The 288358-nt window shown below is 39.3% G+C and overlaps 12 protein-coding genes and 2 long non-coding RNA genes across 18 annotated transcripts in view; 6 read left to right on the plus strand and 8 right to left on the minus strand.

The window, feature by feature from the left end:
- LOC101166360 (breast cancer anti-estrogen resistance protein 3) overlaps positions 1-16678 on the plus strand; it is an 18402-nt gene extending 1724 nt beyond the window's left edge. Inside the window, exons 5-19 of one of the 2 annotated variants that reach the window (XM_004066047.4) lie at positions 1890-2029; positions 5949-5988; positions 7150-7266; positions 7723-7866; positions 8084-8373; positions 9292-9377; positions 10433-10552; positions 10630-10787; positions 10919-11119; positions 13411-13572; positions 13930-14045; positions 14132-14303; positions 14389-14500; positions 15482-15667; positions 16063-16678. In XM_004066047.4, the coding sequence (XP_004066095.1) occupies positions 1890-2029; positions 5949-5988; positions 7150-7266; positions 7723-7866; positions 8084-8373; positions 9292-9377; positions 10433-10552; positions 10630-10787; positions 10919-11119; positions 13411-13572; positions 13930-14045; positions 14132-14303; positions 14389-14500; positions 15482-15667; positions 16063-16250 (2232 nt within the window). In that variant the 3' untranslated portion in view covers positions 16251-16678. Of the gene's footprint in view, positions 1-1889; positions 2030-2945; positions 4300-5948; positions 5989-7149; positions 7267-7722; positions 7867-8083; positions 8374-9291; positions 9378-10432; positions 10553-10629; positions 10788-10918; positions 11120-13410; positions 13573-13929; positions 14046-14131; positions 14304-14388; positions 14501-15481; positions 15668-16062 lie in introns of those variants that run through there. The other variant, XM_011477498.3, reaches the window with a different exon arrangement.
- On the minus strand, positions 16675-42663 carry LOC101166606 (cdc42-interacting protein 4 homolog). Its single transcript, XM_011477482.3, has 14 exons — positions 42392-42663; positions 33418-33533; positions 33254-33307; positions 29222-29369; positions 29053-29115; positions 28556-28660; positions 28223-28351; positions 27979-28125; positions 26069-26230; positions 21277-21383; positions 20771-20903; positions 20626-20693; positions 18830-18927; positions 16675-18734 (listed from the first exon to the last, which is right to left on the minus strand). Exons 1-14 carry the CDS (start codon positions 42413-42415, stop codon positions 18589-18591), a joined length of 1500 nt encoding a protein of 499 aa, XP_011475784.1. The 5' UTR covers positions 42416-42663; the 3' UTR covers positions 16675-18588.
- A 4910-nt stretch (positions 42664-47573) lies between these two features.
- Positions 47574-51225, minus strand: LOC101169418 (microfibril-associated glycoprotein 4). The gene is made up of 5 exons (XM_004065980.4): positions 51147-51225; positions 50044-50241; positions 49465-49561; positions 49116-49283; positions 47574-48073 (listed from the first exon to the last, which is right to left on the minus strand). The coding sequence occupies exons 1-5, from the start codon at positions 51213-51215 to the stop codon at positions 47802-47804; spliced, it is 804 nt and encodes a 267-aa protein (XP_004066028.3). The 5' UTR covers positions 51216-51225; the 3' UTR covers positions 47574-47801.
- A 25140-nt stretch (positions 51226-76365) lies between these two features.
- LOC101169664 (noelin-2) lies at positions 76366-122691 on the minus strand. Its single transcript, XM_004065981.4, has 8 exons — positions 122147-122691; positions 114806-114955; positions 109897-110052; positions 101553-101772; positions 91501-91607; positions 80045-80221; positions 79368-79541; positions 76366-77162 (listed from the first exon to the last, which is right to left on the minus strand). Exons 1-8 carry the CDS (start codon positions 122288-122290, stop codon positions 76842-76844), a joined length of 1449 nt encoding a protein of 482 aa, XP_004066029.1. The 5' UTR covers positions 122291-122691; the 3' UTR covers positions 76366-76841.
- Positions 122692-129488: 6797 nt separating this feature from the next.
- Positions 129489-175350, minus strand: LOC101166851 (collagen alpha-1(XI) chain). 2 transcript variants are annotated; one of them, XM_020704480.2, is made up of 66 exons: positions 174868-175350; positions 163059-163226; positions 162865-162956; positions 161931-162052; positions 159795-159957; positions 155518-155640; positions 154707-154820; positions 154499-154621; positions 154373-154420; positions 154254-154295; positions 154043-154105; positions 153891-153965; positions 153422-153505; positions 153267-153323; positions 151749-151802; positions 151583-151636; positions 151412-151465; positions 151261-151314; positions 151129-151182; positions 150988-151032; positions 150517-150570; positions 148818-148862; positions 148680-148733; positions 148550-148594; positions 148419-148472; positions 148238-148282; positions 148106-148159; positions 147912-147956; positions 147640-147801; positions 147494-147547; positions 147354-147407; positions 147229-147273; positions 146321-146374; positions 146173-146217; positions 146036-146089; positions 145613-145666; positions 142447-142500; positions 142264-142371; positions 142099-142188; positions 141964-142017; positions 141704-141811; positions 141471-141578; positions 141335-141388; positions 141168-141221; positions 139930-140037; positions 139810-139863; positions 139674-139727; positions 139545-139598; positions 139411-139464; positions 139224-139331; positions 138915-138968; positions 136529-136582; positions 136354-136407; positions 136208-136261; positions 136010-136117; positions 135870-135923; positions 135285-135338; positions 135095-135202; positions 133249-133302; positions 133119-133154; positions 132989-133042; positions 132580-132898; positions 132358-132470; positions 132189-132257; positions 130524-130757; positions 129489-130424 (listed from the first exon to the last, which is right to left on the minus strand). In XM_020704480.2, the coding sequence occupies exons 1-66, from the start codon at positions 174944-174946 to the stop codon at positions 130278-130280; spliced, it is 5214 nt and encodes a 1737-aa protein (XP_020560139.1). In that variant the 5' UTR covers positions 174947-175350; the 3' UTR covers positions 129489-130277. The 2 variants fall into 2 exon arrangements, with proteins under 2 accessions (XP_020560139.1, XP_020560142.1); XM_020704483.2 differs by lacking the exons at positions 159795-159957; positions 161931-162052; positions 162865-162956; positions 163059-163226; positions 174868-175350 and adding an exon at positions 155734-156683.
- On the plus strand, positions 156800-161825 carry LOC105354433. Its single transcript, XR_909058.3, has 2 exons — positions 156800-157344; positions 159293-161825. It is a non-coding gene; the product is annotated as an uncharacterized LOC105354433 (long non-coding RNA).
- A 1024-nt stretch (positions 175351-176374) lies between the features above and the next one.
- Positions 176375-182272, plus strand: LOC101169911 (retinol dehydrogenase 8-like). The gene is made up of 6 exons (XM_004065982.4): positions 176375-176648; positions 178845-179006; positions 179090-179269; positions 179423-179516; positions 181186-181369; positions 181464-182272. The coding sequence occupies exons 1-6, from the start codon at positions 176543-176545 to the stop codon at positions 181689-181691; spliced, it is 954 nt and encodes a 317-aa protein (XP_004066030.1). The 5' UTR covers positions 176375-176542; the 3' UTR covers positions 181692-182272.
- A 991-nt stretch (positions 182273-183263) lies between these two features.
- On the plus strand, positions 183264-190912 carry palb2 (partner and localizer of BRCA2). The gene is made up of 12 exons (XM_011477533.3): positions 183264-183674; positions 183744-183803; positions 183891-184077; positions 184905-186236; positions 186763-188027; positions 188119-188271; positions 188722-188804; positions 189173-189322; positions 189397-189513; positions 189598-189685; positions 189769-189959; positions 190038-190912. The coding sequence occupies exons 1-12, from the start codon at positions 183597-183599 to the stop codon at positions 190267-190269; spliced, it is 3936 nt and encodes a 1311-aa protein (XP_011475835.2). The 5' UTR covers positions 183264-183596; the 3' UTR covers positions 190270-190912.
- A 1155-nt stretch (positions 190913-192067) lies between these two features.
- plk1 (polo like kinase 1) lies at positions 192068-196340 on the minus strand. The gene is made up of 11 exons (XM_004065983.4): positions 195576-196340; positions 195062-195230; positions 194732-194876; positions 194550-194643; positions 194234-194459; positions 194085-194127; positions 193912-194009; positions 193746-193823; positions 193504-193658; positions 192997-193179; positions 192068-192898 (listed from the first exon to the last, which is right to left on the minus strand). The coding sequence occupies exons 1-11, from the start codon at positions 195936-195938 to the stop codon at positions 192704-192706; spliced, it is 1749 nt and encodes a 582-aa protein (XP_004066031.1). The 5' UTR covers positions 195939-196340; the 3' UTR covers positions 192068-192703.
- Positions 196341-198989: 2649 nt separating this feature from the next.
- LOC101170402 (fascin) lies at positions 198990-207513 on the minus strand. The gene is made up of 5 exons (XM_004065984.4): positions 206514-207513; positions 201588-201744; positions 201376-201497; positions 201072-201242; positions 198990-200175 (listed from the first exon to the last, which is right to left on the minus strand). Exons 1-5 carry the CDS (start codon positions 207334-207336, stop codon positions 199970-199972), a joined length of 1479 nt encoding a protein of 492 aa, XP_004066032.1. The 5' UTR covers positions 207337-207513; the 3' UTR covers positions 198990-199969.
- A 6303-nt stretch (positions 207514-213816) lies between these two features.
- On the plus strand, positions 213817-225459 carry iqce (IQ motif containing E). 3 transcript variants are annotated; one of them, XM_011477564.3, is made up of 20 exons: positions 213817-214130; positions 214203-214281; positions 214477-214518; positions 214629-214674; positions 214760-214909; positions 215215-215285; positions 219171-219284; positions 219356-219406; positions 219488-219558; positions 219640-219712; positions 220371-220411; positions 220614-220762; positions 221014-221069; positions 221148-221377; positions 221480-221587; positions 222236-222521; positions 222593-222676; positions 223066-223187; positions 223278-223348; positions 224323-225459. In XM_011477564.3, exons 2-20 carry the CDS (start codon positions 214228-214230, stop codon positions 224445-224447), a joined length of 1944 nt encoding a protein of 647 aa, XP_011475866.1. In that variant the 5' UTR covers positions 213817-214130; positions 214203-214227; the 3' UTR covers positions 224448-225459. The 3 variants fall into 3 exon arrangements, with proteins under 3 accessions (XP_011475866.1, XP_004066099.1, XP_011475876.1); XM_004066051.4 differs by having other exon boundaries at positions 214206-214281; XM_011477574.3 differs by having other exon boundaries at positions 213817-214281; positions 222236-222512.
- A 13913-nt stretch (positions 225460-239372) lies between these two features.
- Positions 239373-271310, plus strand: LOC101174727 (protein tweety homolog 3). Its single transcript, XM_004066078.4, has 15 exons — positions 239373-239906; positions 241082-241273; positions 251579-251775; positions 257248-257359; positions 257449-257669; positions 259148-259243; positions 259403-259475; positions 259580-259655; positions 260696-260751; positions 261545-261637; positions 261720-261812; positions 261902-262038; positions 264983-265153; positions 267058-267133; positions 268792-271310. The coding sequence occupies exons 2-15, from the start codon at positions 241148-241150 to the stop codon at positions 268924-268926; spliced, it is 1662 nt and encodes a 553-aa protein (XP_004066126.2). The 5' UTR covers positions 239373-239906; positions 241082-241147; the 3' UTR covers positions 268927-271310.
- Positions 271311-275858: 4548 nt separating this feature from the next.
- On the minus strand, positions 275859-283742 carry LOC101174979 (beta-1,3-N-acetylglucosaminyltransferase lunatic fringe). Its single transcript, XM_023958557.1, has 8 exons — positions 283261-283742; positions 279974-280022; positions 278724-278826; positions 278504-278657; positions 278207-278292; positions 277283-277442; positions 277111-277196; positions 275859-276240 (listed from the first exon to the last, which is right to left on the minus strand). The coding sequence occupies exons 1-8, from the start codon at positions 283621-283623 to the stop codon at positions 276138-276140; spliced, it is 1104 nt and encodes a 367-aa protein (XP_023814325.1). The 5' UTR covers positions 283624-283742; the 3' UTR covers positions 275859-276137.
- Positions 283743-287315: 3573 nt separating this feature from the next.
- Positions 287316-288358, minus strand: part of LOC111947907 — a 2078-nt gene continuing 1035 nt past the window's right edge. Inside the window, exons 1-2 of the long non-coding RNA XR_002873865.1 lie at positions 287668-288358; positions 287316-287591 (exon numbers count right to left, since the gene is read on the minus strand). The exon at positions 287668-288358 is cut by the window's right edge and continues 1035 nt beyond it. This is a non-coding gene — a long non-coding RNA (uncharacterized LOC111947907). The remainder of the gene's footprint in view (positions 287592-287667) is intronic.

Here is a 288358-nt window from a genome sequence, read left to right on the forward strand (position 1 = left end):
ATCAGAAAAAAAGGGGCGGGGTCTAAATACTCACCAGCTAAATATTTCACATGACACGTGTTTCTGCAACACCACGTCAGTGCTGTTTGCTGCGTACATCAATGGGTGCCAAAGTCATCCGGGAACAAAATTCATGCAGCAGTTTCTTCTTTAAGAAATCTATCAACGGATGCTATTTTGAGGCGTTCTGACATCATTTCTGAAATGTTTAGGCTTTTGACCTTCAACAGCTACAGCAGAAATACAAATCCCTGTCATGGGATCAGTCAATGACTGTTTAGACCCCACCCACTTCAACTGACTAACATACAGTTATTCTGCTTAAAATAAGTCATTACACAATTATTCAATCATTGTGAAAATCTCCATTGTGCAATAAAAAGGTATCCTTGGGAAATACTGGTTTCAAAGTCAGCTTCTAGAAAAAAACACCCAACAAATAATACTATTTAACGACTTTTAAGCGGCTGGATGGCTCAGTTGGCTGGGTGTAGGACTGGTGCATGGTAAACCAGGGTTTGATTCCCAGGGTATATAGAGAGCTTGATCCAGTGTGCAGTGTGGGTTCTTAGGGAAGACCCTTCACGCTCCTGCCTATCTATGCAGCCATTAGGGGGCCTAAGTCTGGGTCCTCGTCTGCCGGACCCCAGCCCGGGTAAAACACAGGATTGTGTTAGGGAGGACCTCCCACATAAAAAAACCTATGAAAGTCAGTGAAAACCGATTTGCTGTGGGAACTCCTGAAGGGATATGCCAAAGGTGAACAACAACAACAATTTAAGTTTTTTTTTAATTTTTAAAGGGCACTTTAGAATAACTAACTGAAAATGACATTCCATAACATTTAGATTAATTTTAAGAAAGAAATATTCCTTCACAATAGAAACTAAGTCCCATTAAATTCAAGCTTTTTTTTTAGGAGTCTTTGCTTGACTATATTACCAACAGAACATTTGTGTCTAAAAAAATGTTCAAAATTGCAGATATAGCTTTAAACCATGACAGAGTCTTTTTTTGTCAGAGTTTCAGTGAAACTTAGATACAAAAACATCTATTTTTACTGTAGTGTAACAACTAAAAAAATTAATAATAACTATTGAAATACTTGGCTTATTGGAACCAGTGTGAGTCTAAGATATAAAGAATTAAATTAATATACGGTGTAAACCACAAGGAAATGTAGATTGCAGTGCAATTTCTGTTTTAAAGGTAAAAATAAAGTATAAAGTATCAATTTAATAATACTAATATCTGTTTGCCATCAGCCTCATATGTGCAGACAGGTATGGTTATCTTTGTAGGTGTGAGAAGTACGGTGGCCTTGAAGTGCAAACTACACTAACCAATCACTTGACGCAAATACATATTAAAAATCGCGACGGCTATTGAAAAAGCAAAACACATACTAAAAAAACATTATATTTTAGAAAACAAAACTAAATTCCAGAAACCAAAATGTAAAAAACAAAAAGGAAGAAAACAGTTCAGAAAAAAATAATTTTCAGACAACAAAAAGAAATGTCCGAAAAATGAAACACAACAAGGAACCGGAAAAGTTAGGTACTATGGGACGTTGCTGATTGGATGATGCTATCCAGTCATGTCAAATAACTTTCAGTTGAAATGATGGACAAACGTCATCATCCAATCAGCAAAAATAAAAAACAGAAACACTAAAAACAAAATGGGATTGCACAGGTCATGGCTGCTGCTCCAGATTTTTATCTTTTATCTTGAGCCAAAACTAATTGCAGATAACTGTTAAATTTAAGTACACTTTTATATTTATTTTATTACGCAGAGAAAGTTGTTTTCCATGAGCATGTGAAACAGAAACTCAAGTTTTGAGCCGACTCATGCCCCTTTAAACTTTTTTTTTGTGTGTGTAGGAGAGTCCAAAAGATTTGTTTCGTCAGAGTATCCTTCCCCGCCTCCAGCGTATGGACAAAAAACACCGCTTGTCTGTTTCCTGCTCTCAGCTTCGCCCTCTGAGTGAAGAGGAGACCATTGTACAGGAATGTAAACTCAGGTAGGAGGACCTCCAGTGTTGATCACGTGTGTGTGACCATTGATTGGAGCCCATGGAAGGTGGTGGACTTTCACTTTGCACTTTTTGCAGGTCTGGTTTAAACATTAACTTGGACCTGACAAAAGTTAGGTGTGACTTTGAGAAGGAAACACCTGGGAATATATCAGTCATCTATAAAAAGATAAACATTTAAAAAAAAGGTAGTATACAGCAGGGAAAAAAGCTACTTGTCAGTTACAGATTCTGGAAGTTGTTTTACTTAAAGATGGGAGGTCTGTAATGTTGTAATGTTTCATGGTTACATTTGAACTGTGAGAGACAGAGTATTAAAAAAAATCTAGGATTTTGGAAACATGCAAGCAGTGGAGGAACTAGAACATTTTATTAATGGTAGAGGAGGGGGGCAGAAGACTGTGGAAGGGTGGCAAATGAGAACAGCAGAGTGGATAGCCATTACAAATTAGGGATCAAAAACATATTTCAAACAGTATTTATTGTTGTTACTGCAACTAATATTAAAACTGCACTTCTTTTAGCTGAGCTGCTATTAATATACATTGTTTTTGTTATTTTTTGTCATTTTTGCAACGCTTAAAGAAGCGAGTATAGATCATTTCTCAATCTTTGTCAATAATAATGCTAATCTTGAACTACCTTAATACTTGGTGGCATAGATTCAACAAGGTACTGGAAACATTCCTCAGAGAGTTTCATCCATATAAACATGACAATATCACACAGTTGCTGTAGATTTGTCGGTTGCACATCCATGATGTCAATCTCATGTTCCCCTACATCTCAAAGATGCTCTTTTGGGTCTAGATCTGGTGACTGTGGAGGCCATTTGAGTCCAGTAAACTCATTGTCATGTTCAAGAAGCTAGTCTGAGATGATTCCAGCTTTATGACATGGTGCTTTATCCTGCTGGAAGTAACCATCAGAAGATGGTACACTGGGGTCATAAAGGGATGGACATGGTCAACAATAATATTCAGGTCAGCTGTGGCGTTGTAACCATGTCCAAGTGGTACTAAGGGGCCCAAAGTTTACCAAGAAAATATCCCCCACATCATGACACTACCACCACCAGCCTGAACTGTTGATTTAAGGCAGGATGGATCCATGCTACAGGAGGGTCACCCGGTGTGGTCTGCCTTAAGGTTGGATGTGTTGTGTGTTCAGAGATGCTCTTCTGCTGCAGACCTCGATTGTAACAAGTGGCTTTTTGAATTACTATTGGCTTTCTATCAGCTGGAAACAATCTGACCTCTGGCATCAACAAGGCATTTCTGCCATTTTGCTCAGTTGAGTTGCTGCCATATGATTGGCTGATTAGAAATTTATGTGAACAGGCAGTTGAAAATGTGTGACTAATAAAGTGGTCAGTGAGTGTAGAATGGCTGATACCTCTTTATTTCTCAATAGAAGTTTGTGGGATTTTGGCTTCCTGGCTAGAGGGGAGGGGTCATTCAGTCCAGTTCCCATCTACATTCTATGCTCCCTCTCTAAATCAATAATACAAAATACTACGTATGTGAAAAACTATTTTACTACACCATTTCTTTTCCTTTTGGAGGTTCTTCCCAGTATTTCCCAGTTTTGTTCTTGAATAAAATAATTCAACAGAAAGCCATTTTCTGGTTTTGTAAAAACCAGAATTCATCTCTGAAAGCCTTTTAACCAAGGATGCCATTTAAAAAAAAGTGACAAATGTTTGTTCTGATAAGTTTTCTCATTAAATGTTGGCTATCCTTTCTGTGTCTGGCTGCACTACAGGGCATAAATAAAAGAGTGACCTCCGTATGCATTTCATATCCCACAGTAGAGTATTTAATTGCAAAATTAAAATGTAAATAACTCACTTTTTTGGCGTGTGAGCATAGAACGACAAATAGTTGTTGGTCATCACTAAATGGAGCTAATCTCATGACATCGCGCGGGTCTTACACACCGACGTACCTGCGGTCAGGTGTTGTCAGGTCGGCCTCGCTCGTGCAGCTCCACTAGGGCTGACAGACAGGAATGGAGTTTCAGGACGGGGGCTTGGGGCGGGGAAGGAGGACAGCTCAGGAGAAACTTGTGAGAACTCGCCCGAGTCTGTCCAGGAAGACGAGGAAGACGGGGATAAGTGGGCAGGGAGGACTTGCGGCGGAACAAGAGTAAAATAAAAAGACGGGGCATTGCTATCTCGCCGTTTTTTAGCGGAGTTTGTTTGTGCCACAAACCGTGAGCAATGCCCGGCACGAGGAAGCTGTGAGTCGGACTAACTGGTAAGGCGGAACGTTTGTTGCTGTTTTCGGCCGAACGGAGCTTCATGTACGCGGAGGGATATGAGTCCAGACGTTTTAGATGCGCCCTTGATTTTAAGGAGTTTGAGCTTTCGACTAGTTATTTATATTAAAATAGACTTATATGTCGACTCAAAAGTATAGACAGACTATTGGTTTGACTTTTACCTGTAGGTTTGCCAACACACATTGTACCTGTTGTTAAAACAAGAGTAACTTTTGAGCGCTAAACTATGTATATAACGATTTATTTTTTATTTTTTTATTTAAATACTTTTCAAGGATTGTTAGAGAGGCGATGGTTAAAGCGTGGGTAAACCAAAAACAGTCTGTGATGTCAGACCGCATTGCACAATCCTGGACTCCAGTGTTGCACAGGTGGTGGTGAACTGTTGTTCCACCGCCCTTCAAACAGGATGCTGAACTCATCACTTAACAAAATCCATAATTGTTTGACTTTTTGTTTGTGTATAATTTGCATCAAAATCTGGAAAAAGTAATTTCAGTGAATGTTACATTTTCTGGGAAAATTGTACATTCTTTTTTTTAAATTCCTTTTAGGATTTTAATTGTGATAGCTGACAAACATCACACAATCTCTAGGATTTTAAATGTATTTTTATGCCAGTGTGATTTTCAAAATACTTGATTTTTTTCTATTTTTGTATTTATTATTTCCCACTCCAATCATCTTTTATCTATTTTAAAAGCGTTCCTAGTGGTCTTTTAATGATTATCATATATTAAAAACACATGTTGTTTTCTAGGACATGGAAAAGCAGAGCAGCAGTTTATTAAAAATGCATATCTGAGTTGTGGGCAGAACCATGAGAGCTCTCTGTTCACACACTCTCCTGCTAGCTCACACCCCCAACCTAACATTACTGGTGGAACAAAAATGGCGAGCAATATTGGAGCTATTCAGCTGTACAGTTTTGAGCCAGACACCAGGGAGCCTGTGGCCCTCCCACTGTATTTTCCACGTAACAATAGGCTACAATCTATTTCAAACATTTTTTCCTCTGTCTGATTCCCAGTAAAATTGAAGAAAGAAATAATCAGATATGGAATTTTGAGCTTAATTTTATTTTTTATGCCCTCCATTATCAAAAAACCTCACAGGAACATATGAAAACTTCCCGAAAACACACTTTACACCAGAGTGGGTCTTTAAGTTGTTCTTTTGGGTACAAAGAAAGTCTGTTCTACCAAACCCAACTGTTGGTCCTGCATGAAGCAGCATTAAAAAGTCGCTGAAGTATTTAGACACTGCCTTTTATTAACCTCTGCATCCCATGACCCTGAAGTGGATTCATCATACAAAAAGTCTGACTTAATGCTTGATTTCATGACAGAAATCGTTAGTTGTTTATATTATAATAGTTAATTTGTTCAATACTGTTGTAAATTCGGAAGCTCCTCATGTGTCAGCCTTGCTCTTCTACAGTCAGGAAGTTGGAAACTCAGTGAGGAAGGAAGGAAAAAAAAAGGCAGGCTATTAAAAGTCTCTTCTTTTTGTGTGCGTGTGTTAATGTCCTTGTACTGTTTGTGTTAAGAGAGAGACTGAACACTATCATGTATGGCTCCTTTGTATAATAGCCCCAGATCAACTCATTGCTCTTGTTTTTCAGTAAAAGGAGAAGTATCTCAGCATACTTCACTCAGCTGAAGGTAAGACTTCAACCTAAATCTTTTCGCCGTGCAAACCTCACTTTAACTAACTAATCCCTCTAAATTATATTCCCAGAGTCCGCCCATTTCTCTCACTTGCCAGCACAGAGGTGCTAATGCATGATTTTATTTCCATTAGATTATTGCAATGTCCTGCTCTCTGGTCTTCCCAGAAGAAGGATATCAAACCTTCAACTGCTGCAAAATTCAGCCGCATGCGTGCTGGCGAGGACCATGGGGCGGGAACACATTACACCGATTTTGAAATTACTGCATTGGCTTCCTGTGCAATTCAGAATTGATTTTAAAGTTCTTTAGGGGTCTATAAATGTTTTTATGGTCTTGGGCCTTCTTTTTTATCTGATATGATTTTAAAATATGAGCCCTTGCGGCCCCTGAGGTCTTCTGATACAGCCATACGGCGAGGCCTCATGCAGGTATTATGGACCTCGCCTGTGGAACAGCCTCCCAGTGAGCCTCAGGGCCGCAGAGACTGTTCATGTTTTTAAAGAAAGGCTCAAAACCTACCTTTTTAATCTAGCTTTTAGTTGAAATTTAAGAACTTATACAATATTTCAATTATTTATGTTCTCTTTTTACCAGTTTGATATAGATGTATAGACATTTATTTAATTATTTTAAATTTTTTTTATTCACATTTACCATTTTATATCTGTCTATAAAGGTTTATTTATGTACTTATTTGGTAGTACAAAGCCAGATTTCTAGTACATTGCATCATTTTGTCACTCTTTTTTATGATGGTGTGTGTAAATGTGTGTGTGTGCGTGTGTGTGGGGGGGGTTGTTGGTATTGTGGTTGTGCTAAACAAATGATTTCTTTGTCTTGTCCTTTCGTTTTAAATTTCATTATGGTTTTATGTAAAGCACTTTAAGTGACCTGAGTTGTAAAAGTACTATACAAATAAAGTTTGATTTGATTTAAATTTACATTTTGCTAAAATTAAAGCTGAAAGTTGTATGTAAACATATAGTAAGTAAGTATATGTAGAGTAAGAAACAAAGTAAACATCATCCGGATGGGCCACATGTTCATAGATCGGTTAAGTTACCATTTATATTTTTTTCATCATGTCAACCATCAAATATTTCAAATTGCACTAAAGTTTGGCGTCTCTTTTCCTGCTTCCTTGCATCAAAGGGATTGGTTGGTCGGCGAGAGATGGATTCACTAAAGAAAGAGCTGGAAGAGGAGCTGAAGCTCAACACCGAGGATCTGAGGAGCCACGCCTGGTACCACGGACAGCTGACCCGGGAGGTGCACATATAACAATTCTTGCTGGGTTTACACTCAATGGAAATACACACACAAATATATCAGCAGAGAACTCTATCTTTTCTGTCATAAATATATATGCTGATTTACAGAAAACCCTTCCATCACAATGAATTATATGAAAAAATAGCTTTAAAGGCAGATCAGTTTGAGGCTGCAGTGTAATGAGGGGAGATTGAAAATATAAGCCTTTTTGAATGCAACAATATTTTAGTAGTCAGTGCTTCAAAGAGTCAAGAGTTGAGCAGTTAAAACCTCGACATAAGGTTAAAAAATTGCTGTTTTTTCAAAAGCATCAATATAAGTTGAGTGTATATGTCAAATTTTAGTTCATTCACTGTTTTCTTAGCTGTCCCTTTGTCGGCTCAAGCTACATTCTGTCAGATTTTTATCTTGACTGTGAACATGCATCCAGCTGACCAGCTGACTTGTCTCCAGGCTGCAGAGTCACTGTTGCATAGAGATGGGGACTTCCTTGTTCGGGACTCTAGTTCTGAGCCGGGGAACTACGCTTTGAGCTGCTTTTGGAGGAGCTCTCGGCTGCACTTTAAGGTCATTCGAGTCGTTCTTCGTCCTAAAAAGGTATGGGTGTGAACTACATGCTATATGCAGGAAATTAAATTTTGAGAATCACTCATTAGTGGAAAATTACACACATTTGTTTGACATGTATTGCTGTCAGTTTAATGTCTGTAAATAAAAATAATACTGATTCTGTGATGGTTTGGGTTTTGTAAAGCCATTTTTAAATTATTTTATATTAGTTTATACCACCGGTGTTTTTCTATTTGTGCCTCAGGGCCACTCACGGGAGCTGTTTCAGTTTGAGGAAGACCGCTTCGAAAACGTTCCGTCACTCATCCGGTTTTATGTGGGTGGGCGTCGCCCTATCTCCAAAGCTTCGGGCGCCATCATCTTTCAGCCAATCACACGGACCCTTCCTCTGCGTGCCATCGCCGAGCGACAAATAGAGCTCAGGAGCAGCGGCGTCAGAAGTGCGGAGAGGGAAAAACTGTTCACGCACAGTAAACGACGCAGCTTCAGCTCCACACACAACGACACACTCCAAGTCATCAATCCCTTGCTCAGGTTTGAACACGTTCAGTCAGGTGTTCATGCACAGAAAAAGCTGCTACTCTTCTTGTGTCAGCATAATTAAAATCATCTGTACTGGGTCCTAACTTTAGACAAATGAATATATCCTTTTACCTACAGATTTCCTTCCTGCTGCTATTTTTTCTAGCTCCTTTACGTCAAAAGAATATTGGCCAAAACATGATTTTTTTTAACTAACTAATTTGTATTAAATAAATGAAACAATGAATTATACTGAACAGATTATAACACAAATGTTTAAAAAGCTAAGCAAAACAAACGGGCACTGCGACGTATTCCAGGCTTTCAGTAGCTTGCACATTCAGTTGCAGAGTTCTGCTGAACCTCATTAGTCTCCGACATGTTTAAACCAACCTATCTTCTTGTGGGCCAATCGGATTTGCACTTAACCCTTTCATGTCTGACTTAATTTCCAATAATATAAAAAATATTCTTCAATATTTCAATGTTAAATTAAGTGGACTCCTAGATTTAATGGTATGTTGCAAATTAACAACATAGCACATGAAGGGGTTTAAGAGTCAAGTCAATGGTTTCAGCAGGTGCTGTGGCATTAAAACAAGCCCAAATCCTTACCCTCCATCTGTTTAGCATAGATGACAGCATACTTGCTCACGATCAGTTCAAGACTTGACGATTTGCATGAAATTGTAGCAAAACAATCTTCAAACTCTTACAAAAGCATAGTTAGCATTGCCCATGTCCTTCTTGCATTTGTGTTGAATCCTCTATGATCCCATCAGGTTCTTTGTGGTTATGTTTGTGAATGAAAACATACAATGTAAGAGGAGGCAATAACCTCTGCCATGACTGCACATGTGCAGAAACTTATGATTTAAAAAAAAAATCAACAGAGAGATTTATGACAGAACTTTATTGTATTTGTGGCAGGAGTGGAAGCCAACCTGCTAACATGGAGAATGTTGGACGGAGGCCTTCTCTTCAGTCTGCACAGTCGGACAGCAACCTTAGAACTGGTATGTGAGTATCCTTTGTCCTTAGCATCGTTTTGTCTGCTATAATTAATGATGTCTAAGGGGTGCAGATGTGTATCATTACTATATAACTTATTTTTAAGGTAGCTAAAGAAATCCATTTTTTGTAGATTACCCTGGGTGTTTTTGTAACTTTTAAACTGTATTTTACAATTTTCTCTACTATTTCATCTTTAAAACAGTGTTTTGTGGCTATGCTTGATTTCCATCTTTTTAGTACATTTATTTTTTAGTGGTATTTATTTGCGGTATTACACAATAATTTCACAACGAACTGAAAGTGTTCAAAAAAACTTTACTCTGAGTAGTAAATTTATTCATTTTTTACTTCAAAAGTCACTCAAATTGTTTTTTGGTGTTTGTTTTGTTTGTTATGAAAAAATAAAACTTATCAAAACAAAATTAAATTGTATAAATCCAAAAGAAAAGCAAAAACAAGGTCAAAATATTGTAAAAAATATCTAAAAACAAAACAGGCGAAGCTCCACTAAACTATTTTCAAAGGATTTATTCCAATTATGCGTTATAACTGTAGTTATGTTTGTTTTAAACCAAAATATGTCAAAGCTAAAAACAGTTTTAATGCTTTCACAATAAATTTTGAATGAAAACTGTAATAATGGGGGGGTCGATGTCATTCCTGCATTGTAAACTGCAGACATGATTGGCAAAGGGACTGTGAGTTCAGAGGCTGCTTAGGGTTAAAGAAAGTAAATGTGCAGTAAAGTTTCTTGAAGGGCTACCTTATCAAAGGTGTGTATTTCTGAAGATTTATAATTTCAGTTGTCCGATTGTCTGGTTTAAATTAATACTTTAGATTTCATGAAAAAGTGCTGTTTTAAAAGGCATTCGTAGTATTCTTGTGAGCTATATTGGTTGTGGTATTTTCTTTGAATAAAAAGAGAGTTGTGCACAAAATCCCAAATACGCTGTGGTGTAAATGCATTTTTTATGAGCATAAATCCATTTTGCATCCCGTTCTATTATCAGTAAAGCTGTTATTTAAGTGAAATCTCACTTGTAGTGTTTCTGTCCAGGTGTTCCAGAGAGCAGCCAGTCAGAGGACACTGGCCCTGATCCCGTCTCTCCAGTGTTTCGCACAGGCAGTGAGCCTCTGCTGAGCCCACGACCGCGTCATACACGGCCCTCCCTCCTAGGTTCACATAAGACATGCATTGTTTTTCTTTGAGATAGAAGAATAAGTCAGACTCTTGAACTTTGCACATGTCTGCAGGTGGTGGCGCGACCTTGCGAGGTTCGGACGGGCAGCTGCACTCCAGAGCTCCCCCCAAACCCCTCAGAGTGTCTGTTGTTTTCCCCAACGCAATACCTCCTCCACCCACTGACGCAGATGAAGACCCTTCCTCTTTCTATGATGAACTGGTGATCCAGGTAAAAATGTTTCATCTTTTAAAAAAAATAAAGAGTGAAGTCAATTTGGGAATACAACCACTGACTGTAAATTGAATGTATACAAGATACCCTTAGTAGAGAACCTTTTATGTACTTTCTGCTGTGCCCAGATGCCTCAGAGCAGACGGAAGGGCCATGTGGACCGGCTGCGTGTAGAGGAGAAGTGGCAAAGTCGCGCACGCATCACAGAGACTTCCTTTGGACTACTGGACGCTCAGGAAAACGAAACATCACCACAGCCGCTATTTGATAAAGATTTCCCGAGGAAAGCGTCAGAGAAAGTAGAAGACTGGCATTTTGAACGGCCAAAGGTTTGTATAATGTTAACTCTACATGTTATAGTAGACCATCTTGTTTTTTGCTGCCATATTTTGTGGCTGCACAGTGGAACAGTGGTTAGCGCTCTCACCTCACTGGCCCTGGTTCAAATTCTAGCTGGTTCCTTTCTGTGTGAAGTTTGCCTGTTCTCTTTGTGGATGTGTGGGTTTTCCCCGGGCACTCCGGCTTCCTCCCTCAGTCCACAAACATGTTGTATGGGTTAACTGATATTTCTAAAAAAAATATGTCCCACAGGTGTACATGCCTCTGCAACAGGCCTCAGAATTCACTCTGTCTTCACCTAACAGTAGGTGAAGACAGCGTAAACCCAACCCTGTAACCTTTCAAGGTCAGAGCTCAGAGATTGAGTCGTTTTACTTCCGGATAGGAAAAAATGAGCTGGGAAAGTATCTCATATATACATGGATATAGTTTACTATGAAAGGCTTAGGAAAAGCATGACATAGGCCCTTTAATTCTGCTTTGGCCGCTTGACTTTGTGTGTAGGGGCCAGTTAACCAAATATTAGCTTGGGTCTTAAGAATTCAAAGTATCTTAAAGATGTGAAATAATGCAACAGAAAGAAGGTTATATTTAAAAACAAAAATGTCTCTTGAAGAAGTTTTCTAACTTTAAAGCACGGAGGTGATCTAATCATACTTAGGGCAGGTGTTGTGCCTCATACTGTTGTAAATTTTAGCTTAGTGAATGGAGGAAAGCCAAGAAAAATGCAAAAAAAATAAAAATCATCACACCCACAAGAAAACAATGAGTGCAGGCCCTTTTTTTAAGTGATGAGCTTAAAAATATATGATCTTTAAAATATCTCAAATTACCATGTTGTCGATGAAAATTACTTAAGTAAGAGCACCACTGATGCCATTTTTGCTTTGAGAATGTTGATGGAAAAGTACAGAGAAGGTCAGAAGGAGCTGCATTGTGTGTTCGTAGATTTAGAGAAGGCGTATGACAGGGTGCCGAGGGAGGAGCTGTGGTACTGTATGAGGTCGTCTGGAGTGGCAGAGAAGTATGTCAGAGTAGTTCAGGACATGTATGAGAGAAGTATGACGGTGGTGAGATGTGCTGTAGGTCAGACAGAGGAGTTCAAGGTGGAGGTGGGACTACACCAAGGATCAGCTTTGAGTCCTTTTTTGTTTGCTATGCTGATGGACAGGCTGACAGACGAGGTAAGACAGGAATCTCCCTGGACAATGATGTTTGCGGATGACATTGTAATTTGCAGTGAGAGTAGAGAGCAGGTGGAGGAACAGCTAGAGAGGTGGAGGTTTGCTCTGGAAAGAAGAGGCATGAAGGTCAGTCGTAGTAAGACAGAATACATGTGTCTGAACGAGAGGGATCAAGGTAGAAGCGTTAGGTTACAGGGGACTGAGGTGAAGAAGGTGCAGGAGTTTAAGTACTTGGGGTCAACAGTTCAGTGTGATGGGGAGTGTGGAAAAGAGGTGAAGAGGCGAGTGCAGGCAGGTTGGAGCGGGTGGAGGAAAGTGTCAGGAGTGTTGTGTGACAGAAGAGTGTCAGCAAGACTCAAAGGAAAGGTGTACAAGACAGTGGTGAGACCAGCTCTGCTCTATGGGTTAGAGACGGTAGCAGTGAGACAGAGACAAGAGGCTGAGATGGAGGTAGCGGAGATGAAGATGTTGAGGTTCTCCTTAGGAGTGACCAGGTTAGACAGGATAAGGAACGAGTACATCAGAGGGACGGCTCATGTTGCCTGTGTTAGCGACAAAGTCAGAGAAGCCAGACTGAGATGGTTTGGACATGTTCAGAGGAGGGATAGTGGATATATTGGTAGAAGGATGTTGGAGATGGAGCTGCCTGGCAGGAGGGCAAGAGGACGGCCAAAGAGGAGATATATGGATGTCTTAACAGAGGACATGAAGTTGGCTAATGTTAGGGTAGAAGATGTTCATGATAGAGTGAGGTGGAAAAGGATGATTCGCTGTGGCGACCCCTGATGGGAAAGGCCGAAAGAGAAAGAAGAAGACCATGTTGTCGATGAAAATTACTTAAAGATATTTGCCATGGCCTTTGCAGTAACAACCCCCCTCAACAAATGGTTAAAAATTATTAGCTGTGCAAAGATATCTGAGGAATCCTAAAACTAAAGGTTTTTGTGTGGAGGAATAAAAGACAAAATAAAGGAGGGTTTTTATATAGAACTGATAAAAAATTGTAGAAAAAATGATAAAAATGCACATTTTTTGAAAGAATCACAAGTGTCAGAGTTAAATAAATTAGAGTTTTGACTTTTGTATTCTGCATGCAGATGGAGACAACCTCATGTTTCCAGCTGGAGCTTTTTGAATCACTGCTTTTGCCAGAAAACAACCGACCTTTGGAGCCCAGCGTCCTGCTCATACTCAAAGAGCACTTCAACCGCTCCGATCCAAGCATAACCGCTCTGCACATGCTCAGTGTTGACTGTCAGGTAAACCCAGGACACGCTCTGCTGCTGAATTCCATGACCACAGGAATGCTTTCCTGCCCTCATCACAAAGTAGTAAAAGTAAACCACATGAAGGATTGTTGTTTAACAAACAACTGTTTTGCACTTGCAAACACATATCTACACAAATGCATTTCTCTTTCAAATTTAGACCTAAAAAACATATAGTCTTACCTAAACCAATTTTTTACATTACTTGACAAAAGAATGCATAGTATTTTTGACTTTAACTTTCATCATATTCACATAAATAATTTATTTGAAAAAAATCACCTAAAATAATTTCATTAAGTGCCAATTTTATTGAGAGGGCTTAAACAACCTGACCAAAACTTGCAGGTTGCTAGGATTGTTGGGGTGACCAATGAGCAGAAAAGGACCATGGGAGTAGATTCAGGACTGGAGCTTGTGACTCTACCACATGGACGCCAACTACGACAGGATTTGCTAGAAAGGTACCACACTTTGGACTGACATCTGTTTGAGTGGACACCAACCACTAACAGTTTTTGTTTGTTGGTTTTTGTTCTTTTCCTTATAGACATCATCTAATAGCACTAGGAGTGGCAATAGACATCCTGGGCTGCACAGGAACTGTGAGTCAGAGAGCAACTGTTTTGCACAAAATAATCTTGTTGGCTCATGCCCTGAAAGAGCAGGTCCACAACCTTTATTCCTTCTCAGCTGTGATGAAAGCTCTGGAGATGCCTCAGGTACCCAACCTTTGCTATAGATTTGCAATAAAGTTGAGACTTGTCGTTTATTCATATGTTTGGTTTTGGATTGACGTATGTATAGATTGTGCGCCTGGAGATGACATGGAGAGCACTGAGAAGGAACCATACAGAGAGTGCAATATTATATGAAAAAAAGCTCAAACCCTTCATGAAGTTACTGAATGAGGGAGATGGTAAGTGAATTTAAATTCTACATTTCTCCAAAGGTCCCTCTGCTTAAACCAGCACATGTCCAGGCCCTTCTAAAGTTCGTCAGAGACCATCTGAAAGATCCAGAGAAGGACTGGGAGAATGTCATGTGGTCAGATGAAACCAAAATAAAACTCTTTAGCATAAATGCCACTTGCTATATTTGGGGAATGCTGACTTAATCCCACGACACTATTCCCAATACGAGACATGGGAGTGGGCACATCATGCTTTGGGGAGGTTTTTCTGACAACTGATCCATATTGAGGAAAGGATGAATGAGAAATGTATGTTCTTAAAGATCTGCATGGAAGAATGCAGCAGTTACTGTTCGGGCAAACTTGCTCAGGAGCTACAGGAAATATTCAACCTCAATCATTACCAACCAGTTGCAATACAAAGCATTTGGAGGAGGTTCTGTTTTTGACCAAATACATATTTTCTACATTGCTTTACAAATAAAACAATGTTTTTGTGACCAATGAGCAGAAAAGAGATTCAGGACTGTGACTCTACCACATTTGAAGTGTACCTTTTTCTTTTCTTTTTCTAATCCGTTTGATCCCTTTCGGGGTCGCGGGGCTGCTGGAGCCTATCCAGCCCACTTGCAGGCGAAGGCAGGGGACACCCTGGACAGTTCGCTAGTCTGTAGTAGTCTGTTAAAGTGTACCAATGAGAAACATTACAGACCTCTCTCATTTTTTTAGAGGGACATTTGCAGAATCTGTGACTGCTAAACATTTATTTTCAACACTGTTTATTTAAAACATTTGGACTGTCATCGATTAAAAACATATTAAGCAAGAACTCCATGAAAATGTAACTTTTTAAATATAGGGACTAATTAATGGCAAGATACTACAAACTAATCTGGATTCATAATGTTTAAAAAATGCTACCTGATGTTGATTGGGCCTTATATTTAAGGTGCTGACTGGATTTCATTTGGTTTGGGTTTCCAATAGGCTCTTCATTTGACAATACTGTAGCCATCCCACACCTAATTCCTCTGCTAATGGTCATGGAGGGAGAGGATCCTCTGGAGAACAGCGATCAGGGCTGCCAGCTGCTTTACAATGTCCTTCAGTCAGCTCGGAGTATTGCCCTGCACGCTGGGGACTATCAGGAGTTTGCAAAATCCCTGCTCTCAGGTACAGAGCACTATAAAGTTCACTCACATGATGTAACTGTCAGTTAAACACTTTTTTTTCTTTCAAATTAGAGTTAGGTCATATTGAGATTGGGTTAGATGACAAAAATTGTCTGCAACACTCTTTTTACATTGTGTCGTAAAATGCCAAAACTTTCCCCTCATTTTGTCAGGAATCAGACATGAGGTGGTTCTTATTTTCACCATTGACGTTTACAAGCTGGAAAAAAATTAAACAATTATATAAATAAATAAAAGTCAGATTTCTTTTAGATTGTCTTCTTTTTAACTCTTGCACAACATTAACAACAAACCTGAATTGAAAAATTCAGTAAAAAGAGAAAACAGGTAAAGTGCTAAAATGTTCTTCATGAGACTGTTCCTGTCCCTCCACAGGGGGCTGGGAGCCGGTGCCCGAGCTGCTGGAGGCCTTCCGGACCGAGTTCGCCCTGCGGCTGTTTTGGGGTCAGCAGGGTGCAACTGCAGGCAGAAAAGAGAGATATGAGAAATTTGACAAGATTCTTCATGTCCTCTCTGATAAACTGGAGCCTGTGGAAGTCGTCCCACAACAAGCAGACTCTTGACTTTGAGCTGTTTACCGATCAGATGGAAGCTGACAGCAGCACTTTCTTCATTGGAGGAAACAAAAAAAAAAACAAGCCAAAAATGAAACAAAACTGCTAACTGAGCCCCTTGTGTTTAGTAAAAGAGATCTTATGGGATCAGGCAGAGGAAAAAGAAATGTCTTTATTTACTTAAATGTGAGCAATTTGTCTTTGTTTGCTAGATTTTGTGGGCAAATCATCACTGTGAAGAGATCTGGGGGTTTTTTTCACAGGAAAAGTGGAACTATTGAGTTTCCACAGTTTACAAAATGTACATTTCTAATAACAAACCAGTGTTCAATTATTCCAAACCCCAGCCTGTACATGTCTGATTTCAAAGCAAAAGCATGATTTGAATGAATGGACGCCACTGTTTGAACTACAATAAAAACAGACTTTGTGAAGTCCATGGATGCGTTTTATTTCAACATCAACGGAAATGTAATTATTATTTTATAATACACGTAAATACAATGAAACAAAGATAAAAAAAAAACACATCACACAGGTAAATCCTCTCAAATGGTGACAAAACATTTGCTAGTTTGAGTAGCAGGAAAACAGATGAGTAAACTCTTTGTAGCTTGTTTAAGAGAAGAAACAAAAAATATTCAGGTGCAGTTATTCCAGCTCACATTTGCCATTTTAGCTTAATAATTAACATTAAGTGTTGAAGAACAAACAAAGCCCCAGTTATCCAGATATCCAAAGCCTAAAAGGACAGTAGCGGTTTTGTGTTGTATTAAACATTTACGTTTTTTAAAAAAGGAATCCAGAAATTCCTGTAATCCTTTTAAAAGTACTCCTTAGCAATATTTGGAAGGATTCCTTTTAAGGACCATCTTCATAACTTTTTCAGAAGATTGTTTATCGGTGAAATCGCTTAGCCATGGCACAAAGGATTCAAGATTTGACCTACAAACACTACTTTTAAAGTAGTCATGTTGACATTTTAAATGTGTTCTTCATGCTCATTGCAAAAACAAAGTTAAGTCATCCCTCCGAATTGGTTTTTCAATGCTAAAATAGATTGTAGGTCAGTGTTAGAAAAAAAGAAAAAGAAAAAGTGGGTGAATTTATAAAATTAAGAGGAATGGAAAAGTGGCCAGTCATTGGACAGACTTAAGTTACATTGAAGGGTTTCTAATCCAATCCCCCCCAGCAAAATAATTCCTTCTAAAACAGCTTTTCTATGCACAAAATCTTCAAAATTATTTATAAATTCACATTTTTGCTATACTTAGGCATAAATTAAATACCATAAAATGCATTTTGAATAGCAGTATTTAAATATCTTATATAAAAATTAAAAACAGCCTTTCAACAAAATTTGTATAATAGAGGATTTGCACCAAGATTTAATCTGTTTTTAAGTATTTTTTGTTTCCCTAGTCTCTCCAAAATTCACAAGAGATCACACAGAAGCTAAAATGTAATGTTACCATTGTGGAACGTTTTTACTGTACTAAAAGTACCCCAATTAACCCTAAAAGCTGTTGTAATCATTTTCTTTCTCAATAGAAATGGAATAAAAACACTTCAACAGTGTTAGCTTTAATTCTTCATTTTTTTTTATTGTATTGGTAAATGGCGTATACTTATATAGCCCTTTTTCTACCTTACGTATTGACTCAAGCGGTTTCTTTGTTATGCTCCAGCTTTGCTGCAGATGACATGATGGAAAATCTCTTCTTTGAGTGAAACCTGCGGTAATCTTTAAGTTCACGAGGAGCACTTTTTTAAAAAGTCCTGGAATCATCATGGGAAGGAATGCTTCAACTCACAAAACATAAACATATTTTAAGAAAAGAAGAAAATTTTATATTTGCTTAAGATATTTTGCACACTCCCAACTGTGTAGTGGTTTTCATTCAATTATTAACACAAAATAACTATGATTAATACCTCACATTATTTTTAGGACAGTGGTTTAAGTGAAAAGCTAGAGAAAAAAAGCATCAGCAGGTTGAAAGAACTGACAGAAAAAAAAGTCAAGTTGAGCAATAAAATATTCATAAAATATTGGAATAAAATAAATGTACAATGAAGCGGGAGTTACAGGAATTGTCGTAACTACATTCAAAATTTGTCGCTTTTATAAATTCTATAGGAATAATGCAGGACTGATATTTAGCTTTTTATGGCTCAGTCTCACTTCCCAGAGGGGGGTCAGAGATGGGGGAGCATTCTGGAGTCCACGCCCATAACAGCTCCCATTCACCCCAATGTGGCTGACATCAAAGATTTGAACAACAACTCCAGTTGTTTTGAATGGCTTTGTATTCCACGCTGGCTTTTAACCTCTCAGTAATGGAAGTTAGGCTGTTTGCTTGACGTAGGATGAAGGTATGTAGCCCTCCTCCCCATTGCCTTTCAGGACTCGCATCCATCCATCTCCTTTGTCATTCTCCATTATGGTTAACAGCTCCCCCTCCAAAATGGAAACAGTGCCTTCGCTGTTGCCTGCACATTATTAAAGAGAAATAAGAACGATAGGTACATAGATTAAAAGGAGGTTTATGCATGTATGAGATAAAAGTGAGCCATAAAAAATATACCCTGAAAGGTGTACAAAGCTTCGCAGTGGCCGATGGGCGATGGTATGTCATCAAAATCCTCCTCAAAACTTGTGTAGATGTTTTGAGAATTGTCATTCCTAGACCCAAAAAAATTATCAATAAATCAACAAAATTTTAAATCCAAAACAAAAGCTTTAAAAATATATACATTCTTGCTTACTCTCTGAAATATTACTGAAGTTAATATCTTAAAAATTGTAATAAACAAAATGTCGGGTTAACAAATTAACAGTTTGCATCCAGATTAAGATTTAATACATATTCAGAATTAATTTTCAGTTTTCAGAAAAAAAACTAGCCATAAGAGACCTCTAACAGAGTAAAATTATCTTCCTGATCATGTGTGTTTTTAAAGTGCCCCCTTGTGGACAAATATTTGTATGATTTTTTTTTGTCTGAATTGTTAAGAACTAAGCATACAGGAGGAGATGCACTCTGTTGAACCTGGGCTGGAGGCTGGAGACATTCTGTCATGTAAATCTGACATTTCCACTTTCACATGCTTGTCCTTATGTGATCCATATATGAATTCGCGTTTTTTTTGTTTATTTTTTGAATGTACATGTAGTATTAAGATTCACTCAAAATGTGTCTTTCCAAGGTAAACAAAGGTTAGACATGGAAAGCAGAATCAATGGCGATAGAAATTGATGTGGAGGTCAGCCGCTCATTATTTTTCTGAAGACCCACTAAATTATTAACATGGGAAAAACAAGTTAGGTGACACTGACAGATCTGTTTAGATGACAGCTGAGAGCTTCCAAAATCTAATTACTAACATTTTTTTTCCCATTAGGAAAAACTATCGTTAAGCAAGAAAATATTTCTGAAAAAAACCAGAAAACTTTTTTGGCCATCCCAGGTACCAACAACTAATCTTTTAAAACTACCTGTTATAAAATAAATATAAAAGGAATCAAATGTTAAGTAAATATTTATACCTTTAAAATGTTACCAGTACACTGCAAAAACTAAATCTTAAGAAGGTAAATAGACTGTTAAAAGAAAAAATCTTATTCTGTTGTGTCAGGCAGATGTTTTAGCTTATTTAAAGAAAATCGGCCATTAAGGTAAGAATGATTGACTTTCTTCTAAGGGGCCTGTTTTTGCAGTGTATGACCACAAATTGACTGTAACCCATTTAAGTAGAGGTGAGACCCGGACAATCTAGTTGTAAACAAAACCCACATGAGTTCTAATAATTTAAGTTGAAAAATAATGAACTGTAAAGAAATGTGTAGGGTTTAATAGTGGTGCACTGCAAAACCAGGACCCTAGAAATAAGTCAAAAACTCTTTTTTTCTTTAAATAAGTCAAAACATTTCTTATCAAGAATTCTTATTTTAAGAAAAAAATTCCAGTCACCACGACATGTTTTCTTAAACAAAGATTATTTTCCTTTCTGAAAAACTTTCTAGATAAGATTATTTTTCTTGCATGACAGAAAATAAGACACATTTTCCCGTAAAGGTCTTTTCACTTCCTTTAGATTCCATTTTTGCGATGTTTTCCACCAAATGGTTGGTGTCAGCCAGCAGACACAGATATCAGCTCTGAGGTCGCCTGAACTGAGCTCATGAAGCAGTCTGGTTCGATACTAACACATAAGCTCCCAGGCTCGGCCACGTGTTGGTCAGTCAGGCCTTATAGGACACTGGCTGCCTCCATTGCACATGCTCAGTTAGAACATGTGTAAAGGTAGAGGTCCATATTGTCATGTGACCATTAAACTGTTTTTTCCCCGTGATATTTCTTTAAGTGGATGCAGGCCTTACCCGTGTTGACTGTTGTTGTTGATGGTGCTGGGCGATTCCTCTCCTCCTACTATGTCTGAAAGCCATGTCTGACACGAAAAAGGTATTTTTTATAAGGTCTAAAACGATTGTTTGTGATTTGTATGCATGCGGGCGTGTGCAGTACCTCATATTTATTCAGCTCCCCCTTCAAGCGGCTTATTTTCTGGGAAGTTTCTAAGATCTGTGGTTCCAGACTGGCAGGGTCTCCCATCTGTGGAGTCTGCTCATACACGCCCTTCATCTTATCCAGTGCTTCACTGAGGTCAGACAAAATTGTGTTGCTTAGAGAATATATGCACTGCTTAAGCAGAGAGTGAATAAGTAGAAATTAGCATTAAAAGGACACAATAATGCTAGTTTTCTCTTGAAAAAAACCTCTCCTTTAAGTGGGAATTAAGCTTTCAAATGAAAAGTTTATATCTACATGTAGCTATGATGGCTATTTATAATATGTGCAAACATCTCAGGAACACTGTTTAATTCAAAAATGTAAAAATCAATTTTTGATAATTTTCTAAATAGGAGGAGAATCGTTTTGGAGTTGTATCAAGATAACCTCTGAACATTTCTGGAAGCTGCACATTTTTAGTATACATGCTGTACAACTAACTTCACAGTTGACCTCTTCACCTTTGGTCCTGAGTCTTCTGCAGATCTTTGCTGATTTCCTCAATCTTGGCTTGCAGCTTCTTCTTCCTCTGCTCTGGAGGAAGGTGAGAGAAGTCCTCTGATTGTGCCTACACACAAACACAGACACACAAGGCAATAACACACATAACACACCGTCAACAGGCTGATCTTCATAAACAGGAGTAGACACTCAATACCTTGTTGTCGCTGCTAAAGAGATGTGGACAAAAACAGACAGGTTAGTGCTGCAAATTCAGCTTCCAATCAATGAACACAGGAGAGACACAGAATTACTTTCTGTGAGACATGTTATGTTATTTGTAATGGATGACATTCATTTATGAAATCCCCTTTCAAATCTGTGCCTTTATAGCTCTCTTAAGGGGTTTTAGTTCACTCCTTCAGCAAAGAACCCACACTGAGGATTTGCTCAGGTTCTACAATACCATAAATTGATAAAGGTGATTAAACTTTTAGAATTCTGGCTTGCTTTGAGTCACAAACCGAACCTTCAGACCTGGGCTTGCATTCAAGTCAGTGGAAGGTTTCTCTTTGGTCAGTTATGGAATAAGGGAGCAAAGAAAAGTTGAAGATTTTTCCCCCCCATAATGTGATTTATTTGGCGTATGAGTCCATATGATGAATGTTGACAGAGGGATCAATTTAAAATAGAGGACCACGAATTAGCATGTGAAGAGTCTATTTTGGTTAATAAAACCACAAAGACCGAAAGAACAAATATAACTTTCATCTGTGATGCCATAAAAATTCAAATGTAAAAAAGGTTTTAAAAGAGTAAAGTGTCATGGTGCATTCAAGAATTGGCTGTTTGAGCAATTGATTTAACTGAATTCTAACTTATCTTAAATCAAAGTATTGATTTTTTGAAGGGCATATAACATGCTATTCTTAAACCTTTATTAGTAAACACGTATATAATAATATATTACCTCACGCACACAAAAGAACAAATTTTTGATTAAATATTAGTTATCTTCATTTCCAATCTGGAAGTAAGACGACTCGATCTCTGAGGCACCGCCTTTCTCTCCTTGTGGGTACCGCCCATTTCATGACGTCAGCCTAGACCTCACCAGCCTGACTGCGTTTCTCCCACAAAAACAGATAACATCAGAATTTTCCAAAGATGGATGTGCATAGGAAAGGAAAGCGTTTAGCCAATTGCCTTTAGCTCTGCAGAGAAAGTGTGTGTGTGTGTTAGTCTGGGAGCGGTGCTGGCAGTGCACTCTTCCTGAAAGGGGCGGTTCCTCACTGGTCTATGTCACAATGTGAGAACTGAGAGCAGGGTTTTAGATGAATACTCAGAAATACATGAAGTGATCAAAATACTGCGTTGGGGTTTCTTTTCATGAGGGATGAACATTACTTAAAAGCTAAAAATAATAGATTTTGCATTGTGTAGGCCCTTTAAACCCTAAATATATTTTATAGGTCATGTGTTGAATTTCTTCAGGCTAAAAAACGGTTAATTTGTTTTAGAAAAAAGAATTCCCATTTCATTTAAAAAAATAATTCAAATAGTGAAAGTATTTCCTGTAAAACTAGATTCAGTATTTTGTCTAGCCCTACTAACACTTTGATTGAAAGTCTTAAAAATACCTCAACAATGTTTGCAAATAATATTGAAGTATTTTTTCTACATGACATCTTATCTTTGTTACATTTTTTTAATATTGGTTTAAATCAAAACAATTTGTGTAGTCACTTTAAAAATATACTCAGTTTCTGATCTCATACAGAATAACTACATTCACAAAAAATGTGGATTACTTTTGTTGACTTAAGTAAGAGATTTTATTAGAATAAGATCTGTTGTTCAAACTGTGACAGTGAGATCAGTGCATGGCTGTGTTTGTTTCCTGTGAAAAAACCTAAAAGTAAAAGATTTTTACTTCTTGCTTCATTTGCTTCAAATGATCGACTATTTTAGAGGAACATATTTCCATGACAACTGCTCAAACTACTTTTCTGTTTTTTAAGTTTAGTTTTAAAGCTAATTTGGACACAATGTAATTTCCCCTTTGTGGGATCAAAAAAGTTTTTTAATCTATCTATGTTTCTTAAAATATTTTTTAAACACAAATATTAATATGTGCTTAAAGTCAACTAATTTTTTAAACTTTACAGTCATAAAAATAACAGATATTTCTGAAATGCTGTGTAGAACCTTACATCTGTGTCTGATTTGGTTATTAACATTAAACAAGTCATTTTGTTGTGACATCCCAGAGGAAAGCTTTGGATAATTTTCCATTAAAGTTCACATTTCACAGTTTTCAGTTTTCAAAAAAAGCAGCATCTTATACCAAAGATTTATACACTTTAGTAGATTTATTAAAGAGTAACTCCACTTTGTTGTGAACCCTTTCTGACTCATTCAGACCGTCAGCAGCGAAGCTAAGTTGCAGTCATTTGGAAATTAAAATAAATGTAAAACAATAACTTTGATAGATATGCTTACATCACTCATGTCGTGCTTTTTTATTGACTGAGTGTAAAATTTAGCCATTAGAGATTTAAAAGTGATCAAAACGGTTTGCATTCAAATGTAAACGAGAAAAACTTTGAAAGACTCTAACTCTAAATATTTTTTAAGATGAAAAATTCTGGCTAATGCAGTGGTCATGATTGCTTATATTAGCAATAAACACCAAAACAGTTGATGGAAAAAGCTTTAATTATTTTTGTTTTGGTAGCATCTGGGCGTACTAAAATGTCTGCAGAGAAACTACAACAAGCCTCTAGTGGCAAATTAGGGAACTGCAGATATTCGAACTCTTACTACTTTTTTTTGTGTGTTTTGAATGTGGACTGCATGCAGCTCTTTGAAAGATGCTTTTTACCCAGAAGTCCTTGCAGAACATCTAATATGGAGTTACTCTTTGAACTGTTTCAGAGTGACAGAGGTTTGACACCAGATCCCTTTATCCCTGCACACTTCCCATAGATCCTGTGTGCAACAAGAACATGTTTTACCGTATGCTTATTTCCATGTGACGTCTAGACAAAAAAATAAAATAAAAATAAGAATAACATTCAGTGAGACAGAGGTGCAAACACCCTTCAGCAGATACTAATGTGCCACTAGCATCAATGAGATATTTTACAAGCAAGAACACTCAGGACAGACCACAAGAAAAAAACAAAAATGTTACAACCTAAAGCCTCACTGGCTTTATTAAACTCCTTCAGACTGAGATAAAGAGGGGTGCACTGCTCCATCCAAATATGAGGATGAAGGAGAAAAGGTGTAAACTGAAGATGGGAGTGAAGGAAGGAAGGAAGAGGAGGGCAGATGCATCGATGTGAGGGGAAAAAAAGAGGAAACAGACAAAGAGCTGCAGAGATTTTGCAATAATGCAGATACAGAGTAACAGAGACTCCGAGCTGTTTTGGGGCATGTCTGTGCAGCTGCCTGGAATTAGAATCAGCCCCTGAGGGATACAGGTCACTGGATGAGATATGAAAGGAATGTCAGTTTAGAGTCATATGTATGTGTGTGTGTGTGTGAGAGAGATGACAGTTTTGCAATTTTAAAAAAGCCAGCGGGAAGGGGGGTTCTTGATTAAGCATTTAACTTGGAATTGTTCAGAAAAAAAAACAAAACCTTTAAGCATTATTTGAACTTTGTTTTTCCTTAATACTGTCTCCAATCAGAAACTCATGTTGTAGCACGCACAGCTTACATGAAAAATGTTCCTGACATGCATTTGATAATTAATTGTCTCTTAAATGTGTATTAATAGGAGCAAAACTAAGCCTTTAGGGAATAGGAAAATTCAGGGAGCTTTATTGAAACAAAAGGAATTGACAGTTTTTGACTCCTTTCACATGTTCAAAGATCCGATGAAAATTGTGTTTTGATGTTTTTAACATGTTCTTGTCAAATTTTTCTGGTGAAGTAGGACATATATTAAGATTAAAATTGCATTTCTGAGTATTTCTTTATTCAAAGGGTTAGGGTTAGGGTTGCTGTGAATCAGGAGCAGATGAAAAAATATTGTTTAAAAAAAAAAGTATTCATGATATAGAAATGACGCTGGGTGGGCCATAAGCTCCCTTCTCTGCTCTGCAAAAATGGAAATGGGGGGCGGGGTTGCTCCGGACCAACAGTTCTGCTCACAACTAAGAGGCAAATTTCGAATAAACTACCGCCGCTCTGCAGAAACTAAGTCCTAGAAAAAGACACAGATATTTTAATTTTTTACCAAAAAACAGCATAATCATAATTAAAAGCCCACTTTGGGGATTTTTTAAGAAAATATTAGGTCAGCATAGTTTTTACTTTCATTATGAACACTCAGATTATCTATTTAACCATTATGATGTGTTTTTTACTTTCTATTAACACGATACTAAAGGGGATTAAAACAAAATGCAGGTTTTAAAGTTGACTTTCCAAGTAGTTAAAAAAATAGAATGAAAACACTGAGCATCAATACAGGCAGTGAAGTTGTGCAGTGAGAGTTGTAACACACCATCCTGGCTGAAATCAATTTACTCCATTTACTTAACAAATCCATGGAAACTAAGTGATTGAGGGTTGAGGCATTGTTTTAATTGATTTATCTCATGCTGTTTTAGTACTCACTCATTTATGTGGCCATTTTACCTTTTGAGAAATGATTGATTTTTTTCCTGTAATTCAATCCCATTTAGTGGCTTTAATGTTTAGAATTTGCCGTTGCTTTGCGTTTTCCAAATTAAAAAGGTAGAAGCAAAGGTGGGTGAGGCTGTGTGAAGCATTAGTGTGCACATCGTGGAAGTTCACCTTGTGCTTCTTTCCGAACAGCCGAAGCTTGCCGCGCACTTTTGGTGGGTTGAGGCTGGATTCAGAAATAGCTTTTTTAACTCCCTGGGTGTAGTCTTCAAATTCCACATCCCCGGGTCGTTCAAACCCAGACTTATGTTGTTCTATCAAAAGTTTGGAGTCCTGCAGAGAGAAAAGACAAATGTACTTGGACACCACGCCTGCACAATATATTGCAAAGTTATCGTTATCGTAAGCTGTGCAATACGCATATCACAAAAGTTGGCAAAAATTGCCATAAATGGTCATCTTAAATGTGAAAAAACAATCCAATGGCAGCTTGAATTATTTAACACATCTAATAAATCCCTTTATGCATTTGACAAATTGGATGGAACCCTTTTATGTTAGATGTTCACCTCCTATGTGGACAAGGGTAATTTGGAGTGTAATTTAAGTTATGTTGACTCTAATTTTCTGTAAATAGCTTTTTAAATAGCTTTTTAAATTATACTACTACTTTGATGTTTGCATTTATGCTACATTTTCTTTGTTCTTGTTTTTTTTATTTCATTCTAAGTCTTTTTTTCCCTCTGCTGTCAGTTGCTATGGTGACAAACAAATTTCCCACGTGTGGGATCAATAAAGTATTTCTGATTCTGATTTAAATTACATTGTTGCAGTGAAATGGAAATTATGTATTTGGTTGTTTTGCTGTTTGGTCATGAATCGCAAGTTATTTCGTTATCGCGATATTGATCACTAATATCACAAATCGCAGGTTTTCCTCATATCGTGCGGCCGTGTTAGACACACAAAGATTTACAAATTAAATCAGTAAAGATACCAAGATAATCTGTCTGTGGTGATTCACATTTGTGCCAATAATGGAAAAAATTAATACATTAAAGGGAAATTGATCTACAGACAAACTGAATTGATCAAACTAATAGATTTTCTTTTAGTTTTAAAGCAAAAAGTTCAAATTGTTTCAGTTTAACCATACTAAACATATTTTGCAATAAGGAGTTATAAAAATTATTCCTCTGAGCTTTTTTTGTGTTTTGTTTTTTACAAACCGAACACCATAACTTCTGTACAAACTTCAAATTAGTAAATTTTCCAGCTTTCAACTGATTCTAAAACAGATTTCATAAAAACCTAGTGGGTAATAAAATAATGTTTACAATATTTTGTTGTTAGTCACTGTACAGAAGAATTCAAGAAAATAGATAATACAAATACATAATTAATAATTAATTAATTAGTAATTTTGTGGTGTTTCTTTTCCTTCTTTGAAATGTAAAACCAGTTCCAGCCCAGAAACAAATACCTTTACATTCCATCAAACTAAAACACAAGGAATCCTTTTCACATTCAGGTGAATTAAAGCCTTGCACAAAGTCTAACTGCAAAGCTCTGTTGGTTATTTGCATCATTGGACTATGTTTACTCATCCTAGAAAGTGAACTGCACGCATGCACTTTGCAAAAGCAATAAACACTCAAGAGGGTTGTAATCAGCTTTGCAGGGGCTGGAGCTCTAATCTATTGAAGCCTTGTCAAACTGGAATCTGCACCCTTTTTGGAATGTCACTGAACAAAAATGGCAACAGCTCAAAACAATTAGTTAATAATCAGTTGGGTGACTCCGTGAACTTTAACCTCCATCAAATATTAAAAATAAAAAGTATTTAAATTTTGTATTTTGTGATTTTCAACAAAAATCAAAAACATGTACATTTCCCCCAACAGTAAAAATAATTTTTTATCTACACAATATAAGACTGAAAGTGTGTTTCTGTCCAACTAGATTATTTGAAACAACAAGAAATCCCATCATTCCTCTGCAGTCTGCTGTCAGTCAGATCATCGACATCTCAAATGCAATATCAGACAGAAACGGCAGGAGAAACGTCGATACAAACGTACCTTTTTCTCATCAATTTGTTTTCCCGCTGCAGTAATTCCATCGAGACACTTTGTGATTATGGACAGAACGTTCTTTTCAATTTCTGAAAAGCGACAATATTTCTCCGCCAGGATCCTGATCCTCCGTTCATCCATGTCCTGCAGTTTCTGTTCAGGAGATATTCAGCATCTTTGTTTAGATACATCGTTGTTGACCACCTCACATGCTTGGTTAACCTATGAGTTTAGGGTCATTTAATCTCACATTAAGGATCTGTGGTATCTCAGAGTAATAGTGGGACTTCTGTTCCTTGTTGTATTTCTGCAGCTCTGCAGCATAGTCCGTCCTGCACTCGTCTGCTATGTGTGTCCGCACGTTTGCATGCTGTTTAGCCTTTAGAGAAAAAGATAAATGGATGTAATGAGGTGGAGAAAATTGTAGATGCCCCAAGCAGTGAAGAAAAACCAGGAAAGGATGCAGGAGACAGACGATTACAAGAAGGAAACAGAGACAGGCAATTACATTTTCAAAGAAGAAATTGAAGTATACGAAAAACGAAAACAATGTCATATCAAATCAGGTTTGATTTCTGTTTACTTTGTCGACATCCGGCTTGGTAGAGTTGGTATCACTTTCAATTTTCTCTGCTTGTAGTGTTGCTTTCTCAGCCTCTGCCCACTCCTTGGCAGAACGTTTTTTTATCTATCGAAATAAAAACACACAAACAAATGTAGTACAACTTAAGGAATAAAACCTTATAATACAACGGTGAGGACATTATGTATTTCTAAGTTATTGATCACTGATTCAAAAGGTTGTTGTCATAAGAACTCAACAGAGTCAGAAGTATTCTCATCTGCCTATGCGATAATAAATATTATTAACTGTTCATGACTTTCAATATTTAATTAGTTTCACAAAAATAACCACCTAATGAATCAGTTATAGAAAAGTACCTTGGATTTTCTACCAAAATGTATCCAATCATGTTAAATAAAGCATCGGCTAAATCCATCACAGGATAAAAGTATCTTTCATTCAACAATTAGATGATCTAAATTTCATCTGAGTAAAAACAAAATTGAGTGACTCACGGTTTCTAGGTGTTTAAAAGCAGTGTCTAAATTCTGCTGGGCCTTCTTGACATCTAACAGGTGCTGGGAAGAGAAGAGGTGTCATTAAATGAGTGGCAGGTTAAGATGGCACCAAAGCAATCCATCAAAGTTAATCAGCCCTCCTTCCTTTCTTTTTTTTCCCCCTCACATTTTTGCGCTCCACTTTAAGGTCCTGTAAATGCTTAATGAGTTCGGTACAAATGGTGGTGGTCATGCTTTCGGCAATGACCTCCCGTTGTCCCGCGTAGTCGTTCAGCTCTTTCAGGATTTCCTGGAACGCAGCATGATTGCTGTATCTGCAATAGAGAGACAGAGATTTCCATGCTAGTTAGATTGTCTCTTTCTAGTAAAGATTTTACATAGTTTTTACTTTTCCACATTTTTATTTCATTATATAAATCCTATTAACAATTAAATCAATTTATTTTGATTGTACTGGTGGGATGTGTATGTGTTAGGTTTTTTATGTTTGTTTTATTTTTAACTTTAATATTATTAGTTGTACGGTTTTTACTATGTTTACTATTTTAACTACTATTTTTATCTTACTAATATCTATTTTATTATAGGAAGCACTTTGAGATGCTCTGTAGCAGGATAAGTGCTATACAAATAAAGTTAAATCTAACTGAGTTGAGTTGATCTCTTCTTCAAAAAATACCCCCTGACAATCAGTGGCGGTTTTTGATATGGGCGATGTGGGCGGTCGCCCAGGGCGGCACTTCATAGGGGGCGCCATTTGCCGTGCCTGAGGCGTTACACCTAATGTGCTACATACTATATTCAAAGAGGAAGCTTGGAGCTTTTAATTTGAAATTGCTTTAGCAGCCGACACTTAATGCTTTTTGTTTGACACATCAGACTCTTAAGAATGTCTTCCTCCTATTTGCTCTTCACACTTATGGTGCAAAAAAAAAAAAAAAAAAAAAAAAAGAATACCTCAGAGTGAAACAACGTAAAACAGGCACATGAAAAGGAATTAGGCAGAACAAACACCCGTGCTCAACCCAATTTCGAAAAAAGCAGGCAATGGAGATTATTTCCCACAATTCTTTGCTCCGACACAGCAGACCCGATGCGCACGTGACCACCGCCCTCTGCTGCAAGACGCTTGCGGCCACACCTCTTTGCGGTAGTCTTTGGAACATAAGTCAAAAAACTCGAGAGGGGAGCGCAACTCGCCGGTGGCTGGCTGAATCACACTAACAGGTGATTGGGAGTCTTTTTCTATCTGACAACCAACTCTGGGCCGCAGCTGCGCCTCCCGTCATAGAGACGGAGCCGCGTGTGTCAGAGGGAAGGGGAGGGGGAGGGGGAGGGGGGATGAGATCAGACCATTTTTTTAGGATTGAGTTTTTTGGAGGATTTCTGCTGTTGGTGTTGCACAAATTTAGGGAAATGCCAAATATTTTTGGAGTAATCCCACTGATGAGTTCTAAGATTTAGTCTTTAATGTTTTATAAGACCTAAACATATTAATCACAATAAGTTTTATTTTTTAGATCTAATCCCTCTGATATGTTTCACAAAGACACACGCAGGACGTCACACATTAAGAAATTATTGCTAAAAATGAAGCAGGAGTCCAGCTCTAAAAAAAAATTCTCTAAAAAATGATGAAAGAGCAAAAAAAATGGAATTATTTGATATAATTTCTTATTAATATTTCCAGGCTTTCTTTGCTTTTTGTCCTGCAGCAAGTTCATATTTGTATAATTTTGACAGAATATATTTATATGGAGAACAAAATATTACAACTTCTTTAAGGTTTAACTTGTGTTCCTGTTTTTATTCATATTTATGTTCAAAAAGTTCAGTTTAAAAGGTTTAAAAGTTTAGGTTTAGTGTGTTCAGTAAACATTTATCTTCTTCGGCCCAAAACCTTAAGCGTGTTTTTAACTTAGGCCCCTGTGTGACTGAGTTTGACCCCCCTGTAATACGAGTCTAGAAAATTCATGCATTTTTTGTGTAAAATGGCTAAATAGAAGATAGGGAACACAACAGGATGTTGTCAAATTTTGTATGTGTGTGTGTGTGTGGGGGGGGGGGGGGGGGGCGCTGGTGGGGTTACTCGCCCAGGGAGTAAGTTAGTGTAGAACCGCCACTGCTGACAATTGTTAATGCGTTAGTCTCAACTGCACTTACAGGTAGATGAGGGAAAAAATTAGAAAAACCTGTAGGTGGTCCACACAAAAGGTTAAGATCGTCGAGCAAACATTTTTTATACAATGATGCTGCCGGGGACAGGTTGTAGGAACTACTTAACCCTTGTGCTATCTTAGATGACCCCACCCTTGCATTGATGTGTTCTCCCTACCATGGCAAAGGTGGATAAAGGTGGAAAGATTTCATGTAATCCATGGACACCAGTGAAGATCACAAATCATTGAAGAAAAAAGGTTCAGTGCACTGTCTAGTGGGTCTAGATGACCCAACTCCCAATGTTAAAGTGCCTAGGATAGCACAAAAGTTACGTCTTGTGCGTCTTGTGTAGGATTACACAAGACGTAAGGGGACGTAAAGGTGGAGAGACGGAGGTGTTATATAAAATTTGTCATTTTTTCAACTTCTCTTTTTTAATGCTTAAAGGCTTTTTTTGCCGAACAATTAGTGGTGTTCAAGTGATATGTGCCCGCTCCTTGAGCACCTGTTGTGTGTTCTTTGCGTGCACCCTGGCTGATAGAAATGAGAAAATTAGACAGTCAGAGTGTAGTTTATGTGACGTCCTACAGGTTTAAGGGTGCAGGACAACAGCACTACCCATATGCTGTGAGTGGACGGCAATTGTAATATTAACGTATGCATGAGCCTTAAGGGAACTGCAAGACAACTCCTCCCCTTAAAAAGCCGCCGCTCCTTTCTGCGACCCTCTACGGGCCCAGAAAACCCAAAAGCCCACAGGACCTGTACGGGGGTTAACCCCCTGTGAGGTTATATGTGTATGTTTGTATGCTGTTCTTGTCATTTTGCTGACTGTTAAAGTCCCACTCCAATCATCTTTTGTTTATGGTAAAAGCATCTTTGTAAAAGCTTAATTTTCCTAATATATGTCTTCCATCATGAGAAAAATGCTCGAAGAATATTTTAAAAACACCAAAAACCTGTTTTTCACCAGAGTGGGTCTTTAAGGCTTTCCTTTTTCTGTGACAAATGAGAGGCACTATCATGTGGATCGTCATTTCAGCAGCACAAAGCTAAGTTCTCACACAAGCTAGCTTCATGGCACATTTAAAATGAAAGAAAGAGAACAGCAAAGGCTGCAGGCGTGGACTCACAACAGCCTTTCAAGTTTTAAAAGTCACACAGTAGCATCAAGCTAACCAGCTTGTCTAACTAGTTTAGCCACCCAGTAGACTTGAGCCTTGATTTACTCTGATCTCTTGAAAAATATGAGCAAACACAAATGGATTGCAGTTTCTTGACTGCTGGGTGACTAATTGAGAATAACTGGTGAAAATAGTGATATTTGAATATAATATTAAGGTGTTAGTGAAAAAAGCAAAAAAAAGTAAAAGGAATATTATTCCATTCTGTATTTGTCAAATGCCCTACATGGAAGGCGTCTATTATTTGATCACAATTCCTGGTGCGTTGGTAAATCAAATGTAAGGGGCTTTAGTGGGTGCCATTACTTTATGTTTGCAAATGCTTACACCCACAAACTCTGAGTAGGCCGGGCCTTGGTGTTCTAATCCAGGCCATGAGCCCACTGAGCTGATTTCTGTCAAAAAACTACTGTTAAACACATTTAGTGTGGCACAACCAGCATCAAGTGAAACAGCTTCAAAGTTGGTGAGAAACATGTTTGAGTTTGCTGATGCTCCTCTATTACGGTATATCATCATGTTTTGCTGAAGCAGTTTCCCCTCACTGCAGGATCTTTACCAGAATTAGCTGCTTACCAGTTTAAAAAGAAAATTTACACATCCAGATTTAGCAATGAATATGTATTTTTGATACCTTATAATAGGTGACTAAAAATAAATATCTTACATTTTTGGAATAATTTAGTGGTTTCTCTACAAAGAAAGAGGTTCATTAAAAAAAAACATGGGGGAAAAAAGCAAGAAACTATGATGCTCTTAGTATTTTTTTTGGCTTTCTTAAAATAACAGTTAGCAAAATGACATGTACTTTCATGGCACATTTCCTTCTTAAGCGCTCATAACCGGTTTCTTACTTGCAGTCCTGGTCATCTTTATTTCCTCTTTTGTTGTACTTCTTTGTCAGATTCCTGTTACCGAGTAAAAAACCAAAGTACTTAAGTCAGTGTTGACAAAAAAATAGTTGCACAATTCAGGTGCAGGTTACTGTAAATGTCTATAGATGCCCGTGTAGAAGCACCTGAGCTGCTTGGCGTAGTTTTGCTCAATGTCTGTGCGCTCCTTCACAAACTTGATGTAACGGTCCATCAGGTCCAGGCCAGACTGAGTGTGCTTGTCGATGACATCATACTGGTCCTGTGAGAGCAGCAGCACAGAGACACATGTTTACACAGATATGGTGAGAAACAGCTGGGCCTGACTGATGTGAAACAAGGTGAAGGCCTTCCAAACAAAACAGACGATGCATTTGACTTTCCGCAAAAAAAAAGACTTCATTCCAGCTAAATCTTTTAGTACAACTTTATTCTGATCCATTTAAACTGTGATCCTTAAACTTGATGTGTTCACAGTATGTAAAAAGTATGTTTATGTTAAGTGTTCTGTTATCCAAAAAAGGGCATGAGAACACCAAGAGATTCTCAAACTGGCCAGACACTTGAAATTCTTTGTCGTGCCAGCTCCCTAAAGTTTCTGACAATCTCTGACTGAGGCAGTGTGTGCAATGATAAGAGAGCCTGCAGACTGATAACAGCAGCAGCTTCATACTCCAACTCTGCTTTCTGTCTTTTCTTGCATGAAATGTTCCCTTTATACACGGATATTTAGTTTACGCAGATCAATCCACGTGAAGTGTGTGGTAGTCTGAAACAGACTCTATTATGTTAATCAGTGTGAGCTGCTTCTGCTTTTTTTTTGTGAATGGTCAAATAATTCACACAAGGACTTTGACACCAACCGTTCTTCTTAGGGAAACATTGGATTGTGGTCATACTGGGATTTTAACCTGTCCAGGATATGACTATGTTTTTAACTGTCTGAACACTACTGTACTTTCTTAGGTCTTTGGATCTAGTGCTCATGGAAATGGACATGTTTCTACTTGTGGGCAGGGCTCGACATAGCCATTTGTCCGCTGGCCCGGTCCTGTTTTTCGAGCAGTGCGGACCACAAGACTTTACTTTTCACTTGTCCGCTCGGGCCACTAAAATATCTAACGGTTTATATATTCTTCACCTTTTTCAATAAAGTAAATTTTGCGAAAACGTGTAGATTTACCTCGTCTTCATAATTTAGTTTTTCTGCTAGTCCTGTGTTCAGACTTCAAGGGTTTCTATGGGAAACCTTTGATCACTTCTCCTTCTCTCCCGCCTGCTCTCGCGCGGCTTTCACTGCCGAGCACCACGCGGCACGCGCTCACTACTTTTTTTTTTTCAAACTTTATTGAATGTAACAATTCAATACAAAACAATGTTAAACAGCAACAACGAAGGCACAAGCCAGTGGGTTATTATTACATTTGATTATAAATCCGACACCGTCACTGAAGAGAGACTGAAGCATGTCAGAGATGTGGAAGACATGGCAGGAATAGATAGGAATATGTTGGATGGAGTAGTGGGTATAATTAGTAGTATGGACAGCAAGATATTTAATGAATGCATTGAAGATGAAACTGTATGCACTAAGCTTTAAGCTGAATGTCAAAGAATCAAAGGCAACTCCAAATACCTGAATCTCAGACTCAAATGCAGTAGAATGTTAAACTACTTAATTTTGTTTTTCTTTACAACACTGTAAGCAGTAAGTATTTCTAGTTAGCTGAATGATCTCAGTTAGACCTGCACAATATGAGGAAAACTCGCGATATGCGATATCAGAGATTAAAATTGAGATAACGATATAATTTGCGGTATATAAACAAACAGCAAAATAACCAAATAACCATTCCCAGTTTAAAAATTATACTCCAAATGACCCACGTTGACATAGGTTACAAACATCTAACATAATAGGGCTCCATCTGATTGGTCAACAATGTGAAGGCGTCCATCCGATTGGTCAAATGCATTAAGGGATTTATTTGATTCGTTAAATGGTTCAAGCTGCCATTAGATTGTTTTAACACATTTAAGGTTTATGATTTATTGCGATATTTGCCGTTAGAAGCAGCATGAAAACTTCTTAACTAGTGTTTCCTACTTCACTGCAGCGCTCTCTTCAAAACATCTGAAACAGACTAGAGCAGATTTAAGTTTGATATGGTCTATTTTCAGTCATTGAAAAGTGTAGAAATAAGTGATGTCACCAGAATGCACCAAATTGCACCATATTAAAAGTTTCCGGGGGGGCAGGCCCCCGGACCCCCCTAAAGTTGCCAGCACCTGCGGAGCGGCGGGTCCCGCTACTTGCGGTGTCGGGCCAGTAACTTTCAGGCAGGGCCAGTAAGTTTCAAAAACTACTGGCCCTGTGGGCCAGTGCAAATTTCTGGGCTATGTCAACCCCTGGTGGGGGTCACTAAAACCTTAACAAATAATGAGACCTCTCGGGCTGTTATGTATTTATTTATTTTTAACTCCCAAAGGTCCATAAACCAACACTTGTCAGCCTTGGGACTAAATTTGACCTGGGTAAAAAAAAGACAAAAAAACTTTCCTGAGACCAAAAAAATAGTAAATGGTGTATACTTATATAGCACTTTCTACCCTCTTTCAAAGGCCCAAAGTGCTTTACAGTCACAGACCCATTCAGCCATGCACACACACATTCACACACTGATGGTGGCTCCGCTGCCGAACACTGGCACCAACGTCCCACCACAGGCAAGGTGGGGTTCAGTGTCTTGCCCAAGGACACTTCAACAGATGGGCATGCAAGGCGGGAATCGAACCTGCAATCTTACAATCACAAAGACCCATTCTGTTTATCTTGTGATTTATTGTAAAAGTGTTCCAAGTGGACACTTTTCATTAGGATTTTGACATTTTTTGTCAAAATCAAAAAACCTGTCTTGTTTCTAGGATATAGTCTCTGCAGAGCGAAAGTAGTTCATGAGAAATTCGCCTGTGAGTTGTGGGCAGAACTGTTGGCATAGAGTAACCCCCCCCCCACCCCCACCCACCCACACACACACACACACATACACCCCTTAATTAATGGGAGATCTCTGTTTACACTCTGGCCAGTGTGCTCACAGCCCATCACCCCCCCCCCCCCCCCAGCCTAACATTACCACTGCAATAAAGATGACGAGCAATATTGGAGCTATCCAGCCGTATCCAGCTCAGATGAGGAAAACGAAGATGTTCAAGGATTTATTTGTCTACAAGTGGATGCATCAGAATGGAGGGAAGCAGGGAGCCTGTGGCCCGTCCAGTGTATTTTCTACGTCACAAAGAGGTTTATTTTCCAACAGCATTTTTTTGTTTGCTCCTGATTTACAACAATTTGAATAAAGAAACAGTCAGAATTGCTATATTAATCCTAGTTTTCTTTATATATGTCCTCCATCATGACAAAAATACCACAAGAACATGTTAGAATTACCAAAAACACGATTTTCATCTGAGTGGGTCTGTAAACCCCATCAATATTCCAAAACACATTTGCATTTCACAGGCAAAAGGATGATCTACACTTGCTACAAGACTACAAGAAACTGCATACATAAGACATTAAAGCTGTGTTTTCTCACTAATATCCATTTGTAGTCAAGCTGCCAGTTGGCTGGGGCTTGTAGATAGCTTACCTGCTTATGTACACAGTTACACACCCAAGTACAAAGGTATAGTAACGCGACAAAGGAAACACCTGCTTCCATCCATAGCCCTGACCTTTACAACCATTCTGCATTTGTTCTGCTAACATGAGTTATCGTGCTTGTAAGACATGTTGCTGTAGACAAATATCACTTTATGGGGACTGTAATTATCCACCATATGTGGAACATCAAATAATAGAGGAATACACATACATTTTCACTATGTTTAAATGAAGGCATTAGTATCTAGAAAAAGGCCAACAAATCCCTGGTTTGTGGTCTACAAACTGACAAATACTGTAACTGCCACCGCATTCGGTTTTTGGAGGTGAAAGTAACAGGTCTATCTCAAGAATTTGGACAAGACTTTTAAGACTAACTCAGAGGAAGACTTGTTTTTGTTTTTTAACATGGCTTTTTTTCTCATGATGGAGGACATGTATAAAGAAAATTAAGCTAAAAATAGCATTTCTGACAAAAAAAAATACTGTTGAAAAAAGCTTGTAGTTGTGATGTAGAATCTGCAATCAGCAGGCAACAGTCTCCCTGCTCCACTTCTTTCTGATGCATTCACTTGTGGACAAATAGACCCATCTATGTCTTCGTTTTACCCGTCCAAGCTGGCATCTGGGTCCAAACTGTACAGCTGGATAGCTCCAATATTGCTCGCCAATTCTGTTGTACCTGTAATTTCAAGGTTTTTAAGGGGCTGTAAGCTGGCAGGAGAGAGTGGAAATAGATGGATAACAGGACATGGGGGTGGGCTTACTCCACCACAACAACAGTTCTGCCCGCAGCTCGGACATGAATTTCTACCGAACTACTGCCACTCTGCAAGAAGTATTTCCAAAACAACAACATAATTTTCAAAATTTTGGATAAAAAGATGATCAGACTAGGACTTTTTAGTAAAAAAAGAGATCAAACAGAAGTGACCTCTGCCTCTGCTGCAAAATCAAAACCGAACAGCAAAATAACCATTGTAAACTCACTTGTCACTTCTCATGTTGCAATTTGCCTTGTCTAAAAGATGTATTACTCATTATTTAACACACCTTTGAGCGGCTGTGTGTAGGACCAGTGCACGGGAAATTAGGATTTGCTCACAGGGCACGATGAGCTTCATCCCCAAGTCTGGGTCTCCCTTGTGCCGGTCCCCAGTCCCAATAAAACACGACCTTGTGTCAAGTTGTGTAAAACACTCTGCCAAACAACCAAAGTGAATAAGTGAGAGCTGATACACCGTGGCGACTCCATGAACGCCTGTGCCGAAAGGTGAACAAAATTTAGCACACTTTTGGAAATTATTAAAGTATTCTAAAATGGCACGTCTGTGTGACTAAATGAAACTAAAACTACAACTTGTTGACCAAACAATACAAACTTCTAATTAATTTATTACAGAAAAACATTTTAAAACTTGCTGCTACATTTAAACTACCTGATAATAATTATAAAAACCATTTTTTTGCAGCTTTGTTGTTGCCCCTTTAACGTGATTAACTTATACTTTCACTTTTTCTCAAAAAGGAAGTGCAAGTTTTGCCCCTTAGATGGCCATCAAAAACATTTATTAAACTTTACTATAACCTTCAGAAAATCTGAGGCCCATTTGAACACCCTACCAAACGGAGTTGCACGTTTCCAAGGAAACAAGATGCAACTCTAGTTTTAATGGATAAATGGAGGGATGGAAAGATTCAATGCTTCAGTGCACAAACACACACCCTCATACAAAGGTGTATTAGGAGTAGGGGAACAACACTTTCAATAGTATTCTTCCAGAATTTCTTTGTCTCTTAACACATGTCCAAGTATTTGAAACTCACACACCCACGGACAGACACACACACACAGAAGCCTTTTGGACAGGTAACAGTTGTGCTCAGTCTTGGACTTTTGTCTACAAAACATGACGTACAGTACAAGAGTCTCCGGGGACAATGAATCTGAACAGTCTGCATCTGGAGTGTCTGCATCTGGACACACTCTGCCTCGGGGTGTTCTTGTTTATTCTTTTGCGCAACTCTAATAAAGGGCGCACATTTGATGTGTTTTATGGCTAAAAGCTTTAGTGGTAGAAGAAACACATACTTAGTCCACCAAAGACAGAGAAGCTAAAATTGAGATCATACAGTAATAGTTCTTGACGTCTGGGCTGGGAGGAGGCAGCAGAAGGGGACAATGGGGCGACAAAGATTGTACCAGGAAAGAGCACTACAGGGAGGTGACGGGCGGTGTCAAGAGGAGATTCAGTAAAACATGTTTTCAGATACATTCTTGAGCGGCTCACTTTTGCCGCTACGCCCAATTACTTTGGTGAATTCCATCTGCATGTATGTCTGACAGCAGGAAATACAGACAGTGAGACAGAAAGAGTTGTGGAATGAGATTATCATTCTTAGCTCAGTGTACCTCCGCCCTGTGGCTAACTCCCAGAGGCCCGAAACCAGCTGAACAAGTCTGTACTCGCTCTAGTATAAAGAAAAAAAACTGGCAGCCACCTTGGTGTTTTCTGATCCAAGATGACCTCAGGTTAAATTCTTACTCATCTCCATCACAAAGTAAAACTGCCAAGCAAAAGCCCTGACTGCATTAAGTGGTTGTTTGTCAGGTTTGGCATAATAGTCCGCTTGGGTTGAAAGAGTATTAACTAAAGTAAGTGTAACCAAAAAAACTTATAAAAGACATGGAAATAATTTTTGTTGACACTTGGCATCTGGTCTTTCCAAAAAAAAAAAAAAGGCAAACTGAAAATCCAACTGAGTTCAACTGAATGAGGAACTGTATGTATATTGAAAATAAAATAATGAGTCAAATAAAAGAGCAGACTCCTCATCCTTGTAAATACTATTCTGTGAGGAAGTGTGCCGAAAGTTTCCAGTTTCTATTTAATGCAGCGCGGCCTCTGAAGCAGGCCTTGGCTTGGTTGCCGGTGGTGAGACTTGTAAGTATGTGAGCTTTATGAGAGGTCCCCACCTCCACAGCCACTTCAACCAAAACCACCACCCCCCATGGAGAAGGAATGCAGCTGTAGCTGCGAGAAAGAGGAAGTTCCTGATAAAATGTCAGTCTTGATGTTCAATTATTGGGTTTAAAGAGGCTGAGGTTTCATTTTCATAGCTACTTTTATAAGCTCTGACTTTTGCTGGTCCAAAAAAACGTACGTCATGGATTGGTCAGACGCTTTTCAGTCCTCTGTTGGCGGCTTTCATGTCTGCATGACTCTTGTATGGCTTTCGTGTAACACGCCTGACCTCAGGCAGACACAACTGTGCACCTTATGATGCAAGTTTTACACTGCTACAGTCACGCTGAGGATTTTTATCAGGATTCTGATCAATCCAACAGATCTAAGCCACACTCGCAAAACATCGGATTACTCACAAAACAAAAGCGGTTTGTTAAATCTGTGGGATTATCTGGAACTGAATCTGAGACTGGCATCTCACCCAGAAATCAGGAAACCGTTTGCTGTTTAAACCAGACACATTCTTTAGACAGGGGTCCAATAAAATGTGCTATAGTTTCCCTAAAATGACCACTTTGACTATCATCTTTTCATCAAAACTATTGTTTTAATTATATTTAAAAAACTGAAAAATGATTAGTTAACTTCCGTTTAAAAACTGACGGCTGGAATAATTGAAAGCCTCAATAAAAGGAGCTCCATTTCAAATATGATTCTGTTAACAGTATAATGATTTGGTGAAACATGATCTTTGTTTTTTTTTCCAAGTCTTACTATTGACTGTAAATGAAAAATCAATACAAAATAGTTTATTTTCAGCTCCAACGAAATTACGTTAATTCAGTAGCCAATTTTCTTGGTGATATGGATGTCGCCATGTTGGAACCAGAGATCGTCAGTAACCAGTGATTGGCCCTGGGTCGGTCTGAATCTTTGTTTCTATGGTAACCGTTTTCGCCAATCGGGAGTAAGCCTGTTGGAACATCCCTACCACTTGAAAGTAGGCTACAAGTTTGGAACGTTTAACCGAGGGGTGCCCAAATTCAGTCCTTGAGGGCCTCCTGCTAGTTTTCCAGAATCCCTGCCTTGTCTGCTGTTGATTACCTTGATCAAGTGTGTTTAGCCAACAGGAACTTCAATGGCAGGATGGTTGGAAAACATGTAGGACAACAGCCCTTGAGGCCTGGATTTGGGCACCCCTGGTTTAACACATTGGCGTGATGTCACCCATAGAAAATGGTTTACTTTTGGCTCCAACGAAACGAAGTCAATTCAGTCACCATTTTTTTCACAATGCTACCATATTGGAGCCAGATGACATACGGTAAGTAAGCAGTGATTGGTCCAAGTCATTGTTTCTTGGCAACCACTCTTGCCGTCATGTGAGGCTTATTGAAAGTCCTCACCCCTACCACTTGAAAACGGGTTTGGGATAAGCTGTCAATCAAATATTTCAAATGTTTGACGTGAGACCGCATTCTTTCACTCAGGCATCTAGTTTGCCAGCTTATAACTTAAATAACTTGCACTTCCGCAAAAATGTCATGAAAAAAATAGGATTAGCAAGAACATAGTAAATAAAAAAAAGGTAGCAGAGCGAGAATGGTTGTTCTGACATAACTGAGTAATAGCTGTTTATTTTCTAATAGAACTATATGGGATTTTTGCCTTTTTGGGACCAGAGGGTCCAAAAAATGCCAGGGGGGAGTGGTCACTCAGTTCAGTTCTTATAAACAGGGAATGGGTCTTATGCAGAAATTCACAAGAGTAACGAAACAAAAGTTTATCAACTCTGAAGTGTCCTATGGAAACAGTCCAGGGTGTTGATGAACCCACTGGACAGAGGACAACAGATCAAAGGTCCAACTATCAAAGCTGAATTCAAAGCTGAAATCATCAGCAAAGCTGAAATCATCAGCAAACCATAAGGTACCACATGGGTTCTGGATGAGCTGACTCTCACCACCCCTGTGAGTTCTGCCCTGAAATAAGTTCTTGGTGGGTTGACTGAGCCAGGAAGAGGAGAAGCCATGAGCATTTATCTGGCTGCAGCTTCTGTAAAGGAAGGATTTCCTGACTTTCTGTGTGTGGCATGCTGTGTTTGACATCGGGACCAGCAGGTCATGCAAAACAAGCAAAGTGATGACAGCATTTTCAGACCTTTCTTTTCTTCCTTCCTAGCAGAGCCATGTGTCAGACCAGATCAGATCCTGATGTCCTGCAGGACATGCATTCTTATGCAAATCTTTTTTAAAGCACAGCCTTGAAATAATTGACTTTTTATGTTTTGTATTTTTTTTTTTTTACAGTCAGTACAGAGCTGAGTGAGTCAGTGCAGAGCCTCCAAACCAGACAAACTTGTTTACAGCCTCCTTGGTTGAGGTTTGCGGCAGCAGCTTTAAACTCCTCCGCTGCGGGCTGTCCACTGTTGGTTTTCTTCATTTTGTTTTTTAAAGATCTCCCTCCCGTTTATTGTCAGCTTACCCAAAGGTCCGTTCCCCAGTCCATGTCAGCTGGAGGAGAGCTGTGCCGCTAAGAGGAGAAAGACGGAGCTTCGGTCGGGTCGAGAAGGTCCTCCTCGCTCCCTCAGTGCTGGAGACTAAAGCGGAGATGGCGGAGGAAATGTTACGAGGAAGTCTACGCCTTCTCCTTGGCACGGACTCGCCCGTCCTGTTTCTTACAGCCAGCTACAGAAAGAAGGGGGGGAAACCCGCCCAGCAGGCGCTTTTTTTTCCCTTCCTGAAGCAAGTTCAGGTCCTGTGGGGAAGGAGGGTGTTTGTTATCCGCGTCCCTCTGCACCTCAGAGGGCACTTTAAACTCCATAATGTGCATGAAAAGACAGCCCTGGGATTGGAACTTCTCAGAAAACTACACTATCCCCCAGTCAAACAGAAAACCCTTAGTGAAAACAGTACACTAAAAGTTTATGTCATTAAGTATGCTTAAGTATAAATATAGCAAGAGCAGAGGTCTGCAACCTTTTACACCGAAAGAGACCATTTCTTCCTGACAGCAATTCAGCGGAGCCATTGAGTCTTATCCTCACCCTTTTGAAAATCAAGACTTGTATTTATGTGGTTGTTACTATTATGATGAATATATATTTGGTTTTTGGGGTATAAATAAAGCAGACATTTTTTTCTAAATATGAAATAGTTTATAATTGACAGTGGCTCACATGACTCTTTCAAAATAAAAGACACTCTCTGCCAATCTCAATGTATTGGTGGTATAGGTGTCATGAATCATTGTAACAACGATTTGATTCATTTCACAATGTGCGTTTACCGATTCTATCATTTTAAACTATCTGATTTGATCTGATTCACAGACCTAATGGATCCAGGATATCTTTAGTGAAAAAAAATCAATCAGTGTGACTCAGAGATAAATACCTGGGTACTGAACAGTGCAGGTGATGTTTTCCAGATTCCTTGAACTTCTTGCAAGATAATCAAGTGTAAATTAAATATGTGTACCATCAAACAAGTAAACAAGAAATAATTGCAAATCCATTCACATTTTAGTTTCATAAAGTTCAACCCAGTGTTGTTTTTCCACATCAAAATAATCCAAAGGAAACATTATTAGAGCATTCTTCCACACTGTCTGCTCACATGTCTTTGCAAAATTAAAATGTTTCCAAACATTGGACTATAATGATGACTTGGTCATTTTTTGCTGCCATCACATGTCTGTTGTCTGCTGTGATACACTTGGTAGTTTTTACATTACAGTAAAATGAATCTACCATGCCTCAAACCAAATGGTATTTTCCAATATCGATGTAATCTATTTTATTTAAAACAATTTTATAATGGTTTTGGTTGATTCGATTGGATTTGATTTGATTTGATTAACAACTTGGCTAAGACAAACCAATTAGGTTGGATCCTGGAAATGTAAATCATCTAAACTACTGTCATGGTTTGGGTTTCTTTGCCTTAGTTTTTGCTTCCATTTTGTTTCCTGTTGTTTTTATTTTGAAGGTTTCCTGTATGTATTAGGTTTCAGTTTTACTTTACTGGTCCCAATCTCTCCTGATAGATTTCATCTGTGTCTCGTCAGTCCTGTTTGTGTATATGTTATGTCTCTGCCTTCCTCTTGTGCTGGTCCTTGCCGTCAATTCCCTGATTGTCTTCTCCCATGTCTGCCTGGTCCTCGGTGTTTGGTTTTGTTTGTTTCCCTGCTTAGCAATGGCTTTTGTTTGAGAATAAACACCTTTTGCCTTGGAACCTTGTGCCAGCCCATCTCTGCATTTTGGGTCCTTCATCAAGCCTCGTACCTGACAACTACCAGTTGCTGGACTATTGAAGCATTGTGGGTACTGTAGTCAAATCGACTTGGAGAGAGATACATAGGCTATGTCCGAATTCCCACCCTAACCCTTAACTACTGGCCAACGATATAGTGCGGGACTATGTAGTGCCCCAGATTTTAAAAGCAATTCGGACACGATGCTCACAATTTTTTCTTTTTTTTAATGACGTCATCAATTTCACAAAGGGAAAATCGAATTGATACGAGGATTTTGCGACGATCATTTATGAGTCCACTATCTTCTAAAGAGAAAAATGTTAATGCTTTATTAAAAATTTTATTTAAATAAATGTTCTTTGATAAAAATTGTTCCTATGCAATGCATTATGGTCCATCTTCGCCAATCTAGTGAGCATCGATGCACACTGGTTTTTTTGCTGAGACTTCTGGGAAATTTCTAGGGCTCTCAATTTTGGAATTGTAGATTCGAACACCAATACAAAATGGCGAATGCACTATATAGTGAGTAGTGAAGGAATTCGGATGCAACCGTACTGTCTTTTAACTGCTTGTGAATGAGTTGAATAAAGTTTAAGTTAGTTTAGTTCACTTTTTTTCTAAACTACTGGCTTACCCTTATACTTTACAATAACTCTTTCAAATTAAAAATCTTTTTTTTTTCTTTAACCAGAGAGCACCCCCAGATAGCAGAGGGTTTTATTAGCTCAGCTAAAAGTCCACACAGCTCAGGCGAGATCCAAGCCAGAGTCGGGGCAGGCAGTAGGCAAATGGAGTCAGAAACAGGATCAGGAAACAGAAGATCAGATCCAGATACAACGCTCAGTAATGAAGACAGAGTAGCACAAACAATACTTAATACTCAATACTCAATAAGTATTGAGTGAATGGGAGTCAGGTGTGTGGTATCCAGGAAGTGTGCGCTGGGGTTGCTGGGAGATGTTGTGGTTAAAACTCTGGAGATGGTTCCTACTGGTGGCCAGAGGGAGCTTCTGAGATATGTAATCCAAAAGTGGCCCACTAGGTAACCCTTGTGCTATCCTAGGCACTTTAACATTTGGAGTTGGTTCATCTAGACCCACTAGACAGTGCACTGAACCTTTTTTCTTCAATGATTTGTGATCTTCACTGGTGTCCATGGATTACATGATAGCTTTCCACCTTTATCCACCTTTGTCATGGTAGGGAGAATACCTCAATGTCAGGGTGGGGTCATCTAAGATAGCACAAGGGTTAAAATAAGAGTGTTTGCTACAACTTCACAAAGTGAAGGCGAAAGGGCCAACAAGTGCTAAGTATCTCTGGGAACTCCTTCAAGACTGTTCGAAGACCATTTCAGGTGACTACCTCTAGAAGCTCATCAAGAGAATGCCAAGAGTGTGCAAAGCAGTAATCAAATCAAAAGTTGGCTACTATGAAGAACCTAGAATATGACATATTTTCAGTTGTTTCACACTTTTTTGTTATGTGTATAATTCCAAATGTGTTAATTCACAGTTTTGATGCCTTCAGGGTGAATCAACAATTTTCATAATCATAAAAATAAAGAAAACTCTTTGAAAGAGAAGGTGTGTCCAAACTTTTGGTCTGTACTGTATATATGCATATATATATACATATTTGTGTGTGTGTGTGTTTGCAAACAATCAAGAATTCTGTCCCTCTCTGACCTGTTACTTTTTGTTTTAGAAGCTATTCTCTCCTCCACTCGTTACCTGCATTAATGTCACCTGTTTGAACGTTTAAAAAAAATCTATTAATCTTTTTAGTCTATTGCTGTGTTTACTATTTTTATTGTTTTAAATGTGTCTGTGTGTTTTATTAGTGTGAACAGATGGCCATTTTAAAATTTCCTTAGGGATTAATAAAGACATATTCTATTCTATTCTATTCTATTCTATTCTATTGGTTACTTGTATAAAATATGCCTGTCCACACTCCTCTTAAACATTCAGACTGTAGCTTCTCTACAATGGTCAAGACCTCTGAGCTGTCTGAGGACAACAGGGATGAGATTGTACATGGGATGAAATAGTCAATTACTATTGATAGCTGAGACCACACTAACAAAGGTTAATAAGGTAACACAGTACATCATCATGGATTTTAATCCTACAAAGCGCCAAAGGTCCCCCCTTTTAAACCAACACATATCCAGGCCTGTCTAAAGTTCCCCAGAAACCACCTAGATTATCCAAAGAGGGCTTGGCAGAATGTCGTGTAGCCAGATGAGACCAAAATTGAACTCTTTGGCATAAACGCCTCTCGCTGTTCACGAAGGAGGAAGAATCCCAAGGACCAATCCCAGTGTGAGGCATAGAGGTGAACAAACTATGTTGTGGGGCTGCTTTTCTGTAAAGGTAACAGGCTGACTGATCTGAATGATTAAGAAAAGAAGGAATGGGGATTTTTTAAATATATTTTTCATGATAGTTAATAGAGACCTTTTGTTTTTAAGTGGGACAACTTACAGAATCTGTGACTGACAATTACTTTTTTGCTCCTCTGTAAGTGTGATGCAGCTGGAAGGCTACAGGGAACACCCATGAAAATAACTATTCCTCCCAAATGAAGTCATTTCATGCTGTGGATCAGCTTAATTATATTTCTTAAATTACATATCCACAAAATGTCCCTCTTTAGTCCACTCTTCTAGGGTTCATCTCAGTGATTTAGTTCACACGCCCCACTGACCTGTGCCCTACAGCATTTAGGCTCAACTGGTTTGTAAAAGAGATTTTAAAGAGTGACACACATGTTTTTCTAATTTATAGAAAGCAAAACACCTTGAGGTGTTACTAGACTGAGTTTCTGGAGTTGTTGAGTTGTTGCACAGAAGGAGCTGGACAACTAACCCTACTTGTTACCACAAACATAGAGGACAGAGTTGTGATGTACTCAGCTGAAAAGTACTGGTATATTCATTTAGTTTTTCTTTTCTTTTTTTCTCCTTAAGGGGCTGAGGGGCTGATCTACAGCCCCTCACTCTGCTTAAAAGAATGAATTGAGGCTATTAGTTGGAACCACATCTGCATACAGATGTAAGATGACTAAATCCTCTTCAAAACATAATCTGAAAGGTTTGGGGATTCCAAAATCTGGAATGGCCACAAGCTCAATGATGTTCTTCAGCACAACAGTGACCCCATGTGTCAGAGAGACCTGCTGTCACTCACAGCTTCCACCTTGAATGTTTGTAATAGAGATCTTTCTGACTAATGATGCCACAAACGTGTTCCTAAAGATTTTATATGATCTCTCATGAAGTGCATTGAGTAAAAAATGGAAACAAATTTATGTTTTAATTTATTCTGCTCATGCGTTTCTTAGTTTTTTATCAGTGTCTTCTTGACTTTTATTTCCTTCTTTTAAAAACACTGGGCAAATATAAATTTCTCATTCGTTCATTTTATTTAACAATTAGATGACACACTGTTCAATTTTTCTCAAAAATGTGTAAAATATCACATTTGCCAATTTAAAAACAGTAACTTCCAGCAGGTTTTAAAATTTATCAGACAAACAGTGACACGACTCCATGTTATCTAAGAAACTCATTGGTCAAACAATAAAAAGTTTCTGTGTTTATGAAAAAGATTCTCTCCTGCTAACGGTGCTAATGTGAGCATGGACACTTAGAGACCGATCTTATCTTCATAGCCATGGTCTTCAGGCCGCAGCTTGAGCCCTTCCATGCATGCCAAGTCACATGAACATTGTCGAATGGGATGACACCAACGGGTGCATACATGCCAGTGGGGTTGGCAGTGTGGCAGGCATTGTACCAGAATCCACCCAGGAACTGCTGTGCACAGTTTTTTTCCCACATGTCCTGGTCTTTGTCAAATGTGGTGAACTTCATGGAGTTGTGTCCTACTAAGCTGTCACCTTAGAAAAAAACAATATAAAGTTAATGTAAACTCAATGTGCAGAAGGTCAAAAGTTGTTGAACATAATTAAAAAATGCTGTTTTCAAATTTAAAATTATGCAGTTTAAAGGCTCAATCCAAGTTTAAAATGAAAAACACAGAACTGATTTGTAATTCCTTGTAATTAAAAATGTAGTTATATATCTGTGGGGGCCCCCAGGGTTGTCCAGCTACCGTTAGGGACAATTTGGAGTAACCAATCAACCTATGAAGCATGTTTTTGGACTGTGGGAGCAAGCTGGAGAAGCTAGAGAAAACCCACATAAACTCAAAAAAGGGACCCAGCTGGGATTTGAACCAGGGCCTTCTTGCTGTAAGGCAAGGGTGCCAACCAGTATCCCTTTAGCTTGCAGAATGAACTTCTGACCACATATAGAGTGTATGTTACAGAGCTAATGTGAAAGGTCTTTTGGTTTGGAAATCTTTGTTAACTTAATCAAATTTGGATCAAACAGTCAAATGTTGTTCATGTGTGTTAGCTGATGTACCACAAACATGTCTGGTTCCCCTGAAAATGCCAATTTATCTGTAGAATTCTGAAATATGAACTATACAATTACTTTTGGAAAACTTATCTTTATTGTTACTTTCAGGAAGTTCATCCTCATTCTTTGAACAATTTGATTGATGTAGTCATTTGACCAGAACAACAGGTTTTTCCACAACACCTAAATTTAATGCCTTTACATATCCTGGTACTGTATAAAAATATCTGCTTGTTTTGGTACATAGATAAAAAGTAATTTTGTTTTCATTGGTACTTTAAAAGTGGCCGGGATAGGCTCCGGCAGCCCTGGGTCCCAGAAAGGGGGATAAAGGGATTAGGAGATGAATGAATGAATGAATGAATGAATGAATGAATGAATGAATGAATGAATGAATGAATGAATGAATGAATGAATACATTCTTTTTGTAACTGGTAGCCCACATTATTGTATCTCTAGTCTTGAAACAAAACAAAAAACAAAACAAAAGTGTAAATCTTCCTAAAGCCTTTTACCTGCACTTCCACCAGTGAAGCTGCCCAAGTGAACCTTATAGCCATTGTGCTCCGAGTCAATTGAGAAGGCTGAGTACTGAGCAGAAGCCTGGAGTCCATCCCAGTCCTCCATGTCCACCCTCAGCTCATTTTCCTTCCTCACAGTCAACATGAAGATATTATCCAGACCTGAAAATACACAGATTTAACACATTCTCTACTATTAATCCAAACTTTATAAATGTCCTCCATCATCAGAAAAATGCCACAAGAACATGATAAAAACACCACAAACTCCATTTTCATCAGAGTGGGTCTTTTAATAAAAAAATTGTTTTCTTTTATTTCAGATGTTTTGACTCAAACTCACCTAGCCAGTATTCTCCAGCTACATTACCAAACCCAGCCTTGTAGTGCTTCCAGGGCCTGAAGAAGCTTTCTGATCCGTCAATTCTGCGGACGAAAACCTTAGAAGAGCAAAACGAGGAAAAATCATTTTCATCAATTTTTGCTGTCCTGAAACGTAAGGGGAATAGCAATATCAGGGAAAAAAAATATACATCTAGTTTCAGGTAACAAGACAGATTGAACCAAGACAATCAAAAACCAATAAATGACTCAAATGAAAAGGTAAAATGAATTGAATCTAATCTGGCCACTTGTTTTAGAAGGCATTGGTATGCAAGCACATGCAAGCTGTTTCATATGTTTATTGTGCAACACCGCTGAATGCTTGACAGATGAAATGGGAAGGTCTCATTTTTATTCTGCTGCTTGTTTGAAGAAACCGTCATCTAGAAAATCCTTTTAGAGGAGAACATTAAGTAAATAATGTGTGTTCTGCTACATCAACACAACTGCCTTGAACCTTTTGCAAGCATACCATACATTTCTTTCCACTTTGCATTCACTTCATTCATTACTTGAACCTGTCGGATTATAAACCCACCGTCCATCGCCCTCCATCCGTCTGCATGTCACAGTAGGCGTGCAGCGGTGTGGTGGCACCTCCTGGGTAGATTGTGTACACTCCGCTGGAGCTTGTGTTGTCATGGCGATAGATGTCATCGCAATCAATGGGCAGGTACAATTTGGAGTTTGACTTCAGTGAGGCTGTGAGACCAAGTAGAACTACAAATAATGCCAGCTGTGTAAATGAAACGACCAAAACAGAACAAGAAAAAAAAAATCAAATTCAAATACAAATATAAAAACGTTCTGGTTTTTAGACAGATTGACCTGATCGTGCATCGTTAAATTACTTATTTCAAGGTGACAATAAATTGTTAGTATGTCACAACTTAAAGCAAAATATAATACAATGAAAACAAACAAAAATTGCATTAATGCCAGATTAGACATTATCTGCTTAAATCTTTTTTTATGTTGCAACACTTTTCACAGTCTTTCTTGCAGTTACAAAGATGATAATTGTAATTTAAAGTGTAAAGACACCTCATGTTCATCAAAAGTTACACATATTTATAGCATAAAGTGTAACTGCAAGATATATGCAAATGCTGGTTTAGTGTGAGTCTGAAGTCTGACGCCTCTGGAACCAAGGTTTCACACAAACTCATTAAGTTAAAATTCAGTGTTTCTACACAGTAACTGTGTATGTGTCACTAAAATCCCTCAACTTGTTTTATAGGTCCAAAGTCTAGAGGCAGACATTCCAAACCCCCTGTAAAGGTTAATAAGTAACTGATTGCTTCTACTGACAGCCAAAAACACTTCAAATGATCAAAATGTTTGTCAAAATTACAAAGTTGCTCTAAAAAGGCTTACTAATTCAGATCAGTTACTGATAAGACATTAACATTACCCCCCAGTTTACGAAGTTTTGATAGAAAACAGAAAATGTATTTAAACACAATTAAACACAATTGTGGTGCAGATTTCTCATTGTATCACAAAGATCTTGAATTGGATCATTAATCACATCACTTCTGAAATATAGGCAAACACTGTGTGAAGTTTTATCATTTCTGTCAGAAGTGTAGATTGTTGTAAGTAAAAGAAAATCCAGATGAGTGAATATTTCAATTTTACCTGAATCATGTTGCTGTTTGAAGCAGGACAGTCCAAAAAACAGGGCCTGCAGGATGTGTCTGGAAGCATTTATGGCTTTTTTCAAAAGTTTCCCATATTATGAAATCTCGTAGTTCTCCCTTTTGCTTTGGGCTTGTTGTAAACCAAATTTATTTGGGATGAGGTGGTTTAATGACTCTCTTGAATCTTTTGTGGAACAAACTAAAACATATTTACATCCTATTATATTTCATATTACTAGTATGAATGTGTGACCCAGTTGACGTAATCTTTTGCTTTTGTATTTTATCTATTTGGCGAGTTTCAACATTGATTCAAGTCTGATCATTTTTACATCATTTTCGTGTCTCTGTAATGTCTTTCTAACTTAGATTTTGCTTTTTGTTTTCAGTGTGTTTCTTTAATTTTTATATTATGTTTTTGGTCAACTGTGCTCAGGTCTCCTGCATAAGAAACTTCCACCAACAACACAAACATAATTCAGGTTAAAACTGAATTAAAACTTAACTTTAGACAAGATACAGTACCAGAGATTGTGATATTTATGAATTTTAATAACTGGAATAGGACTTATGACGCTGGAAGTAGGTGCTTCTCTAAAATTAAACAGCATAAACACTACAAAGTTAATAATTCACAGCACACTTTGCTGTGGGGAAGGTTTAGAGGCTGCCAGTTTGGTGGCAGCTATTCACTTCCAAACCAAACATTATACTATAAAATAGTAAAACTGCCATTTGGAAAAAGCAGGAATCGGGGTTGGTTTCCCAGGGGTGCAATGAGCTAAAATCCAGTGTGGGCCCTTAAGCAAGACCCTTCGTCCTGCTGTGTCAGGAAGGAACCCTTTCTGTGGTATTCAGGAGAACTTTTGGAACCTACATCCTTTTTGTATTTCAGGATGAGGTCACACCTACAGCAGCTTGATGTACTTTGCAGAAAGCCACATTTAGTACAGAATAGTAAGAAAAAGCACAGTTCTTTAGTCCTCTGAGAACTCCTCCACAGGTAGAATTCACATGTTTATCCAAACAAATACTCACTCCAGAACAAACGCATTATTGCCAAGATATTTCAGTCTTGATAAACATGAGTCATAGCAGCACTCTACATTCAGCATGCCATAAAAGCCTTTTTGATGAAAAATGAACAATTTATGATCACAACAAGCTGAAGTCTGTCTACAATGCATTCAAATTGTATTCATATTGTATTCATGTAAAACTAAACTATCCAACTTACTGTTTTTTCCCACTGCTCCCTCAAGTCAGGGGTCTGCAACCTGATGATTTGGAGCCAGATGTTGCTCTTTGACCTTTCCTTTGTGGCTCTCTGTTAGAAGAATAAAACAATGTTTTCGGTTTTTTTAAATTGCAGATTTTTCAGACTACACAGCTCATCAAGTGAAACAAAACAGTCAGATAAGTCAAATTTTATTCGTGTTACTCATTTCACTCCTGACCACAGTACCCATAATGCTCCAACAATACATCTAGCAGTGTGGCTTTGTTGTTTACCAAAGTCGAACAATTTGACAGATTTCTGAACACAGAAAAATCAATGTTAGGTCAGTAAGCGCAACCAGAATTCCTAAATACAGGATTCTAATAATTTGTCTATCATCATTGATGTCAGTTGTCAGTAATTGCACTAAAAGGGACTGCTTGATGATGAACACTTTAGTTTATTTTTTTCAGTTTTTCTCCTTTTGACCATCAATTCTTAGCTTTTTCTCATTTTTCTACATGCACCATGTCATTGTATGCTCCTGGAGTGTTTTTGTGTTCGTCATGGGAGCTGCAGCCTAACCACACATTTGAGAAAATTTGTTTTCTTTCGGTTTGAAATGGCTTGAGCTTCTTTTGCTTTATTATTGTTGTTAATAATTAATGACAACATGGTTTGATGCTGGATTCAGATGCAGTGACTAATGTCAGGATGAATCACTCTTTGAACCTGATTGACATTGTGGTGTTTCTATGCCACGTTTGATGAAGCACATTTTGGAGCATGTAGCTTAGTAGGACACAACTCCATGAAGTTCACCACATTTGACAAAGACCAGGAAGTCAAGCCAGTGCCAGAGGCACGATGATCCTTTGAGCAATTAAAATGATGTTCTGTGCACTTCATGCCCCAATGTAAGATGTGTGAGGACCTCTGTTACTAGACAGGAGCTTGTGCTGATTTCATTTATTTATTATTTTATTTTTTGACCTCTTCTTCCCAGATTTTTCTTCTCCGAAGGAGTCAGCTTGACATTAACAAGACACCAATTAAGTGTCTATCTTGAATACAAATAGGAAATCACACACAGGTCTGTGAATCATAAATGAGGAAAAGGTCAAAATATACATTTTTTTCACATCATTTTGCTTCCGTGGAAGTTTCTTTTTGGCTCACACTTGTAATTTAAGTGTCCATCCAAGTTGCCCTTGGAAAAAAACTGATTTGAGGTTGATTAAGTACATGTTTGGTTAGAAAACGTATAGACAACTGGATCTAACAATGGCTTACAATGTAAAGAGGTAGGTAAAAAAAAAAGGGTCATTTTGACTTGAGTTTCGTTTTAACCATTTTCTAAACATCATTCTCGAAAAAAAAGAAATGGAAAAAGGCTGGGCATCGACCTCATCTGCTCATATTGTGGCTTTTCAACTTTTTAATTAACAAATTTGCTTAAGAAACACCTTTTTTCCCATTTAATACATTAGACTACATATTTATATATATATATATATATATATATATATATATATATATATATATATATATATATATATATAAACTTCATATAAGAAGCAGGGGTAAAAAATATCTATGCCCTTCATTTTGTCTCCTTTTTTGAAATGAAATTGCATCTACAGAATTTAACTTTTTCTTCATAAAAACCAAAACACTGACTCTCTCGTGCAGCTACAACATAAATTTAAAGTAACCTGTTGTTATTTATTATTCAACCAATAACTGCTGTGTTACTCTCAAACATGCAATTACCTGCTCTAATTTTAAGTTCACATTTGATGGAAAGGGATTGCTATGCCACTCTAAACCACTAGATGGCCCTGGCACTCCTCCATCTACACTTAATTGTTCTTTCTTTTACAGTCTGCCTTTTTTTGTCATCCCTAGCTGGCGTCTTCATCTTGCGTAGGTGGAAGATTAAAATCGGCAGAGAGCACAGCCAGGATTAGCGGATCAATATCGGAGTCACAATTTTTCTCCAGCTCCTCTGTGTGGTAGTTCCTACTCTGCTCTTGTCCTGACGCTCACTTACTGGCTGTTTGATGTCTACTCTCACCTTTTGCCCTTCAAGTCACTTGCTGCTTGTGGGTGAAAGAAAATGAGGGTTGTGTGTTTATGTTTAGGCTAAAATAAGGGTCAGCGAGTGCATTCCCCATGCAAAAGGAAAGACGTACACACACAAAAAGCTGAGACAGAAACAAGCAAAAAGTGATATTCAAATTCTGTTGAGTCCACAAATGGTATTGATTCCCTTTGATCATCATACAAAAAAATATTAATATGCAGCTGTTTTTATTTATTAGAAATTGTCCAGAAGTCTAAAGAAAGACCCACTCTGATGAAATTTTGGTGTTTTTAACATGTTTTTGTGGCATTTTACTGATGATAGAGGACATACATAAAGAAAATCCATCTTAAAATTGATTTTCTGAGTATTTCTTTATTCAAATTGTTGTGAATGAAGAACAAAAGGAAAAAAAAATGCTGTGGGGAAAAGATTATAGGTGTGACCAAAAATCTACAACAGCAAGCCACAGTCTCCCTGCTCCTCTTCATGCTGGCATCTGGCTGGCATCTGTACAGCTGCAATATTGCTCACCATTTTTGTTGCACCAGTAATTTTAGGTTGTTGGGTGTGAGGAGCTGTAAGCTAGTGGGAGAGAGAAACAAATTGATGATGGCAAAAAACGGGCGAGCTTACGTAGAGTAAGACACAATCTTCCATACCAGTAATCGTAATTAAAAGACCACTGGGAACAATTTTACATTTTAAAAGATGGTCGGAGTGGGACTTTAAGTAGACTATGTAACCTGTTTCAAACACAACAAATGCTGACTGGAGATGAAAGTAAAATAAAAAACTGCTATATGATAAAGTGGCCTTGAGAGGAGAAGAGGTGGTACACACACAAATGCACAGGTCGTCAAGTTTTAAACCACAAGTTGAACCTTAGTAACCTTTTTTCCCTCATTTGGTAGATACACAGGGGCAGCAACTGAAAATGTATTAAAGGAGGATTATCAATAAACTCAGGTAAGCTCTTCCAGGTACAGCACCGTGTCTATCTGTGTGAGTATGAGATAGAGGAGGGTGAGGAGCTCATCTTTTATGGATGAGGGTTTGTTTAGCTGCACTTGCAGCTGTGCCTGAGTTACCTTCCTCTCAGTCATAACATTTATTAATAAAACCTCTCACCATGTCTCAAAGTGCTTATAAACAGTATTTACTGTGCTGACGTCCTCGCAATGCTGACAGACACATAAAGCTGCATTTGGTGGGGATGTGCAAGTCTAAGTGACTCTCAGATTACTGTTGTTTGCGCTCACAGGTATTCAAATGGAGGGTCTGGTCTCTGTGTGCATGTATCGTCATTCTTATTTTATGGTTGTGGTTAGTGCATTTGTATGTGTGTGTTAACAAGATTGCGCGTCAGAGTGTTTGTGCGGCCAGCTTGTATCTCAGTTGGACACAGGAAATAGGTGTTTGTTTGAGAACACATGATTGCAAGGTACAATGCTCACTGCAGAACTGAGTCAGCAGGTGGTTGGAACACACACTCTCATCACACACACACACCCACACACACCCACACACACACACACACACACACACACACACACACACACACACACACTCATGCCTTTTTCTTGCATAATCAACCCAAAAATAGGAGCCATAATTAAATCTGCAGATCTCATATTTCCTAATATGGAAATACAACTGCTAGGTTCACACAGTCATTTTTCAAAACTACAATTGGACTTCCCCCCAATTTTTGATGAGTAATGATGTATAATGACAATAAAATAAATGGAAAATCTACATGATTTACCAAATTATAGACAATTTCAAAGCCTGCACTTCTAATACCAAATGCATACATATGTTCTTCAAAATCTGCATGGGAGTCCACTAAAAGTGTTGATGGGCATGTTATTATAATTCTGCTTTACATTACAGGTTTAAGTAAAAGGGCTCAAAGTCCCTCAAACACACCTATTGTTGCATTGTCCACACACATTTTAAGTGTGTCTAAGAGGATATCTTGTTTTTGCTTGCACCTATTTAATTAAAAAGAAATTAAAGACACACCTGTTTCACTCAGCTTTTTATTAGATTTCATATCATATCTTTTCCAAGATAGAATTTTTTTTTCATTTTTTACTCTTATTTTTTATGATGTTTTATCACATAAATTATCATTTGTTTAATCTTGAATTTTTACTCTTATATTTTACGATATTTTAACATGTATTTACTTGTTTAATGTCTGTTAGCCAAGTTAGACTGTTTACGAGTGTTTTCTCACCCTTAGCTGGGGTGTTTGTGTCAAGAGGACAGGGCAGAAGGCCTTCTGTGTTCTCTCTTCTTTAGCTTATTTTTATTAATTGTATTTGTTTTTGTGTACTTTACTGTGCGGGGCTGATTTAATTATTTTATTTCATGAATAGGCATTGGTGTTTTCTGCATTCTTGTTTGTTTTTATGTACAGCACCTTCAACTGTTTTTTTTTTTTTTACATGAAAGGTGCTATATAAATCAAATTAATTTGAATTTGAATTTAATGTTAAAGCCCTGTTAGCTGTCACGCATCTAGGTGTGTGACATTCATTCTCCGCAGTTGTCCCATCCCCTGGTGGAGCGATGAGCTGCAGACACAGCTGCACTTGGGGACCGTAATCATAACCTTAACCTTCCTCCAGGTCCGTGTAGCCAAGAAAAAAGTTCAGCACTGGCTGCATGTATTTAGAAAATTACGTGCAAATAGGCACTTTCTAAAAAAAAGTAAAGTAAGGAACTCCTTAATGTGTATGGGGAGGGGGCTGTTAGGTTTCCTGCTCTAAATGTTTCACTGCATAAAATCAGGTAAAATCAAGTTCACGCCCCCAAGAGTCATAAACCCCACCGTGATTGGCTGGTTTGTCAGTTCCACACACAACACTGTAAAAGTGTAATTCATACAAAACTAGCGGGACACACTAACATTAAACTTTCATATTAAGTTGGGGGCCGCAAAACATTGTCTTGGGGGCCTCAAATGGCCCGCGGGCCGAAGGTTTGAGACCCCTGCTTTAGCGTAACAAATAAACCTATGAAGCACGTTTTTGGACTGGATTGTCTGGAGAAAACCCATGAAGGAGAGAACATGCAAACTCCACACAGAATGGTCCTAGCCGGGATTTGAACCAGGGCGTTCTCATTGTGAGGAGGCAGTGCTAACCACTGGGAAAATGTGCAACCCCTCAAACCAGTTTTCAGGAATAATAATAAAAATAAAAAAAACTATGTTTTTGCTTTCAAGTAGTGGCTTGATGCATATTTGCATCAATGGCATCAAGGAGTTAAGCCTCTAGAAGTTGTAAATAGCAGACTTAATGTTCTTACAATGTCAATGAGCTCTTAGTTGGTCCTCACGAGTGTACTTTTACACAACCAGACACACTTTTAAATAATAATGATATTATAATGGCATACATTTGTTTGTAAGAGGTAGTGATTTAAAAAGTCAATTTGTGATTAAAAAGAAAGTCTATTTTAGGTGTTTTAGGACTTAGTTTAGTCAATCTAGATAACAAATTAAACACATGGAAATTGTGCTAGGAAAAGAGACTGAATGAATAGAATTTAAACAAACTAAGCCTCACTTCCTTCAATTTCTAACAGTAAAACAGGGACAGAATCATTTAATTGATGAAAAAAAAGATTTTAATAACAACAAAGGCAGCTGGCACTTTGCAATCTAAATTTTCTTGATAAAATAAACTACAAAACGCAGCATAGAGGACACCTTAGGCTTTCTACGTTCTCAATCTCCCAGCGTCACATTAAATGGCAGAGTTGCTGGCAGTGTGTACTTTTCTACAGGGCCTTGAAAATGGGAAGTTTCCAGCTTTAATCTAGTCAGTGCACACCTGAGATTAGTCAGGTGCACGCTAAATATGCTTGCAGCAATACTGAATTTTCTCATCTACATATTTTGAGCGAGAACATTTCCTGGAAACACTCTTGTTTAATTATCTTACTTGTTTCTTTTTTTTTAGATGAACCATATTAAAAAAGCAGGCTTATGGAACTCAATGAGCTTATGTGAAATATTCAACAATTTATTCAGTTTTTTTTTTATCAAAAAAGACACATGACTAATTCTGTATTTCCTGACAGTTCCATGGTAATCATCAGTTCAGTTGAACTGACTCCTCTTTTTGTGCTGAAAGTTGTAAATGATCAACTGCTGAAGGTATCCTCATCCGAATATGTTCAGAAGTGAGTAAACTACTATAAGATAAGAATAATATTTAATCATTGCTGTTAGATTTGTGGCTCTGGTATTTAGTTTTCACACATACATCCTGGATGCATGTAGGAAAAACTCAGTCAAAACCGTTTTTGCGATCAAATAAAGTGTGTCAAAAAGTTCCCGTCAGGCTGAGTGCAGAGCAACAAGCATGCATGATAAAACACAGAGATGTGTTTATGTGTGGGAATCTCAATAATATCTGTTACTAAAAGCTTGTTATTGGTTCCTACAAGCTTGTTTGAACCTAATTATGAAGGGTAATGAGATAAAAGGAGAAGCAGGGCGGCAATACTCTGATGGATGTGGGGAAGATGGCAGCATCTCAATGAAGGGAGTCTCCAAGAGAGTGGGAGAGATCAAATTAGAGGATGAAAGGGGAACAAGAGGAAAGGTAGATAGGGTGAACTCATGCCATGAATCAATAATGCGAGGCAGATTGTAACCTCTCTCGGTTTCTGCTAACTCACACTACTATCATATGCATAATTACCTTATGGTTTTACCTTTAAGTCTTCTCCGTGGATCTTCCTGCAGTAGGTTTTCTTTTAGATTTGAACACTGTAACTAATAGGAAGACACTCAGTCTGTCTGAACAGGTTGTCATCCAAAAATGGCATCCAAAAATCATCATTACAAGGGCATAGATTTGAATAAGTGGTGTCCCGAAACACATTTTCATTTCGACTAGGAACTCATTTGAAAGCGAAACTGAAATCCGCTGCAAGCAATCTGTGAAGCTGATGTTATGAAAATGTCAAAAATTGTTTTACAAAAGTTGTAGCATAAATGTCTGTGAGGACTTGCAGGTACTAACAAAAGAAATGCAACAACCGTCAATCGATAACACAGTGACTGAGAAATGGTCAAAAATACGTATTAAAGTAAAATAAAATCTGTGACCAACTTTTGTCTTTAAGGAGCAAAAACAGGCAGATAGATTTTTGTTCTTTTTCTTTAAAAAAAACACAAAATGTTTAGAAGAAATCTTTTTGTAGAAGAAAATATTGGTTGAATTTATTTATTTTTTTAGTTTAATGAGCAGAAAACATTAATTACCTTAATTTGGTGAAATGTTAGTGTGTAAAAGGCCAAGCTACACAACCAATCCCTCGGCTTTAAAAAAAAATCCCACTCTGAGGAAAATTGTGTTTTAGGTGTTTTTAACATATTCTTGTGGCATTTTTCTTATGATGGAGGACACACTTAAAAAAAATCTAAGTTTAAAAATGTATTTCTGGGTAGTTCATCTTTCAAATCGTTTTGATTCAGGAGCAGTCGAAAAGATGCCATTTGATAAGGATCATATGGGTGGGCTACAGGCTCCCTGTTCCTCTTTATTCTGATGCATCCACTTGCAGATCACTAGATCCATACATGTTCGTTTTTCTTGTCCAAGCTGGCACCTGGCTAAAAATTGTATGATTGCGTAGCTCCAAAATTGCTCACCGCTTTTGTTGCACCAGTAATGTCAAGTTGGGGGTGTGAGGGGCTGTGATCTAGTGGGAGTGAGTGTAAAAGAGAGAGCTCTCATTATCAGGAAATCATCCCAGGGTGTACACCACTTTGTCCCGCCCACAACTCAAAGGTGAATTTCCAATCAACTACTGTTGCTTTGCAGAAACTACGTCCTAGAAAATGACACAGGTTCTTTTGATTTAGGGTAAAACTGGCTTAATCATAATTAAAAGACCACTGGGAACGCTTCAAATTAGATTTAAAGATGACCAAAGTTGGTCTTTCAACAGTTGGGTTGGAGGATTACTCTGAGAGACCACAAATAAGCTACATTGCTGAGTAGAACTCCAATTATTATTCTTGCTGGGTGTCTTGCTCCATTAACCCACTCTAGGCATGTTCAAGAAACACAGCAGTTCTGAAGGATCTACTGTATATTCTGCAAACCCAAGATATTGGTGTTTTATTTTGAAAATCAAGGGCAGTCTTTTGCAGTTTGAACCTTCCTTTCTTCCTGGACTATTTTCTGTTATCTTAATGATACCATTGATAAATTTATATGATTAAACTACAGCCTATGACACAGTAGACCTGTCAAATGTCCATGTTTGCATGCAAACTGTGAAAAGGATGTTCAAATTCAGTTTACTAAAAGGAAAATGTCTGGTGATTCCTTATCCAGGTGATGTCTTGAGGTTGAGTCATGGAATCTGGATTTAAATCTTGTATCTTCTTTCTTGAATCATTTAACCACTTGGATCAGCGGTGAAATGAAAGTCTGGATTCCATGACTCAACTTTAAGACCCCTTTAGCAGAGGATACACATTTAGAAGTATAGAGGATAAAATAGAGCTCTTTGTGGTCACAGCACATCAAAGTATAAACAGATTGTTCACAATTAAAGCCAAGAAGCATTTTAGAATCAAAAGCTCCAACCTTTTAATACCTTTATATACTGTTTTATGGATACATTTTGTACCCTTTTATGGATACATAAATATATATAAATGAATATAAACATAAAGACGTTGACATGATGAGTGGATGCATGATAGACAGCTGTCAGTCCGTACCTGTTCCTAATATAAATTTCTTGTAAAAACTTGGACTTTGCTGGAAAAAAAATTCAAGAGAGAGAAAAGTACACTTCAAGCTATTTGATCCCTGCAAAGATGTACAACCTTGTTTTTAGAGATTCCAGTTATTTGACCAGGTTTTAAGTTGTTTTAACGTCTTCTTTGCTCTGTGCCTTTCCAAACTTTTCTCAAAATCAGCGTAGTGGATAATTTTGTGTCTCATTAAGAGCTGGGATCTAGAAATAAGGAAATTATTATTGAAATGAGTCAAAATCATTTTACTCCAAACTCCACAATAAAAAAACTTGATTTAAGACTAAACAAGTTCAAACTGCTAGATTGGGATTTTTGATTGAATTTTTTGGATGTTATTTTAAAGTTCAATAAATCTTGATAAATTAGACTACCATACATTGTCATTTTTTGGAAACAACAGTTTAGATTTATGTTCTACTTTTTAGATATTTTGAGGATGTAATAAGATGAGCTATCTTGTACTAAGTTTATATTTTCATTTTGGTCTAAAAGGAGTCATTTGCACTTATCTACACTAGTTTTGTCACTGTTACATGTCACTGGTACATGAAAAAATAGAAAAACAAACCATTTGCTCAGAATTTGCAAAAACATACTTACATTTGATCTGATGAACACTTGTATGGAACTCCTTGTTTCTAGATTTGTATCTATCTAATTATAAAACTTCTTGTTCAGTAAAATTATTTGCTGCAAGGGCAGATCAATTTACTACTTTCTAGTAATGTTTTTCTTAAGATCAGTGTTCTTTTCCTATTTTTAGGCTATTTTTTGCAGTGAAATTTGTTAAGTCTTACTGCGATTGTGAAAAAGATCTAACTATTTAAAATAAACAACACCATGACAAAAATGTTTTGTTTGTTTTTGTGATTCAAATTTTCCACACTGTCATACTACTTGCTGATTTTGTGTACATACACTGCAGCAGTCAGGATATCTGCAGGCCACAAATCCTTCCTAAACAATAGCAACAGACCTAAAAAAAAAAAAAATCCATTTTGAAATTCTCAAGTTAAGAAATGTGGATTTAGCTCATGCCGAACACCAAAAAGGCTAATGAAATATTTATTAGTAAATGAGGTGGTAAAACTCTCCGAGAAGTCTCAGAGAACATCATCAGGGTGACCAAGGCTGTAAACAACATGTCTGACAACTCTGCAGAGGTATGTAAGTGTGAAGAGGGGTTTGCCGTTGTTTTTAGAGGGCCATGCTAATTGGTTGGTTTCTTCTCCCCAATGCGCTCCTTCTAATAATAGAGCAGCAGACGAGCCCCAGTGGATTCTGATGACTTCATTTTCCCCTTCTAGTCTCTCCTTTCCTTTCTGTCGTGCTTTCACAGCTAAAGAAAGAAACTAAAACTCATCTCTTGACCTTCTCCTCCCACAAACTTCTGTTGAAGCACACGCCTTTGGAAGGAACCTGATCCTCCACCCTTCTTTCAAAAGCAAATCTCTCCATCACTAATCCCATTAATTACAGTCAATCTGTCTCTCTGTGTGCTTGGCTCTACATCAACATCCCATCCAAAGTTTCCCTCTGTCTTTTCTGGTCTTTTCTTTTTCCTTCCTCGTGATACCTCTGCTTCCTTCCTTTCTTGCTACGACTCCCTCAGGTGGTCTCTTTTAACATCACTAAATAATTCACTGGGATGATTTCAGCCCGGGAGACAAAAACCAGTAGACTGTTGAACGGAGAGGAATGAATAAATAAAAAGGTAAAAATGATCCGCCTTGCTATTCATTCCAAAAAAGTGTCAGTTTGTTCCTGCATTTACCCTGCTGATAATTGCTGTGTGGACTCTTGGAAAAAAAAGCCAAAGAACATATTAAAGTGAAAAAGACAGCAGGGAGGTGGAGAGAAAAAGGCAGGGAGGGAAAAAAAACACAACAAATGCACCAGAGGACAGATGGATGGAGAGAAATCAAAGTAGACTGTCATCAAGTGTTTTCTCCCTTCTAACACTGTTATCTGAATCCAACAATATGCTCACTTGTGTCACAAAGCAAGCGGAAATCTGTGTCAGCGGGTTATGTAATGTGTCTGCATGGATAGCGTCACAACCTGCAACTCTACAAGCACTTTAATCTACAGACCCCAACAGGCTGCAGAATCTCAAAAATCTCATTCTAATGATGTAAAAATTCACATTTAGTTTAGATTTTGAAATGAAAAAGGGCTGCACTGAGCTCTGTAGGTTAGTATCTGTTTTACGGACTTTCCCATGTTCTGTATTTTTAAGAGTACAAGTTGTGGTTTTTTGCGACTTATGCTCAGGTGCAACTTATGTGCGATTTCCCAAAAATCAATTTGGCAACCACCAGAGGGCACTGTAGGTGTGTGTGTATCAGTATTTGCTGCTGACACCAACGCAGAAGAAGAAAATTAGCTCAGTCTTATGTTACGTTCTCACACACATATATGCACATTTCATCTCTGCTTCTAATAGAAACTGGTGTCATAAGTAACAAACACCTGTTAGACCCGGAATTTAGCAGAGAAAGCACAAAATTGGAAGATAAACGGTATTGTGCATTTAAAATGAAAGCGTTTCGCCGATCACCGTTAGCTTCAAGTGAAAATGGATGTGTGTTAGCCTGGGAGCGGTGCTGGCAGTGCAGACTTTTCCTGGAAGGGGCTGTTCTCACTGGTGTACATCAGCTCGTGAGAACCCATTTGTTTTCATGGATTGGGAGGGGTTTGTGCTCAGAGTGCAGATTTTTAAGAGGAATGCTCAGAAATGCATGAAGGAATCAAAATACTGCTTTTGAGTTGTTTATAGTGAGAAAGGAACATTATAATACACTTAAAAGCTCAAAAAGTTGATTTTGCATATTATTGTTGGGTCATATCTGTTTAAATAAATACAGTGACCAGGCCCTGACTTTTTCAGATACGACGTCTGGCTAGAATTAAGTCTTTTGTATCAAAAACAAAGCTCAAAATTGTCAACCATGCCTTGGTGTTGTCCAGACTAAATATTGGAGCTCTGGGTTTCCCAAGGCTTTAATAGCCAGGCTGCAGCTGGTTGAAAATGCAGGCAGATTTATATACAAATGTTTATATACATAACACTAATCTTGGCCTCTTTTGTTAGTGCAAAACTTGATTTCAAGCTTTAGCCTCCTTATAAATGCTGGTTTTAATCTCTGTTTTAAATTAGTTTTTATGCCTTTTATTCTTTTGTGTTTTTTGAGTGTATAATCTTGTGTGCTTGTTTTTCCCCTGTGTACAGTACTTTGGGCCTATTTGGCTGGTGGTCGATGGTGCTTTATAAATAAAAAAATGAAATGCAAGTTGTACGTGCGTAAATTGTATTTTACATTTGTATGTTTTTGAGTGTATATGGGAATACACAATTGCAAAATGTGTATAAAGTCAGGAATACACAATTGCAAGATGAGCATAAAGTGAGGAATACACAATTGCAAGATGAGCATAAAGTGAGGAATACACAATTGCAAGATGAGTATAAAGTGAGGAATACACAATTGCAAGATGAGTATAAAGTGAGGAATACACAATTGCAAGATGAGCATAAAGTGAGGAATACGCAATTGCAAGATGAGTATAAAGTGAGGAATACACAATTGCAAGATGAGTATAAAGTCAGGAATACGCAATTGCAATATGAGTATAAAGTCAGGAATACGCAATTGCAAGAGAAGTATAAAGTCAGGAATACACAATTGCAATATGAGTATAAAGTCAGGAATACACAATTGCAATATGAGTATAAAGTCAGGAATACACAATTGCAATATGAGTATAAAGTCAGGAATACACAATTGCAAGACTCAAGGGTTTCGGGTCTTTGCATGATTTTGGGTTTGAGCTTTTCAAATTTTTAGGTTGGTTGAGAATTACTCATAACTGGTGCAATCTAAGGCTGCACGGTGGCGCAGTGGTTAGCGCTCTTGGCTCACAGCAAGAAGGCCCCTGGTTCAAGTCCAGGCTGGGGGACCTGAAACAGAACATCAATGGGGGACCTTTCTGTGTGGAGTTTGCATGTTCTCCCATGCATGTGTGGGTTCTCTCCAGGGTCTCTGGCTTCCTCCCACCATCCAAAAACATGCTTCATGGGTTAATTGGTTAATCTAAATTATGTGAGAGTGAATGGGTGTGTGATTGAGGACATTCTACCCTGCAACAGACTGGTGAACTGTTCAGGGTGTCCCCTGCCTTTGGCCACAAGTGGCCGGGATAGGCTCCGGCAGCCCTGTGACCCGAAAGGGAAAAACGGAAAAGAAAATCAATGAATGGTGCAATCTTTAATGAAAAAGCATTGCGATGTCCTGCAGTGAGTGCTGACGCAATGTGATTTCTGCTCAGTGTCTGAATGTCAAAATGAAAAATTCAAGAAAAGCGCTTGTTTATGTGTCCTTTATATGGTTTATTTGTACTTCTTCTGTGGTTTTAACGTGGTTCATTTGTGATACATCTGTGAAAATTTCACGTAAAACCCATAACTTTTCTCACTTTTTCTATTGATATTCATGAATGACCAGTTTTTATCTGTGCAATATATGCAAAATGTACATAGTGGCCTTTACACTGCTTCAAAATTTTGCACCAAGCGTCTTCCAACTGTAAGTGGCAGACATGTGCTAGTAAACAGTAGAAAAAGTAACAAAGAGAATGCCTCCCCTTGATTCCTCAGTCAGTACATCATGGGCTATACCTGCATAAAAAAAAACACGTTTAGCGTGTTCTTGAATACATGTTAAGTGCCCACCGTTGTGTACAGTACAGACCAAAAGTTTTGACGCACCCTCTCATTCAAACGAATGGGAAGGTTTGTCTAAACTTTTGGTCTGTACTGTATATAGCTTTAGGTGTGAACATGTGAGTGTGTGTGTCTGTGTGGCCCTGCATTGGACTAGCGAACCAGCAGTAGCTGGAATGGACTCATGGACTCCTGTTAACCCCAAAAGGCATTAAGGGGGCTTGGAAAATGGATGGATGGATGGAGCAGCTCCAACTTTTTTATTAGAACTTGGCAAAACCAAGAAGTCACGAAACCCCTCTTAAATCCTGGATATCTCCGGAGGTAAGAGCGCATTTTTTCGGAGTGAGCCACCTTACTGTAATACTGTCTTTCTGTTCAGGTGAAAGACAGAAAATTTGTTATGGGAACTGGGTCGTGAAAAGACATTCATTTGGAGGTTAAGGTCAGAAAAGTGAACAAAAAAAATAAACCAGCACCAGGGTAATGAACAGAAATACAGAAAAATAATTATAGTGATTAACTCTGTCAATAAAAAAAATCCTGTATTCATTAACTGAATAAACAAAACAATTACAAAATCACATTAAAAAAGGTGTACATCTGCTCACATTTATGTAGCTTTGATGTATGGCACTGACCTCTTGGAATAAATCTCATGTCTAAATTTCAACTGTATACAACTCAGAATTCAATAAGAAACTGCTAAAGTTTATATCCTATTGAATGCACGAGGGTGCTGTGTCCTTAGTGAAAGACTTATCCAACTTCAGGAGAAATCAGACGTTGTCAAAAATACATCCAAATAAAGATGATGCTCTCTTTTAGCCAGAGGCACAGCCTACCTCAGGGTAACAACTCTTCAGAGGGGAGGATTTGTGTGAGGCTTTAGGGAGGTTGCCAGATAGCTGAGGTGACTGGGTTCTTGAGCTGTAAACCGTAACACAGGGAGTACCCAACTTTTGGGTCATGTGTCCCCCACCTTATTGGCCAGCAGCACTGTGACCCTGAAAGGGATACAGTGGATTCTGAAGACGGAACACACTTTATCCTCTGAAGAAAGAAGGAAACTGCCCTCTTGTTACAAACAAGGAAGCATGGAAATGGATTTGTGACGGTAGAAAACACGTTACCTGTTCATATTTGATATCTCTCTAACGAGTTCAAAGTTAAAAAACTACTATCTATGTGACATACATTTGGTAGAAAGGAGAACCAGCAGTGTCTCTCAAAACATTCCTGAAGATAAAGGAGGTTACAAAAATAAAAACTTCAAACTCAGAGTAAAACTAAGAGGATGCAGTTTACCCTAAAGGTCATGCAAAATGCGAAAGGAGATCAAACCTGACCTTAAAGATCTGCATCTCAAATAGACAAATTTGAGACATTTAAAGTGTGTGTGAGAATGAAACGTGCGGAAAAAATTCTGAAGCACTGCCATAGGGAGTTGAAAGCTGTCGCCTGGTAATGCCCCACGGCTGATTTGCTTTCACTGACACTGGAAACCTGGTGTGAAAGGAAGATCTATTCTACAAAGGATCAGGAAGTCAAGAAGAAAATGCCATGGCATCTGGGAAAATCTATGGACGGCTGTGCTGATGTCTGGGGACATTGTAGATATACATCTCAGTAGCCCAGTTTGAACCCCTTGAGAATTTCATGTAGGGTTAGGAGCAAGCAAACCCTCAAATATTTATGAGCTAATGGTCATGAGGAGTGGAGAAGACAGAGGCTTTTCGGAACTCAGCAGCTCAGGAACTAACTTTAGATTTATAACCCTGACATTTAGTCTTAAAAAGATTTAAGTTCTCCACTTGTTAATTGGTACAATATTTGTTGGTAGCTTTACCAACTATCCCTTTGAACTAGTGCTGCACGTGTTGTTTTGCCAAATTGTTTTTGCACAATTTTTTCTCATCATTATTACTTTTTTCATGAAGCATGGAATAAACTTCTTTCTTTTATTTCAAAAGATTGTAACCCATCCATCCATCCATCCATCCATCCATCCATCCATCCATCCATCTTTCCATCCATCCATCCATCCATCCATCCATCCATCCATCCATCCATCCATCCATCCATCCATCCATCCATCCATCCATCCATCCATCCATCCATCCATCCATCCATCCATCCATCCATCCATCCAATCCTATCGAAACTGCAAAAACTAAATCTTAAAACAATATAAAAGAAAAATTGTTTGAACAATTTTTTTTAAAGCAAAATGATCTAAGTTTGAGAAAAATATGGCATGGTGTCTAGAAATGTTCTCTTATGATGGAAATTCTTGATTAGACTATTTTTCTTACATCGCTGGCAGTTTTTTTATGCCTATTTAAAGAAAATCTGCCAATGGGGTAAGACGTTTTGAGTTATTTATAAGGTGCCTGTTTCTGCATTGAATTCATAATCCATCTATTCATTTTGTTTACATTTTAAAGCATCAGATTTTAATTGATAAATATGATTATTCTTCTTAATTATTTTTTGAACAAAAAAAAAGACCATCATTGAGTCATTTTTATTGTGCCCCTTTGAGACAAATTGTTATTCTAAACTTCTAAAAACCCAGCTTAACTGGAATGTGGTAGATCTTCCTTATTGAAATTACGCCAAAGCTTCACTATTTTCCAACAGCATTTTTATAGTCAAATTCATATCCAAATTTGATTCCTTTAAATGCTACTTATTTGATCTCTTAACTGTTTTGCTGATTCATAAAGTACCAAGGCTGTCTGAAAGACCCATGCAAACATGCAAGTAAAACATCAAAATCAAGGGGAAAGCGTAGTTTTTTAAATGTTCTTTTTAGTCCATCACAATCAAAATTCATTTAGAGAGCCTTATCATCAAAACTGTATTTTAATTGTGCACTATAGAAGTAACCAACAGGAGTTTTCTGTGTAATCCCCTGAGCTGAACGAGCATTTGGGCAACTGCAGAGAGGAAAACTCCCCTAACAGCAGAAACCTGCTGCAGAACCGTGACCATCTGCTATGACAGGTTGAGAGGAGACAGACACAAAAGCCAACACCCCCTTTGCCTAAACACTCTCTTTTTGCAATGTAAATGCACTGCAATCTTGTTTTTGTGAGTTGCATCATTTTCTGTGCAATGTTTTTTGAAACATTGCGTTTCGCATAGATTACCATGAATTGTCAGGTGTCACTGGATTGTGTAAATGTTCTTTGTGCATGTCTGCAGAAACATCTCATGGGGTGATAATTGTGGATAAATGAGCAGTGTAACAGCTTTTGGAGTCTCGGTTTTCGTTCTCGCTATTTTCTTTTCAACCTGGTGCTCAACATCTAAAGTGAACTGTGTGAACCTGGCTGAGAGCTCATTTTGTGCATCCTAAGGCGTTTAGTAACTGTGTGGCAAATGCACAAACCTGTAATCTCTTCTCTCATTTCTTGTGACGTAAAAAATGGAAATAATTACAATGCAGTGCTTGTTGTTGCTTGTTTGTAAGCCCTTTCACCTCTCGTTACTGTCTTCTCTCTCATTTTCCTTCCATTTATTCTTGTCCTGGATCCTCTTGCCTTGTCTCTGCTTCTTGTATCCTTCCAGAACAGAGAGAAGTGACCTGGTTTCTCACTCTGCACCTGAAAAAATGTATTTTTTAAAATTTGTATTTCATTATTAGAGCAAACTGTTAGGTCAAAAAATAAGTGGTTTGTGCTGGAAACAATAAAAGGGATTTGATGCCAGAAGGATTAAAGTCAAGTGTCTCTAGAAAATCTCCAAAAAGCTTTTTAAAGTCAGAAGTAATTAAAACAGGCTACAAAAAGTTGACAGTCATGTTGGCATGAATGGAAATAAGTAAAGAACGAAAGGAAATTAAACTGAACAAGAAATAGGAAAGAAACATTATTGTATGGAAATGAATGGGAACTAGAGAGACAAATGGGAGTAATGTGAATAAAAAACGTTTGTTTAAAGCACAGTGTGGAATATGATCAGACTTGTGAAAGTGAAAGGAGGGAGCAGGTGGTACAGAGCTGGATGAAAGTGGGACATTGTCATTAGAATTTAGGAAAGCATCAGACCAAGAAGTTTCAATATTGACAGGCAGAGGAAACCATCAATTGTGCATAGTTGGAAATATATTATTTAAAGTCCCACTACAATCATCTTTCTATCTATTTTAATAATGTTCCCAGTGGTCATTTTTTGTTTACTACTGATTCACAATAAAGAATAAAGAAATACTCTGAAGTACATTTTTTAAGTAATTTTCTTTATACATATGTGCTCCCTCATGAGTAAAATGCAACATTTTAAATGTATTTAAAAAAAAGGTAAAAAGAAAATGGTCACAGTTAAGTTCTTAAAAGATGTTGGATGAAGTCTTCATTTCAAAAATGTAACGGTGCATCAACAGTGATGGAAACCCCTTCAAATCAACTAAACTTAAATCACCAAATTTTTTTCAGTGTGTAAGAACAGGAGTAAAACATCAAACAGAACAACAACCTAAATCCCAAATAAACAGTTTTAATGTTGAAAGATTGTTTTAATAAGCAACTAACAACTTCAATAAATAATTTTTTTCCAACTTTAGCTTTAATAGAAAACTAAAAAGAACACACAGCAGAAACAACAAAGCATTCTGGAATGGAATTCTTTTTCTTTCCTGCGCAAAAAGATGATCCAGTGTTGCATCTAGCATTGGTTTATTGTTATTATACCATGGTCCGGTTGAATACTCGATTCTGATTGGCTGCTGGGTATGCGTTAAAACCTGATAACCGCACGGTGAAAAAAGAAGTTCCGGTCGGCTAGCTTAAATGATTTGTATCACTGCGCCGGCTTCTGTAAAACAACCTTTTGCTTCATCATCTGGGCAAAAACAAGCGGTAAGCGATTAACTTTCCCTCCGAATTGATGCTTTATTCAACCCATCGGGACCATCAGCATATATATATCGCCGAATCTTGACTGCAGCGGTGGTGCTGCGCGACGCGGACTATATGTTACGTGATGCGGCGCATCGCGCCGCATCACGTAACATATAGTACGCTGTTTATGAGAAAAGCGATCCAAATCGCTGAATCGAGTATTCAACCGGACCATGGTATAATAACAATAAACCAATGCTAGATGCAACACTGGATCATCTTTTTGCGCAGGAAAGAAAAAGAATTCCATTCCAGAATGCTTCGCTTCTGACGGTTCAGGCTTCCACGGCGTGCGTTAAAAAGTAGTAACCGCACACTTCGTCGGCCATTAACCCTTACTTATTCTTCTCTGAACAACAACTTGTTTTTCATTTGATCAGTTTCATAAATGAGTTTGGTGACAGCAACAAATATGTCTGCAAACAGCTAATCCAGATTATTAACTATGTAAATATGAAGTGAATTTTCAATCGACTTGAAGGAGTGATGATCTTTTCGTCCTGTCTTACTTTAAAACAATGATGCATCTTTTAACAGGAGCATGAACAGACCAAAACTGACAGGAAATTAATCACAAATAAACTGATTTATAAAGCGGTTAATCATGCATTACTATCACTGTATTAATGATTTTATTTGTGATGTTTGATTGCTTCTGGTTACATCTAAAGTATTTTTCAGTGTTGGGTCTAAAACCATTTTTTACCAAAAAGCAAAATGTTTCAATGCAGGCAAATGCTGACTCTGCTCTGATCACGGTAGATCAACACATCTGCTTACTGGAATCAAGCTTGCCAACCATGCCATCAGAGAATGAATTTGATTAGTTGTCTATCAAAGAATTTCATTCTGAGAAAACCAAACCCCATAGCAGAGTCTAAGCACTGTCTACGAGAATCCAGGAGGAGATGCTTTGAGGATTGATTAGGTGCAGACTCTAGCTGATTGAAAGTTAGGGATCACTGCCATTTCTGACCTCATTTTTCACCTGACAGGTCTGGAAAGTTTCAGTAGAGACAGCTGAGACTCCTGCATGCACTGCTGCTGCTCCCAGATGGACTCTCTCTCAATGCCATGTATTTAGAAACAGTTGAAGCTGCACATTTGTACAATACTGTTGACAGCTCTTATGTTAATGCAGAGTTTGTCTTTTGACTCATCAATATAGCTCATTTGCGCTGGTCTGAGGTGTTCAAACCTAAAGTCAAAGAATCTCAGTTAGTATCTCTGTGACCCCATTTGAAAGTTGTGTCAACTGCACTGCAAAGCGATGTGGTCTGCTTTCCACCTCGTTATACCTCCATGCTAGATAGCAACAAAAGACAAAAGGGGAGCTGTGGGACAACATGAGCCGAGATGACCCATGGGGTATCTGCAAATCAACGCATTTCACGACTCCAGTTTTGTGTCCAAGCAGAAATCTAGTGAAAGAGGAAATTACTAAAGGAGAGCAGCAGCAAATGCAAGCAGAACAGAGTACTATCCAGTTCCTTATCGTGCTAATCTCAAGCAAGGTGAATGCAGAGACTTGTGTCAGGAAGGGAACCTGACATTCACCAAAAATGGGAATTAAGGATGTTTCACAGTGGTGGCCCTTTATGGGAGCAGCCAAAAGGCGAAGAAGACAAAAACAGAGCAGCAGGGGTTTAATGAGCATGTTTGTTTTCAGTCATATCATCTCACACTGATTTGACAAAGGCTTCATGCCAGATTCCCTTTCTGATGCAGCCAGACTGTGCCTGTAAATAAGCTTGTATCTTCAGTCGGCTGGTTGGGAGCCCAGTTCATTGCACAACTGCCACACAGCCTAGGGAGGGGCTCCTAAAATAGTGTGACCCCTATAAAAAAACTGGCAGTTTCTCAAGGCTGAAATCCCAGTTATCATGAGAGAGCTAAAGACATGGACTCATGCCAAAACACAGACCAAATGCAGGATGATGAAAACTGAAATATTCAATTTAAAACAGTGAAGCATGACTCAGAGGAATTGAACAGAACCATAAGAAAGAAACCCAAACGTGCAGATTTTCCTAAAAATGAGATGGACACCATGGGGTTGAATACAGTGATTCACTTCTAGAGAAACAGCTGTGGTAAACTACTGACTCAAAAGAAAACCCAAAACACTAAACAAAAATGAGCAATCTAACCAAGTAACCTTTAGAAGTTTCTGCACTTACTAGTGCACTGGCCAATAACATTGCTCCTTCACAATGATGTAGTAATGACACAGTCACACCAATGGTAAAGTTGTCATTCCAAATTTAAAATGGTTTCAAAAAAAAAGTTGACATTTTTTATCTAGAACAAAAACAACAAAAGAGTTCTGACACACAGCTGTGATATTACTTGGAATAAATCCTTGGAAGTATTTAAATAGTTTAGTGGAGTTTCACATGTTTTTTTTAAAGTTATTTTGCCCTTGGATTTATACATTTTCTTACGTCTCTACACTTTTGATAATTGTCATTGTCATGCCGACGATACGCAGTTATATTTATCCATGAAACCTGACCAGAATGACAATATAGAGAAACTGAATGCCTGCATCAGGGACATCAAACCTGGATCACAATTAATTACCTCCTCTTGAACCCAGAAAAAACTGAGGTCATTATACTAGGTCCTAAAACCCTCAGAGATGCTCTGTCTGATCAGATAGTCCCCCTGGTTGGCATAAGTATAGCCCCCAATTCCACAGTTAGAAACCTTGGGGTTCTATTTGACCAGGATTTATCATTTAAGGCTCACATATCTCAGGCTTGTAGAACTGCCTTTTTTCACCTGCGGAATATTGCTAAGATCAGAAATATCCTCTCTAAGAGTGATGCTGAAAAACTCATCCATGCATTTGTTACGTCTAGACTGGATTACTGTAACTCTTTGTTAGCAGCGTGTCCTAAGAGTTCCTTAAGAAGTCTCCAGCTTGTTCAGAACGCAGCAGCTAGATTGTTAGCTGGAACCAGCAGAAGAGATCACATCACTCCTGTGTTAGTTTCGCTCCACTGGCTCCCAGTTGATTATAGAATCAAGTTCAAGATCCTCCTGTTAACCTATAAGGCCTTACATGGAATGGCCCCGTCCTATATTAAGGACCTCATAGTCCCTTACCATCCAATAAGAACACTTCGTTCGCAAAATGCAGGACTGCTTGTGGTTCCTAGAATTAGTAAAAGTACAGTTGGAGGTAGAGCGTTTAGCCACCAAGCCCCTGTCTTATGGAATAAACTCCCAGCTCATGTAAGAGAGGCCGACTCAGTTTCTACATTCAAAGTTAGACTGAAAACATTCCTCTTTGGACAGGCGTATTATCAGACTATTTAGTATTCAGAGATTATTGAACTTAATGTTAATGTGTTTAAATTAAAATGAATAACAATAACAATTTGTTTTTAGTAGGCTGCTAGAAGTTGGTAGAAGTAACTACGGTGCACTGGGGTTCTGTCCTCTTTTCTCATCTACTTCTACCCTTCCTCTCTTTTCTATTCTTGATCATTATTCATCATTTAGTTCTCCATGCCTCTGTTTGGTGCAGTGCGATTCATGTATTGTCCCTCTTTCCCTCTCCCCTCCTGGGGAGTGGGAGTGCTTCCAGATTCAAGTTGGCTCATCCGTGCTCCTGTTCCTGACCGTGTACCTCGTCTTTGCTCCTGCTCCCACACCTGGCTGTGGATCCTGCCTCTGGCTCGTCTCTGACTTGTCTCTGCTCTGTACCTGACCGTGTACCTCGTCTTTGCTCCTGCTCTGACACCTGGCTGTGGTTCCTCGACTCGCGCCCCTGACTGTCCCCCCAACTCCGGCTGGATGAAGCTCATCTGATGGACTTTAAATATGTAGTTGTAGAGTTGTATAAGTTAATTCTTCTCTATGAGTTTTGGTAAATCGCCTGTCCGTCCTCGGGGAGGATCACTCCTTCATGTGGGCACCCCTGAGGTTTCTTCGTTTTTACGGAATCTGTTTTTTTGGGAGTTTTTCCTTACCGCAAAGGGGTATAAGGGCAGGGATGCCAGTATAGCTTAGTCAGTTTGTTAGTTCATTTTAGTATTTTCCTATTGAACTCTATGTATTCATGATACTTTTGAGTTCATGTTTCACTTTTTCAATTACTGATACGAAGCCCATCGAGACGACTTGTGAATTTGGGCAATACAAATAAAAATGGAATTGAATTGAATTGAATTTGTTATAAAAAGATGAAACAGTTTGATCTCAATTTTTGTGAGAAAAAATACAACATTTATTACTCTCAATTTCCTTTCTTTTACAGTTTATTTTGGAATTATTATGTAATATAATGAAAAATTGGATGGATGAGGAAAGAAGTTATCGTTAAAAAAAGATGCTGGGGTTGTACTACAAAGATGGATATGAAACATTGCTGGAGAGGTCATGGAACAGAGGTAGAGCGGTTGCCCTCTGATCAGATGATTACAGGTTTGGTTAACGCCCTGCCCGCCCATGTGCCAAAGTATTGGCCAAGACACCGATCCCCGCATTGCTCCTGATGGTCATAGGTTGGTACCAGCATTCAGCAGTGTAGCAGCCATCAAGTCAGGGTAAATGGTAATGTGACTGTAAAGCGCTTGTAGGAAGGTGGTAAAACACTATATAAGTATACACCATTTACCATAAACTGTTTTAAGGATAGATTATTAGAGCAAATTGGCAAGTTGTAAAAATGAATCACAACGGCCCTGACTACTATGGGTTAAACAACTTCAAGGACAAAAAAAGCAGAATCAAAGGCACAGCAGATTTTAAAAGACTTAGTTAAATAAAAACTTGTAAAAAACAATTGTGAACACCTATCTGGAAGAGCTGCTCCAGCCTCCATAAATCTCACACTACACAGCTATAGAGACATGATTACAGACATTAGTATTAAAAGTGATTCTATAAAAAAATAGATTTGACAGGCAATGACATAGTGTTATACATGCAATTTTACTCCGTTATTATCAAAGTTGACCTGCCATCATCTTGAGCATCAGGAGTCCAGATGCTCAAGAAGTTGGGAATAAAATAAAAGTGCAACATGTCCTTCTAAAGAAAAAAAAATCATGATTATATAGGTAAGACACTTACAGGCTCAAAAAAAGGACAGCAGACACTTCACTCAGGCAGGAAATTACCACTGTGCCAAATTGTCATCAGTACATTTGTGCGAAACATTTTACACTCCAGGACTGAGGTTTAACTAAGAACAGAGCATCAGAAAACAGTGGGATCGTTCTTTTGCTTTTACTGGGTTTCAGTAAAAAAACACCTTCTTCTCTCCCATCCAAACCTTCATGCATAATAGAGTATTTGATCCAGGCTGCATGTCTGATTAGTACAGAGAGGGCTGTCTCTCCCAGCGTGGGTTTGGATGTTCATTTTGTTAAGTTTGATCTCAACTTCCGCTTCATTTATGGAGACGTGCCGAGAGAAGAAAACCTGACATCACTCCTGCACGAACACCAAATATATAAACACACAGGCAAAATTCGACAGTAACGTTTATTGAATGAACAATCATGCTGACTAAACAAGCCCACGATCACGTCACAAACCCATGAAATCTTCAACAAGGCCATTATCACAGCTCAACTTCTAAAGCGAGGTGGAAATCAGTTTACAATCTGACTATTTTTTTCTCCAAAATGTTTTTATCATCCTCTGCTTCAAAAAGTCACTTTGTGACACATAAGATTATTGAAGCAAAGAGCTGAAAGTGACTGACTTCTGCCTTTGGTCCAGAACTCAGGTTGGGTAGTCTGTTTGATGGTCATGTATTTCATCTTGTCAGCTCGCAGTGCACTTGTAGTCTGGAAATCATTCAAATTCAAACAATGATTCAACTAAATTTCTTTTTGACAGCAGATCTCATGATTTATGTGAGTATCCGTTGGTTTGTGTGCATTAAAATATTCAGTTTTCTTTAAAAAATGACAACAATTTTTCTTGTTCTCTGTCACTACCCATCACTGCGGATGACATGAAACAGTGTGACATTGTAGAGCACCTGGTGACCGTTGTTCCAGGTGTACAGGGCTCTCTCCCGGGGGTTGTAGTCCATCATGCTAATATGAGAGTACTGGTTGTGAAAGGGGATGTCAGTGTACTCATAGGTGGAGGTATTGGTGTGGTAGGCAAAGTGAACCTTCGCTCCAGCAAGGTGGGAGTTTGTGACATACAGGGTGCCGCATATCATGAAAGCTTCCCCTGCACTCCGTTTGGGAAACCCCGTGTCCCAGCTCTGGAGGACATCCAGTGAACGAGGGTCCAGACGGCTCACCTAGAGACAGGAGGAGTGGATTAGCATGTCCCTTTTCAAATTTTTCATAGCCATCAAAAAGTGGTGAGTTGCTATGGTGATGTTTCTGCATTTTCACTGAATTGGAGCAGAAACCTTTTGCCTTCACCCACGCTACTTGCTCTGTATTTTCCAGTGTAAAACGTTGGCTCACAGTGAAAAATGTGTATTCCAAACAATAAATGCAATGATGTCTAGTTTTTGTGTCACTTATTTTATATGATTTAGCTTTAATTTGTTAGGTTTTATTTAGTTTCATTAGCTAATGTTCAGCTGTTTTACCAACAACATGAGGTAAGACTAAAAAACGTGTATTCGGCCGTCTTGTATGGAGTGGCGCATCCCTCCTGGTTGAACAAGAGCATGCATTTGTTGCATCAGGTCATAACAGATCAAAGATTAATGCAGACCCTGCACGCAAAACATCAGAGCACAAACAAGCCTGAAGAACAAAGTCTTCATCATACGGCTCACAAGATCGCATGTACCGTCAAATAGAAAGAGTAAAGGATAGAAAGAAAATCCAATTTTCTGGAATAGATGCCAAATGTTGCAGGTGAAAATCCTAATAAAGTGATGGAGCCAAAGGTGAAATGGTCTGTAAAATGAAAAGAACAGTGCGGGATGTGAAAGATGAGCGAACCGAGGCGTGCTGCAGGGTAATGGTCTTCCAAAGTGTTCTGGTCTGAAGATGACACCACTGATCCTCTAAAGGAAACCAACCCAGGCTTCTTTTACCAAATTGGCCCAGAAATTGATCTTTATAAAATAGGAGTTTTTGCCCAACAAGATGTTTTTTTTATCGTATTTTTGTCATCTCTTCTTTTTGCCAAGTGTTTTATGGCAAATAAAAATGCATTAAGGAGTACACCTGAACATTTGTCAAGCAGTTTGTTTTAATCCACTGCTATTTTTTTAATCAAAAAAGCTTTTAAAATGGAGATGTGCTGTCAAAATATTGAAAAAATAATATGATGAAATATTTTCTCCTTGGTAAACTCTTGGCAGGAAGCTCTTCGCAATCTCTGCCAGTTCTTTTCATTTAGAGTAAAAGGAACCAAATAAAGTGTTTTTTTCAAACCGCTTTTTTTTATTAGTGATCCAGCATCCATGCATGGTAGCTACTGTGCCACAGATCGACAGGGGTGTGAAATAAAATCTGTTGAAAGATGTAATTCCTTTAACAGATTATTGAATGGAATTCAATAATGTCCTGGACACAGTGAGAAAGTAATCAACACTTTAAGTAATAAATTACCAGCGCAAGCTGATTTATGATTCTAAACACATTATGATCACTGTCTGGAATGATGATCTAAGAAAACAGGAATGTGGACTTGCCTTATCAAGGTAATCCAGCCAGAGTAAACATAAATCCACTATTTTAACGCTTTAATCACTTGAAAAATAAAGCTATTGCAATTACAAAAATTGTGTCAGAAAACTGACAAAAACACACTGGTCGGATGACTTGAAAGTTCTCATAAAAATCAAAATCAACAAGGTGATAATTGGGGGATGAAATACCTAAAGTCACTGAACTACGGTGACCCTGAAGTACAAATCCCACCCAAAAAATCACTTAATGCAAAAACGTATTACAGAACAAAACAATAATAAAAAAAGTAAAACTATTAATAAAAGAAAAAACAACAATTGAGGAATCAAAACAAAATTCCAGAAACCATAGCACAATTTCAAATAAATGAAATGAAATAAAAATGAAATTTTTCGGAAAACAAAAGTAAAAATGAAAGTGAGATGTAAAACATAGTATGATTTGTCCATCATTTCAACCAAAAATAATTTGGCATAAGGCAGATATCATCATCCAGTCAGTGATGCCCCAAAGTCCCTATCTTTTTACCGGTTTCTTGCTGTGGTTTGTTTTGTAACATTTCATTTCGATTTTTGGGAATTATTTTAGTTTTCCAAAACATATAATTTTAATTTTGTTTTATATTTTGTGTTTCGGTTTCTGGAACTTTGATTTTGCGTTGATGGATTTGTTAGTGTGATATAGACTTCAGGGCCACCGTACCATACAAACGGTGATCTTGTTATGTGGTCTGAAGGCGGTTTTCTTATTTTTTAGAAAAAACAGCTTTATGTGTACTTCTCAAAATATATATTCAAAAAAATAAGGATTCAGATAGGTATGCAAGAACTAATAAAAGGAGGCTGTACCATGATGTTTCCAGCATTTGGGATGGAGGTGTAAACAGCCCAGAGTCCTATCTCATCAACCATGAGGTCGATGTCAGAGGATCCTCCCCAGCTGTAAGGGAAAGTGTTGTTGTATCCGGCACCGCTCAGGCTGCGCTGGAGCAGCACACTGCGAGAGTGAAAACTGTACTGAACCTGCAAGGACAAGTACATAAAGCACACGTGTCTCCGCTGGATCCTTGGATCATCTGGTGTTGCGCCCCCTGTCAGACAGACGTTGATGTCCACTGATGTGATAATGCCAGATTGTGTCTGAATGAGCTTCCTGGCATTTTACACGCTAATTTTTTTAATTACCAAGTTCAGCCCAGAAACAAGACTGTTAACACAAAACACTTCCCACAAGTCCTAACTGCTGGAGGCAGGCCGATAAAGACACACACAGGAGATTAAACATAATCATTTCCTGGTTTTTTGTTGTTGTCTTTTTTTGGGAGGAAAACCAAATTACTTTGTTAAATCCATTGTCTCTTATGAAAGTTGTAACAACTGAAGGAAATAAAAAATGTTGTTTGTCTGGATTTTGAATATAATGCTAAATACTGACATAAACACCTTGATTTGGCAAGTGATTCACCTCTCCTTTGCTTTACTGCCATTTCTGAGAATACCCTCAGAGGATTCATACAGTTACTCACCAGGATGTTGCTCTGGTGCTTGTTGTAATACAGCGAGCCGTTGTAAACCACATGGCCAGTTCCTGCCCAGGGGTGGGGCAACAAATGCTGAACAAAGTTCTGTCCCTTTGTGAAGTCGCCCATGGTTCTGTATTCTAGCACACGTCTGCCTTTGTAATAGCCATCCATGGACCAAACCTAATAGAAAACAAAGAGTGAAGAAAAGGGTTTATGCGTGATCGCAACATTGTTACTCCTCTGCGTTATTTCAAAAGAACAAGTCCTGGTTGCTTCTGCACAACAGCAGCTTTATTAAGTGATTCCAGTATGTACTCAGACTCTGTTACATGTAGCAAAAATAGCATCAACTCAAAGGCAAACAGACGCAGAATTGAAAGTGTCTTTGTAGTTAATGTCTTAGTCTTTACTGTTACAGCTTAAATTTTTGATGACATTTAAACTTGCTTTATTCATGATGTTCAGCTTTCATTTACTCATATAAAACTTAATTAAGGAGCACTTTATTAAAGTCTGTTACAATGCAACTACACTCACCAGGTAGTTTATTAGGTACACCTGTCCAGCTGCTCGTTAACGCAAATTTCTAACCAGCCAATCACATGGCAGCAACTTAATCCCTTTATGCATCTAGACATGGTCAAGATGATCTGCTGCAGTTCAAACCGAGCATCAGAATGGAGAAGAAAGGTGATTGAAGTGACTTTGAATGTGGCAATGTGTTGGTACTGGTCTGGGTATTTCATAAACTACTGGGATTTTCACCTACAACCATCTCTAGGGCTTACAGAGAATGGTCTGAAAAGAGAACATATCCAGTGAGCCACAGCAGCAGAAGACCACACCGGATGACACTCCTGTCAGCTAAGTACAGGAAACTGAGGCCACAATTCACACAGACTCACCAATCCTAACAAGAAAAGATTGGAAAAATGTTGCCCGGTAGGGTCAGAATTTGCCGTCAACATCATGAAAGAATGGATCCATCCTGCCTTCTATGAACGGTTCAGGCTGCTGCTGGTGGTGCAATGGTGTTGGGGGTAATGTTGGGTCTGACCATGTCCATCCCTTTATGACCCCAGTGTACCATCTTCTGATGGTTACTTCCATCAGGATAAGGCACCATGTCATGAAGCTGGAATCATCTCAGACTGGTTTCTTGAACATGACGATGAGTTCACTGGACTCAAATGGCCTCCACAGTCACCAGATCTCAACCCAACAGAGCACCTTTGGGATGTGGTGGAACAAGAGATTGGCAACATGGATGTACAGCTGACAAATCTGCAGCAACTGTGTGATGCTGTCATGTCATATGGACCAAACTATCTGATGAATGTTTCCAGTACCTTGTTGAATCTATACCACCAAGGATCAAGGTAGTTCTAAAGACAGAAGGTGGTCCAACCCGGTACTAGCAAGATGTATCTAATAAAGTGGCTGGCGAGTTTATATCAATAATATAAAATGACTACTTTTCCTCGCTTATAACAAACAAATGCCACATATTTTCTGTGTTGCTCTGAAATATCTAACAAGGCTCCCAGTTTTTCTGATTTTGCTCTTCAGCTTCTTGATGTCAAAGAAATATACTACATATAACGCTTATGTACTTACATTTCTTTGACATCATAAAAAGTGAAATTAAATAGTGACAGCAATAATTATCCTAAGTTTGACCCTCCTTTTCTAATATCACTAAATGCTCTGATCTAAACTTAAATCCAAGGTAATGACAGACAGACAATGTAATCAATCTATGTGCTGAATGAGGAAGGAGAGTGTGGGCAAAGGAGATTAGAGGACAAACAGACAGAGAGACATCATGAGAGTGAAGAGGATAAAGAAACAATGGGGGAATTCCAAATGAGCTTCGACAACACAGAGCATTAATTACCCAGAAAGAGACAGGAGATGAAGAAGAAAGAAGGGACAAAATTGCTAACTGAAAGTTGTTGCAGGGGTACTATCTCTGGAACCGGTAACACATTGGAAGGAGAGCAAAAGAGCACTGGAGAACCCTCTTATTATACCCTCTCCAACTAACAACAGAAAATGTGATTTTTGCCAAAAAAACATTGAAGATATGAGTTCAACAGAACATTCTGGACAATCCCAGATGTTACTGTCTCTTTATGATTGAAGCCTTTCCAATTCCAGCTGTTTGACAGATGGTCAGATAAATGTACCCGATCATTATTATTCTGAAAGCCCACAACATCAGAGTTTGACTCAGATAGATCTTGATTTAAAAAACAGAAACCAACTTTTTTAAATTTTATCTCCAGTATTTTTGGCTTGTTTTTTTATTCTCTCTGAACACTAACGAAGCTTATGTATTGTGTTTCCCTTTTCTGGCGAGTGTTAAAGTAATTGAGCTTCCTTTGTTTTCTGGCAGCTGTAGTCCTTTGCAGCATTAGTTTCACATGAACAAGCTCAAGACTCAAATTTACACTGACTGTTTTTCAAAATGAGCCCTGTTGGTGGAATTTGCTGTGAGGCTCTATTCCTTTTTTCTACTTTGACATAAAAGACAAAATGAAACCAGCTCTTTTTATTACAGCTTTACTGCTAATAATGGACCAGGGCTCCATAAGACCTACAGTAATTTCTCAATTGTGGGACCAAGAAAAATCTAAGGTCACACCAGTGTGCCCAGCTATTCATGGTATGAAAATAAAACTATTTCTAAGATTCTGAAAGTAACACCCTGGTTCAAAAACAGACACACATTAAATCAGTACCATGGATTAGATCAGAGACTGTGAAATGTGCAAGTCCACCATTCCTGTGAGTTTGTGGGCTCCATTTGCAAACGCTATGTTCAGAAAGAGGTAAAAAGCAAAATGATTTTAGCCTCAGATGATGAGTGCAGAATAAAATAATTTCTTTGTTAAGAAATTTCAGGCCTATTCCATATGCAAATTATAAAAATTAGGTCCCATTGAACAGATTTTTACTCTCTTTTTCTTTTAACTTGTCCTGTCCAACTGTTGAGCAGACTGATAGGAGCTGAAGGCTTCTTGTGTTGCACATATTTTACTGTTACAATCGGGGGTTATGGATCTTCTGACATACAAGGTGTATATTTGTATAAACCCCTTTTGTAATTTAGGCTAAACTTTAGTTATATTGATTACATTTGTATCTTTTTATAATTATTTTGTACGACTAGATGGAAAAGAAGAAGAGGAAAGAAGGAGCGATGTTGGAGACAGGGGGTAAGGGTACAGAAGAAAGGGGGACAACGGGAGTTAAAGAAATCTGGAGGATGACAACAGAAGTGGTGGGGGGTACAATCATTAAGCAACAAGATGCTGGAGGATTATCATCATTACTGTCTGGTGTAAATGTTAATCAAAAGGGGCGGGGCCTGTCCACACACAAACTCAAGTGTTACAAACATACCTCTTGGCTCCAAAAACCTTCAAATACAGTCACAAGTCAAGTCAACATGTACTCCGCACAACCACAGTTCACACACATTTATACATACAAACCAACACATGTAACGCATTTCATTCTGTCACACATACTATCTGTGCAAATCCACAATTAATTGTGGTTCTATTTTATGTTGTTGAGTTGTAAGACAGACTGACTCACAACATTGGTGATTATTGCAAGATCCCAAACATAGGTTGGACAAAACAAAATAAAACTGACATTACTGAAGTACACGCAGCAACAAGAAAGTGCTGCTTCACAAGTAGACAGCTTTTTACACATGAGGACAATATGAGTACTTTTATTCTGTAAATGTGGTTATTTCCTTTGAGCATTTATAACACAGAGGGACTATTTATTACACACAAAACAGTTTTCAGTGTAAGCTTGGTGACAGTTTAACAGAACTCCATTTATTTTAAATGGATTCAAAAAATTTCAGAACAAACCTGCTTTTTCCTCCCTCAAATATTCTTTTGCTTTTTACACAAACAAACAAGGTCATCTGAGAAAGGGGCAGCTTATAACTATTTAACAACCAGTGCATAGTACTGTAATTTTCAATTTGGTGACATTTCTGTTTTTTAAAGCATAAACAGGACATTAAAAATGATGAGTGAAGAGAATTAAGCGGCAGAGAGCTTCTGATGTGGTAAATGTTGTATTTTGACATGTTTAAATGCAAATAGAAACGGTTTGTTTTAATGTGAATTTTGGTGCAAAAAGAGAGGTAAAAAGATAGTAACAGAAAAAAAAGAGAAACTGTATGAGCAAACAGAAAAATCATGGTGACGGTGCTGATAAAACCAAATTCCAAATTTTTGGTGATAAGTTAGTAAACGTAAAACCATTATGTGTTTCAGGGGTGAAATTATAAAGCCCTCTGTGGATATTAAAGTGAGCGGCTTGACCAGTGTCCTGGCTCAGGTACAGTGAAATCCATAATTTGATGCACTGTTTTTGTTTATTTGTTTTGAGACTTTTGGGAGACACTAGACGGTGGATGGGAATGACTGGTTCTCATATACTTATAGAAAAAAATGGAAACATGAAACACATTTCCTGCTGCGATAAATGCATGGCCTGAATGTCCCCTGTCCTTTTAAGGCAGCAGGAAATGGGAAGACATTTGATTGATTTGGTTTGACTTATTGATTTATTTCAAGCATTGTAGTCAAAGCAATAAAGAATTAAAACATATTTATCAAACTCATTCAAGTAATAATTAAATGCATAGATTAAAAAGACAGAAAATAAAACAAAACAAAAAAGTCACTTAATACACATTTGCTTAATTAAATATAGTGATCATTTACTAAAGTCAAGTAGAGCTTGATTTATTGCTTGAAAAGGATTGGGAAGAAGCAAGCTTATATAATCCCACCCCTCCTGTATTAATTCATTTTATAGTTTTACAGTTTTGTAATTAGGTTCTGATCCGATATATTCTTTTCAAGTAACAAAATCCAGTGCCTAGTAATGATAGATTTTCTTCAGAAAACTTTCATTCATGATTTCAGTCAACAGCAACAGAAACCATTATGTAATAATCATTGATTATTAAAACACATTATCACAATAAACCAGTAATTATTGCTACACATTGCAGATCAAGTAAAGAAAATCAATAGCTTATTGATTGTAATTGAAACATTTCAGAAATCATTATTGCGCATTACACAATGTAATACTCATTGAATGCAATTAACAAGCTTTGATTATTTCACCACAATCAAGTTTACACATGTATTTGGAACTATTCAAACACCTATTGATCCTTAACTCAATTGAGGAACAAAAAGTGACCCTGTAAAACTGTGCAGTTAAATGCCATTCAGTTGAAAATGTGGGTGCACTAAATGTTATGCTGGTGCAACTAAGAAAAAATCAAGCACACAGGTACAACTATGCCAAAAGCTTATCTTAGCGCCCTGTGCAATAAATATGTATTCATAAAAATAAAGACAGTTAGAACGCCTGTTTGTCACTGATTGAAATAAAGTCTGACATACCCAGTTTTGTGGGGGAGAGAATCTGAATTCTTACCAAAAGTGATCATAAAGTATATGCAAGTATGGTATTCTTTCTAGTTGCAGAAGCTCATCTTGTCATCTTTTGGAATTGAGACAGTTTCCAATGATCACAAACTTGGTTTTTAAAGTGAAGGAAGGGAACATTGGCCCATACCATCAGACTGCCTCAATCAAAATATAGTTTTCTATCAGTGCAGCAACCAGTGTTCAATCAGTGTTGTTCATAACATCTCCACACTTCTTTCCACTGGGCAAAAAGTACCCAGTCTTTTCACTGTGCAAACCTTTTTAACAATTTTGTGAAGGACAACGTACTGTACCTAAGCGCCCACTGGGTGAAAAAGGGTTTTCTTGAAGTGCCTTGTTAGAATGATCATTTAGTAACCTATCTCGGACAAACCCCCTGGCTTTCAGCTTAGAGATGGTACTCATTTCATACAATGAAGGAGATTTCGTTTTGTAGAATAAAAGCATGAACTTGTCCTTTCCCATTGATCCCATCTGGATTAATTAACCATTGCATTATAATTCTACGAGCAAACACCTCCTGACCGCTGTAGAAGAGCTAATGCTCATAGCCCCTTTCACAGGGGCTAGTGAAGGTCTGTGCCTTTGTACCTCATTGTATGACTTTTAGGTTCATTCAGTAATGTTGAAATGTTTAATTCCATCTCTGATCAACCTCCAGAGGTGGTCTAAGATTGAATCGAAGTGGAACAGGTGCTTTCAGGTGAACAATGAAATGGGTCTGATAGAAGGACTTAAAATGTGCCTGACAGCACAGTGTTAAGTAATGCAGCAATAAAGTTGTTTAAAAAAAGTTTTTTTTTTTTTGTAAATATAATTAGTGACCAGATTTTCTGGTTAACTTCCTTTCATACTGTGTCCACAACTGCAGGTGAGCTTTTTGTAAAGGACATTTTGAACAGAAGCACATTCTTTATTTAACATGTATAATGATGCCCAAAACGACACACATTAATGAAATAATTGTTTTCAACATTAGGAGTGTCGGGTGTCCATGCCAACTGTGCTGCGTGATCATCAAGAGTAATCCGGTTAATGCTTCCATGTTGATATTAAGCAAAAATATATTTGGCGGTAGCTCCTCCCACATGCGTCTGGAGTGTCGAATGTCTGAACTCATCTTTAAACAAGCAGCAAATTTGACGGAAGTGGAAATAGAGGCAAATTTGATGAGCAAATTGCATTTGGTGTGAACGCAGGTTTTTTTTATTCCACCCTCACATCTATTCCTAAATGTTTAAAAAATCTTTTCTGTTGTCACGTTTAAACTTATTTCATTGCTGAGCACCAAAGTCCTTCTCTGCACCGTCACTCTCAACCTGGAGAAGATCTCGATAAATCGGGGATGCCAACCGCATACACCTCAGCAGATGTTCTCCCCACAGTGACAGATGTCTTTGTTTGTGTGGGTGAGTAAAATGAGCATTACTGAGGTGATGAAGAATTAATAAGTGTTAGACTGGAAACCTGTATAGACACAGTAGTCATTGATACGAAATCTTCGGAAATGAGTTTACTTCTTTTGCGTGTTTCTTGTTTGTCTGTTCCTGTTTTTATGTAGTTATGAGGTCCCACCACTGATTTACTATTCCAGAATTGTGAGCTTATTGATAGAGGTGAAGAGATAAAGCCAAATTCTAAAATATAAAATTTATTATTATTATTATTATTATTATTATTATTATTATTATTATTATTTATTTATTTATATATCAACATTAAAAACATATTTTATGGGGAATTTGTGATCATTGATGGAATCAGATAAATAATACTTAATGGAATCAAATAAAAAATCTGCAGTTGGACTAAAAATGTATTAAAAACTTAAATTTGATGCGAAAAAAATGAAACTTACATAATTTACAAAGCCTTGTTTTTTAAAATTGCTTGAAAGAAACCAATCTATTAATCAATCAATCAACACAATCTTAGAATGAACATGGAAATATACTTTCTATTGGACAGTTAAACAAAGTAAACATGTATTATAATAAGCAGTTAAAACAAAGCTCAACTCTTCATCCTATTAAGAGTTGAGTTAATTAGTATTATAAAAATGATACTAATTACAATATGTTGCTATGGTCACTTATGCATAAACAAACATCTGTGTATCTATTATAAAACTAAGGTCTCCTTTCTTCAGGGTATTTAAGAAAAAACAGCTGTTATTGCTGATATATAATGTCTCACACATCAGTACTGAAGCACGTTTATTTGCGTCTCAAAAAAAGCCATCGCATTTATCGTTTTTTTCAATCGACTTCTCTGTAAGTTCCACAATTGCATTTTATTTTTATAACATAGTTTCTTTCATTTCTCTTGTTCACTCACGTGACTCTCTGGCATTGACTAATTTATCATATAGTAATTGATTCTACATGACAGTAAAGCACAAACAGCGCTGTTGCTAATATTTATTTCTGTAACAATCAATCTCTCTCATTATGCTAAACACTCTTTCAGACCTGGCATTACTGTGGGGAATGCGTAGTAAAGCCATCATTGGTTTTGACAGCTCACTGAACATCACATCCATCTCCCCTAGGCTGAATCCATCCACCCTATGTTTTTCAGGCGCGTTCCTAACATGCTACTGCAGGGGGCAGTTGTTGTAAGGCCAGTTTCAAGAGGTAGAGTAATGTTTATTCTTATAATTACTTGGTTGTAATAAGGGAGAATAATGGTATAAAATGATAAATGGCGTATGCGTATATAGCGCTTTACTACCGTCTTGTAAGCCCAAAGCGCTTCAAAGTACCATTATACGGTGGCCCAGAGGGGTAACAAACACAACACTTTAGATTCGCAACACAACACAAAATAACACACTACAATTCATCGCAACACTGAAAATATTAACTCACAACATGAAGGAATCAACTCACAACATGAAGAAATCAACTCACAATACGGAAAAGTCAACTCACAGCACAACACTTGATCTCAAAATGGAAGTATACCTGCAACGAAAGTTACACTGCTTTTATTCTGAAGTTTCCACTGGGCTAAGCGGCTGACATTAAGTTACGTGTGAGTGTAAAGTTATTAAGCGCTTACAACTTAATTACCACTTATTTAACAGTTATGTTTCTGTTAATTACATGGTGAATAATCAAAATACACTAGTAATTAACACAAACATAACTGAGTGCTTAATAACTTAACATATCTTATTCACGCACACACAAACCAAATGCTCAGCTCGCGTCACGTCTGTGCATAAGCTGAGGGCACGCTCGTTGGTGGTGCGTTGGTGGAGCGCGTGGGAAATCCTAGCTTCAACCGTTAACCCTTTTGTACTGTGAGTCACATTTTAGTTTAAAAGTTTTTAGTCACAGGACATGTCACAGCTCAGCTCACTTACTGTGTGCTTAGCCCAGTGGAAATTTCAGAATAAAAGTAGTGCAACTTCTGTAGCAGGTAAACTTCCGTTTTGTGATAAAGTGTTGAGCTGTGAGTTGATTTTTCTTCGTGTTGTGAGTTAATTGTTTCATCTTGTGAGTTAATTTTTTTGAGTGTTGTGACAAATTTTAGGGTGTTATCTTGTGTTGTGTTGTGGATCTAAAGTGTTGTGTTGTGACCCTTCTGGGCCACTGTACATTCACCCATTCACACACACACACACACGCACACACACACACACACACACACACACACACACACACACACACACACAGACACACACACTCAGGGTGGCTCTGCAGACAAACACTGACACCAACCTCTAGGAGGAACATGGGGCTCAGTGACACTTTGACACATGGGCATTCAGGGCAAGAACCAAATTTTCGACCTTCCAACTAGAGGTTGACTGCTCTCCATGTCTGCACCGTGGCCGTAAGGAAGAGAGCGGGGAAAGAGGGATAAAATGCGGCAGTTTTCTGGTTAAAATGAAGATTTAAGTGCTATAATGTTACCCAGTTGTGGTGTCTGCAGAACACTTTTTCCCTTGTTTTATTCAATCTGCAAGCCTCTCTTATGGTCCTGACTTTGTTCAATAACTGCACTGTTTTGACTAAAAGAGAAAGGGCATTCTTAAAACTGGATTGCATTTTGCAAGAAACCATAAAGGGTTTAATTCAGTAGGTCAACAGAGAAGTCCATTCCCACTTTCCTCTGCATCGTCATAATCCATTTCGAGTGCATTGTGTGTTCATGAATTCAAGCTCTGCTTTAACAAGATCATCCCCATCAGACATTTCTTCATAGTGTCCAACCAGGATCCTTAACATGACATCAGGTCAGAGTGACTTCCAACAACTACATCCTCACACTGGGGCTCATGCAAAAAGGATGAGCATTGAGGGAGAAGAGTCTGCTAAAAGAAATGTTTTAGGTTTTAACAGTCTGGAGGAAAGCTGTACGGTGGGGCAGTGTGTTGGCGCCTTTACCCCACAGTAAGAAGTCCCTGGTTCAAATTCCAACTGGAACCTTTCTGTGCGGAGTTTGCATGGTCTCCCTGTGCATAAATGGTTTTCCTGTGGGCACTCTAGCTTTCTTCAATAGTCCAAAAACACAATTTCATAGGTCGATTGATTGCTCTAAATTGTCCCTAGGTGTGACCATGAGTGTGTATGGGTGTGTGATTGACGGACTAGCCATCTGTCCAGGGTGTACTCCATCTTTACCCAACAGTAGCCAGGACATGCCTCCCCGAGAGGGATTTAGTGGGTTAAGAAAATTGATGCACTTTTGAGAAAAATGTCACTGTCAGTTTTACTCTACAATCTTCACTGCTACTCCTTTAGGAACAAAAATGCACTGCACACATTTTAAAGTTCATACCACATCAAAATCATGCACTAAATCTCTTAGATGGAACTGAAAGAAAGTATCCAGTTTCCAGGTCTCTAACTAAAAACATTGATCCAGTACACCCTGCAAACAGAGTGGAAACCCTATTCACGGATTCACAGCTAAGCCTATTAATAATTGTGCATCAGACAAATTGTTATTGATTTTGCAGTTTCTTAGCACACAGAAAAACACGGTTCCAAAAATTCTGTGCTTTTGCAGAATGAAAAGTAAGTGAAGCAGGGTACTCAAAAATGCACAAAGAGTAAACATAAAAAGGTTCAGAAAAGGGTAATGTGTTTTTGTGATTTACACATTTAGCCTATGTAATCCAGGTACAGAAAGAGCAGAATCACTTCTTGTAAATAACAGGTTGCAAAGACAAAAATAGAAGACCGGGACCATAAAAGACACTGAACCCATAACTCCAAACTGTACCACTCATAGAAATAACTGTAAACTTTTGACAATAACTAGGGTAGCAGCTCTGTATAGCTGCTTTTCATCACTGTAGAAAAGCTCTAATAGGGAAACAGGCAAGGGTCACCATGGCAATATAAATCACACCTGGCAACTGGAAGACAGTCGCCTTGACAACTAGCTTAATATTCTGTCCCTGTAGAGAGTGTATAGTTGTGCATCCATGTTGTACATGTGCACATGTGTATGCATAGGAAACAGTGAAGCTTGAGATAGAAAGCACAAGAGTCTTTTCAGGAACAAGGCTGAAATGGAGAGGAAAAATACACCAGGGAGCAGAGGGAGCTTAGCAACCTGCTTACAGCACCTCCTCATGATGTAAACAAATACAAATGACTTTATGTAAAACAAAAGACAGTTTGCAGAGGAGTTTCCAAAAAATGGAACCTTAATTAACTCAAACTGAATAAATCACCTGTCAAACTTGCTCTTTAAACACTGCGGTATGGCTGAGTTCAGCTGCTTTATGTCCTCACAACATAAATAGTTCAGAGAAGTATGAATCTATATGAGAAACATCTTCTTCATAAACTTCTTTGGTTTTTTTCGGCAGCCCCAATTAAAAATGTTAATGTCAACCCCTAAATTTAGAATGAACTTTCAACTTTTGTCCTTAATGCCGAAACCCTGAATGATCTGGATATAAAAAGCACAGAGGCACTGCACACCTACCCTGCTGTCGGAGCTGGGAATCATGGCGTCAGTCATCCAGGAGCCAAAGCGGGACCCCGAGGCTCTCACGGTAATTGGGTTGCTAACTGCAGTCAGACGACCACAACCTATTAACGGATTCAAAGAAACAGGTTTATACATCAAGCAGGAATAAGGAGAAGATAATGGAGATGAAGCTTCAGTGCTGGAGTGATTAATGTTTACTGTCAGCGATGCTTAGCCAGCTAATTTATGAGCAGCAATCTTCCACTTCCAGACATAACTCAGCATACCCATATTTCATAAAATCTTCCATGCAAAGTTGCGATAAAGAATAAAAAAGAAGGTGCAGGTCAGCAAGGTTTTGCCCAAGCCTTTTCACTGAACTCACTTAAATTGAATCAAATTTTCTTGATTTTTCAAGGGTGCTTTACAATTGACTTAATGCATTGGGTAGGTATTGTAAATATGCTGGATCTGTAAAAGTAAACATACTTGTGATCTTAATCCCAGAAAGATTCTCTTTTTTGCTTTACTGAAATTTTCAAATGACCTTTTGTCGGCTTGAATCCAAGTAAGTTATAATTGATTTCAATATCTCAAAAAAGACCTTTCTTCCTGCAAAATGGGTTCTTAATGTGCACATAAATATCTAAAAATGTTTCTGCTGCCAAATTATTTTCTCTGCATGCAAGTCAACACCTTTCTATATATATTTATGTATATATATATATGGAGTTATAAGAAAGAATTTCTTTAAATAAAATAGAAAACTGTGTGTTTGTGCCGTAGGCATGTGATGCAGACGACGGCTGAATATACATAAAATAAAATATATATGTAGAGAGAGAGAGTTTTTTAAACCAAGTTTCCCTTATAATAGGAACATTTTTGGTACAAAAATCATTAATAGGAGCATTTTATTCAAAAAACAAATGCTAATCATAAGACAAAATATGTAAAGTGGGCGCAGCACTGACTGAGCAGGGAGGCCAATGTCCAAACAGCAAATCTCCTTTTAAGGCCATCCCCATGACAACCAACCAAGACAGCGGGTTTCCTATTGTGCTAGATTTTAATATTCCAGGAGAACCTAAGACGCCTTTTCGTTAAGTTTTTTTGTTCAAGTATTTTATGATTACAATTTATGTCGAAATTAAGTATTATGGTTTCAGTCATGCAAAATAATAAATTTAACCATCAGTTAAAGAGTCTGACGAAGGTCTTTGTGTTTGCTTTACGTACAATATTGATCACAGGACTCCCAGCAGGTCACAAGTCTGACTTTAGAAGCCATTTCAATTCCAGGTGGCACGAAATCATTAACAATGCTTTATTATTCTTGATTTTATCATTTTGTAGTTGTACAAAAATTATTAGTTATATTTTTTAATTTTGACAATACATGGATTTCTTCAATCATTTGTCCAAAAATCTTTTTTGTCATCCTGGATGTCATCCTGTGAAGTTTGAATGAGCTGATGGGCATTCTGGTCTTTGAAGAGACCTTTTGGTTCTCAGAAGCTTTTTTTTTCGCAGCAATCTGCTGCTCAAACTCACTAAAGCTAGTAAGTTAGACACTTTCCCAAAGCTCACTTCTCTCTTTGTCAGTAAAGTCTTTCTATCACTCAAAATCGTTCTTGTACATTTTTTGGAACAATCAGCTGTTTATATCACACTAAAGGGTGTACTGGATTATAAAGTGCACTGTCAATTAAGGGTCCATTGTTTTATTGTTGTACTTATGTCACATATAAGGGGCAACGAATTGTAAGGCGTGTTAAACAAAACAGAGATAAATCTGTCAGTTAGTAAGACTTTATTACCTGCATTTATAGCAACTCTAAAGGCTATGTCCGAATTCCCACCCCAAGCCCGAACTACTAAAATACTATATAGTATATATACTATATAGTACTATATAGTAATACTATGTTGTGCCCTGGATTTTAAAAGCAATTCTGACAACGCGCCACAAGCTTTTTTTTTTACGGAAAATAAAATGATGTGAAACTCTAACAGATAGTTTAGTGACAACTTTTATGAGTACAAATGGTAAATGGCGTATACTTATATAGCGCTTTCTACCTTCTTTCGAAGGCCCAAAGCGCTTTACAGTCACAGTCCCATTCACCCATGCACACACACATTCACACACTGGTGGTGGCTCCGCTGCCGAACACTGGCGCCAACTTTCCACCAGAGGCAAGGTGGGGTTCAGTGTCTTGCCCAAGGACACTTTGACACATGGGCGTGCAAGGCGGGAATCGAACCTGCAATCTTATGATCATGGGTCGACCACCGTACCACTGCAACACGGCCTCCCGTACAGATTAAGGAAAACATTGATAGTTTATATAAAAAAATACATTAAAATACTTTTTTTTTTTTTTTTTTTTACACGCAATGCTTTGTGGTTTATATTTGCCAATCTAGTCAGCATCGATGAACACTGGTTTTTTGCTAAGATTTCTGAGAGATTTCTAGGGCACTCGATTTTGGAATTGTAGATTCGGACAACGCTACAATGGCGAATACACTATATAGTGCACTATGTAGTGTGTAGTAGGGGTGTGCATTGGCAGTCCAGCGATACAATATATGTCGCGATATGTGTTTCACGATTCGATATGAATCTCAATACAGCCCAAGACTGTATAACATTTCTTCAATGTTTTTTAAAGAGCATGACATAGAAAAAACCACTACGTGAGTGAAATTCACCCATGCACACACACATTCACCCGGTGAATCAGACTGTGACTGTGACTGTGACCGTGAAGCACTTTGGGGCTTTTAAGACAGCAGTGAAGAGCTACACATATAAATACCAATTCTATTTATTTTTGTTTGTCTATCGTTCATTCAGTGTTCAGATCTAACCTAAACCTGCGACCTGGAAAAGACAGAATGAGGCAGGAAAACAACTGTCCTTGTTTGTGATATTAATACAAAAACAACTACCGTAATTTCCGGACTACAAGCCGCTACCTTTTTCCAGCGCTTACAGTCCTGCGGCTTATTCAGTGACGCGGCTAATTATTGGATTTTATTGGCGGCCGCCGTGTACGTATTTTTGGACACAGTGAATAGTTTGAATTCTCTAACATCAAACATAAGTCATTTGTTTTTCAACACACCTCTAAGCAGCCAAACAGCATGGACTTGACTTCAGGTCTTAGACACTTCAGTCATGGTTCAACAAAACGAAACACGCATGTCCAGCCGCATCCCAGAATCCTTTGGTGCCATTAGACCCAACGTGCACGTGATCGCCGCTACAATATGATGAAGCTTTCAAGTTAAAAGCAATCGTTAAAAGCAGCGTGAAAAAATCACCAACGGGTTTGGAAAAGCCGGTCAGCTGCGTGACGGAGAGAACAGCGCATGCTCAGGAGTGCATTTACCTCTGAGTCATAGTGACTCGGCTGGCTGCACGTAAATATGTGGCAATAATATCAGCCTTTATTTTGTCGGGACACGACTGGAAACACAAATTGACGTGGTCGTGTTAACGGTTTCTAAGGACTGAGCAGAGATTTGCATTGAAACGCTCACAGCCTCCGTGTGAGCTGGAGACTGCGTGTCGTGTGAGCTGCGGGGCCGATGGCAGTCTGAAGGCTCCCACACGTAACAACGCATCCGCCCCTCATACACAAAACGTACAGTATTAAGTCCGATTGCTCTGCACAGACACGATTTGCTCCGTTCACCGGCGCAATGGGGACGAAGCGCTCCTCCTTGAAGCTGCCCTGGCCAGAGCTGTCGGAGTAGATAGGAAGGGGAGACAAGGAGCGCGCGGGAGCGCGGAGGCGTCGAGCCATTCTGCAGGCTGCAGCCAGGGCTTACTCGAGGCGTCCGCGGAGCAAGTGTTTGTTGTGGAAGGAAACTTCTGACCCATGCGCCGCGAGGAGGCGCGCGTATCGCGCTGAGGCGCGTGCTTTTCAGTCGTCGCTGCTTTATTTTACTAGTGTGTTTTTTAAACAGCCCTGTTACTCCCATAACGCTGCCGCGACACAAGCGGAAGGAGAGCTTTACCCGTTCACCCCTCCATGCACTGCTGCTCACGTACAACGTACAACAGTATGGCGAGCCGGGCGTTGGCCCCGCCTTTAGCCCCTAAGACTCATGGGAAATGGGGGATCGGGGATGTAAATTTCCTCATCATAACTGAGGGATGTAATGTTGATTATATGGTTACTGTTTGTAATTTTATGTGTGATACCTAGATTGTCAATAAGTTAAAAAAAAATAATAAAAATAAAAACCATAACTGAGGAACTTGTGAACAGAATAGAGGTGCATACTGTTTGGCAGATGCAGATATACTCAAAGACATGAGCCTGAGGCAAAAATGACTCCACCCACTGTGTGCTAATAAATCACACTTACACTCTGAGTCAGGAAGTGATCCGTCAGGATGACAATGTTGCCTAATTCATGCGGCTTGTACCCCGACGCGGCTTGTGTATGTATAAAATTAGTTTAACACGTGAAAATGGGTGGGTGCGGCTAATAATCGGGTGCGCTTTGTAGTCCGGAATTTACGGTAATCATTTGTTTTATGAATGCATATATGTGTCAGGCTCGACGCGTGGATGCAAAAGCAGGAACACAGAGGTAATTTAAATCAAAATTTTCTTTCTTTCTTTAATCTCGAAGCAGCGACTCGAAGCACAAAGAATGCAAAACGATCCCGTGACAGACACTGGGTAGAAGGAGCTTAAATACACAGCAATGATGAACAACAGGTGTGTGAACAGGTGCAATTCATAACAGAAGTAAAGGTGGAGGCAACACAAACGGGAGAAACCAGAAGTAACCAAAATAAAGGCCCAAAGAACCCGGAAACCCCACAACCAATCTAGAATGCGAAACAAACTAACCTGCCCTGGCCCCTGAACCTCACAATGTGTATATTTATGGGAGGATTTTTGCTGAGGGTGTTGCATAAAATGTCCTTTGATTACATAACTAGACAAACACCAAATACTTTTTGGAGTCATCTCAGGTGATATTCAATTTAGTTTTTAATGATTTATTTAACACTTGATATTTACAGTAACAGGTTTTTGAAAATCAAATCCCTCTGTATTTCAGACATTTGCTCATATTTTCCTCACCTAAATTTATGAGAAGTAAAAATACAAGATCAATTTTCACTTATGGACTATGAAAGGCTAATAGGTTTTAGCAGAACTCCTGGTGTTTGACTACTTGTGTTTTTTCCCTTTCCTTCTTTTTTTCCAGGAATTTTCTTCACATTTTTGTCTGACTGGCTGCAAAAATGGCGGATGCAACATCATTAAAAATGTGCAAAAGTTGGACTTTCAATCAAATCAGGAAGAAATAAACAATGGATGAGTCATTACTGATTATTATGGCTAATTAACTTCTGATTCATATTTATTGCGTTTTTTTGTTGGGTCTAAGATGGCTTTTGGGCTAGAAAACCATGACTCAATCCAGCAACACTGGCAGTTATTAAATGATGATTTGAAGAGAATTGTAAAAGTGGCAAATTGAAGAGTATCAGATGAGAGGAACGGAAAGAGGAAAAGGCAAAGAAGTTGCAAGAAGTGTGTTTTCCATAATTCCAAAAGTGCTGGAAGAAAGACGAGACGGGAAAGATAACTGAACAAAACAAAAACCACCCCCCTCTCCTCCCCTCCCATCTTGTGCACTGCGCCGAAAGCCAGTTAGTGTTGTGTAACCCTTGTGCTATCCTAGGCACTTTAACATTGGGAGTGGGGTCATCTAGACCCACTAGACAGTGCGCTGAACCTTTTTTCTTCAATGATTTGTGAACCTCACTGGTGTCCATGGATTACATGAAATCTTTTCACCTTTATCCACCTTTGTCATGGTAGGAATAACACATCAATGTAAGGGGGGGGGGGGGGGGGGGGGGGGGTCATCTAAGATAGCACAAGGGCACACAAGGCTTGTGTGCAATCTCGCTGTTCAAAATAGGGAAATTAGGCAGCCAGAGGGTAAATTGTGTGGGCATCCTACGGGGAACCCGCAGGCACTTCCGTGCACGTACTGTGCATAAAGCATGTGCGTGCGGTCAGGTAGTCAGTGCCAAAACCTGCAGCAGCTGTATAAACCCCGTGTTAGCGGTGTTTCGTGCGCTGCTCGCTCCAGGAGCCAGACCCATTAAAATAAAAAATAAAAAAATCATCTGTGTCTCAACATTATGTTAACAAGATTCTCAAAATGAAATAAGCGTTTTTAAAATGGGTTATAAAGTGAGTAAATAATATAACTTTTAGGGGTTGCTCATTTGTTTTTATGTTAAATTATATTTCCAAGAAGGAAGGTAACGACAACGCATATTCATGCAATGCTAATTGATACCAGATTGACATTTATTGTCCTGTTGATAGATTGCACTTTTAAAATGTGTTTACTGTCAAAGTCTAAAGAAAGAGATGTTGAAGTAGGATAACAAACAGTGGTTTATTTAAGACGAGCTGTTCAGAGTCTATGGGGGTACTGGCGTCCAACCGCCTCTCCTTCGCTGCGTGGCAAATTTTGCTGCTTGAGTATGAAAACCAGCAGTTTTGATGGCCTGTCCAAAAAGGTGTTCATAAGCTTGACGCCCCAACCGTGGGAGGAGCTGTCACCAAATGTTTTCAGCCTGGGCAGCCGTGGTGCAGCGGTATGGCTGTTGACCCGTGATCGTAAGATTCGATTCCCGCCTTGCACGCCCATGTGTCGAAGTGTCCCTGGGCAAGACACTAAACCCCACCTTGCCTCTGGTGGGAGGTTGGTGCCAGTGTTCGGCAGCGGAGCTGCCATCAGTGTGTGAATATGTGTGTGCATGGGTGAATGGGACTGTGACTGCAAAGCGCTTTGGGCCTTCGAAAGAAGGCAGAAAACACTGTATAAGTATACGCCATTTCTTACCATTTGCTCGCTACATGGAGCGCTGTCTGTGTGTATCTCATGACAATGCACGGAAGACAAGGAGGATGTTTAGAGCAGTGACATGTGCTGAAGGTTCTGGCTGGTGAGGCACAGACCTTTTCAGATCAGATTTACAAACAAATGAGAGGCCTAAACTGGTCACTTCCGAATTGGAGAACATTGTATGTATCACCCCATCATATTTCAAAGTATCCACAAACAAAATACTGAAACAAAGTTTCTAACAAAACACATGTCTTTCTTGAGACCAAATGCACAAATTTTCCATCCACAATTTTCCTTTTGTCCCCCTCCAAATGTCCCAATCGAATTTCAAATAAAAGTTCAAAATTAAACATTAAATCACGGTATTATTTGATACTGTTTTATTGAAGCGCCTAACTGTGTGAACATTTGTTTCAATATACAAAAGTTTCAAATAATTATACATGGAACAAGTGTGCCACAACGTGAACCTAACAATTATAACTTTTGCTTTCAGTGAGACATTGATCCTATTATTGATGAATATGTAGAAAATCTGAAAAGTGTAGGTTTACTTTTAGTGAATTTAGAAGCCCAAAAAACAACCAAAGTGAATGCTACAGAATATAACCGACAGTGCCGTGGAGGAGGCTCTCACACGCACGCACACCCTCCACACATACACACCCACACCCACACACAGGTCAAACCTTCACCTGTAAATGAGGTCCATTCGTCTGTGCTTCTGGATAAAAATCTATTGTTCATTTATTAAGTTATAGAATTCTCAATAAAGAGGTGTTGTTCAGCATTGGTCATTAATTTATTTTTACATCATGTTTTGAATAATAGTCCACCTTCAAATCATATTTAATGAGACTACGTTATAAATAACAAATTAGGAAGAGACGCGAGCTCATGAGCGCCCTCTCTGTTGAGACAGTGCTACTGTGAACTTCACTTCTGTGTCTTTTCACTGCGGGTTTATGTCACATTTTAACACAAGATAAATTAGACAAACATTAAATACAATATATGTGAAATGGAAAGGGATGACATGGAATAAAATGTTGTACAATGAACATTTTTAAAATAAAGCATTATTTGGGCTTTTATATATTTGGGGCGGCCAAAGGGTTTTGCCAAATCTTGCAGTTACTATAGCAACCTTGATCAACACCCTGGCGCCGCCCCTGAACATCAATATTTCTAAGGTCTTTGGGTGTGCCTTATAGTGCAGAAAATACGGAAATATATTTTTGATTCAAATTATGTTTGAGTCTCTAGTGTTAGATCTTTTTTTTCTGTTTTTTTCTTTGTTGAGTATAATCATCTAATGCTTCCTACAGAAATATGCTTGTAAAGAAACACGTGTCACACATTAGGAGATTTTGATTTTACTACAGTTCTTCAATGGTCTTATTTTTCCTTCAAGCTGTAAGTTTTGGTTACATTAAATATATATTAGGGTCTCTGTGCCTCTGAAAAATATATGGAAACTAGGCATTAAGTCCGTTCCCATGAGAATGATGACAAGTAATGGAAATCCATAATGCATTATGGATGTTATATGCAGGACTTGTAGTAAAGTGAAATAGAAAATCTTTTGGAGTACAGTTGTCTCAGTGTGTAATTTTTTTTATTTTGTATTGTTATAACTTTTTTGCTATTATATATTTTTTTATTATTTGCTTGCAGAAAACAATCCTTTTTCTTAATAGCTTGGTTTTAACTGCTACTTCATGTAAGTGATAGTCGGAACTTGTTTGAATTTGCCTGTTCTGCAGAGAAAGTCGATAATCAGTCAGAGAAATCCTGGAGGAAATATTGATGCAGAGGTTTCCCTGGCATTTATTTGTTGTATGCTATGTTTGCCATGAAAAATCTGCCGCACATGGATTCATTTAGCATTGTTCCTTCCTATATGAATTCCTCAAAATTATGCTTTTTTGCCATATTGCTTGTGAGACTGACTCCATCAAAAGTGAAAATAATCTTTCTGCTGCTGGTATTGCTGCAATTTCTTGTACAAAATGTGTATTTTAGAAAATCAGATCACCTATTCAATAAAGTTATCCTTTTTCCTCATAGTAAATATAAAGCAACTCCAGCTGCTCCACTGCAGAAGAAGGCAGGTTTGGACACAGGTCCATGAAATGACAGGCAAAGAATAAGGTCTGTGTTTACAAGGCAGGCATGAAGGCAAGAAAACCTGTTAGCAAGATTTCTCAAAAGGCAACGATTTCTTTAATCCTACTCCTAACTCAGTTAGTTATTAGATCTGTTGAAATGTTAGTCCACTGTCATAATCCCTCTGCGGTCATGTGATGACACGCTGCGCTGGTGAAACAGAGCTGCTCGGTTAATTCTGTCGCCTCACATCAACAAGGCTCTGTATTAACATGCTGGTCAGCAGGGCTCCTTCGCTGTGCTGGTTGCATGTTCTCCCTGTGCCAGCATTTCAGAGAGAAGGCTTATCTAAATCAGCGGAGCTCAGTCTGATCAAAAGGAAAAACAGATTTAAAACTTTCAGACCGTGGGATGGATTCATCTTTTTTCATTCAACACTGCTGGAGGTTTTTTTCCCCTCCATTTGAACCCTGTGTGATTTATTTCTTCTCCTGTAAAACGAACTGCGTTGCATCAAATCTGCACGAGCAAAGCCAAGTAGAGCATCTTAAGCAATAGTAGTTGGAGTAGTAACCCTTCAAAAGCATCCTACCACAGTAGAAGTAAAAAACTAAATAAAGACAACCAGTAAGCGTCAAAACTAATGTGTTACATGCTAAATGAAATCTATAGAAATCTCTATAATCACGTAAACAAATAGGTATATAAATAAATATATATTTGTTATGTGCAATTATCTGCCAGTATCAATACTGCAAAGATATAAAGAATACCTTAAAATGGCTTAAGCGTCACAAATAAAAAAATAAAACTGACAGTGGCAGTTTTAATTTAAAGCATTCTGGGGAAAGAACAAAGCAACAGTGAGATGAAGTTTTTGATTTTTATTTTTTAATTTAAGTGTATTTACCTAAAGGGTATACCTGTTTGAATTTTTATATTTTTTTGTTTGTCCATTGACAAAATACAGAGATGTGAACTGCTTTTCGAGGCAGCAGTAGTAAAACCTTCACTTGATGTATTATTAATGTCCTTCTTGCACATACCCAGTTTGTTCATGCAGCTGTGTAACCTGGTCTCCAGCAGCAACACCCTTTGCTGAAGCTCCTCATAGTCGTACGCTCCAATCTCCTCCTGAATGGCTGTCAGGATGATTGATAGGTTCAGCAGCTCCATTCTCAGAGTGCCCAGCGTCTGCAGGTCTAATCGGTACTGCTCCACCACCGTAAAGAGGGGCCGTAGCTGGGACATCTGGCCCTTTAACTCCTGAGGGTATATAAAAGATATTAGGCATGAATAGGTTAGAGAGAAGGTCAAAACGAATGCTGTGACATGTGAGAGACTGTTCCTCCCTCATATTTCATCTGTGGCAGTTTGTGTGACTGGTCAGGGTGCCCTCTGAGTGTGACTGTCATCCCCACTCGTAGAGCTGGGACTGAAAGACCAAAGAACACTGAAGGCTCTGAAAGATATTTTCCCTCTTTAAGTAATTATGCTTCATGCCATCCACCGTCTTCCACACTTCAAGTTAAAAACTCATCAAGTGAGGAGAGGGCATGGAGAAGCTTTGAAACAGAAATTACAGATGTATTCTTCTTCTATCCCTTCTGGGAAATTTTGCACTAAAAAGACAATTGTGTTCAATGTATATATTTTGTGATTTCATTTTACCATTTTGCACGATTATAATAATAAAAGTCAACAGAAAAAGTATTCAGAAATCATTCAACCACTGTATTCATCCTCACTAATGTACTGTATCGTCTAGTAGGTAAAGAATATTTGTGGGCACATTGATGGATGGTTATTCTGTGTTGATTCATGAGGTGTTCTTATGGCAAAAACCCTCATAATATAAGCAAAAGAATCCTTTGTTTTCACTACAAACGTTTTTTTTTCTCAGATTTTACTTCCATAAAAATCTTCTAATTCAGTAGGTGGGATGAACAATACATTTTTAACCGATTGTTAAACAGCTGACATGTCATGATTTTGTCATTCCAGCATGACATGTTGAAAAACCCTCAAAGACTGTAACGAATTAAAATAGACAGACACGATGCTCACACATTTACATTGTGTGTGTACAAACATGTTCTTCCTTTTTCAAAAATGTGCAAAAAAAACTTGTCATGGAATGGACCATCCATCTTCTAAAACTATTTTGTCCCTTTTAGGGTCACGGGGCTGCAGGAGCCTATCCCGCCACTCGTGGGAGAAGACAGGGGACGTCCTGGACTGGTCGTCAGTCAGACACAGGGCAACAATCATACACCCATATAAACCTAGGGACAACTCAACCAATTAACCTATGAAGCATTTTTTTGGACAGTGGGAGGAAGCCAGAGTCCCCGGAGAAAATGGGGAGAACATGTAAACAGAATTACCCCATTGGTGATTCTATTTTCGTGTTTGCAAGTCCCATCCATCCATCCATCCATCCATCCATCCATCCATCCATCCATCCATCCATCCATCCATCCATCCATCCATCCATCCATCCATCCATCCATCCATCCATCCATCCATCCATCCATCCATCCATCCATCCATCCGTACATCCATCCATCCATCCATCTTCTAAACCCACTTCATCCTGTTTGGGCATAACAGTGTTACATAAGCTTACACAAGCTACTCTTGCCGATTAGTGGGGGTTCACCCTAAACAGATTGTCAGTCCGTTGCAGGGTCACACACACTCATACACATTCACACCTAGATGTCACAGAGTCAATTCAATTCAATTTTATTTGTAGAGCCCAAATTCTCAACAACAGTCATCTCAATGGGCTTTGTGAAAGTCAAACCTTTCTGTCTGCAAACTCCACACAGAAAGGTCCTAGCCAAGAGTTGAACCAGGGCCTGGAGTGCCAACCTCAGCACCTCAGTGCAGCCCTGGTCTAGACCTGTTGTGTCTGAAAGTTATCAAAAACATAAAAATATTTAACCAACATAAAGCATTTAGCAAATTATATCTTTTGACCAAAGACACCTTCTCTAGTTGATCTGCTTTTCTACCTTCTTGAAGGCCCAAAGCACTTGACAGTCACAGTCCCATTCACCCATTCACACACCGATGACGGCTCCACTGTCTAGCACTGGCACCAACCACAACCACCAGGGGCAATGTAGGCTTCAACACATAGGCGGTCAAGGCGGGAACCGAATCTGTGATCTTCCAATTAGAGGTCGATTGCTCTACCTCTGTACGCCACGGACAACAATGTCAACAATGTTTGTGGGAAACACCAAAAAAGTGGTTGCTAAGGACGGTTGCGAAGTCCATTGTCACATAACGTATAAATGTAAGGATTTATTCACCAAAACTTACATTTTATATACATTGTAGTTGTTATGGGCATATCACCTTCACTAAAGCAACTAGTTTGTCTTCGATGGTGATTGGACTGCTTTTACAGAGCACTGGGAGGTGTACACTCTAATTGATGCTTTGACCTTAGAAGGCCAAAGGGGTGGGGTCAGAGCAGGCGGTGATGAAAATCAGGAATCTTTCAACCCTTTAACCCTTGTGCTATCCTAGGCAATTTACCATTAGGAGTTGGGTCATCTAGACCCACTAGACAGTGTGCTAACCTTTTTTTTTCAATGATTTGTGAACCTCACTGGTGTCCATGGATTACATGAAATCTTTCCACCTTTATCCACCTTTGTCATGGTAGGGAGAACGCGTCAATGTAAGGGTGGGGTCATCTAAGATAGCACAAGGGTTAAATAGAAATAAGTTAATATATTTGAATAATTCAGTTGATTTTAGGCCACTGGTAAACACTGATTATGCTGTGACCACGGGTAAACAGGAAACAGGCATCAACAATGGCCTTCTAGCCCAACCATGTTATCTTCATCTCTCTCATCAACACACACTGACTTGTTTACGGGCTGTGGCTGACTTGTTTAATACTCATCAGTTTATGCGCTGGTGGATTAATCCGTGAATCACTACAGTTTCAAACAGGTTGTGCGTTCTGCTTGAATCATTGGTTACTGGAACAGAAATTTCACTGCAGAGAAACTAAATTACTTGAAAGAAGGGGCACGAGTACAGGATGAGACAGAAAAACAATGGGAAACTTCAATGCTACCACCTGAGAGAAACGGCTTCTGCTGCAAAGAGCAGGACCTGTTCATGCTTGGAAAATGTCCAAGTGTCCATGTGTGGCAAATTCAATTATTTCTTGTTGTTTGAACAAAAACAGTCAAGCGGAACAGTCATTGACTTAAATGTAAAATGAGCGAAGCTCTGCAAAAAACACAACAACTTTAAATTGTGTTTATTATTTTATTTATCTTGGGCTCACCTATTTTCTTTTCTTTAGTGGCTCATGACTTGGGAAAAGTGAATAGACAATGTTGGAAGTCAGGAGGCTTAAAAAGAAGAAATATTTTAGACATTGCTGATGATAACCATGCATTAAAGCTTTTAAAAAAAGCAAAGATGCTCTTTGATAAAAGTGTTTTCCTAAAACAACAAACATGAACATTTTATTCATATTTCTGCTGCATTACCTTTTAATCCTGATCACAAACTACATCTTAGTAAAACAGATCTGCCCTTAAACTAATATACTGGAGACTTAAGTCCAAGATCTTGTAGACCCAAAGACTTCTAAAAGAATCCAAGCCTCTTTGCAGCACTGGATCAGAGTTTGACTGTTGACCTCAGATTACAGGATGGCAGGTTTTCTAGACTGCCTGTCCATGGGTCTTCAAGTGTCCTTTGACACTGAACTCCATATTGCTCCCAGTGGTCTGGTTAGCACTGCTTTTATCGGTGTGTGAATGGCGGAGTGACACTGTGACTCTAAGCCACTTTGGGTCTCACAGACAGCAGAAAAGCGCTACACAAGAAGACGCCATATGCAATTTACACTTAGCACCAAGGTTTGATGGTTCTGAAAATTATGCTGCTGGAGCTCGCCCTCAAACTTGACAGGTTTTTGCACAGGCAGGTGCGTGAAAACCATTTGCACTTAACTGTTAAAGACAGCCACTGTTTTCCATGTGTAAAGTGAAGTGCAAGTGTGCATTTTGACTCAGTCTGTCAAAGTGCACACATGCACCTCACAAACAAGGAAATTAAATGGGCATGATCACTCGCGTTGCTAAATTCTACCTTTTAAATTTCCTTAACCTTTCACTGGCCTGGTGCAGAGGTAGAGAGGATGACCTCTGATAGAAAGATCACAGATTCTGGTCCTGCACTGCCTGCTCATGTGTCAAAGTATCCTTGGGCAAGGCACTGAACCCCACATTTCTCCTGGTTATAGGTTGCCGCCAGTGTGACTGCATAGGTAAATGGAACTGTGACTGTAAAGCGCCTTGGGCCTTCTAAGAAGGTAGTAAAGCGCTAAATAAGTTTACACCATTTAATTTTCCCCAAGCTGCTACTAAAGCCGAAACAAAATATACCACATTTGGTTGTTACCCACATTTATGCAACATCAGTACTAATGTAGCAAATAATAATGAGATGATTGATGTCCATATTTAAAAATATTGAAGTGATAATAAAGTTATTAGTGTATTGGATTTCACAGCATTTGAAACCAGGAAATTAAACGGCAAATCTAGAAAACTCTTTCAATCCTTCACTTTGATTAAAGGGACCTTGCTCATGTCTCTTTTGGGCCTGGATGTGTATTTGCTTTCTGCACATTCCTGCAGAGATATGCTTTGAGTCACAATTAATTGCCGGCTCTGTGCTCACACCTCTTAGACTTCCTTTGGGATGAACTAAGGCAAGAAGGAGGAAATGCGAGTGCACAAGGCGAAAAACTGCATTAAACAAATGGAAAGCACCCCCAGAATATGCCAGAGGGACTGCACATTCCATCTGGCCTGGGAACACTTTAGAATCCGCAGGAGGAGGTTGGAGGATGCGCTGAAGGAGTCTGCAGTTACAGCTCTGACCTAAAAAAACCCAGCATATAACTCACACTTGATCATTTGGACTCAGAGAAAAATAGGCCTCTTAACGCTTATATTGGTCTTGGTGGTTTTCTAAGTCCAGTTGTTGTTTCTGTTCAAGAGGATGATTCTGTCAAACAAAGCACTGCTGAGTGACATTTTCAGGATGACACGGTAGAGAAAATGTCAATTAGTTTCAAAAGTTGAAACGTGTTTGTACCTTCAAAGTCTTTAGGTTCTTCAGATTTAGTTCAGACATGAAAGAAAAGGATTTAATGAAGTGACAAAGCAAAGGCAAAAAAGTAAAACCATTTCCTCAAGTCATCTCAACCCCCCGCGCACAATCACAGCAGGAGATTCAGAAAAGAGGCTTGGCAATCAGTCAAACACTTTATGCTCCTAATCTTTCTCCCACTGTTATAAAACGCCCAGAATACTTTTCTAGTGCACCTTTTCTCCCAAAATGCAACAAATCCTGTAAAGTAACCTGGGCTAGTCAATGCTGGTCATTTATTTAAATTACCACACTGATCATCTTTTGATTTGTTGTAAAAGTGTTCCCAGTGGTATTTTATTTATGAGGATGCCGTTTTTAGGCAAATTCAAAGCATTCTTTCCTAGGATATAATTTCTGCAGAGCGGCAGGAGTACATTAGAAATCACTTACTCAAAATTCACCTCTGAGTTGTGAGTGGGAGCATTGCTGTAGCGAGCCTACCTTTGCCTACCTTTGTTTACACCCTCCCGCTAGCTTACAGGCCCTTGCACCCCCAACCTAACATTAGTGGTACAACAAAACATGGTGAACTATATTAGAGCTATTCAGCCGTACAGTTATGAGCCAGATGCAAGCCCGGATGAGGAAAACAAAGACGTACATGGATCTATTTGTCTGCAAGTGGAGCAGAGCAGGGAGCTTTGTGGTTCTACGTCACATAATCGGTTTTCCAGCAACATTTTTTGTCTGCCCTTGATTTACGATGATTGAAATAAAGAAATACTCAGAAAAAGTTCAACTTAATTTTCTGCATGTTCTTGTAGCATTTTTCTCAAGAAAAGTTTTATTAAAAACACTATAAAAACATTTTTGATATACATATTTGATAGATTCCTGCTGAATGTTTTGCCTATAATTATATTTTCATTCAATAATCTTAAATATCAATCTTGATAAAATGCCATGACTCATCAGATAGTGAAAAAAATATTTGGCTAATCTCCTTAAATCTACATCCCTTCCTTCACCTTCACTTTCCTAATCTTTTCCTTCCATTATCTTATCTATCCTCCTTCACCTCACACCCTCTGACTTCATCCCTTCTTCTGTGATAATCTCCTTCCATTTTCGTCATTTCTGTCTTTCATGGGATAAAAATACTGTTTAGTAATTGATAAACTTACTGTAGCTGCACATAAATATTTAAGAGTTCTGCCTCTGAGTGCAAAAGCAAAAGCTCATGACTGTGAAAAGCCCCAAGGACCAGCAAGCAGATTTGAGCACTCACACACACACATGCTCTTCTGTTCGCACACACACACAAACTGCATAAACTACATGAAACCAGACAGAGTTGTTAAGAAGATGCTCGGCAGGAGATGAAAGGATGAATATATTTATGGGAAGGCAGCAATATGATCTATTTGGGGAAGTGAGGGTTATCCTTTGTGTGTGTGGGTGTGTGTATTAGCCTTTTTATTCCAGCATAAATCTGTTTACACAGTCACAATGTGGGGCTTGGCTTCCTGTTAGAGGCAAAATATTAAATCCCCCAACATTGCAAGACATGCTTTAAGGCTACTGTAAGGGTTCGTGGATAAAATGATGATAGACAGATCCACAGAAAGAGAGGAAAGAAACATTTCTGTGCTTCTGAGGTGATGGAGACAGTGCCTTGAATGTTTTTGTAATACATCCCTCATCCTTGATGTCTTCATGGATGTTTCATGGAACATCTGTTAAGTTTAACACGTACATTTTAGGACTTGACAGGTAACAAATTCATCCAGTTTTGCCTTTAAACCAAATAAAGCCCTTTTTTTGTGCAGTGCATCAGGCAAAGATTCCCATCTCTGTGATTTGTCTTGCTTTTTTCCCCAAGTAGTATTCAGAACATGATTGGAGCCAATGTTAAATTTAGAGGTTGGAGCATTTGACTGGCGAGTATTTTTTTTTTTTTTCATGAAACTGGCGCACTTTGCACTAAAAAGCAAACAGAACCAAATGGACATGTAATGTTTTTTTTGGGAGAAATGTAGATAAAGAAAATGTAGATGGACATACAATAGTTTTTTAGCTGGTTTCAAAGAGGAACTAGGGTCAGTCAAACAAAGCCAAAATACCCAATCACCTCACAGATATAGAAACAGAAGACATCTGTGCCTTTTTTCCCATAATGCCCTATTCACAACTGCCCTTATGGTTGAATATGGGCTGTCTGTGGGTGAAAAGTGGGCAAAGTTTGTGGGTTGCCCTACGGGCTTAGTGAGCCTGTAGGCAAAAATGTTTTAATGTACATTTTTTTCGACAGATATGCTGCAGGCGAGAGGTCGTGGTGAATGCTGAAACAACACGTGAGGGTCAGGAAGGTTAAAGTAGGTGAGACGCAGGCACATTATGTGGATTCTTCCCCAGCATGCAGAAAAAAGGTTCAGAGCACTGTCTAGTGGGTCTAGATGACCCAACTCCCCATGTTAAAGTGCCTAGGATAGCACAAGGGTTACACATGGTCCATATCGTTAATATTTATTCCAGTTTCACTTTTGCTCAAAGATGTGTTTTCAGAAACGCAGTATGAACCTTACAGTATTTTGATAGATTTGATTTCTGTATCAAAGTCCTTAAGCTGCCAATTTCATAAATCAAAGCATTACCATGAGAACTGATTATGCTGTTCAATCTCTCAGCTTTCATTAAGAAGATCCACAGCTTCACATTCTCTCATAATAGACCTTCAGCAGGCTGCTATTTTCATGCCGGCACTGAAGCTTGCCAGTGGTGTCATGATAGGAGACAGCATGACTTATGAGATTAACACCCCCAAATTAACAAGTGAAATGATTCCTTTCAGATCCGTATCAGTGAGAGGCACTGCTTATCCATGCGGCTAGAAAGTTGCGTTTTGCAAATGATTCTTAGTTTCAGTGTTGTTCAAACCGTCTCAGTTACAGTGGGGTGTCAAAAGATGTTGCTAACAGCTGAAAGTTTGAACGTGTGCATGGATGCTGCACTTTTCTGTCAGTTCTGTTGTGCACACAGCGAGCGCACAGCATGGAAATTGACAGCTTCAAGACAAACGTTGTCTTCTCGATGAAAGACGCACAAGTGTCTGAGTGCAGTGAGGACGGTTCAGCTTGGCAAGCGTGAAATCAACGTTTTCACACCAAATGTTGCGTGTCTGTGCAGCGTCCGTGCGTGTTTGTCCGAGAGCCCGCCCCGTGCTCGTGTGGCATGTGTCTGCACCTGTAGGCCCTTGGACGTCAGCGCACGGGGATTGGACACATAGGTATGTAAGCGTCCGTCCACTCCTCTTAGCAGCGGCTCAGAGTCTTGAACGTACTGCAGGTCTCTGGACGTCCGCAGGTCCACCACCTCCATGGACTGACTCACATTCTGAACCTGAAAACATTCAGACACAGTGTTAGGGATGAATGTTCCTGCAGCCATCTATCACACGACTCATTCATCATGGCTAACAAGGGAGCTGGAGCCTATCCCAGCTGTTGAAATTGCAGGGAGCTGTAGTGATGGAAACATATTTCAATTACTTGTGAGGTTAGTTACTTAAACACACTTGTCATCAACATTAACTAGTTAGTTATTTCATATCGAATTGATTGTATAGAAATTTGGGGAACAGCAAATAAGAAATCTGTAAAGTCTATACAAAAAAGAGCAATTAGTATAAGAAAGTAAGAAAGTATAAGAAAGTAATTAAAGTTAAGTTTTATTTTAAAACTGTAAAAAGCGTTTTACATTTATATACATTTTTTGTATAAAAATGTATAAAGCACATCCCAAAAGTCTGCCATTCGACATACCAAAAATGTTCTTCAAATTCAGAAGGAAAATGAAGGAAAAAGTGTTTCGGTTCAGGGTATGAGACTATGAAATACTTTTTGGAAAACAGTAAAATCAGTAAAGAAATCAGTTCAATTCAATCATTACATTTAAGAAAAACTGTTGGGTTTGGGTTACACTGAAAAAAAGGTTTAGAGGGTGTGAGCCATTTGATGTTTTTTTTTCTATTTTTGTTTGTTTGTCAGGTTTTGTTGCTTTTGCCAGCCATATGATGAACTTATGTTGCATTACAAAGAAATGCATCTGATTAACATAGTTTCATAGTTTAGTTAAATGGGGCAGAAATAATAAGTTTTCTTCTTTCTGGCCTATTTCATTTTCACCAAATAAAAGACTGTAATTTATTTTTGTTGCTGTGAAAATAAAATAAATAAATAAATGAAATGTAAAACATTGAATCTTTTGTAGAAAAAGTGGAGGCAAAGCTACGAAATCATAGAAAATGTGTAAGACTAATAGCTAACATCACAACGTTTTAATTAAAGTGGTTAATTCATGGCATGATTCCCACGAGAAAATCAAAACATGAGAGAATTAAAAGCAGTATATGTTGACTTTTAGAAACGTAAAAAAAAAACGTGAATGTGAATGTTTAAATTATTGTCACTTTGTGATTGGGCAGTTATTGGGTTATGTAACTAAATTATATCTCACTTTTTAAGAAACATTTCTATTTGGACCAGGAGGATAATTTTGGACTAAGTGAAAGGACCTGATAAGTTTCTCACTTGTTGAAAATTATAAACTAACATATTGATTAATATCAATGGTATTTATAATTATGCAATACAAAAAGTAACATAACTATAACCCTAGTTATGTTGTCTGAAATAAACATATACTTTTCAAAATTAATGATTTTGAATGTGAATGGAAAATATTCATCTCAGATCTGATACTTCGGCCCCAACCTATTAATGGAATATTGTTATTAATAGTGTGTATTCACAATGTGAACATTAGAGATGTTTTAGAAATGACAGCAGTTGTATAATCCTGCATTCAGTCTTTTTAGTCCCACTCTGACCATCTTTTGATTTATTGTAAAAGCTTTTCCAGTGGTCTTTCAATTATGATTATGCCAATTTTAGCCAAAATAAAAAATCCTTGTTGTTCTCTAGGACATTTGAATAAAGAAATACTCAGAATTGCAATTTGGAGCTTAATTTTCTTCAATCATCAGACAAATGTCTAAAAAATATATTAACAACACAATAGCCATCGGGGTAGGTCTTTAATTCTGTATGAATAATGGCTTTTACTGCTTTAAAAAGATTTCTGATGTTAGAATTATATAGGAGAGGTTTTAAAACTGACATTTTTAAACATTCAGGCCTTCAACCGTAACATTTGTTTCTCATGAACTACTAAAGGCTTCTGTGTTTTTTTTTTTTTTTTCTCACACTGTAATATTCATCGGTTCCTGTCTAAGGGAATGTGGAGACTTGCGTCCATTAGGGCCCAAAATTAAAAACAGGTTACTAAAAAACAAAGCAGCTCTGGAATAAAATGCAACAATTACATCTTCTGCCTCACCATCCATTCCTCCCTGACAAGAGGAGGGGTTGGACTAAAAATGTCAGCATCTTGTCGTACCTATCCCAGCTCTAGTTTCTGAGGATTTTCACGTTGAGTAGGTCAGATGCGTATTCTCTTGATGCATGTTTTTTCAGGTAAGATCCTGTCAGTGGCTCTTTAGAAGGAAAAGAACTTTGCTGTGTAGAAACTTTACAACAGTAGTGTAAAAATAGTTACAGGTGAACATTTGATCCAAATGTTTCAGCAGTGTTTGCAGTTGTTCATTACCTTCAAGGGCTTTAAGAACGTGTAGAAGAACACCTTCATCAGTGCCCATCACAAAATCATTTATTGAAGGATTAAAAAGCAATAGCAAACAAAAATCAAAGCTTAATGGAAAAAGTCTGACTTTAAAACTACTTGATTGCATTAAGTAGATAGCCGCAATGGCTAAAACACTGAGACATCAATCTAAAGAACTGTTTACTTTAATTATGCGAGGGCTTGATTCATTGTCTCTGTCTGTCGATCCAATAGAAAGGGATTTGTCTGCTGTTTTGGGAGCACTCCCAGAGCAATCTGAACTCCTGGAAGAACTGCATCGTAAGGTTTCTCAGTCCTTGTTAAATATTTTGACTGAGTCCAACATGTTCTGTGGCATTAGGCCCTTTATAGGAGGATGCTTTTCAGCTTTCAATGTAACAAATTCATCGGGAATGCGATTAGCCAAAATGAAAAAAAAAAGGCTATTGGGGATATGGAAGTGAGACTCATTCAATTTTAAATCCTCTGTTACCTTTCTTGGACATGGCCTAGATTACACTGATTAGGCTTTCAAAATACAGCAGGCTGCTGCAAATGTCAGATCACGGAGGGGACATTAGCTTCTGCTCTGTCGCAGGTTGTGGAGGCCGAGGAAAAGACTAAAAAATCCAGAACGAGCCTATCTGCCCTCATGGATGGGTGTGTTGACACTCTTTTGTTTTCAATTCACCTTCATTTATTTTTTACATCTAAAGACCTTCAGAGCCTCACTGTAACGTGGCCAAAACAGTAGAACATCACCATCAAGTCTGTCATAAAAATAATGGAAATGTTTTTGAAATGACAAAATAAAAAGTCCAACATTGTAAAAAAAAGAAACTTAAGAATCAACAGATGCAATAAATGTCTTTTCTTTTTGCAGGTAGATGTGTTTTAGTAGCCATTGAGTGTATATATGTCCAAGAGGGCTGCAGTTTAACACCTTCTGTTGACGGAAGCCAAATCTTTTTGTTTCTAACAGTGACCTTGCCTCATTTAATTGAAGTATTCATTTAATTATTGTTTTATTTTTTATTTTTTTCAAAACTGCATGATCCTCTTTGTTATCAATGTCAGAAAGTTTCCACAACTTAAAACAGTCTCTGCCCTCATTAGTTCCCTTTTTTGCAGTTTTTCCTCTGGCAATGACTCTGAGTAATAGAAACTATTAAAATAAATAAATATATAGTTGAGTGTTGCAGAAATTTGCTAAAACACATAAACCAAGATTTGCCTTTTTTCGCTCAAAGAGAAACAAGGAACGCCTTGATGATGATAATAGTGATGATGATTTGATGATGGTATTTTATTTCAATCATATACTTAAAAAGTAAGATTAAAAAAATACAAGAAGTATCCTTCCACATTTGCACTGAAGGTTTAAAAACAGTTTTTACCTGAAATTCTTATACCACATATGAATTACAGACCTCTGCTTGCACAGGTAGGTGTTTTTGAAAAGTAATGAACCTGAAAGAGTGCACTTCTTTCCAGAAGGAACAGATATGCTTCACTATCCTTTAACCATTTGGAAATACTAAAATCAAAAATTAGAAGAAAAAAAATAAAATAAAAAAGTAAAATGGCCTAGATATCAAGAGGTGATACACAAACAAATCCACCCACACATCTCCCACTGCGGAGCCCAGAGACAAGCACAGAATCCGAGTGTTGTAAGCGTGGAACACAAGAAAACACACATTCGCTCTCATTCACAGCAGGATAGGTGTCATTTACAGACACATGCTGAGCTAATTAAGATTCATAAACACAAAAGCTTCCTGCATGGCGGAGGGAGATGGAGGCATCTCAATGGTGCTGAGCCACTTTCTCACACTCCTCTCTGTGGGAAAGGAGGTCTGGATGCACTCACATGCTAGAAACAGAATTTCAAATATTGTTGCATGTGGATGTCACCTTAATTTTACAGAGGAAAACAGCATGTTTAGACTCTGATGTGGGATGCTCATAGGCATGTCTGCTTTAAAAAACGCTTGCTGCAGTCTGAAAGTGTTCAATATTTCATCAGTCTCTTCACAAATAATTTTTATCTCTCCCTCGGGATGTACTTTGTCAGATCCATGTTTTCACATAAACAAAAAATGCTACTGTTCAAATAGAAGACAGGCCTAACATGTGGTCACATGATAACCTCATGCTGCAGAAGTGAACAAATAGTTTCTTTTCCTACTCATCTGTCAGGGTCTGCTTTGAGGGTAAACTCTTCTGGCATGTTGAATGACTGACGGTCTGTAGAGGATACAGTCACTGATGTACCAAAAAACACATCAGTCACGGAAACCATGTGTGTGTGTGTGTGTGTGTGTGGATTCTCCTCCTGCAAGTGTCAAAACCAAGAGACAGCCTGGTGAATATTTTATTCCGCCTGGCTGCCTCCCTCTGTGTTGCATGGCAATGCTGACCAGTGCAAGCGAGCCGAGATGAACTCAATAATCAGACCACTGCTCACCTGTTCAGTTAGGGAGCGGAGCTGTCGAATGCGGGGGTCTCGTTTGCACAGGTTTCTCGCGGGAGCGACAACCGTGCACACACACCTGCCATCAGGATCCGAGGCCGTGCTGTACACCTGCCAGCCTTCCTCCGCGCCTGGGTACAGTCCCTGCACACAGACGGCGCTGTTAGTGAAGGAGCTGCACTTTAAGCAGATCAGAGTGTGCAAAGCAGCAAAAACACATCATAAAATCCCATGCTGTGTGCATTTCCAGCAGAGCAGTCATTGTTGTGAGTGCACCATGCTTATTCGGTGAAATGAATGTGGTTTAAACCATTAACATTTCAATTCTTTTCTGTTAAAAGAATATGTGTATATTTTTGATATGCAAGTACGTCTATTAAGTAACCTATTTACTTTAGGGTCTCACATGCTAGGAAACAAATTTTCACAGCAGCTTATTGCAAAAAAACGGAAAATAAACTACCAGTACTCATCCTGTTCAGTTTTTTTTTACTATTCAATTACAGTTAACTATTATTTTTTTTAGTTTTTAACTCGTCCTGTCCAACAGCTGAGCAAACAGATATTAGCCAGATTTTACTGTTACAACATGGGGTTATGAATCTTCTGACACAAGAAGTGTTTATTTGAATAAACCCCTTTTGTGATTAAGGCTAATATTAATTATATTTGTAACTGTTTTTTATTGGACGGGACAGAAAAGAAGAAGAGAGAGGGATGTTGGAGAGGGGGGGATAGAAGGATGATCACAGAAGGGGGGGGGTTGAATCATAAAGCAACATAAAACATAAAGCAACAAGTTGCTGGAAGTTTATAATCATCACAGTCATTTGTATATAGATGTATAATAAATCTACAAGGGGCGAGACCTGTCCACACAGACACCAAAAATGTTACAAACATACCTGTTGGCTCCAAAAATCTTGACATACAAACATGTCAACATGTACACAATACAACACACACGCATACATATTCATACAGACCACCACATGTAAAACATTTCATTCAGTCACGCAAACTGCCCAGGAGTTCTGAGCATCCCCCCTCAACCCCGGACACCAGCCAGGGCCCCCCAAGGTAGACCCGCCCTACGCTCCAGGAGAGAGCAATGCAAGGGCTGCCCACTCCTGCCCAGGAGGAGGACACCCTGGGGGTCCCCCAAGGGTGTTGTAAACAAAGCCTGACCAGCCTCATCCATTCTTGGAAATTTTTAGTGCGGCCCAGCGCTCAGGGGCAAGGACCAGAACCCACAGCACAGGGACACAGACACCCCCAGGCTCAGATGTGATGTGATACCGGCTCATGGTCTTGCCAGAGAACTCAGGGATCACTCTCCTTGTGTGGAGAGAGACTGCAGCCGAGCCCAGGAGGCCAGCACCCAAGGGACACGGCTGCCATTGCTGAGGGCCTGGTACCCCCCGCCAGAGATGGGGTAGGGGACGGAAGATCAGGGGTCCCACCTTACTTATGTCCATATGTGTGTTTGTGTAAATGCACGTGTGTGTGTTGGAGTGTTTATTATTGTGGGGTAAAAGGTGTGTGTACTAAATGGTGCAGTCAAAATTGTCAGGTAGGGGACTGAGAGGACATCTCCTCATTCTTGGCAGTGATGTCAACCCCCCCCCCCCCCCCCCCCAACCCTACCAAGGGTCCTACATGTCTAAGGTGCAATTAAAACCGAGGGGGGGAGGGTAAATCCATGCGCCAACCATATCATTTTGTTTTTGACATATAATCTTCAAATAGAATTGCATTATTAAACAAAAAAAAACCACAAAAACAGGCCGCCTAAATATTCAATCATTCTCTTCTTTTCATTCATCCTCTTAACTGTTTTGTCCCTTTTGGGGTCACAGGGCTGTCAGGGCCTATCCCAGGCAATTGTGTGGGCGAGGACAGGTGTGCCAGGTCCTGGACAGGTTGCCAGTCTGTTGCAGGGCCACAAATCCCACACCAACCAATGCACACTCTAATTAACACCAACGGATAATTAACCTATGAAGCATGTTTTTGGACGGTGTCCAGCCAGAGGCCCCTGAGAAAACCTATGCATGCATGGGGAGAACATGCAAACTCCACACAGGGGGTTGCCACAATGATGTTCGGCTTCAGGTCACCCCCATGAACCGGGGGCCTTTTTCCTGCTGGGAGGCAAGAGCGCTGACCCCTGCGCCACCATGCAGCCCCCACACGTAAGTTCAACAATTTTGAGAGGAATTCCTATTTTAAGCAAAAAATTATAGACATTCAGACATGTTTTCTCAGACTAAGGTAATTTTGCTATGTTCCTAATAAGATTATTTTTATTTTTAAGAATCAGTTTTTGCCGTGAAGGTGGGACTTGACAGGCTCTGTAAAATCAGTCAAATGCAGACTGTTGGTTCATCACCATCAAACATAAACATTTCACATCACCAGGTATTTATCTGGTGCACAATGGAAATGCAAGTCCTTGGCTAGAGAAAATAAAATTAAAGACACAAAGGGAGAGTTTAATAAGTCACCCATGACTTGAAAAGGAACCTGAAGGTGTCCATTCAGCGCATTTGCTTCTTTCACCGGGATCCCCATGGAGACAGGAAAGTCCATTTTGATTTCATTTTTCAAGGGCAACGTTCTGTGGGAGTTTGAGCTTTTTGGATATATGTACTTGCTGATAAGTTCTTTTTTTTTTTCTTTTTAAGAATTTCAGTCTTTCCGATGAACAAATTTTTCCCTTTCCACAATATTTTGGTACAATAAATACACAAAAACTGGTTTAGCAGCAGAAATTGAATTAGGCTTTCTGTTGAAAGCTTTTCAACAAAAGGCAGATGTGAGTTCTCTGCTTGTCCAGAACAGCTAACAGCAGAACTGGAGGTTTTCCACTCTCCACAGATGCAAGCGTCAGTCCCTCTGGCAATCAAGTCAAAGATGCCTCAGAACAACTCCAGAACAACGGACTTACTGGCTTTTTTCTCTCGATTTCAAGTATAAATGCATAGAGTCTGCGTGTGTCTGAACATGAGTTCATTCCCCCCCGGAGGCTTACAAAATCCTGACAGATCAACCAGCTGCTGCTTGGTTGGTCCATTTAACTTCTGCCCCCCCCCCCCCCCCCCTTTTTTTCATCAGTTGTGCAGCCTCTTCTCTTCTCCAAATCCAGGAAACACCTGTGCTTTTGAAATTGTGGATTTTCACAAGCCTTGAAAATGTTTCGAGTGTTCCTCAGCTCTTCAGCCTCATTGTCACAGATTCTCAGCAAGATCAAGAGCTCAGGATCAAGTACCCAAACTAGTGCGACCTGCTACAGTAACAAAAACAGAAAGAATAAGGAAAGCTATTGGACATCGCTGATTGGTTGCTGGTGATTGCTGAACAATTCATTTTGATTTTTGGAAATTAACTTTTGTTTTTCAAAACATTTTATTTTTTACTATAGTCTAATAGTTTGGATTGTGTTTTGCTTTCTTGATTTTTTAAATTTTATTTCTAAAATGTGATGTAATTTGTTATTATATTGACTTTGTTGGTTTGTATTTTTCTCATCCTGTTGTCATCTTCTTTCTTGTGTTGTTCATACACTGTCGTTCCTTTTATGGTAAATTTGTTTTTCCATAAATTCATGCACAATTTCCCTTTTCCTTTTCAGAATTTGAGTTCAAAACCTTAAAGAAAATCATTATTTGGTCCAAAAATAGAATGTATTTATCTTACATTATTTAAGGTAATTTCAAGTACTTCAGCTGCCTGACTGACTCTACTCCTAATCTAACATGTTATATAAAAGACCTGTATTCCTTTTTAAACTTTAGGGTGTTATTTTTGGGTTCATTAGGCAGACAGCAATTGTTCCCTGCAGTCAAACATTTAAACCTGTGTCACAACACATGGACTTTAAAAACAAAAGAAAAAAATATTATTATGAGTTAATTATGCTGGAATCTCGCTAAAGCCTCAGTTTGACCTACTTACTATCAGGAATCTCAATCTGACATTCAGTCTGGCGCAGTAATGTGGCTAAGAAGCTGCCATACAGATCCTGAGGAAGAATAATGACAAGAGGTGGAAGCTGGAAGGACAGAGGCATGAGAGGAAACATGGGGAAAGAAGTGTGGAAGCCTGGAGGGAAACGTCTGAATAATCTATCATATGGGTTTGGTGCACTAACCTTGATGTTCCATTCACAATAAAGCTGTGGGGGTGGGGGAGTAGGGATTAGGAAGTGGAAGACGTTGATGGGATGAGAATATAAGCATCGCCTACTGCCTGCTGTAATTAAACACAGGAGAACATAAGCCACCTTGGGGCTCATTTCACACAAGGGAAAAACGATTAAAATCTACACAGGCAGCTTGGATGATTGTGATCCGTGCAAATGCAAAAAGAGGAGAGGACACAATAATAACAGACACAGCTCTAATTAGGAAATTACAGAAGAAAAGTGTCCCAAATTGGGTGAACAGTGGGAACCAAATAAGCAAATGCTGCCAAAGCAGCAGAGAATTAATGAAAAAAAGCCAAAACAGTTTTCAAACTACCCACCATCGATAAGCATAATCTTCGTCTCATATTATAGTTTTCATCTGAACATCCAAATCTGTACTTATCTGCTGTTGGTTTGTGTGTATTTGTTGTCTTGTTTGGCGAATTTCCTGGTTAGCGCACCAACCAGGTTGAGGGTTGTTGTCTATAAGGAGACCACAGATGCTCAAAGGAATATGGTTTTAAGGCTCCTGGTCAGGTTAAGGGCTAAAGAATAATTGGAAGTCAAGCTGGAGTCACAAAACAAAAATAATTTACGATTATAAGGAAGGTCATGCTGTACACTTAGGTGGAAGCCAAAGTAATCATATTTAAGGGTAGGTGCACAAACATTTCTGTGTGAGCGTGTCGGAGGAGGGGGCATCCATTTGCTTGAAATGACTTGTAGTTTGCTGAACTTGCACTTTTGCACTATCCAGCAGATGAAGGGATCTTTCTGAGCAGAACAGCTAAATTTGAAAACTAAGTGCACAAACACCCGCAGTCATTTACTCATTACTGTCCAAGGAAGAGAGGCATCAGCAATTACCTTAAAAAAAGCAGCTTAAAATAAATACATTCAACTCATTACTACATCACAAAAATGAGGGGGGAAAAACAAACAAGAGCAACAAACTGAACAATTTATGAAAATATATATTTGGAAAGATCATAGATTAAAGGCAGAACCTTCATTTTGCTACTTTGGTGAAATCCTAATTTTTAAACTCCAATCCTGCCAAAAGCAGCCGATTTCTTCATAATATTTGCTTTCAATCACCTCATTTGGAAATATATTTCACATTTGTTTTTATGGATGTCTGTTTTTTTTCCCCAGAAGGAGAACACATCTGGCTGTGAAAAACAATCAATAATGCAAACACAATAAACAAAGGGGGCATCTGTCTGCACATTACATGGGTGAAGAAGTGCATCTGTGCAGTGGTCCATTGACATGCCAAGGGATGCCAGGGTGTTGCCAGGGTAACCAATCACTTTCTGTCCTGTGGGTGAGTCAGCCCTCCCTGGGAGAAAAATCACTCCAGTAGGTCTGACAGAGAGCATTCCTGTTGCCTGTGTGTGTGAAGCGCGGGGTCATTTTGAGTGCTCCAAGAGATGAGTGCATAGTGTTCACGTGCTGTTTATGACTCACAGTAATAATTACATAACTGAGCAGTATTTCTCAGGCTGCTTTACCTGTTCCTTTTTTTTTTAAATGTTTTTATTGTATCAGTGGGGAATGTCATATCAGCTGCATCCTTGCTGAACATTTCTATTTCCTAATTAAACCCTACATTTTTACTGAATTTCAATTTTGATCCCTTTATTACCAATTAAAATTAATGAAGATTTAAAAAAAAAAATTAAACAAATAAAATATCCCTGTTTTTATGTCCTCAACATGCTTAGATGACTCTTATTTGCTAAAAAGTTTTACTAAGCAATCTTTTGTTTGAAATTCTGCTAATATTATTTTCTTGTTCTTGACTCACTTAAAGAACATCTTCTCATACAACTGAGATTTTAGCCTGAAATCTGCTCTAAATTGGGGCAGCGGAGGATTAACATGCAGGATCCAAGATGTGTTTTCATTAATGAAACCAATAAAATGTTCTGCTGGGGTAAAATATGTAACATTAGCACACAAGTATGAGGGATAACTAACACATAAATGCACAAAGAATGTTAACTGAGGAAGAAATACAAGTGTGCTAAAATCCTAACAGGTTCCAGGATTGTCAGAGTGTCACACAAAGGGTTGCACTTTTCAAAATAAAATAAATAAACAAAAATGAAATCAAAAAGTCACATATTTAAAAAAACAAAAAACAAGCAGATCTAAATGGAATGTGACAAAATATAAAAGTATAGAAGGTATGACATTTTTTTACCAAGGAAGAAACATATACAGACTCTTTGGTATTGTCCTAAGCACAGATTTAGCTTGCTTCATCTAAAAAAGGAAATCTGGATCAATATTGTTCACCTTTCAGCATATCCCTTCAAGGGTTGCCACAGCGAATCAGCTTCCACTGATTTGCACAGGTGGTTTGGGAGAGATTTTTACACAGGATGCCCTTCCTGACACATCCCTGTAATTCATCCAGGCTGGGGACCAGCACAGGGGGACCCGAAATCTGGAATGATACTTATCTAAATTTATATTTGATATTGAATGCATCAAAGCAACTTCTCCAACCTTTAAATACAAACCAAACTTAGTTGGCTCTTGTCAAATTTGTCACAAAAAAAACAAAAACATCCAGAGTTCATCGCCTTTGCTTCTAAAGGCTAAAGTTGGCTATTACATACCTGTCATTCTCTTATATGCTTTCACATTTCTCAAACCAGATCAGTTTAATGAAAGCTCTTCTTAGAGGACGAGTCAATTCTGTTTCTACCAAAATGGGGCTGACAGGACAGTGAAGTGTTTCGAAGTAATACTTCAAGTATTATCAGTCAGTTTGGTGTATTTGCAATCGTACACAGATGCTTACATCTCAGTCTGTCTGCTTTTTCACAAAATGCAGCACGCTTCAAGGATTTTTGAGTGCAATTTGTGCCTACAAATTGTGTTTGCATGGATGCACAAATCTTAAATAAGCCAGAAGAAGAAAAGTGAAGGAGTTAAGAGGCTTGCTGCAGCAAATCAAAACAGTTTCTGCTGAAGTGCAAAGTTGCAGCTGAAAGTCTCAGCTAAAAACAATCACTCAAGAATTCAGTATAATTGGTTGAATGAAAATGAAACAAATTTGAAGAATTGAAGAAAAATCAAAGCACTTAGGCTGCAAAAAAGGCTTGTGAAGTGTGAGTAATCAAAATACGTACGCTGACGATCCGCTCATGTGTGCCCTCGGAAGAAATGATGGTTCCATTGAGCCCGACCAGTGACGGCAGGGTTTGGGACATCCAGTTAGTGACCATGGCCATGGTGCTAAGCACTGCACCAATCTTCAACATGGGAACACTCATCCTGACACACACGTTCACATTCCACAAACACTCACTGGGAAACTCAGCTGTGCTTTCACACACAGACCAAAGTGTTGCAAGCAGCCATCCTAAAAACAGCAGCTACACGACATGATGCCACAGGTACTGTGCACACACACACACACATAGCTGTCTTTGCTCTTCCAAAAACAGATTTCCCCACTGTTACGGTCTTCTCCTCAATACAACTTATGGAATAAATCCTGACACAAGAGCCGATCCGGATTGTCCCACGTGAAAACGCATCAAGTCCCAAAATCCACCCCTCAGCTGAGGCTGCAGGAGACGCTCCGAGTAACAGCTGGTTTGAAATGTGTGGGTGTGTGTTTCCTGGGATCCTTCCTTCGTCTGGCAGTGAGGCGTTGTGGCTGAGCCAACACTGCTCTCTCCTTTATCCACTCCCTCCCTCCTCCTTCTCTGACACAACCATCCTCCCTCCTTCACTCTTCCTCTTCTTTCAACTTCTTCATCACAGCAGCAAAACACCCTTCTGAAAGGACAGGATCACTGAGAATAATGCATGCAGAAGGTTAAATACCTTTTTTTTCTTTTTTACCATTTTAATTTTATCATTTATCTATTAAAAAGATTTACAACAAGTAGGTAGTATGTCTATTATTTTTGTTCTTTACTGATTAAAGTCACACACACCAAACTCTGAATTGACTTGTTATAGTGGAGCATGCAGGAGTGTGTGATCATGCAAAATGATGGAAAGATGCTGCAGCACTGCCACCAGGTGGCCAGAGAAACCCGACATGATTGCAGTTTAACCTGTTTCCCCCAAAGCTGTAAAAGTGAAGACGTTAACATGAAGATGGTAATATTGGCGGAGCCAACTGCCAAACTAATAGTTAGATAGATTTTTTTTAAAAAGAAGGAAAAAAAACAGATAAGTCTATGTAAGGTAGAGTTAGGAAAAAGGCGTGCTTTGATGTTCTGACCCAGCAGCTACTGTCAAAGTAGATTTCAAGGCCTTCTGTTGGTGTCCCTTTTTCATTCTTCCGCTGTACAGTTTTAATGAGTCGCTCACAGCTGTAGCCTCAGATTGTTTTTCTTTGATGGGACTATTACACAGTTGTGGTCTTATCTGCTTCAAAGTTTAACCTCATGCGCTTTCAGAGGTGGTCGTTTTGGTTGCCATTTGAGATATTGTTGCCTTGCTTGTAATTTCAAACAATCTGATTCGTGCCGATCAATTTACTGGACATTTCCTGGTCGTCAGACTATTTCTTGTGAGCTTGAAACTACAAAAAGGGAATCTGATTCCCTACTGCCTAAAGAAACAACTTTTTACCAATCATGCTTTCTTTGATCTATAAAGACTCAGTCCAATGAAAATCATGATTGTGGTGTTCTTGTAGCCTTTTCTCATGATGGAGAACAAGGCTTATCAGATCATTTTTTTAATTTGTTATTATTATTATCTTATTAGTTTAACTTTTATTTGTCCAGGCAAGACAGATTTAAGAATATATTCTGGAAAAAATGCATGACCTTTCGAGAAAGAGAAATAAAATGAGTTATAGGGGACACAGAAAAATAGCATAGGGTTAAAACAGAAATAACACAAACAATTATTAAAATAATTAAATTATTTATTTAAATTATTGTTTAAAATTTGAGTATACATTTATTCAAATCATGGTGAATGAGCAGCAGATGAAATGATTCCGTTGGCAAAAGCTTGTAGGTGTGACATAGAAGCTCTACGGCAAGCCACAAGCTCCCTGCTCCTCTCCATTCTGATGCCTCCACTTGTAGACGACCAGATCCACGTGCGTCTTCGTTTTCCTCATCCGAGCTGGCATCTGACTAAAAACTATATGGCTGGATTGCTTTGATCTGTTTGACCATTTTTGTTAGGTTGAGGGTGTGAGGCCGGATTAGAGGTGGGATTACTCCATGCCAACAGTCCTGCCCACAACTCAGAGGTGAAATCCTAATGAACTTCAGTCGCTCTGCAGAAACTATGTGCTAGAAAACGACACAACTTTTTAAAATTTTAGTTAAAAACGTCATCATCATAATTAAAAAACCCATCTGGAACGCTTTAAAAAAACATCAAAAGATGGAGTGGGACTTGAAGAAGTAAATGTATCCACTTGTTGTTTTGTGATTAGATGTTTTTACAAATGTATTGGGACTCAGATAGACTGATGTTACTTTTGTCTTATGTAATCACCATTTTTAGAGTTTGCATATAGGATTCCTTTTGCTCTTCTTTCTGCTCTGTAAAGGCAACAAGCATGTCGTTTGTTAAATGTCACGAAACTCTGTTTGAAGCTCCGCCCCTCTCTCTTCCTGCAGCATCAGCATCCCTCTTTGTGGTCCTCAGTTATTGTCCTCTTGTAGTATTGTACCAAATTTGACCCTTTTTTAAACATGTGAAAATGAAAAAAAAGAAATGTACCAAGCCTCAGTATATTTTTTATTCAACCTTAATATTTTGTGAATGGACCTGATGAAACAATTTCGGTAGCTGGTAAAAGCTGCCACAAAGAAAAAGTGTGTAACTATTGAAAGTGGCAGTGGAAGCTGCCACATAATAAACCAAACACACGGCTGAAGAATACACCGTCTCTGGTTTCACAGCTGGAGCAGTCCTATAACTCTTGACGATTCAACTAACCAGTAATAAATATTTCAGAAAGCCTTTGTTCTCTTCTGCAGGAACATGCTCAGCCTCTTTGGTCTCTGCTAAGAGTCTGTAGAATACGCATGGATTATACATAAATTGCCCTTCGGCAAATACTCTGAACCAACATAAATATTTCAATCAGCCGCACTTAGGAGTAACACCGTCATGAAGCAATGAAAAGCAGAACAAAGCAAAAATGAAATACGAGTGGTGTGAAAGTAACTTAAGGGTCTCACACATGTCATATTCAGCCCTGCAGGTGAAGAACCAAATTTAGATTATAGAGAAGAAGAAATCACTTCCTGTATTTAGTAAATTATAGAAAGGAAGTAAATAAGAAGACGCCATCTGACCTCACATTACCCCACATTTTATTAACTTTTCTAACATTACTGGTACCTAGCACAAGCGTGCTGTGTTTTGAGGATACATGCAAACTGAAGAATGGCTCATCATTTGCCATATTTTCCAATAGTTTAATACATTGAAAGAAAATTTTAAATGATTTTTGAATGAGAAAAATATGAGTGAACATTGTTCATCTCAGCTCTTAAGGTCCCAAATTTAAGTTAATTCCCATCTCAAAATATGTGTTTAACTAACATTAACAAATAACATTTTTATGGTAAAATGTGAAAGTTGTGAACAAAAATCAAGACATTTAAAAAGCAGACATTCAAAACAAAACTTTTTATTTTCTTAACTTAAAACCTTATGGGTTACAATATTTCCTCTTTGGCTGAAGCCTTACATATAACTGACCATGTCATCTTTTGTTGTTTTTATAGTGGTTTATGTTAATTAAAGGTTTTAAGAAGAAAAGGGACTCAAAGCAAAAATACCAAAATTAATAACATTAATGCAGTTTTGCTAAATTGAAAGTTTTTAAAGAGATAGTTTTTCTATAAGTTTTCAACTTGAAGAAATTGGACTGAAAAGATGAAGAATTAAGGGTTGTCCTTTAATACTAAATTCTCTGTCTGTTTCATGGCGTGAGCCTAATTTAACAGATCAAAGTGATGCTCCATAAGAGTGATGTTCAGTGACCTACCGTACACGCAGGGACCGTCAGCAGCAGCTGCAGCAGCTGCAGCACCAACAGGGTTTCTTTAGTAGCCTCCATTGCTGTCATTCCCCTCTGCTTTTAACTTTTAACCTGGCATTGAATCTGAAATTATGGATGAAGACAAAAAAAAAGTAAAAATGCCAACAGAAAAAAAGAGATTCAGCATGGACAGCTCCCTCATTTGCTCCGAGTTTACGGAGGGAGAGCTGTGGCTGTGAATTCCCTCTGGTAATAAAAGAGGCACACAGTCCCACTGTTGGCTGTGAGCAGAGTCTGACTGCAAACAACAGCTGCCTTAAAGAGAGGTCAGCAGGAGAGGCGGAAGAAGGGAAGAAGCAGATCATCCCTGATCATTCAAAAAGTTTGTGAGCCTGTTTGGAAACAACTTGTGTGATGCACAGCATCCGTGTTTGTCATTTATTTCAGGAAAAAATCACATATGTTTTATATTCCAAATAATTGTTAAATCCGCTCCTGAATTCTTTCCTTTTTTTTTGCCAAAATTTAAGATCACCATTTTTATTTAATCCCTTCAGCTTTGAAATAACACAAATTGTCTTTTTTTTTCTTTACTTAAATAGCTCTTTTTCCTATTTTAACCATTTAAGATCTGGCTTAGGCATGTGTTATATTACCACAGAAGTTGAAGACCCACTCTGATCATCGTTAAAACTATTTTCAGCTCCGTTTTCTGTAACCCTTGTGCTATCCTAGGCACTTAACCATTGAGAGTTGGGTCATCTAGACCCACTAGACAGTGCTCTGAACCTTTTTTCTTCAATGATTTGTGATCTTCACTGGTGTCCATGGATTACATGAAATCTTTCCACCTTTATCCACCTTTGTCATGGTAGGGAGAACACGTCAATGGAAGGGTGGGGTCATCTAAGATAGCACAAGGGTTAAATATGTCCACCATTGTGAGAAAAATACCACAAGAATGTGTTAAAAACACAAATTTAATTGGAGAGGTGTCATTAATTCTGTTCAGCTGGCGCCCTGTGGCTACATGTGTATAGGGTTAGCTCAAATATGAACTCGGGTCTCAAGAGGTTATATGTCTGACAGAAAAACAAAAGCCTCAAAAAGTTCTTTACTATAGCAAAAAGGCTTAAAACTGAAGACTGGAAATGCCCTATAAATGAGAATTCAAAATCATTACCAAAAGCGAAATAAACATAAAAACTTGTAAAAAAAACTGGCAATATAAAAAAACATTTACTATATTCAGTGTTCTTAATAAAACATGTACAATAGGAGTCAATGAAGACCCAGTTCTTTATGGATTGGTCTGGTTAAATGGTTTCTGGAAACAATGTTCATGCATAAATGCTTTTTTTTTTAATGTTGTGAAAGAAACCTGTGGTTGTGACCTAAAGGTTTTCCACAAATGTTCCTTAAAAGATTGGTTCTTCAGGAGTTACAGTTCTCGCTGAGATGTGGTCTAAAAACTCAGATGTATCCAGATACCCTGCATATCTTAATCTTTTATTTATTCATTGTAAAGTAATGGTAAGAAGCATATGTTCCTTACGTTTTTAAAACATTTGTAGAAAAAATAAAATAAAATAAAAACCTTTTGCAACAAAAATGCTAAACTTTTTGGCATTCAGCCAATCCGTGCATAAATCTTGCTCACACTTCATCAGAGATTGAATTTATTACATGAAAAATGTATTTAGAAACAAATTACTTAAGAATACTAAAAATAAAATAAAAACTATTTGTGTATTTTGAAGGCTTATGTCAGGGTAATCATTCATTTATCTTCTACTGTTCATCCCTTTCGGGGTCATGGGGCTGCCGGAGCCTATCCTGGCCACTTGTGGGCGAAGGCAGGGGAAACTCTGGACAGGTCTCCAGTCTGTCGCAGGGTAGAGTGTCCACAATCACACACCTACGCACTCTCACATTCACACCTAGGGACAGTTTCAGGTTGACCAATTAACCTATGAAGCAGGATTTTGGACGGTAGGAGGAAGCCGGAGTCCCCACTTGAACTGGGGCCTTCTTGCTGTCAAGCAAGAGCGCTAACCATAGCCCTGTCCTAATGTCTTTAAAACTTTGGAAAAAAATAAAGAAAATGAAATAAAAACCTTTTGCAATCTTTTGTCAGGGTAATATTACCTCTAAATAATAAAAGATGCAAGTGGAAAAAGGTTTTAAATAATGATTGCTGCATTCCTCATCAGACTAAAATAGAGCTGGCTTTAGTGCAGCACAATGTGATACATGTCACATCATTCATTATTTATCAGTGAAAATTAGCAGCTAAACATTCCTGGATGAACTAACAGTTCCTGTGCTTCATCTAGTTAAAGTTTCATCCTCCTAGGAAGTGTTGCTGCGATGCATGACAGCTTAACAAGATCACACAGAGACACCATGACAGGCTGGGCAGGAGTGAGGGTAGCATGAAATAAAATGAAAGATCATGTTGAGATAAGGACTTATAAAAGATGCATGCTCGTGCTACAGTTGACACCGAATACTGAATCAGTATTTACAGGCTACACAGTTACAGAAAACATATACTAAAAATCTTTGTCAATTAAAAATTACAAATTTACTTCTCTGCCAGGCAGCAATTTTGTGTGTGTGTGTTTTGCACTTTTATCTTTAGTTATTTTTACATCAATTTAAAAAAAAAGTCTATATTGTTTTATATTTTTGTTAAACATAGCAGTTTTGTCATTTGTAAAACATTCACTGTCACATTTTATTGTTGTTTTTTTTTTTAAATATCAGTACTTCTATACAAATTTCTTTTAGTTTTTTAAAATTTTCCATCAGCTCTATTTCTGGGGGAGGAATTTTGTATTCCATTCCCTTCATACATAAATACTTTAATTATCATACAGCTACATACATTTGATACCAATATGTAATGACTTATGCTGCTTCAACTATGGAAACGTTGTGTATTTCAATTAAAGATAGCTTGTTTAAAATTCAAAAAGTGAATTACTGTTTAAGCTGCAAAATAATACAAATGCAAACATATTAAATATCGGTAAGTATGCTTGCATACTTGTAAATGTAAATGTTGGGATTTAAAGAAACTCATTATTTATTAGCCTATGATGCTTTCAGCAAAATTAGGGAAACATCTATGACATCTGAATCAGAGAAAAACTCTGAATACTTGTTGGTTTTGTGTTTCAGTTACAAAAATGCGAAAACTACAAAGGACATTTGTGGATTATATACTTTGCACAAAGCTTTTCTATCACCTTCATTATTTTTTCTCTTTAAATCTAATATTTTTATAGTTTCTTTCCCAATTAGGTTGCAATGTCTCTAATTCCAATTACATTTTGAGCATTAAACAATCACTCTTACCTTTGCTTCCTTTTTTTGCATTCTATAAAACAAATAATATTGCGCTAAAAGTACCGTAATGTACTGTGATGAAAACATATTCGTCAGTTCTGGTCACTAACGTAAACAGAAAACCTTGGAGGCATTCATGTACCACAATTATGATTTTTTATAGTGACAAAATATAAATCATTGCTTCACAAAAGTACAAAATCATAACAAATACTTTCCCCCGAATCCCTTTTACAAAAACGTGTACTCTGCATGGACCGACATGTTAGCACCATGAATTTAACTGTAAAATACACCGATCTGCTTCAACAATGAACCGCTGCCTTGAAGTCATTTGGCTCCTCTTCAGATGTGGAGTGGACGTCTTCGTCTGGGAAGCTGGCTGAGTCCTTTGGAAGCGGCAGAGAGTCAGGACTGATTGATGCGTGGACGAGAAAAGCCCACTTTGAGTTTTCCCCTTGCAGCCGATGACTTTTGGCACAGTGCATTGTCTTTCACCAAACAATGTTGTAGCTCATCGATGTATACACCACATAGGACATCATTATAACAAAAACTATAACAATAAAAAAGTTGTAACAAAATTAATTGAGGTTTGTTGGCAATAAAGAACAGAGTGCATGCTGCTGAGATATTGAGTTTTGATTCAGTGATCGGAATATTTCTGTGGGACAAACTGTGAAAGCACCACTCACTCCTTCAAAGAAGACAGGCGAACAATATTATACATGTACTTCTTGAGAAAACACGGCATCTGTGAATCTGCAGAGAGGGGAGTGAATGTGTGGACTTGAGAATACTGCTGTAGGTACACTGACTCATAAATATGTGGCTTAAATGTAGGTTTTTTTCCTGCATGTAAAAAGTGTCCACAGCTCTTTCAGTGAAAAAAAAATCTCCTGCTGTTGTCTCCAGCGTTCAGTTCGTTAACCATTAAAGCAGACTGGGCCAACTTGAAAACCAAATTTCTGGTTTCCTGCTCCAAAATCAGACACAGCAACATCAATGATGGGGAGCGTGTTTGACAGCGGGGCGTCAAACTCCAACACGGTTCTCTCCTGTCCTGAGCGGGCCTGAATCAGACAAAAGATATTCAAAGATTAAAATTCCTTAAAAACTGTGCCCTGTTTGGAGCCATTTTTTTTTTTTTTAAATCCATCATTGTTACTCACCTGGCACCCATCGTACAGTGCATTGATATAATGAGTATTTTCGTGTGTGAGCTCCTCCCCGTTGCTGCCTCTGAAGCGCAGTGCATGTTGGTGACTATGGACAGCAGCGTGCAGCCAGGCAGCAGAGTTGAGGCAGTGGTAGGTGAATGTCTGTCTGGCTGTGGCGCTTAGCAGCTTCAGGAAGGTCAGCTGGACAATGTGGATCGAAGTACCATCTGATCCAGAGTAGGAAAACTGGACAAAAGCACCACAATCACAAAAAAACATATATATAAAAACATTTACATAATCCATATATAAACAACAAAAAATTTAAAACATAGTGAGTAGTTGATCAAATTTACAGTATGGATTTTAATTTTTCCTTAAAAGAAGAAAAAAAATCAATGTTTAACAATATGTATTAATAGATAGATTGAACTTTAATTTATTCCACAAATGATGTGTTACAGTAGCTCAAAAAGCTGAAATAATGAGTCACGATTAGTTTTCAAATGGATGTTTTTTTTTTTTTTTTGTGGAAGTGAAAAGTGAAAAGTGAAACAATGGATCTTTTGTGTTCACTCACAAAAAATCTTGCACATTTTTTGCAATGCCCCTTTACCCTTAAAGTTTCCATCAAGCAGAAGTCTGGTAAATGTTTGTAAAAAAACTTGTTATGATGAAGGCAACGTCTGTAGAGGATAAAATAAAATACATTGATGAGGGGACGGCCTTATCAACAAAAGAGAAAGAAATCTCTGTAATTATTTAAGAAAAGCTGCATCTTTTCTGTCAGAGATGGTGGGTCAAAGACTATGGTTATGCAGTAAAACTTGTGACAATAAAAACTTTGAAACGAGAAATTGTTTCAACTTGATTTAACTTCTGTTTTAATCAACTTAAACAACTTTTGGTAAGAGATATGCATTCACTTTTTGTTTATGCTTAAGGTGTTCTGCCCATGTTCGTTGATTAAGATCACTTCATCCATCTCCTGATTTCTACACCCAAATTTGACCATTGTAGACAGTAAGAGTGCCTGACACAGCGATTTTCATTTGAAAACTTTATTTTTGAACTATTCCTTTTCTTGTTTGTCAATGTTATGCTAGGTTCAATCTGCCAACTGTTTGAAAATTGATCATGGAGGAGAAATTAATAATTTAATAATTGCGGTTTTGGCCGCAATTCTATGACACCAACTCTTTGATATATTGGAATAGAGCTGTGAAAGAAAACACATGCAGAAAGATTCATGAGAACCCTGACAAGAACCCTGACAACATTTCAGACCAAGCCTCTTCCAACTCCAAGTGGTGGATATGCGTTAGTAAACAGTAGAAAAAGAAAAGGAAGAAGAAGCCCTTCTCTGCTAGTGTGAACACCACGAGCTGAACGTGCGTTCAAGAAGCAGCATTTAGCGTGTTCTTGAACGTGCATCATATGGCCTGGGTGTCTCTAGTTTAAGGATGAGAACACGTGACACACTAAGAGCATCTTGTTGCAGATAACTTTTAACTCTTCAGACAGTAAAGCAGTTCTAAATGCGCTGAGACAATAAGTATTAACCTAAATCAATGGGTGCCTTTTTAAAACTGTCTTAACAAAGTGAGTCACATTTATTTAGAAGGCCTTAGAATAAAATCTTTCAAACTTGAGAAAAAGTATGCAAAAGCATCATACCTGTTTTCCTTTTCTGAATTTACTGTACCAGGTTCCAGGTTTTTCCCCTTTCCAGGCTGCTAATTTCACCTGATGATGAACCACAAAAAAGAAGAAATAAAGATGCTGTGGACAAAACACACAAACAATGGTAAAATCAGTATTTATCCATCGCTTTATTCAGACTGACCGACTGGAACTTCTTGTCAGGGTTCAGACATGTCTCTCCCTGCGCAGTGAAGTTGCAGAACACCTTGAAAGAGTCTCTGTGACAGCCCTGGTTGGGATCGATCCAGTACTCACCTGCACCAAAAAGTGATAAATTGATGAGAAGTTCATGATTAAAATACAATCTAGAGGCAGAGAAAGACCATGTCATTAACAGAGAGGACAACATAAACTACTGCAATACCATTGGGGAGATCTGGTTTGAGGAGCCAGAGCTCCTTGCAGGTCCTTGCAGGGCTGTGGTATGTTCCCAGTGGGTTCCGCAGACCTTCCACCTCCACTTTTATTGAGGAAAGAGAGGCAAACACTTCCTCCATGCCCTGGCCTTCCTTCTCCTTCATCCAACCATCTTGCCCTGCTTGGTCGCCTTGTATCCAGTCGTCTTCCTCCCCGTCTTTCACCTCCTCTTCAGTTTCGAAAGCAGCACCGTCCACCACCGTGTCAGTCCTCCTCCGCCGTCCCCTCTGCTCCGGTAGAGTTACAGTCCCAACTGCTGGTCCTCCCTGACAAGATAAGTGATTGGAAATAGAGATTTCGTTACTGTTAGAGAGAAATAAAAGGGAATCCGTTCCAAATCTTTACTTGGAACTCACTGGAGGTCCTGGAGGCCCTGCTGGACCAGGGTCTCCTCTGGGGCCAATTGGACCCTGAAAGATCACAACAAAAGAATGATCATTAGATTTGCCAGAATATCTAGGTTAATTTATAACCTCCCAAAGATACCTGATTTCCTTTAGAGCCCTTTGAACCAATGGCGCCCTGTGAACCAAGAGGCAGAGCAGAGATTAGAGCAAATTTGCCAACTGTTAATTTTAAAAGTTTATGTGCTTTCAAGATGATCCAGTTTACTCACAGATAACCCTGTGGGGCCTGGGGGACCTGGAGGACCTGGCGGGCCAACTGGACCCTAACGAAATATACAAAGAGAGTAAGAAAAGGACAGTAGGGTTAAAGCTGAATTTCCTCCCTACTCCCCAAAAAACTATAAAGTGCGGGACTATCAAGTGCCCTGACTTTTAAAGGCAGTTTGAACACAATGCCATGTGATCTTTATTAACCAGACTAGTGACCACTGATGCACACTGGTTTTTCGCAGAGACTTCTGGGAATTTTCTAGAGTGCTGGATTTTGGAGTTGTAGATTCAGGCACCTTCATAAAATGGTGAACATATTATTTAATGCACTAAATAGTGAGTAGTGAAGAAATTCGGAAACATCCCAGATCTTCTGAAGGCTTTCCTACAAGGAGGGTTATGTACGTTTAAAAAAAAGTGAAACAATGCTCCAACATTACAGCGCAATCCAAAATAATGCTGCTTCATCTCCTCTGACTTTTAAACAGAAATTTAGAAGATGATTTGGTTTTATTTTTCCTGGGATTTGATTAGATATAACATATGTTTTTATTAAAATGCACTTGACTGACTGTATCACAGTAGGTTCAACATGCAAAAATTTCAAAGACCACCTATTTTCTTTATGTACTTAATTGATCTTCGTTGTTTTAGTTTCTCCAAAGGGGTCTAATTTCTCTCTTTTTTTAAGAAACCAGACTGAATTATAAAGAGGTTGTAATCCGTTCTGGTCCCCTCAGACTTGCTCCAAAGTTAAGTCTTTCAACCTTTAAAGAAATTCCCTTCAGTGGAGCAGAAAAGCTTCCATAATCAGGTTTTACAGCTACTGACTGAAGTGTCCTTTATAATGTACAGAAAAGTCCTTTTGCTGAATTTTTAAAAACACAAGAACAAAACAGTGTAAACACAGAATCATGTTTATTATAACCTATTACTAGACGCGTTTCCACCGACTATGAAATTGCGCAAATAGGATTTGATAATGAATTTGCTTAATGTAAACACGTCAATTTAGAAAAAACTCGCATTTACCAAAAAAAAAAGAAGGTTTTTGCGCTTGGAGGCGATGATTTTAGAGGCCGCTGTGCTGCTAGAGACTGTCCCAACTACTGTTGGGCAAAGGAGGGATACAGTCTTGACAGGTTGCAGGGCCCACGGGGCTGTGGTGATCGCACTGGCTAAGCCAAGCAGCCCCTGGGCGGCTGGCTGGACAACAGACAGACAGACAGCTGCTGCGATAGAGCAGGCTGCCAGCTCAGGCCTCCTAAATCTTATAATAATTTTTGTATTTTCATCAAGAAGATAATAAAAAGATCCTCTAGTTTGATTTTTGTTTTTATTTCTCCCTTCTCAAACTAATATTGGTCAAAGAGACACAGAAGTAGCGACGGAAAGCGGCGGGAGTGCTGCTCATGTATGATGTTCATGATGATCTCATGAACCCAGACATGGAGATGCGATAACCGATGCTTTTGTAGAGCTTTTTAAAATAAGTAAATCTGATCTCCAAACATCCTTCAAGTCTTCCATGCATTGTGATGAGATAAGCACAGACAGAAACTTGAATGCATCTGCTGTATATCCAAGTATTGTTCACATCCATGTTTTTGAATGACTTACTGTCTGAGTTGGTTTGTGTATACTTAGGATTAAATGGAAACAGTGTAACTGCGAAATTGTTTTCGATTTATAAATTTATCCGACATTTCTAAAGGAAACACAGCTAAAGGTTAAAGCTTTCCCTAAAGTGATTAATTTTAGTTAATGGCTGAATGCCCAAACTAGTGTTCTTTGTTTTCTTAGGTTCAAGGTTCCCGTGAGAGTGTGTCTTTAAATGTTATGCACCTCATCTCCTTTTGGACCTCCTAGTCCCTGGTTTCCTGGTAGTCCTCTGTCACCTTTTTCTCCCAGGTCTCCTGGTGGTCCTATCAGACCTATAAGACCGCCATGACCCTGCGTTCACACATCATGAATCAGCTTAGTTACAGCATCTCAGCAGAAGTCCCTCTTTAAATAATAAGAGTGCACTTCACACCTTGTCCCCCTTCCTTCCAGGATCTCCTTTCAGTCCTGCTAAACCTGGTGGACCCTGAGAATATGAGATATTTTACCCATAAGGCAAGACATAAAATAACATTTGATTTCATTACACATTTTCCTTCAGATAACTGCAAACAGCTCAATGTAGAACCGAAAGCAATGAAGATGAGAACATTAAATCATCACTTCCATCATTGCTGTTTGGTATAGTTGAAGCCAGCTGCAGGCATAGAGATCACAAACGGGACTTCTGGTGTGGGAAACCAAAAAAGCCTTCTTTCCAGAGGGGAGGGGAGGACTGCTTCACGTTTCATCTTTTTCAATGAACCGTTTCTGTTGCGTCACATTACAGAAATGTGCTCTTCTGCCAAGTTATCTCACCTCCTCTGCACTGCAGCATGTACAGACTATTCTTTATTTTTAGACAACTCAATACACATATGTCTCATTCCATTGTAAATTGAACGCGAAATATCTATTTATGTTCGAGACACCCCCCCTGACATATTGTGCTCACAACTCGCGTCTCATGTTTGGTGTGTGTACTAATAAAATTAAACTTTTTGTATAATCATCTCACCATGGGGCCGGGTGGTCCTGTGGCTCCCGGGGGTCCATTTAAACCTTGTTCACCCTGACAGGATGAAACAAAAAGAAAACTGCATGAGACTGTTTTCCTTCTGGCTCATCAAATCTTTGTAGTTTGCTGAATAGATTTACTGCAGGGCCAGGGATCCCTTGTAGACCTTGGGGACCAGGTTTCCCAGGATTCCCCTGGGCACCCATGGGCCCTCTTTTTCCAATAGGACCCTCCATTCCACGAGCACCCTACAAGTGACAGAGAGCAATGGCAGGTTCAGACCCTACAAGAATTAAAACGTTATTCTTTCTGTTGAAATAGAGGATTCAAGGTCCTGCCTTTGCTCCTTTCAGGCCAGCTTTTCCTTCCTTTCCTGGTTTCCCCAAGTGCCCCTAAAAAACGTTTTTTTTATTTCCTTAGATAATTGAAACATTTACAGATAAATTATGAGTTTAACTGATAAGATGAACATAAAAACACAAACCCTTCTTCCAGGAGGTCCAGGTGGTCCAGGTTCTCCTGATGGTCCCACTGGTCCCTGACAAATTTAAACAAGAAAACAAAATTGTCAGATGTTCATTTGAACCTCAACATTTCTATCAATGAAAATTCCTCTTATGATTTTGAGGTTACCATGGGGGAAGAAAAATAACACTTACAGGTTTTCCAGGCTCTCCTGTGTCTCCTTTAGATCCAGGAAGGCCATCTACACCCTGAGGAAAATAAGAGATTGAGCTGAAAAGAGTCTTCCACATTGGAAATCTGTAGCACAATAAGGCAAAAAAGCACAAGTATTATGGGTTTCAAAATTTAATGTTTTGTTTTTTAAATATCTCATGTGTGAAAGACTAACGTACATTAAAGGTAATAACCCCCATTGTACTCATGTACTACTACATCTGACACATCTTAGATATGTTTATGCAAACCTAAAGTGACGTGACACAAGAACACTGGGATTTTCATGAAGACTTTAATAATAAAATCTACACTGGATGAACTGTCCTTTGATGTGGTTCGTCATTACTTCCAAATGCAACATCACAGTAATGATGGAAATGCATGTTCAGTCCATCGTACCACAAGTTTGCTAAATAAAAGTAGGTTAGTAGACACGATTAAGGTGACTGACTGAAGCTTGAATTAAAATTTTAAAGTCCCACTCCGGTCTTTTGGTCTATTGTAAAAGCAGACCCAGTGTTTTTTTATTTTGATGATGCTGTTTTTAGGCAAAATCCTCTGTCATTTTCCAAGACATAGTTTCTGCACTGCGGCAGTAGTTCAACAGAGTGGTGGGTGGAAAATTTGAGTAAGCCTGCCCTTATTTCCCATCATTCCTGTGTTTACACTCTCTCCTGCTAGCTTACTGGGGCAACAAAAATGTTGAGCAATATTGGTGTTATCCTCCCATACAGGTATGAAATGAAGACGTCCATAGATCTAGTTGTCTACAAGTGGATGCATCAATATGGAGCGGAACGGGGAGCTTGTGGGCTGCTGTAGAAGTTTCTACCTGACAATTACAAGCTTTTTGCAACAGCATTTTTTTGTCTGCTCTTGATTCACAATGATTTGAATAAAGACATTTTCAGAAATGGAATTCTAATATTAATTTTCTTCATGTTCTCCATCCTCTGGAAAATGGCACAAGAACATGTTCAAAACATGAATGATGAGATTGATTACCTTGTTTGGCAACAGCTGATCTGCTAGGATTTGAACACACAATAATGACTATGATGGACTTCAGATATACTTAGTGACTTTAGATTTTAAAGAGGAGTAGAGACAAAGCTTTTGAGAAAAAAGAAAATCAACAGTTTTTCAATGAAGAATTTAGAGACAATAGTCTCTAAATGTGAAATTCAACAAATCTAGAAACGTCTTTGGCTAAAGGTCATTGCAGCTTCCATACAGCTCACTAAAAAAATGGACAACAGAGGGTTTTGAAACCTCTGAAACAGTGAAGATTGGTGTTTTTAGGTTGTTTTTTTTGTACTCATCCATTAGGCTCCCTCAGTCATGTAGCACATGATAATGCCCCTATACTACTGACCCCAAACCCTTTAATTTTATAGTTACATTTATTTTATTGGTTTGGTATATTCATAGTTTTTATGGTTTAGTTGCTAGGTTTTGTGCTTGTGCTCCTTGTGAGAACCCATCAGACTAGGGTTAGGTTTCTAATCATCCACGCCTGTTTTAATTGTACTATTTATCCAGCAGCATATTTCATACATGGTTGACTTCATCACACGTTCAGCTTTCAGGTTTTTTTTAAACTAAGTTTCAGTTTATTAGATAAATTATTTAATATTCTGGGAGAAAACTTGTTAAAAGGTAAGGTACAAAGACACACAACCAGAATGAAAGTTAGCTTTGTCTTTGCAACTATGTTTGTATTCAAAGTGACTTCTCTTTCTCACTGTAATACCCAACAGAATAAAAAATATTGTCGTCGGATATAATTTGAATGAAAAATTAAAATAAATACTGTTTTTTATTGATATTTAACTCCCAGTGTTTTATGATTGCATTTCTTATATTTAAAAAAAAGGTCGTGTCCAAATTCCTTTTCTACTCACAAATTAGTGCACTATAAAGTGTGTTTGGCAATTTGTAGAGCTATCCAAATTTACAATTTGAATATCCAGTGCCCTAGAAATGTCAAGAAATGTTTGCGAAAAAACTTGTGTGCATCAATGCTCACTTGATTGGCATATATAGACCCCAATGCATTACGTTTAAACAATTTTTCATGTGAAAAAATGTATTTAAATTCATTTTTTTATCAATCACCCATATTTTCATCATCAGAACACACTGGATTCATAAATAGTCTTTGTATGTTTACATTTATTAGGTTTTTACTTAGGTAAATCAGTGATGTCATATTTGCCATTTATAAAAAAAAAATAAAGTAGTGAGCATGGTGTCTGAGTTGGTTTGTAAAATCCAAGGCACGAGATAGTCCTGCACTATATCGTTTTTTAGTAGTTGGGGAGTAGTGACATAATCACAAAAAGACCTCCTAAAAGTACTCACATTGGGGCCAGCTTCTCCCTGCTGTCCAAGGTCGCCAGTCAAACCTATGGGACCCTGGGGAACGAAGAGATTTTAGCCAGTGGAACACAAACATTAGCACCTTATTTACAAACAGAACAGTTTGGTTTTCAGAGAGTAAAACCTATTTCTCTGTGACTTAAAAAATCAAAACTGTCCTGAAAAGTGCAGAAATTGAGAAGGGTACATTTTCTCTTCTTTATCAGCACAGGTTTCACATTCTCCAACCCAAAATAGTGTAGTCAATGTAACTTGGGATTTGTCTTGTCAGTGTCTTTTGATAAAACTCACAGCATTGCCCTTTGCCCCATCTTCCCCTGGCTGCCCCCTAGTTCCTGGAGAACCAGGCGCTCCTGGAGGTCCTGTGTCTCCCTTTTCTCCCACATCTCCTTTTGCTCCCTGAGAAATGTCATTGGCAGAGTGGGATTCATTTGCAAGAGAGAGAGAAGCCATTCTCAAATCAAGTGAGCCAACTCACCAGCCTTCCCGCCAAACCAACTGGCCCAGGGTCACCCGCTTCACCATCTTCCCCCTGAGAGAAAAGAAACGTTGGGGAAATGAATAAAGTATCTGGGCCCAGATCCATAAAAAGTTCACTAAGCAAGATGATACCTTTTCCCCAACAACACCTGGCTGTCCAATCATCCCTGGTCTACCAGGTGGTCCCTAATAAAGAAAAAGTACATATTTAAACCCAAAGGTTAATATATATTTTTAACTCAAATAGGAACAAGTTTCTACCTGTCCTCCAATTGGACCTTGAGCACCAGTTGGACCTTGTTGCCCAGGTGGACCCTAAACCAATATAATGAGTCACTTCTTTTCCTGTTTGTTTTTATCATAGTACAGCCAGAAACGGGGGAAAAAAACAGCTCACCATGAGACCAACGTGTCCACTCTCACCCTTTTCACCTGGTATACCAGGCATACCCTGGAAGAACACAGAGTTAGAGGATTTTCAAAGGCCTGTGTTTGTCCTGTCAATAAGAAACCTCACCTGTAGACCTATTGGTCCTTTAGAACCCTTGAAACCACGTTGACCCTCGTCGCCTTTGGAACCGTACATGCCCTGTTGGCCTCGAGGACCAGCCAGCCCATCCACACCCTTACAAATAGAAATGATGAGAAGGAGTTTTTTTGGATTTCTTAAAAGCCCTTTTAACCCACAGGATTCAAGCTAAAACTTTCTTTATAAAAAACACACTCCCACCACGTTTTGATGTATTTTCACAGTGGTCTTTAAATTACGAGTATGGTATGCTGTTCATAACCCAAATTTAAAAAAAAAAATCTTTTCTTTTCTAGGACACAGTATCTAGAGAGTGGCAGGAGTGCATTGGCAATTCATCTCAGAGTTTTGGGCTGATGGCGGAGTAAGCCTGGCCTTATTCCCCATCATCCCATTGTTTACTGCTAGCTTACAGCCCCTCACAACCACAACCCAACATTTGCGTTACAAAGTGGCTGGGTAGCTCGGTTGGTAAGGTGAGAGGCTGCCATGCAGGAATCCAGGGTCCAATTCCCAGAGGGGGATAAACAATGGTACTGGGTCAATTACCATATCAATGGTGATCAATTAACATCACCCAGTGAGGACCTAAGGCAAGACCCTTAGCACTACTACCTCCCGGGCACGGTTAGGCTGCCGCTCACCGCTCACCCAGGGGATGGGTCAAATGCGGAGAAGAATTTCCCCATTGTGGGATAAATAAAGTATCAATTATTATTATTAAAATGCCAAGCAATACTGGAGCTAGCCAGCCATAATGTCTTCAGCCAGATGCCAGCTCAGACGAGGAAAAAAAATGTACATGGATCTATTTGTCTGCAAGTGGATTCATTGGAATGGTAATTTCACAAAACATTTTTTGACATAAACCAAGACTCCAAACATTTGGACACATAATAACTAAGAGTCATGGCTAAGGGTCTTGTATAGGTACAAAAAAGATAAGCAGACAAAGCGGGGTCATAAATGATAAAAAAATTCAAGGAATGGAGCTTCTTAGTTTGACGATAAATGATGATGAGGGTGAAGGTGAACTAGTTAAAAATGATCAAATCTCTGGACTTGCTTGTTTCAATTTTGATTGCACAGTTGTGTAAAAGTGATGTGATGGTGAACCCCAAAATTTTTTGTACTTTTTTACCTTTAAACCTAGTGGTTAGGTAGTTAAGAGTCATCTTTGATTTTAGGTCCTGAAGAAAAACCATACATTTAACAAAAATTCTTACTTGAGGTCCTGGTTGGCCAATTGGCCCCTGAGTTCCAGCAGGGCCTTGGGGCCCCTGTGGAGGTAGTGTAAAAAAAATACATAAAAACTCAAACATTGATCAAAGCTGCTTGGGTTGTGCAGCACAGTACAGTACATGTTGATGTACTTCTCTAACTCCAGACTCACTGCTTCCCCTTTGTCTCCTTTGCTGCCTTTCTGTCCTGGTCCTCCCTGCTCTCCCTGTGGATCCACACAAACAGAAGTAACCTGCTTTAGCAAAGTGCCACTCATCCGCTCTGGTTCTCGGACACATGTAATATACCTTGTCTCCATCGTCTCCAGGAGGACCTGCTGGACCTGTTGCTCCAGGCATCCCCACGGGTCCCTGATCCCCATCCTGGCCGGCCGGTCCAATAGGACCCTTTTCTCCCTATGACAAATGTTGCAAACATTTAATACATTTAACTATGTCTCACTTTTAACAAACAGTTCTTTCATTCACAAATTGACTTGAAAGAAAACAGGAAATATGAGAAATCATCAAAGTTTATTTACAGGCTCCCCCTTCTCTCCCATGGGTCCAGGTCCACCAATGGCTCCGGCCCGTCCTGGCTGTCCAATGGCACCTGCTGGTCCTGGAGGGCCCCTTTCACCCGTTGGCCCCTTCAGGTGACACGTTACAGTTCCGTGTTTTTTAAGTGATTATATTATTAATTAATGATAAAACAAATGCTAGTTATAGGATCCACATTTTGTTATAGTTAAAAAAGTGTATAAAACAGAATGCAGAAGTAAAGTCATATGCTAAAACTCACTATGGCTCCTGTGGCTCCACCAGGTCCTGATCCTCCTTTCAGACCAGGTGGTCCCTCAAATAACAAACGCATCTTTAACTTTAGAGCCTTCTTTATTTGTAATATCACTGAATTGGTAATATATATAATCAATACCATAATTCCGGGTGCTCCTCTGCTCCCTCTGAATCCTTTCAGACCTGGAGGACCATTTTTTCCAGCTGTCCCATGTAAACCAGGATCCCCCTAAAGGATACAGTTGGTTAACACTTTTGACACTGATAAGAACTTGCACAATTTGCATAGTTCAAGTGGACTGACCTTTCCACCTTCCTTTCCGGCAGACCCAGGTAAACCATGCTCTCCAGGCACGCCTGGTGCCCCTGGGTGCCCTCGATCTCCTGTTGGCCCAGGCTCCCCCGATTTGCCCTAAAAGACAAAATTGAGAGGTTAACTTCTATGAAACATCACTAAGAACTTTTAGTAACGCTACATTGTGCCCACCTGAGGTCCGACAACACCAGAAGGTCCTGGAGGTCCTGTTTTTCCTTGGAAGCCCTGCAGTCAAAGATATGATGGATATGAAAATCGGAGATTCTATGTTTAGTCAACTCCTAGTTAAAAACGTTATGTTTCCAGATTCAGTAAAATAACAAAAACAAACTTAAGATACCTGTCAGACTCCACAAGTCTCACTGAATAACTGAAATGGTAAATTTAACTACAATAGTGCAAATGGAAACTGGTGAAAAATGAATATATAGTTTTAATAAAGTAGAGCACGCTTTAGATCAACCAAACTAAATGTTTTGGAAATATTATTTTTTGATAACTAACTATTTTTTAAACATTCTTTTTGGCCAAGAGGATCATAAATCCAAGATATTTGGTTCTGATGGATAATGCAGAGCATTTATTATATAATATCTGTTTATAAAAGAAATTTGAAAAGAGAATAGCAGGACTTATAGGTGATTTTAAAGTTGCTTCTGACTCTATTCTTTTTTCTGTTACAGTGTATCAGTTATTAGTTTTGGTGTTCCGCAGAGTTTGGGACTTGAACCTGTTCTATTAGTGGCATTTGTAGTATCATCATGAATCATGAAATTATGTTTCATTGGTAGTACCCAGTTCTGTTTATGTTTATACAAAAAGCCTTCCATTTCTTAATAAATTCTACCACAGTTGATTTCTTCAAACAAAGCTGTTTACTTATTCCCGAATCAGTTTTCCCAGCCTGGTGCAGATCAGCAATTGTGTTCCTGGTGTTCTCAGACAGCTCTTTGGTCTTGGCCATAGTGGAGTTTTGAGTGTGACTGTTTGAGGTTGAGGACAGGTGTCTTTTATACAGATAATGAGTTTAAACAGGTGGCATTAATACAGGTAATGAGTGGAGGACAGGGGATCTTTTTACAGAAGAAGTTACAGGTCTGTGAGAGCCAGAAACTTTGCTTATTTGTAGGTGACCAAATGCTTATTTTCCACCATCATTTGCTAATAAATTCTTTTTAAAATAAATCAGACAATGTGATTTTTCTGGAGTTTTCTTCTCATTTTGTCTCTGATAGTTAAGGTATACCTATGATGAAAATTACAGGCCTCTCACATCTTTTTAAGTGGGAGAACTTCCACAATTGGTGTAGATTCATCAGTTTCCAAAGTGTCGGTGAAGGTTCTCATTTTTCCAATGGAACACCAGAAAACTGACTAAAACAATACTTTTATCAGGTGTACAGAAATGTTACTTTAACTTTGGAAAATTAAAACGGTAACGCTTTATAATAAGAGCCCTTAATAAACTATTTATAAAACATTAACAAGCACTTGTAATGTTTTAGTAAGCTGCTTTATATTAAGAGTCCTTAATAAACTATTTATATGACATTAACAAGCACTAGTAATGTTTTAGTAAGCTGCTTATAAGTACATTAATTAGCATTTGTAAATGTCTTACAACTGACTTACAAGTTCAAATAAGCTGTTTATAAACACGTTAAAATATTCCTTTATAAACTACTTATAAGATATTTAGAAGCGTGAGTAATGTGGTATTAAGCTGCTTATTAAGAAATTTATTAGCATTTGTTAATCCTATTCACAAGCTTTTACATGAACAGTGTTCTTATTAACAGTTTTTTTAATGTTTTGCAGCCTCATCTAAAGCGTGACCATATAGGGGGGTGATCTTTACAAGCCATTTAAAAATTACTTACAGAATTTACCCAGCTAAAATGTTTATTCAAAATAGATTTAGATTAAACATTGATACACTCTGTAGTTTTTGCTGCAATTCCCCTGAAACAGTCATCCATCCCTTCTGGTATTGTCCTAAAGTTAAGGTGTTTTGATAGAAGATGTGTGATTTCACTAATCATAAAATCAATTCTTGTTTTGTTTTATTCTGGAAAGATGCCTTGTGAGATGTCTAATACAGTATAAAAAATACAAAAAAGGACTCTGGTTTACTTTTAAATCTCTTGCTCATTTTGGCCAAATTTCATTTTCATAAATGTAAATTCTCTGGTTGAAAACCCTGTTTCATTGTATTCTTTTCTGAGTTAAATCAGTATATTAATAGTATTTGTAATCCTGAGAAGCAAGAAGCAATCAAAACCTTGTCTTTATATGATAGATTCAACACTTTCTTGTAGAGTTTAACCCCCCCAGCTCTTTTCTGTTTCTATTCTTGTTTTTTTTTTATACATATGTGTATTTGGTATTTGCAATATGTTCTTATTGCATACCTGAAAGGGAATCCTAGTAAAATAGCATAATGTGCAATAAAGTTTATTAAAAAATGATTAATTGCTTGTATAGGATTAATAAATATATTAACAGTTCCCATGTCAAGCTGGACTCACATTTTTTAAGTCCAGCTGATATGACTCAACCTCAATACTACACCACCTGGATGAACGAGAACCTTCACTGAAAGTTTGAGTGTTTTGCAGCTTTCTAAACTGTGGGCTATGTTTTGCCACATAGAACCACAAAGTACAGAATGAGAACAATGACCTTTATAACACTAACTAAAGCCACAAACATATTACAACTTTTCAACACATCACAACAACAATGTGAAAGAAGAGACACATGTCCTGCACAGATTGTGCCTTAGTGCCTTAAAGCATTTCGAACTAAACAAATTTTAATAAACTTCAAAATGTTTGCACTCAGAATCTCCCCTATCCAATGGGCAGTAACTGTCCACAAGCAATTTATAAATGGCTTGTAAAGATCACCCCATATTTGGTCACACTTTAGATTGAGGGGCTGCAAAACACTCAAAAAACTGTTAATAAGAACACTGTTAATATATTTACTAATCACATACAAGCAATTTATAAATAGCTTGAGGATAGGATTAACAAATGCTAATAAATTTCTTTATAATCAGCTTAATACCACATTACTCATGCTTGTTAATGTCTTATAAGTAGTTTATAAAGGAATATTTTAACGTGTTTATAAACAGCTTATTTAAACTTGTAAGTCATTTGTAAGACATTTACAAATGCTAATTAATATACTTATGAGCAGCTTACTAAAACATTACTAGTGCTTGTTAATGTCTTATAGTTTATTAAGGACTCTTATTATAAAGCGTTACCAAAAAACCTTTTGGGAGAATCACTGCAATCAAATCATTGATTGACTTGTTTTCACTCACTGGTTCTCCTCTTTGACCTGGATGACCTGGAAGTCCGTCCTTCCCTGCTGGACCCTACGGACATCAGCACAGACACACACGTCACAACAGAGGTAAGAAGTGCATACGTTTGGGAGTTCACATTCTATATTACAAGTTCTCAGATCAAATCTATAAGTGCATTCTTTTTGGAGCATTTTTACCTTCCTATTCAAGACTTCAGCTGCAAGAATGTAAGTGGTAAATGCCCTTCACAAACTGTACAAGAGGAAGGTTATAAATATATCCTTGAAAGAAATTGACATATTTTTTCTTACTGTTTCAGTGTTACCATAGTTTTGTAAATGTTTTACTGATGTATTTCCACCTAAGACATACATTCGATGATTTGAGAAGCACAAACTTCTCCAAATTATGAAATAAGAAGTAGCATTTTGGCCTTACAGGTGATCCTTTAGGTCCTGGTTCTCCATTTCCTCCTTGTGGTCCTTGAGGTCCCTGGAAAAATACAACCACCCAACAAGGAGATGATCACTCATAAGTCATTTATTTCCATGACACATTCAAAATGGAGGCCTTACTCTCTCTCCAGGAGATCCTGGGGGGCCGTCATGCCCTGAGGCACCCTGTGAAGGTGTGAGATGAAAGAGTGAGGATGCAGTGAAGTACAGCAATAAGAGCAGCATCTAACAGGGAGGACCAGTCACTGTCAGTCAGCATGAGAGTCACCTTTTCTCCTGCTTTCCCTGTTGGTCCTTTAGTACCTCTGGCTCCACGCGCACCCTGACAGGCAAGAAACATGAACGAGGATTAAGTTGCTTCAAGGCCTATCCCCTCAGTAACTGGGTAAATACAATCTTATTAAACACAAATTGCTTTTTTGTTGACCTATTTTTAAATAAAATTGTATGAATACCATCATTTTGATCAAAAATACATTTATAAAACTTGTAGAAAACCCTAGAATGAGTGATCCAGCAATTAAAATGTGGAGGTGAAAGAGTATTTTCTTCTTGTCTGTTCATTTGTTTTGTTCAGTTAAGAAACTTAAAGCCCCACTCCAATCATCTTTTGATCAGTTGTAAAAGCTTTCCAAGTGGTCTTAATTAAGATTTTGTTGTTTTAGTCACTTTCTAGGACATATTTTCTGCAGAGCGGGAGGAGTTCATTAGAAATTTGCCTCTGAGTTGTGGCCGGGACTACTGACGCTGAAAAAGCCGGGCCCCTTTTCCCATCATTCATCTGTTTACACTCTCTCCTGCTAGCTTACAGCCCCTTACAACCCCAACATAGCATAACTGGTGCAACAAGAATAGTGAGCAATATTGGAGCTATCCAGTTGTACAGTTTTGAGCCAGATGCCAGCTAATGTTGTCTGCAAGTGGATGCATCAGAATGGAGCAGAGCAGGGAGCTTGTGGCTCACTCTGTCACTGCTACTTGCTATTTCCAACAGCATTTTTTTATCTGCTCCTGATTAACAACGATTTGAATAAAGAAATACTCAGAAATGCAATTTTGAGCTTAATTTTCTTTACACAGATCCTCCATCATGATAAAAATATCAACATGAACATGTTAAAACCTCAAATTTTATTAGAGTGGGTCTCTGAATAAAAGATTGAAAGCAGCACTTACATTTGGACCCCTTTGGCCTGCACCTCCAGGCTGCCCTGCAGGACCCTGTGTAATTAAACCAAAGGAGGACTTTCACTAACCAGAACTTTTTAAAATTGAACTGACATTTTTTAAACCATACCGACCTTCTTTCCTTTTTCTCCTGAAGCTCCTATGGCACCAGGGAAACCATCGGAACCCTATAAAGATACAGCACAGACTTATTTTCTCCGAAGGGTTTAATTTATGTCCGCAATTTAGTTTTTAATAGAAAATCTTGGTTTACTTTTGGTCCTTGTTTCCCTGGATATCCTGGCAGTCCTGGGACTCCTAGTTTTCCCTGAAGAACAAATCAAAAGAAAGCAGCCACACAGTGAAGGTTTCACGTCTGCTTCCATTGTTTTAAAAGATTATTGGTTTTATTTTGTTTACTTTTTCTCCGGGGGTACCAGGAGCGCCAGACTCTCCAAGAGCTCCTATCTGACCTTTAGGCCCTTCGGGTCCATCTTCACCTCGGCCTCCTGGAGCTCCATTGTCCCCAGGGTCTCCCTTTGCTCCCATTTCACCTTTGGCTCCTGGAAAACCATCTTCCCCCTGTAGATGTGAACGTGAGGTGGCAAAAAAGCAATAGGTACTACAAATAAAAAGTGTGTCCATTCAGGTTAGATAGTTTCAAACATCAAGACATTAATGGAGCATATTACCTTCTCGCCTTTACTCCCCTTTAAACCCCTGATTCCATCTGCTCCCTGTCAACAGAAAACACACATCAAACATCAAAATTAAGGGGGCAAACATAATAAAATAAAAAAAATGTAATGCTTAAATTGCAACAAAGAAATAAATTTATTTTTACACATTTTACACAAGAATCTGAAGGAAAGCTGTTGTTTTCTACCTTAACTCCTCGTTGCCCGGGATATCCAACAGGTCCCTGCACTCCCGGAGGGCCCTAACAAAGAACATACACAGACAATAATTACCTAATTCTTTCATGTGCATCAAAAAGACAGGCAGACAGCAGACTTACAGGCAGTCCTTTTTCACCTGGGGTTCCCTCTCGTCCTGGGTGTCCCTGTTTATGAGAAAACGTGTTACTGTCTGCTGTCATTCAGGAAGCTGTAATTATAAGGCTGGAGTTGAATTCCCAGGAATTCAGACTTTTTTTAAGGATGTTTGGAAATGTGAAAACACAGAGAACATATGCTCACTGAGGGTCCATCATTTCCAGGTAAACCTCGCATCCCCTTCTTTCCTTGAGGTCCCTGTGATGCAAAAATCAGCAAATCGATCTCCTGTACCTCAAAACAAGACAACCAAAAAAAAAGGCAAACTCACTGACCTTCTCTCCTGGTAATCCAACTAAACCCTGAGGACCAGGAAAACCCTGGAAAAGAGGATTTTGTTTTATTAAATGTACTCTATAATCTCATCTTTTCTTATCCTATTGTGCAAATTTTTCTTTTTTGTACCACAATCCCTGGATTGCCTTGTTGTCCAGTTGCTCCAGTGTCTCCAGGTGGTCCCTATCACAGAAAAAACAAAATAAAAAATGTATTAAGCGTTTTTATCACATGTCTGTAATGTCCCGTACTTCTATTTTTACTCACTAAGTTTCCTTTTGAACCTTGAACTCCATCAATTCCTCGGATGCCCTGGAATAAAAGACAGAAATCACAATTTGATTTGATTTGATTTGATTTGATTTGATTTATTGATTTATTTCAAGCATTGTAGTCAAAGTATTAAATCATTTACACATATTTGTCAAACTCATTACAGAAATTTTAAAATGCATGGTTTAAAAAGACATAAATTAAAACAAAAAGTCACTTAAACCACATTTTGCTTCATTAAATACAGTGATTATTAATTAAAGTCAAGTAGAGCTTTATTTATTGCTTGAAAAGGATTGGGAAGAAGCGAACTTGCATAATCCCACCCCTAGTGAGTTAATTCATTTTATAGTTTTACAGTTTTGTAATCCGGTTCTGATCCGATAATTTACCTACAATTTACTGTAAAGGATTTAGGGAAAGTCCAGCAACAAATGTGTACGGTAACTGTCATCTTCATTGTGTTGTGTGTGTCATACAAGCAAATGAGACTTCTGAAAATCTATTATTTTGTTTTGGCAAAATATTCCTTTAAAGCATGATTGACTTTTAACATAATATGTGTTTTATTTCAGAAATTTGAAATCTCTAAGTCAACTGAACTTTACTGACTATCGAAGCTCTAATGACAATCAGATTCTCATGTTTACCAACGCAAAAGTAAAGTAAAAGCGAGGGATCCAATAAAAAAAGTTTTGAGCTTTTACTTTTCAATTATCTAGAATTTTCAAAAAAAAATTCAACAAGCTATCATCAAAAGTTGGCAAGAGCTTCCGTTTTTGGTAATTTGGTTTTGATTCGATTTGATTAATTTATTTCAAGTATTAAAATGTACTGAATATTACAAAAAATATACAAAGACATGAAACCCAATTTCAGATATAAAGAATACTTTGTTTAGAAAATGAAGAAAAAAATAGTTACGATGTTAGAAATTGAGACCATTTAATTGACAGTGTATTTACACATAATCATTAATAGACTTTTTTGCAGTAACCAATTCAGTTCACACGTCACATTAAACTCATCAAATATATTGATTATCAAATAAAGTCATGTAAAGCTTGATTTGTTGCTTGAAAGGGAGTGGGAAGAAGCAAACTTATAAAATCCCACCCCACTGAGTTATTTCTTTCTTATATTTTTTCGCATAGTCATCATAATCCAGTTCTTATCAGGGCTATTGCAGATTATTTGTCAAGAAACAAAATGGAGTGCTTATTGATTATCCACACAAAAAAACTTCCTTACATCATTTTAGTAAATATTAATATGAATCATACTTCATTTAACATATGTCTAATATTCATTGATAATCACCAGAATGCATTATTACATTATTCCAATAATTACTAATACACATAGATAGATAAATTAAAAATAGATTAAAAAACGATTGCTTATTGATCACAAAATACTTTCATATCAATTCAGTAAACATTTATACGTATTGCATGCCATGTAACAGATATGTTAATTCAGTACTGAAATAAAAATAGGATTTAGTTTAAAAAAACTCTGCCCTTTTTTAATCCTCATTTTCATCAACATCATTGGTTTTATTAGCAAAGACTTGATCTGATTCAAACACAAATCAAAAATTGTTTTTTTTGTTTTTTTTGTCAGTGGAGCTAAAAGCAGGAATGTTACTTACATGAACAAAAGTGGGTCTATTTGAGAAAAGTTTACTTACTGGCTGGCCTGGGGGTCCAGGACGACCTCTGGGACCATTTAGACCTCTGGGACCCTTGGAAAGTGTGTCATAGTTAAAAACTATGTAAAATAAGGTCACATATTTTATTTTAAAGGTTCATAATAGTGAGTCGTGAAATTTAGACGTCTTTACAACCACTTTCATCCATGAGAAGCTGTGTGCATACTGCTGTGTGTGCATACTGCTGTATGCACATGAGTGTTAAGCAAGTCACAAGTGTGACCTGTATAAAAATCTTGACTTTTACTTTACATTACTGGATAAACACAAAACATCACCCCTCTGATGAGAGCTCAAAACTTCTTACATACAGAAAAGTGACTTTTTCTTAATTTTTCAGCATCTGTCACAACTTATTTAATAGAACAACAGACATTGAACTAACAAGCCAAGTTTTATCGTCCAAAAGTGACTCAAAGCAAACTGTAAAAATATCTCAACTATACTTACAGAATCACCTGGTTGCCCTCGTGGCCCTGGAGGCCCCATGGATCCCTGTTTATAAAAAATTTGACATTTGAAAAATATGAATGCCCACATGCACTCATCCTTGTAATTAAAAAAAATCTGCCTGTTGGCATGAGCTCTCACCTTTTCCCCTCGCAGTCCGGAGGGACCTGCAGGACCAGGTTTCCCCCTGTCCCCCTGAGGTAAAACACAAATGAAGATGGCCATTCTATTAACCAATTACACACCGCCCACTCCTTTGACCAGATAACTCACCTTGTGTCCTTTGTTCCCAGGAAGGCCGGGCAAACCATCAAACCCTCTATCCCCCTGAGAGGTAAAAAGGAACATGAGAGGTGTGGGGGTCAACATTTTCTGTAGACAGAACTGTAATTAAGTGAAATGTATGCGACTGATGACAGCTGACCTTTGCTCCTGCCTCTCCTATTTCACCTCGGCCCCCATCGGCGCCTGCTCTACCCTGATCAGTACACACACACATTACAGTGAGAAGTTCATTAACTGACATTTGGTTGATGAAGTGAAGGTATATGTCAGTGTAATATGTAGAGGTGATTACTTCAGTTAATAATCTTACCCGTTTACCAGGTCGTCCGTTCTGACCTGGGATACCTGACAGTCCTGGAGGTCCCTGAGGTGAAAAAGAGGATATGGAAGCTGAGATACATGGTGAAGTAGAGCAGAGAACCCAAATGCTGAAATGTAACGATGAGATGTGTCGTAATGACAGTGAACTAACGTACTGGTGGTCCCATCTCGCCACTGTTCCCCTTCAATCCTGAGGGACCTGGAGAACCCTGAGAAAAATAGGCTTGTGAAGATCAATGGAGAGCAAAATTCCGACACAAAAGGAGATCTGACCAATGTCTCAACCATTGACTGTATATGAAAAGAAGACTGAGTGGCCCCTCCCTCCTCGATTTCCAAATAGGAAGTACCCACTTGTTCCAAGAAGCCAAAACCCCACAGACTTCTCTAGAGAAATAAAAAGCTTTTACTCAGTCATTCTATTTGTCAGAATAACCACTCTTGCTCTTTTGTAACATATTCTTGCTGATTCTTTATTTTTTATAATAATTTTTCTGTAGTGTAAGTAATTCGAGTTATAAACTGACCAATAAAATAAAACGGCCTCAATAAAAGTACATGGTCTCTCGTCAGACCTTCGAAACGTTTGATTGACAGATTCTCCTGGGGACGCTTTCAAGAAGTAGGGGTGTGAACTTCCAACAAGTTCACTTCTGATTGATGAGAGCGGTTGCCATAGAAACGATGATTCAGACTGACTCAGACCAATTACTGCTTACCGATGTCGTCTGGCTCAAACATGTTGCCGTCCGTATTGCGAAAAAATGGTGACTGAATTAACTTAATTTGTTTGGAGCCGGAAACAGTCATGGGTGGCGTCACACTCACTCGATCCAGTTCTCTTTTACAGTCAATGGTTTCAACAGAACTCAGCTTTGCACAAGAAGAACGTGAATCACGAATGTATCTATAAAACCTAAAATTTAAGCCATCTATGAAAGTCATCTGAAAGTCAGTAAATATTTCTTCTTTACAGTTTCTAGATGTGACTGGGAGGCAAAGTTTAGTTGTCAATTCCCTGTCTTGTATAGCTAATTTCCTGCTTAGGTTCAGAAAGTCAAGACCTTCTAAACTTTTCAGGTTCTCTTTAAACATTACTTTTTTATGGTTCAGCCTGGCTTAGTCGACCCTCAGCCTTCACTTTCGTTATAGTGCTGTAGCCTGGATGGCTGCAAGACATCCCATAATTTACTAAACTCCTTTTCTCAAGCTGCACATGTAAGTCCAATAGCTCTAATTACTGCATTCAGAAATACAGTTAGCCCAAACTGCAGTAAACTGGATTAAGCATAAATTGAGATATGCTCTGCAAAAAGGGCTTTGAAATTAGGTTTGACAGCTTTTTTAATTTGAAATGTTCTTATGGTCCTTTTTTATTTCAAAAGGAGCAGAAACAATAACCTCAACCTGTAAAACAAAATGAAAATCAGAAAAGGATTTTTGTATACAATACCGAAGCCACATGTTAAAGAACAATAACTCAAACCAGGAGTCAGTGTTCCTTTAAATGTTTTATCCGTATCCAATAATATTTCATTAGACGTTTATAAAGGTAATATTGCAGAAAATATTTTGGGGTACGCTTTTTTTAAAGTCAATTTAAAAAGATTAAAGCTTCAAAATGTAGAAATGAACATTAGAACAAAAGTGACCGCATGCATGAGCTCACTTACCAGAGGTCCAGGTCTTCCCCTTAGGCCTAAAGGCCCTGGAGGCCCTTTCATTGACAGCTACAGAAACAAATGATGAAATGCTCAGATGTGTTTTGTTTCTTTCCACAATTGGAACAATAATAAAACTGTTTTAAATGTAGGTTTTGTTTGTGCACCTTGGTTTGCTGCAAGATGGCCTGAGCCTGCGCCTCCTGAGCAGAGACTACAGCGCCTGTCCGAGGATCTCCACCTGACTGGAACTGCACTCAGAGCAGAACAGTTATCAAGTGAGACCCAGTACCCCACCTAGTGGTCTCAAAAGTGTACTGCAATCAAGTCATTTCTTAGTACTAGAGAGCTACAATTTAAAATGATTCAATAGATGAAAGAATAAGAATGAAATAAAAACCAAAAAAGTCACCAAAAAGATCAGTGAAATAACTAACACATATATGTTTAATGTCTTTTACTCAGAACAAAGATTTGGCCCCTGAAAGGCACAAACAGAAAGCTTTTGGCTGCTTTTTCCAACGGCAGTCTTTAAAAATTACAAGGTACCCTAAGGCTTTTTTAAGCAACAAACTGTTGCTGAAATATCACAGTGCCCTGCAGGGCCTCTGGGACACAGAAGCATCTTTCTGTTACCGGTATGAGCATGATGTTTCCTGGAGGGCCTGGTATCCCGTCCGCTCCATTGAGGCCTGGTTGCCCTGGAGGACCCTGTTGGGTGAGAAACAAGAAACGCTAGGAGACATGTTGCGGTGTGTTCGGTCAATCACTCAGCAAATAACTCATACCAGCTCTCCAGGGTCTCCTCGAGGTCCCACTGGTCCAGTGATTCCAGGAGGTCCCGGTTCTCCCTATAAAAACAGACAAGAAGCCTGTTAGACATAGACCTGGTTCAATAATATATTCTATGAAGTTAATATTAAATTCTATGAAGTTAATATTAAATTCTATGAAGTTAATATTAAGTTTCCTTTTTTGGCAATTTAGAAAACTACAAACCTCAGGTCCTGGAGGTCCATAAGGTCCTGTAATCCTTGTTCCCTGAAAATGTAAAACACAAATAGGATAAAATAAGGCAAAAAAATAGAAAATGACTATTATTGGTTTGTTTTTCTTACCGCTCCTAGATACCCTGGCTCTCCTTTATCTCCTTTCTCTGGTATATCCTAATGGACAAATCATTTTTAATAATTTCTGTAAAAAAAACCTTTTTTTTTCAGTAAATCAATAAAATCATGGAACACCTGTGTGCTAAGAGAGTAGCCGGGTTCTCTCTCCACAGGTCCATACCGCTCATCATACTCTTCCTCATATTCATACTCGTTGGCACGGTGGGTGGTGTTGTCATAATATTCATACTCTACTACCTGTCGGAACAGCAAAAAAGTAATAAGAAAGGGAAGTAAATCCATAAAAGTGAAGCTTGTTCTGGGCTTTATTGTCATTTCTCACCTCATACTCAGTCATATTCGAGGCTTCGGTGCCAACAGGGATGTCCTCATAGAGGTCATTGTAGTCAAACTCTTCAAGATCTTCCACCACAGGTTTTTTAGGCTTTCTCTCTTCCTGCAGACCAATAAAAAGGCAAATTTTATCATTTATCTTTTAACAAATTTTCAAACATCAACAGAAAGTAATACAATTGAGATGTTTAGCACAACTGTGAAATATTAAATTTACAACTTTGTGCAATTAGAAGTGTTTAGTAACAAGAAAAAATATCATGAAGAAGGCAATATTTGCTTAAGAAAAAAATTGTCTTAGAGATTGTGAGGGTAAAAATCAATAAGAAAGTTATAAAGTGGAGTTCAAAAGCAGAGAGCATTCATGCAAGCTAGCGTATAAGCATCAATTTCTTATGTAAGTTCAGCACATTACAGCTACACATCTTTTTATCCCCCCAGTTTTTGCTTGCAACAATGCAGTGAAAGTTTTGACACAAAGGTGAATTTTAAACAGCTGAGGAGAAGAGAAATATAAATCCTAGAACTGATTCGAGCAACATTTGTAGTGTGCATTCATAAGGGAGAAAATCATCAAAAGTTTAAAAAAAACACACACATCAAAACTGCGATGGAATGGAGTTGCAGGATTTATTTTCCACAGATCAAAGCCAGCATTTACCCTGCTCTACCTACAGGATTTCAATATCACGAAACAAAACGATCAAATGCCTTTTTAATTTCTCTTTAAACATGTTTCTGAAGTATTTACAGTTAAGTTACTATTCTTTTCACTTCCTAATTGATTTAGAGGAACTCACCTCCTCAGTCTCTTTTAGTATGGAGTCATAGGGTAAAGGTGCATCACAGTCTGGAATGTAGTCCTGACAGTAGGTCTCTGCTGCTCCAGGCTCATCAATAATCAGCAGCTGCTGGATTTCTCCCTGTGCCACAAAAAAAGCAAAGATAAAACTGAGACCCAGTGACTACAACTTTGCTGTTAAATGTGGTATGAACAAAAATAAATGTCAAGTTACATCCATTTAACTCTCGTGACTTTGTCTTTATTGTGTTCATAGGGTCAGATCAAAGTGACCCCACATACTGTTTTTATCGGCTCTCCACAGTTAATCACCTCCAGATCTTTAGTAGGGATTGGAGCCAGAACATAAAAATCATAGGCAGACATTAAGTCTTATACTTTAACACGTGCACACATGTATATGAAGATGAAGCAGTCCAAGCCAAACCCAGTCAGCAGGTCTTCAGCTTAACAGATGGTTCGTCTGACAAAACAGAGGTCACAGTTTGAGGTCAAGATGAGCTCATACCTCATGAATGAAACTAGAACTAAAAAAAAAGACAAGAGAGCCTTTAGATCTGATTGCAATCATTCAGGAAACAACTATTTATGATCTCAATAAATAAAAAAAAAGTAAAAACATCACAGCAGGGCTCAGAAATAGTTAGTCAAAATGTTTTAAGTTGTTGCACTTCATTGCTGCAACAACTTGAAGTCGGTGCAATAAATAGAGCTTTAAGCAGGTTTCTTTTTTTAGTCAGTCAGTCCATCCGTCCGCCAACCAGCCAGTCTAAATACAGGGTTGTGTCAAGGTAGGCATCCAAAGTAAAAATCTCTGCCAAATCAATTCTGTGTATCAGTGAAAGCTGGTTCACTGTGGCAACCCCTGAAGGGAAAACCCGAAAGGTTTTGATTCAATCAACTGCAATCGTCTTAAAATTGCATACAGCTGCACACTGAACACACTTTCCGATTGCTTAGAATTGACAGTTTCATCATTTAGATTTTAAGTTTAAAAGCATTGATGCACTTTAATTGTGTTTGGCAAAAAGACACATTTGGGCTGTAAGTAATTGTAAGGTTTCTTCTGGAGGCAACCAAAACAAAATAAAAATGATTTAAAAAAATAAAGGTTATTTGATTACCGTCGTTTTAAATTTATTTAGATTTATTTAAACTGCATAATATAACTGGACGAATCGCGTATGACGTCAACCATGGATGTTTTTTTCCACCCATAGAAATGTCTTGCTTCCGATGCAAATTTATTTTAAAAAGTCAGGATTTCCGGTTCCGGGTCAGTACAATATTTGCATTGAGTTGCCGTTACAGGTCGGGTAGCGAAAGCTGCCCTATTTCATTTGCAAGGAGCGTTTTCTGGCCATGGCCTCGAAGAAAAGCCCGGCGACTGCTGAAGAGGAAGACATCCGAAAATCCCTTAATGTCTTGACTGAGGACGTGATGGACTGTAAGATCCGACAGCAACAACTTCTGGAGCTCCTGCTGGAGGAGCGGAACCGGCTGCTAGCCCTGAACGAGAGAAAAAACAAGAAGCTCGCCGAACTCGAGAAGCGAGCGGACGAACAGGAGCAGCTCGCCAGACTCAATGAACTGATAATCACCGGACTAAATGTCAGACCCCGGCCAGATGCGCCCGGTGAGATGGAGGGAAGCTCTCCCCCTGGGGAGGGGGAGGCTTGCCGCCCCCTCCCCAGCAGGAGAAGGCTGTCTGATAAACAAGCGAACATCCGAAGGGCTGCGAATCGAAAACACAAACTAGCTTTGGTGAAGGCGCACGGAGAGAAACTGAAGGGAACTGACGTGTGACGTTCACTGGACCCACGAGGTAAAATCAACACTTGAAAAGTCAACTGTGACCTTGGTTAGCAACAGAGTGTTCTCTACTGTGAACAACTTGACCTCAGTTTATTCAGTTACTCTGGGAACAGCTTCTAGGAGGACATTGACCCTAAAAACTCGATTGTCCCTTAATTAACATAGAAACAGATATTCCACCACAGATGACTACTTTCTCAAATGTACTAACGGTGAAGCATTAAAAGGAGAAGAACCAACACAGCCACAGATAGTAAGGTCTGATTAGATTAGATTCATTTATTAATCCCACAAATGGGAAAATTTCCTTGTTATATTGTGTGATATTTAATCAGAATGGAGACAAATTATTGAAAGTGTTGCCGTCTCATCCGGATATGGATGGTTCAGGACGTCCAAAAATGAAATGTGCAGTTGGGAAATGAAAAGACACACAAGAGTCTGCATGAATTTTCAAACCTTTTGCAAAAGGGGAGATGTGGAGAAAGAAACACAACCTGTAAGGCTTTGTGGCTGTCCGCTCTCTCTGTCCTCAAGGCAAAAAGGCTTTTTTATTATTCAGTAAGGGAAGATGAAAACATACAATATACGTCATTAGAATGGTGTGTTTTTGTTTAGTCTGCATAAACACTCCAGTACAGAAAGAAAACAGAGACCAAAAGTCAAAAACAGGCCTACTGGTGACTTTGGTACCTATTATCTATTACTGAAGGCAGGAATCAAGCGTATTTCTGCAATACAATATCCATTCATATATACAATCCATTAAATGCATAATGACAAGAACATAGAAAATATAATAGGACCCCTATAATGCATAATGAAAAGACCATAGAAAATATTATGGAACCCCTGTTCACCTCCACAAAAGCCTGCTTAGTTCAATCCATTTATTGTAGCGATGTGTATTTTTCCTTCTAACACGATTCTATACACATCTCACACATGGTCCACGAATCCATGCATAGAAACTAACTTTGGTGATACAATATAGTCCAAATCTTTTACACGAATGGATTAAATCTGATTTATAGTATTCATTTGGCATTTAAAACTATAGATAAAAATACAGAGAAACTGTTGTTTCTCACTGGCACATTTAATTTTAAGCAACAAAAGCTAAATGTATTTGACATAACAGTGTTAAACATTAAAACCTGGCATGTGGAGTCTTTTAGACGGTTTTGTTCTTTAAAAAAAAAGCGTCATTTTTATTTATTCAAGTATTGTTTGATGTGCTGTAAAAAAAAAAGAAAGATGTGAGATGTTTAGTGCACACAACACATCACTCGCTGTGGTTCTTCTTCGGCCAAATGGAATTGACTGAAGAATCAAGCTTGTCTTTTTGTTTGCATCACATGGACAGAAGACGGCAGAGACACAACAGGAAGAGATAAAGTTTGACAGAAATCAATGATCTAATTCCTGAGCAATCTTATACTTTTTTACCAACATGATCTTATTCATATCTGTGGTTTTCAACCAATGCTTCTGTTAATTCCAGAGCTCGATTGATCTTCCTGAACCTAGCGGTGTTTTTTACATCCCTACTTTATTTATAAAGTGCCAGATCAAAACTAATTTTTTCTCTAAATTACACAAAAATATTAAGAGCTTTAAAATATTGATATTATTATCCAATTCAGCCCTGCTTACTGAGATGAAACCAGATTCTCCTAATAGCATTCTAATGATTTAAATGAGCAGGGAAGGTTTTTAGTCCTAAGCAAGAAAAGGGTCACAGTAGACCACAGTTTAAGTAACCTTTTGGCACAATCCCAGTAAAGGAAGATCCATCTCACTTTCAGATACGCTGGGTTGTTTGGTCAATCTGCACATCATTATCAATTAAGCCTTCACTTTAAACCGATAGCTAACTTGCCAGCCCTTTTTTGTCAGCCAATTACAATCCTATTTTCACCTTTACATTCCTAAATGGTTGTCTTTCTGCTTTCTAGATGGTTCGCTGGCCCTCCTCCATCCCATTCTCAACCAGGAGCAATGCTGTGGTTATGGTGTGGCCTTGACCACCATCACCCGTAAGGTTCTGGGGTCCGAATTTATCCCAAGCATGAAGACGTAATCAGTCCAGACTTGATTAGGGATTTATTTCAAAGAAATCTTTACTTGCATTCCTAAGATCTCGCTTAAAATGAACATTCTCAGTCCCTGAATGGTTTTACATCTTGTTTGAATGTAATTTTGAAGTACCAAACTAAAAAATGTGAATTTCTTATTTTGACTTCAGTCATTCGTGAATCTTCAGCTCATAAGAGGTGGCTACCGAAGTTTATCAGTCAGGAAGACTCTTCCTTTTTTTCCTAATGTTAACAAACCCTTCATTGTTTGGTGACGTTTGAGCAAATCACAGATTTAAACATTGCTGCTCGCTGCATAAGAGTCCTGAAAATGAAGCCTGGACATCAAAACCCAAGAGGGGAGGTGAAACAGCAGACCAACCTCGAACACATCCTCGTCCAGCAGTCTCGTCCCGAACACCGTGACGCCGTCTGTGCTGATGTGCGGATCAAAACCTCTGAGCAGGTCCAGGGTGTCCACCTTTTCACAGTCTACAAAGAGACTCACCGACTGGCCTTCCACACTGTAGGCTACTCTGTGCCATCTGGAAACGACACACACCAAATACAAATGCTTTTCAACTCAGGAGGGGCTAAAGAGCAAATTTCTTCTTAGACTCTCATTTTCAGAAAAAAATATTATTAGATTTAAAAAATTAAATATTGTAGATTTTTTTTCAAGTCTAAAAATTTTTTCCAGAGTTGCAGATAAACATGAAATAATGCTGCTTCAACAAGAAATTACAGAAGAAAAAAAAACAATCCATTAATTTTACTTTTTTTAATGCTAAAAAATATAGAAGGAAACCATGATGCTCCTTTCCTCAGCATTTCAGAATATTTGATCAGCTGTTAACATAGTGATGGGAGCATGGAGACCAAGGTAGCTAAAAATAGATACCTCTACATCAACAAATTTTGGTATCGACCACTCTATTAAAGTATCAGTCCCTGATTCATAAAAGAGAACAAAGAAGTAGATGTGTCAGTTTTAGCTTTTCTTGGTTGTTAGGTAAGTTACTCCTGTGTTTAGTGCCAAAACACCCCCAGCCCACAGCATGTTGATCTGCTCCATCAGTCATGTGACCAGAGGAGCTGCGAGGTGTCCATGTCACCCTTATCAACAACACAGCATGGCTTAGGTAGGTGATATTAGATACAACAGTTTTGTATTCTAAACCTTTTACATTAAAGTTTTTGCCTTGTCAGTGTTTGATGACATTTGTTTTTAGGATAACAAATGATATACTTGAGAAAAAAATTCACCAGAAACTGCGTGTGATCGATATCAGTAATTGGTATTGAATCTTTTATGCAAAAATTAATGGGTAGATATAGAACCTTAAAAGTGTGGTATAACCCACCACTATTATCCCGGCTCCTTAACTAATAAAATATCTTATTGGTTGGTTAGTTTAAATTGAACTGAGACTGCAGAGGACTGTCACTCCTTTATTCAGTTAATCTGCATTCACAGTCAAGTGGCTGAAAAGGGCTTATAGTTACTATGACTACACATCTGGAGACAACAATGTCCAAAATCTCTGACCAAGAAGGGCAAAAAAAGCACAAAGACAACTATCTTTTACATAAGCCTTGCTGCAGTAACAAACACCTTCAGCTGCTCAATTACAAGCCTTGTTGAACTAGTTCTATCTTCTTACACAGTTGAACTTGTTAAACAGCAGTTGTAATATAGAAAGCTCATCTCTGATATTATTGACTGGTGTTAAGGTAATTGACTCTTTTTAAACACATCAACAATCAAATGATGGTGGATTTTAGCAGGAAGAAGAAATCGCCCCACCTGCCTGTTAACATTGTTGGAAACAGCATTAAGATCGTCCCGTCCTTCAAATACCTTTAAGTCTACCTTGACCAAAAACTGGACTGGGCTGAGCAGACTATGGCCTCTTACAAGAAAGGCGGGAGCAGAGTTAAGGTTTTGTTTTATTGAGGATGCTATGGTCATCCAATGTCTGCAATCAAATGTTACACAATTTTATCAGTCTGTTGTGGCCAGTGCTGTTTTTTATGGTGTGGGCTGTTGGGGCAACAACATCACAACGAGGGAAGGTAAATTGGCAGGATAAATCGATCAAGAACTGTGTTGCCGATGTGGGGTGAGGGGGTTCACTGTGGGCTTGCTGGTGGAGGACTGAATGATGAGTAGGATAAAGGCTGTCCTCAACAACACAAATCACCCACAGCACAAGACTTTGGCTTCTCAGAGGAGCAGCAGCAGTGACCGGCTCGTCTCGCTGGACTGCAGAACTTGGTGATCTCTTATCCCAGCTGCTACAGGACTTTATAATGAGATTTTATCAGTTTTATTATACCTCCGAGGCAGCATTTTAAGTATTTATTTCATTCTGGTCTTTAATTTTTTGAGGATGAATAAAGTATTATCCACCTATCCATTGATCTATTCATTCATTTCCTTGCTTTGGGTTGTATATGTACATCATCCCTGCCACAGTGACAAGACATTCAGCATAAAAGTGTCAGTGTTACTCACTTGCCATCAGCCAGGTTGACCTTTCTAAAGGTGGGATAAAATTCTGGAGTTGGTTGACCCTTGTGGTCTTCGTACAGGAATACAGGAGAGCGAGCAACTTCTAAACCCAACTGCTGAGTGCCCTGGTACACCCAGAAACCAAAAAAAAATCACAAAGGAAAGGAAATTATTTTTCTTCATGAAAAATACATCTGCAATTTAATTACCGTATTTTCCGGACTATAAGTCGCACCGGAGTATAAGTCGCACCAGCCCAAAAATGCATTATAAAGTAGAAAAAAACACAGATAAGTCGCACTGGACTATAAGTCGCATTTTAACTTTCACAACCTTATATGACACAATCATAGCAGACTGTTTATCTAATAATTTCACAGTAATTCTTTCTCTTAATTATTTATTCCTTTCATGAAGCATCATTGGCCAAGTAATACTCTGTTTTCATCCTGTATTTGTAGAAACAGTTTTCACTTTTATTGCATTTCTGAATCTATGAAATCATTGGAAAATAGAATATTATGTTGTTAGCCTTCAAGATCTTACTGTAAAAAAAAGTTTGCTGATTCTCTGAGTCACTGAACATCCTCTTAACAATTAACATACCTCATACAACAAATTGACCCAGGAACATCATCTCTGTTCCTCACAAATGAACATAACAGGAGGGTTAACAATGTATTTATTTCAATTTATTTCTAATATAAGTCGCTGCAGAGTATAAGTCGCACCCCTTGCCAAACTATGAAAAAAAGTGCGACTTATAGTCCGGAAAATACGGTATTCTCTTTAGTTTTTCATTGTTTGAAGAACATCAACAAAGATTTTTAGCATTTCTGAAAGACCCTCGTTTAGACTTTAAAAAGTCTGAAGTAAACGCGCTGTGAATCTCTAAGAATGAGTTGATCCAGCAGCAACCTGCATGTTTAATGCATACCTGTGTGTCATACATTGAGAAGAGGAAAACCTGGGATCCTTTCACAGCTTTCACTGTCGTCATTAGTGAGAAGTTTGCAGGGAATGGGGTATCTTAGGGCACCAAACACAGGACATCAGAAAACACATGTTCCAAGATTTACATTTGCTCTCTGAAACAGGCCCGCAAATCATACAACAAACAAACAAACTCACCTGGAAAGAGTTGCTTTGTGGGCACGCTTACTTGGATCTTTTTGTTAATTTTAAAGGAGAGGTCTGTCTCCTTTCTTCCCGTCCTGCTGGTGCACAGTCCTGCTTCCAGTGACACACCCTCCATGTCCTCTGACAGCTCCAGGATTTTCAGGATGTCAATGGGATTAGCTGTGACAGCAAACAACAAATGTTGGAGACCACTGGGGAACTGTTTTTGTCATGCCCAGAGTCAAAAACTCTGTAAAGATGCATTCACATTTATGCAGGTGAAATCCATCCTGTCTTCACAATTGTGTTTGACAAGCTTCTACTCTGACACTGATTACATCCAGGATGAAGTCAAATTCTTTCCATGGTGACAAAAAGGCCTTCTTCTTCATTCATCTTCCATTTAAATGGAATTTGATTTCTAGCTTGTGATTTTACTTTTCTAATTGTTATTTTACTTATTTAAGAATAAATACCCAATGACCCAGTGCTGGCTTGCCTTCACCAGATGAGAATCTAGAAGAGAAATTTGGTTCTTTAAATCTGTAACTTTGTGTGATAATGGACTGTAATAACAAGGGAGACACATTTAAAAAAACATCAGCTGGGGTTCTTAGGAATAACACTTTTATTAAAGACCCACCCAACTACCTTCAAAGCATTCCCAGTGGTCTTTTAATTGTTGTTTTGTAGTCAAAATCAAAAAACCTGCGTAGGTTTCTAGGACAGTCTCTGCAGAGCGGCAGTAGTTCAATATAAATTTGCCTTTAAATTGTGGACGGGACTGTTGGCACGAAGTGAGCCCATCCCCTTCCCATCATCCATCTGTTTACACTCTTTCCCGTGAGCTTACAGCCCCTCACACCCCCAACCTAACATTACCGGTGCTACAAAAATGAAGAGCCATATTGGAGCTATCCAGCCGTACAGTTTGAGACCAGATGCCAGCTCAGACGAGGAAAACAAAGACGCACATGGATCTATTTGTCTGCATCTGAATGTATCAGAATAGAATGCAGCAGGGAGCTTGTGGCTTTCCATAGTAGCTTGTACGTCACGCCTACAAGCTTTTTCCAATGGCATTTTTTCATCTGCTCCTGATTCACAACGGTATGAATAAAGGAATACAATTTAAATGTCATCCATCATGAGAAAATGTCCACAAGAAACACTAAAAAATACAAATTTTATCGGAGTGGGTCTTTAACAAAAACATAATAATAATAAAAAATCGGACTTAAAGTTTCATTATACAACATTGTTGTGTCAGCATCTTCTCAAGATCACACTCATGCAAATGTATTTTTTCTCAATACTGTTTATTCAGTGTGATATTTTAAGCAAATAAAAGTGACAAATCACCAGTTTGAAGACACACAGTGAGATGAGTTTGCATGAGCAAAAAAAAGAAATTGTTTGTACACGTATATTGCCTAAATCTAAAATTTGACATGATACAGATTTGAAACCAAATCAACGCAACTTTGTCAGAATGTAGTCATTATTTCAGGCAGTGTTTTTTAAAAACTCTTGTACTACATACTGCAAAAAAGTAAGGAACACCTAAATAATTAAGCTTTTATGTCCTACAGAATTCAAGTGCATTGATTGATAAATCCTCACTAAAATTGCTACTTGTAGGAGCTCAAAAACATCTGCTTGCTGCAGGTATTTAATATGATTACATAATAAAGCAGCTTCACTGGCTCCATTTTAAATCTAGAGGTCTCCACCACACAAACCATACAGGTTAAGGAAATGAGCACATATCATGCTTTCTGACAATTTGACCCGACACCAGACAGAGATGCAGGCGAACAAACCTAGAACAAAACAAGACAGAAGTCAGAAGTTGCAATTAAAGCAAAACAATGAGACTAGAGGAGAAAAATCAACTGCATACTAAATCTGTAGGGAACCTTGTGTGACAGAAAGTAGAAGAATAAATAGTAGGGGAGAGGAGGACATGTCTCTACTGGTGTGACTACTTTTCATACGCATCTCTGGGTCTTACGTAAACCAACCATCTGCCTAACACCTTTACACACACACACACAAATGCACACACTCTGGTAGGCACACACGAAGCTGGCAAACTATCAAAGTCTGAGAACCAGATGTATTTGTTGCCCTTTATTTCAGTGTATCCGTCTGTTTGCCAGTCTTTGGCCTGTTTGCCTGCTGGCTCTGCATCAGCTTGTAATTCACTCTGTCTCAAGGTTTCTAAAGGTAAAACTATAGCTGTTAAAACTTCCAGGTGTTTCATGTTTCCTTTATGGGCTAACAAATAAGTAAAAAACACGTTGATAGTCTGACTTTTTGCTCGTTTCGATTCTCTTACTGCTAACTGCTATAACTTCTAACACCATAGATCAATGCTTTATGAAACAGTATCTATTAGGAAGAATTCAGTCTTCCTCCAAACTTAGCTCATTTTAGGCAGATGTATCTACCAAACTCAACCTCTTTTTTTCCCCCTTGCTGCAGGGCTGCATCCATGCCCTCCCTTGTAAGATAGATGTGGTTCCTTTTTGCAAACGTAAAATCAGTTCCAATGTAACAGTTGTATTAAATATTGACAGTGAACAGGTGTCTGACTTCCCCCAAAACAGCAAAGCAGGAATAGAAAGTGACATTGCCAAATGGTTCTTTGCGCAAACACCAAAGTCTATAAATTTCTTTTCAGTGACTCTCTTTAAGAACTCTATTCTAGCAAAGAGGTGGTATTTAACTGTATTCAGCTGTGAGTCCATGGCCCTGATTGAAAGATCTTGATCCTAATCCCAACAGCTTCCCATGTAAATGTCAAAAACTGAACTAATAACAGGACCACATCATCAACAAAAAACAAAGATTATCAGTTATCAAAGTTACAGTTATTAAATAATTCCAATTGAAAAAATAGTGTGAGAGATCCTTTACGGCCAACCACCATGCCAGACAGGTGATGCTAAATCAAGTGGAGTTATATGGTACATTGTAGGGGTGTAATGTTTAAGTGAATTAATCGACTTAATCGATTAATCGATTTTTTATTCCTATGATCCAACCAGATTGATCCATCTGAAATATGTTGTTCATTGATTGATCATCTTGATCATCAATATACAGACTTTAAGCAACCACAGATTTAAAAAAAATGCTTGAAATGACATGATTCTAAATAAATAGGTTGTTTCAAATGCTGGTTGTGTTTTTTTGTTTTTTTGGCCAAATAATATGTTATAACCTGCCACATAATCGCCACAGTTTGACAGTATAAGGTTCACCAGAAATAAATGAATGACATTAAATTAAAGAAGAACACCAAGTAACCCTTCTGATTTTGTTTTGATACTTTAGATCACTTCATTGACCCCAGTTTTCACCATCACATGCAACATTTCAAGTTGTCAGGGCATTTTTTTTTTTGTTGGTTTCCTTTCTGAGAAATTGCATCACTAATGAAAACAAACAACAGTTGGATAAGAAATTATCAAGCAAGAAATCTGAAAGTTCTGTTTATTTCAGAAATGGAGTCAACTGTTCTGTTAATTTCATCTGTGTATGATCTGTTACTTGCTGAGTAAAGCCTTGGGTAGGGGCAATAAAAAAAAAAAAACAAGTCCTACTAAATGGAGAACGATCGACTCCCAAATGCACATATTCATACATTTAATACTGTCAAAAGTCTAGTTGAACATGATCTTGATTTCTCTTGAGTTTCAAAAATCTAGTTCTCATAAGAAAAATTATTGCATTTCATGTTTTGTTTCATGTTAATGTGTCAGACCAGATAAACCAGAGCTCCGTCAGTCACCTTCTATAGATTTTTACCAAAAGTCTCCCAAACGTGCCAGTAGATCAATATCTAAGATATATAATTTTGTGGAGAAGTCCAAAGTAACCTCCCATCCATCCATTCAGTTTCAGAACTCGCTGAATCCCTTCTGGGATCACAGAGCCACTGGAGTCAACCCAGCTGCTGCCGGGCAAAGGAGTGAACTGGTCCAAAATAACTCCCTCAAGAGGGAATTACATAAGCATTCGGACAAGATATCAAAATATGTGATTGGCTTTGCAATTGCAGTTGAAAAGCAACTCACAGTAACTCAGAGCCCATCCAAACCTGATCTGCCTCACTGCAGGCTATATTAATGTGCTTGAACTGTCCTTTTTTTACCAAAGGCCTGCATTTAGAACCAACAGCTCATGACAACAGATAAAAGGCTCAAGTTAGCAGTACTATCTACAGATACGACTTCATCTGAGTCAGAACTAGCACATATCAACAGAGATTTTACATACAATGTGCCTTCAGACCCGGCATTTAAATACCTGGACATCCCATTTTGGGTTACATTACCACAATAGTTAAATCTGCTTAACTGGAGCCCTTTGACTATGTGTGTAGAGGGTCAGCTCAAATATTAACTTGGGTCTTAAGAGATTAATCATCTCACTACCGTTGAAAATGTTTTTAGGTATGACATAAGTGTTTGAAAAAGGAAATTAAGGAAAATATTGACTTATTCACCAAACAAAAGTCTATGAAAAGATTTGACAGAGAACAATTAGTAATTACATTTAAACCAAACTATTTCTGAGTTTGGACCATATACATGTACACACTGGACTGATGACGCTGATGACCCCTTAGTGATTCTAAATGGCAAAAAGGAACAATGGGTGGGACAGGCACATTACCTGGAGTGTACTCCCCCCAACACAATGGCATTTCAAAACGGCTTAGAGTTTAGGAAACATTTAGTTGAGTTCACCCATGGGTCCACCCACATGCCAAGTAAAGAATAATACATACAATTGAGCTCTGATAAATTTCTCAATTTTATCCACCCCAACCCAACTTACACACAAATTTGCTGTAAATGTAAAATAAATTAAAATCATTTAAAATAAATAGGTTTAGCTATAGCAATAGCTATTACAATTTGGCTGCAAGGTGCATGCAGACGTTTACAGGAAAGCCACTGTCAGCTCTGGGATCTGGAAGAGAAGATTCAGTTGTAAAAACCAAGAAATGAAAAGCAGCGCTGACAATAAAATGCACTACAGGACAAGACAGGACATGGAGCTTTTTGCTTTGTTTGCAAATCAGAATTACTATCTCGCGCTTCCCTTTGTTGCTTATGAATGAAGTTGAGCAAGTTTAAAATAACAAGCATTTACAGTGGGGCAAAACAGTATTTGTCAGTCACAATTTCAGCAACTTGGCCCTCTTAAAAAGAGGAGAGAGGTCAATAATGTTCATCATAGATACACTTACCTGTGAAAAACAAAATATAAAAAAAGAGTATAGGAAATCAAATTCTCTGACTTTTAAAGACTAATTAATTGTGCATAGAAAAAAACTTTTGCCCCTCCAAACAAGAAGAAATTCTGTCTTTCACAGACCCGTTACTATTTCGTTAAAGAGCTTTTTTCTGCCCTTCACTCGTTATCTGCATTAATGTCATCTGTTTGAATTGGCTTTCTGTATAAAAGGAGTTAAAAGTCTGTGTTACCCAGCAAACAGCCCCAAAACATCACAACTTTTGACAAGAGTTGAATGGAAGAATGGACCAAAGTAGCAGCTGAAGTGTGTGCAAATCTGGTGAAGACCTACAGGAAATCTTTAACCTCTGCCACTGACAACCAGGGTTGCATTAAAAAGTATGCAGGTGAACTTCTGTCATTGATAAAATTCGTATCATCTGCTTCATCATTGAAATAAATATTTTTAAATCATACGATGTGATTACCTGGATTATTTTTTTACATTCTGCCTCTCACAGTTGAAGTGTTTTTATGATTAGCATTGTAGACCACTCTCATATTTGTAAGTGGTACATGTTGGAGGACCAGTGACTTACAAATACTATTTTGCCCCACTGTACAGACATACTGTTCATTTACTGTGCTGTGCATTCATATGGGGGAGGGGGTCTGTTCTCTTTCAGTCACTGCTAATACCTGAGGCTCTAAAGTGGTGTGAAGGGCATTATGATCTACATGCACACACATGCAGAGTATGTCGTGAAGCACCAAAGGAGGCAAAGACCTGTTTTTTAACAGAAATGCCCAAACTGTAAAATTGTGCTTACTGTCCAAGTTTTTCAGTTTACTGTGACAAATAACAACCAATATGTTGCTTTAAATTCAGAATAAAAGTCTAAAATGTCAAAAAAAACAAAAAAGAAATACAATTCTGTGACAAAGCCCTTTAGTCACAGCATACAGATCGACGTGACTAGTTTTGATCATTTTTGTTAATATAACTATGAAAGCAAACTTGTTTTTTGCTCTTCTAGACTGCAGCGTATTGTGCGCTCAGATGAGAAGCTGATTGGCTGCAGCCTTCCATCTGTTCAGGACCTATACATCTCCAGAACCAGGGGACGTGCAGGTCGGACAGCAGCCGACCCTTCTCACCCTGGACCCATCGGGCAGGTGGCTAAGGTCCATCAGGACCAGAACCTCAAGACACAAGAACAGTTTCTTTCCCTCTGCAGTCAGACTCATGAACACATTCTAATTCCTCACCTTAAACTTTACTTATATGTCCAGTCACCAGTCCACTACCTGCACCCTGATCCTCCTCAGTTTGCACTGTTTGCACTACTTACTCTATTTATTGTTCTGACCATTGTGTCATTTTTTAATTTTGCGTACTGTTGTTCATTTTTTCTATTCTAAAGTGTTTTATATTGCATACTAGCACCGAAGCAAATTCCAATTCTGTGAAACTGCTCTGTTCACTGAAAATGGCAATAAACACTCCTTGAATCCTTCAATCCTTCTAACTCCAAACATTTTGTCACATAAGCCTTAATTTGTTGCAGTCTGCAAAAAATCTGCTTTTTTAAAATGAACTTTAGCTTTGTTTGCAGCATGCAGCAACTCAATAGTTGTTTTGAAGTCATAACTTCTGAGGAAATTTACCTTTTCAGGGTAAATTTGAGCTTTATTCCTTCTCTTTGTTTTCTTTTGTTTACCTTTGTGATTCACAAATACTTTCTGTGGTTAAAACCAGGTCAAAGAATCCGTGATGCTAGATGCCTTTACTGGAAACACAATAGTTCATGGCATTTTTCCAGAATTTCAAAACTGTAGACTCTTTGAATAAAGCTCCACCTAATACTAGAGGATATTTTGCTTGCAAATACAACACTGTCTACATTTATTTTGGACCACCAGTGAGTGAGTCAGGAACCAAGCGTAAAGACACCTATATTTTTAAAATACCTCTAGAACTGTAGATTAATTAAAGCCCAGCACAGAACAGCAGAGTTGTCTAAGTAAGAATCCATTGGAGCACATTCTGCTGCTTTAAGGCATCAGTAGTTCTTAAGAAGGTGATCATGACTTGCAACAATCACATACCTCCACCTTGACCCTTAAATCAGTGGAGAAGTTATGTGGAGTATTAATGCTGCAAAACAAATCAACAACGTAACTGGCTCCACATTGAATCAATACAGATTTTCTGGAAACCAGATGAGTGTGCCTTTGTATGCATGCATTTGAACACTGGGTAGGTTTTTTAATTGTGAATGCAGTGGTGGTAAAAGTGTGTTTGTGATTAGCCTGTCATTATCTCAGTACTGAAGAAGAATGCAAGATACTTTTTGCAGAAACGGGCCCTGGGCTTAGTTAAAGCTCCAACATTTCAGCAATCCACAAACTGAAGAATAAAACAGCATAAATTCAAATCCTGTTTTTACAGCCTTTTGACTGGATATGACTTTTGTAGCACAAAGTCAAGCAAAAATTGACTAAACTAAGAGAAAAGATGAGGAGAAAATGGTTAGAGAAAAGATTAAAACTAGGAGCATGTGCTTCTTTTCCTCCCAGTTCAGCTGGTTTTGATCAAAGAAACAGACTTTAAATGTCTCCTGCTGTCGGCCAAACACACAAAAGCTCTACCTAAAGCAGCCTTTTTCAATGTTTAAAGCAAAAAGTTGCAGAAGGACAGACAGACATGTGATCCTCACCTCTTTCTAGGATTGTGTTGAAAACACAGCGTATCATTATTCTTAACACTTCAGTTGGTCCTTTCCTGTGTACACAAGTGCACAACGACTCTCCCTCCAACGCTTCTCCCCAAGACTACATCAATGTTTGCCCACCACAGGCTTCAAAGTCTTTGTGAATGCCTCAGCAGTGCTCAGACAAGTGTGTGTTCTGGGACTGCTGGATGCTGCTCCTTATGGTGACTTGGGTTTGAAAAAAAAAGCACAAAGAATGAAATCAGTTCCATACAAGAAGATTTTCAGAGCTTTGATGTCTTACCAGAAAGAGCTTTATCAAGTTTTTACAAGTGTTTATCAACAGAGCCATGTGAATATATGACAGTTTGGTGGACAGAAGGGATTTTATTAAAGGAACTATATGGTGGGAATCTTTTGGGGCAAACTCAAGATTTTATTTTCTATACTGGCAAAATTACTATCTTTATCATAGTTTAATTTCTTTGGCATTTAGTTGATTTTTAAATAATTAGAAATTGAGATGACTTTTCAAATGTGAACATTAATTAGCTTAATTCTTGCCATCAAGAAAAAAAACAGTTGAACAACAGAAATAATTGTTTTAATACTTTCTTGAAATAAGAAATTATTATCTATATTCATGTGGTTTAACATTTTCTCCCTTTTTCAAATGATTGCCTGATTGATACCTGCTTTTCAACAGTTTCAACAGTTGCTGACTTCTGGCATGTTTCCTCTGTCGAAGGATAAACCTGTAATGTGTCAAACAGGCCACTAGGGGCATTGCAGCACCGAGCAGTTTTTCCTGTCTCAGCTTCACAACTTGTGCGCTGCTAACCACTATCTTCATCAGATGCTTACGTTGTGGGTTATGGGCTGTATTAGACAGCAGTCGTTTTTTGTCCCCAAAAGAATGCTTAGAATGCAGTGGATGCAGTTTATTTTTTCACAGACAGAAAAGCTTCTGTGCATACTTGTTTAAGAATCGTTACGAAGCCAAATTTGTCACACAAATGCTTGTAACACCAGGGTGAGTTTTAACACTCCTTGAGGGAGGGGGAGCAGAGGTACAGTGGTTGACCTCTAATTGGAAGAGCATAGGTTTGGTTCCTGCTTTGCATGCATATGTGTTGAAGTGTCCATGAGCAAGACACTGAGCCCCACATGGTGGTTATAGGTTGGCACCAGCGTTCAACAGCAGAGCCACCATCAGTGTTGATGGGTGAATGAGACTGTGACTGTAAAGCACCTTGGGCCTTCCAAGAAGGTAGTAATGTGCTATAAAGGTATATGCCAGTTACCATTTAACTGACCAAAGGTCTGCTGAAAGAAATTGGAGTGTGACACATTTATGTAAAAAAATAGGTCTGTGCAGGGTTAGGGACAGTTCTGCTTACCTTTAACCTCCTAAGACCCTAGCTGATATTTGAGCTAACCCTCCACACACTTCGTCACAATTAGCAGAATTAACTACTGTGGTGATATAATCTAAAATGTCTTTTCCATGTATGTGGATGCAAGGTCTTAAGATGTTAAAGCTGTTCTACATTTATTTGGACCAAAAACATAAATTATTTAATAAAAATGTGTAACAGAAGCCAGAATTATTTAGCATTAAAGTTTGGTTTCTCTGTATTTTCACAAAGCTTTATTTTGCTGGGTTTTTTTGATGCTCTAAAGAGGAAGAGGGTAATAAGAAAAATGGCTGTCACTTCTTCGGTTAAGGTCAACTGTGAGGAATGCCTGAAGACACTGCATTCTGCACAGCCTGACCTGAGAACCTTACTTCAACATTTCTGCTGAAACTGTCTCTTAAAAGAACAGTTTTGTCAATCACTGCTCAACATCTTTTCCTTCTACTGGGCAAGTGAGCACCTTGCATAGTTTGAGTAGAAGTGAATCCATTGAAAAGCTATCTGTCCATTGAGATAAAAGTGAACTACAGTCCATTCATCACATTCAACATTACTAGAAATACAGTTAGTGAAATATGATATTTGTTCAGGTTTGTACTTGTGCTATGATAAAATAAAAGTGCAATTCAGCATTCTGTAGTATACATGATTAGAAAGACCATTAAAGATGTTTGGCTAAACAGCCAAAAATAATGAGAATAAAGTTTAAAGGTTCTGATTCCATCCTGCTTCTGCAGCCGCACCGTCAGGTTGATGGCTTTATGATAAACACAGTCAGGCTGAGGAAAAAGTGTCTGAACCACCTCAGGCCAGATCATGACATAATCATAACTCAGACCCAACCCAAGCTGCTGACAGCCAGGTGTGTGACTAAATTTGACAATGGGCTAAAAATCACCTGGAACATCAGCAGGAACTTTTTTTTAAAAATGAGAGAGAAAAAAGTTTTAAAAACAGTTGCTTCTGATTTTTTGTGTATTTTTCACATAAGAAAGAATACCTGGAGGTCCACACCCTGACAAATAATTGGAGGTCAAGGGGTCACAATGCCACTTTAGTAGTTCTCTGCACAGACAGAGTGATGTTAGAGCATGTGCATACTTCATGTGTGTCTGCATAATAATAGTCCCAGTGGGTACTTTGCTTTCTGACACTTTTTACAGCAATCTTTTCAGATCACCTTTCAAAATAGGGGAAATAAACACATGCCTGTAGGTTATTGGGATGAATAAAATAAATATTTTCCACTGTCTCAGCCTGTTCTCAGACAGAGCATGTGGGCACAGCGTGGTGGGGTGTAGGCACCTGCTTGCTGATATGCTGAAGTGATTAAACTAGGCTGAATCTAAATTGATATTAAAAAAGATACTAATTGTGAGTAACTGTGGATTTATAGAAATTACAGAGAAATTTGTTTTATTTTAGCCTAGGACTTTAAAAAATTGAATTATTATTCAAAAGGGTAAAAATGTTCAGAGAAAAATCTATTTTTATACACAAAATCTATATGATTTCCACAGTCCTGGGGGTTTATCCAGGAGAAATGAGCAGTGCATGCGGGGATAAGAGCCATGGCTTAGGCCTGAACCTTGCAGTATGTTAGAAACTGAGCTGAAGTGTTATCAACGTATTTTAACAGTTCTTCTTTCAACATATATTAGCTCAGGCTCTCTCAGATATTTATAGTCAGACTCCATAGAACAAACAAGTCAAAATAAACCCTTAAGGTTCAGTTTTCAATTCTCCAAGCTTAGAGAACACTGATACTTCTGCACAAGAGCAAAAACAACGGTGACAGCACGTTTTAATAGCCCAGAAAGATTAAAGTCTCGGGGTTTTTCTTTTTTGAAAGCAGCTGCAGGGGCTGACAAACCAGTTGAGCCCTCTCTGCACTGGTAAACAGAGACCACTTTAATTTGACTGAGTCTGCTCTACATTATCCAGCTGTGGAGGCTGAATATCCTTCGAGCTGCAGGATGAGGGGAGACACTGATGGAGCAGGTATGACAAAACAAGTCTAGACATATAGGCCTATGCCTTCACACTTCTGAGCACATGTGCAGTGGGCTCTGGGAGCCCAAAGGGTGGCTCAGTTCAATCAGCTTCAGATTGCATGACCTGGCATGACTAAACCATCTCCAGCATGATTTTTTTTCTCTAGTTCTTCAAGTGGAAAACTGCAAGGAAAGAGTTTGCATGCATCTTTGACCATTTAGAAAGCAGTATTTGTATAATGTCCCCAATAGAATATTTGAATTTGCAAACAACAATGAAAATGAAATCTTGGATGAAGGCATGGGATGAAACCCCAGAGGAAAACTATTGTATTTTAAAAGGGAGCCAATTAAGAATGCTGGAGTCATTTCACTGTCTGAGTTAGAAGAGGTGAACCCATATGGCAGAAAACATCAAAGAAACCACAGTGGATGTTCATACCTGCTTTGGAGATGTAGAAGAATGTCCAGAGCAGCAGCAGGGACCGCCAGGTCTCGTGCATTGGGCTCCATCGATCCATAATGTTGCATTAGATGATGTGTGACCATATGATCGCGTGATCCCCGCTGCACTGCCTGGGACACGTGCAGTCAGACGCACTTCGACTCAGCCTCACAGACGCGTCTCCGACGCGCACTCACGCAGCTGGTGATCAGGAGCGCACACGCGCAAGGGCTGATTTAAATGACGTCAGATTGAACAACCGCTGTCCATTTACTCCTCTGCTGACTGTTTTATGAAAGGATGGATGGAGATTGAAGATCAGATCAGAAAAGAAACTCTGCCTTGAGTCAAAAGGTGTTTTTTCTCCTCTTTGACCGCAGCGCAGAGGACTTTCCCTCACTTTCTCCTCCCTCAACTCCACTCTCCACAGGTCCATCCTCCCCTCGTTGCCTATAGCTACATCACTTAAAGCGTGTCAGTGTTATCATTGTCTAAGTTATTCTAAAGGTATCACGCCTTCCCCTGCATGACTATAACATTGACTCGTAACAGACACATGGACGAGCGCAGACGAGCTGGTGTTGTTGGCACACTTGTGCAAAGGAGCGCTCTTCCAGTGCTCGTAAAGCTGGCAGCAGTCGAGACAGTATATAATAGAAAATATCCAGCATGAAGGATAAAAAAGTGTACATCTGGGCTTAGCGCTTTCTGACTCACTCCACAGATGCGCACATCCACATGAGCGCGCGCAGCATGCTGGAACAGGACAACTGCGCCACCCTGCTCATGAAAATATGCTTCTGCAGATTCCACCGCCTGTCTCCGTTGCCTCCACACACATCTACTTTTGATGCGGGCATAATAACTTAGAATGCGTTTAAAAATACACATTAGATATCAGGAAGACATTTGTATTTGCTTTTTTCGAGATTTTTTTTGGAGGAATCTGACTTGAAGTGGCTTTGTAACTGCAAATAGGTTATCTAATTTGTGTGATTAACATTGTTGATCTGAAAATTGTAGAATACAAGTACAATTATATGTTATGTGATTGGCTTCACTGAATTTGGAGCCTCAAGCAAATGGATTCAGTTTATTTCAGGCACGTGTAGTGAGAGAAAAAAAAATAGATTCCAGGCATATTTTTCAGGTTTCTTCCTCCTGCTGCAGGTGTGTCTTTCTAACATTATAGTCAGCAAGCACATTTGAAAACAATAAAAAAAAATACTCACAGTTGTCTTTGAGTCAGTTTAATCTACTCTATAAATCACAACCGAGCATTCTTTAAAATACATTTATTAAATATCAAATAAAACATAATAAAAGTACATGGGGGGGGGGGGGGGCGTTCAATCTCAAGTTTTTTTATCTATTTTCTTTTATTACAGTCATTAACCACTAGGCGGCGCCAAATCTGATAAAATTGACCTTAACTCCTTTTTTTGTTCATTGAGTTACCTGCATATGAAGGTCTTATGTGATGATTCTGTAGCTGCTGTTATACAGTGTGGTTATCACACTTGCTTATGGGATAATCTGGTTGCGTTGTGGCTCCTCCGTCCATGTGACTCCCTTCATCTTATCCTCTTAGAGATTCACTTTGGGTCCTTTTGCAAAGCTGCTTTGGTGCTGCCGGCCTCTCAGGGTGCAGTCAGAGCGTGGAGCCAGAGCCATGGTGAGTCCTGGACAGAAAGTGGTGCTCATCACCGGCTGCTCCTCCGGGATCGGCCTGAGGATAGCTGTGATGCTGGCCAAGGATGAGAAGAAGCGCTATCACGGTATGTGTGTGTGGTCATATGTGCTTGGGGGGTGTAAATAACCTTTACTTTTTTCCCATACAAATAGTTTAAAATTTAGTAATCTACAACAAAATAAACATGACAAAAATACCAATTATTCAGCAAGAAAAACATATATTCACTTATGTCTTCTACTTAAAACAACAACATTGGTGGATTTAATAATTATTGTGACAATAAAAGGATGCCAACACCTCTCCATCAAAAGCAAATTAATCAATTAATCAAAACACAAGCTCCTAAAAATCATTTGGCACATCATCTTTAACGAAATATTTGCACGTCTTTTTAAAAATATTTTACCAATTGTCAACACATATGAAAAATAGAGTTGTTTCTTCATTTAGCAGGAACTTTCTGCTCTGTACTAACTTTTATATATTTTTTAAGAATGCACTCTTTAATCAGGTTGTGTTGCTTTCATTTAGCATTTCTTTTAAACAGACGGCTCTCACGTGTGCCGTGATCATTTTTTTTTAATGTACAATAAGTTTTTGTGACATCAAACAACAGCATGAAGCACTTCAAGAAATTCTCTCTTTTAGATTAAACATACAAAAAAATAATAAACCAGCAATTTTTTAAAAAATGTGTATTTGTTATAGAAATTTAGGCCAAAATTATCTCTTTCGAGTTTATTGTTTTCCTAGCTGCAGGGTGCAGTCATGTTTTTGATTTTTTTCTGCCTTTCTACCTTTAGTGTTTTGCCTGAAAATATCCCACTGAATTGTTGATCTGTTGAGTAGTTTTTGACTGATCAAACCTTAAACAGGCACATTTGATATGGTCATTATTAGATTAAATATGACAATGAACCTTATCTTTTGAATTATGCTTTCAAAATCTGTTGCAATTGATTGAAAATTGGATGATGAACTAGTAAATTAAGATTGTTGTTTTGTTTTGCTGTCAGTAAAGCCTAGATTTTAAATGGTCTTAGTTTGAGAAAAGCTTCCTAAAACTCAGTTGCTCGTTCAAACGTCTCTTCCAGGAGTCTCTAAAAGAACAGTTGGCAGCCATGCTTACAGGCTGTTTGTTGGCTGGCTGGTAGAGCTCCATTGTAGTTTACAGACTTGGCAGAGCAAATCTTGGAGCAGGTTAGAGATGTGACCACCAGGAGAGCTTTATGAACTGATACTAGTGTGTCAGCCCCTGCTTATGACCACAGAAAGCCTCTTAAAGTTTATTTTTGCCGAGCGCACTATTTATAGCAGCAGAGTTTTCCCTGCCATTTCATAAACAAAAGATGGAAAATGCTTTAAGTTTCTTGTTAGACCGACACTATTTTAACTGATTTTTAAAGATTTTAATCAATATCCTTTTAATCAGATTTGTGTGGGTTTTTTTCAAATCTACAAATATAATATGTAATTTATATTAAATACAGATCTAAAGATGTTTATTCTGGAATGAGCATCTCTTCAAACTTTATAACTTTTCTGTTGTTTGTGTATTTTACATGCAAACTTAGTTTGACCCTGCTTCATTTACCTGGGCTGACTGTCTAATCTTCTGTTTACATCAGCAGTCTGATGTAAACAGATGCACACATGGACGTTTTTTGTGGAAAAGCCAGAGAGAGGACTTGGACTTGAGACTTGGACAAGAGCCACACTTAAGTCTTACTTGCACCTGAAACTTGATTTGAGACTTGAGGTTTGGGACTTGTGAACAATGTTCATTTGGTTATTCTTTTTATTTATTTTTTGTTTGAACATGTCATGTCAGAAGAAAGCTCTCATTGGGACGTTTTTGCATTGAGAAATCAGAAACACCAACTGTTTGCTATTGTGTCCCCACATGTTGTTTAAAAGTAGTTAGATGACAACTTGTGACAATAAAATATTTGTTTTTAGTTTTTGTTTTAAGACTTGAGACTTTGCTTGGATTTATTCCCAACAACTTGAGTCTTCACTTCAAATTAAACATAAAGATTTCAGACTTGATTTAGACTTACAGTAGGGGACATGCGAGCATCTCCAGAAGGGGCGTTGATTAGAGATGTAGGAGGGAAAAACTGTGTACAGGTAAAAGATAAATAGTAAGACTAAGCACACGGGAAAATAAGATGTATTTCTATGTAGATAATGGTGTCAAACACTTTATTTTTTTGTTACTGTAAATCAGATGTTTGGATTCATCTCACCTGAATAAAGTTTTTCTCACCGTCCGCAGTCATAGCCACCATGCGGGATCTAAAGCGTAAAGACAAGCTGGTGGAAGCTGCCGGAGACACTTACGGGAAAACCCTTTCCCTAGCTGTCCTGGACGTCTGCAGCGATGAGTCGGTCAAACAATGCATCAACGGCATCGAAAACAGACATGTGGATATCCTCAGTATGTCCTCAGAAACATTCCCTAAAGTGTAGATGTTATCTTGTGTTTAGATAAGCACACTTATATTTGTTTCTCCCTGTCAGTCAATAATGCAGGCATAGGTCTGGTGGGTCCACTGGAGAGCATCTCCATCGAGGAGATGAAGAAAGTCTTTGAGACTAACTTCTTCGGGGTCGTTCGCATGATCAAGGAGGTGATGCCTGATATGAAGAAGAGGAAAGATGGACGCATCATTGTGGTCAGCAGTGTGATGGGACTGCAAGGTGAGCAGTGTGAAGGGGTGAGATAGATAGAGGGTGTTTGCTCAATATTGTAGCAAAGCCTCACCAAGTTGTCAGCTTCTATTTTAAAATGTATGAAGATGGAAGGAATTAAGAGTTTCTATGAAACCAAAAACTCTGCTTTGTTTCTTCCAGGGGTGGTGTTCAACGATGTTTACTCAGCGTCCAAGTTTGCCATGGAGGGCTTCTGCGAGAGCTTGGCCGTGCAGCTTTTAAAGTTCAACGTCATGTGAGTGACCCTTACACTGCTGCAATTAGATGTGGTCATAAGAAAAAGAAAACTTGTCAAGGAAAGTTTGCAAATGATTGAACACTTTTTTAACCCAACACATTTAAGGTTTTTTATTAAGCAAATAAAATATAGAGTATCACAAACTCCTTAACCATATGTTTCATCCTTCAAAGCATAATCAGTTACACATCTTCTGTTTTATTTTAGTTTCCTTTTATTTTCGGATTTAAAACCATTTTTCATAAATGTAAAGCTCGACTTATCTTAAAAGACAATGAAAAGGAAGGCTTTTAGTTGAAGATTTAAACCCATAAGAGTTGGAGAAGCTCTGATGTGGAGGGGAAGAGCATTCCATAAGTTAAGTGCAACTGCTGCAAACACTCCAACAACCATGGATTTCAGTCTCGTTTGAGGAACCTTCAGGAGAAGCTCAGTTGAAGTCCTTAAGTTTCATCAAGAAACATATGGTTGCAGTGGTTTGAGCCAGACCATTCAGAGTTTGTTTTAACAAATAAATGAATAAATAATATGCAGACGGTGGAGAATTGACTGATCCAGATTGTCATAAATAAAGAGCCATGCAATATTTTACCGTGCAGTAGAGCCCTTATAGTAAAACATATACAGTTTCAAATTATTTATGTGTAAAAATCCACCTCACAAAAAAGTTCAAAATAAATTACATCTGGTGTTAAATGAGATCCTTCTTCAGTAGACTTACTTGATTATACTTTAAGAACTTTGCCATTGAACAGCAACTAAACACAAGATTAGAATATGAGTTGAAACTTATTCTAACAATAAACCACTTTGACAATAGATCAAAGCCTTTGCCATAATTTTGCTTAGTTATCTGACATGTGTGTATTTTGGAGGAATGGTAAAGCCCTCAGTTCCTCTTCATTTAGTGTAATGTGAGCACTGATAAAAAAAAAATAATAATAATAATAATAAAGAAAGACTGTTGATTTTTTCTCAAGATCCCCAGTGTTTAAAAAGCTTCAAATAAATGACAAAACTGGACCAACAAACCTTTTAATTTTAGCATTTTTTAGCATTTTTCTTTGAGTCCAAAGAGCTGTAGCCGTAGAATAGCTGCATGTGGCTCCGCAGTCTCAGATTGCAAACCCTGTCTTAGAATTTCCACCTGTGCCCACACTGAAGAATTTCGTAATGATAGGTGTGGTGTATATGTCACTTTAATTTAGAGATTCATTTGTAGATAATTTTGAACTTTTTTACTTCTCTTCTCATTTGGGAGCTGAAACAACATGCATCTTAAACTCTGATGCCAATCTTCTGTGAGCAGCAAAAATAAAGATTATTTTACCCAACTTAAAAAAAAAATCATCTCAGAATTGTTGTTCACCTTTCGGTTTATCCTTCAGGGGTCACCACAGTGAGTGAGATGTGCGAATGCACAGGTGGTTTGGCAAGGATTTTTACGCCAGATGCCCTTCCTGACACAACCCTGTATTATAGCAAAAAAAATAAAAAACCAAACTACCTTTAATTTTGCACAGGAAAACCAAAGAGCTTTCAATATAAAAAACGTATGATTTACTCTGTTTGCTGCTATCAGTGAGTACAAGCCAGACAGTCGCTCTTCTTGTAGCTTAAAAAGAGATAACCTTTCATTTTCTTCTTGTACTATCTCTGTACACAGAGTATCAATGATTGAGCCGGGCCCCGTACACACAGAGTTTGAGGTAAAGATGATCCAGGAAGTAAAACAGAGAGATTTTCCTGGAGCTGATGCTGAGACGGTGCGTCTCTTCAAGGAGGTTTACCTCCCCTCTTCCGTGGACATCTTTGAGGCGCTGGGTCAAACCCCTGATGACATTGCCAGAGTAAGATCTCTTTATATTCTTCGACTACACATCTCTGAGACTCATCTGACTGGTCAGGTTTTAACTGTCATGTTTATGTCCTTTTTTTTTTTAGTGCACAAAGAAAGTGATTGAAGCCAGTAGCCCACGTTTTCGGAATCTAACCAATGCACTGTACACACCCATTGTTGCTATGAAGTATGCAGATGAAACTGGAACCATGTCAGTTCACGCCTTCTACCACTTGCTCTTTAACTTGGGTCCTCTGATGCATGTCAGTGTTATGGCCATGAAGTACCTCACCTGTGGATGTCTGCGGAGAAGAACCATTTCACCAAACTAAAAACCGAAAGGTTTTGCAGAGACATGTTTGTCATAAGATAACTTTGATTTTGAAGATGTTCCATGAAAGGGTCAAATTTGCATTAAAATTTGACCATAAAAGAATTAACAAAATGGTATAAAGTTTAGAACATTTAGGACTTTATCAATTGCAATGAAAGTGCACATTTCCTGGTTTAAATGTATCTATTTTTAATAGTTTATAAAGAATAATAATGCAGAGTACTTACTTTCAAAGCTGTAGAATGTAAGTTCAGTTCAGTGCTGAGCATATAATGAGAGAAAACAAGAGACTTTAAATGTATTTCTATCTTTTTTACTAAAGAACCAAAAAAGCTGACATAAAAACTGGTTGCATGACTTTGTCTGTATTGTTACAATAAATCAGAGAACAAGTACAAATGAAAAGAAGAAAGTTTAATAAAATAAAAGGAAATCAAATACAGCACAATCTGTCCAAATGTCACTGTAACTGTCAAAGTGTGGACCTGACAAACAGTCTATTCTCTTGTTTTCCAGGCCTGTTTATGATTTTTGTGTATGTTTTTTAAACGGTTCTATTAAATGAAAATTCTAAAGAACTGTCTGATTTCAATTTGTTTATTTTTGGAAAACTTTTACTCTCATGTCAGTTTCAAGTATTTAAATAGTAACCATTGATGGTTTTTCTGTTTCTTTTAAATGGACCAAGATTCTATACATTCATGTCTGTTTAAGAATAATATTGACATCACAACATTTTTTATCTAAAGACTAGCTAGATGAGTCAGCTTTTTTTCTTTCAATGCATTTTTTTTGGTTTGTGTAGTTAATGTAACCATTGTGTGAAGTTTTGCGTTATTATTCCATTATTTTTAACATTTAGGTTTGCATGACTGCTGCAGAATATGCAGAAACGTAAGAAATCCAACAATTTTTTTTTCACGTTTTTTTTTTGTTTGCTTTTTTTACTCCAATGGAGTTCACAAGCAATTTACAATTGAGGTTTTTATTTTAGCATGGTAACAATGTTCACCCAAATTACACATTTTGATTAGCTACCATACCGTGAGTTTATGCCATACGTGTGTATTTATTCAAATAATTTCAACTTGTGTTTCAGCTTTTATTTATTATTCTGTAGTTCACTAGTCAACTACTTTTAATAACAAATTTAAACCAACGTTTATCTTGAAGTATAACAAAGTTCACATGAAAAACAACAAAAACTTTATGTGGCAATTTCAGTAGATATAATAAAACTGAAATATCGTCCTTAAACTACAGAAGAGGATTAAGGCCACGGAGAAAGAAAAAAAAGGGCATAGAAAATTCTGACTTATTTCTCAGAAGTCTGACTTTATTCTGAGATTAAAGTCAGAATTCTCAGAAAAAAGTCAGTGTCTGTGTGTTTTTTCTTTCTCCATGGCCCTAATCCTCTTCGCTATTGTATGAATGAATGAATGAATGAATGAATGAATGAATGAATGAATGAATGAATGAATGAATGAAATAAACTTGTTTTTTAATTGTTGCGAGAAAATAGAGCACTTCCGGTGATCGACAGATCGGGGCTTGACTTATACTACCTGATCAAGTCGCGGGGACTTTAGAACTCACGCGATGACAGAGCAATCGAACTTTGAGGCTAAACTTCTGTTTTAACAACATGGACTTTGAGGGAGTGTGCTTTTCTTTTCACGTTAATTGTCGTTTTCAATTGTGGACAACGTTTTAGTTTTGTTTGTTTTGTTTTTTAAACAAAAAACACGACAATGTTAGTCCTGTACCGTTATTAAACATAACCTGCATCGAGGCAAGCTAGCATCTTTAAAAGTTGTCGACACGCTTACGTTTAGTTTAGGAACCGTGCACGTTCCTTTTTCTGACTTCTGATGTGAGGGGTCCGCTGCTTTGGAGTCGCAGGATGAACAATAAAGCTGGAGATATCCTGCAATGTGAGAAGCAGCTAAGAGACGCATTACACAGCGATGACAAGGAGAAGGTAACCAACGTGTTTTCTCATTCCTGCCTCTCTTAAAACCCTAACATCTATGTTTTTGCCTCGATCCAGCTGCGGAGGAAGTTGGCTCTGTTGAAAAGGGAGTATGTGAAGACAGCGCAGAGGCTGCAGGTGAGACCCGGACGGAGCGTTCAGCTGTGATTCTTGTCTGCAGATTGTTTTTCATCATGCCTCTGTGTCTCTGTGATCTTCGTACAGCGTGCTGAGCGTCTGGAGGCTGTGAGGAAGCATGTCAGGAGTAGGATCTCTGAACAGAACCAGCTGGATCATCACAGCGGTTCTGAGGATGCAACTGCATCACGTGTCAACTCTCCATCGTTGATACTCAGCACCACCAATGCAGAAGATCAAGGCTCAGCCCAGGCTCAGGAGCATGATCCTCCAGGTAAACATGAGTAAATATAACCACACTGCTCCTATTTTAGGACTCCATCAATGTGGTGTTTTATCATACCAGGTATCTATCTATAACATTTACAAATTACCAGTTCAAGTTGATTCACGATTTAATTAAGTTAAGTTTCATTTTAGATCCCCACTTTGATGAAAATTGTTTTTTGTGTGTTTTTAACTTGTTCTTATGGCATTTTCCTTATGACGAAAGACAGACCAGTATATAAAGAAAGTTCAGATTAAAATGTGCATTTCTGTTCATTTCTTTATTCAAATTGTTGTGAATTAGAAGCAGAAAATATACAATTAATTAAATAATCCGTTGCATCCACATGCAGACAAACGGATCCATGAAAGTCTTTGTTTTCCTCATCTAAACTGGTATCTGGATCAAAACTGTACGGCTGGATAGCTCCAATATTGCTTTCTATTGTTGTCGCACTGTTAATGTTAGGTTGGGGTTGAGAGGAGTTGTAAACAAAGCTGATGGGAAGTGGGGGAAGGCTTACTCCAAGTAGTCTGTCCCGCCCACAACTCTGAGACAAATTTCTACAGAACTAATGCCGCAGAAATGATGTCCTAAAGCAAAAGACAGTTGTTGTTTTTTCATTTTGGCTTAAAGCTTAACAATCATAATTAAAATACCATTAGGAACGCTTATAAAATAGATTAAAAGATGCTTGGAGTGGAACTTTAAGATCTATTTTGCTTGATTATGAAAAAAAATAATCATTTTAGTGGTTCAAACAGAACAAAGTGGAACTTTTATAAATAATTGTGTGTCCACCTCATTAAAGCCTTACTTTAATGTTCTACCAGATTCTGATCCATCACGGAGAAGCCAGGTGATCAGGTTTATCCTCCCTTCTGAATCGTCCCCACAACCTCCGGATTCCTGCCACGACTCGGGTCGAGGTCACAGACCCAGCTCTGCCCTGCGCCTCCGGTCCAGGCGGAGCCGCCTTCGCTGGGAAAGGAGGAGTGCTGAGGCTGACCACAGCGCAGGCGTCAACCTGAAAGCACCAGAGCCGAGCGAGTCCATACAAGGTGCCATAACGGCTGAAGAAGAAGAGACGGTCAATTGGAGAGGGGCGGATACTGTGAATGAAAGCGAAGAGAAGCTTTCTGGTCAGGATTCCGACTCTCCGTCTCTTCTGCTCACACACTGGAGTGCGCACAAAAAAGCTGAAAATGGAGAGGAAGAGAAAACTGAAAACTGGAAACGCCAAGAGAAAAGGGAAGACAAGACTGATGTAGTGCGTGAAAGCCCGTGTGAATATTTATCATCCACTGAAGGGGGGAGACTAAGTGTGGAAAACAGAGAAGAGGGGGGTGTTAGAAAAGATGAAGAAGAAAAAAAGACATGTAAAGGGGAGGAAAACAAAAAAGCTGAGCAAACAGAAACGGTAGAGGATGAAAAGAAATTTGAAAAGAGTCAGACCTCCGGTGATGAAAAGAGTCTTCTGGACTCCTGCACACTAGTGGAGGGACTCCTTTTCCCCGTGGAGTATTACGTTCGGACCACCAGACGCATGACCTCCTCGCAAAGCCAACCTGACATCCAAGCTGTCCTCTTCTCCCAGCTGAGCGTAGGACGCCAGCGCAGGAGTCGAGGCCGCCGCAGTGGAACCTGCAGCAGTTCACAGCGCCGCACTCCCTCCTCCCCAGCGACTTCATCCACCCCTCCACTTCCTCTGAACCCCTCCGTCGTTCAGCCCGACAGTGCATCAGCTGGGGACAGTCTGATGGCCTCTTATGCCGGGTTGTCCCCCACAGTCAAGCCTGCGTGTCCACAGAGAGGCCGGAATAAGAGAAGAGGTCGGGGACGGGGGAGACCTCAGACCCCAAAATACTCCATTAAATGTCAGGACCCTCAGGTTGTAGTGACCCCAGACAATGTCACCTCTTTATATTCTCTATCCCAGTCTCTCTCTAGGGCTGATGGACCAAACCCCATTTTCATTTCCCAAAAAGGTGTTAAGGAAATAGATATAAATCCGCCGGTTTCAGCCAGCATCACCGCTTCTTCCCAGTCATCCTCAGGGGTAGCAGCAGTTCAGTCTGGTTCTGTGTCTGCACAGGTGGAACAGGTCTACCCCATTTTTATGAAGCACAGCTTCAAAAGGAAAACACCGCAACAGACGATCAGAGGTGAGACTTTGCCAGAGACGGGGTTTCATGCTTTCTGTGACAAAATTTTTGGATTTTTTATGATCAATGTTATGATCAATGTTGAGCATCACTAGTTTATCTTTAAGTAAAACAGAGTGGTAACAGACTGACATTCAAAAAAACTGTTAAAATTGATCTCTTAAACTACAAACTGTGCACAAAATATTATGATGTGGCCACAAATGAAAGTTTTTGTATCTTCACTTCCTACTACTAATTTGTGGCCACAAAATACTCATTTGTTTTTTAGTATTTTGAAATCCTACTGCTAATTTGTGGATATTAAATAGTAATTTTTGCCTTCAGAATGCCAATAGAATGCTACATTTTTGCCACAATAACCTAATTTGAGTGCAGAAAACATTAAGTCGTGGCCACAAATGATTCATTTGAAAGAACATTTTTTTTAAATGTCATGTCCAGGGCTCTGTACAAAACCCCCCTTAGGTGTGTGTGTGTGTTTTTGTACCCTATGTTTTTTTTCTTTTTGCTGTGTAACCTTCAGGCCCATCGGACTGGACGTCTCTCCTCCTGCCTCCTGCCTCCTCGCCTGTTCAGACCCCCCTGCTCTCCCTCCCACCCACCTCTCTTTGCTCGCTTGTCGGCAGCCTGAAAAGCGTGGACATTCACCAAGATTTTCACCTCCCAGACGAGCACTTTGCCTCCCTGAAATTGCACAAACTTCGACAAGTGGCAGTGGAGTCCGGAGTCGAGCACTTCTCTACGCCGTCTCGCAACACCCGCAGCAGCCTCCGGCGCTCTGACTTCAGCGATTCTTGGACGACCGTCCCTCTGTTGCCCACGTCCTCGCCCACTGCTGCAGAAATGCCTCTATCAGATGAGAAGCACAAGGCTGCTGATCTGCCCTCCTTCCTGCCTCATTGCTCAGAAAATCTCACTGAAACACTGAGTAGCAGCTCCTTCACCAAGGAGCAGACTGAGGGAGTGGAGAACTTTGAAAAGGTGATGGTGGTTGTGATGCAGGAAATCCCTGAAGAACCTGAAACCATAGCTGCACAGGTTAATATCCAGTGCAGCTTATCAGCTGGGAACATCCACAGATCTCCAACCACTGACCAGATGGTGCCTCATCCCAAAATCTCTGACCCACAAACACGCAGTGAACAAGTTTCATCTGAAGAGCAAGCAGACGATCGTGGAGAAGGCGGTGCTGTTCAGGATCAGAGGTCTGTGGCCCCTGAAGAAAAATCCAGAGCTGAGATTCAAAACTTTGATTGGTGTGGGAAGGAAATCCCAGAAGAACCTCCCAACACGAGCACATGTTCTCAAGATGATGAAGACGAAGGAGAGGCTGCGGTGAATGTCCAAAATGCTCTGGATCCTCTAGATTCTAAGGAACCACACTTAAACCTCTGTGAGGAGAAACTGCCTGAAAACAAGCCCATGTGTGCCACCCAGCTCCCTGATCTCCTGCTGACTTCACATATTCCTTCAGCACCGTGTCCATTTCTTAGCCCCCGCCTGCCTTCCACTCTGCTCTCCAGCCCAGCCCTGCCCTCTCTGGGACTCACCCCTCACCCTGCTGCCGGCAGCCTCCCCCTGACTCTGTCCCCCTCTGCTCCTTCTCTGAGTTTGCCTCCTCCTCACAGTCCATCTGCACAGGCTCTCCCACCTCCCGCTCTGTCTCCCTGCCCGTCCTTCCCCATTGAATCTGCCGTTTGCCCGCCTCTGCCCTGCGCTCAGCGCCACAGCTCAGGGAGTCCAACGCCCACCGAGACGCCCACAATGAGGCGCACACTCACACTTAAGGTACGAATGAGGAGGCCTGTTGTATTTTGCTGCTTCTACAGAATCCAGAAGCTTTTTTTTTTTAAATATGTGTGTGTGTGTTTTAATGCAGGCGGCAGCAGGAGGGCTGCTGGTGGACGTTTGCTGTTTTCTCCGAGCTTCTGGGGATCTATGTGTCGCAGCTGCAGGGAAGTGGGCCGTGTGTCTGTGGAGCCAAAGTTCTGCGTCTGACTGGAGCTTAAAGCACACCTGGACCTTCAGTGAAGTATGTATGAAAAGTCGAGGAGATTCATTCACAATAGAAAGACAATGAGCTTCGCAAAAAAACAAAAAAAAGAAATTGCAATTTGAGATTATTGCCCTGAAATATACAGGCGGCGTCTTTTTCTTTAGTTTCTATATAAATTACATTAAATAATTATAAGTCTGAAATCAAGAAAGATTCATTTATGTTTGTAAAAAAAAAGAGAATGAGGTTTTTAACATGTTCTTGTTGCATTTTTCTGCTGATGAAGAACATATAGAAAGAAAATGAAGCTAAAATAGGCATTTCTGAGTATTTCTTTATCCAAATTGAGATGAATCAGGAGCAGAAGGAAAACTAATATGTGAAAAAGAACCTATTTGTGACAAAGAAAATACACCTTTAAAACAGATCAAACAAGGATCAATGGGTTTTAAAGAAGTCAGATGGATTTTCGATGCTTGTTTCCAGCCGGTGATCAACGTCTTTCCTGTCCTGGATGCTGCAGGGCTGATCTGTGTGACCCTTGGTCAGTTGGAAATTAGAGAAGTCAGGTGAATAAAGCTCAGTCGTCGCCTTGATATGAACAGCTACACTATGCAATGTTTTTCTTTGAACTGACATGTCTGTCTTTTTACATCAGTTTGGTAAAAGCTGCAGGATTTAATCTGTTAAAATTCAAACTTAATTGATTATATCCTTAAAAAATACTTTGATTTGAAGAAAAAAAATGTGTTTCTCTTGTAACATGTTTCATTAGTAGGTTTACATTTGTTTAGCCATAAATGGTTGCTAAAAAATCTCTTTCTGAAAATGAAGTAGAATATGTGAAAACCCTCAGCTTTAGCTTTGAGCCCCCCATGTTTGATACCTGGATTACGATCTGTAGACGCTTCTTACTGCGTTCTGTTTGTGCGCACAGAGTGCTCTCATGCTCCAGCCTCATGCAGATGCTGATATGTGAGGGGGTCATCCAGGTGGTGGTGGGCGTGTCTAGATCCAGGGTGGTCACCTCCTCCTGCTCCACCATGGGCTCCACCCTGCAGGTGTTTGCTCTGTCGGACAGCAGCAGGTAACGCGGTGGACGCCACGGCGCCTCTCTCGAATTCTTTGTACAGACACACAGACGTTCTCTGTCCCTTTCAGGTCACAGAGGGGTCAGCCTCTGGAGTCTCCTGGCGTTTGTGTCAGCGCACTCGCTCCGGTCGACGGACTCCCTGATGCTCTGATCGCCACAGATGAAGATGGACGTCTTTTCATCTGGTAGGTGGGACAAGGAAGAAGCTGTGACAAAGCAAAGTCAATCCTTAAATGAAACCTCAACATATGTTTTTCTTTTTCTTTAAGGAATACAAAGACCGGGCAGCTGCTTTGCAAAGTCCAGTTGGAGCAGAGTTTATCCCACAGCGCCTGTCTCAGAGGATTCTCTGTGTCTGTAAGGAGCCCGCCGTCGTCCAAATGTTCACGCTGCGCCTCCTCAGGATTTGACCTCCGTGTGTTTTTGTTTGCGGTGAACAGGGAGCTTTGTTGGTCCTCCTCCAGCATCAGCATCTCAGCTTACCTCAGGAAGAAGACAAAACAAATCTTAGAGAGGATACACCTTCAGAAGAGCCCGAGATGGCGTTGTTCTCTCTGGTCGCCACTAACCCTCAGACTGGAAGGTCTGTTCTGGTCACTCAGCTGACTCCGCCCAACGCGTGGCACAGCAGGTGAGTCAAAGAGCGACGGCAGGCGAGGCTCACGTTTGCGCGTTGACACGTTGATGAACCCCCCTCTGTGGTCTGCAGGCTGTTTGAAGCTGACGTCAACCATTCCCGCGTGGCGGCGCTGAGTCCGAGCGGCGGTGTCTGTGTGTGGGGGCTTGGCCGAGGGGGGGGCCCTCAGACGCTGAAGGCTCCAGAGGGGGAGGACTGGCAGCTGGCGCGCTGGGGAGAGGAGGACACGCTGGTGATTGGACATCAAAACGGCGATGTGTCTCTGTACTGCTGCAGCGCCGACCCGACCTCCTCCTGCCTGTAGAAACCCCCCCTCTACCTAAACATGATTTGTTCTCTCTGTAAACGGTTCTGTTTTAAGACCTGCAACATTTACTAAATGTGTTCAGAATAATCGCCTTTCTTTTCATTCAACAAAATCCCATTTTGGCTGAAATGAATGTTCAAAACTCCATCTTTTCATTTGTTTCACTGTAGAAACAAATGTTTTATTCTGCAGCTAAATTCAAAACTAGAATCTCTGCAGGTTGAAGAAGCTTTATTTGTCTGAGGAGGTTTTATTGCACATGTCTCACAATCCATATAGATTTCTGCTTTTATGTCACTTTCCTTTAAGTACTACTGTTGAGTCATTTGTTGTTATTTCAAATAAGATGTTATATTTAAAGAAAAAACTTGGATTAAAATTATATTAAACTTTGATACCTTATTTCTCTGTTTCTAGAAGAAATGGTTTCTATTTACATGAAGCAACTGAATAAAAGACAGGAAGACATTCTAGTGCGCTGATATAGTGAAACAATTGAAAGTTAACAGTGTAAATATTTATTACAAATATATATGCATTATTCTCCACTATGATAAATAAAGGCAACATTTATGAGATTTAATTTCTTTAGAATCTCTGAAATGAGAGTTTCTGTTGGATAAAAAGCTTTTGCTCCTAATGTTTTGGATTAATTTGTCATTACATCTGTGGCCAATTTGTCTCTAATGAACAATTATGAAAACACAAATGGGCTCAAGAATGAAGGATTATACATACTTGAAAATTATGAAAGTACTTCTTATGCATCTTAATTTTACATTTTTTAAATGATATTTGTTACTAGTGAGGCTTGATTCCATGCAACAGAACATCTAAATAACACCGTTCTTCTCACACAGATCTTGAAAAAGAAACAATCAAATCACCAGAGCTGACCTGACGAGTTTGGTATTGATGACACTACCCACTGTATAAAATTTTATTTACCAAATATTTTGGGCATTTATTCTGTAAATAATACAGAAGTTATTTTCTCACAGATGATCTAAAGCAGGTTCCCTCATCGATCTTAAAAGCGTAAGAAAAGTAGAACAGTACTTTGTGTCAATCACATCAAATTGATGTGATTTAGTGCATAGAAGCAAGGAACTTAAACCAGCTAGTCAAAGAAAATCTAGTTAAGGGCAAAGTCAAATGAAAATTTCACAGGCAAAAAAAAAAAAAAAGATGTTGGTGAGTAAGAGTCTAAATGAGTCAAGGTTAATTTAATCATTCCTTGGGTTTTATTTATTCTTTAAAGGCCTACATTGATGAAATGGTGTTTTTACCATGTTCCTGTGGCAGCGTTCTGATCATGGAGGACGGATAAAAAGAAAGTTAACCTGAAACTTGAATTTCTGTGGGGGGTTTTTGGGTCAAATTGTTATGAATTAGAAGCACATGAACAATCAAAAAGAGCTCACTTACAATCAAAGTACACTGGAAGGGTCACAAGCTCCATTCTGATGCATCCACCTGCAGACAAATGGATCCGTGTACGTCTGTTTTCCTCGTCTGAGCTGGCATCTGGATCAAGACTATACGGCCAGATAATTCCAATATTGCTCATCAATTTTGTTTCACCACTAATCTTTAGTTTGGGGAGCTGATAGCTGGTGGGAGTGCCAATAGTCCCGCCCACAAATCAGAAGCAAATTTCTTATTAACTCCTGCCGCTCTACAGAAACTATGTGCTAGAAAACTACAGGTTTTTTGGTAATCAAACAAAAGATCAGTGGAAACTATTTTACAACAGATCAAAAGATACTTTGAGACTAATGAACCATAGCCTTAGTAGTGCCTAAATCAAGAAAATCTTTATTTAATCTTAGGAAACATTACACCATGTAGAGACGTCTGTGTAATCAGTATTATGTACAAGTTTGTATATTCTGTAGAACAAAAGAACTAGAACATTTAAAAAGAAGGGAAACTGCAGGAACAATGTACATGATGAAGACATTAACATGGTCCACTTCTTCAGACAAGAGATAAAAACATACAAATTCAACCAGGATCGTTTAACACACCTGTACAACCAGGCTGAATCTCAGTCATCACATACTTTTTCCTCACAGCCTTAAGATCAAAGACAACTTTTCCAATTGCAAAAAAGTAGACAGAAAATATTTAAAAACGATGCTCAACTTTATGGTAACTTGTAAACAAAATAACTTTCAAGATTGCCCTTAGGACTGACGACTGTCCCGGTTCTGCTATGCTGCAATGATCCAGCAGATGTCAGTAGAGGCACCAAGGGCTTTGTTAAAAGAGTCAAACTTTTTATTAACACATTTTTAGAGGTTGACAATCCATATTCATAATAAAAAACGAAGTCCGTGGTGAATTTCAAGGTCTTAAAATAAAGCTGTAAATAAAATGAACTGGTGCTGCTCTGAGGGAGGCAGATTTGACCGATCATGCAGGGGACCTAATGAGCAGCGGGCGTTGGTTTGGTTTCTAGCAGCTTCTCCACCATGAGTTTGGCGTAACGCATGCGACTGGCTAGTTCTTTGCTACAACCAAACTCCTCCAGCAGGGAGAGCTTGTAGGTGCGGAAGTCTCGCTTCTCGTTGATGTAGGTCACCGCGGCCATCAGTGGACACAGAATCAGCTTAGTGTGGTCCTGATGAACACAGATTACAACAATTACAGATTGCATTCAAGCAATTCATTAGGAAACGTCACTATTCGTGGTGCGAGCGATGGACTATGGCGTCTTACCTGGAAGAAGTTGATCTGAACCGTTCCATTGCTGAGGTGCAGGATGATGGCGCTCTTGGTTCGAAACCAGAGGCAGAGGTAAGGCAGCCGGGCCAGTTCATCACCTTCACGGCGCGCAATGTTGGCACCAGCTTTCAGGAGATGCTCACTCATGTAGTTGCGGAAATATTTCAGTAATGTAATCTGCAGGACAGGAAAAATACTCATGGTACTCTACTAGCAGAGGAAAAAATACAGAGCCCTGGACATTACATGACGTAACACCTTTTGCACACAAAATACAACTTTGTGGACAAAAACTAGCATTTTTATGTCCGCAATGTAGTATTTGTGTGCTCAAAATAATAATTTATGGCCACAAATTATTAATTTGAGGGAACAATTCATTTTTTGATGTCATATCCAGGGCTCTAAAAAAAACAATAACGTGAAAGAAGACAGGTTATTCTGTCTTCTTTCAGAATTACCTGAACAAAGCAACAAACAGAATTAGCTTCATCCACCAACCTTTTTGTTGAGAGAAGCAGGGAATGAGCGAACGCTTAAATAGGACTCAGCAGCCTTCTTGTCAATGTACTGCAGACTGTCGCCATCAGCATACATGATGAGTCGGGTGAAATCGTTGAATAGAACACCAACACTGTTGTCACAAAGCTGGTATCCTGCGAAAGCAATTTACAGCACACCCTTAATTCTCCATTAAAAGCAAGACAATAAAAGGCAAACCTGTCCTAAGATTTAGAATTTACCTAATCCATATTTGTCAGAGTAGTCGACCCATTTACTGATCCAAAAGATGGGAATACACGCAGGATCCTCTGCTTCCTCTGAAATCAAAGACAAGGGGTTTTCTGTAAGAAGGACTGACTAAAACTGCAGAAAGTTTAGGTAGTTCCTGCAGGCGGCTGCTCTCACCTTGCCGAATGACCGCCTTCTCTGAAGGCTTGGCAGAGATGATGCTGTTGAGCTGCTGCAGCATGTCCTTCAGGTAACATTCTTCTGGCTCCGCCTCTCTGCACACAAAATTCCCATTTATCATTTTTGATCAAACTACGACGCATGTTTTAGACCTTAGTGTGATGTCTCACAGTGGAGCAGGCTCGTCTTTCATGTCCACCTTCTCTGTGCCGGCTGAGAAAAAAAATATATAAAAAAAACCTCCATCAATATCACTGTTGATTAACTGCAGACTTTCATTATCAGTGCACCAGTTTTGGGCAATTGTTGGGTTTGTTACCTTTGTTGTTTATGGCAGTCAGGGGGCGCCTCTGGCTGAGCTCTGCAGCCATGGAGGGGGCAATGGAGAACCGCGGGGGCACAGTGAGACAAGTGGTGGGCAGCCGCAGGGGGACGTATCCCGATGTGAAGAACTCATCCGTCTGCAGGTCAGTGATGGTGGGCCTCTGGGCAGGATCGGCATGCAGCATCCTCTTGATGAGAGCCGAGGCTGACGGGTTGATTTGCTGCAGCATTCAAGTGAAGTGACGGTAAACTTAAGATTTTCTTTCACCAACTATTACGTACATTTAGGGATTAACGTCAGCTCTTCTCACCCAGGGGATGGTGTAATTGTTCTTCTTGATCCGGTTGTATGTGTCTTTCAGGCATGAGGTTTCAAACGGAGGCTTGCCGACTAACAAAGTGTACCTATGAGAGGATACAGGAAGGAAGTTGAGTATCCAGAATCCTGTGGAATGACACTCTTCCCCACTCCACTGTGGGTTTACACACTTACAATATGCACCCAAGTGACCAGACATCCACTTCATAGCTGTGGCCTTTCTTGCACAGCACTTCCGGAGCGATATAGTTGGGCGTTCCACACAAGGTCTTCTTCCGTTCACCATCAAACTCAATCTTTGTGGCCAAACCAAAGTCACCTAGCAAAAAAGGAAAGAAAGAAATGATCAGCGTTTAATCTGAGTAAAGGATATTAAGAAGCCAAATATGGGTGTTAACAAATTGGAGCTGGAAGTTCTCAACAAGGAAGTTATGGGAGCATATCAAGAACATGGGTGTGCCCGTTTCTTTGTCACTACACCGACAGGTTTCCTGCTCTCCATACCTATCTTGACTTCCATGTCGTCGTTGAGGAAGATGTTCCCCAGTTTCAGGTCTCTGTGGATGACCTTGTTGCTGTGCAGATAATGGACCCCTTTCAGCAGCTGGGTCATGTAGTAGCGAGCCTCCGGCTCCGTGACCGCCTTCCTGCGCTTGTGCAACTCCAACAGGGACTTGAAAAAGGACAACAGTTCTGGTGAGCGGCTGAACTCAGTGGAGGAAAATGGAGGCTGGGAGAGCATGAACAAGCTGGATGAAGTGAAGTGGCACCTCAAGAAGTGTTAAAAACAACACGTGGAACAACACAAAGGGGAAAAAGAATTTAGATATCTCTATAGTTTTAAATTACAAAAAGTTACTGGTTTAGGATAAGTAACAGTGATTTAAAGCAGTGATCAGGGGATTTGAGTCTCCCAGCACTATGCCAAAGGAGGGGGGGGGGGGGGGGTAACGGAAGAGGCCACATTGTTAACCGTTGGCCTTCATGTATTTTCATTTAGAGTTCCCAAAATCCTCACCCTTCTCCTGCAGATCTCCAGGACCACATAGACAAAGTCGTCGTCCTCAAAGAAGCCGTGGAAGCCCACGATGTTAGCATGATTGAGGCTCTTGTGAATGGAGATTTCCGAGCTCATCTTCTCCCTTTGGTGCTGCTTCAGGATCAACGACTTGGGCACTATTTTGCCAGCGAAAACCTGCTTGGTCTCCATGTCTGTAATTTCGAAGCATTTGGCGAAGCCCCCCTTGCCGAGGAACCTGCCCTTGGAGTATCTCCTCAGGGTGCGGGGATCCACCAAAACCTCTGGGATTTCTTTCAGAGGAGCCGATTTTGGGTCGACGTGTCCGGACGGCTGCGCCGGCTTTGCGATAGCAGCACTCATGGTGTACTTTAAAAGTGCTCTTTCCGCGTTAATAAAACTCCAAAGAAGTCGAAACGCAAAAGTTATTAAACAAGGGCTAAAGTGTTGTTTAACCCTCCAACTCAACCGACGTTAGTTTAGCCTTCGAAGCTAACTTTTTCTACGCCTCAATTTACAGCAAATACTAACAAACGATCTAAACCGCAAACGTTGACTAACATTTAAAGGCCGACAGGTCCCAAGATTAAATAAATTAATTAAAAAAAAAACCGGAGGCAGAATTCTTGCGCAGACTTCCCCGGCAGCGGTTGCCTTGTCCCGTTCTGCCTTTTCGATAACAAGTGTCTCGTACAAATTTAAAATGCTGGCTCGGTCGTTTTGGCGATCGTTGATTGGTCTGCTAGATTTGAATTCCACAGCGTCACAGCAAAGCATCTTGGGAACATGTGTACAAAAATAGCCAATCAGGAGTAGAGTAGAAGGCCTCCAACAATCTGATTGGCTGAAAGGCTGTTTTTGTTTCCTCGAGAAAGACGGATGGGAAATGTAGTCGGGAAAAGGATTTAATTTCGAAAGTGTTTTGTTATTAGCGTTATCCGAATTATGGCCACTCCTGATCCAATATCGATCATTTAGGTTCATGTTATTAGTTGAACACTAATATTACATGAATGCAGAGGATCATATGAAGTTTATTTAATCTTTGTTAGACTATGAGTTTTTTATGAATTTGTCATTTTCACTTTTTGGATGGATTTTTATTGACAGACATTGTTGGTTCAGGTTATACACTTTTATTTTTATTGATTGCCATGCTGACTGTGTACACTCATCTTGCGCCACACTTCCTTGAAAAACTTTCAACTTTTCATAAATTGAGAAACATGTGAGTGTTTGCTTTCTTCTCATGTTTTCTTTTAATTTCTACTCTGTTAGAACAACCATTAAATACTGTTTCAAACCAAATTCTCAGACAGTGCTATCGGCATTCTAAGTGTATCATTGTAATCATTGAAAAGCCACAAATGCCCTCTGTAGATACCAAAAGGAGTTCATTCAGTAATTGCAGTGGTTGAATAATTTTCAGGTCTAGAAATGTCCACTATGGGGACAAGTTTTTATTGCCGGTAGTGAGGAGGATATTTTTCACTCTAGATTGGTTGAAATTCAAAAAGGATTTTGAGCAAAAAAGCCTCAGGGTTTAACTTGAAAGATTATTTATGCTGGAAAGCATAAAATGGTGAGAAGCAGTAAAATATAGTGTAACAAAAGCAATATGAGAAAGTAAACCTGCAGTAATGGTTTAATCTGTCTTGCCACACTAAAAAAAAGTCACATCGTTTTTGTGATACCAAGATTATTGTTTATTTGACAAGATGTTAACATGATGAAATTAAGGACTTTCACTTTCTGATCATGATGGTTAACCTGTTGATGCCTATACTTAAATAATAACTCCAGAATACATGAAGATTCCCAATTTTTTACATTTGGATATTGACTGTACTGTTTGGTTTCAACATGCCAAGCTAAAAAAAAAAAAAAAAGTTGTTTTTCCCCTAAGGTTTTCATTTCTTTTTTTCTTTATCCACCACTGCATGGTAGTTGGGGTAACCAGTTAATAGATTGCTGGTTGCTGGCTGATCAACATTTTGTGGTAAATTAATTTGGGTTAAGAGTGTAAAGGGGGAATGGTTATGGGACACTAACTCAAAACACAGCTTGTTGAGGGGATGCTTACCTGAAGACTGCGGGGACTTGCTTGCACCGGTGCATCCTAAGGCTACAAACACACCGTTTATAAACCATCAGAGGTTGTAAAGGAATACAGTTCAGTAGTTTGGAGGTAGCATTACTTATTCAAGAGCCACATGTTTTTATTTGAGCTCTGCCTGTGGGCTAGAATAATATTTCAAACTTCTCCAAAGCTTCTAACTAAAGTTTTCCTTTTTTTATCTTTTGGACAAAAGCTTTTGTGCCTTGTAATTCATGTACTTGTCTTTGTTGTAGCCGTTTATAAATGTTGTAATTTCCATCTCCACCCCTACATGCTGCTGCACTCTGATTCCTTGCTGTGTGTTTACTTTTCTTGCAGATTTGACTTGACTTGAGCTAAAGATGTTACATGCAACAAAAACACAAACACACTGCCAAACAAGGACAGTTTTATTTGATTAAGGTGAGCACACAGGAATGCTTGGGTTCACTCAGAGAATATCACATATCAGTGTCCATGTTCAGGCTTTTATTTACTCAATTTCCTCTAGTTGCAGTGCTCAAAAAATCCATACTGGACATTTATGACGGTTTGAATTGTGCAAGGTTATTGGGGATATTGATTTGTTTCTATCTGGCAGATCTCTGAACATGCACTCTCCTCCAGCATCCTTTTTGCTTTGGGTTACCATGGCAACACGCATTTGTACAGACCAAGACAGGTTTCTGTGTGCTAATATCAGGACATGCTGAGTTTAGCACATGAAATAACCCATTTAAAGTGTTTCTCATCTTATAGATGAGAAAAATGTGGTTCTGTCTGCTGAGGCTCGGAGAAAGTGGAGTAGGCTACCTTTTCTTTCATCCTCTCATGCATTTTTGGCTCAGTGAGATCTCAAAGGGGACTTGATGTAGGCTCTTTTCTCTTCTCCCACACACTGCAGTATGAACTAAACCATGACACTGATTTTTTTTAAATCTGAACAAAATGGCTCCTATGATAGGAATCATAGTATAATCTCAAACAGATACTAAATGTTCAATAATGTATTTTTTTATGGTTTCTACATCTCAACTTTCCTTGTAATGTTTTGGCATGTCTCTAGTACCCTAAGAACAGTAATATAACCAGAATCTATTTAAAATAATAAGCCAAGAACTCAGATTATTTCAAACATTTGTTTAGCTTTTAAAGAGAAATCCTTTTCAAATCCATTAACTGGTCTAAAATGTGTTGTCTCCAAGATCCAATTTTGGATAACTAAACATTATAACGTCAACCTCAAAATTCAGATTAGGGGCAAGAAAAACCTTCATGTGACAGAAAATCTAAAACAAGGAAGGTCAGACTGAGAACTTCATTGGACATTTTATTCACTTATTTCAAATGAAGGAGCACAAGAGAAGAACATGGATGCTCTGTGAAAGGCACAGCCAACGTGTCAGCAAAAGAGAGGACTCTACTATCATGTTCACACACCAGCAGCAGCACCCAGGATAAATAAGGCGTTTCATGAGAATCGTGTGCTTTCACTTATGTTTAAATACACTGAATAATTGATTATTGCACTGAACAGTTGGACTGTTTGTGTGTACGCCTTACCCAAAATGATAATCTCTTAATTGCAAGCTTCGGAACTAAATGTGTAATTTCTTTAAAGCTCATTTCTATCACCATCACTGAAGACCTCAAAGAATTGTTGAAGTTCTGACATTTGTTTAAAGACAAAGATTTTCAGTGGGTTTTACATCCAAGAAAGCCTTTTGCTTTGTGTTATCTTGCAGGATATTTGAGTGTGCATGACAGAAAAACATTATATCTTCCAGTCATATCCTATTTCCACAATTACCATTTTGTGAATCATCTAGCAAAAATGAAAGCGATATTTACAGCAGAGGAATGTAAATCAGCAACATCCTTCCATCTGGTGTGCGTTTCAGTGGTTTAAAAGAAAGCAGGAGATAAAAGCAGCACATACAAGTGGGACATTAAGCATCACATACTTAGATAATGTAAGTTCCAGTAAAATGTCTGTCATACCAATAGTTACCATAGGTAGATAGGCACAATAAATGACTGTATTTGACTGGGGAGATCGACAATGCACTGTAAAAAGTAAAAAGCCCAACAACAAGTTCACAGGTAGAAAAAAATGCCATACCTTTGTGCTAGAATATCAATTTTCATAATCCTTCATTCAGCCATTCACATAAATTCCACACATACATATGCAAAATAGAAGAATAAACAAAGCAAGTACAACAGCAAAAAAGGCTGCCAATGGTATCTCTAAATAGTTTGTAGCGTTGTGCCAAAAAAAATGGGAATGTTTTTCTCAGTATTCCCACAGAGATGCACTATCCAGGGAGTCTGCACTGGCCTTCAGGGCTCCAGCATGGTCACCTTTTAGGTATTTTCCCCCAACAACCCTGATGGCCATCTTGTTTGGATCACAGAATTCAAGCAGGAACTGAACAGGTGTGGAGCTGTTGCACACAATGGCTGTGTCGTCTCCAATACACCAGTATTTGCCCTGGGAATCTGGATAAAAAAATGGTTTTCATTGTATCTGTTATGTGAGCCAGTCATTTTCCATTCAAATGCCTTGACTATTACACATTTTAACATGTTTAACTTAACACAAGTTTTGCAATATGAAAAAGTTGGGAGAGACATTCTCATTAAAAACTGCTTTCATGGCAATTCCAGTTAAAGAAATTCCCAGTTTAAACAATGAAATCGTTTTCACACTGTGATTGTTGTAAAAAGAGCTGGGTATATTACATCATGGACCATATATTTAAAATGTTTAATTAACTTTCTATTTCTATTTAAAGTTGAATTCCCAGGTTTCTAAAATAAATACATTTTTTCAATGGAAATTGAATTTTATAACAGAAGGCAGCAATGTTTGTTTTCCTCGTCTGACCTGGCATCTGGCTCAAAACTGTACAACTGTATAGCGCCAATATTGCTCTCCATTTTTGATGCACTGATAATGTTAGGTTAAGGGTGTGAGGGGCTGTAAGCTAACTGGAGAGCAAGTAAACAGATAGCCCAGTTATGGGGGACGGGAAGTGGGGTGGATAGGGTTGCTCCACGCCAATAGTCCTGCCCACAACTACAAGATGAATTTCTAATGAACTACTGCTGCTCTGCAGAACCTTTCCTAAAAAATGACCAGTTTTTAGATTTGGGCTAAAAACAGCATAATCTTAATTAAAAGACCACTGGGAACACTTTTACAATAGATCAAAAGATGACCGGAGTGGGTCTTTAATAAAGTTGCCAAACACTTGCCTACAGAATCAATAGGTTTGATTTATTCTGAAAAGTCCCGACCAGCAGGGCATCATGTGAATTTGACTATAAAGAACAGCACAACAGCTATAGGCAATTTTCTCCTCTGTAATTATGTGACTAACATGACAACTGACCTTTGAAAGAATAAGCACCATTATGAAACTCTAGTTGGAAAACATCATAGGATGCTCTATTGGAGTCCAGTGTTGGCAATCCAGGTTTACGCGCCCCAATGAAACCATGCTCTCCACGGAGGACGATGATTGGACGGTTAATTAGCTTCATCAGGAACTGTTCAGCCTCCCCTGAGAAACAAGTTAAGCAATGTATGCATTCTAGAGAATCTTGAGGCAAAGATAAAAAGCCCATTTCAGGCTTTCAGGCCACAAAAAAATAAAATCCTTTTAAACTTTTAAAAATGTCAGAAAGATGACTGACCTGCATTGTCAACGGTAGCAGCCAACTGCCCGTTCTTCTTTGCTGTCACATACTTGCCATTGGCTGCACGAATGCACACCCGACCATCACGCCACGCCAGATCAAAGTAACTGTTGGCAGACCTGGGAAAAACAGCCATTCAACACAAACGTAATGAGTATGGTCAGAGACAGAAAACCTTTTACAGAGTGTGAAAATCATTAGAAGGTTACTTGGTGGAGGCAGTGCACTGCAGTCCTCCAGTTACTGTCAGTGTCCAGTATTTTCCAGCAGCAGTTTTAAAGGCACACTTCCTGTCATCACGGCTCATCTCCAACTGGAAGACTTCTTGGTCACCTTCCTCATCCTGATTAGCAGACAGATCCATGCCTGAAAAATGAGTCTGCAGTCACATTTCACTTTCCACTGGGAGTTACAAATGTAACAGAAATGCATGCAATTAAATCTCATCTGATAAAGATTTGTCAAGAAATTGTAACTTAATTAATTTAAAAATTCTTCTGTTTTTTAGATGAATGTGTGATGTATATTGTGCTTGGTAATGGGGTGATGCAAAGTAATCAATCACAGATTTAGATGGGGACCTGAAAGAGTTGTCTTTGACCAATTCAGCAACTTTCCAAGTTTTTGGCAAAGGCAAAGCAAAATTGGAATCTCTTTTGAAATTATACATTGATCAAGCCCCAACCAATCAAAAAACCACACACCTTACGTGCAGATTTGAGCTGTAAAAAACCCTTAAAAAGCTGTTGCTCCTTTCTGAAACCTACCTCCGTTGGCCTTTGGAAGAATTTCAGTATCTGGTCATTTGTGGCTTGTGTCAAATTCCAGAAGGGGAAGCTTAATTCAGAAACTATGCATATCACATGTTTCACTTATTTAAAAATATGTTGTATTGCATATTATTATCCAGAAAGGCTTTTTTAAAAAGTGCTCTCCATTCACTTTACTGGAATTCGGTGGCATTGACTGTATAATAGATCTGGACTAGATCTGGTGTGATGTCACCCATAGAAAATGCCTTATGTCTGGCTCCAGTGAAATACGGCTAATTCACTCACCATTTTTCAATAAGACGCACATCGTCATTTTGGAGCAAGATGACGTAAATAAACAGTGATTGGTCTGAGTCAGTCCGAATCAACGTTTCTATGACAACTACTGTCGCTAATCAAGAGTAAGCTTTTACAAAGTCCCAACTCCTACCACTGAAAGCGGACTGAGGAGAATCTGCCAATCAAACATCTCGAACATTTGAGGCTGGGGCCAGCGGGCACCACAAGCTTTTACTAAGGCATCTGATTGGCTAGTTTATAACTTGAAAAACTTTCAATAAGGCAAGAAATATCATGAAAAAATTAAGATAATCAAGAACATGTTAAAAAAAGGGTCTCAGCACAACAGTGGTTATTCTGACATAGAATGATCGGGTAATTAGAGGTTTATTTCTCGATAGAAATCTATGGGATTTTGGCTTCTGGGAGCCACCGGGTTTTTCCTATTTGTAATGCGAGGGAAGGCTCGCTCAGTCCAGTTCTCTTATACAGTGTTCAGTGCCAAATTACATTTTCTCATATTATGTGAACTTTCTTTTGGTTGTTTTTTTTTTTTTTTTACAAAAAATGACTGTTTTATTGGTTTGGCATTTAACTCTGAATGATTGACCCACTGTCAGCCTCAAGAGTGTCTTTGCATCCCTTTAATGGAGGTGTCATAGGAGAGTACTTGGAAGGATTTATTATCAAAGCCAAATGGGATATAGTTTTTGCATAATTTATGAGGACCAGTACGTAACTACTGGTTCTTGTAGACACACTGGAAAAGCTTCTGGAAGCTTTTAAGTTTCAAGACTGCTATGACCAGCACCTATTATCTGTACACCAAAGGGTAAGTGGAGTGACCACATGGTTGGATATATGATTGTTTACCCAAAGCAAATTCTAGATTGAGTTTGTCTTAAAACTAAAACACCATTTTAAAGATAGAATTTAATCAATTCTTTACGAGTCAGTGATCTAATAAAAAAAGCACAGGTGGAACAGTTTTTGACAATGGAACTGAGCGCTTGTAGTTTTTTTTTCAAACAAATATTAAATTCTAAAGGTGATTCAGAAGTGACAGGAACATGTCTTCTCAAAGTAACAGTAGTGGCAACAATCAATTGCCCCTTCATCGCATTCTGATGTGGTAACAGAGATGAGAAGGGGGTGTAGGAGCCAAATTCCTTAACACGGATACGGTTTTTCTTCCCTAAACCCTATCTAAAGGTTTCCAGAATGCAAGAAATGAACTTTTATGAAGCAATCTAAATTAGAGTTGAGTAAAATGAGGTAGACTTTGCTGCTAGCTAAATCTTCATCATTATCAATACTTATAACCAACTCTATAACTTCTTTTGATTTACGTTATCTGGGATACCACATAGAGAGTGGGCAGGCACATCCATAAAAAGACTAAGCTGTATACAGCTTACAAGGCTAATATAGGAGTGGATCAGATCTTAAGAGTTTCCTGATATTGCAATTGGTTTCTTCCAGTATTTAAGGACCTCCTGACCAATCAACCTGGCTCATCCATTAGATCTAGCCAGGTTGGTAAAGCAGTATCAGAGGATGAGTTGTTGAAGAAGGAAAAAAGTTTTTTCTCACTGAGTCAGAGGGGTTTAAATACAGTATATCAAATCTTGGTGTGAAACTGTTTGAGAAAACACCAGGTATGCAGGGAATCAGATGGGGGGTACTCATTGGGATCCCATTTTCCTCTGTTTAGTATTGCACTGGGAGGTACTCTGACTTTTCTGTTCTGAATGGCTCATAGGGGCTTGTAGTGGTGTGTGATTTCTCTCTCTGCTGTAGAACCGGTGGGGCAGTTGCTAAGGGAACAGTATCAGGAGAGACAAATTAGTGGGTGTTGTTAGCTGTCTAATTAGCCTCTCTTTTTTTTAAAAGTAGCCAGAGTTGAAAGCCTGAAGAGTTCTGTCTCTTGTTACTGGTTGTGAGACAGAAATGACAGATGAGGTTTGTAAGGTGTGGGTCCACCTGTAAACTCTGAATGCTACAAGGCCTGCAGTGTCTATATCAATCTAATCGGCCAGTTTACTTCCAGATGAAATTGGCTTTTGAAATGAAAATGCTACAATGTCATTGGATTGATGGGCTTAACTTTAAATTGACTCCAAGACCACTGTGCCACCATAAATCCAAACTGCACAAATCTCATTTGCAGAGTTGTTGGAGACATGAATTATGACCAAAAAAGAACATTAATTATGTTTGATTAGCAGTCTACAGTGTAGGATGATGATTTTCACTCTACATCTGACATGTCCAAAGTCTGGCCCATTCAAATTTCTACCAACCTGCAGGCTCCAGTCATAAAGCTCTGTGTACAATTTCTTAATTGTGAATTACTAAATTACATTACGCTGTTTAAACCTGAGGCAACATGACCTTCAGAGCCGTAAAGGTCAAATGAGGAAAACACATTTATTTGTTTCTGTGATCAAAACCACAGTGGTTTGTAGTCTCAATAAGATAACTGTGTTACTTTCTTGTTCACATGAATGAAATGTAGAAGTGAATATTCGTGAATAATGTGTAGCATTTTGTATAAACCAAGATTTCATGTTGACAAAGGTTTTTTGAGACTTTTTCTTGGTGTTTTTTCTGATCTTCAAATATGAAATTCACAGAAATTTGGGTATAAATGTATTTAAAAATGTTTCTGTTCTTTGTTTCTGTTCTAGAAATGAAAACTAGCCCACTGCAAAACCAATAATGTTCATTAAATAGTTTATTTGCATTTAATATTATTGCTGTATAAGGGTTCATGATGATGATGATGATGAAGGGTTCAAAGAATGCAGACCCTCACACATTTTCACCTCACCCAACCTGGTCCTCTTTGCAAAAGGTTTGGACCCCCCTGCTCTACAATCTTCTAACTGCTGGTATCTCCTGTTTTCTAAATCACTACAGAGCAACGGACAGTCATCTTTGTCAGGTTTAATTCCCAAACTAGAAAGACATTGTGTCCTTGGGGAGAAAACCTAATCGTTGAAAGCCTGTTATTTGCTATGGATAAAAGTAGCTGCTAAATGCCATAATTCCATGAGAGGGTACTATTTGCATTAGCTTTGTCAAAAAAAAACAAGATAATAAAAAAAGCTACATTTTAATCACAAGTGTTCCCAGTAGTCTATGAATCATGATTATGGCATTTTTAACCTAAATGAAAAAACCTGTGTCGCTTTTCAGCAGAGCGGCAGTAGTTCATTAGAAATTCACCTCCGAGTTGTAGGTGGGCAAGACCATTGGCGCATAGTAAGCTGCTTCTGATCATCCATCGGTTACATGCTCTCCCGCTAGCCTACAGCCCCTCACAACCCCAGCCTATCCGGCCATTAGGTGGAGTCATGAGAATGGAGCAGAGAAGGGGGCTTGTGGCTTGCTGTTGTAGGTTCTACGTCACAGCTACAAACTTTTTTCCAACTTTTTTGTCTGCTCCTCATTCACAACGATCTGAAGAAATACTCAAAAACGCAATTTTATGCCTAATTTTATTTTTTGCTCTGTAATGAGAAAAATGTCACAAGAACATGTTAAAAACACCAAAAACACTATTTTTGGTCTTTAAATCAAAGCCACGTGTCTGTGTTGGCCTGCAGAATCGCAGCTGCACGCTGGTCACAAGACACTGACCTCATTATACATTCTATCTTTACTCCAGTGATCATGCACAAAGACACAATCATTCAATCCATTCCGGTCCTTCCTTTTTTCATGTAAAACAAGCCAGTTTTGTGTCTTTTCTTTCTTTTACGTAGATGAAAAAAAGTAAGGAAGGAATGTGACCATGGACAAACCATTCAGGGGTTAGCATTACTGCAGAAAAATGTGGAGGATAGCCAAAGTCTGGCTAAAGGGGGAGCGGAGGGGGAGTAAGAGAGCATGATAATGAAAACCACATGGTGTTAGAGGAATTGCATTAAGTGGGATCTATGCTAAACTCTGCCATATTTTCTCTAAAAGGGAACATGCAATGTGCTTATCATGCTTTCTGTTACGCAACAAATCGATGGATTTGGTTGGGAGTATATCCCTGCCACTCCCTCTTTTTTTTTGGCTGCAGAGCCTCACCTTGCCTCGTGGAGACGTTCCTCTCGTTGCCCGCAGTCAGCACGACCTGCGCCAGGCTGCGCTCCAGGTTAAACAGCTCATCCTTCCCCCCGCGGCTGCCTCTCCCAGACTTCATTGTTCCGCTGGGACCTGAAGGGGCCAGGTAGCGGCCGTTGCAGTCGCGGAACAGCACCTTCCCCGAGCGGAACTCCAGCATGTAGCCGGTGTCTTTGTCCGTCTTGGTGGACAGGCTGCCGTCATTGCGCAGGAAGCGGTTGTCTGAGGTCTCGAGGTGGTATCGCTGATCCCGGTAGACCAGGGTCACCAGGGAGTCAACCCCCCAGGGGAAGTCCCGGTCTATTGCCACCTCTCCGGGCGCGCTCAGATGGGCGTAGCGCTTGCGCGCAAAGCTGTACAGGTTGACCTGGGGGTGCACGGCCAGGTGAACGCTCCATCTCTCCGTGGGAGAGGCGCTCTGAGCGAAGCAGGTTATCCGGTCCTCGCTGCCGCCGAGGAAGCGGCCGTGGGGCTCGGACTGCAGCGACCACCGCCCGTCCTCGTGCGCCGTGATGACGAAGCGACAGTCGCGGCCGCGCGTCTCGCTGTCGGCGGTCACGTTGCCGTCTTTGTCCGTGGCGAGATAGCGGCCCAGGTGGGAAAGGAGGAACACCACACTGCCGTCCTCCCCGGTCTGCTCCAGAGTCCACGTCTGCTTCTTCTTCAGGCTGCTGGCCGAGGCGTTGATCTTGAAGCCGAACATCTCCGCCGTCAGATACTTGCCCGCACCGTTGATGAGTCCCAGAGGGATCTGCAGCATGTCCCCCTCTGCGCTGTTAGAAGACATGATGAGATGAGCGGGGAAAGAGGCCGGCTTTGTTAGCAGACTGTGGGGGAGAGTACCAGACAGAGAGATGCTCTGACAGATGATGTTCAGAATCCTCTCTGCCTCTCTGGGGCTGCAGGAGCAGGACAGGCTTTTTTCTTATAGGTCAGTACACGCCCCTCTACACGCAGGCGAGCTGCAGAGAAATGGTTGCATTTTTTTTTTTGCAATGCACCCCACCCTTGGAGATACTTGGAGAGCTTAAAAAAGAATTTTTAAGCTGCACTGGTATACATTTTAAAGACTCGCTTTACTGAAAATCGTGTTTTTGATGTTTTTAACATGTTCTTGTGGCATGTTTCTCATGTTGGATGACATATACAGATAATTAATCTTAAAATGGCATTTCTGAGAATTTTTTGAATTCAAATTATTGTGAATCAGGAGCAGATGAAAAGAAATGCTTTTGGAAAAAGCTTGTTGCAGTGACGTAGAAGATGCAATATGCAGGGCCACAAGCTCCCTGCTCTGCACTGTTCTGAAAAGACAAGACAAGATAAGATAAGATAAGATAAGATAAGATAAGATAAGATAAGATAAGATAAGATAAGATAAGATAAGATAGGACTTTATTAAACCCCGGAGGGAAATTCAATTGTCACAGCAGCCAAAACAAGAAATATAGCAGTTAGAAATAAACATTAGACAAAGTCGTAATGAGTAGGAATAAAATTGTAATAATAGAAAGTGGAAGTAAAAGTACACTTTATAAATAACAAGTTAAATAATTAAATAACAGCAGTGGTTTCAGCAGTCCTAGACCATGTTGTTGTATAGTCTGACTGCTGTTGGGACGAAGGACCTCCGGTAACGTTTCTTTTTGCACTGGTGGTGCAGCAGTCTTTGGCTGAACGAGCTACTCATGGTCCTCACCGTTACATACAAACTGTGAGAGGGGTTGTTCCGGATGCTGGACAGCTTGGTCAGCATCCTCCTCTCACCTACAGAGTCCACTGAGTCCAGGGGACAGCCCAGGACAGAGCTAGGTCTCTTCACCAGCTTGTCCAGTTTCATTTTGTCCCTTTCATTCAAATTCCTCCACACCAGCAGACCACAGCATAGAAAGTTGCTGATGCAACGACAGTTTCACGGATGGTCTTGAGTAGTAGCCTGCACACACCAAAGGACCTCAGTCCTTCCTCAGGAGGTGGAGGCGACTCTGGCCCTTCTTGTGCAGGACCCTTGTGTTATCTGACCAGTCCAGTTTATTGTTCATGTGAACACCCAGGTACTTGTACACATCCACCCTCTCTATATCCAGTCCCTGAATGGCCACTGGAGGAGACTGAGAAGCCTTTTTCCGGAAGTCGACCACCATCTCCTTCGTTTTGGTTGCATTGATGTGAAGGGTTGAGGGTTGATAACTGCAACTCACCCCCTCCCTGCTTGTCCTCGGCTTCCCAACCCCCTCCCTACCTCCTCTGTGAGCTGCCCGGAAGATGTGCCTGGCTCACGGAGCTGCACCTGATGGACAGACTCATGGGGGGCCCCCCACTCCCGTCAAACCACCGTTTCCCCCCTGAGCCTCATGTACTGTGTCTTTGTCTGAATATGTGCTATTTGTGTTTAAACGGTGTAGTTTTTTTCTTGTATCAACACATTGTAGGGATACGACTTTTTTTTTTGTCACCAAACCCAACCCCCGGCCCTCTTCGTGGTCCATCTGCATGCTATACAAAGGCGCGCCGGCGCAGGTCATCTAAGGCGCTCGGCTGCATTGACCTCAGTAACCTCTCGAGATGTGTGTGTGTGTATCCTGTGTTGCTGTTTGTCTGACCTTCTTCATCGAGATGTACTGGAACTGAGTTTCTCCTTGTTGGGATTAATAAAGTTTTCATTCAAGGTGATTGAGTTCACACCAGTCCACAGTCCTTGATCACCTTCTTGTATTCCAGATCATTTCCCTCTGACACGCGTCCAACAATGGCTGTGTCATCGGAGAACTTCTGGATGTAGCAGCTGTTTGAGTCATTGTGCATCTGCTAACAAACAGATCCATGTATGTCTTTTTTTTCCTCTTCAAAGCTGGCACCTGGCTCAAAACTGTATGACCGGTTTGCTACAATATTGCTTGTCATTTTTGTTGCCCCTGTAACGTTAGGTTGGGGTTGTGAGGGGCTGTAAGCTGGCGGGAGAGAGTTTTAAAAGATGTGTTCCGGGAAGGGGGGGACGGGCTTGCTCCTCCAGTCCTGCGCACAACCCAGAGATGAACTTCTAATTGACCATTGCATCTCTGCAGAAACCATGTTAGAAAATGACAGTTTTTATTTTAATTTAGGCTGAAAGCAACATAATCATAATTTTAAGAACACTAGGAATGCTTTGAAAATAGATGAAAAGATGATTAGAGTGAGACTTTAAATGTTTCTGGTAACATTTTCAAAGCTGTGTTCGCGTAGACCACATATATCTGCAGAATGAGTTGGAATTAGAGAGGAAAAAAATAATATCAAATTACCCATCAATTTTGCACTACCAGACTTTTCTTTGCCCTAACTGGCTGAGCTGAAAACTCACATAATCACCTCCTATAAACTCAGAAGAATCTACTGGTCAGTTTCATAAAACAAGTATCACTTGATTGTCTTGCAAGAAACACAAAGAATGTGGAAAACTTCACATTGAAAACAAAAAAACAGATCTAGGCTCAATATTGAGCATAACTTGAGAGTTGCAGTTAAAAACCCGCAACCTCCTTTTTAAAAGACGTGTAGCACAAAGCAGACACATCGCAGCCGTTAACACAACTTTGTTTCTTTTTGCACATATAGGTTCAATGTTATTGTTCTTACTAAGTGAATGATCCTTTATTTAATTTGTTCTAGTCTGTAGCAGCAGGAATGTTTAAGATTTTGATATGGTATTAAAGTTGAACATATTTGGCTTATTTTGTCACCGTTTTCGGTGTGTGTGTCTGTGTGTGTGTGGAGAGGGGGGGGGTCTCCTCCTCCAAAGGGGGGAACAAGAGGAAAAGTTTGAGAACCACTGCCCTAACTGGCCGAGATGAAAACTTAAACTGAATGATAAACTCAGAAGAATCAATGGAATCAAAAGTGTTTACATATATTTAATTGACAGAATACTAGTGGTGAATTCTTTAACTTTGGGGTCTGCAACCTGAAGCTCCGGAGCAACATCTGGCTCCTTTATGCCTACATTATGGCTCTTTGGCTTTGAAGAAAAACATAAACAATTTGAATAGATAGTGGGTTTTATTTTTGTAGTTTTGGTTATTTTGTTTTAGTTAATAAGTTGGTCAGTTATGTTTGGATTTCTATCATGTCAGATAACTAAGCAAACTTAATCCATCACATTGGTTTATTATTATTAGAATAAGCTTAGAGCTTATTCTAATAATTTTTGAATTATGACTCCACACTAATGTTGTCATATTTATATTTAATGTACAAGGAGAAAAAGGATAAAGGTGCACTGAAGTCACAATGATGGAAAGGTCCATATTTGATTTGGCTGTCTTACATTTTTTATTCAAGTAAATCTGCTGCAGCTTGTGATAAATAGGATCCTTTTTCACACAAGCTGTATTTTATTTTCAAAGGAACTTCTGTTGCTGTCAAAAGTAATATAAGTTTAATGAATACTGTACGTTACTGTAAGTTTAAATTATTGTAAAGATAACTATAAAATGCATAATTCAACTGGTGCAAACATTTGAATGTTATAAATGAATGGTTTGATAGTCACAAAATCATAAATAAAGTATTTTTCTAAATGGATAAGTGGCACTTTGCAGCTCTGGCTGGCTTTTGGTCTGTGAGAAACTGGACCAAATGGCTCTTTTAGTGTTAAAAGTTGCAGACCACTGCTTTGACTCATGTAGAAATTACACTGATTACATTTAGTTTTTTAGGTTTAGTTTTCAGAAGAAACAAAGAAATAGTAAATGAGTGGAACACTTTTTTCATTATTTAAAAGCAATTCCACAGATTATCCTTTTTTTAATCACAATGCCAAACAATGAACTAAAAACACATTTTTAAATTTTCTATTGTTTTACAAAAAGAAAAATACACACAAAACATTTGAAACTTTGAGGTAACATTAACTTACCCAGCTTTGGCATGGACAATATATGAATATATGCCCAACAGGAGGACAAAGAAGCTTAACTGTAATTTGTTATGTGGGAAATGGCAGTTTGATTAGACCACATTGCCCCCACGTGGACACTGAAAGAAAAGCAGCCATGTCGTTTTTTGCCGTTGAGTTTAAATCTTTGATGGACAAATGAAGGCCAGAGGGGTGATTGTGACCATCAGGGAATCTACATCTGACCCCTCAAGTGAAATTGATGCATTCCTTTCTCTGGTTGGAGCCAGATTTGAGAATGGTGCCACAACACAAAATGTTGGTCTGTGAATCCAGAGGAACACCTAGAGGTTGTTTTCACAGTCTTCTTTGTTGCTCACTTCAGGGGTTCCCGCAGCAAATCCTCCTCCATCTCCTCTGCATCCTCCTTAGTCACACCAACCACTCTCATGTCTTCTTTTACTACACGTCTAGTCTTTAGTCATTCTATGGATCTCGTTGTGAGTAGCTACAACCTCAGCATCTTTTTATCAACATAATCACTGTCTATCCTTTAAACAAATCCAGACCCTCTCAATCTGCTTCCCTGTCCAAAACATCTAACATGTGCTGGATTCATTCATGATCATATCCATCTGAATCTCTCCAAGAGAAAACGGACATTTTTAGGCATCTTCTCACTTACAGATATCTTGTTAAACAGCCTAGTCAGAAACTTCACTGCAATCTCTATTACTAACATTTATCATTTAATTTTATCAGCTTCCTCTAAGTTCTCCTTCCGTCTTTCCATCACACTTGTGGGACTCATCACCACATTTCAGTTCTTGCTGCATATCTGTACAATCTTTTTTTCCCACGTTTTATCCTCATAGGCCCTTTGTTTGGCCTTTTCCACCTTCACCTTGTGCTGCATTTCTATGTACTCCTTTCTTCTGTCCTCTTGGCATCCAATTTTTCAGAGCCAATCCTTTCGTCTTTACTCATTCCTGAACTTTAATCCACCACAAAGTCTCCTCCTCTGCTTTCTTCATTGTAGATGGCACACCACCTTTGTCCCGGTCTCCATGATCACCTTAGCTGTAGCTGTCCAATCATCTTAAAGAACCTCCTGTAAGCTCTCAAAGCTTGTTTCAACTTCCCCTTAAAAACCACACAGTGTTCTTCCTTTTGCAGCCCTCACCATTTGATCCTCTGCTCTAAAATTGACTTTTTTATCCTGCTAACCATATAGTTTGTGCTCTTGGTGCTTTCCAAAATAACAAAACAAGCTTAATTAATAATACAAAAAACTGTATTAAATGATACAGTATAATCGTAATAAAGCTGGGGGTGTGTCCCTTTTTTTGTCCACATGAACTTATTTTTATTAACTCTTTATAAACTGTGCAGAGAAATGTGTCCTGGTGAACCTGGTGTGACAGGAAGAACAATTTAGCAATGTTATTGCATTCAAAAGCAGTTTAAATGAGACTTATAATATTTAGATTAATTTTATGTGTTTTCTTTATCGTTTTTTTTATATATCTGAACTCACCACAAGTAGACTCCATATTTCTGACAAGACAGAAGAACTGCTGTCCATGTGGTTTTCCTCCAACAAAAGGGTCTAAGCCCGATGTCGTTTGTGTCCAGGGGTCAACCACCTGCATAAACATGCACATGAGAATATGACACCAAAAAAGAAGAAGAAGAAGAAAAAAAAGTAACTAACGTTTTCTCCAAAAAACAAAACAAAACAAACAAACAAAAAAACCTTGCAAGAAAAAGGAAAAACTTTTCCCCTTACTTTTACCTGGTTTCAATAGCCTCAAAAACAAAGTCTATTAAGTCAAACATTAAATATCATATAGCTGAAGAAAAATTAAGGTATAGTATATTTTATAATAAAAAAAAAGTCTGTTAAAATGCAGAAAACCCCTGTTTTGTGCCTGAGAATCCACTTCATATTTGTCTGTGAGAATATTCTTTAGGGGCATTTTTCTCATTTGGACTAGTTTTAAAGTATTTTAAATTCGCATGAGCTCTAAAGAGCTTCCTGTCACTATCCTTAAAGATTTAAAACCCTCCATTTAACAATTCTCCAAAGATGAAAGACTGGGAAACAGAGAAATTTGGTACGTTCTACAACAAAGATGGGCTCTGTCAAATGAGACAAAATGAAATATGTTTATCAACACGTATTTTCAGAATAAATAATTTTCTCTTTCAATGCATGTCATATTTCACTTCAATACCCAACATATTTCTATATTTTGCTCATAATTTTAGTACAAAATTGCTGACTTTAACATATAGACAGCTATGGGTGTTTTTTATGCGACTAAAATGTTTCTTTTCTCATTGATACTCTTAATTTGAAGGGCCTGCATTGTAAGGCTTCCGTCAGTTTTCTTGTTTTCTCCCTCCAGAGAACAGACTGGGAATAGTTTCTTGGTTGCTAGACGACTCCTGTTAGCAACACAGCTGTGAAATCAGTAACCTTTGCTCGTGGAGACAACAGCTCTTTGGAGGACTTCTCAAAGTGGTTCGAACGGGCCGTTTTTTAGCTCGCGCGCGGGTCACTCTTTTGGAAATATGCGATGTTCTTTACGACAAATTTGCCTTTTAGCATAGCTAGCTTTCTGTTTGTTTTTCCTTTTTTTTTGTTTTGTTTCCATGATATTAAGGAAGAGGACAAAAAAGATGCTGATAGCCGTTTAAAGGTAAAAATGTTATGTCCAACAATGAAACGTTTATGTATTATTTAGGCCTAAAAAGAAGACAATTTTTTTTAGCAGCTACGTAAGTTAGTCTGCTGAGATGTCTCAGGATGCGAGTGATGACGTTCAGACAGATGAAGACTGCGAGGAGCTGGTAAGATATTTTCTTCACTTTTTTTGCTTGTAGTTTTGAAATATTATTTCAAAGTTTTTTAAAAAATATATATATGTAACAAAAAAAGACTGTATTTTTAATTCCAACGTAGGAGATTTAAAGACTTCAACTCGAAACAAGCTGCTGCCATATTTGTGGTTTAGTTGAATTTAAGAAGACCTCTTCCCTTTTTAGGTTGAGGAAGATTTCTCTCTGCCTGCTGATATTTCCCAAAAGGTAGCGTACTTTATATATCGGCTGTAGTGTTGATTTTCTTCCTAAAAATTTATTGTTATTCCCATACATCTGTCTCATGTATGAATGCTTTAACACGTTGTATTTGTCAGAAAACCTGGAGAAAAAAATCCATTGGCAAGTCTCCACATTCTCCAAGTAAGACCACATTAGCCGCTTTAGGAGGAATCATGTATGTGATTCAGTATATTGAGAATTCTATGTATTTATTATATTCTTACAGGGTCTCCATACCTCTCCAGTCTGAATACGAACCCCAGAAGAGCTGCAGTAAGAGCCTGGAGACTTCCTAGGGGCTCTTTGGGTGAAACCAGAGGAGACACTCCTGGGACGGCAGGACCGCGTCATTGCACGTCCCTCAGCAACGGTTTTGGTACGCTCCACAAACAAAGCTCTTTGTTGAAGATTTCACATGTTAGCTACTGCTAGGAAACGTTTACTTTGTTCTTTTGAGCCTCTGGGAGATGCTGGTTTGGCATTTGTTTAATGGTTTACCAGTCCAATAGGGGGCATTACCCGCCTCATTTGTCTCTCTCTTTATCCATATCTATTTTCCCACTTTTTTTTTCCAGAAGTCAGAATCTCACCTCATCTTCGCAAGTTCTTTTTAATACAATTTCTAAATTACGATAACTTGTGCATTTGTACTCTCTCCATGTTGGTCTCTGTTTGTTTCAGGTTATTTTTTGGGTGGATGTGACCATAGAGACAAGGAGGACATGCATGACGAGATAATTCACCTCAAGAAGGTAATGAATGTCTTAGTCAAAAGAAAGACATACAAAACTTTTTAAAATCCTGTTATATAATTAGGTGTTAGTTATCAGGTGAAAAATCTTTGAGAATTAGTGCTGATTAAGTACAGACCCTTTCCAAAAACCTTAGAATATCATGGAAAAGTGTTTTCATTTCCATAGTTTCATAAAAAAAATAAACTTTCATGGAATATCGATTCAGGGCCCACTGTTAAATTAATTATTATTTTATATATAAATTGTGGTTCCAGCTCATAAAAACAAAATTTCTATATAATTTGAATATTCAGGAGAAATCACCATTTACTTCTCAGTTTTTTGCAAAAAGAAAAAAAAACAGATTATGATCACATCAAATTTGATCAAAATAAAGTATTTTCAAATGTTCATCTTCAATACTTCAGTAGTAATAGCAGTGACCAGGTCCTGCTGGAAGAGGAAATCTGCATCCAGATCTTCAGCAGAAGGAATCATGAGGTCCTCTAGACCAGTGTTTTTCAACCAGTGTGCCGCGGTACACTAGTGTGCCGTGGGAGATGGTCAAGTGTGCCGTGGGAAATTGCCCTCAGTAACTGATTTAACAACATTTTCCATCTCCAGATATCAGCTCTTTGTTCATCCAAACAAACCCTGAAAAAACACTGAGTAGTTGTGAATATGAAAGATCGTAAAAAACTTTTTTCTTTGTGTTTATTTGATTCTATTAAAGACATTTTGATAAGAATGACGGTACCGCGATTTAGCAGCAACTAAAGCCGTTTTCTGAAAAGTCCCGCCCCTTTAACTGTCTCCACCAATCATTCTTGGAATCTTAATCACATGTCATCAGTCTGACCAATCAGAAGTGGTTAAAGTCTTCACTTCCTTGTCCCGATTTAGCTCATAAAGTCTCTCAGTTGGTGTAGCTTTCCACAGAATCCGGTGTCAGACCGTGCAACAAGTGAACAAAAGAATGAAGCTCAAAGACGCTAGTCTTTCTGCGTTTGGCGGATTTTTGCACTACATCTCCCATGATGCATTGGGTTAGAGGGACAGCTTCTCGGCGCACGAGTCTGTCCTCTTAATCTCTTGAAACAACAACGAACACACATGAAACAGTTTTTAAATCTTCTAACTTTACTTTTATTACAGTTTTTAAATCTTCTACCTTTACTTTTATTACATCTTTTAGAAAAAACAGCTGCAGCTTCCAGCTTTTTCTGCCACAATTATCACAAAAAATGCATGTGAGATTGCAGAGGGACTGTTGATCAATACAGACTAAGAGTTTCTCCTTTTTTTTTTTCTTTTTTTTTTTTGGATGCTGGTGTGCCGCTGGATTTTTGTCAAGGTCAAAGTGTGCCGTGGCTCAAAAAAGGTTGAAAAACACTGCTCTAGAACATTCTGCTAGACTGTTGCAGTGATTTTGCGTTGAAGAAAGCTGAGTTTACCACCAACCCCAGCGCTGGAGATTGCAGCCCAAATCATGACTGACTGTGGACCATAGAAAGCTTGGGTTCTGCTCCTCACCAGTCTTCCTCCAAACCCCTGGAACTTGATTCCCAAATGAAACTTTACTTTACTTTTAACAGAAAACAGGACCTTGGACCACAACACTGCAGTCCTCCTCCTTGGCCCAGTTGAGACATTTCCTCTGTCGGTCCAAGCTCAGAGGTGGTTTGACTCGAGGAACCCGACCGTTGTAGCCCATCTCCCAAATGCGTCTGAATTTGTTGATTTTTGAAGCACCTCATTCCACTATTTCTGGATGTCTGCTGGTTCTTAAATCTTGTCCCTTTTATTATCCGCTGGTCGTCTCTTTTGCTGGTGCTTCTTCTCTGGCCACATTTATTCCTTCCATTAGACTTTCTGTTGATCTGCTTGGACACTTTGCTCTGTGAGCAGCCCCCTTCTTTAGCTGTGAACTTTTGGGGGCTTATCCAGACTATGGAGGGGATCAATGATGGTCTTTTGGCTAGTTGTCAAGTCTGACGTCTTCCTCATTATGAATCAAACTATAACACTCATGCCCAGCTAAATGTTGACAGTTTTCATCAGGGGCGGCCGTGGTGCAGTGGTAGGGCGGTCGATCTCCAATCGTAAGATTGTGGGTAGATAAGTATATGCCATTTACCATTCATCAAAGTATTCTAATGTTTTGAAGTTCTGTTTGTGTGGGTTTTATGAGCTGGAACCCTAGTTTATGTAAAAACAAACAAATCAATTAAACAGTGGCAGGGCTCGACATAGCCATTTGTCCGCTGGCCCGGTCCTGTTTTTCGAGCAGTGCGGACCACAAGACTTTACTTTTCACTTGTCCGCTCGGGCCACTTAAATATCTAACGGTTTATACATTCTTCACCTTTTTCAATAAAGTAAATTTTGCGAAAACGTGTAGATTTACCTCGTCTTCATAATTTAGTTTTTCTGCCAGTCCTGTGTTCAGACTTCAAGGGTTTCTATGGGAAACCTTTGATCACTTCTCCTTCTCTCCCGCCTGCGCGCGCGGCTTTCACTGCCGAGCACCACGCGGCACGCGCTCACTACTTTTTTTTTTAAAACTTTATTGAATGTAACAATTCAATACAAAACAATGTTAAACAGCAACAACGAAGGAACAAGCCAGTGGGTTATTATTACATTTGATTATAAATCCGACACCGTCACTGAAGAGAGACTGAAGCATGTCAGAGATGTGGAAGACATGGCAGGAATAGAAAGGAATATGTTGGATGGAGTAGTGGGTATAATTAGTACTATGGACAGCAAGATATTTAATGAATGCATTGAAGATGAAACTGTATGCACTAAGCTTTAAGCTGAATGTCAAAGAATTAAAGGCAACTCCAAATACCTGAATCTCAGACTCACATGCAGTAGAATGTTAAACTACTTAATTTTGTTTTTCTTTACAACACTGTAAGCAGTAAGTATTTCTAGTTCGCTGAATGATCTCAGTTAGACCTGCACAATGAGGAAAACTCGCGATATGCGATATCAGAGATTAAAATTGCGATAACGATATAATTTGCGGTATATAAACAAACAGCAAAATAACCAAATAACCATTCCCAGTTTAAAAATTATACTCCAAATGACCCACGTTGACATAGGTTACAAACATCTAACATAACAGGGCTCCATCTGATTGGTCAACAATGTGAAGGCGTCCATCCGATTGGTCAAATGCATTAAGGGATTTATTTGATTCGTTAAATGGTTCAAGCTGCCATTAGATTGTTTTAACACATTTAAGGTTTATGATTTATTGCGACATTTGCCGTTAGAAGCAGCATGAAAACTTCTGAACTAGTGTTACCTACTACACTGCAGTGCTCTCTTCAAAACATCTGAAACAGACTAGAGCAGATTTAAGTTTGATATGGTCTATTTTCAGTCATTGAAAAGTGTAGAAATAAGTGATGTCACCAGAATGCACCAAATTGCACCATATTAAAAGTTTCCGGGGGGGCATGCCCCCGGACCCCCCTAAAGTTGCAAGCACCTGCGGAGCGGCGGGTCCCGCTATGCGCGGTGTCGGGCCAGTAACTTTCAGGCAGGGCCAGTAAGTCTCAAAAACTACTGGCCCTGTGGGCCAGTGCAAATTTCTGGGCTATGTCAACCCCTGAGTGGGCCTTGAATCTATATTCTATGAAAGTTTATTTTTCGGAATGGAATAATAGAAATGAATACACTTTTCCATGATACTTCAATTTTTTGGAAATAGTCATTATATATCCTGCTGACTGCATTTTCATTTCTTACAAAAGAAGTAATTATTAGTTCATATTTAGTAAATGTTTTCATTCCTACTCGTGTGTTATTTTCCTGATTTGGATCGGACAGACTTTATTGTTCTATGAGCTTGACCTTCATGTTTCACGCTTGTCTTCTTTGCAGAGCCTCCAGGCTCTAAACTCTGACAAACTGCAAATGAAAGCCAAACTACGACGCCTGGAGGAAGATATTGCCAAAAGAGAGAAACAGATAGAAGAACTGTTGGATCCCATAAAAGTACTGTTACAGAAAGATTTCTTCTATTACGTTTTGGTGAACCCTTTCAGTGAGCATTGCATTTTCTTCAGGGATCTGAATTTACCCGCAGTTTAGTGGATAAGAAAAGAGAAGGGAGTGTGGTGAGTGCATACTCAAGTGTTGGTTCCCGGATAACTGGTTTTCTATCAAACAGATTTGTCAAACCAACTGTGTTTGTGAAGGTTCTCAATGGCCTGAAGCAGAGAATCCTCAAACTGGAACAGCAGTGTAGAGAAAAGGAGAATGCTTTATGGTAAAGTGCTCCTTTATTTATTTTAAACTCATTACTCTTTAAAACAGCATCATTTTTAGCTTTCTGACTTCCCCCCCCCAGTAAACTGCAAAGTGAACTGAGGACCACAAACCTGGAGGAGCTAAAGATCACAGCAAAAACGTACTCTGAAGAGGTATATATGTTTATTGTTGTTGCTCCTTTACCACTAGTTTCCACTGCGTTGAAAGTGTAGCTAGTGGTGCTTTCTTGCCATCTTTATGGACTTCTGCTGTTTTTCGGCGATTATTACAGCTGTAGAGAAGAAAAGCTGAATGTTTTTAAGTGTAACACAAATGTTCTGCATTAATATTGCTGCAATGCAGTGTTTTTTGCAACAAAATAAAACAAACTGAACCTAGAGACCAGCCAGCAACACATTTATACAGTTTTAAAGCATAAATGGCTCAATAGTTGGTAAACTACTGTAATGTCAAATGAGTGGGTGGGATTCTGAGTTTTGTTGTCCCTCAGGGATCAACACTAGGCCCCTTCAGGGGCTCTGTTTGAAGGAAAGTTTTGGATTCATTTTTATGGGCCAGTGCAGCACATTATATTTATTTTTAGAGAAAATCCAAAACTCCACACATCCATTCCCCATGAAATTTGTTTCTTGTCTTCCATCCCTAAATTAATCTCTGACTTTTACTGCCCTTTTTTTTTACCTGTCCTTCATCAAGTTCCTAACAGTCCTCAATGCTAAGTCTTATGGAGACATTATTTGGTTTTGCTGAAATGATACATTTGTGAATGGAAGAAAACGCTCAACAGATGATCGTGTCTTTGTCTTGTAGATACAGAGACTAAGGATGCTTCTGGAGTCAGCAGAGAAAAGGTGTGCAAAAGTCAAAAACTAAAGACTTCCGTCACTCTGCAACTCTTATTTTACACTTTAAGCCACGCTAACTTTCTAAATAACACATAAATGTATGAAATGTGGATGGTGAGAAACGGTCGACTTTCATTACTTATTGAAAGCAAGCGTTTAGTGTTGTACCAGCATTCCTGCATGTACTTGTACTCTGTCTCTGCATTAGTCGAGCTGAAAGTAAATGCTCCCAGAGGCAGCAGAAAGCTTTAAACTTCACTGTCCATCGCCTGTCTGAGGACCTGAAGCAGCTTCAGCACGAAAACGCAGCACTTAAAGAAGAGCTCAACACTGACAGCCCCACCCCTGGAATTAAAGGTATTCAATGTCTGAGTCATGGAGCATTTATATTTATACATACACATAGAAAAGGCGCCCCATCATTCCAGTTTGATCACCTTTTACTTTCCCTTCTGTTCAGTTGTTATCCGTTTTTCTATAACTGTAGGAGGTAAACAATGAAACAATCCAAATAATCCAAATCTCATCTTTATATTTATAAACTCTTCACTGTTGTACTTGATATGTTTTGTGCAGAAATAGGTAACATGTGGGACCCTTTCTCCTAGGTTACAGGGAGTGGAGTAAGCAGAGGATATTGAGGCGGCTGCTGGAGCTTGAGAAGGTGGTGTTGTCATGTGAACTTGTGCACATGTCTGCTTTGAAGCTTCGTCACTGACAGACCCTCTTCTCCTCTTCTCAGAGGCTCGAGGAGAGCAGAGGACACGCCCACTCAGCTCAGTCAAGCAGCCGATTGGACAAGGAGGTCCAAATACCTCTCACGGAGACCCAGACGTTCTCCATGGCAACAGAGGCAAGGGTTTCCGTAGGAACCATCACCGAAGAGTGTGAGGCGATTGCTGGTCTGAAGGAATGTCTCAACCAATCAGAAAGGAAGAGAATAGACCTTGAGGAGACTCTGGCGATTAAAGAGTGAGTGACAGGCAGCTCAGCTTGATCACATGTTTGTGGTGTCAAACACAAAAACATTCCCTTAAAGGAATGCTTGTCTTTTTCTATCATTTGTGTCTCCAGAGATGAGCTGACACAGCTTAAAACAAAGCAAGAGGAACTGCAGAAAGAGGCAGACGATTGGAAAGCTGAACAGAAAAGTTTACTTGAAAAAGAGAGAGAACAGCATAAGTATGTTGTAATTACCCTTTTATTCAAAAAAATCCCTTTAGGTTGTTACAGTAGAATCATATAACATTCTTGTATATAGTTATTTTCTTAAAACTTTTCATCTGAAGTGCTGCAATAAAAAAAAAAGTTTATTTTTTTTCTGTTTAGGTCATACAAAAGGTTTCCCACGTTGTAAATTTAACACTAAACTTTACTGTGAAACTGAAAACTTTGTTGTTTTTAAAAAGCAGTTGATCTTTCAAATGGATGGCCGGAGCATCTTTAAAGACCCACTACATGAATAGCTGTGCTTTTAACATGCTGTTGTGGCATTGTCCAATAAAGGGACATATATCTGAGTTTTTTTGTTTTTTCATTTTTATTGCGAATCAGAAACAGAGTATAAACAGGTGGATGATTGAAAATGGAGGCATCCTCCACACCGACGGTCCCTTCTTCAACTCCAAGGCTGATTTCTAATGAACTACTGCCACTCTGCCAAAACAATGTCCTAGAAACCACCTAAGTAAAACTCATTTAAAGACCACAGGGTACGCTTTTACAATAGATCAAAAGATGATCGGAGTGAGTCTTTGAGGAAAAAAAGAGCATAAAGCGTCAGAATGCTGCTAGCTTAATTTCAGTGTCTTTTTTTGTATTGTTTCCCAGGCGGGACTTGGAGCTGTTGCTGGTGAAGATTCAGACTCTGGAGAATGAGAGAAGCAAAGTTGCACAGGCAGCGCTCTCCTGCCCTCCTCCCACAGCGGCAAACAGCCAGGCGGAGGTGGAGAGCAGAACAGGCCAGGAAGCAGGGAAGCGGAGGGACGCAGGACGTACAACGGAGGGATCAGAGGAGGATGAGAAACCGAGCACTGGTGTGAGGAGAACAGAAAAAGAAAAGGCTGCCGTGGTGATTCAGACAAACTGGAGACGTCACAAACAGAGGGTCTGTAAGGTGTGAGAGGAAGTGTTGTGTAAGAAACGTCCTGACACCGTCTCATGCTTTCTGTCTTTCTCTTTCTGAAGGACGTTGTGATGGTGCAGTCAGCGTTAAGAGGCCATCTCCTGAGAGCTGCTCAGTTAAAGAACCTACTCAAAGAAAGCAGAAAGGTTTTCCCCACACTTACCTGCTTATGCTGGTTAAGACAGTCAAGGTTTTCTCTTGACTTGATCCATTAATGACATTTCTTGTGCTAGATACTTGATCCTGAGACACTAATCCTATCCTTCAGTTTTTCCAAGTCTAGAACAGTATTATTGGTTTTAGCTTTGAACGGAGGATTTAAAACTCTAGTTGAAGCTTAAGAATTGAAGCTCCAAAAATAGATCAGAATGTTTAAGTTTAGATCAAACCAGATGGACTTTTGCAGGCACAAGTGTCAGGTTGCAACAAACAGAAAACAAATTCCCTCAAAAAAAGAAGCCTGGTGCTTATGTAACCTGCATAAGATGTTTATTGTGAGTCATGTTACCAAAGCTCTGCATTTCTCTGCTTCCAGGCTGGAAGAGAGCGCTGCAGCCATGAAGCCGACTCTGCTGGGAGAGATCTGGACTCAGGCGCCGTAACTGTGATCCAAGCTGCATTCAAGGGGCATCTGGCTCGTACTCTTGCAATGAAGAGGTGACTCATTGATGCACAGAAAAACAAAACAAAACAACAACTGATACAACACCACCTGTTTGGAGAGTCATGATTTTGCTTTTCTTACAGCTCAGGGCCTGCAGTGCCTTCTTCTGTGGAGACTAAACCAAGAGCGGGCTTCAGCCAGCCTGGAAAAGCAGGTAGACTTCAGACAATTCTGTGTCTCAATGGCAAAGTGACGTAAACTTTTCTTTATTAATATTTAAAAAAAAAAGGAGTTTAAACACAAGAAATTAATCCCATTTCTCACACTCTGTTTTTTCTACCCATTTGAAACATTATATACACTCAACATTATTAAAAATATAATAGAAAAACTGAAAACTAGTAACAGCTTTCAGCATGCTTGTCAGGACTCCAGCATGATGAGCATTGATGTGAGCAATTCCAACACATTGACCTACTTAGAAGCTGAACTTTCCTCTTCATTTTTCCCCTGACACCTTTATGAGCAGTGATGGATCTAGCTGACAAGCTGATCTAATTCCAGAGCGGCCGTCTGCTCTTCACCAGCTGAACCAGGACACTCAGCAGACCAGTGGCCGACTAATGCTCTGATCTCTTCTGACCCTCCAAAACCCATAGTTTTCTGCCATCCAGAGGCATGACACTAGTGAGGTTTCACCCCCCCAGTTCCCACGTCTTTGCTCATCATAATCCGGAATTTTAAACTGCATAAAAGAGCACAGGGCAGAACAGTTAAATCAGCATTTTGCCTGCACAACTGCCCCTGCTTTAGTGTGAATCTGAATTGCAGATTTTTCAGCCTGAACTGCTGATGGTTACTAAAACTTTGTCTTAAAGGCAAAACTACCAACTACAGAACTACCGTTCTGTAGTTGAGTTGCACTGAATCTGACAGTGGCACCATGGGAACAGAATAGTTGGTGCTTCAATGAATCTCTTTGAAAAGGAAAAGGGCTAAAATCAAAACTTAAATTAGTGTTGTTGTCATTATTAGTCAGAACTGCTTTGCTGTTATATTGATTTGTTGAGAAAAAGGCATTGATCTACTTTTCTCCCTCAAAAGCAGTTTAGACATCTTTAACAGTCTTATGTATTACTTTGGATTTAAAAAAGAGAGATAATGTATGGTTTGTTTATGTCTTTACAGCTCAGAGAGAACATCAACCTGCAGCAGGTTTTGGCCACGACCCCCCCACCGATTCTGATGATTCAGATGACATCATTGTGTCTCCATCACGTCCAATGAGAAGCAGGAACGTCGTATTGATATAAAACCTTCAGATTGTGCGCGTTTTTCAGGGAAGTTCTTTCTATAAAAGTGTCCAAAGGAATCAGGATGTGGCTCATCTCTACCTTAAAAAACATGAACGATTTCCATCAGAGTGAATGTGGTCAAGCCCCGCCTACAAAAATAAACAACTCGGGGCTGAATGTTTTTTTGGTTTTTTTTTGCATAATGCACATTCATGGCACATATTTTACTTAAAGTAATCTCATAATAATACAATATCTATGCAGTCTAGAGTGATGTATACAGTACAGACCAAAGGTTTGGACACACCTTCCCATTCATTTGAATGAGAAGGTGTGTCCAAACTTTTGGCCTGTACTGCAGCTGTGAAGAGAATATTTGTAAATATTATTAATTACTCCTTAATGACATTTATTATTTTTGAACCTCAGCTCTGTAAAATTAGTGCCATTTCATTGCTTTATTTGCGTTGAATTTCACTTTAAGCTTAGTAAAACACTTTGGATTTTTAGAACCTGTGTGGCCAAAATCTTTCACACTGTTGAATGTTTGTGTGGTTTTTTTTTTTCTTCTGCTTTTTTCCAAAATGCCTTTCGCACCAATAAAACCTCAAAAAGCTAATGCCTAAAAGCCCAATCGGATTTTTGAGGTGATTCCCAGCTGATGCACTAACAAGCCAAACTGTGAATGAATTCCAGATCATTCTGCTGCAATACTGAATAACCAGTTGGGGAAGGGGAGGGGGGGCAGGGAGGGGTCTAATATGATTTAAAAATGTGCTTTAAGCTTTTTTTTTAACGAGGTGATCTTTTAATAGTAAAATAAACTCGTTTTTAACCACAGTTGACATGACAATAGATGAAGAGACCTTGAGTGCTTTATCAATCCGATGACTGAGTATAATGATGAGGATTCCATCTATTGTCCGAACTGTTTATTACAATAAGTTTCAAGCATGTGTCCTTATCTTCTCCTGTATGTGTTCAGAAGTTCTCCAATGACAGAATTGTGCTATAAAGGTAACTGCTGGAACATCTGCTGCATCAGGAGGATCTTTTTTGACAGAGACTTTGATTTTAGAAAAGGAACTTTTCTGTGCTTCTGTCAGAGTAAAAGAAATCAACATTGTTACACAGCCTTATAAAATACACGACTGTTGGAATTTCATTATTGTAAATATTTCAAAGCTACCTGTTACAAATAGCTTGCGTAATAAGCACAAAAACACCAATAAAGTGCATTTTTATAAACAGGGTGGTGCAGCCAGGGGTTGTAAGAAACTCTACCAAATGGTTCTTTTAGCGTTACGTTGTAGACCCCTGGTTTAGCTGTTGCAGTAATAACACAATTCAAGTACACAAACGCACTCTTTTTACAAAGGGTACATAGTGATCTTGCTGTCAACTCAGAGGATATGGAAGTGAAATATTTACAATGACTTTAACATCTTGGGCACACATGTCAAATAAAGCTTGAATTGATATTTCAAAAAGAATTTGAACTAAATTACCGGTAGGAAATCTGAATTTGAGTTATTCTAATCCAGGTCTCAGCCAATCAATCCTCCCTGTGATTATTTCCAGGATAAAATTAATAAAGTCCAGACTGGCTTCTTAAAAGGGAATAAATGTGATATGATCCAAAGAACCATAAATCCCATCTCTACAGGGCAGGAAACACCTGGATGTTCAAACAGGTAAACCCCTGCACTCTGTCCAACCTTTGTTTTACCAGTGTGCCTCACAAAAACTGAGAGGTTTTATTCTTTTGGTTCTCATTCAAAAGGTTACCTGGAAGAACTGAATGATATTCCTGAGGTTCAAGCCATGTCAAACTCCCACTACATACAATTTGCGCATTGTCCCTGGATGAAAACTGGTCATAATGGTCAAACCATTGGAAGGACCCGCAGAGGGCGCTGACCATGGTGCTGATGTGATCTCTGCTCGATGCTCTGAGTGTCAAAATAAGGAAATTCAATGAAGCAGATTTACATGTTCCTTGCGTGGTTATGTGTACTTTTCCGTGGTTTTAAAGTGGTTCCTCCGTGATACATTAATAAACATTTCACGCACAGACCCGCCGTCCGCGTGGCGCTTGACACCGCCCTGTAAGAGACTTACGCATAAACTGCAACCGACCAAAATTTCAAACAGTTCAGAGCAGAATTCAAGTACAGACCCATCAGCCGAAACCCTCGACTGATATCTGCACACATCGACAAATGATGAAACACAAGAGACACCTGTGAATTTGGTAAATCACACCCGTATCGCAAAAGACAGAAATTTAATCCGTGGAAAATGCCCAGATTGTACATAGCAGCTGTGAGACAGTCTTTAAGGAGTTGCAAGGAGAGAAAAGCTGCAACATTTTCACAGCTTTGAAATAGGACTTCATCAAAGAATAAACTCACTGCAGGCCTTCAGGCCAGCGGATGACATATGAGGTAAAGGTTAAGTTCTAATCCAAGTGATCAGACTGATGTGATCTCAGGAGTGTAGAATGGCAGAGCAGAGGAGGGGGTTCAAGGAGGTGGCAGAGAAGATTGCAGCTTGTGTGCCAACCCAGCAGCAGCTGGCTGACCTTGTGCCTTCAGTCTTGGCCTCACTGAGGAGGGAGGGTTACTTTAATGACCCCGTGGAGAGAGGTGAGGTAGCGTCCACGCAGCTCCAGAAGCTGCATCAGCGCTGAGCGTGAAGATCTGTACAAAATGCTGATGACCTTTTTGTCATTTTCAGATGTCGAGACACATTTCTTCCCACGACTCATGGATGATGTTGGAAGGTGCTTTATAAAGAAAAAAATGATGAAAAGGTTTTGCACAAGTTCTGCTTCCATAATTCAGTTGAATTCAGTTCATATTTGAAGAACCAATTCCAACCAGAGGTTAGTTTATGTAACTGTGCAAAGAAAGCAAGAAACATTCAGATGAATGAAGTCCTAATCCTGTCACTGTCATTCACTAAAGATTCTTAGGACTCAGTTTAGTCCATTAAGGCCTAATGATCCCAACAGAATTGGAAAAATAGGTTGTGTAGCATTTCCTCGCTGTGATTCTTGATGGATTAGGAACCAGCACAACATGACTGTTGGAGGAATCCACCAAATAACAGAACTGAGGCGGTTCTGTATAGAGCCAAAGCCATTTGATTTGACTGTCAAGCCCAGCTGCTGTAAGTTAGGAGGAACTGAACAGTCTGATGGGTCGAATGTGTCTTCAGCCTTTTTCATTTGTGTTCAATGTGTGTATTAGAAAATCACCTATGACATCACTCAGAAAAGCCTGGAGGCACTTGAAGAGCTGGAGACCAAAGTATCCGACCCCTGAAGTTGCTGACATCATAAAGATCTGTGTAAAATGCTTTCACTCAAGAACCGTCCAGCCGGGTGTTCTTTAGATTTGTGCCGAGTCAGCTATTAAGAAGGAGTCAAAGGACGGAAAATCAGAATTCCAGGTGCAATAGTAAAGTTTGATGTTCAGTCGTATTCTTTTCTTTTTTTCATTAGTTTCCGGTGATTTCATTTGTGTAACTACAGAACATTCAGGTCAGAGGCTCTTGATAGGTTTAGATCAGCTCCTTTGGCTCACCGTCTTCCTGCTTGTCCTGTGCAGGGTCACAGAGGTGCTGGGGTAACACACAAAAACATCATGGTCATTCTTGAAAAATGTCCTGGTAGCCAATTGGCTGAAAGCCCCACCCCACACAAAATTAGGTTCAACTCTGAAAATAAAAACTGTGAATTAAAATTGTACACTGAGGACTGAAGGGAAACAGGGAGAGAAACAGCAAAACAAAAAATGAACGGACAAAACTGCAGCTGTATATCTTTCATTCGGTAACAGCATTAGGTGTATGGTTTTTGTGTAATTTGAGTTTCAAATTTTATTCTTTTTTTATGACTTTCTAATTTAAAAATCATTTTTTTCCATAATTCATCCTATCCTTTTTCAATGATCTTATAATTTCATCAAAGAGTACTTACTTTTTGGGGAAGCTTTATTTACGAATTCAAAAACAAAGCAATTCTGAACCTTTTGACAACTCAAATCAGATACAGATCCAGGCCTTTTGGTTATCCCAAAAGTTAGGGGGCTGTGCTGGGGCTCACAAGTATGGCCACTCAAGTGTGCCCCCTCTCACCATGGGAAACTCTAGAATGGCAGTGAGTCTAATCCGTCTATCAGGCTTCCACCATCCTAGAGAGATGAGTTTTCGAGTTCCAAGAGCCAACTTCAGTCATCGTGGTTACAGCCACTGAGGTACCTTCCTTTGACTACCTCCCAACATACTTTGCACTAACCCATTTTGAGCTCTCCTGCAGGTGGTGGGCCCACAGGAGAGTGATCCCACTTCATGGGGGAGTGATCCCACATCAGCTCTTTGGCTAGAACCATAGAGATGGGCCCCTCCCAGAGCTGCTCGCCTCCAGAGCAGGGCCCTGGTGACGCCAATCTGGGTGATGTAACAGAATCTTGATGGCACCTATACATGCATATATTTACAGTACAGACCAAACAGTCTCCACCATCACCGCACCTGAACCCAATCGAGGTGGTTTGGGGTGAGCTGGACCGCAGAGTGAAGGCAAAAGGGCCAACAAGTGCTAAGCATCTCTGGGAACTCCTTCAAGACTGTTGGAAGACCATTTCAGGTGACTACCTCTAGAAGCTCATCAAGAGAATGCCAATAGTGTACAAAGCTGTAATGAAAGCAAACTGTGCCTACTTTGAAGAACCTAGATTATGACGTATTTTCAGTTGTTTCACACTTTTTAGTTATGTATATAATTCAACATGTGGGAATTCATAGTTTTGCTGCTGTCAGTGTGAATCTACAATTTTCATGGTCATGAAAATAAAGAAAACTCTTTGAATGAGAAGATGTGTCCAAACTTTTGGTCTGTACTGTATATAGATATTAATTCATCTCTGTTTGTGATTAATATATTTAATTGAGTGTTCTCTTTCACACAGCCCTCTGCATTTATCCGGACTTGGGACCGGCACAAGGGAGCTGGATTATGCCCCCCTGTGGTTGCATTACATTCATTATTTCATTGATTCATTCATTTATTGATTCATTCATTTATTTATACATTGATTAATTGATTGACTGACTGACTGATTTATTGATTGATTGATTGATTGATTTACAAATATAAATATAAGTAAACAGTTTTAATTTTTACCCTTTTAACAATAAACAATATTAATAAGCTATGGAGACATTTTTAAGGGCAAACCTGAGCTCCAGGAGAAAACCCAAACTAATTTAACATAAATAACAAAATGTTTACACTTTTAACAATAAAGAGCAATATCAATAAGAGACAGAGATTTTTTTTAAGGGCAAACCTGAGCTCCAGGAGAAAACCCAAACTAATTTAACATATTTAACAACTAAAAAAAAGTTTCAATTTTACATTTTTAACAATAAACAACAGATTTAATAAGTGATGGAGACTTTTTTTTAAGGGGAAACCTGAGCTCCAGGAGAAAACCCAAACTAATTTAACATAAATTCTAAAAAATAAAAAAATGTTTTTTAATGTTTTAACAATAAACAACAATATTAATAGGCGATGGGAATATTTTTTAGGGCAAACCTGAGCTCCAGGAGAAAACCCAAACAAATTTACCATAAATTACAAAATGTTTACAATCTTAACCATAAAGAGCAATATCAATAAGAGATGGAAATTTTTTAAGGGCAAACCTGAGCTCCAGGAGAAAACCCAAACTAATTTAACATTAATAAGGCAGCAGTTCACAAAAGAAAATCAGAACACGCCTTAAACACTTGTTTCCTAGACTTTTCAAGAACCGTGTTTATCACTGGAGAGGTTTTTTTTCTTTCGTCCCAGCTGCCTGTCTCCCATGACGTCTTCATCTTGACAGTACTTTTTTCCTGCAAGGTGCTTCATGGTGATGAAGTCGTGTTCGAGGGCTTGACTCGGCGTGATTCTGCGTTGAGGATTGACTTCCAGCATGCGCTTGAGAAGGTCAATGAAAGCTTTGTGGTCGTCATCATCGTACATGTCAAACTGCTTTCGATGAATTTCAGTCATCTGGTCAAGATTTATCACATGATTCCCATTGACATTTGACATTGTTCTTTGGGTATATTCCTCTGCTGTGTACAGCCTCCAGCCGTTTACACCGCTGTCCCAAGTAAAATAGTCTTGAGTGTTTAGTCCTGCAGAAAGAAGTTCTTCTTCTGGTAACCCGAATATCTGCACCATCGCTCTGATGGTTTCATAATCATAATCATCCGGAAAAGCAAAATTTCCACTGTAAACAGTTGCCAAACTAACTCCAAGTGCCCACATGTCAATACTTTCATCTAAAGGGAGACCCAGGATAACTTCAGGTGCTCTGAATGGAGTTGCTTGGATTTCAGTTCCGGTTGGAAGTTCCTTTGTCTCTACCGCCAGACCAAAGTCTATGAGTTTGAATTTCAAGGATATTTTGTCCGCAAACATAATGTTGTCCAATTTTATGTCACAGTGAACCACACCAATACTTTTGAGCGCTTTCAGAGCCTGAAACATCTGCTGAGCAATAGCTCTGACATAAGTCAAAGGTGTGGCTTTGCATTCATTTTTGATCAAGAAATCTACCAAGCTTTCTTCCAGGATCTCGTACACCAAGCAAATCACATTTTGAAATGAGAAACACTCATACATCTTCATCAAGTGGTTCTCATCGGGATCCAGAACTTGGATTAGTTTCATGGATTCAAACTCTTCCTTGCCTTCTTGGACATTTGCTATGATTTTAATTGCATACATTTCCGGACTTCCCAATTTAGTACATTTAGCCACTTTTCCAAAACTTCCTTCTCCCAGGAATTCCTGAACTTTATAGATCCCCTGATTTCCCACCAAATTACGGCCTTCCATCAGCTCAAAGGCTTCCGTTTTTCTATTCCCTTTTCTTGAGATTTTTGCCTTGTCTTTGTCTGTCTGCAGATCTTCCGGCTTTTCTAAATTTTCCTGGAACACGGGTTTCTCACAGGAGTCCGAGCTGTTAAGGCTGGAGTGACTTGATTGTTTATCTGCACTTCCAGCTGAAGGAACTTCCCTCACGTGTACAATTTCTTCTTCTGACATTGATGATTTCCGGCTTTGGTTAGAGGATCCACTCATGCTTGAACTAGAAGAGGCTGAGGGATTTACTTGTGCTTCTGACAGCGGGGTCTTTCCCATGACGCCTTCACATCCAGCAGCATATGCTGCCTTACTTTTTCCTGCAAGGTGTTTCATGGTGATGAAGTCGTGTTCGAGGGCTTGACTCGGCGTGATTCTGCGTTGAGGATTGACTTCCAGAATGCGCTTGAGAAGGTCAATGAATGCTTTGTGGTCGTCATCATCGTGCATTTCGTACATATTCCGATGTTGATCAGTCATAGCATCAAAATCTATCACATGATTCTTTTTTCTCAATTCTTTCCCAGTTGATTTGGAGTATTCTTCTGGTGTGCATAGTCTCCAGTCACTGTTGTCCCTAGTGAAAAAGGTATCTTTGTAGTTTGCCCTATCGAGAACGTCAGCTTCAGGTAAACCAAAAATCTGCACCATAGCTCGTATTGTTTCGTATTCGGTTCTTGATGGAAAGGGATAATTTCCGAAGTAAACACAGGCCAACACCATGCCAAGTGCCCACATGTCAACGCTTTCATCTAAAGGGAGACCCAGGATAACTTCAGGTGCTCTGAATCGAGTTACTTGGATTTCAGTTCCGGTTGGAAGTTCCTTTGTCTCTACCGCCAGACCAAAGTCTATGAGTTTGAATTTCAATGATTTTTTGTCCGCAAACATAATGTTGTCTAATTTTATGTCACAGTGAACCACACCGATACTTTTGAGCGCTTTCAGAGCCTGAAACATCTGCTGAGCAATAGCTCTGACATAAGTCAAAGGTGTGGCTTTGCATTCATTTTTGATCAAGAAATCTTCCAAGCTTTCTTCCAGGATCTCGTACACCAAGCAAATCACATTTTGAAATGAGAAACACTCATACATCTTCATCAAGTGGTTCTCATCGGGATCCAGAACTTGGATTAGTTTCATGGATTCAAACTCTTCCTTGCCTTCTTGGACATTTGCTATGATTTTAATTGCATACATTTCCGGACTTCCCAATTTAGTACACTTAGCCACTTTTCCAAAACCTCCTTCTCCCACGAATTCCTGAACTCTATAGATCCCCTGATTTCCCACCAAATAATGGCCTTCCATCAGCTCAAAGGCTTCTGTTTTTTTATTTCCTTTTCTTGAGATTTTTGCCTTGTCTTTGTCTGTCTGCAGATCTTCCGGCTTTTCTAAATTTTCCTGGAACACGGGTTTCTCACAGGAGTCAGAGCTGTTAAGGCTGGATTGACTTGATTGTTTATCTGCACTTCCAGCTGAAGGAACTTCCCTCACGTGTACAATTTCTTCTTCTGACATTGATGATTTCCGGCTTTGGTTAGAGGATCCACTCATGCTTGAACTAGAAGAGGCTGAGGGATTTACTTGTGCTTCTGACGGCGGGGTCTTTCCCATGACGCCTTCACATCCAGCAGCATATGCTGCCTTACTTTTTCCTGCAAGGTGTTTCATGGTGATGAAGTCGTGTTCGAGGGCTTGACTCGGCGTGATTCTGCGTTGAGGATTGACTTCCAGAATGCGCTTGAGAAGGTCAATGAATGCTTTGTGGTCGTCATCATCGTGCATTTCGTACATATTCCGATGTTGATCAGTCATAGCATCAAAATCTATCACATGATTCATGCATCTCACTCTATTGCCAGTTATTTCGGTGTATTCTTCTGGTGTGCATAGTCTCAAGTCACCGTTGTCCCTAGTGAAAAAGGTATCTTTGTAGTTTGCCCTATCGAGAACGTCAGCTTCTGGTAAACCAAATATCTGCACCATAGCATGTATCGTTTCGTATTCGGTACTTGATGGAAAGAGATAATATCCACAGTAAACACAGGCCAACACCATGCCAAGTGCCCACATGTCAACGCTTTCATCTAAAGGGAGACCCAGGATAACTTCAGGAGCTCTGAATTGAGTTACTTGCATTTTGGTTCCGGTTGATAGTTTATTTGTCTCTACAGCCAGACCAAAGTCTATGAGTTTTACTTTCATGACATCTATATCTGCAAACATAATGTTGTCTAATTTTATGTCGCAGTGTGCCACACCTATACTTTTGAGCGCTTTGAGAGCCTTGAGCAACTGCTGAGCAATGACTCTGATATAACACAAAGGGACCAGCTGCTGCTCATTCATCAAGGAATCATGAAAATTAACCTCCAAGAGCTCATACACTATGCAAGTCATATTTCTATATGTGAAGCATTCGTACATCTTAATCAAGTGGTTCTCATCAGGGTCCAGGTCTTGGATCAGTTTCATGGTTTCGAACTCTTTCTGTCCTTCTCTGGATATCTTCATGATTTTAACAGCGTAATATTCCAGACTCCACAATTTACTACATTTAGCCACGTTTCCAAAACCTCCTTCTCCCAGGAATTCCTGAACTATATAGACCCCCTTACTTCCAACCAACTCCCTGCCTACCCTCAGCTCAAAGGCTTCAGTTTGTCTATTTCCGTTTCTAGACATTTTTTCTTTCAGTCTGTTCTTCTTCAGATCTGTCTGTCAGTTTTAAAGATTTAATCTTAGAACACAGTTAATCAAAAGTTTTCGACTCTCTATCTTGAACTTTGAGATGTTTCTCCTGGGAAACTTAAGGTATATTTAAAGCTTCACTGCTTGATTGTCATGACGTAAAATGACATCATAACAAGTGTCTAGCTTTATCCAGTGACGTAAAATGACATCATAACATGTGTCTAGCTTTATCCAGTGACGTAAAATGACATCATAACATGTAATGCAGATTGTTGTCATTACAGATCATGGAAGGGTGACGTCATTACCGGACAGTTCCGTCACTCATAGAATCACCGCAGTCACGTGGGTAGTGTGCGCGCGCATCAGTCATGCCTGAGTCATGTATGATGAATGAAATGGAGCTCGCTGACGTGCACGTGACTCTCCAAATTCAAACTGTTTCCGACATTTCGACCTGATCAAGTCTGACATGAGCACGCAGGAGGAGCGCACAACCAGAGCTGGTGGTCCAAAACAGGTCAGGAGGAAGTTCAGAGCCAGAATTCCTGAACCTGCTCTCAAGAACGAACCGAACCTTTTGAGTCTCTCGCTTGGCTGGGAACTGTTCTCTTTCTTTGTCTTTTTTCCTCCCTCCCCTACGGTGGCCCTGAAGTGCAAAGCATTCAACAAATCACTCGATACAAAAACATTTTTAAGATCACAACAACAATTAAAAAAAAAAAAAAAATTTAAAAAGCAGCATTACATTTTAGAAAACAAAACAAAATTTCAGAAACCAAAACTTGAAAAACAAAAATGACAAAAAAAAAAACCATTTCAGAAAACAAAATTAATTTCCAGGAAAAAAAAAAATATTAAAAAATGAAAACATTTCAGAAAAAAAAAAATCCAGAAAAAAAATTAAATATTAAAAAATGAAAAACATTTCAGAAAAAAAAAAATCCAGAAAAAAAATGAAATATTAAAAAATGAAAAACATTTCAGAAAAAAAAATTCCAGAAAAAAAATGAAATATTAAAAAATGAAAAACATTTCAGAAAAAAAATGAAATATTAAAAAATGAAAAACATTTCAGAAAAAATTTTTTCCAGAAAACAAAACGAAATCTTCAAAAATGAAAAACATTTCCAAACCGGAAGAGGCAGGTACTATGGGACAACGCTGATTGGATGATGATTTTTGTCAATCATTTGAACTGAAAAGTATTTTAAATGAAGCGATGACGGATTTTATCGTCCAAACAACAATGTACTATAATAATCCACGTATTTCCCATTTATATATCAAATAAAAAATGCAGCAAACTGTTAATGAACTTTAAAATTATTTTTTTAACATTTCGCCTGACACACGGTCACCCGGAAGTAGTTTGTGAGCACTTTTACTTTGAACGCTGTGCGCTAATGTCTACGGCTGCGAGGTTCACGCTGTCAATCATCTTTAGGTAAGAATCAATTCTGTGATCTTTTCTTTTGTCAGTCACATGTCTCTAAGGATGTTAATTTTAGGATGTTAAAGTGCTGCTTTGAAAAGATAATTTATTTTTATCTTGCGCATGCGCAAAAGGAACCCGATGGAGACGAACCGTCTTCACATGATAGCCGTTCCCGTTTTCGGTGACAACATGAGAGAAAAAGCTCCGAGCCAGCCTGATTCTGTGATTTATACAGTAATTACAGTAATTATATGGCATCAGTGTTGCTAAAAATCGACTTTAAGACTGAAATCAGTAAACAAGTTCTTATGGGAAATAATATTTAAGTGCATTGTATATTTTTGACCCATGCATATACATATACACATATACTGAAACTTAAAAATGAACTTTAAAAGTTTATAAAATACTTAATTGAATTAACATGTGATATTTCTGCAGGTGAAGTTACTCAAAGCGAAGTTCCAGAAAGGTTTGTGCTGCAGAAGAACAGATGGCAGCTCTACATGGGAATACAAAAAGACTAAAGTCATTCATATCATTGTGCAGTGTACAGGCAAGTCACCATGATTTATGTGAAATGTAATCAATAAATATTATTTAACCTTAATATCTAATTTTTTTTTTTAAATTGCAGGTCCTTTAAAAAAACGTCTTTAACCTGCTGCATAAGCCTGATTAGTTGTAAATGATGCAGTGGGGAGTGAAAGACGAAGCACAATTCCTGGCTTTAGCGTCGGGCTGATGATCTGGAAATCACATCTGAGGAATCGCATCAAACACTTGTACAACTCCAAACAACTTAATGTTCCTTTAAGCAAAACTCCAGTTTAAAATGTTCATATTAGGCTTGCTTCATTTAGGAGTTTTTCCATGTTTACCATTTTAGGTTTTAAAGCTTTATTAACAAAGTTGATGTTTGATTTTCAAAGCTGTTGTTTAGAAATGTTTTTTTGTCAATGAAAAAACTGAATGCTGATGTGAGGATTGTAATAATGGATATGAAAATAAACAAATTTGTTTCATAGCAATGCAGTATATTTATTGAAAACTTAACATGAATACGTTATTCAGTAACAGAAACAAAGAAACAGTTGTGGATTTTCCTTTAAGGGCTTCTTCATGCAGTCAATCAAATGTTGCGCTTACAATCAGCATTTACTCAGCGTACCTGTCAGTCACATTTATTAGAGGAAAAAATGCATCTGGGAAAGTCTGTTGGTGCTTAACAACTATATCAAAAAGAGTCATGTCAGGGAAGTTTTGTCCACATTGCTGCTCAGCATCACATCCAGAGGAAGATGCACAGGTAAGGGACCCCAGTTCCTGCTCGTACATGCTTGCAGCTTCCTCTGCACTGGACTCCAGCTCCATTGAAATCCCTGACAGAGATAAATTAATAAATTAAAAATCCCTGACAGAAAAACATCAGCTGCCGTTCATCTTTCATTCAGGAAAAAGTTGAGTTCATCAAAATGAGGAGAAAATGGGTTAAACCAGAAATTCATTAGGGAGGGGTCAAAACACCAAACTCAGAATAAAATACATTATTTCAGTCTTATAAAAAATACATTCTAAAACAATTTGGTATTCCTCCTCTGCCTGAAAGACTAAAACGTTTTTTTTAAAGATTTATTTTACACTACAGACTTTTCACCTTTAGTTACACACCTGGACGTGTCTGATGATGTGCACATCCAGTCATTTACTGTCATGTTTCTGTGCACTGACACACTCTAAAGTCACAGATCTTAATAGTGTGAATAAGAAGCATTCATAAATGTTATTCTGAGACACAAACTGCTGCAGTTTACCTGACAGCTTAGCTGATTATGCGGCTGGTACACCTGTCTGAGAATCCTGCCCACGTGACCCCCCCCTCTCCAGCTGATGAGGTAACCTGTCATTAACGTATGACTGAAGGATCTTGGATCTGTCTGTAAACACCCACCTAGAAATCACGTTTAACGCTACATTTATTAGATCAAACAAATGTGCCTCCATACCTTATCTGTGGATGGCGGGACTGCATTTCCTGATGTGCGCCGTCTTAACACCCGTTTCTTCGCAGCTGCTGCTTCAGACAGAATCCTCTCACGACATTTTGAAACATTTGTAAACCTGGTTGGTGTTGATATTTCTGCGTGCGTTCTGTCATCACATCCGCTAAATATTCAAAGATTAACGTTTATGTTAACGTTTTACCGTCCCGTTCTTTGTTTACCTGCAGAACGGACGTCATCCACACAAACTACTTCCGGGTGACCGTTCTGCTTCAGACGAAATATTCAAAAAATAATTTAAACCTTCATTAACAGTTTGCTGCATTTTTGATTTAATATGTAAATGGGAAATACGGGAATTATCATGGTACATTGTTGTTTGGACGATAAAACCCGTCGTCGCTTCATTTAAAATACTTTTCAGTTCAAATGATTGACAAACATCATCATCCAATCAGCGTTGTCCCATAGTACCTGCTTCTTCCGGTTTGGAAATGTTTTTCATTTTTGAAGATTTCGTTTTGTTTTCTGGAAATTCATTCTGTGTTCTGAAATGTTTTTCATTTTTTAATATTTCATTTTGTTTTTCTGAAATGTTTTCATTTTTTTTATTTCATTTTGTTTTCTGGAAATTAATTTTTTTTCTGAAATGTTTTCATTTTGTAAAATTTCTTTTTTTTCCTGGAAATTAATTTTGTTTTCTGAAATCTTTTTTTCTTTTTTTTCTTTTTTATGTTTTGGTTTCTGAAATTTTGTTTTGTTTTCTAAAATGTAATACGCTTTTTAAATTGTTGCTGTGATCTTAAAAATGTTTTTGTATCGAGTGATTTGTTGAATGCTTTGCACTTCAGGGCCACCGTACTCCCCTGAGCTTCACACGTTCACAGAAATCCTCAAACCAGCTCATCCTACTTAATTTAGATGCAAACATCACAGAGGTTGTGCACACGCCTTTCACGCGAGGACCTCAGTGAAAACAGAAAAGAGGCGTGTCTCAGACTCGCAGCACGTGCGCTTTCAGTGCCCGTTCTGAAGACAGGAATTTTTGAGTTTTGCTGTTTTGTTGAAATTCTCCTGGTATTCAAATGTTTCACCAGAAGTTTTGCGTACAGCTCAGAGTAGCTTGATTTGTGTTGTCTATCAATGATGGGTTTGTTGGTTACAGTTAAAGTGGATCACATGTATCGAGGTTTTTTGGTCCAATCTGAGAGAATGAGAATCTTCTTCATCAGGGGTTTAATACTAAAAGATGCATTTGGTCCAGTTCCTTACTGACCACGGAGCCACACTTCAAAAGAAAAACCTTCAATATATATATTTTGTAAACACTAAGCCATTCTTTTACAGAACTTAGCTTTTCAATATTTAAAATAATTTATTAAAGTACAGTTTTGTAATTTTCTTTAACTATTTTAACTTGAACTTCTGAGAACAGCACAGACAAGTTTCTTTCAAAATAAAATTATCAATGTCAAAGAAGACCCTCCTCCTGCTGCAGTAAATTTAGCTTAATGTGGAATTTTCTATCATAATGACTCTAGTGCACCATCGTTTGATCTCCTTTTACTATCAAATATGACAACATTGGAGTAAAACCCATTTTTTATGTATACATGTCAAGGCAATTATTTACTTTAACTAGATTTTTACAGTAGATTTTTCAAAAGCTACAAACTCATTATTTTTATTAAAATTATTACTATTTTGTCTTCAAAATCTAGAGAGTCACAATGGAGGGATAAAGCAGCCTTATGTGACTCGAGAGCCTTTAGGGTGCTGTGCAGACCACTGCTGTCATCAGCTCTCTGCGGCTCGTGCATGCACGGCGCACTGGCATCTTTTGAACGCCAGGGGGAGACCTTTTTGCGCAGTTTCCCTCCTCCCCATCGCTCAGGCTCACGAAGCCGGAGATGCCGCAAAGCCCCGTCCTCCAGGGCTTTTTAAACACCCCCTTCGCTTCACGCTCCAACAATGGCGTGTAATTGAAGAGCCACCGCGCTAAATGCGCTCAGGCGACGGCTACCGTGGGAAGAAGCCCAGAGTACCCCAGAGAGGAGGTGGGGGAGGAGGAGAACGGCGGACCGCTCAGTCCGAGACCATTTATCGAGCACTGGTTGACTGGCCGGCTGGCTGGCTGGGTCAGAGAGTTTAACCCCTGAGCTGCCGTCGAGGAGGGCAGTCGGGAGTGTCGAGGCGGCTCGGTGAGGAGCCAGCGGGATGGTCCTCCGTCATTCCAGCGAGCCTCTCGCCGCTCGTAGCGCAGTGCAGCCGCGTTGATGCAGCGGCGACCGGCGGTCGCTTCCAAGCCAATCTGCGGATCCGGGGGGACAAAAGGCGAAACCCAAACTGCTGCTGCCGCCGCTGCGGAACACCGAGGAGACGCGGAGCGACAGTCTGGGCTTCACTAAGTAGGTTCCCTTTCTGTTTGACACCATTCGGCACAATAATAAAACCCGTTCCTTTTGTTTTTTATCTCGCGGACTGCGGCTGTTTCACTAACAAAGCAGGATAAAAAAAGCAGCTAATCCGGGTGTTTTTGCGAACATTGCGCTCTTTTCTCCTTCATGCACATTTAAAGCGGCTGAGCTGACCTACATGTGTTGCTACAGTCAATTCAAAGACGCGGCCGTGGCGATGCGTGGGGCTGAATATCACGCATTTGAAGACATTTCCACCACGCAGCCTGTGTTTTGCAGCATGGGCGTGAGTTGGTGCGTGGCTGGAGGCTAAACATCATGATCACTCAGAGCTTTATTATCATCATTTTATATACTCATGTCTCCATAGCGAACATAAGATTTATTCCACAGAGAAAAAAAGATAACATTACATCACTCTACCCCCCCCCCCCCACAGTGAAAAAATGGAATCAATTGAGCAAATATTCTGTATTAAAATCATCAATTTCTGCAATATTTGCTGTTTTTAATTTAGAAATCTGCTTTTATTTGCTGTTTTGTCGATGGATTTTTACCAAAAATTAAAGTGATTGGTTAAAATTGATTTTGCATGATGAACAAATATTTTATTTGCAGTTTATTGCCACGTGTGGCCATTTTCACATGTGACTAAAGACTTACTAAACATGTAAAGATGAGCTTTAGAATTCTATCAGTCCTTGGTAATATTCTATAGCTTTAGGCTGAGAATCAGCAGTGATCTGCTTTGATTCATGTCTGAGATTTGGGCTAAAATGAAAAAAAGATGAGCTTTTCTGTTATTATCTGCAGCAAGGAGATCAATTACAAGTTCAACCAATCAATCAATCAATCAATCAATCAATCAATCAATCAATCAATCAATCAAGCAAGCAAGCAAGCAAGCAATCTAGCAAGCAATCGATCAATCGATATCCATCCATCCATCCATCCATCCATCCATCTGTTCATCCATCCATCCATCCATCCATCCATCCATCCATCTGTTCATCCATCCATCCATCCATCCATCCATCCATCCATCCAGCCAGCCAGCCAGCCAGCCAGCCAGCCAGCCAGCCAGCCAGCCAGCCAGCCAGCCAGCCAGCCAGCCAGCCAGCCATCCATCTCTTGCTGGTCTGTGACGCTTTCCTTGTGTCTTTCAGGGCATTTCTGTTTGGACTCCGGTCGTTCAACAAAGGGACAGTCAAGAGCTGCAAAGCTGCATCGGGATGGCGGCCGTAGTGAACTACTCTCCGCCTTGGTGGGTGAATCTGCTTCACCGGTTGCCCCACTTCAACATAGAATTTCAAACCGTGAGCAGTGACTTCAGACCAGAGGACTCGGAGTACCAGAAGGTAAGAAAAGGAGCCAGCAAATAATGATCACCCACTATTCATCATCTCCTTTTGCGATGCATTGCCACTAAGCAGACCCATTTCCTGCCTTCCGAACTCTGTAATTTCCCAGCAGATTGGCTAAGTGGTGGTTGAGGCTGGTCCCCAAACCCCTCCCTTAGAGAAGTGAGCTTTCTCAGATCAGTTTTCAGTTCTCTTCATGTTCTCAAAACCTATGAAAGACTCGTGTAGAACCTGCTCTTTTGCACTTTTAATTCCAGTGTTCAGTAGAACTTCATTTGACAGTGACGGTGTTCAATTAATGCTGCCTTTACTATTACATCAGATAGTAAGTGTTAGTGACATTAGATCCATTTAGTAAAAAGATCAAATTTAAGGTGTTTTAAGGCATTTTTTTGTATTTAACTTTGATTGAGGATTACTCATTGGTGTCTCAGCGACACTTTGGTCTCACAGCGAGGAGGCCCTGGTTCAAATCCGGCTGGATCTTTTCTGTTTGGAGTTTGCATGTTCTCCTCATGCTTGTGTGGGTTTTCAGCATTCACTTTGGCTTCCTCCCACAGTCCCAAAACATGATTTAAATTGTCCTTAGGTGTGATTGTGTGTGTGTGTGTGTGTGTGTGTGACCCTGCAATCAAATGGTGAACCATCCAGGGTGTACTCTGACTTTGCCCAACTGTGGCTGGGATAGGCTCCAGCAACGCTGGAACTCTGGAAAGGATAAAGCTGGTGTAGATAGTGTTTGAATGGATGGGCTGAACTTATATCAGCTAAAGGGACTATTTCTAGGGTACCAAGAAGAGCATAACATATAAGTAACGTTTTTGCCCTGACTTTAAATTATAACAAAAAAACGTCAAAATATTGTCTCCATACAAAAATAACGCATTTCTTTACAAATGAATAAATACACAACAATAACTTAAAAGGTCAAGCAAAAAGGCTTCAGGGTGAACCAAGGCCAAAAATAACAAACAAAACCCCACCTAACTCAAATCTGAACTCTTTCCTGGTGAAGAAAAAAAGATGTACAAATAAACTCACAATTCTTTAGACATCAGACTTAAAAAAACAAACATAAGTTAATAGAAACAGCTGGTTCTAAATTGATTATGAGTCACGAACCTGTGTTGCTAATTTTGTCCAGAACATTACTGCGCAGAGCAAAAAACACGACACCTCCACTGCTCCATGTACTAATAAAGCAGTGTGGCGTCTTCATTTCAGGAGTTCTGCAGGTCCACAGTAACCACGAATGGTTATGTGAGACTCATGCACCCTCCTACATTGTTATTCCATTTTATCATTCAGTTCTTTTATCATCATGCGAGCTAAACATGTTGGAGTAAATCGTCAGGTTTGGCAAATGGAGGCAACTTTGATTTTTAGGAGAGAAGGGGATCCTTTATATGTTTTTGAGTCCCACAAAGTTGAAGTCACTACTGCCCTTAAAATGGGCAAACGTGTACGGGGCCCACTGGTGGCTAGGGGTGTGTATTGGCAAGAATGTGGCGATACAATACAAAACATATCACGATACATCCCAACACTGTACCGGAACAATGGTATAATGAGGACAAACTTAGTAGTGCATGTCTCATAACAACAAAAACTGCGAGGCTGATTGAACATTTAGCATTTAGCATAAGCTGGTTCCCGCAGGATCCTTTGTTGGTTTTGGTGCGATGTAGAGCTGCTAAAAGAGGCTCAGTGGTTTCTGCTGCCAATTTGCAGTCAAGGGTAAAAGTGGAAAACAAGAGTCAGATGCTGAAGGATGCATCAAGTAAATATCATCTTGACAGCATGTGATATCGATACGAGTTTTGCCAGATGAAATATTGCCATATATTGATTTTTGCTTACATCCCTACTGATGGCCCACATGAAATATCAAGGTATAAGCTTGTAGAGCACAAATGTTGGTGCACATTTTAATTCTACGGGCATGCTGTGGGGGACAGATGTCAGCAACCACTAAAAACCACATGTAAGGGTAAGTAAGGGTGACGCAGGTGAGACGCAGTCACACCATTCAGATTTTTCATTTCTTCAGACCCGCCCCCAAAACCTGCACACTGTGAAAAGAGCCTGTTAGTGCTGTTCAGGTGATAAGTGAACAGCCTGACTGTTATAAGTAGCTGTGGTTACATGGATCAGAACAAAACGCCTGTTCAGAACAAAAATGTGTCATATAAACATGCCGTTCGGAAATACCCTCATTTGGATCAAGATCTCTTTCCGATCGAGATCGGTGGGTTATACCGACCATTGATCCGATTGTGGTGCATATGAACAGTTTATTAGGATTATGGGCTACTACTGCGCTGGCTTTGCGTCATGCATAGACGGTGTAGCGCTCCAGAGAAGGCTTTGGAGCGCCTGCTCCACCCGTGCAAAGTATGTCTCTGAGCAGAGCAGCTGGACTTGTAGCTTTGTGTGTATGTGAGTAAGGAGCCAGCATACGCACCTTACTAATGACTAGAGAGTGGTGTAAGGCTAAAAGAAAGTCATCACCTTGGTTAATGGAATGTAAAGGAATGTGGCTGAATTGTGCATGGGTCTGTAATCTGCATGCAACAGCTGAGACCTGGAGAATCCACATTGTCCTAAACAATGAGATTAGCCAGCCAATCAGGTCTGTAGAGCTTAATGTGGAAAGCTAAACTGAGTTAGTCCTCCTCATATGATCCAATCTCAAGGTCTGCAGTCCTTCACAAAATACCTTTATAGATCTGTGTGTTGTTGGGTAGGAACATGAGATTCTAGTATCTTGTACATGTCCTGGATGTGCTGAAACCTCCCTAAACATGGTTGGAGAATGGGGAAATCTTGTATCTGACTGGGATTAATTTGACTTTCCCTACTGTTGAGTTTGATATGAATTCTTGGTTTTATTGCATCCCAGCTGCTCATTTGCAGCAGAATTTCTGGCGTAATCTGCTGTTCTGATCCGTTGCCGTCTTGTTCACTGGCCGTGTCTTTGACTAATGTTACAGCCTCCTGTCAGACAGGGCTCATGGTCACCTCTCTACAGACAGCCACAAGGGTTCACCATCAAGCTCCAGATAAAAGCCTTGTAGCCTGAAGATTCCTGTGAGCGCCACGTCTTCTTACTTCTGCACAAACACCTCCCCCGCTTTGTGTTGTCAGGTCACATGGGGTTCTGCTTCTTAATATTTGCACTCTTCGGTGACATTAATCAAACGTATCCAAGGACTTCATGTAGAGCTACATAACATGTAAAGATATATGAAAGACTTGTTGCATAATTGCAGTCCGGCGCAGACCGCAGTTAATAATTTTTCCTCCAGGATCAAATTTTAAAGGTTTGGTACATCTGCCTTTACCAAATCTGAGTCCCTGATTGGTCAAATTTATACCCGGTTAACTTTCAACGCGCTTTCAATGTACAAGCATTTTTTACGTAGAGGCAGAAAACAGACGTAGAATATGATGTAGCGATGTATGACCACGAGGTGTTTAAACACAGACGCCTGAAATGTGCATGTACGCGCGATGACAAAGACTTTTCATTGGAAGTAGCTTGAACGTGTGTTGCCGAGGGCGATGTGAACTTAGCTTGATGCTGATGTCTGTTTTTGTGAGTGTGTGACGTCTGCATCCTCGGAATTTTGGGGGATTAAAAATTGGAGCAGTCCTTAAACCTTACAAGCTTGAATGATTTAAGAGGGTAAAACTCATTTGGGCTTTGGTTGAACGAGTTAACAGGGCAGCACGGTTAGTGAGGCTTCATGCTACCCAAAGTCTTTCTCTGCACTTCAGTAGAAGCTTTCAGCGAGGTGACTTCCAGGTCTGGGCTCCAGAAGCTCAGCCTCGGCCACACGGACGAAGCGACAACGCTCAGTTCACAGCCCCTAATTTCATGCGTGGCAGTCGCCCCTCTTTATGGTTCACTGACATGTGCAAAGGGAGGGGAGGGAGGATGTGCAAGTTCAAGAGCCGAGCGTGGGAAGGCACCCGCAACCACAAACGAGGGGGGAAAGACCAGAACTGGAGCCCAGAACAGAGGAGGAGAGAAAAAGAAAAAAAAAAGACTGATGGGTGGTGAAAGGAGAAGAGCTTCGGTGAGCCATGGGAGGTGCTTCTAAATTGCCAAATGGCCACTTCCTGCGAGCCATTCAGCGTTTAACTAAGAGCCTTTGTGCGTGTGTGTTTCTGTTTGCATGCCCACTGGAATGTTAAGAACCCCCTTCTTTCAACTAATTACAGACTGACATATTCTAGCAGATGAGGCCGTTTCTATGTGGCTGAGCGCTTTAGCTCATCTACCTTACCAAGAACATACGTGCTGCACGTATGTCTACCTCTTACAGTATGCTGGCTTCACGTGTCAGCGCTTATTTAGACCTACGTGCTGTTTATCGGGGTGAGGCCGTCAGAATTCCCCAGGGGGGTGCATGGGTGGGGGGTTGTGTGTCTGAGAGGGAATATAGGAGTTCTATTCAGGACAAATCATTAATTCTGGCTGGACTGTAAAGAGGGGAGGGGGGAGAGGAGTTAGATGAAGGGGGTTGCATTTAGCAGAGTGTGTGTGTGGGACGGGGGGGGGGGGGGGGGGGTGGGGGGTGGTGGGTCTGTGGTGAAAGAATGATTTCTTTCTTTCTTCCTCTGACGCCTGTCTTTAGATGGGCTGAGTATATCTGTCGCTGCGGCTTTCATGCGTCCACTCATCCCGCCGGGAGACACATGCGAGCGGGAGCCTGAGTGGGAGCCTGAGTGGGAGCCTGAGTGGGAGCCTGAGCTGGAGCCCTGCGGTGCCCTGTCTGTCACCATAACGCATAAGCTTCACACGTCCGCACAAAAGACAGATTCTTCCTTTTTTTTCTCTCTTTACAACTGGTGTGATTTGGCTTGGGTTGGTTTGTATTCAGCTCTTGACCTCTCAAGACTCTCCTCTTGAACATGCACCAGTTTCTCAAACTTTTCCTTTTGAACAGGGTGGGATTCAGCCAGGACAACAGATGCTGTCTAATTACTGACTGTATTGAGGATTCGAGGTCTTGCTTTTTTTTTTTTTTTTCTTTCTTTCTTGGAAAGTGAAATCGGAGCTCTCATCTGAGGCTCCAGGAGGCATTGGCATATGTGTGCCAGCGCCTTCAGGGGCTTGTTTTAACGCTGGAGTTGCCGAGTCAGCCAGCAGCTACAGTGAAACAGCTGCAGGCACCTTCATTTACACACAGTCTCAGTTGTGGAGAGTGAGTCAGTAATTGTCATTTTGGATATTATAGACTAGTTTGCATTGTGAAAAAATGTTATTGTGTTGAAACAAAACAAGCCTGCCTATAATCTTTTTAATGAAAAGCCAGCCTTACTCTGCTCGCCATCAAAGCGTTTCTCTTAAAGTGTTCCCAGTGGTTTTTTACTGATGCCTTTTTTAGGCTAAACCTGCGTCGTTTCTATGACAAATTCCTGCAGAGCAACTGTAGTTCATTAGAAATTTGGAAAATGAAAGACTTAGAAATGTCATTTTAAGATTAATTTTCTTTAAATATGTTCTCCATCATGAGAAAAAGGCTGCAAGAACATGTTAAAACCACAATTTTCATCGGAGTGGATCTTAAAATCTTTGTAAAATGAAGTGCAGGTCAATCACTGCCTCGGGAAAATAGCTGAGGGTACAGTAGCAGACAAGGCCAGATTACAGAGAGCAGCACAGACAGGGAGAGCAAGGACAACCCACAGAAGTGGAAGTGATTGATCCTGTCAGCTCAAACACCGACAGACACTCAAGGCTGTGCACATACGCACACACACACACACGCTCGAAGGCAGAGCGTGCGTGCGAACGCGAGGCTAAAAAGTGGATCAGTGTGCCTGGGTTTTTAACGATTTAGCCCCTCCTCCATCCTGCCAGCTGATCTCTGGTAGGATGAATGTTCAACCCCGCATACACGCAGAGTGCACACTCTCATGCACGGCCAAGGCTCCTCATGCCTATTAGTAGCTAATTGAGCTGCACTTAATCTGCAGTGATGGAACGTCAGACCAGCAGTTAACCTAAAAGCCATCGAGCTCACCAGGAGCAGACTGTGAGGTAGTAACAAAGAGCTCCTCTGCGGTCTCATTCAAACCTTTAGCAGATGTCAGGAGTTCAGCTTCAACTATCGGGGCATTTCTAATTTAGGAAGATTGATATGTAAATGTAAGCGACTGATTGTAAATTTTAAAGATGTTAAGGACGACTAGACAGAGTTGTGAGAGCCCTGTTACTTCAGATCCACTGAAACGGGCTTGAAGCCCACAGTCCAGCTTCTTCTTTTTCTCTTGCTTGCTCCCTTTAGGGGTCCCCACAGCAGATCCGTCTGCATCCTCCTCACTCACACCAACCACCCTCATATCCTCCTTCACGTTCTCCCTCAACTTTCTTATTACTCTGCCTCTAGGCCTCTTTCCTGGTATCTCCAACTTGAGCATCTTTTTATCAACGCAGCCATTGTCCTTCCTCTTCCTAAGCATCTCAATCTCAATCTTTTATCGCCATGTTCCCCATTTCCAATCCTATCAATCCTTGTATCTCCGAAAAAGAACCTCAACATCTTCATCTCTACTACCTCCAGCTCTGCCTCCTGTCTCTTTCGTAGATCTGCTGTCTCTAAAAACTCTTCTAATGAAACTGAAGTGCACAATGCCCTCTGTCCAGCTTTTTCTATGCAGAAATCCAAGTCTTGTTAGCTGTTTATTACCTGGAAAATGGGTCTTTAACAAATAGAAACCTAGAAAAAGGGAAAAGCAGTTTGAAAAGAAACAGGACAGTTGCTCTAAAAGGTTTAGAAAAACCATCAAACCATCAAACCATCAAACCATCATTTTATTGTGTCATTTTATCTTTATTTTGACCTTTTAGTCTCAAACTTCTTTCTTTACACAACACATAGTAGATTTCAATGTCAAAGTGTTCTAACAACACTTTAGTGGTGCACTGTGTGGGTTTATAAAGGTGCAGTTCTAGTAATAACAGAAGATAATGTTAGAAATTAGGGGTGTGTCTCAGCAAGAGTCTGGTGATACATACATATCGTGATATGCGTCTCATGATACGAGACGTATCAAAATACATCCCAGCACTGTACCGGAACATTTTTTTAATAAGTAAAAACTTAGTAGTAAATGTCTCATAGCAACAAAGACTGTGAGGCTGACTGTACATTTATCATTTAACAAGAGTAGGTTTTCCAGGACCTTGTGGTTTTGGTGTGGTGTAGAGCTGCTCAAAGAGGCTCAGTGGGCTGTGCTGCCAACTAGCGGTCAAGACTTTAAGTGGAAAAAAAAGAGTCAGACGATCAAGGATGCTCATAAATAATACAATAAATATCTTCTTGACAGCATTTTAAATCCATACAAGTATCACCAGAGGAAATATTGCAATGTATAGCTGAATCGATTTTCCCTATACCCCTGTTAGAAACTAGAAATCTTGTTCCGCTCCTCTCACACTCACAACATCTTTAGCTGCCATCTGCTGATCTTTAAGAAACTCTGGAACAATAGTTTTAAGCGTGTTTTAATTGTACCTAGGTTGTTGTTGGTGACACTGGAATCCCAGGGAGTCACAATGTAAATTAATACAAATATCGAAGACCAATAATAAAGTCTGAAATTCAGGAATTATGTCTGTTATTTTATTCTTTACATTTTAAGAAATGAAAATTAGTCAAAGAATTGAAAAAGAGGAAAATACATCCCTTTTATTTTATTACTGGACAGCTTTTTGCTGACTTTTATGTAAAATGCATCTCTTGTGTATCTTTAAACAACAATGTGAGAGTAAAAAGCTTTTGATGGAGCAAGGAAAGGAAAATCAGGGGATTATCAAGTCAGGAAGTCTATAATGGTCATATAGATGGCATCACAGTCCGTTGTTATCCGAGGTCCCCAGCTGTTGCTGCTGTTAAACGAACAGATTAGTTGCCTAACATCTCTGCCAGTTTTAAGTAATATTGCAAATGGGGACTCTAGATTTCCAGGAACCTTGTTTCTCCCTTTTAATGTTTTTGTAAAACACCCAAACTACCTCAAAGATGAGAAAAAAAACATTTCTCTGTGGACATATGATTATTTTTTTTTGAAAAACAATTTAGAGCTTGGAGCTGTTGAAGCAAATGAATTCACCAGCTCCCATCGTGCCTGTTAGTATTTCCCATTAATGGACTATTGTTATAAAAATTGATCATTCTTTTCTACATCTGTTGTGCAAAAAACAATCCCAGCATTTTCCAGCAATGCAAACATAATCATTTTGTAAGCAGTTTTTTATTTCAATTCACTGCTGCATCACAATACAGACGGGTAAAACAGAAGCTTTTATTAGCGGCGACATGCCTGAAACTGTGACAACTCAACGGTTCAAATTGTGGCTTCATTAGTGACAGATTAGTAGCTATGAGGAGGATTCAGACACACTCAAATTTATTTTGCGAATCGTTTTTGAACAATGGCGGTATAAATGTTAATGGAACAAAAAAAGGAGCAAAGCTTTAAATGGAGATCGTATCATGCAGTATGGAGAGTAATGCTCATGATCATTGAAAAGCACATCTAGTCTAAACCTGTAAGGCTGTAAGCCTGTGTGCGCATAACTTCTTCTGCAAGCTTCAGCTTTTGGTTTATGATCACATAAAAAGGTTTGACCACAAGTCAAGTGTCATTACTGAAGTGCTAGAGGTGTGATTGTGTGATAAGTGACTGTGGTTGTGTTGAGTGCCTGCAGACGCTTTCACATTATTGGGACTATTCAGCGGAACGGTTTTGAGCCTGATTCAAGCTCAGACGAGGAAAACAAAGACGTACATGGATCTAGCCGTCTACAAGTGGATGCATCACTATGGAACGGAGCAGGGATTTGTCTCCAATTGCTGCTCCTACAACTACCGTACAAGCTTTTTCCAACTGCTCCTGATTCACAATGATTTGAATAAAGAAATACTCAGAAATATTATTTTAAGCCTCATTTTCTTTATATGTGCCCTCCATCACGAGAAAATGCTACGTGAACATGATCAAAACACCCCAAACACAATTTTCATCGGAGTGGGTTTTTAATGATAGGTGGCAAACTAGTAAGTGATACTGAAACCTTCAGCGTGTGGTGTGTAAAACACTGGTTTTGATACAGGTAATGGGAGTTCTGTCCAGGGAGAACTAAAGGAGCACGGATCGGTATGGATCATCTGGTGTGAACTGGGCCAAGTTCCTGAAATAACTAGATCCAGATTCTTGGTCATAATCTGATTTATTTTGATTTGACACGACAAGAAACGGGATCAAGTAGGCCTGCACAATATACCGCAAATTTATCGTTATCGCGACATCAAGCTGTGCAATATGCATACCGCAAAAGACGGCAAAAATCGCAATAAATGGTTACCTCAAATGTGCAAAAACAAACTCATGGCAGCCTGAAATGGTGAACAAATGAAATTAATCCCTTTATGCATTTAACCAATCGGAAGGACCCGTTTACGTTTTTGATCAATCAAATCAGCCCTTTTATGTTTGATGTTTGCCTCCTATGTCGACAAGGGTCATTTGGAGTATAATTTTTATACTGTTGCAGTGAAATGGAAATTATGTTTTTGGTTGTTTGGCTATTTGTTTATATACCGCAAATTATATCGTTATCGCGATATTAATCACCAATATCGCATATCGCGAGTTTTCCTCATATCGTGCAGCCCTAGGATCAAGTAATGAATCCATATATTTTACGATTTCATCTTTTCAGTAAATGATAATTATTACGTAGGTTTTTTTTTTCAAGCCTTGCCCTAAGGCTATAAAGTGAATAGCTTGACCTCTGTGTCAAAAGAGCTCCTTTTTCCCTCTTCAACACTCTCATACATTCATTCCCCTTGTGTCTGCTCTCACCACCTCCTATACACTTCAAAGCATCTGCAGATTGAGTGATCTGTGTGGTGGGTCTTTCACCCCCTCAGCTCCTCAACAGGAGCACTTCCTCCCTCCATGGAAGTGCTCCTGTTTAATGACGTCCAAAACATGGCCCAATGCAGAGGGAATCTTTCATGCTACACATCAGATCCAGACTGAGCTGCTATTGTTTTCTAAACTCGAAACTCTGTTTTGGCTTCTGCTCATATCAGCTAACTTTGCTTCCTGTAGTCCAAATGTCAAACACAAATTGTCCACTTCCACAAGATAAGAACAACTTTGAAAACAAATAGTACAGTTCTCTGAATGAATCCAGCAATAACTGATGGAAATGTTGAAAAACAACTATTATCCTGATTGTCTAACTACTGTTTTTGTGTCGCTCTCCTCTCTTTCTAGTCTGTCTTGCTCATCGGTGCGGTGGCATTGGTGTGTTTGGGCCTGGACCTCCTCTTCCTCCTCTTCTACTCGTTCTGGCTGTGCTGCAGACGGCGAAAAAGTGACGAGGCCTCGCACTCCCATTCACACTCCCACCAGCCTAGTGCAGACTGCTGCTGCACCGCTTGGTGTGTCATCATCGCCACACTCGTCTGCAGGTGAGAGGTCGCGTGAAATAGACACCTTGAATGTGGATTCTTGTCTGAATGTGTTTAGTCATCGAATTCTTTGTTCAGATCTAATGTGGTTCAGCTTTAGTTTCACACACCTTCATGGGAGTTTGACCCGTACGGGTGATGCCGATTTTTGGGTTGTTCAGGCCCGTAGAAGGTCATAGAGAGGAGCGACTGCGTCTTAAGGGGAGCACAAGTGTTTTGCAGTTTCCTTTAGGCTTAAATTTAATAAAAAATAGAACATGCCATTGTCATGCATGTGGTAAATGTATTGTAAAGTACTTGCAAGGTTAATGAAAGTTACACGCACTTATGAAATACGGGTGGCGCTGTCATACGGTGCCCTTACGCCGCACTCTAGTTGTTAGTAAGGTGGCCGTATTGGCTCCTTACTGACCACCCACAAACACACACAAACTGATGGTGTAATTTCCTCTTTTCTGACTGTCAGGCTGCAAGCACCTAAACAGCACGAGTGGGCTCTTTAAGCAGTCTGCAGGATTTTGGAGGAGGCTTTAAAAGAAAGAAAAACCTGTATGAGGTGCCTAAATGTCACCTGGTTCGCCCTTACCTACCCTTATGTGTTCTATAAGTGTGCACTATCTCCTGCTCCATGCAGCATATCTGTAGGAAAAAAAAATGCGTTCTACGACCTCACCAAGAAGTTACGACCTTGATATTTTCTGAAGCCCCCCCTCCGTGCCCTGTACCCATTTTTTGCCTGCAAGTGGCCTAAATCCACCCTTTAGGGTCGTTTTGACTAAAGCTTTAGTGTGTGTTTATGTGGATGTTTTCCAAAGTAGTAGCCTTTTATTCGTTTGGGTTAAGGCCGACTTTAACCGTCAGCTAATACAGAAATTGCCCTCTAGTGTTTCTAACATCTGAAACCTTTTAGGGATTCTGCTTAAGTTTTGGAGACAGCATCATATGTTTCTTAATGTAGAAATTGACGGTCTATCTTTTCTTCTGTAATTTTGGCATTTTACCTGATTTATTTACCCTTTACTCTTCTTTCTAAGCTAAAGTATCACAGAATGGAAATGGCCTCTGTTGAAGTTATTTGTTAATTTGCTGTTTTCATGTTTATCCTGTTTCAGTAAAGTTGTGTGTATGTGTGTGTGTGTACATCAATGGCCTGATAGAAAGTCATATTTATTTGTATTTATTTCTACACGAGTAGAAATGGGTTTTGTAATAAATAGCCTTCAGAAAACCTGAGAATTTCATTTGATTAGTTTTTGATCCAGGATTTGTTTTCGTCAATAGATTTTCTAGACTCACATTGAAATTTGCAGCCATAAATCCAAATCCTTGACGAATTTTTCCCTAGTTGTTAGCTAAAACTAACATTTGAAAAAAATTTATTGGATAAAGGTACTTTATTCAAAATGTTAAATATGTTTTAATAATATTGTTTTGTATTAAATGTGACTTTTTGAATCACTAATTCAAACAACGGATTGACCATTGCGGTTATGGCTTCATATTTTTGAATAAACTCACTAAAACAGAGAAATGAAATGAGGAAAAAAATAGCCACAAAACAGTTTATTGAGGCTGACTCAGTATTTTCCTCCCTCTTTTCATACCAATGCTTCGTTTATTGTGCTAGGTTTAAGGGTTTTGCTCGTACGTTCAACCAATCGGGTTAGGCTGACATCATGTCGAACAGTCACCATATCACAGATGGTTCCCTTCAGGCTAGGAAAGCTCCCACTAAAGAAGACATTTTAAAAAGCAGCACAATGGACGACAGTTCCTGTGGTGTGAAGCCTAAATAGAATGGAGACTTCCTGCAATGCTTATAAAAACCATAAAAAGATTCCTGTGATCCAAAGTGCCCATTGTTACCTCAACAACTCAAGAGTGCCACAAAGGCTTTGTTTTTCTTAATTGCATGGTACAAAAATGCCAACAAAAGCAGCCCAAACGTTGAACCTGTTCTGTTTTTTCTTTTAATTATTTTCAAAGGACAAAGTAAAGACAAAAAGGGATTCAAATGACTATAATGGTCTTTTTTCTGTTTCAGTATTAAGCTGATATACCTGGAAACCAGGTCTAAACCTAAGCACTGAATGCTATGTGTTGTGTGCAAAATGCAGTGAAGTTTTAGGGCAAACCATACTTTTGTGTTAGGATGTATTGTTGCAAAGCGAGAGCTGCCTGATGAGAATCCTGCGCTGAGTTCCTCACAAAGTGTACGCATTAATTTGAATCGGTCTTATGTGTGTTTGGTGGATCTGGGAGGGGCCCACTGTGTGTGTTTGTGTGACTCACTGCAGGCTGTGTACACTGTGAGGTCCCTCATCCGGGTGACCCGGCAGCAGGTTCGGGGGAGTTTGCCTGAACGTTGTGGTCTTTCTCTGCACACAAAATCTCATCTTCTAATAAACACTAACAGTTGTCTACTTCTGCTGGCGCCGTTTGTCTTCCCTCCTGTTCTTCCATCCCCGTCAGCGCATCACCTTTATTTAATACTTCTCTCCGTTCGGCCTTCTCCCTGGCCTAGAAAGGTTGCTATGGAGACAGAAGCAGATTTGACGCAGGGATATGGAATGAATTATACAGCCAGCGAAGCTGTCTGCAACTGTGCAGAATTCTTCTCTTTTTTAAAGGTTTTTCTTGCTTCATTATGAACTTGAACCGTTTCACATGAATGTGATGGATGCATGCTTCTGGGTGTATTCTTTGTGCAGCCATGTGTGCACGTTTGCAGGTGATCCTTTGTTATTTGGGCATGACGTCATGTCCTTTTTTGGGCTCTGCACCAACAACATGTGGAGCTTCTCCTGTGGACATGTGTGACGCCTTTTGACAATGGATATTGAATTTTCTTTGAGGTTTGCTCTGATTATTAAACAATCTGTTTATTCAATATATTTTTGTATTTTTATATAAACACTGCTCCTCCTGTGTCAATAGAATAGTACTAGTAACGTTTTTTGTCAGGGTAAAGAATTTTAAAAGGGTTAAGGGAGTTTTTTATATATATACAGCTACTGTCAACTACTGTCGCTGTCATGCTGCATTTGGGTTCTTATGCAAGGAGTATAGCCTAATGTAAAAACAAGAGCAGTGTTTTTTTACATTACAGATTAATTTTACTGTTTTTTTAAGTAATTCCTAATCTTACAATATTCCTCTCTCACAATTGCAACGTGTTACGTCAGACCTGTCAACTTTTTTAGTTGATTTATTTCTTGCAAAACTTGCAGAAGGAGAACCGTGTAATATCAATGTATTTCAGGGGGGGTGATGTGGTGTAAAAATGACTGCCTATGATATTGGGAACGTTTTGTAAAGTAAAAGCACCAGACAACCACTTGGGGAAAGGGAAAATATTAGGAACAGCGGGCTAAAACAATTCACCAATTATATAAGGCAGGTTAAAATGCTCTACCTGTCCTACAACAGGAAAAAAGAACTGAACAAACTTATTCGGATATCATAACCATTTAAATGAAAGTATTATGGTTAAGGAAGCTTAACAATAAAAAAAATGGGCTCGTCAGGTTTTCAGTTGAAAGGTTGAAAAGTCGCAGAGAACAAGCAGAAAAAAATTCTAATATCTAGCATTTTTCTTCATTGTTGATGCCTTTGGGTCTCCACTTTGAACAAAAACATTTTGGATAGTTAACCTGTTGAAATAAACATGAAATGAACTTGTAAAGTCTAAACTAAAAAAATCAGTTGTAATGCATTATGCTATAGTTTCATTATGTTACTGTAATACATCACTTTTGTTGTGAGTTACTCCCAACACGGAACATGGGGCATATAACACAACTACAAAAACATTCACTTGGTTGAATATTTATATTTATATAAATTGCAAGATTCAGCTCAGTTGTAATATGTTATAATAGAGTTTTGTAATATTGATATATTTGTGCCTTATCCTGCCAATAATACAGTGTTGTATTATTAGCAGGACTGGTGGTTAGCGCTCTTGCCTCACAGCAAGAAGGCCCCCGGTTCAAGTCTGGGCTGGAGGACCCGAAACAGAACATCAATGGGGGACCTTTCTGTGTGGAGTTTGCATGTTCTCCCCGTGCATGCGTGGGTTCTCTCTGGGGTCTCCGGCTTCCTCCCACCGTCCAAAAAAATGCTTAAGTGTGAGTGTGATGCCCTGGGACAGACTGGTGACCTGTCCAGGGTGTCCCCTGCCTTCGCCCACAAGTGGCTGGGATAGACTCCAGCAGCCCCGTGACCCCAAAAGGGATAAAACGGTAGAAAATGAATGTTATTATTATTTTTAAATCTTGAATGATTTATGTGAATTATGTAAGCATTAACAAGTATCTTAATAATATAATAATAATGCATTAAAATAGAACAATTGCTCAGTAGTTCTGTTTAGTCCTTGCTTTTGAGCCAAAGCTGTTTTGTTGTGTCTTGAATTTTCTACATGTCACTAGAATACATTTACCGTCTGATTTGGAGAACTGCTGCTGGATGCACTTTGTTATGTCTGAAGAAAGGCTTTTTGAATCCAGTCAGAAATGGACAGACTGGTTCAGTAATATTTGTATGTTTGACTTCAAAACTGTCTTTCTCATCAAAGCAGCTGGATCTCTGAATAGTCTCATGATCTGAGCTGCTGGCTCAGGAACTAAAGACAGTTTAGAAGATCAGAAAGTTTGCAGGAGTAAGAATCTGTAAAAGTCACGAGGGAAAAAAAAGTGTGACAGAAAACAGACAATAATAAATCACAGAAAAGTATATAAAAAAAAGATAAACTAAAAGGTAAAAATAATGAAGAAGAGTACTGATATGACATGATGAAACATTATTATTCCCACAGATTGATATTAGCTGTGTTTCTTTCCTGTATTTTGTTTTCCAACCTCATTGGAAACCTCTAAATCCGCATGCATCATAAAAGCACTTGCAACATGGGTTAGTTTACAGATGTAATGGTTTGGAATGAATTGGCTTAACAACAGCTATAAATCTCTCTTTCAGAGTCTGTCTACTATGGTGTTGTTGCGGTAGAGCATCATCAGTGCAGGGAGTACAGTTCTACTGACAAACACACAGGAGGAGGCAGCCCAGCTCCCACAGGATGATGGGAAAGGATGTGCGGATTTAAAGTGGTTAAACAGAAGAGGGAAAAAAATGACTGTTTGGGGGGGAAATGACCCCAGATTTAGTGGCATGGAGGGCTTTGTGTGAATTTTGGGGCTGCAGGATAGAGGGATTGTTGTGTTGTGACCCAATTATTGTGTGTGCTGTGGGTATATGTGTGTGTGTGAGCATCCTTGTGGGGGTTGTCTGTTGGCCTGGGGTGCTTTGGGGACAATAAATGAATTAAGAGCTCAGTGCCGTATGCTGTTATCAAAGAAAACCAAACACTTGTCGATCAAATGTCAGTTTGTATGTAAACAAAGATTATCGTTATCATCCACCTGACAGGGAAATGTAACATTTGGTTCCTGTTGTTTTCTTTGCCTCAAGTGCCGGCATCGCTGTGGGATTCTATGGAAATGGGGAGTCAAGCGATGGAGCCACTCGACTGGCCTACTCTCTTCGTCATGCCAACCGTACCGTATCCGGGGTGGAAAAACTGGTAAACCATACTTTTAGAAATTATTTCTAAAAAACTTTTGAAAAAAAAGAATTGTACACTTTTGACCAACACCTTTGATTTCTCTGTAGGTCTCAGACAGTGCCCTAGCCTTAAACCAGACAGTGGAGGAGAACTTGGTCCAGTTAGAAACGGCCTTCCAGGATCAGACGGACTACGTGTCCATCGTTCAAAAAGTGCAGGGTCAGCTGGACGAACTGGTGAGGCTGATGGTGGACGTTCCCTTCTGGTCAAACACGGAAATCTCACTGGAAGACCTGGCCCGGAAAACAGAGGCCTTTGACTTTTACAGGTGGGTATGAGGGTACACACAAATGGATCATAAACATAGAAACAGAAAAAGAGGGGACACCTCTGGTCTCCAAACGGCCAAATGTTCACTTGTACTCCTAGTAAGAGAAAAAAAATGACAGGAGAGGTTTGTCATTCAGCAAATTAAGATTATTTAGAGTATGCGGAATAATCATATATGTAGCTTTAAATGGTCAGTGGTTTAGGGAGTCATGGATTAGAAAAATGAAATATCGGGTCTTCAAGATCTCAAGAGCGAAATCTTGTTGGAAATTCTTCAAACTTGTGGAAATCTTGAAGGTTAAGCTGTCTACACAGCCAGAAAAAACATCCTGTTTTTTGGCCCAGTATCACAAGGTCTCAGAGGGACGTTGCCGCTCAACACGGTTCTGTTACCAAAGAGGGAATCGATTGCTCAAATGTGTGCAGAAAAGCTCCTGAGAGCCAAAGGATGAACTGAGTGGAAATGTCTTCTGTGCTCGAGCCAGTTCCTGTCTAAGGTTTCCTCTGGTAACACAGACATCTGTTTTTCGTGTGAGTGAGTCTTCCCAGACTCCTATCTGTGCTTGAGAGCCCATTTCATGCGTACCTTACAGGAAAAAGGGTCAAATTACTACTGATGCATTTGTATGTGTGATTAGGAAGCCCTTTTTTAGAATGGGGGAAATGTTTCTGCTCATAATGTTAGTGACTAATGGACAGACACATCCTCTATTGACATAAACGGAACCGTATATCTCCACAGATAGAGTGCCTATGCTCACCTTTGCAGGTCCTTAGTTTGCAGATGACAACTCTTTATCTTTTATTTTATTTATTGATTTAGGAGGTTACCCATTGTCCATGTTATAACTCAGTGATGCACTGTGAACACAATTAAGAGCTTAAAGCTCCACTCCAGTCATATATTTTAAAAGTGTTCCCGGTGCTCTTTAAACTAGATTATTTTATTTTTAGCCAAAAATCAAAACAACCTGTGTCTTTTTCTAGGACATAGTTATTGCAGAGCGGGAGTAGTTCCTTAGAAATTCACCTCTGAGATGTGGGCGGGACTGTTGCCTGCTGCCTTCATTACCCAGCGTACCATCCAGACCTGATCTTCTGTTTGCTGACCCTGTTTCAGACTCTGTTAGCTTGCCGCCTGCACCCAATCTCTCCTGGATCCTGACTACTCTAGTATCCTGTCTGAAGCTCCCATGCTCATCATTGACCCCTGACTGTCTGACCCTGATTTAGTTTTGTGGACTTTTAGCTGTGCTACTAAAACCTGCTGCAATTGGATCCAGCCGTCTGCCTGTTTGGTGACAGTTGGCTTAGAGCTCCTCCATTATCTGAAAAATGTCACAAGAACATGTTAAAAACACCCAAAACACAATTTTAATCATTGTTGGCCTTGAATCACCAAAGTAGTGCATTTTTTAACTTCTAAGTTGTGTTTCGTGCATTCGTGTAAATCCCTGGTTGTTTCTGTTTTTACAGGTGGCTGGGTTACCTTGGCTTGCTGCTGTTTGATGTACTCATTTGTCTGCTGGTTCTATTTGGTCTGATCCGCAACTCTAGAAGCACCCTGATTGGGTAGGTTACACAGAGTCATTCCCCGAATCTGCTTCTATTGGACAATCCACCTTCCAGCTCTTAGCTTCTTTTTTACTGACCATGTGTGATACAGATCACATGGAAGGAGCACAGGCCGGATTTTCCTTTGAATAACTTGAATGCGTCTGTGTTCTGTAGAGTGTGTTTCCTCGGGGTTCTGACTTTGATCATCAGCTGGGGTTCTCTGGGCCTGGAATTGGCTGCTGCTGCTGTAAGTGTAACCACGGCAACGTGGCAGAGCTCTCTGCTCTCTGGCAATGATGTAATCCCTACGCTCTTGAGTGTGCATTCACTGTGTGGTTACCCTTTTTACAGTCAGCCAGCGACTTCTGTGTTTCACCGGATACTTACATCACCACGGTAACCAAAGAAAATGCTGTCATCAACCAAGGTAGGGAGAAAAAATTGTGCGACCAGTCGCTGCAGCCCCATCTCTTGCAAAGTGTCAGCCAAAACCAAAGAGATACATTTACATTTAAACATTTTTGGTTTCCATAAATTGAAATCTGTTTTTCAATTCATGAAAGCTTGCTGTGCCTGAAGGGACGTGCCAAAAGGAGACAAAACAAACATATAGTAAAGCAATGGTAGTCATTTGACTTAACCAAATTCTGCTAAATAATACAAATAAAATACAATAAACCCCAAATAGAGAGTTCAATCTTCAGCCAGTTTTATTGCTTCTATTTTTAGACGTGTGTGTGTCGGCGTGTGCATCCACTGGGACTGACTTTGACTGACACCAGAGGATCTGAAAGCTCCTTGTCTTTCTTTGCTGACTGCAGTGCATCAGCAGTCTTGTTTACACAATTCCCTGTTCTTGCTCTCCCTCTCTGTGGGTTTTGAAAACCATGAACACATTTTTGGTATTTACGTTTGTTGCCTCTCTACTCACTTGGAAAACTATTCATTTACAGATGAATAAGTGGCTGAAAGAACAGGACTTGCTTTAAGAACAAGTCTGAATAAAAATGACGCTTTCAGAATGGTGGTTTTGAATGGGATCTAGTTTTCTGTCAGCATGTACTTTTAGAATCATATGATGCTCACACAGCAACTAATCTTTTATGGTAGCCAAAAATCACCATGAGAAAATTGTGATTGTTACCTTGAATAACTCAAACTGAAGTAGGAGTCAGAGTTGTGCTGAATCAAAGACTTCCAAATTGTTCTTATCAATGAAAGCACAACACATAATATCCCTATGAAAACTAACAACAGACCTTACGTGGTTCTGTAATACCTTTTTAAAATGGAATAACCTATAGGAGGAGATTTCGCAATGATACATTTTGATTTCTCAAAATGTTTTTGAATTCAGAAAGAAAACCAAAAATCACTACACTGTTGTCAGGCACAACTTTAATAAAGGTATGTGTTAGATGGAAAATATAATGCAATAATCCTTCTGATTTATTGGTATATTTCCAGATATTCTTCAATATTACCTGAAGTGCAGCTCTGGACAAGTTAACCCTTTCCAACAGGTAATTTTTGTTTCCCAGTTTGCTACAAATCTGTTTTCTTTGTACCAAGCAGATAAATTCAATTGTCATTTTCTAAAAACTAAAACCTGAGTCACAACTGCCCTTACAGGCAGATACGGGCTGTCTGTGGGTGAAAACTGGACAACTCTGCAAGTAGGAAATATCTAAGTTGTAGACTGCTCTATCAGCCCATTGCGTGAACAGGTTCATGCACATTTCTTTTACGCCATGCTGTGGGCGTAGTGAGCACTTAAACAACACGCAAGGGGAAGTAGGTGAGATGCAGGTACGCTGTATGGATTTTTCCTTTTTTCAATCTTCCCGAACCCTGCAGACTGCACAAGGACCCGTCAAACACAGTGTGTGCGGGCGAAGTAGGGGCACTTAGGTGTCACGTGCACACCACGTGCACGCAGCATTTGCACATGGTCAGTAAGGAGCCAGTACTCGCACCTTACTAACGCCTGGACCGTGGCATAAAGGACATCGTAGAGCAGCATCACCTGTACGTCATAAGTGTGTGTAACGTACATTATCCTTACACATGCTTCATGAAAAACCTACCACACACACGACAATGGTACGTTCCAGTTTCATGATGTCCCTTAACACACCTGCGCTGCCCTTAAAATGCAGCTGCACCTGTCTACGACCCTCTACGGGAGCAGACAACCCAAAAATCCACAGCACCTGCAGGGGTCATGTGACCAAGGCAAAAGGAATCAAACAGAAAACAAATGCAAGCCTAATTTTTATTTTTATTTTGTGTGTGTCTATTTTTTGTGCTTTGCAGAGGCTGTCAGGCAGCCATAAAGCATTGGTGGAGATGCAGGATGATGTGGCAGAGCTACTGAGATCCGCCACACGTGATTATGCCAACACTAAGGTGTGTGTTGGTGTGGTTGTGCCTGCGGTGCTCCTGGGATTTTTAAAGCCTGCCTGTATAACACCTTTTGTTGTGTCTGCAGGAGAGTCTTGAACAAATCCAGTCTGTTCTGAATTCTACTGAGGTGGGTCTGCATCAGCTGACTGCTCTGGTGGACTGTCGCAGCCTTCACATGGTGAGCTTTTTTTTTTTTCTGTCTTGCTGATCAAAGTCCTCCAGTCTCCATTTTGATGTTGTTGTTTTTGTGCGTGCTTATCCTCCCAGGACTACGTCCAGGCGTTAACCGGGCTGTGTTATGACGGGGTGGAGGGGCTCATTTACCTGGTTCTCTTCTCTTTTGTCACCGCTCTGATGTTTTCCTCTATTGTGTGCAGTGTGCCACACACCTGGCCCAACAAGAGGTAACACAGGCTAATGTCACACCTTCCTCACGCACAAATTGTCATCAGTGTGGTGTGGCTCAACTTAACTCTATTTTTGAGAACAGAACTAGGTTTTTTAGGTGTTGCCTTGAGACTTTTCTCATGGCAATGAGAACTTTCCATAGAGACAGTAGAAAAGTCAGTCACTGATAAAGCTACAGGCTGGAGTACTAAATTACAGAAGAAAAGTATCATTTGAAGCCTGACGGAGTACATTTGTGTGTGAGCAGAGAGCTGATGAAGCTGACTGTGGACTAAAGTCCTCAGGGCTGCTGAAACGCACACAGTGCAGCGTGCACTTGATTAGTTTATGTTTTCTGCATTTAAAGTCCCACTCTAATCAGGTTTTGTTCTGTTTTTAAAGCGTTCACAGTGGCTTTTGAATATGATTTGGCAGTTTTTAGCCAAAATTCCCCCAAACTGCAGAGCGGCAGTAGTTCATTAGAAATTTGCCTCGGAGTTGTGGGCGGGACCAATGGCACAGAGTGGCCCCCCTTCCTCTCCCCATTGCGGAGCAGAGCAGGGAGCTTGTGGCCCACCCAGTGTATTTTCTACATCACAAATACCATATTTTTCCACACCATAAGGCGCTTTTAAAAACCTTAATGTTTTTCACCTGATAGTCCAGAGGGCCTTATATATGGATTAGTTCTTGATGTCAATTACCAAAAGTGCACAGTGCTCTGTCAAAAACCTCAGTCTGGGTTTTTATAGTAGTTGCAAACAAGTTAAGTTGTTATTGGGATTATGCTAAAGCGGCTAATGTGTAGCGGTGTCAGACTGGTTTTTTTTTTATGTCACAGTAATGTTTTTTTGTGTGTTTTTTTACGTGTTGGGAGTTACAGGTGTTGCGAATACGCCAACACGGCTAAGATGGCTAAAGTGTGGCGTGTGACAAACAAATTCTAGAGTTACTGTGAACAAAATGGATAAAGTCTGACAGACTCAGGGACTTATCTTCGACTCTTCTCCCTCTCTAAATGTGCCTTATAATTCGGTGTGCCTTATATTTGAAAATAGACCATTCATCCTCTTGGAATTGAATGCACCTTATTGTCCGAAAAATACGGTAAGATCTTTTTCGAACAGCTATTTTTTTTTCATTTGCTTATGCGATTTGCATAAAGAAATGCACAGAAATGCTATTTTTATTTTATTTTTTCTTTATATATGTCCCCCCATCATGAGTAAAATGCCCCAAGAACATGTTAAAAACACCAAAAAACCCTATTTTCGTCAGAGTGGGTCTTTAAGATGGAAGTAAGGTTGCGTTAAGCCACACCCCCCCCAGAGGAAAAGAAACACAAAATACACCTGAATGTCTTAAAATGATGTGTGCACTTTTGAAAACTTCTGTCTGTAACATTTCCCAGTGATTGTGTGACTGAATTTAGAGACTAAAAAATGTAAAGAATCCACTTGGTGCTCATGCATGCCATTACTCTGCTTGTGTTCAACTCCTAAACTTTTGTATCTTTCCATGTGTCTTCCTGTTACTACATCCATGGAGCTTTCTCTTGTTTTTATCATGTATCCGTAGCTCTCCCAGTTTGATTCCCTTCTATCTTTGGCTTTCTCTTTTTCGTTCATTGACTTGGAGCAGCTGTATTGTCTTAGACAATATGTCACCACACATCTTTTTTTCTGTGCCCCACTTCCTCCTTCTGTTTCTTCCCCTTCCTACTTTCTACCCTGTCCTGATTTGGAAAAGCTTGGGGCTTCAGTCAATTATGCTGGATACTGAAGAAAATTAAAGGAGATGATCAATAAATAAAGCCACGAAAACACCTTTTCGTATGTCCACATAATGTAAATCCACAGATTGCAGGAACATTGATTTGGAAGGTAAAACAGCTGTTAAAATAGAGTTTAATGTTTGTCTCCTTTGGGGTTGAAATATAGACCGACAGTGACCCTGGATTTAAGAAGAAATCCATCTCACTGCCTTTTCTGCTGGCTGTGCTGCAGCATTTTACTCTTTTAATGTGTTGCAGTCTTCAGAATTATTTGAAGGAGGCAAACATCTCCCCCCTGGTGGTCACATGAAGACACAACATCTTCAACTCTGATGTCTTTCTGACATAAATACAAGGAACCAGGCTTCAATAAACCCTTTCCCGGGAAAAAAATCCCTCAAATACTTCATTGTTCATTTTTGGAAAGCTTTCACAAAAACAATTGCTAGATTTAATAAAACAATCAACTTACTTCATAACCATTCCCGACATGACAGGATTGATTGTTCACAGCAAAAGATCATTGTTCTTGCCTGTAGCCAGAGATCCAACTTCCAAATCAGCACATCTTTTTGATGCCTCATTTAGTTACATTGCTGGCCGTTTTATTTCCTTCTTTTTTGAATCTTTTTTTTCTGAAAATGGTTTTCTCAGTTCAGCCATGGTGTATCCTTTTTTTTTGCTTTATGCTTTTGCTTTAAGTTTCATTAAGAACACAGTGATGATTAAAAACCCTTAGGTTTGATGTGGAAGCAGTTAGTTCTGATCCTTGGAGCACAGCAGGGGTGAATGCATGAAAACCTGACTGCATGTTTCCACCTTATGATGTTGTTTTGATCATTGGAGCAGGTGTTTGTCATTCGAAGACATGCAGGAGTTTCAGTAAAGTTTACGCGTCCTCTGGATTCCCTTGCAGTGAACTCCTCTGTTGACGAATGCTGCCGTTCCTCCTTGTTGAACTGCTTTGAGTCTTGAGGCATGGCCTTACCGCGTCCTTTGTACCTTTGAGGCTCCTGATGTGACAAGTACACTTTCCCTCTCCTAACCTCCTCTTCAACCACTTGTTTACGCTCTTTTGTCTCTCTCGGATCTCCCCTCCCTCTACCCTGTCCCTTCTGTCCATCACGCTCTCTCTTGCTCCCGCCTTAACCCCCACCCCACCCCCCCACCCCCTTGGCCAATTGAAGGACGGATGAGGAGGACGGAGAGGACGAGTCGGGTGCCTCACGCGGTGTGCACGATAACCTGTACCGCGTTCACATGCCTAGTCTCTACAGCTGTGGCTCCAGCTACGGTAGCGAAGCTAGCCTGCCCGCTACAGCACACACTGTCAGCAATGCCCCCGTCACTGAATACATGTGAGTTAGCTGCATGCTGGCCGGACCAGCACACCGCCTGCAACCGCTAGATGATGCTTCTCCCCACAGGCCAGAACAGTAGCAAAGCCATATTTACTGCCTATAATCTGATCTGTAAGAACGTTTTGTGTTTATGGATGGCAAAGCCTTTTGTTAAGTTACGTTTGTTATTCAGATTTGAAACTAGGTCTCCTTTTTTCTGTTATTAGAAAATGTCTGCGTGCTTTTTTAGTAGCCTGAACTTTAATGCGCTATAGGTATTTGTCCTAAATTAGAGATGAGAATGTGCAGACTTGCATAGAAAAAGGGAATTCGAGGAGATTTAACAGTTTGTTCCGAGAGTGACAGAAAAGAAAAGACCATATTTAACAGGATTCAGCCATTAAATGCTCGATTTGAAACTTTGAAGCCCGTGACGGCGTTGAAAGTTTGTTAACTTTGTGTTTCCGTTAGATCCTTAGTAATTTCGTTTTGGCTAAATAAAATAAATAAAAAAGTTGAGTTTGGTTTGTTTTAAAAGAGAACTGCAGATTGACCTTTTAAAAAGTGCTTTTTGCTGTGTGATCAGATGGACAAATTCGGTTAGTTATGGTGGCCCTGAAATGCAAATCACACCAACAAATCATACAGCAAAAAGACAGCAAAACAAACAATAAAACAACACGACATTTCAGAAACCAAAACACAATTCCAAAAAGATGAAACGAAATATAAATGAAATGTTTCTAAAAACAAAAATAATTTCCAGAAATCTAAAGGAAATGTTAAAAAAAACAAAACACAAAAAGAAAGCAGAAAAGGTACTAGGGACGATGGGACATTGCTGATTGGATGATGACGTTTGATTTTGGATGATTGAGTTTTCCAAAAGCGTCTTTGGTGTCCGCACACTAATGAAGGTTTTAGGATAAGTACGGAGCACATCCACTGTTGCTTCATGCCAAATGATGGACAAACGTCATCATCCAATCAGAGATTGTCCGATGGTTTCACATTTTGTTTCATGCTTTAACATTTCGTTTCTGCAAATTTTTTTTTTTTTTGACCAAAATGTAAATGCAAACGGAAAAGGTAGGCACTATGGGACAATCTCTGATTGGATAATGATGTTTGTCCATGAATTCATCTGAAAGTTATTTGGCATGAAGCAATACGTGGTATCATCATCCAATCAGGAATGTCCCATAGTCCCTACCTTTCCTGGTGTCTTATTGTGGTTCATTTGGATTTCTGGAAATTACTTTTGTTCTCTGAAGCATTTCATCTTAATTTCCGTTTATTTTTTTTGGAAATATCCTTATTTGTTTTAAAATTATTATTATTTAGTTTGCTTTTTAAAGCGTCATTAAGATTGACATTTTTTACGTTGAGTGATTTGTCTGTGTGATTTGCACTTCAGGGCCACCTAGTTAGTTAGTTTTCCAAAAAGGGTTAGTTGTACAATTTAATAAATAATTTTCTGTCATTTACCTCGGAATGTTGTTTTGATCAATGATCAATCTTGTTCTGATGGCTGATCCATCCTTTTTTTTTACAATATTAGCTTTTATTAACAAATTGATTGAAAACCATATTTAGAATGTCAAAGTTTGCATTTAAATTTTTAAACATTCAAATTTATTTATTAGTTAGTTAGATTCTTGTCATGTGTCTCCTTAAATTAGTTCCTTAGGCTAGTTTCTTGCGGCTCCTCACACTGATAAGTTTTCTTTTTGTGTTGTTTTTTTTTAAACATGTCTTTTAGCAACAGAGCCTTAATCTGCAGTGAGTCAGGGTTTAACATCCTTCCATTGTGGAGACTTTTCTGAGTTAGACTTTTGTTGAACTCAGGAGGAGAAACAGGAACTGATCAACCATCAGCAGCAGGGTGACCAAACGCAGTAACCTCTTATTCTGTAACGCAGGAGCCAGAACGCAAACTTTCAGAACCCCCGGTGTGAGAACACCCCCTTGATTGGCAGAGAGTCCCCTCCACCCTCTGTAAGTGCATACTTTTTAGCATACTCTCTCCCTCCGTGATCTTCCAAAACCCACTGAATAGCTGGAAGATGAACAGCCCCACAGAGATGGCTTTCAGTAACGAGACTGTCCAAAGCATGCTGGGAAGAATTGACCTGGCCATCTCTGATGTCTCATGGCATGCTATGTGTGGAGATTGGAAGGTGGTCCTCTGTCCCAACAGCACCCACCAGTGTCCTCTGTGTTCACAATAGTCCGTGACGGTGGATTGCCTTCACAAAGGTCATTTTGGCAGCCGGGGATGACTGGAAGCCTGTCTCTCAAGGATTTGCTCTGGCTTCTAAATGGGGGGGGGGGGGGGGGGGGGGTTAGCTCTAATAAGTGAGGTGGTTGTGTCTCGTAGCGCTTTAGGTTGGCCTCTATTTCTGATGTAAGGAGTTTAGTTGATTGAGTGGTTTGTGGGTCAAGTTTACAAAACAACACATTCTTCAGCAGAAACGTGGAACCGACGGTTGTGGCTCCAACAAGGGGTCGTGTGGCCTAATCTTCTGAATATGTTCTTTCCTCGTGCAGTTTCTGCAAATTGCACTAAAAACTGGACCAGTTGATTACGTAACAGCATCATTCAGATGCTTTTTTTGTTTTGTTTTGGACTCTAAAGTTACGTACACACCAGGCATGTGTGCCCCGTTCAAAAACACGCTGAACGTGGTTTTTTTTAATGTTGCCGCCCGATACCATCGCATATACTCACATTTGGAAGAGGCTTGGTTGGCTTGGTCACATCTCGTCAATCTGGCTCCAGATGTTTTCTTACACAGCTCTATTCCGATATATGAATGCATATTGATGTCATAAAATTCCAAAAGGGCACAAACTGCAATTATTAATCTGTCCTCCAGGGTCGATTATCAAAAGCCCAAACACAGACGTAAAAACTTGCGTAGTGATGGGTGAACATATAAGCTCTTTATTAGAAGCTGTCGCTTGAATGCGCGTCTTCGAGCCCGGTGTGAACGTAGCATCAGACTGAGCAAAACGAATGGAAGAAATTTGACTGATTCGCCCCTAAGCAAACTGGAGCCCACACCTCTGAAGCTCCTGCTCCCTCCCTCCTGTTTCTTCTTTGTGTCTATGTGTACATCTTCTGGTCGAGGTGTATGTTGTCCCATGTTTCTGTTCCCTGCCACCTTTTACCATCAAACAGCCGCAGTGGCACTCCACTGCTCCATCGTTAATGAGCCAAAAAGAAGACAAAATAAAACGTCTGAACCTCACAGAACCATCAGCCAGTCTTCTGCTGAGCTGCTCCTCTCTGGAGACCAGAGGCCTCCCACTCTAACTACCTAGTTGCTCACTACAGACCACTAACTCCCTACCAGGCTAACCTTCTACATCAGAACTAGAGCACTAACTATGAATGGACCACATCCTCTAATCCACCATAACATCACCCGGGAATAATCAGCTCATAAATGATGACTGGCTGCTGTAGTAAACCCCTGGCTGTCCAAATGACTGGTCACAGTCTTTCTACCCATCTGTAATCTATCAATCTGTCTGTCCATCTATCAATCTCCATGTCTGAATAATGCTTAATCGTCCTCCGTCTACGCTTTCTTTGTCTCCCTTTTTCTGTCTCTACTTCCTGTCTTCCTGTGTGTTTCCTGTCTCTTTAGTACACCTCCAGTATGAGAGCAAAGTACCTCGCCACCAACCGACCGGACCAGAACCGACGCTCCGTTCCCAACGACCAACTGGATCCTGCTAGTCGGCCCCACGCCGCCGCCAGACCACAATCCTCGGTTCACTAGAAAACTCTCTGTCCCCGGCACTGCCTCGAGCCAGTTCTCACAGCCAAAAGCAAGATCCAACACAAGCACTGAAGACCGCAGTGCTTTTGAGCACCAGGCCGGAACCAACAACCACAGCAAATGACTGCACTTTGACCGCCAACTTTCCTCCAGAGGACTGTTTCCTCTCTCCGTGGATCGTCCCGTGTTCCCACTGTAGCTTCTTCATCCAGCTAGATCAGAGAAGCTGCACACGAGCGAGGCACCTGGGCTGTGCTCCACTTGGGAACACTGAAATCCACACACACACAACTTACACACACACACACACACACACTTACGCTGTACAGAGCTGTAAATATCAAACATGTGCTTTATTCATGAAAAGTAGACTGTTGATTCTTTACTGGTAATGTGGTGTGCTGTGTTTATCTTGGAAATTCTTTGCTGTATTTCTCACACAAACACACACAACACACACACACCATCTGACAGATCGACTAACTGATTACTCATGCTTATAAATATTGAGCCAGTGAATCACAAAAGCCATGTTTTAGGTAGAAATGAACTGTGCCACCACGCTCACATTCCTTCTTAACATTAGCTTCGTCGTCTAACTTTCATACTGTGAGCTCCAGCTTGATCTGCACTTAACACACTCACACAGTCTGCGTTGAAAAAGGCGCTTTTGAGCGGGATCCAGGAATCCCGTCGTCAAACAACTTTTATTTTCCAAGTCGAGGGACATGAGAAGGGTCAACCTGTGCCAAAAAAACTGAAGAATGAAATGACTCGACTCGATCTGCCTCCACGCCTCCCTGAAGGGAGAGAGGGGAAACTTGCATGGATGTTCTATTCCTCTCTTTGACTCATCAAGACAAAGAAAAGATACACATAAAGGGAAGCTCTGGACTGATCATTGTGACTAAACATTAGTCAGGTGCTAAATGAAGTTGTCAAATGTCCAGGACTGAGAGGAACAGTTTTTGTTACTCTGGATTTTTTTTTTCCTGTTCAAAATCGTATGTGAATCTAGGTAGTAGAAATAAAAAGACAGAAGCGTTCCTTTTTACCTGAACGGAGGCATTGCATTACAAGTTCCATGAAAGTTTTTTTTATTATTATATCATCAATTTGATACTGTGACCACTTCAGTTTTTCCGTTTGTGTTGTGTTGGCGTGTCTTTCCTTTTGTACTTTTTAAAAGAAAATCTGTTTACCTTGGATTTCATAGATTTTCCCTCAACTCCAATCCACAAGCACAAATTCTGTTGAAGAAGACTCTACAGGAGTTGGTAAAACATACTGCCTGTGACACTGCCAGTGTTTTTTCCTCACTGGGAAACTTTGTACAGTGTAAAAAAAGAGCAAAAGATCAGTAGTTGTGAACCTGTGTGTGAGACATCACCGCAGCGTGATAGGCTCTTCGCTCTATCTCAGTGTTTACTCTTTGGGACTACAATGTATTAGGTGTGTGACTGGCATCAACGCACACATGTACAGTATGTTCACTCCAACATGCCATACAGTCACACGCATACACACCTAAAAAGCTTTCATGCTTTTTTTTTTGTTTTTACTGTTTACATTCACATTTAGAGCTGCATAGCTGCACGTCACTGATTTGCATTGTGGGTAATGTAGTTCATAATGGTAGCTTTTCACAGAAGGTCTCATTAGCTGAACGGGCAGAGCTCCACCACTCCTGGACCGCATTTTAATGGAACATAATTAATCAATGACCACTTCTCGTGCCAGCGAGACAATCTTACATGTGTGATTTTTACCAGAGACAGTTTCCATGCTGTAACAATGCTACCTATAGTCTCGTCCAGTGTTTTTCTTGCACCACTGATGCAAACAGTGTTAAGATCTGTGAGATCAGTAACTGTTTAGTGGCCTTTCATAATGTTTTTAAGCTCTTACAACACTTCATCTGAACATGTTTCTTTTTTCACCCTCTGTCTTGTTCAATTAAAAATCCAACTTTAAAGATAAAAAATGAAGCTAACTGTTTCGTAGAAGACTTACAGGCCAGAGCAGCTTTTTCTTCTCAATGGTGAATGACTCTGTTTTACATTGTTTCAGAAGCGTGATTCGGTGACGTCTGCACGTCTGTTGTATTTGATTTCTGATCTGGGAAATCTAGATCTGACGGGACAAAAGGGTCAGTAGTGGGTTTGTGCGTCTGGATTTGTGTGTTCATGGGTGAGTTGGAGTACTCAAACAAGACTTCAAATACAGATGTGTGCAGATGTGACGGACCAGCAATGTTTTCTATGGCTGTTTTTATTTTTGATGGTTCAACTAAGATATTAATGATATTCATGTCAAAACTGTTGTAATGATATTCAGCCTGGAATAAATGGTTAAAAAAAACAAATAAAAGAAACTTTAACGCACTGCTTTTACTAGTATTCTTTTACTCTTAACCCTTGTGCTATCCTATGGGGTCAAGATGACCATTGATGTGTTCTCCCTACCATGAAAAAGGTGGATAAAGGTGCAAAGATTTCATGTAATCCATGGACACCAGTGAAGATCACAAATCATTGAAGAAAAAAGGTTCAGTGCACTGTCTAGTGGGGTCTAGATGACCCAACTCCCAATGTTAAAGTGCCTAGGATAGCACAAGGGTTAAGCTGCTCATCCAAATGGAAAAAGTTTGTTTGTGTGGAGGAAAGTGTATGCAAAAAACAAAACAAGGCTAAAATATGAATTCAGTAAACTAACTTAGGCTAAGTACAACACAGGTTTACAGAATGGGTGGCAGGGGTGTGGACTTCTAACAAGTTCACCCCTGATTGGTAAGAGTGGTTACCTCAGACCGATTAGAACCAATCACTGCTTACTAACGTCGTCTGGCTCCAACATGGGAGCATCGGTATTTCGAAAAAATTGCAGCTGAATTGACCAAATTTGGTGGGAGCCTGGAATACCGGTAGGTCGTTTTCTTTGGATGAAGTCACACTTGCTCGGTCCAGTTACACAGTCAATGGTTCCAGCGGAGCTTGGTGCTGCTGTCATTGGCTAATGTGAAGAAAGTCTCAATCAGTGTTAGGAGGCGGGGTCAAAAGGCCTCCTAACACACCTGCCCCACTAGTGATGCAACGATACACTTTCATGATACACTTTCTTTACAATTCAGTTCAAAGTTTTTGTTTTGGTTCCATATATGATTTGTGCGTTGCAAAAAACAAAAAAAATTCAGAAAAACCTTTTTTATTTATTATTTTACTAATAAGCAAGTTAACATGTGTTGTGCTAAATTCAAGGATTTTTTATTTATTATTTTATTACATTACATCAAGTTATAACACTTCAAACAAATACCTAATGGTGTGCGGTAGGGATGCACCACCACAATGTGGTTCAATAGTTTTACATAACAGACTTACATTTTTATTAGAAGACTTCAGCCTACATCGTCACGGAATGGAATTAATATTTCTTCTTCGTTAATTATGCGAAATATTAATTGAAGGAACAGGTTTTATTCCAACTCAAAATCTGAAAAAAATCTTAAATACATTAAATTTATGAGACTTCAGAAGTGGATTAGCCTGCTCAAAAGCTATACAGGGCAAAAAAAACGTAATATTTTCAGTGGTAGTGTTTTATGAAGTACTTAGTAGTACTATGATTGAAGGAATGGTGATTTGCTAATTTAACCCTTGTGCTATCCTAGGCACTTTAACATTGGGAGTTGGGTCATCTAGACCCACTAGACAGTGCTCTGAACCTTTTTTCTTCAATGATTTGTGATCTTCACTGGTGTCCATGGATTACATGAAATCTTTCCACCTTTATCCACCTTTGTCATGGTAGGAATAACACGTCAATGTAAGGTTGGGGTCATCTAAGGTAGCACAAGGGTTAAGTAGAAGTCTAACCATTTATATAAAGGATTTAGTGGCAGTATTTGTTTTTCTTTATTTATTATTGAAGATGCAGAAATATGAATCAGTGATTTGAAAGAGGGGCCAGACCAGGAGCAGATACAATGAGATGTTTTGGTAATCCAACTCATAAGAGAAAGAAATAACATGGAATATGGATGGAAATGTGCTTTAAATCTGATTGAAAATTAATAGAACTTTAAAACAGAACAACTTGGAGTTTTTATTTCAAAACTGTGACTTTTTTTTCTCATTTTAGTGCCAATTTCATCAATAGGTTGATGTTCCTCAGCGAAAAATGCAAATGCTGTGTTCAAGTGTGGGATGATCGAAAAAATGACTTTCCGACTCAGAAAAACACACGAGCATAAAAAAAAAAAACAACAAACCTTCCAACATCACATGAATGGAGAATAACTTTCTGCACATAAACAGAGGTCGATTTATTTGCACCATCAATAGGGAAACCCCAGAATTACCGTGAAAATATAACATTAATTAGGATTATCAATATAATTTATTCCTGTTTGGCGAGACATATTAAATAGTGGCCGCAAATGACCCAGCGCCATAGCTGTAGTGGAGAACCGTCTCACCCTGCTAGATTTTTTTATTTCAGATTACAGGGCCCATTGCACTCAACATTGTCACTTAAACACTAATATATACGACTGAATTAATACAATGCAAACAGCCCAGGTCCTAGTTATGACAAGCCCAAATCGTTACTCTCCCCCCGCCATGCTTGAGAACTGGTGTTTGGGCATACTGTTGTGTAACAAGTGTTCTGGCCAACCCTGAGCTCTACTGCAATTCATGTCCTTTATTTCATTTTTTTTTTTAGAGAGAACTTTTTCATTCACAAGATGTGGATTAAATGTGTTTAACAACTTTGAACAATACAGTAATTTCACCCAATTTATGATGAATAACAGCACAAATTAGGTCAGGGTAGGTCAGGAAGCAGATAAGGGGCAACAGTTTTTTCCAAGGCTGTTACCATTTTTTTCTTAATACTACTGACTTTATACATCTAAAGCAGTGTGATAAGTCTCATAGAGTTCTCTTCCCACTTCTGCAGTGGTTCTGCTCACATTTGGAAATGATTAAATCTGTGCTTCTAATTTTAAGTTTATCATCCCCCCCTAGTGGTCATTCTTCTGAATGACCTTTGACTTGCAGGACTTGCAGCAATGCGGTTTTCTGCCATCATTAAGATTCAGTGCATTTCTCTAAATAGACCAGTGAGCATCACATTATCATTGGCTCTGACGATAGACTCACACATGCTGAGTTTCAGCTAATTAGCCGAGTGCATGTATGTTGCTGTGCGTTCCTTTGGGATAACAGGAGATACGCATTAAACCACATTGCACGTGTCATAGCAGCCTCTAAAGGAAAAGTTTTCTGCTCACACAGCAAAGCCTTTCACAGATGTCATGCATAACCCAATGAAGCACAGGGAAACACATGAAGAGCTTATGATAGGAGCAGTTACTGGAATACATTTGTTTTTTTTTTGGGTGTGACAGCAGGGATGTTGTAATTTAAAGCTTTTATGGACCAGCATGTTTGTCCAACCCTCAAACTTTCTCACTTACAAAAATACTAATCAAATTCACTACAAAATGTCCCTATATGCAGTTGCAGCCACTGCCAGCAGGTGTCACTGTCCCCTTAGATTTGTACTGTCACTTCTATAAATCCATATTGAGACAAGAGTCCTGATGTTTATCCTACAACTTTCCAGCTCCTCTGCTTCTATCTGATGAGAGCCCGTTTGAGTGTAATGTGAGGTCAAATGTCCAGTATCTCCTAAAGGCCAGAGCTTAACCAAACAGAAAAAAGATACAACTGAACAGTTTGCATACATATACATATCTTTAATAATTAATTATGTTCATATACAGTCCAGATACTGGAGAGAGAGTGTGCACCTTTCAGATCCACAGTTCTGCTGAAAGGGCAGCCTTGTTGAAAGGAAAAGCTCTCAGTCTAAGAAAAATATGGACGACTCAACATGAGTTGTTTTATAAAAAAAAAAAAAAATACATAAAAAGCCAAAAGGATGCAGCTGCTTCACTGGCACAACATTTTAAAAGCCGTCTCTGTGGGGTTCACATAAAAAACAAAAGGTCAGCCAGCATTTATCAAGTGTTTAAAGTGACAGGTTGATTCACCTGGACTTATGTTATGAAGAGTTAAGTGTTTTTGTCAACCCTTGTGCTATCCTAGGCACTTTAACGTTGGGAGTTGGGTCATCTAGACCCACTAGACAGTGCTCTGACCCTTTTTTCTTCAATGATTTGTGATCTTCACTGGTGTCCATGGATTACATGAAATCTTTCCACCTTTATCCACCTTTGTCATGGTAGGGAGAACACGTCAATGTAAGGGTGGGGTCATCTAAGATAGCACAAGGGTTAAATATGATTTGAATGATGAAGCAAACTGATGTCTGCTTCATTTGGACAGATGGACAACTGAAACAAGAGCATTACCCTAATCAACTGATCTAAAGCAGGATAATAACATTTTAAAGTGCTTACCGTATTTTCCGGACTATAAGTCGCACTTTTTTTCATAGTTTGGCAAGGGGTGCGACTTATACTCCGCAGCGACTTATATTAGAAATAAATTGAAATAAATACATTGTTAACCCTCCTGTTAGCTTCATTTGTGAGGAACAGAGATGATGTTTCTGGGTCAATTTGATGTATGAGGTATGTTAAGTGACTCAGAGATCAGCAAACTTTTTTTTACAGTAAGATCTTGAAGGCTAACAACATAATATTCTATTTTCCAATGATTTCATAGATTCAGAAATGCAATAAAAGTGAAAACTGTTTCTACAAATACAGGATGAAAACAGAGTATTAGTTAGCCAATGATGCTTCATGAAAGGAATAAATAAATAAGTTTGAGAAAAAATTACTGTGAAATTATTAGATAAACAGTCTGCTATGATTGTGTCATATAAGGTTGTGAAAGTTAAAATGCGACTTATAGTCCAGTGCGACTTATCTGTGTTTTTTTCTACTTTATAATGCATTTTTGGGCTGGTGCGACTTATACTCCGGTGCGACTTATAGTCCGGAAATACGGTAGTTATGTTACTTCAGAAAAAGCCAAATACTGATGCCTGCAGAAGTTTGTCTCCTCTAAAGAAAAGTCATTATTCTGTTGTTCTTTTGAAAAGCCGCCCGCCGCAGTGTTTCCTCCTGAAATGTCAGTGTGGGAGACATGCTGGTGTGGAGAAACAGTCACTTTCTCCAGAGGTCAGATCAGGCTGATGCAGGGAAGTCTCTGAGGAGCCGCTTGTTTTCTCCATCAGTTTGCCCCTCCCTGCTGCTCTGGGGACGGCTGCTGAAGTGTCCGGGCCCCGGGGCACCACCAAGTGTCCGGGTACAACAGACAATGGACAGACCTGAACCTGAGTTGAGGGAGGGAAGCAAGCGTTACAATGCCGGGAAGCCACCAGCTGGGGATTTCAAAATAAAGCTGTAAAAACAATTAGCTGTGTACACAATGAACAAACTCAGGAAGCTGAGAGTAGTAAAACAAGCTGAATGAGGGTGACCTACAGAAGAACAACAGCACACTTTTCTAAAGCAAACCTTTTTTTTTCTCTGAAATGGTTTGTCAAAGCTGTAATGGGCAAACATTTTTTACTAAAAAAAAAAGTGTTTTGTAATATTTTTTTTTCCGTTAAAAAGTGGATGCGTAACAGTAAAAATAGGACAATAAATAAATTACTTTTACGAGTGGGGCAGTAAAGTTGACTTTTTTTTAAAACTTTTACTAATCTAATTTTTTTAAATTAGTTTCAATTAGGCCACACATTTTCTATCTATGTTAAAAAGAGGCTATGGTAGATTTTTGCTTTGCTTTAAAAAGTTGTTTTTTTGGCTGTTTTGAGTACATTTTCCACAGTTTCCTCATTTTTTCTGGTAGCCATTTCTTCAAGTTGAGCCACCATATGTCCCTTGTTATCTACGACAGGTTGATGTTTAATTAGAGGGAAACTTAATACAGTCTGACTACAAACCCATTATTACTTTCGTCACAGGCCTAAAATAAACCTTTGGCCGTCTTTTTGTTTCCCTGAGTTGCATCTTCTGCTTAAAGTGCTAAATGTCTGGTAGAACGCTTCCTGTTGCAAAAATGCTAGCAGTCAAAGTAGTCAGTAGTCCAAACGGGATTTCAAAGTAAAACTAGTTTCCAAATGTATCTGTTTGGATGGCTGGAATGAAAGGAGGCCTGAACACCAAAACTCTTATTGTTCTGATATCGACTCTGTCACCTGGTAGGATCTTCCTCCACTGAAAACGGTCCCTTCACATTAACGGTGTTGCGGCTGTTTTCCACTGTGCCGTAGCTGAGAGTGACCTGATGGGACGACGGCATAAACACAACCGCTCAGGCACCTCTACACAACACAGTGAGCAAAAGGCTGTCAGTGTCGGCCTGTGTACCTGTCTGGGTATGTCTGACACCAGCGCCAGGTTCTCCAGGTGGGAGTGGAACAACGCGGAGCGAGTGAGGCCGACCCCAAGCAAAGCCTCCACTATGTAACCGACCGTGCAGTCATCAGGCAGACGGATGCTCTCAGCCGTGGCCATGAAGGTCCCATCGCTAGTTTAGAAAAGTCAAACGACAGGAGGAGCAGATTTCATGCTGTAATTGATGAGGATGAGATTGTGGGGTATTTTTTTAAAGTTACAAATAAAGTTATATATTTAAAAAAAAAAAGAAATCCAAAGGTCAAAACTCTAATTTAACAACATTTGTTGTCTGCAACTTCATTTGGATTTGGACAGTTTCTTTCACGGTGGATAAACTGAACCTAAAGTCAGTCCATCTCTGACTTCAATGTCAATTAGGACACAGAGTGGATGCTGCAGCACACAGGGATCGGGATTTTTGTAGGGTTTTCTACGGAGCCCCTAAAGGGCCATTGATGGAAAAAAAATCAAAGTAAAAAAATTTTTTTGAAGTAAAAAAAAATAAAAAAATAACTGCACCTGAAACTAACTGGTGCGCAAATGATACTAACTGGTGCGCACCAGTTATTTTTTTCATTCTTTTTACTTACTTTACTTCAATTTTTTTTCTTCAATGGCCCTTTAGGGGCTCCATAGTTTTCAGATGTGATGCATTTTTCTTTCTCCCAGAAACAGAGTTGTTAAAGTTTTCATTGATCATGATGTTTCACATAGCAGGACTACATGTAAAAACCTGTGAACGAAGCTTGATACGTTTACAGCACAACAAATAAATGTTGGGGTTAAAAACTTTAAGTCCAAGATTATCTAAGATGAATCAAATTGATGTACCAGCAGGAAAAATATGCTCTCTTAAGAAAAGCAAATGAGAATGAAGCCAGGTGAAGGACCTACCTGGCCCAAGGTTTCATTTTGAGAGCAAGACCCCGACTCAGACAGAAGCCAGCTCCTCCTGTGGCGAACCAGAACCGCACCTGCTTCTGCACACAAACACACAAGTAATGGCTGATCAGCCGCCACAGCTTTGGGACACGGACTTCTGCAGCAAATCCCAGGCAATCAGAGAGAAGTCTGCTGATGAACCAAAGGCTCGACCCTACCAGGACTTCTATTAAAGTGAGTGTGTAGATTCAAACTACCAAAAACAGGTAAGAAGGTTGCACAAATACAGCCAGCTAACCACAAACTCACTGTGTCAGTATCGCTGAGGCTCTCTGTCGCCTCGATTGGCCGCTCTAAGCTCGGCCGGCCAATGTAAATGTCCTTAGTGTGGCTGAAGTGAGACAGGAGCTCCAAAAGGGGCCTGACGTTCAGGTAGTTGTCATCGTCAACATGGCAGAACCACCTACATCACAGAAAAGAGTGGTGAGTGCTGCTTTAGTTCACACATGCTGCCGAGGGCAGGACTCACTTTTTTCCCGACTTCATGAAAGTGTCGTACTCCAGAGCCATTTTGCAGGAGAGGGCCTGGCGGTTGTGAGCTGCTGAGCAGTTGGTGATGATGAGATGAGCTCCTGATCAGAACAAAAGAAAACAGACTCGCAAACAGCATCAAGATCCAAACAACAACAACAACGCTTGAGAAATGCTAAAACGTCCGTTGACTTCAGGTTGATGAAGGTACAACAGCTGAATGTTTAGAGGCAGTAAGCAGGTAGAAAAAGCGTATAATCCTGTAACTATTCACCAAAATGTGGGAGTCAAGGAGACATTTTCCAACTTTTCTTGATTTGCGCTTTTGTAATTCACACGGCTTTCATTGTTCTCCTGGAAGTGCACTGTGGGCTGCTAGAGAGTCCAGCTGCAGCGAAGTAAAACGTGTAATGGAACCGAGAAGGCCATTTTCAGGTAGACTACAGTTTGCTTGTTTGGTCTGAACCACAGATGAGTTTTCACACCAGTTTGCACAGACAGACGGCCTATTTCAGATCTGGCAGCCTTGATGTCAACGAGCCCCACATTCTCAAATGAAGCAGATTGGAGGTCTGCTGCTTGAAACTTGAAACAGAGTTCAGCTACGTTTACACCGGAACTGTGACGCACGTGTTTAGGATGGTGGTTGCTACAGGATACGGGTGCATGTTCACCACCAATGGTTAGAAGACGCTTGGTACAAAATGTGGAAACCTTTCACAGCTCATGTCCGGCACAAGCTGCAATTTCTCTTCTGTGATCAATTTTCAATTGGATTGAATGGAACGCCAACCTGTACGTCACTACCAAATCCGAGTCCCTAATGGGCCAAAGTTCAACCAGATTTAACCTTCAAGGTGCGTTCAATGGGCGCGCATTTTCTAGAGCCTGAAAATGGCCGTAGAAAGTTGTGTAGTGACTCATGAACGCGGTAGCCGGAAATGTGCGTCTACATGGACATTTCATTGGAAGTGGCCGGTTGATCTTAAGTCGCTGAGGGCGGTGCGAACGTAGCTTCAGACTTTTTGTCTGCCTTTTTTTTGTTACCGGGAAGAATGGTTCATTGAAAGCAGAACAATTCCATGAGTAAGAAGAGGAAAAGCTTGTTGATGAAACCGAAGTGACTTCCTGTCCTTCATGGAGACAGTATTGCTCAGTCAGCATGCTGGTTCCTGCTTCTACACAGCAGATAAGGTTGTGGTTAATCAGCAAAACAGTTCCCTGTGTGAGTGTGAGTGTCTCTCTCACCCATTCTCTCCCTCAGCCTCTTATTCTCTCCATCAGTGAACACGTAAGTCTGGGGGAATAAAAAAACATGCATTACTGCTTGTTATTCCAACAGTCGGAGTTCATCACGATCCCAAAGAAGCTGATATGAAAACCACTTTTGGCCTTGTCTGCACGCCTGTTTGTGATTTCAGGTGGGACTTCCTTCGGTTTCCACGCACCAGCAGTGAGTCTCGCTGATGCTGGACGGAGGCCAGGCCAAAGGCGAGCCTCCCGTCTGTCAGCGGAGCCGTACGGGTGCCTGCCACTTTTTTGTTGTTGCTGTGAGCGACACGAATGAGGGTCACTCTGCTTTCAGGAAGAGCGCATTATTTTCCACAGGAAGTGACCCCCCCACCACCACCACCATTACACAAATGCCCAATCTGCTGTTTTATAAATAGTCTGTTGATGTGCTCTTGTATTTTCACACAATGTGATCTACGATGAAACTCTGGCGATAATAAAGTCAGGTTGCTGCTCTGTATCTATGGCCATAATGGGGGAGCAGATGCATTATTTCCATCACATTTTGGGTTAATGTCTTAACACATCATTTCTTTAAAGAGTTTCAGTCAAAGGGGGAGCTGTCAGTTCTGTCAGGTTTCTCCAATCCAACACCAAAAGTCTCTTTGGGGCATTTATCTGTCGTCGTGTGACAGAAAAGCAGCACAGATGATGCCCACAGTCTGCTTATGTCTGTGAGACAAATCCATCAGGCATCCAGCAAAGGCTTGGGGCAAAGAGTGGCATTTAACCCTGAAAAATACTTCTAAAAGTTCTTTAATTGGGAATAGCAAGAGATTTTTGTTACTTTACAGAAAGTCCAGAAATCTTTTTAAAGATTTACTGAATTCTACTATTCATTATAGCCTTTAGCTTGTTAAAATCCCACTCTGTTGTGAAAGCGTTCCCAGTGGTCTTTCATTTATGGGCATGCCGTTTTCAGCCAATATTTTAAAAAAAAATCTGTCGTTTTCTAGGACATTGTTTTTGCAGAGCAGCTGTAGTTAGAAATTTGCCTCCAAGTTGTGGGCGGGACTGCATGGAGCAAGTCCGCCCCTCTCCCCATTGCTGGGAGCTCAGGGGTAGGAGATTGTGGCCCGCACAATTATCTAAGTCACAAATAAGCTGTTTTTCAAACAGCGTTTATTTTTCATAATCTGCTCCTGATTCACGACGATTTGAATAAAGAAATACTCAAAAATGCAGTTTTAAGCTTAATTATCGTTATTTCTGTCCTCAATCATCAGAAAGATGCCACAAGACTACAACAAAAATGTTACTTTCCAAACATTTGTGTCACAACAGCAATCTTTGAAATATATTAAAATGTGTGAAGCATCTCTAATATGTTGAAGCAGCAAGAATTTAGCTGTGATACATCAAATTTATAGCTTATGATAATGGTATATAGTTAGTAAAGTTTGACTTCAAAGACGTAATCCGATGAAAATGGTGTTTTTGCTGTTTTTAACATCTTCTTGTGGCATTTTTTTTCTAATAATAGAGAGCATACAACGAAAATGAAGCTTATAATTGCATTTCTGTAGTTCTTTATTCAAATTATTGTTAAAAAATACTGTTTAAAAAAGCTTGCAGCCGTTACAATCAGATGCTCCCTGCTCTGCTCCATTCCGATGCTTCCACAAGCAGACAAAGAAATCCAGGTACGTCTTTGTTTTCCTCGTCTGAGCTGGTGTCTGCTCTGATATTGCTCGCCATTCTGGTTGCACCAGTAATGTTGGGTTGGGGTTGTGAGGGGCTGTAAGCTATAGCCGTAGAGTGTGTAAACGGAAGGATGATGGGAATTGGAGGCGGGTTTATGCTGTGCCAACAGTTACAGTGGTGAATTTCTAATGAACTCTGCAGAAACTATGGCCTAGAAAATTACATGTTTGTTAGATTTTGGCAAAAAAATAAATGAAAGCATATTTCTTCAAAAGACCCCTGGGAACCCGTTTACAAGAAATTAAAAGATGATCGGAGTGGGAATTTAAAAAGTTATACTCTGAGGAAATGCAATAATCTATATATATTGCATTTCTAGGTAAGGCGTGTGAGCACATGTGGTAGAAAAAGGAGTTAAAAAAAAAAGAGACAGTCTTTTGCTTTTCCAGCAAACCTCTTCAAACCCTCTAGGAATCAGCTTCTGCGTGTGTTTGTCAGACCAAATGAAGGGACGGGCCAAACTTGCTTTGAAGGAGTGGCGGTGGTGGGACTTCCATGAGCGAAGCTGTAGGCAACAATACTGCAGCGTATAGGGGGGCCGCTCACACTGATCCACGATTTTGTGTGTTTGCTCTTGTGATCAGACCCATCCTTCAGTTCCCATGAGAAATCCAGCCATGTTCCCAGGGTGTGTTTGTGACGCTCACACTAAGAATGTGTGTGTTGACTTTCCATTACTCAGCAGTCTGGCAGTGCAGGTAGAGTCCCACCACCTGACAGCCAGGATGTGGAGAAAACTCACACAGCAGCTGATCCCCCCCAATGCAGACCTGGGATGACCCGAGTGAGTCTTATCCTCCCAAATACTGAGTATTAGGAGAAATCTGGACAGAATCCCACAGTCATTGCTACTCTTGATTATCAGCTCCAAAGCTGCGGGGTGCAGTCCAGTGCTGTCACGCATGTTTGACAGCAGCAGATTGCATTTTGACACCGGCACTCTGGGGGTTTGGACAGCAAAGCTGCCTGTTAGTCCATCTAAGGCATCTGTGATGAGCTGGTCCTCCTATGCCGGTCTGTTTGCTTACAGCCATCATCATTGAACCCATATCTGATTAGCTGGAAAAACACAAAGTTAACTAACTAACTAACTAACTAACTAACTAACCAAATTTGACTTGTTTTTGAGCAAAGATTAAGGAAAATTATGAATTTTTCTCTTTTTTTTCTTGCATAAAAGACAAACTGTCAAAATAAATCAACCTGCAGGCTGGACTTATTCTTTTTTCCTATTTGTGATACAACATTTGCAAATCATTATTTAAATAGCTACGCATATTTACTATAATAGTCAGTTTTACTAGAATGAACAAAAGGAAAAAATTATTTTGTTTAAAAAAACAGTTTTAAAAACTTTTCACTGCCAAAATCATTGATATAATTCAAGATTTTCAATTGAATTGTGTTTGCTGTCAAATTATTTTAAAAACGCTAAAGTGATGTAGTTCTGATTTAAAAAAAACCCTGAAATAAATATATTGCAAATAAATAAATGTTCTTAATATTTTGATGCTATAGCATATAACTCACTGACTCACCTGGGGCAGGTTTTCAGAGATCCAGGTGTCCAGCAGCAGCTCCAGCCTCGGCCGCCGGTACCTGTCGGTGGTCTTTACCGCGATGAACACGTCCTCGCGGGACAAACGCTCCACGGGGGGCGGCGGGGCGCCGCTCCGCGCGCTGCCGCCGCTCACCTCCCTCCTTTCCCGGGCCAGTCTCCCGACATACACGGAGAGGACGGGCCCGCCCCCTCCCGCCGCAGCGGCGGCATGCGGCTCCCTCAGGTCGTAGCCGGGGGGTCCCACAATAACCACGAGCGTCAATGACAGACAGGTCAGCGCGGCCGCGGCACCTCTCGGTGTGAAGGTGGACCCCCCGCGTCCCCCTGAGGACCTCCACATGCTGACTTATGACGTGGATGAAGGAACTTTCTCCAAGAGTTTACGGCGTCCCGCGTGGACTCATCATGACGTTCATTTCTTACAGCTCCCACTCGGGACCCTGAAGCTGTGTTTGGAGATGTCAATTTGTTAGCTCCACCAGTGGGCGGGCCGGTATGGCCTTTGATCCAGTGGCTCCCTCTTTGAACTAACCGGGTGGGCGGGGCCTTCTGTAAATTAGAGATTCAATTTCAAAAGAACAATCCACTGTGTTTTTAGGATACATGAAATCTTTTTATTGTTTTAGTTTTAGTTTTAAATTACAAAAGGAATGCTACGTAAAACCTTGTTTGCTAGATTAAATGTTTTATATTTATAGGATAAGAATCATATAATCTGACTTACTTAAGTAACCCACAAAGCTTGTGAAGGGATGTGACGTTTGTCTTTCAAGCTACGTACACAGCGGCCTTAACGGTCTATTTAAATGCGCAAAGAAGCGTGTTTTGAGCTTTTGCACTCAAAACTCTCTACCGTTCACCTGTAACTACACAAGTTTTTACGACCGCTTTTGGATTCCACATACAAAACGCGTAGCCATTGAGCGCACATTGCCAGCTAAACCAGGTTGACCTTTGACCAACCAGGGACTGGGAAACTCATTAAACTCATAGCGTTGCTGGTTTATCTGTTGAACCCAGACATGACGCCTAAATTTATTTTCAGCTTAGATTTTCAAAAATCACTTTTCGCTTTCAAGTAGATGTTAGATTAAGGCAAGTTTGGAGCCAAAGTGGTTTGATGTGTATTTGCATCAATAGGTGTTGATTATTTATCTTATTTATATTTATTTATCCACTTTCTATACTTGCTTCAGTTTTGGGTTCGTGGAGACCGTCATCCAGGCTTATCAAGCAAAGGTTATGAGCTAACCACTTCAACACAGAGCCTGTTTACATGACCACAAAAGTCTGATAAGAGCGGTGAAGCAAAACAACAGGAAGATCAACCAAATATGCAGATGATGGAGTTCAGAGATTGTTTCAGAATAGGAGAAGGCAGAGAACAGAGCTCTGTGGAACACCAAACAATGCTGAATGTCTCTCTTCTGTCAGAAGACAATGAATTTTTTCCAAATATTTGTAAAATGTAACACTTTGAGACCAGTGTCATGCTATTCACACCAGTGATGTACAATGTGATGCACATTTAAGAGCGCACTAAGAGCATGGTCTTGAACATGTGTTTAACAAATGGTGTTCACACTAGATTGTTGCTACCCAAGACTAGCTTGGTACCAAATGTCAAAGCAGTGCAAATCTCGTGAATCTTGCTCCAGCTTTTTTCTTTCGCAGCTCTATTCTGATATATGAAAGACTTAGTGTCATATATTTCTGGTCGGACACAAACCACAATATTCCTTTTTTTTCTACGTTCAATTTTCATATGGGTAGCACTTCCGTGAATTAAAAGCGACGCTATCCATATGTAACTACCAAATCCAAGTTCAACTAAATCTATGTGGGTTATGCGTTTTGTTCGTAGAGCCCAAAAACAGTTGGAGAAACTTGTAGCAACATGTGAACACGAGAGTTATGCACGTGGAAGAATCGCGCATATAGTATATGCACGTTTTCATTGAAAGTGGTTGCTTGAATGCTCATTGCCGAGGGCAATATTAAAAACAGAAAGAAACAAACTCTCTTCTAATTTCCATTATTGTATGTTTCAGCAACGTTTACGGTCAAGAATGTAAGTAGAAATGGCTGTGAATCTCAAATTTAATGTTTTTTCCCATAAATCATTCACTGGTTTCTCATGCCTTACAAACACTTGCATCTGAAGTTATGGGCTTCACTAACAGCATTTATAGTCCTCAGAGAAAGTCTGGGAGAAAACATCTACTTTTGTTGGAAAATAAACAAGCTCCCTAGTGAAGCAGTGCTTGTTAAACCTTTAGCACATTTATCCTGTTTTGATGTTCTGCATGGAGAGACTCTCCTCACTGGAGAGCAACATGCTTGCAGAGTTTCAGTAGGTTTGGGGGGGTCATTCTCCAAAAGGACAGATGTTAAAAAAGGTTGTGACATCTGCCTGTGTGTTGTCCTGCCAACTGCACACAGACGGCCTGTGTGCCAGGAAGCCGGCTCTTAGAACCCCCAAACATCTAAGGAATTTTTCCTCTGTTATAATGCACAGCTTGTCTCCGCTGCACATCTGCCCTGATACTTTGGGCCAAATTGGTGTTATGTTACAATTCAGAAAGTACACAAAACTATGTGTTTATTGGAGGACGAAAAATGCCTCTCTGAAGAATGATAAGAATAGAAATTGGATAATTCTGATATTATATCCACGGCTTGGCTTCAGGTCTTTAATGCGCCTTTCAGAAGTGGAGAGGATGAGTTCAGTTATCTCAGGAAAAGCGGACAAAGGGTCAATGGAGGAAGTTCTCTTCAAAGTCATGGCAAAGACTTAACAGTCACGCATTCATCCATATTCATACAATCATTTCCAAAGGTGGTAAGTCCCATGAAAGTGTTTTGGGTCCATTTCCATCTTCAGAAATGTATATTTTTAATCCACTGATAATTTGTTCCAACATGTAACTTAAACTAATCTAACAGCAGTTTTTGTTACTTTAATTTTCTTGACTCTTCAGGGACCAAAACCATTTCTGTTGATTATACAGCTCATGTGAAACTGTGTTCTAACCTGTTTTTTACTTCACTTTTTCTGACTCAATCTAATGATAGAGTTGTCTGCAGCATTAGTCATTCTGCTCTTCCTGGCAGTGGATTGGTGCGTGCATGTGCATGTAAGATACCTTCTTATTAAGCTTTTACTGCATAAAGACAGTCAAATGTCCAAAAACATTTACGGAAATAGTATAAAGTGATCATAAGTTGAGTAAAAATTGATGTAAATTAAAAAAAAACTTGTGTTTTACATTTATCAGCCATCATTTTTGGATAAATTTAATAATTAATCATTTGCAAAAAGAACAGAAATGTCGAAAGTATAAAAGTAAAAGTAAACTCCACCTCTTATGCTTTTGTTTTGATTGCTGCATATGTCATGCTTTGGGCACTTTATAACATCTGTTTTCAGCATTTCATTTTGTTACTCTCACCCCTCAAACTAAACACAACCTTGCATCTGCTCTTATTCATACTTATCGTAAAAACTTGTCTATGTGACTTTAAATACACACAGCAGAGAAGCAGCCATAGATGAAGAAAAGCTGAACAAACTAACAACAAATTTCTTTATCTGTGTACCTGTGGGAGTCACTTTTCCCCCGCCTCCATAATGAAGGAAGTGCTTTAAGGTACACTACTGAAGAGGCTGATTTGTTGGGACCATTTGTACATTCTAATAGCTAATCATACGTCTACTCACCAAACATCCATGTTTTAAATTGTCAGATGAATCATGAGGACCAGGACAAAGCTGTAGAAGAACATGCATGCTTCACAACAAAACCTGCATTTCAGCGGGTCATTTTTGCATCTGTGTGGTTTTTCTAACTGTCATGTCATTCAACCTGCCAAAGAAAAAGTACAAAACCTATGAAAAAGCACTCCTTAGATGAGCTCTGCCATTGTTTGCTTGATAAAAAACACTAACAAAGTGAACAGGTATGTCATGGCTAACAGAACTAAACAGACCCAGACGCTGGAACCCAGAGGAAGACACAGGTAAATACTGTAATGGTTTGGAAAGGTTTAATATTCAGGACTTGATTAGAGGGTTTTCTTTAGTGAAGCGGCTGACTCCGGGGAGGACCCACGACAAAGATGGAGGGTTTACGTCCGCTCGTGACGTCACTGGTGGTTGTGACCGCCGCTCAAGATGGGCTGAAGGCTCGGCAGAGGCTCGTGGTGGATTGAAGGAATGGCAGAGGCTCAAGGCTTGACAGGAGGCAATGACAAGGCTGTGTTCCGGAAAGGCTGCTGACGCAGGCGACCACTCGTGGCAATGAATTCCTGGAGACAGGTAAGAGTATGATCTTAGACACAGGCTTAAAACAAGGGCAAAGAACGTGACGATATTGTTAACCACCATCAGGGGCAACGGACTGGCGAAGAATACTGGTCCAGGAGCTCCTTAAATAGGCAGGTGGAAAAGATGAGTAGAGTGGTCGCAGCTGGGCTGAATCAGGGAACCAAGCAGAGAGGGGAGGGGGAGGAGTCTGACAGAGGCACCATGACAAGGTAACTAGAAAAGACATTTCTCTTTCAATAATTCAGTCTCAGAGGCCAGAACACAGACAGTTGGAAACAGAGACTGAAAAAAGTTCTGGAAAGAAGTACAGGCATCTCTTGAATTCAATGTTTTATAGCAAATAAGACAGAAATCTGATATCGTAACATACCAAGGCCTGATCCAGTGACAGTCATGATCAAAACAGAAATGTGAAGAGATGGACTGTATGAGGCTCTGATGTGACATCTGTCTACAGCTGACACTTAGAGAAGAGCTGCTGGGGCAGAGGAGGTGTGGAGAACCTCATTATTACTCTGCATTAAAAGGACTTCTCACAGTCATAAATCTACACATTTGAGAAAGGTTTTGTTTGGCTAGGGTACTACCTTTGCTCTGTGATAAGCTACAATTAACACCACTCTTCCATAACACGGACACAGCTCGGTCTAGGAACTAGTTTCCACTTGGAGTCGTACTGTGCTGTGGCTTTGAATTTTACTTGAGTAGTTCCAAATGCACTGCATTGGTGTAACATGTGATTTTTGGA

This window comes from Oryzias latipes, chromosome 1, assembly GCF_002234675.1.
Source record: "Oryzias latipes chromosome 1, ASM223467v1".
Classification (NCBI taxonomy): Eukaryota; Metazoa; Chordata; class Actinopteri; order Beloniformes; family Adrianichthyidae; genus Oryzias; species Oryzias latipes.

Bases quoted from the DNA above. Each gene is read 5' to 3' on its own strand.
- plk1 (XM_004065983.4), bottom strand. From the start codon at position 195,938: ATGAGTGCTGCTATCGCAAAGCCGGCGCAGCCGTCCGGACACGTCGAC. The intron at 194,460-194,549 runs GTGAGAAGAGCT...TGAATGCTGCAG, and splicing joins ACAATTACACCATCCCCTGG to CAAATCAACCCGTCAGCCTC. The intron at 193,659-193,745 runs GTAAATTCTAAA...TTGCTTTCGCAG, and splicing joins CTCTGACAAATATGGATTAG to GATACCAGCTTTGTGACAAC.
- LOC101166851 (XM_020704480.2), bottom strand. From the start codon at position 174,946: ATGGATCGATGGAGCCCAATGCACGAGACCTGGCGGTCCCTGCTGCTG. The intron at 147,408-147,493 runs GTAAACCAAGAT...GTATCTTTATAG, and splicing joins CAGGGAAACAAGGACCAAAA to GGTTCCGATGGTTTCCCTGG. The intron at 136,583-138,914 runs GTGAGTACTTTT...TATTTTCCTCAG, and splicing joins AGGGAGAAGCTGGCCCCAAT to GGTGTAGATGGCCTTCCTGG.
- LOC101174727 (XM_004066078.4), top strand. From the start codon at position 241,148: ATGGCGGCCGTAGTGAACTACTCTCCGCCTTGGTGGGTGAATCTGCTT. The intron at 257,360-257,448 runs GTAAACCATACT...ATTTCTCTGTAG, and splicing joins TATCCGGGGTGGAAAAACTG to GTCTCAGACAGTGCCCTAGC. The intron at 259,244-259,402 runs GTAGGTTACACA...TGTGTTCTGTAG, and splicing joins TCTAGAAGCACCCTGATTGG to AGTGTGTTTCCTCGGGGTTC.
- LOC101170402 (XM_004065984.4), bottom strand. From the start codon at position 207,336: ATGTCTTCTAACAGCGCAGAGGGGGACATGCTGCAGATCCCTCTGGGA. The intron at 201,243-201,375 runs GTCAGTCATCTT...CTTGTTTCTCAG, and splicing joins TGCTACCGTTGACAATGCAG to GGGAGGCTGAACAGTTCCTG. The intron at 200,176-201,071 runs GTCAGTTGTCAT...TTTTTTATCCAG, and splicing joins TGGTGCTTATTCTTTCAAAG to ATTCCCAGGGCAAATACTGG.
- LOC101166606 (XM_011477482.3), bottom strand. From the start codon at position 42,415: ATGGACTGGGGAACGGACCTTTGG. The intron at 33,534-42,391 runs GTAAGCTGACAA...CTGCTCTCACAG, and splicing joins ACTGGGGAACGGACCTTTGG to GACCAGTATGATGTCATCGA. The intron at 28,352-28,555 runs GTAAACAGAAAT...TTTTCTCTAAAG, and splicing joins CCAAGCCGGATGTCGACAAA to GCTAAACAGCATGCAAACGT.
- LOC101169911 (XM_004065982.4), top strand. From the start codon at position 176,543: ATGGTGAGTCCTGGACAGAAAGTGGTGCTCATCACCGGCTGCTCCTCC. The intron at 179,007-179,089 runs GTATGTCCTCAG...TCTCCCTGTCAG, and splicing joins CAGACATGTGGATATCCTCA to TCAATAATGCAGGCATAGGT. The intron at 181,370-181,463 runs GTAAGATCTCTT...TTTTTTTTTTAG, and splicing joins CCCCTGATGACATTGCCAGA to TGCACAAAGAAAGTGATTGA.
- LOC101169418 (XM_004065980.4), bottom strand. From the start codon at position 51,215: ATGCTTCCAGACACATCCTGCAGGCCCTGTTTTTTGGACTGTCCTGCT. The intron at 50,242-51,146 runs GTAAAATTGAAA...TCATTTACACAG, and splicing joins CAAACAGCAACATGATTCAG to CTGGCATTATTTGTAGTTCT. The intron at 48,074-49,115 runs GTAAAAGGCTTT...TTTTTTTCTAAG, and splicing joins CTTCACTGGTGGAAGTGCAG to GTGACAGCTTAGTAGGACAC.
- palb2 (XM_011477533.3), top strand. From the start codon at position 183,597: ATGAACAATAAAGCTGGAGATATCCTGCAATGTGAGAAGCAGCTAAGA. The intron at 188,272-188,721 runs GTATGTATGAAA...GCTTGTTTCCAG, and splicing joins ACACCTGGACCTTCAGTGAA to CCGGTGATCAACGTCTTTCC. The intron at 189,514-189,597 runs GTAGGTGGGACA...TTTTTCTTTAAG, and splicing joins GATGGACGTCTTTTCATCTG to GAATACAAAGACCGGGCAGC.
- LOC101169664 (XM_004065981.4), bottom strand. From the start codon at position 122,290: ATGAGTGTTCCCATGTTGAAGATTGGTGCAGTGCTTAGCACCATGGCC. The intron at 114,956-122,146 runs GTACGTATTTTG...GTCTGTGTGCAG, and splicing joins CACATGAGCGGATCGTCAGC to GGACTGTACCCAGGCGCGGA. The intron at 79,542-80,044 runs GTGAGTAACTGT...TTGTCCTTGCAG, and splicing joins AGCACCAGAGCAACATCCTG to GTTCAGTACAGTTTTCACTC.
- LOC101174979 (XM_023958557.1), bottom strand. From the start codon at position 283,623: ATGTGGAGGTCCTCAGGGGGACGCGGGGGGTCCACCTTCACACCGAGA. The intron at 278,827-279,973 runs GTGAGAGAGACA...TGTTCTGATCAG, and splicing joins GAGGCTGAGGGAGAGAATGG to GAGCTCATCTCATCATCACC. The intron at 277,197-277,282 runs GTACACAGGCCG...TCGTCCCATCAG, and splicing joins TGTCAGACATACCCAGACAG to GTCACTCTCAGCTACGGCAC.
- iqce (XM_011477564.3), top strand. From the start codon at position 214,228: ATGTCTCAGGATGCGAGTGATGACGTTCAGACAGATGAAGACTGCGAG. The intron at 221,588-222,235 runs GTATGTTGTAAT...ATTGTTTCCCAG, and splicing joins AAAGAGAGAGAACAGCATAA to GCGGGACTTGGAGCTGTTGC. The intron at 222,522-222,592 runs GTGTGAGAGGAA...CTCTTTCTGAAG, and splicing joins ACAAACAGAGGGTCTGTAAG to GACGTTGTGATGGTGCAGTC.